This window comes from Passer domesticus, chromosome 20 (assembly GCF_036417665.1).
Source record: "Passer domesticus isolate bPasDom1 chromosome 20, bPasDom1.hap1, whole genome shotgun sequence".
Classification (NCBI taxonomy): Eukaryota; Metazoa; Chordata; class Aves; order Passeriformes; family Passeridae; genus Passer; species Passer domesticus.
Window position 1 is genome coordinate 4652968 of NC_087493.1, and position 232532 is coordinate 4885499.

At 42.8% G+C, this 232532-nt stretch overlaps 9 protein-coding genes, 1 long non-coding RNA gene and 1 other non-coding gene across 44 annotated transcripts; 6 read left to right on the top strand and 5 right to left on the bottom strand.

The window, feature by feature from the left end:
- Positions 1–1736: 1736 nt before the first annotated feature.
- BPTF (bromodomain PHD finger transcription factor) lies at positions 1737–54707 on the top strand. Of its 11 annotated transcripts, none has more exons than XM_064395227.1 (32): positions 1738–2596; positions 13821–14643; positions 21728–21951; positions 22106–22306; positions 22791–22979; positions 25594–25758; positions 25933–26108; positions 27038–27393; positions 27675–27806; positions 28333–28462; positions 28979–29114; positions 29570–29791; positions 30084–32496; positions 32712–32836; positions 33044–33172; positions 33470–33620; positions 34398–34440; positions 35893–36145; positions 36581–36742; positions 37701–37849; positions 38135–38258; positions 38861–39084; positions 40215–40437; positions 40660–41453; positions 42159–42241; positions 44042–44267; positions 44665–45008; positions 48175–48348; positions 49251–49443; positions 50332–50416; positions 52112–52298; positions 53797–54707. In XM_064395227.1, the coding sequence occupies exons 1-32, from the start codon at positions 1954–1956 to the stop codon at positions 53831–53833; spliced, it is 9516 nt and encodes a 3171-aa protein (XP_064251297.1). In that variant the 5' UTR covers positions 1738–1953; the 3' UTR covers positions 53834–54707. The 11 variants fall into 11 exon arrangements, with proteins under 11 accessions (XP_064251298.1, XP_064251299.1, XP_064251300.1 ...); XM_064395234.1 differs by having other exon boundaries at positions 1739–2596; positions 34398–34521; positions 40660–40958; XM_064395228.1 differs by lacking the exon at positions 48175–48348 and having other exon boundaries at positions 1737–2596; positions 34398–34521.
- C20H17orf58 (chromosome 20 C17orf58 homolog) lies at positions 53918–66303 on the bottom strand. Of its 3 annotated transcripts, none has more exons than XM_064395262.1 (5): positions 66169–66303; positions 61815–62327; positions 61653–61733; positions 59989–60180; positions 53918–58804 (listed from the first exon to the last, which is right to left on the bottom strand). In XM_064395262.1, exons 2-5 carry the CDS (start codon positions 62233–62235, stop codon positions 58617–58619), a joined length of 882 nt encoding a protein of 293 aa, XP_064251332.1. In that variant the 5' UTR covers positions 62236–62327; positions 66169–66303; the 3' UTR covers positions 53918–58616. The 3 variants fall into 3 exon arrangements, with proteins under 3 accessions (XP_064251332.1, XP_064251331.1, XP_064251333.1); XM_064395261.1 differs by lacking the exon at positions 66169–66303 and adding an exon at positions 64110–64308; XM_064395263.1 differs by lacking the exons at positions 61815–62327; positions 66169–66303 and having other exon boundaries at positions 61556–61688.
- Positions 66304–66595: 292 nt separating this feature from the next.
- TRNAR-CCG (transfer RNA arginine (anticodon CCG)) lies at positions 66596–66668 on the bottom strand. The gene has a single exon. It is a non-coding gene; the product is annotated as a tRNA-Arg (tRNA).
- A 2688-nt stretch (positions 66669–69356) lies between these two features.
- Positions 69357–76100, top strand: KPNA2 (karyopherin subunit alpha 2). The gene is made up of 11 exons (XM_064395259.1): positions 69357–69435; positions 70196–70306; positions 70396–70533; positions 71405–71493; positions 72280–72548; positions 73688–73782; positions 73867–74130; positions 74744–74977; positions 75059–75241; positions 75350–75499; positions 75606–76100. Exons 2-11 carry the CDS (start codon positions 70238–70240, stop codon positions 75696–75698), a joined length of 1584 nt encoding a protein of 527 aa, XP_064251329.1. The 5' UTR covers positions 69357–69435; positions 70196–70237; the 3' UTR covers positions 75699–76100.
- Positions 76101–90432: 14332 nt separating this feature from the next.
- On the top strand, positions 90433–149438 carry SMURF2 (SMAD specific E3 ubiquitin protein ligase 2). Of its 2 annotated transcripts, none has more exons than XM_064395252.1 (19): positions 90433–90960; positions 117997–118035; positions 118867–118975; positions 126315–126448; positions 126602–126667; positions 130281–130365; positions 131633–131716; positions 132835–133037; positions 133198–133282; positions 135090–135248; positions 138928–139138; positions 141525–141628; positions 142525–142639; positions 143050–143228; positions 143662–143799; positions 144009–144129; positions 145460–145661; positions 146566–146641; positions 146899–149438. In XM_064395252.1, exons 1-19 carry the CDS (start codon positions 90909–90911, stop codon positions 146996–146998), a joined length of 2262 nt encoding a protein of 753 aa, XP_064251322.1. In that variant the 5' UTR covers positions 90433–90908; the 3' UTR covers positions 146999–149438. The 2 variants fall into 2 exon arrangements, with proteins under 2 accessions (XP_064251322.1, XP_064251323.1); XM_064395253.1 differs by lacking the exon at positions 90433–90960 and adding an exon at positions 95824–95871.
- CEP95 (centrosomal protein 95) lies at positions 149153–168030 on the bottom strand. Of its 6 annotated transcripts, none has more exons than XM_064395250.1 (22): positions 167994–168030; positions 166093–166221; positions 165038–165145; positions 164052–164162; positions 162961–163069; positions 162300–162409; positions 161427–161528; positions 160760–160959; positions 160280–160349; positions 159579–159667; positions 158346–158464; positions 157895–158030; positions 157597–157711; positions 157047–157210; positions 156680–156772; positions 156143–156293; positions 154879–155039; positions 154411–154485; positions 153821–153973; positions 152655–152801; positions 152494–152565; positions 149153–152421 (listed from the first exon to the last, which is right to left on the bottom strand). In XM_064395250.1, the coding sequence occupies exons 1-22, from the start codon at positions 168013–168015 to the stop codon at positions 152245–152247; spliced, it is 2613 nt and encodes an 870-aa protein (XP_064251320.1). In that variant the 5' UTR covers positions 168016–168030; the 3' UTR covers positions 149153–152244. The 6 variants fall into 6 exon arrangements, with proteins under 6 accessions (XP_064251320.1, XP_064251321.1, XP_064251319.1 ...); XM_064395251.1 differs by lacking the exon at positions 167994–168030 and adding an exon at positions 167392–167677 and having other exon boundaries at positions 159579–159622; XM_064395249.1 differs by lacking the exon at positions 167994–168030 and adding an exon at positions 167392–167675.
- A 2657-nt stretch (positions 168031–170687) lies between these two features.
- On the top strand, positions 170688–178005 carry DDX5 (DEAD-box helicase 5). Of its 2 annotated transcripts, none has more exons than XM_064395258.1 (13): positions 170688–170829; positions 172228–172393; positions 172541–172637; positions 172721–172854; positions 172977–173042; positions 173463–173604; positions 173683–173843; positions 173993–174165; positions 174349–174459; positions 174659–174720; positions 174801–174860; positions 176107–176331; positions 176846–178005. In XM_064395258.1, the coding sequence occupies exons 1-13, from the start codon at positions 170822–170824 to the stop codon at positions 177229–177231; spliced, it is 1791 nt and encodes a 596-aa protein (XP_064251328.1). In that variant the 5' UTR covers positions 170688–170821; the 3' UTR covers positions 177232–178005. The 2 variants fall into 2 exon arrangements, with proteins under 2 accessions (XP_064251328.1, XP_064251327.1); XM_064395257.1 differs by having other exon boundaries at positions 170697–170853.
- A 2047-nt stretch (positions 178006–180052) lies between these two features.
- POLG2 (DNA polymerase gamma 2, accessory subunit) lies at positions 180053–185536 on the top strand. Its single transcript, XM_064395541.1, has 8 exons — positions 180053–180574; positions 180968–181115; positions 181254–181359; positions 181740–181913; positions 182892–183032; positions 183710–183790; positions 184365–184465; positions 185337–185536. The coding sequence occupies exons 1-8, from the start codon at positions 180085–180087 to the stop codon at positions 185500–185502; spliced, it is 1407 nt and encodes a 468-aa protein (XP_064251611.1). The 5' UTR covers positions 180053–180084; the 3' UTR covers positions 185503–185536.
- MILR1 (mast cell immunoglobulin like receptor 1) lies at positions 185524–191363 on the bottom strand. 6 transcript variants are annotated; one of them, XM_064395544.1, is made up of 9 exons: positions 191200–191362; positions 191063–191107; positions 189949–190236; positions 189415–189699; positions 188804–188920; positions 188269–188358; positions 187374–187439; positions 186984–187043; positions 185524–185651 (listed from the first exon to the last, which is right to left on the bottom strand). In XM_064395544.1, the coding sequence occupies exons 1-8, from the start codon at positions 191231–191233 to the stop codon at positions 186991–186993; spliced, it is 978 nt and encodes a 325-aa protein (XP_064251614.1). In that variant the 5' UTR covers positions 191234–191362; the 3' UTR covers positions 185524–185651; positions 186984–186990. The 6 variants fall into 6 exon arrangements, with proteins under 6 accessions (XP_064251614.1, XP_064251616.1, XP_064251617.1 ...); XM_064395546.1 differs by lacking the exon at positions 185524–185651 and having other exon boundaries at positions 185683–187043; positions 188804–188917; positions 191200–191363; XM_064395547.1 differs by lacking the exon at positions 185524–185651 and having other exon boundaries at positions 185683–187043; positions 187374–187436; positions 188804–188917.
- Positions 191364–198542: 7179 nt separating this feature from the next.
- Positions 198543–230065, top strand: PECAM1 (platelet and endothelial cell adhesion molecule 1). 10 transcript variants are annotated; one of them, XM_064395428.1, is made up of 16 exons: positions 198543–198876; positions 199023–199055; positions 200170–200463; positions 201156–201455; positions 201561–201830; positions 202182–202442; positions 203374–203655; positions 205520–205801; positions 206252–206359; positions 207221–207248; positions 210712–210782; positions 211444–211500; positions 212697–212765; positions 217159–217215; positions 223897–223919; positions 228531–230065. In XM_064395428.1, the coding sequence occupies exons 1-16, from the start codon at positions 198843–198845 to the stop codon at positions 228561–228563; spliced, it is 2202 nt and encodes a 733-aa protein (XP_064251498.1). In that variant the 5' UTR covers positions 198543–198842; the 3' UTR covers positions 228564–230065. The 10 variants fall into 10 exon arrangements, with proteins under 10 accessions (XP_064251498.1, XP_064251500.1, XP_064251499.1 ...); XM_064395430.1 differs by having other exon boundaries at positions 199023–199049; XM_064395429.1 differs by having other exon boundaries at positions 198544–198876; positions 228534–230065.
- LOC135284109 (uncharacterized) lies at positions 201273–208611 on the bottom strand. The gene is made up of 2 exons (XR_010349614.1): positions 207750–208611; positions 201273–206340 (listed from the first exon to the last, which is right to left on the bottom strand). It is a non-coding gene; the product is annotated as an uncharacterized LOC135284109 (long non-coding RNA).
- Positions 230066–232532: the final 2467 nt, after the last annotated feature.

The window sequence follows — 232532 nt, forward strand, 5'->3', positions numbered from 1 at the left end:
TCCACATCACAACTAATAAGGGGTGGGATTAAGAGACAGATAGTCTAGTTCACAGTTCAGAAGCACCTTTGATCTACCACAGACACAAAATCCATTGTATTTTGGAGGTGTTAATGCTCTCAGAATGCTGCAGGCTGTGTGACTGGTGCAGCAGGTGCACTAGGTACCTTTGCTAGATTTTCAGTGTATGGAAGGCAGAATGCACAGGTGTTTTTCCCATGATACCAGAAGGAGATAATGGAAAATGTGTGTCTGTACATTCATGTATTTAAAGAGTTACCACAATCCTCTGCCACTCTGTAAGAGGTAGCAAAAATCAGCCCCAGCAATCTAAAGGTACCTTGGAAGGTTCGGAACACAAATTGAGTAGAAAGGTGTAAGTGGGGTTGGGCAATGTTGGCTGCTGCTGTGTGTGTCATCCTGTGTTCAGAGCAGGGCTTTGGGCCTGTGCAGCTGCAACACGGAATATAAAAGAGTTGCAGATAAAAGGTTGGATATAGAGTACAAATTGGGTTAAACCCTGTTGCCCTGTTGTTGTGTGCTTGATGCTGTGGCAAGTTTGTGGGTTTAATGAGGTGCTCGGCCTGAGCAACTAGTTAATGAACAAAAGAACTTCAAAATTTGCTATTGAAGAATGCAAATTAAATGATACATTGGACAGGTCACTGCCATGTTTGTGGCAAGACCAGTGTTGGGTTTTACCTTGCTCAGATGTATAAGCAAGGGACTGAAAGAAATTAACATATAAACAGACTGATTTTCTAATGATATCCTGAAATCCTGAAGCTGTCTCGATCTAGCAATGAAAAGAAGGCTGGCTGTAAGAAATACAAGATATTTGTGTGCCTTGGGCTGACTTTCAGTTTGTACTGCTTTTGCTTATGAAACTGATACCCTGAATTCAAGTGGTGGCATTGGAAACCCAACTGTGCAACTGGTTTTTGTTGATTTTCAGCTCATTGTAGGCTCTGACAAATGAGACAACCAGAGGGAATACAAAGCAGATGGAGCCCATCTCTTTTCCTAGTGCTCCAGAGAACTGTGGAACCAGAGAACAGAGAACGTGGATGGGCAAAACGGTGACGGTGGGTCCGTGTGTGGTCTGTGTTTGCTTTACACGGGCGCTGGCTGGGTGAGGGTGAGCCGTAAGAGGGGTTTAACGGGCGAGGAGGCAAAGCACGGCCAGAGATGAGAGTCAGTGGCCAGAGGAGCTGCTTGGTGCCGGTGGCGGAGGGAGCGTCTCCCGAGGGGACACCGGGGGCTCTGATTTGGACGGGGAATGAAGACCCTCGTGGGGAGCACCTCGCTCGGGCCCGGGGGCTCCCTCGGGTCGACCTCCGGGAGAGACCCCGGCCACGGGCCCAGCGACTCCAGTGTGGGGAGAGGGTGGATCCCGGGCAGGGCCGGCTGAGGGAGCGGCGGTGTCAGGACCGCGAGCTGGGGCGGGGGGCGCGCCGGGTGCCGGCGGAGGGGAAAGAGGCAAGCGAAGCATAAAGGAGTGGTGCCTACGGTCGGTGCCGGGTTCGGATTCGGCCTGGGGGCCGGTGTCGGATGTGGGGCCGGCGGTCGGTGCCGGTTTCGGGTTCGGTGCCGGGCGCGGGGCTGGCGGGGCCGCCCCGTCGCGGCGGCTCCCTCACGGCCGCGGCGGGCGCGCCCCCTGGCGGCGGCGGCGGGCGCGGCGGTCACGTGAGGCGCTCGGGGCCTGGTGCCGCTTCCCCCAGTCAGCGCGGAGCGGCCGAGGCGCAGGCGGGGAACAAGATGGCGGCCGGCGGCGATCCGGAGCGGGGCGCCGGCGATTCGCGTTGAGCCGCGGCCCGCTCGGCCCGGCCCCCCCCCCGCCCCGGCCCCGCGCCCTCCGCGGGGCGCGGAGCTTGCCCGTAGCCGCCTGTCCGGATTCCGAGCGCCCTCCCGAGCCGCCCTTCCCCTCCCTTCCCCCTCGGCCAGCGCCCAGCGATGCGGGGCCGGCGCGGCAGGCCGCCCAAGCAGCAGCAGCCGGCGGCGGCCGCCGCTCCGGCGAGCGCCCCGGCCCCGGCAGGCCCCATCGGCGGGCTGCGCTCCCGGCAGCGCGGCAGCAGCCGCGGCAGGTGGGCGGCCGCGGCCCAGGCGGAGACGGCGGGGCCCAAGCAGAAGGGAGCCGGCGCTGCCCAGGCCTCGTCGCCCGCCGCCGCCGCCGCCTCGCCCAGGGGGGGCGGCAAGAGGAAGGCGGGCGGCGGCGGCAGCAGCACCCCCGGTGGGGGAGGCAGCGGCGGTAAGGGCAGGGGCAGGGCCGGGGCGGCAGGAGCAGGGGGAGGAGGAGGCGCAGGAGGCAGCTGCAACAGCCAAGGCAGGGCTGCCTCGTCCAGGAGGAGCATCAGCAAAGTGGTGTACGACGATCATGAGAGCGAGGAGGAGGAGGAGGAGAGCATGGTGTCCGAGGAGGAGGACGAGGGAGACCCCGAGGATAACCAGGACTCCGAGGAGGAAGAAGAGGAGGAGATAATGGAGGAGGAGGACGACGACGACTCCGACTACCCCGAAGAGATGGAGGATGAAGACGACGCCAGTTATTGCACTGAGAGCAGCTTCAGGAGCCACAGCACCTACAGCAGCACCCCAGGTAGAGAGCCCGTGGGCGAACTCGAGCAAGTCGAGGGCACCCCGCATGCTCCCTCTAGGTTGGCAAGCACGGTCCGCACTCCCAGGCGAGGATGCGAGGGATGCCCGCAAGCGCTCCCAGGGAGAGGGGCATGCAGACAGCCACTGGCAAGCCCGGGGACGCGGGGAGCGTTGGAAGATGCTCACAAACGCGTGCACGGAGAGGAGCGGGGAGGGCACTTGCTGGAACAAGGGGATGCTTTGCAAATATTCATGGGGAACCTGGTGACCGCAGAAATGCGCGATCCGCCAGGGTGTTGCAAACAATGTCAAAAGTGTTGTGGAGCATTCGCTTTAAATTTAAAAACAAGGGAAATGAGAGGCATGCTTTGCAAAGAGGTCTTTTCAGTTAAATACAGGAAAGGCTGGCTTGTGCTTGCAAATACAACTTGATGTTGAAAGGAAAGGAAGCACATGTAGGTTGAAGTGGCTTAAAAAACCAAAAAACGATAAACACCGAGAATTTTCAGGCTCTTGAGGTCAGAGCTATAACTGGATCCAGCATCTACTGGCTTTAAGACAAAAGTAGCTTTCCAAGGAGGGAAATGAGGTGCATTGTTCAAAATGGAGATTGCATTGTTATAGTTTGGGGAAAAGTGCACAGGGCCTCATTGCAAGGATGTAAACCTAGTCTGAGTTCAACACAAAGATTAAAAGGTGGAGGTTGAGTCAGAGGTCTTGCATTTAAATACTGCGTTTATCTTAAGATATGGCAACCTTTAAAATTCATGTTGGGGTTAAAATTCATTAAACATAATTTTTTTTTTCATTCTAGTGGAAAATTTGGAAAATTTTTGAGGCCTTTATTTCTGTTTGTCCTTAATTGGATCATTCACCAAGCTTCAAAAATTCTTTTATTTAAACTTAAGCACTTTGGATTTATTTGAACTCATTCCAGAATGGAATTCAAGCTTAGAATATTTTATTTTTCTTTTCTTTTTTTTTTTTTATATATTTTTTTTAATTTTAAGTCTCTGAACCAGGAGAGTAGTTCAGCTCATAGGTGATTTGGGCTACAGGGTGGCAGACTCTGCTGTTGTTCCAGTATTTGGCCGGTTTGGAAGGGGGGAGGAACAGGTTGTTGGTGTGAATGCATTGCATCTTAATTAAAAAAAGAATGTAGTTCCGAGTAGTTAGCTGATGACTTTTTAAAAGGGGGAAGTACTGGCTGGTAAAGGTGTAATTTGTTTTTATTTTGGTGAGTTAATGATATCAGCTCATTCTGTGACTTCATAATAGTACTTTAAAAAGCTCTGTATGTTTCTCTCTGTATATTTTTTAAACTTATATCCATATGCTTCAGAACCTAAATGAATCAAAATAAGTACATACATTACTAAATTTATTTAAAGACAGTTTTTAGAAGATGTTAGCTTACCTGTTGCAGGAATGTCCTGCAATCTAATTGAAATTTTTTGGATAAAGATTGAGATCTGACTTCACAGAAGGAAAGCTCTAAAATACTCTCTTGACTTTTAACTCTCCATTTTCTTCTTAGTTGCGATAACTTTAATTTTTATTACTTTTTTGGGAGAGCTTATGTCAGAGAAATAATATTTTTATGATTTTAACTGACTAGGTCAGGATAATATTTTTAACATGAGAATCCAGGTTTAAAATGAGTTGTGCAGAGAATGGGTGTATGCCATTTTTCAAATGTGCTAAGTGTTTTGGCAAATCAGAAGATAGCTCTCTGTGCATTGTTGTACAAGCATAGACAGGTTTTGTGTGGTATTTAGGTCTATCAGAAACCATTTTGATAATTTATATGTTTATTTCTCACTTGGTCAGGATGCCTTCAGTTAACTTTCTTAAGAGAAGTGTAAGTGTAAGCATTTTTATCCTTAGGTTCTTTGCTCTATAGCGAGTTTTCTGAGAGTAAAAAGTTTGTGTTGTGATTTTGGCAGTGTGCTGGTGGTTCTCATTAGTTCGGTGCTTGCCTGAAGCTCTCCCTCCCTCCTTCCCTCTCTCCCAGGCACGCTGGTGCCCTTCTGCGAGCAAAGCAGAAAGTTTTCATTCAGGCAGCTCAGTCCTGCCTCATCCTGACAAACACCTGCTCTGGGAGGGTGGCACTGCTGGAAATGTGGCTCCTGGCACAGCCCACAGGAGATCCCGAGAGCAGCAGTGCCAGGCAGGGTTTGTTCTCAGGATCTGTGTCTGGCCGCTGCAGAGAGGAGGCAGAGCAGGGCAGGGCAGGGCTGGAGTTGTGTCTCCGGTGTTCCTGCAGGGCTCCAAGGCTGCTGGACTCGGTGCCCCCTGAGCTGGAGTTGTCCTTAGCTGTGTTCAGATCCAGGGGGGTTGTTTTATCCTGTACTGCAGCCAGGCAAAGTGTGACACAGTGACAGAGCTCCTGTGCTGGGCTGGAGGGCTCCAGGAGCTTCACCTCGCTTGGCTTGAACTGGCTCCTGACAGAATTGTGCAGGTTTTTACCAGAAGAGATGATGAGCAGTTCTCCCCTTACCCTCCAGCCACTTCCAGGATGCACTCTTAGGGGCTGAAGAGTGTTTTTGAGAGCTGGGTATTGAATAATTGCCATCACAGTCAAACTCTCCTGCCAAGCAAGCTTTTACACCTAAATCACATCCCACTTAAATGGGGGATGCACTTGCTACAGTTTTTTCTAACTTACATACAATTATGAAATAAAAGATCACAGAGCAATATCTCTGGCCAAGAAAGCCTCAGGTTTTGTGCTCTGGTGGGAAGCTTATGATTTATCTTGAACTTAGATGTAGGAGTACTTTCTACTATAATATGGTAGTAAATTAATATTATTATAATATTATTAAACTATTTAAAGAAGCAGAGTCTTAAAAAAGATAAAATGCCTAATATACCACTTAGTCATGGTACAGTAAAAACATACTGTGTGAATAACAATTATTTCTTTTTATTCTGCTGGATATACTTTTGGTAGAGGGGTTTTGTATGTGTAATGTCCCTTCCCCCTCACCCCTTTGCATCCCCGGAGTGTGGATGAACTGTTGGGACAGGTGTCCTGTATAACTTGTATCACTAAACTTTTTTGCCATTCCCTGTCCAATGTAAAGTCCACTTGCAGCTTGTCACTGTTGCATTTTAGTTACTAAGTATTTTTAATATGTTGCAGAATTTTAAGAGAAGAGTTTAATCGGGATGCCTAGAAGCCCTTCATTTTTTGTTTATTGATTTTTCTTCATCAGAAAACTAGTTTTAGGAAGAGCTATAAATCTAGATTTCAGCTGAGATCATCAGTCTGTCAAACAAGCAAATACACAGCACTGAAGTTGGGAGACAAAATATTTATCTTAAAATACAAGAAATAATAATTTAGTTGGTTTTTGCTTGTCTGAGCATTTGCAGGCATTGACCATTGCTTCCGTTAACCAGTTACTTCACAGGGTGCTTTTATCATCAGAGTGAAAGAATTTAGCTGGGAACCAGGTGCTGCATTTGGTGTGTCTGTAGTAATTTTTTATCTGCACATGCTCTTGAAGAATTGAAGTGGAGACGCTGAGATACAACATTTAGATATGCAGCCTCCTTTGTGTGCCGTGGGAGGAGATTTACCAGCCTCCCAAACATCCTCCCCGGGTACCCTCTGCTCCAAACTAAACCTGCCATGCTCTTGTTTTACCATTTAGCGATCTGCACTTTGTTTTCTGCTCTGGAGGGAAGGATCACTTGTTTGTCATGCCAGTCCTGGAAAATGTAGGAGATGATTCTTAACAAAGAAATCGTGTAGAAGGCCAAAGGAGTAAATCTGGGGCTGATCCTGCTGTATTGACTTGTAAATTGGCAGCTTATCTGAAGAGAGCTTTGTCAGTCATCTCAGAAGCTCTGAGCAGCAAATACCTCGCCCTTACCAAAGTATGTGTCTTGTAAAAGATACTGTGCTGCAATGACTTTATTGGGCAAACTTTTTTGGTAGATCTGCAGTAAAATTCTGTAAGTGCTCATTGTGTTACGTAGAACAGGTGTAAGGTGAATAAAGATGGGTTTTAGTAGGTTGGGGCTGGCTCTCAGGGCTCACTAACTTACTAAATTTGTTACTGCTTATCCTTAGTGTGTCCCAAGAAATTGTTTTAACTGTTCCTGAGAATAATTTTGCTTGTGCTGCCAGTAGTTTTGTTGTTTTGTTTTTTTTTCCTTTGCCTGGGTTCTAGGCACAAAAGGGTTGTGCCTCTGAGTCCTTCTCAGACTGATCTCACCTGCTGCTTGTCTTGCATTTGCATTAGTTATCCAAATGTTAAAATTATTCCTTAGAACATGGGGGGGTTTGTATTCCTGGCTCCTGAGGGAGTGCTGATGGCCATAATGTTGGGAAATTAAATTTTTAAAGGTGAAAGCAGTTCAAAACCCTAGTTGGATTTAAAAGTGTACGCTGACAGGTGTGCAAACTGAAAAAGAAGCAGCCAAAAGTTTTACAATTTTAAAAGAACATAAAGACCTACTTTTGTAGAAGGCAAGGCAGGAGTCAAACTTCACTCGGGAACAGTGTGAGAATTTGTGTGATGTGAGTGCAGTCAGGATCTAGTCTAATAACCAATGATTTTTTCATTTGTGGTTCAACTTCCAAAGCTTTTTTGGTTCTTGGAATGCCTCATTTTTAATGTTTGTTTAGTTTTTAAGTTTTATTTATGGCTGGATTTTTCTTTTCTTCAGATTAAATAAATAAATTTGGGTTAGGTGTGATTACTGCAGAGTAATATTCAAATTGGAGTTGCACCTACAAGTAGTTACAAATGCATCTTATTATTTTAGAAAATCTGGAAGAGACTGTTTGACTGTGAATATTAGAAACATGATAATCATGTTGGCATTTTTAAAAGGGAAGAAAGTGTTTTGTGAAAGTCACAGCCTTTAATTTCAGCCCATCCCAAGAAAAAATATTTAGACTTTTCTATTTTGGCACTACTTTTCATAATATATTCTTATTTTATGTTGGACTCATTCATTTTACTGCTGTTTTTTCTTTGGTGGAAGCTGAGCAAATGTTCTCCCAAGAGGTTGACTTTTAATTAAAGAACCAGTTTGGATATTGCTGTGGCAAACAAGCAGCTCTATCCAGTTTCTGCATTCTGCTGTGAGAGGAAGGAAAGAACTCCAAAAGAAGGTTCTCTTACACATTGTCATCAACTGTTTTCAGTTCTCTCAGTGATACCCAACAAAAGCTCGTGTGTTGCTGTACAGTCCCATTTGAAACGTGCCTGGTGCAAAGCAGAAATATGGGACAGTAAGTGTGTGTTTATTAAAACCAAACCAAAATAGGAGGGAGTTTGAGGGCAGGAAAAAGGCAAAGTTTCCAGAAGGAAGGAAAACGTTGGAGAGGGCATCTTCTCTAAGGAGTTCCCGTGCTCCAGGACATTGTATATAACTGGCAGCTGGTCTTTATGTTGAGAAGTTTTTGCAGTGACTCACGTTCTGGAAAACAAAACCAGCCCAGTTCTACTTTACTAAAGATGGACTTTCATGTAAGAGTGGTGTGGTTTGACTTGGCTTGTGGAACTTGAAGCCAACATTTAAATATGTTTTGGGGGGAAGTTGAAAGTTTTTTCTGTGGTCAGTTAGTGGAGTGTGACTGGAGGGGTGGGGGTTTGTTCTGTATTTTCCCTCCTGTGACAGGTTGCTGAAGTATCTGAAACTCCTTGGTCTCTCTTCTCTCCCCAGTGCTCCTACCAAGCTTGTTCTCTCCATGGCAGCTGTGAGCAGCAGCTCTGAGCTGGAGAGCCCAAGTGCTGAGAACTGATGAGGAAGGGAAAGTTCTGAGAAAAGTGAAATGGGACCAGTTGTGAGCTTTCAAACCAAGAGAGACTGGAAGCAGGGTTTATTTTTTAGGTCAGACCAATGCAGCCACCACTCTGTCCCTGTTTAAACAAGACAGTGGTTCTGGCAGAATATTTGTTCTGTAGGATGTCCATCCACCAGTCCAGTACCTGAAATATGTTGGCCTGAAAGGGAGGGATGTTTAATGTCAGTGAGACAAGGCAAAACTGGATTTTTGTGATTTTTGTTAGCCTGCATGTGTATGGTGATTGAATACAACTAAAGCTGAAGAGCATGAAACTGTATTCTGGACACTGATGCCTATAGTTAATTCAGATACTCTGTTTACATAAACCAGCAGATGTGTTAAACATGGTTAAAGCAGTTTTAAATCTGTATTCACCTGTGGTAAAGAGTAGATGTGACTTTCCCTTTTCTTCTGTCAGTCTGTGAATGAAAGTGGTGACAAGGTTTTTGGTCCTTTTAAACTCTTTCATTTCTGAATTCTGAAAGGGTCAGCATTTGAACCAAGTAGGTTGAATACAAGCAAATAAAAAAATTAAACCAGTGGTTTGGGTTTTTAAAGCAAATTCTGATTTTGGGTGTTTAGACTGTTACTTGAGTAACTTTGTTTTATTTCAAATATCATTAGTGTGTTTGTTTAAATATTTGTAATAGAAATTATTTTAGTAGATTATCCTAAGTATAGACTATAATTATCAGTATCTGATAATTGTAATGTGCCATGGAAATAGAATTGTTTACTCTTTAATCTTAATTACAGACAGCTCTTCAACTAGAGAATTCAAAATAGGGACAGGTAACCACTGCAGACTGCTTCAGCACTCGGGGAGAGACCACCAGTGAAGGACTTGACATTTAAAAGAAGCTTGTGCTAGATAGAAATCTAGTGCTCAGACACTCCAGGGGATCTGGATCCTGTCAATATTCCAGCTGTGGCAGCAGGAGGCTATTGGCAAATCAAATTTTTTCCACCAAATAAAGCTATGGAATTTGAGTGGTGTAGAAGTGGACATTTTCTGCCTTTGTATTGCCTCAAACTTGGAGGTGAAATTTGATTCAGAGACTTAGTTAACATGCAGAAACAATCTCAGAAGTATCTAATTTGCATATAATAAAACTTGAGTATGTTTTGGGAAACTTCAGTGTGGGTAAATTGACAGTAGATTTCTTGAATTCAGAGTAGTTACATGAAAATTCAGTTTCAAGTCTGGTCAGTCAGGTGGTGGTGCTTGAAGGAGAAGTAACCTGCCAGTGCACCTGCTCTGCAATCCTCTTGGTGGTTTTGGGGTTAAACAAAGTAGTGCATACTGCAATTTCTGTTTGAAACAAAATTTCCCTGAGGGGGCCCAAATCCTTGACAAATGACAACAAGTTTAAAAAAAAAAAAAAAGGTTGTCAAATCCTAGTAACTCTTAAATAATTCAAACTAAAGTGTTTGAAGTGGCCAGAGTTCTTTTTGGGGCTGTGGGTTTTTTGTGTCTGTCACTGAATGTCAAATTTAAATATTGACCCACTTGCCTCATGAGAAAGAAGATTGTCTTTGAAAGTGAAAGCTTGAAAAATTGTATCTGTTTATTGTAGGGAGACATTTTTGAACGTTTGAGGGCTTTTTTGTTTTGTGTGTGTTTGAGGCACAGTTGGGTAAACATGGACTGTGGTCTTCCAAAACCCTCACCCAGGAGGTGGAGCTGCTCCAAAGCAGGGTGAGCTGTGTGGGTTGTCAGCACACTGAAAAATCAGCACTAAAATACCAACATTTCAGCTCAAAAAATAGACTTGTAGCACTTTGACATCATTATATATTCCATTGACCTGCACTTTTAATTTCAGTAGAGCAGCCACTTGCAATGTTTCAAGATTTATGAGCACCTTGGCAGAGAATGTCCATCCTTTTCACTGGAGATTATTAGATTGCTTGGGTTTGGGCTTTTGAGGTTTTTTTTAAAGGGGTCTGAGTGTTTCTTAAGTTCACAGTTGATGTATTGGTCAGTAATACATTTAAGTACAAATTGCTGGGAATTTCTGAATATCCAAATCACACTTTGTGACTCTCTTCTCAACTTCAAATTCTCTTCCTCCCCAGTACAGAGAATATTAATAAAAAATTGAAAGTGAAATTGGAAAGAAAAAAAGCTAGCATAGAAAGATTTTAAATGCTGTGCCATCAAGTAATTTGAGAAAAATACAGTTTCTTTCTAAAATATTCTGCATCTTTGAATACTTGCCTTTTTTAGCTCTAGAAAGCAGTTTATATTTAGTTGAGAATTGTTCAGAGCAGTTCAGTGTCCAAAAAGAGAAATTATTTGAGCTCGAGTGGTTTGGATTGTGGATGGGGAGTGTTGAGGTGCACAATATCATAATGTGCTGCAACTGTGAGGCCTAACACAAATGAAGCACACATTTTATAATCCAGTCTGCTTTTCCTATTGTCTTTTTTGTTATTGCTTTTGAAATTTCTATTCTTTGTAGCAAAGCAAACATGAGAATGCACAAATTGCTTTAAGTAGGAGATGGAATGGTGTGACTAATGCAGCCACAGGTTGCATTGTGCTTGCACCAAAGTACAATTCTTTATTATGTTATTATGACACATTTATGTCCTGATAACACATTTCTTCTAGATCTGTAATAGTACCAATGTGCTTCCTTTGTAAGAGGAAGTGTTAGAGATTAACTTTTTCAGAACATATCAGGAATGCCTTGTTTTAAAGTTCTTTTTTTTTAATTCTATTACTTTCATGTGACAAATAAACAAGTGGCTTGAAGTTGCACCAGTAGATGTTTAGATTATATATGAGGAAACTTTGTTTTGCTGAAGGGTTGGAAAGCACTGGAACAGGCTGCTCAGGAAACAGGTGTAGGTCACTGCCCCTGGAGGTGTCCTGAAATGTGTGGATGTGGCACTTGAGGACATGGTGCTGGGGCTGAGGTGGTTGGGCTGGATCTTGAAGATGTTTCCAACTTTAATGGTTCTGTGATTCCATACCGTGCTTATCTCGTGGGAAAGAGACATCAGCAAAATTGGTGTTTGGAGTCCATTTTTTTCAGGCAGTGGTATTCACTCTGGTTTATCTTTGTCTAAAATTACTGGGGGGATTGTCACTTCTCATTAGTTCAGGCAAAGCAGGGTTAATGTCCTTGCTGCTCTCTTTCTTGAAGGGCTGTTCCGTGGCATTACTGTGTGTCAGACACATTTTTCTGCTCCAGAAAGAGTCCTGGTTGATAGCTCTGCTGGCTTTTGTGAGTCTGGACTCTGGGAGGGCCATCAGTGATGTCAGAGTATCTGTTCTGTGGTGTGTCCTGCATGGCCAGCTGAGACTGCAGTGCTGAAGGAGCTTCAGGACCCCAAAGCAGTTTATTGTGTGAGCAAGTCTTCCTTTGCTTTGGGGTCTTTTAGTTAAACCAGCTGTGGCTTATGCCCATATGATTTTGGATCATGTTGATAGAAAAATTGAGTTAATCTAGAGAACACTTGCGTTGTGCCTGGCTGTGAAACTCCTTTGTTTTTGTGTGTTTGCCATGATTAAACATTTTCCACTGATTAGTGCAGAGGCATGTTGGAAGACAGTCATAGAAGCATTCCTTCACTTTCCACAGTCAGAACTCAAACTTGGAAAGTTATTTTTATCCACAGATGAGGTTGACCTGTTACTTCTGTAATGGAAACATCTTGCAGTTCATCTTTTATATTGTTTGGGTGTGTACAAGATTTCATTCTTTAACATTGGAAAGGGAGAGCTGTGTCTGGTACCTTCTTGCCATACCAGTCCAGGGGTTGATTTATTTTTCTGGAATCGTTTGTTGTCCATCAAGATGTTTCTTAGAGGTGGCTTTTCTTTCTTAGGGTAACTTTTTTTCCCCCTTTTCAATACATTAATGTTTTAATGATGGTGTTTCAGGTTCAGCAGCATCTGCCTTGGCAGGTTTTCTCCCACATTAGACTTATTTTCTGTATTTCTGGGAGTATTGAATGGAGTAGGGTGGGTTGAACAAATGCCACAGAGAACCATTTCCATTTAATGGTAATATCCAAGCTGACTGGAACCCACTTTATCTCTTAATTTCATTGAAACAGTTTTTGGGGAGGTCTGTCATGTGCAGAATTTGTTTAAAAATTATGAATGTGAATCTTAAACTATTGGTTGTGTCACTCTTCAGTGTCAGAACACACGAAGTTTAATACATGTACCATTTTAATGAAGTCTGGGAAATGGCTGCTGTGGATAGCTGCAGGTTTTCATTGGATTTTCTCTGTGCATAAAATGCATCCTGCTGACACTTGTCTATGGACAATGGATCATTTTGAAATTCAGTTGTTGACCAGGATCTTAGTGTGCTTAGTAAGAGGACCTAAAATGGTTTTCATCTCAGTTCTTGGATTAAACCTAGATGATGGTTTTTGAGGTTTTCTCAACTTAATTTTTTCTATAAAGGGAAATAAGCTTAATGAGTGCATCTAAAACTTTTAACTGATAGCTGAGAAATAGTAGCTGGTTATTTTGATAGAAGATTAAAATATTTCATCTGTCAGGTAGTGTCATTTTAAAAAAATGTTCCTCTTTTATTTTTCCTTCTGCTTGACATCAAGGATAGTGGAATCCAAGGGAAGGAAGTGTAGCATCTTACCTGAATTGACATCTGAGACTCAATTAATTATGCTCAGTGTTTTTTCTTTTAGGCAGTAAAACAACTCTTTACGTTGACTTTTATTGGCAAACTTCATCCTTCTGTAATTTTGCCTCCTCATTTTGTGGATATGGCTCCTGTTTTATTGAAGCATGAGGGTGGGTTGGGGAGGTTGTTTGTTTGTTTTGAGAAATTGAGAATTTTTGAAACATTTTCATAAAACATACATTTATTTTCTGGTTTCAGTTTGTAGGTAGTCAGGAGAAATATTCTAGTGCTTTAGGTTCTCTTTTGTATTTTAATTTGGTTGAAATTGATGTCCTATGACATCTGCTTGAAATGAGCTTTCCTAGATGCCCTTGCTGGGTAGGAGAATAACTTGCAATCATTTAATACAAAATATCTGTTTGGAGCTTGATGTTTCAGGTTTAAACTAGTCAGTTGAATAAAAGTGAGAAAAATTATTATTTTGGCTGCAGGAAATGTCTTTCTTTTTAAGTAGTTTAAACAATTACATTTCTAGATTTCATTTAAAGCTTCAGTAGATGTATATTGTTTGGGAAATGCAATTCCTGTATGTGTCTAAAGCAAAACTTCAGCTATCTTGTTTTATTTTCATACTGTTAGTTAAAGTATAAGATGATTAGCTGAGTTAACACATTTGTGTGACTGTGAAGCTTGTGAAGCCTTAATTTGCATTAGTTCAGAATGCTAACACAGTGATTGATGCTAGATGTTCAAACACATTGACCTGTGAACAGCAAAATTCTTACTGTTGTTTCTTATTCCAGGTAGGAGAAGACAGAGAGCACATCGTCCTCGTTCTCCAATATTGGAAGAAAAAGATATCCCACCCTTGGAATTTCCTAAATCCTCAGAGGACTTAATGGTGCCTAGTGAGCATATAATGAATGTTATTGCCATCTATGAGGTACTAAGGAACTTTGGCACTGTTTTGCGCCTCTCTCCTTTTCGTTTTGAGGACTTCTGTGCTGCTCTGGTAAGTCAAGAGCAGTGCACACTTATGGCAGAGATGCATATAGTGCTGTTAAAAGCAGTTTTACGTGAAGAAGACACTTCAAATACTACCTTTGGACCTGCTGACCTCAAAGATAGCGTTAATTCCACTTTGTATTTCATAGATGGAATGACGTGGCCAGAGGTTCTGCGGGTATATTGTGAGAGTGACAAGGAATACCATCATGTTCTTCCTTACCAAGAGACAGAGGACTATCCTTATGGACCAGTAGAGAATAAAATCAAAGTTCTGCAGTTCTTAGTGGATCAGTTTCTTACCACAAACATTGCACGTGAGGAGTTAATGTCAGAAGGTGTTATTCAGTACGATGATCATTGTAGGGTTTGTCACAAACTTGGGGATTTGCTTTGCTGTGAGACTTGCTCGGCCGTGTACCACTTGGAGTGTGTGAAGCCCCCCCTGGAGGAGGTGCCCGAGGACGAGTGGCAGTGCGAGGTCTGCGTGGCACACAAGGTGCCCGGGGTGACTGACTGCGTGGCTGAAATCCAAAAAAACAAACCGTACATCCGACACGAGCCCATCGGCTACGACAGGCACAGGCGGAAATACTGGTTCCTGAACAGGAGGATCATCATGTAAGTGAGCTGGTCACTGCGTCACTTCTGAGCACTAAGTGTGTGTGTAACACAGCATGTGAATTGCTGTGGCCATCTTAAAATTGTTCTTTCTTTAGATAAGGCTGTTGTTTGCTGTTTTGTAAGGAGATTACTAAAGACATGTAAATAATCCATATTTATTCAGAATTAATATTCTCATAATCTGTACATAAAAATGACATAAAAACGGGACCTCAGGCTTAATATTAATGTGTCTAAAACACATGAATGTGTTTTAGGCACAGGTAGAAATACTGGTTCCTGAACAGGAGGATCATCATGTAAGTGAGCTGATCACTGCATCACTTCTGAACACTAATAGTGTGTGTGTAACACAGCATGTGAATTGCTGTGGCCATCTTAAAATTGTTCTTTCTTTAGATAAGGCTGTTGCTTGCTGTTTTGTAAGATTACTAAAGACCATGTAAATAATCCATATTATCCAAAATTAATGTTCTCATAATCTATACATAAAAACAGGACCTCAGTTAATATTAATGTGCCTAAAACACGTGAATGTGTTTTAGGCAGAAATACTGGTTCCTGTACAGGAGGATCATCATGTAAGTGAGCTGATCACTGCATCACTTCTGAACACTAATAATGTGTGTTTAATACAGCATGTGAGTTGCTGTTGCCATCTTAAAATTGTTCTTTCTTTAGATAAGGCTGTTGCTTGCTGTTTTGTAAGGAGATTACTAAAGACATGTAAATAATCCATATTATTATCAATATTCAGAATTAATATTCTCATAATCTGTACATAAAAATGACATAAAAACAGGACCTCAGTTAATATTAATGTGCCTAAAACACATGAATGTGAGGCAAAGAAAGGGAATATTAATGAGAACTCCCCAGTTTCTTGTAGAAGTTACTGAAAAGAGGTTTGATTCTTTTTATGATCACGTGGCATGTAGAACACTCCTTGTGGTCTGTCACCTGCTTAAACAGTGTTTGGCTGCCAGGTGCTGGTACCAGTTTGATGCTCTGCCTTTGAAGCTGAAACTTTCAGAGATGCTCAAAGGATTCATTGTTACTCGAAATGCAGAAAATGTTGCATTGAACGTTGTTCTGTAGTGCAGAGAAAGTCACCATAGAACGTTGTGCCTGTCTTCGAGGGAGGTACTGTGTGTGTCTCACCCAATTTCCTGTTACTGGTTGGTCTCAAGATACAACTGTACCTCAGAATATTAATAGGAATCAAGCCCTTGCTAGTGATCAAACCCTGGATTTTACCTGAAAAGTTGAATCTGAAATTCATTTTTCACAGGAAAATGGCTAAAGATTGGTTTTCTCATAAAAGACTGTTCTTATCTAATTGTTCTCATAATGGAGGAGAAACAGTATTTAAGTGAAATTAGTGCTATTATTAAATTAGGAGAATTTTAGCAGAGCTCTGAAAACACAGAAACACAGTTTCCCATTCAATGTTACAGAGAAAATAAACCCCAGCTGGGTACCTTAACAGAATTTCATACAAAGCAGGTTACAGTGAATGTTAAGATAGTAGCCAGCGTGTTTAAAAGGGACTGGGAGGTTTGCTGATGGTGTTACATCTTGCAAAGGAGACACTTCTAAGGGCTCGTGGTATTCCTTTAAAATGTGGGGCTGTTTCTCTGAGGTATTGTCAGCTGATGCTTTAAGTATTAATTATCTCTGCTCTGTTTCCTGTGTTCTTCTTTCATATTTGTAAAAAAAGAGTCCATGTTTGATCTTTTTTAGTTTCTCTGGGTTATAAATGTCACAGTAATGCCAAGTAACCTTTCAAAGGATGCAGGGAATCTTTTATACTCCTTTTTTTTCCCTGTATATATGCTCCATGTTTATACCCAGTCACCTGCTCCACAGTGAGGGTTGGATCATTCAGGTGGTTCACCAGGGTGTGATGGGCACCTGAAGCTGTTGATATCCAATTATTCCATTGCTTCATCCAGAATTTCCTATCTTTTGTTTTCAGAAAATGTGTTGAAATTTTGATTTTCACAAAAAGCCTGTTGTGAAGGACACAGAACTGGGATTCTTTTTGCTCTGGTTATTTGTGCTTTAATAACTTCGGGTTACCTCTGCCTTGGTTTTGTATCTTCCCCCTCAAAATCTTGAGGAAAAGGTTGTTCTAAAGATGGGTTTGTCCTCACTGCTCTCCTGTACTGGCAGAGATCTGGGAATTAACATTAAAAAATCCAGATCACTCAGGAGCTGATTTTGAGATAAATGGGCAGACTTTGTTTCCTCCCTGTATGTAGGCAGATAGGTAATTATTTTTAACCAAACTTGATCTGTGAAGCAATGTTTTTTTTCCCAGTGAAGTGGAGTATTTGATGTTCAGAGGGTTTTGATACAGGCAATACTTCAACATACTTCAAACTAAAATGAATCATGCAGGTGCTTCGTGATCCTTTGAAATCTGCACATGTGAGACTTGTTTCTTTCTAGCACGTTGTAGTAATTTTAACTGCACTTAGAAGAGACATCTTCAAAAGTTAAATGCATTGAATTTTTAAAAACCAGTATTTTGCATTCCTTTTAGGTGTTCTGTGGGCAAATTATATCATAAGGGGGCAAAAGTAGTACACAATTAATTCCAGGGAAATGCAACTTTAATAGCTCACATAGACATTAAACTCTGTACTTTCACTTTTTAAATTCAGTAAGCATGCTGTATTGTAAACCCAACTTTTTGCATATATTTACTTATTTATTTATATATACACACTGGACAGGATCAAACCACACCTGAGATCTTGGATAACTGAAGGGTAACTTAGGGGATAACTGCCAAATGCTAAAACCTGCGATTCGTGAAATTATATTATCATATCAACTTTATCAAAATTAATAGAGTATATTCCCCCATGCCATGTGATCAAATGTATCAGAGGAAACTAATAGATCTAAAAATAATCTGCACAAATACCAATTTGAAATCCTGCCCAGGAGGATTAGAGAACTGAAATCCTAAATTCTTGGTGGTTTTGTTTCTCAAAAGTGTTTTCAGAGCTTTTTACTTCTTCTCCCCTCTCCCCCTTTAAATGTCATAAATCCAAGCTACTGTTGGTTTTCCTGCCTTTTAAAGGGTTTTGTAGGCTTGTTCCCTGATACTTTTATTCCATCACTTGCCTTTTTTAAGCCATCATCCTGGGTTTGTTTCTCTTTTCCACCTCTTCTGTTTTACAGAGATGGAAAAGTGGACACTGAAGGAGTCTCCTCATGAACAAATATCAACAAGTTTAAAACAAAAAACAGGCCAAGAGCAAATTAATTCCTGACGTTTTTGTTTCAAGCTGTTTACAAATTAAGGAGGATGCCTCTGGGTCAATTGCATTTGTTTTACTTGTGAAGATTATTTCTGCAAGTTATTAACTCAGGAAATTTGGGACTTTGACTTGCATTGTCCTAAACTGCTGCAGTGTTTTAACAAGTTTATCTTTATAGAAATACTGAGATGCTTTGGATTTATCAATTACCTGCAAAAGAAGATAATGAAACGCTGTTTGGCTTTCATTTTGATAGCAGCAATAGGACACACATTGTTATTCCTCAGTTGTATGCATCTTCCTCAACAGTCAAAACAGTTTTTTCTGCAAGATTTGTCATGCTGTTTATGTTCTGTGGGGTCCTCCTCTATTTTCTCTAGTTAATTAACAAGGGTTTGGGTCTTCATTTGAATAGATTGCTTTAAACAATTTCCTGAATTCTTCAGTTTCCCACTGTATCATCATGGAATTCAGGAAGTATCTGCTACTTAGTACTAAATATTTTGTTATCACCTTATTTGAAAGTTTTGATTATTTTCCACGTTGCTTTTATCAGTCTTTAAACTTGTCTCTGCAGCCTGCCAGTGAATAGTTGCTGGCAGCCAAGGAGGCTGAAAGAGGTAGGAAATAGTCATGTGCTTCTTTTCTCCCTCCTTGGCCTCACACACCGTGTGTGACTCAGCTGAGTCCCCTGTCCAGCACCAAGCTGGCAAATCTGTCTGGCCTGGCTGAGAAAAACGTTGGGAACTGGTCCTTGTGCAGCCTTGGATATTTCCATCTTTTTATGGCAGCCCCTCTGATTTCTTCAGAGGGTAAAAGTCGTGTCCCTTTTTAACAAGAGGATGTTAAGGGAAGGTTAGTTGGAATTATATAATCGTTAATTTAAGCCTTATCTAAGTTGGCCAAAATGGGTTGCAAGGAATGATTCCTGCTGTGTGCTCCAAGTCTTCCCCTGGCACACATCAGAGTCTTGGAAAGAAGTCTGGCCAGAGATGAGTTTGGTGTAAGCACACAGACCAACCAGTTTGTGCCATTTCACATTCTGTCTGTGCTTTTTTCCAGAGAAAACTCTTTAATTCCTGCAATTCACTTGCTGAGGCTGATAGTCTTCAGATCAAAACAAACTTTATGCTCAAACCCTGATATAAATGAAGTAGAAGGGTATTAAAATACTCTTGGATAACCTTGTTGTCTGTTTCTAGAATATTATCTGAGCAGCTCTTTAATGGGCAGGACTCAAATCACACATGGAGGGATCAGCTCCAGGTGCTTTCTGCAGAATACTCCTGGGGGTCTGATGTCTCAGCTCTGCACACTGAGCCTCAGGGTTTACTGGTCTGCAATACAGCAAACCTTTACTGGTTCTTGAGTTATCCAGGGAAACTGAAAACAGCAATTAATTGCTTTTCAGTCCAATGGAACTTTGCAAACCTAGAGTAGAAAGAGCTGATGGGAAGGGAAAATCCAGATGCTGTTTGGGATGTTCAGGTGACACACATCCTCACCCTGGCTGCATTAGTGCAGCTGGAGCAGTCTCAGGTTTGCTGAATGGGGGGAGAAACATGAAAATAAATGGATGATCACCATGAAAATAGAAGCAATGTGTACAAGATGCTTGTCTGGCAGAGGGATGCAGGCACAGCCTTTCCTCATGGAGAGATGAGAATATATTGTCAGACTTGATCTCAAAGGTCTTTTCCAGCCAAAGTGACTCTCTCATTCTATATAAAGCATTTTTATTGTTGCATATCTAGGTCATATAAGAGGATGTATAAATGGCATTATCTCTCTAGCAAATAATCCTGTAACAGCTACAACAGAGGGGTTCAAAATGAAAGATTCAAGTTCCCTTTTTGGTCAGTTAAGAAACAGAGTAATAGCAGCATCATATTCTACAGTCATGTTTGCCAGGAGCACAGCAGCCTTGCAATGCTGCTCTGCCAGGGTCTTGCACTTGCCATTTCCCTTGGGCACTTGCCAGGGAAAGTTCAGAAGGCACCCATTCCCTGTCCTTTTTAGTTAAGCATTTTATTTAATCCTTTTATTTCCTCTCACTGTGTAAAGCCCTATTCTTGCATTCCCATCTCCCCTTCCATCTTGGTTTTTGGGTGTTTGCCTTTATCTTCCTCTTCTGTGGCTTTTGTTCACCACCAGTAATGAAAGTGCTGTCATTCCTATTGTTGTTAGTAAATAACTCTTGGTTTAGAGGAAACATGGTTTAAACATTATTTTTTCTTTAACATGGAAGTTTACAGGCCTAGAATATTCCATAGAATCAAATGATTGTCAGTGTTCAGCTGTTGCATTTTGGTGTGTTGTACGTGATGGTCTTGTGAAATGAGCTGTTTTCTGAGAAAATTTGTCAAACTTAACAGGTTGGTGTGGTTAAAACTAATGGAATGTTGGCAGTTTAGAGGAATAAATAGATAAAGCAGAATTAGTTACTTTTCATTAGCAAAGGCCTTTATGAGACAGATGCAAGTTTCTTTGCAAAACACCAGGTTTTATCATCAAAACCTAAAGTCTGTTCTGTAACAGTGGCTGTGACAAGTTAGTAGTTGAATTTTGTGTAGTACTGCCTCTATTAATGTCACAACCACCTTATTTCAGTAGTGTTCCTTTTGAGTTGCAAATATTAATTGTTTCACAAATACAGAGTGGGAGGCAGTAGATCAACAATGATCAAGTTGCCTTAAGGTTGTTTGTCTGAAGCCCTGAAGCCAGTTTGTGCCATTTTTAATGTATAAGCCACAGGAAGGGAACCAGTAGAGAGGAACCTGCAACAAACCCCACAAGGGCAGAGATTTGAGATTTACAGTCAGCTTCCCACTGCTGTCAGCACCCTGGGTTAGGGCTCTCAGTGAGCCACAGGCCTGAGTGCAGGAACAGGGGCTGCCAGGGCAGCAGGAGTTCAGTTCCTCTGCCCAGCTGAGGGCCAGGCTGGGCAATCAGTGGCACCCACACGGTGTGGGGAGCACTGGGATGTGCTGTGGAAATGATGGGCTCATGCCAGCCTGGATGTGCCCCATGCCAGCCTGGATGTGCCCCATGCCAGCCTGGATCTGCCCCATGCCAGCCTGGATCCAGCTGCTGCTGCCCCCAGGATGGACCAAGCCCAGCTGAAATCCAGCAGCTGCAGAACCACTTGGAGCATCCTCCCTGTGCTCTGCAGGCCCCAGCAGAACCTGTTACCTGGGGTATTGATGGGGCTCCCCTGGCTCTGTGGCCCTGCTGAGGTGCTGTTGGCACCAGTAATTCTGGGCTCATGGGGTCATGGAGTACGGCAGATTAAAAATGTGGAAATCCCTTGATCTTTTCAAAGGGATTGTATTATGACTCATCCCTTACTGGTGCTCTCACAGGTGGATGCTGAAGGTTGCCAATATAAAATATTTTATGAATGTGACATTCTATGCTTCAAATTTTCTAACTGTGTCTTTTCCTGAATACGCTGTCAGAAACTACCATTATGGATTCTGGACTTACAAATTATTTCAGACTTAGTGGTAAATTACTGGCAATAGTAAATATAATAAGAATAAACCTTATTGTCAGATTGGATAAACCAGTTTTAAGGAGACTTCAAAGCTTTCCTGAGGAAGTTGTCATGAGAACTGAGGGGATGAAGGAAGGGAAGGAAAGAAGAAAGGAATATTGATATTAAACTGGGTGCATATGAGCAATGTGATTTGCTGTTTCACACTCAGGTATTGACATTTCATAGTGCTCTGCAGAAAGCAGGTGATAGCAATTTTTGTCATTTATCCAGATATTTTAAAATCAATATTTTTTAAATACTCCTACAGAGAGGAAGATTCAGAAAGTGAGAAGGATAAGAAAATCTGGTACTACAGCACAAAGATCCAGCTGGCAGAGTTAATTGAATGCCTGGACAAGGATTACTGGGAAGCTGACCTATGCAAAACCCTGGACGAGATGCGTGAGGAAGTTCATCGGCACATGGATGTGACAGAAGACCTTACAAACAAAGCAAGGGGCAGCAACAAGTCTTTCCTTTCTGCAGCAAATGGTAGGAATATTTTGTGTAATGGGAATAGATGCTGCACTTTGAATCAAATCTAGTTTATCTTGCATCAGAAGCAGGATTTATGTCATGTTATTTGTGCTCCGTGGCTCTGTAGGTGGTTTGTTGTTTCATGTTGACAACATGCTTTATATTGTAGATGAAATTTTGGACATTATCAGAGCAAGAAAAGGAGAAATAGTGGAAGATAAAAACACAGGAGATGAGGAAGCAGAAAAGGCCAAAAGTGATGTTGATAATGACCAGACAGATGCTGAGAGAGACAAGGAAGAATCTGGAGACCAAGATAAAATTGAGGAAACACAGAGTGAGCAAGATGTGGAAAAAGAGAAAACAGAAGGTAAAGAAACTGACTGTGCTTTAACAGCTCCATTTAAGTGAAGTGAACCCCACATTTATTTAAGTGTTGATGCAATACTTTCTTTGTATGATTCTCCAAGATATTTCTGTAATAGTTGATATTTGTCAGTTCCTTTGTGCGTTTTTGGTATTGTTCTTGTTAAGTAATTTCACCAACTTTCCTACTTCTATACAGCTGGCTCCTAGATACCCTGCCTTGAGGTACAGGTGGCACTTACAGGTTGTGATCAGCATGTTTGTAGTAAGCCACAATTTTTAATTTTTTCCTACTCACAATTGGTTTGTTCTTTGATTCTGAGACAATACCAGCTCATAGCAAAAACAAGGAAGGGAAAAAGCTTGCTATTTTCCAGCATTATCAAACAAACAAAGCTGCTGAAGTTGCTTTCTATGGATGATGCCAAATGACATCCTAAGGCATAATAAAGAACATCCCTGAAGTTTTGTTGTGCGTTTTACTATAGAGGCAACAGTCGTTGGGGATAAAAGTAACTCTGTGACCTCCAGCACTGATGACAGCACCACAAATCCTTCTGCAGGAGAGAATAGTTGCTCTGAAGGGAAGGACGCAGTGGGGTGTCAGTCAGAAACCCTTGATAGCAACAACGTGGCAGAGAAGAAGGTGGCATCAGAGCTCCCTCTGGAACTCTCAGGTACAGAAGGCACTGTTACCAATGCCTCTGTAATTTGGGGAATCTGTTTTTCTCTCTGATTTGTCCACTAAAACCATTCCCAGCATATATCACTCATGCTGTTTGCTTGCAGTGCCATCCTTTACTGCTACGTTGTCATTATTAACATTTCAAAGTTAATTTTCTTGCAACTAGTGCTTGAAATTTGTGGTTCTCCATGACATTAGCATTTGTTTCCATACCTTCCAAGACGACTGTGGCTAAGCTTTTTATTTTCTGATTTCTGTGTATTTTGTTTTTCCATAATGATCTGTAATGATTGTTAGCATCCTCTCAAAGTTTATTTCAAATCTAATTTGCTGCTGGCTTTTTTATTATTTTAACCTCTCATTTACTGTTTAAATTACTAACAAAGTGTTTTCATTCACTAGAATAAACCATTGCACTGAAATGTCAAGATTAAAATTGTCATGCTGGAAATTTTAAACAGATTTCAGAATTATAAGCACAAGGGTTATTGTATTTTAACATGTTTTGTTCTGCCATGTCAGTGACTCAAAGGTAATAATATACACTATTTAAAATCAGACAAACTTGCTTTAGGAATAAGTGGGAGTTGATTAGGTGTAACATGAAGTATGAGTGTACTATTTTAGAATTACTTAATATTACATTCAGAATTATATTCTGTTACAGGATTTACTACATAACCAAATTTTGTTCTAAACAGCTGATCACTGTTAAAATTATCAGGATTTTATTTTCAGTTTTAATCTCAGTTCTTAAAAATCTGAACATGTGTGATGTGAACATACTCGGTGTGTTATGTTTTAAAAAGGGGTAGTAAATGTTTTCTCTGCTACAGAAACAGTTCTCCATGCAGTCACAGTCTGCAGCTTTTCAACTTATGAAAGTCAATGCATCCAAACCTTGTAATAAACTTTCTGAACAAGAGGACAAAATGAAAGCTAAGATTAATCTGTAATCTGCAAGCCTCCTAATACACTTTTTAAGTACTGAAAATGTCCTGATGTATGAGACAAAAGCCATATATTTCAGATACATGACCAAATATTTTTCCAGTTCTCTTATTTTTTATTCCCTTTTAAAGTTAAAATAACTGTGTAAAGATTTAATGGAAAATATACAGACTATAATTATATTTCAGACACCTTTATGGGTTTGTATTTTATTTTAAAGATTCACTTATATATTTATCATTTTTTATTATACTTTCACAAGTACTTTTCTCCTTCCAAAGCTTCTGTGTGAGTTGTATATTCATGGGCTCTTTTTTTGTAGGAAAGTGTGTGTGGAGAGGGTTTTTCCTCATGTTTAAATCACTATATTCACAGCAATATTTGTGTTCTTACTATCAAATTTCACTTTGAGACTGTCAGTGAGAGGGAGAAATACTGAACCAGGATCAGTGAGGCAGTTATCTCCAAAAGAGTGGGGAAATATGAGTCAAGTGCAGAGATAGAAGAGAATGTGAGAATGTCTGTTACCATCCTTGTTACATGCAATTTGGATAATAATATTTATTAAGAGTCTGATTTTGATACTTCCACTCTCCTCCAAACAGCAGCCATGGAAACAGGTCCATTTTTCCTCATAGTAAAAAGGGAAGTGGATCAAACAGTGCTGCTCACCCTTTGGCAGTCAGAAATCAAGATGCATTCAGATTAGGGATCCTCTAAGAATTCCAGATTATTTATCTGATCCATCCTTCTGCTAGGAGTGACTATTTCACAAAAAACAAGCTTTGTTCTGTCACTCCTCTTAACAACATCAGAATCTCTGATGCTTTGGAAGAATTCTAGGAACAGGCAGATCTTGTAGATTTTAACCAGCTGAACTTTCTCCCTTGGCACTAAGCCAGGAGACATTGCTGGGTTTGCTGTTCTGAGGGATGGGGGCTTGTTGCTGCTGGGAGCATGGAGGGATTTATTTGGAGCTAGCTGCAATTCAGTGATACTTAGTCAAAAATTCCTACTGGGGCAGCACAACAGGTGAGGTGACAACAAAGTCCAGAGCTGTCAAGACAGTAACAAAGACAGCTGAGGACTAGGAACCCATTTGAAGCCACATCAAGATCCATCAGATCAGGAAGGGGCTGATATTTTAAGTGGGCTGATATTTAGTGGTGCCAATAGAACAGAAATCTGTGGGATTCCTGAGAATTAAGGTGCTGAGGAAGAGACAATCAGAGACTCATTGGAAAACAAGGGAAATTGAAAAGTGCTCTGAGGAACAGCTAAAGCACAAGAAAATTACAAGAGAGAAAATCAGATGCTTCAGGAAGACCAATTTTTATGCATTCTAAATGCAAAATGGTCTCAGGGTTATCTGTGTGTACATCTATAGAAAAAATTGTCTTGGATGAAATACAAATATATTTTAAATACAGGTATGAATTTCAGTTCTTCAGAGATGTAGAAGTTAAAACTGCTTGAAACAAAAATAAAAAAATGCTTTCATGGATACAGTGCTCTGAAGTGAATTAATATTTTCTATGTGTTTCCCTCCAGTCCAGCAAAACATGTTTATCTGCCTTTTTTTGATGAAAACTTTTAAAAATTGCATTGATCCAATTCAAAAGAAAAAAACTAAATCTGAAGTTGTTCTTTTGTAGAAGAAACTGGTCAGATGATCCCCAGCAGTGGTTCTGCTGCACCTCCACAGGCAGATGCTGAGAACAGCAGTGGCAGCGAGCTGGGCTCTGGCCAGAATGACTCCATAAAAACTCTTGATGATGCTGAAAATGCAGAGAGGGGATCCCAGGCTTCAGAGGATATAGGTAATAATAATGATGATAATCATTATATTAAGGATTATAAAGATAATGGCATCTTCAACTTTCATTTAATGCATCTTTTTACTAAACTTTCTGTTAGTTTTGTAACTTCTATACATCAATAGAAAACTTCCAATTCTTAAGTTTGTTTTAAAAGCCTTTTTTATTCCTGGGCAGGAGAGAAATCCAATGGTGACAGGAGTGATTCTCCAGGTGCAGGGAAGGGCACGCCAGGCTCGACACGGATGCTCACCAGATTGAGAAATCCAGATAGCAAACTGAGCCAGATGAAAAGCCAGCAGGTTGCTGCTGCAGCAAATGAAGCAAATAAGTTATATAAAGAAACCAGAGAGGTTTGTGCACATCATGGAAAACTCAAAGAATTACAAAAAATGTTCTGGAAAAATGTTAATTTCTCTAAAGGGTACTAAATATTACTGAAAAGGTTTAAAAAGTGATTTTTTTTCAGGCAGTGGAGGTACTTAAAAAATGGCAGTAATAATAAATGAACAAATTATGAAATTGTTATATCACAGGAAGCTTTTTTCCCCCCTCTCCTTTACTCTCTCTACAGTGTGATGAGTGTTCTCATCAGAGAGTGCTCTCTACAGAGTAATGACAGTGACCCAGTGCACTGGTGTAGTTGTTTTGTATGACTGGATTGCTTGTTGTTTTGGTTCTGGTTTTTTTAAGTAGCCCAGCTTTTCCAGGAAGGAAACGTTCAACCGTTGGGACTTTTTTGCAGTTAATTGTCTGCATATTGTTTGGCATATTAATTTTACTTTTGCTAATTGATTTTCAATGTAAGTTAACAAGTTGTGAATTTATTGACAAAATAGTCCAGTGATGTTATCTCTGCCATGTTTGCAGAGCCCAGGATACTTCTTTCCTAAGCTGCATGTCTGAATTCTGTGATGTACCAAGGAGGGGGTTCACAGAGGACTTACCTGAGTTTAGTGAAGCTGCTTTCCCAGAGCTCTCTCCCTCCACAGGCACAATCAGAACAGCAAAACTGGTTCCTGTTTGGTCTGAGAAGCCTGGATGGTGTTTTTTAATGTTAAATTTGATCTGGGAATATCCTACCTCTGTAGACAGGCAGTGATGAAGTACATATATTGGTGTATTGGATGAACAGTTATTTGTTTCTACACACTGATGCAGGGAATTTTTATTCTTTTATATATATTTATATACAGACATTTGAAGCCTAAATCATAAATAAGTAAAGAGAAGGAATTGCTTTACAGATTCCCTGAAAAGTTTCCAATATTTCTTTCATAAGGTGCTGGTGGTCAACTCTCAAGGCGAAGTCTCCCGAGTGAGCACCAAGAAGGACGTTGTGATTAAAGGAAATATGAACAACTATTTCAAACTGGGCCAGGAGGGCAAGTACCGTGTGTATCACAATCAATATGCCACCAATTCCTTTGCCTTGAACAAGCACCAGCACAGGGAGGACCACGACAAGAGGCGACACCTCTCACACAAGTTCTGCCTGACCCCAGCTGGAGAGTTCAAGTGGAACGGGTCTGTGCATGGCTCCAAAGTTCTCACCATATCCACCCTGAGGCTGACCATTATTCAGCTAGAAAACAATATCCCAGCATCCTTCCTTCACCCTAATTGGGCTTCACACAGGTAAATGAATAATTGGAAATATATATTCTCGTATTTTACTTGTGGTTTTGCTAGCAGTGTTGATAAAGAATAGTCTTTGTTTTTTCAAATCTGTGATTTCCAAGCACCATGCTTCGTTATAATAAAACATAATGTATGTTTATGGTGGAGGCTAAAAGGGTTATACATGTGAGTAAAGTATTACTACAGGAGTTTTTGTCCTACCATGAAGTCTACTTAAAATGACAAGCTATATTAGTGCATGTGTTATGTTTCAGATCGTTCTCTTTTTTCCAATTTAGGTCTAACTGGATTAAGGCTGTTCAGATGTGCAGCAAACCCAGAGAATTTGCACTAGCACTGGCTATTTTGGAGTGTGCAATCAAACCAGTTGTCATGCTGCCCATCTGGCGGGAATCCTTGGGGCATACGAGGTAAAATTAATACAAATTAAAACATTCTTGAATATGAGAACTTTATTTTGGTTTGGAGTTGCTAGTTCCTTCCTTATGTTTAAATTGAGATAGTCATTCAGCACTTAAAGTGTATTTTCTCAAACAGAAACACTTAAAAACCATGACAATATTTTTATAGTGTCATTGCTTCTGCGTGTGTTTTATCTGAGCCACGGTCTCAAAACTGATAAAACTCAGGGAGAGTAGAAGAGCAAATTTCAAGACTCTCAGTTCAGTGGAGTCTGGGTTTTGTCTCTCATTTTGTCATAAGAGCAGAAAATAATTGTGTCTAGTGTTAGACACAATTGCATCCAGCTGTGTTTGCCTCACTGAAATAGCAAAAAAGGTGATGTTCCTGTTACAATTATTACCTAAAACCTGACAGTGGGCATTCCTCTCAACTTCAGATATTTAAACTTATTCTAAGGGGTATTATGTGCTGTTGACATCTTATATTTGCTTGCAAGATCCTGTTTTTAAATGCACTTAAATCTGTATGGATTAGATTACGCAGAATGACAGCAATAGAAAGAGAAGAAAAGGAGAAAGTGAAAAAAAAAGAGAGAAAACAAGAAGAAGAAGAAACAATGCAGCAAGCTACATGGGTGAAATACACATTTCCTGTCAAACACCAGGTGAGGGTTTATTTTGTGGGAAGTACAAAGAAAGCACAAACTGTTGATTTCTGACTCTGTTTTCATTTAAGCTTACAGTGTTCATGTCCTTGTGCTGCTTCTACAGGGCAGTAGGAACCATGGCCATGAATTCAAGCACATGATCTTGGTCTGAACTGAATTTGGTCTGTGTCATGCTCTTATTGACACTGCCTGAGTGACAAATGCTGGTCTGCAAATGCAGCCTTGCCTAATGGAAGGTTCTAGGGGGTTATTGGAATCTTGTCTGTGTGTCTGTCCATGTCCCACTCCCTCTCCCCAAAAAATCCAGCCTTTGAAAGGTTGTATAATATGATGGGAACTACTGTAGAAACCTCTTTATATTCTCCTACAGCAGATATTAACTACTTTTGTTGGAGTAGTTCTTTGCTCTACACTTGTTGTAACAAGCATGCAGGTTAATTCAAAAACTCCTATGAACATTAATAATGCAGCAAATAGCATCATTAATATTACTTTTTTAAAAAATATATACAGGTTTGGAAGCAAAAAGGAGAGGAATACAGAGTAACAGGATATGGTGGCTGGAGCTGGATTAGTAAAACCCATGTCCACAGGTTTATGCCCAAACTGCCAGGAAATACTAATGCAAATTACAGAAAATTGCTATCAAGTAAGTGTCTGCATTGCTTACTTCTTTTTTAATTGCAGTTAATTGTGTGTGATATTTCTTTAGGAGTTAATTTTCCAGCAAAGCTTTTGCGGATATTTTGTAATCTTGGTCCTTGTAACCTGTTCAGTTGTCACAGACATTTTGTAGCTACATTAAATTGTTTCAGTTATGCTTTGTGTAACACTTGTGCATCTTTGTATGGCCTTATTTAGATTAAAGGTAGATAAAAGTTATGTAGAGCATCAAAACCACAAAATCTAAATATTGAGGGGGTGTATATATATATGTTCAGTATTGCACTGTTTAATCTATGGTGTTACCACTAGATGCTTAATTCTCTTTCTGAATTTCACTAATGGTATGCAAATGATTTGAGAGGTAAACTAACATGCATTCGAATGTGGCAGAGGACAAAAAATACTCTGGATAATTGAAATAATTTAATTTGTTAATAGCAAAGAGCGAAGATGAAAAATGCAACTTGGATAAACGAAAAGGTACAACTAAGGTAAAACCAGAGAGAGACAGAGCAAAGGATTCTCGAGACCTCCAAGCAAAAGACAAAGCAGATGTTTCAGAAACCTTGGAGAAAGTACAAGTAAAAGAAGAAAAGTTGCATGAAGATAAATTAGAAGTTGACACAATTTCTGAAAACTTAGATCATGCAAAAGACACAGGTGATAATCTTTTGTTATTGTGAAGCTCATGTTATTGCATGAGTAAAAGCACAAAACCTCAGAAATAACTAGTGAAAAAGTGTGTAACAGATTTTATCAAGACATCTAAAATGTCTCAGTTAAATGATTGCCTGTTATCCATTGTAGTAGGCTCTGAAGCTTTTGTTCCTTTTTTAATTGAAATCTTTTAATATGCTAAAAGGCCCATTTATTTCTTAGTACTTAATGTAAAAATATAATTTGTATTCATTATTGGGGAGCTCACTGACTCAGAGTTACTTCTTCTTCACAGTGGAAAAAGACATGGATGGTGAAAATGATAAAGTCATCAAAGAAGAGCCTATGGATGTGGATGATGTGAAAATTGAATCCTCCATAAAAGATGAGGAAAGTCATTGTAAGCGGGATATAATCAATGTCAGTGAGGGATTTCATTTAAGGACTTGCTACAAAAGGAAAGTAAAATCATCAAAATTAGATGGACTCCTGGAGCGGCGAATAAAACAGTTTACACTGGAAGAAAAACAGCGTCTGGAAAAGATGAAGCTGGAGGCTGGTGCTAAAACTGGGGGCATTCGATCTGTGAGCCCCCAGAAAAACACAGATGAGCTACAAACGAGGAGTGGGAAGGAAGGGAGCCAGTTTGGCTCTCCTTCCCAGGATCAAAGCTACATTTCAGACAAGACCCAAGCTGACGATGCAGAGCAGGATGGTTTGCCCATCAGCAGCATCTGTACCAAAACTGGGGATGAAGATGAACCTTCTTTGCCTTTGTCAAACAGGCTCTCAAAACAGGGGCAGCTGCTGGATGAGGACTCCCCTCAGCCCTCTGAAGGAGACAGCTCTGTTCAGAATGATGGCAGAGAAAACAACCCTGAGCCTTCGACTGCTGAGAAGTGTCAGGGACAAGAGGCTCTTGGAGAGTCTGAGAGCTCTTTAGTGGATGGCTTGAAACAAACCAGTGCAGAAGGCAGAATCAAATGGGATGTTTCAGAAACAAGTGAAAAACCCTTGAAACAAAAGCTACCTATTACCAGAATGTCTCAGCGAGAACTTGAAAACTTAGGACCAGTAGTACCTGAAAGCAGCTGTAGAAGAGATGCTGTGGGCACTCTTGAAAAACCAGACTCAGAAGGGAATTCTGAACAGCAAAGCAAAGATCCAGAAAACAATTGTACGATGAAAAGCCATATGGAAACCATGTCCTCTCAAGAAAGTGAAATGGAGGAAGAAGTTGCTCCTGTAAAGACTGAAAGTAAATCTGAAAAGATGATATTTCACCAAAAATCAGCTAAAAAAGATCTAGAATCTTTTAAAGCAGGGCTGACTTCTGAAAGAAATCTTGAAAGTCAAAGTCTGGAACACATGGATGGGGCAGATGATAACAAAGATTTACTGAGCTCTAAACTAGCAGAGGCTAATGGTCGAAAGAAAGGTCAGGAACTGAAAGTGGAGACAGGTACCATGAACAAATATCTTGATCAGACAAATGTAAATACTATTACTGACAAAAAGAATAATAAAGATGAAGAAACTGAGACAGAAAAAGAAAAATCATCATTTCAAATGAATGGAAAAGACAATGACATTAAAGCATTATCAAATGATGACCTCTTAGTGAAAAATACCTGTGAAGCTAAGGCAGGGGGTGATATTGAACCAAAAGTTAATAATATTAATAAATCTATTCCAGAACATGAAATAAAACCATTGACTTTTAAGGAATCTTCAGTAAAACCATTCATGAATGGTGACATCATGGGAGAGAACACAAAGGATAAAAATGACATGGACTCAAAGTCACATCTGCAGAGTTCACCTGAGTCTGAGTCTGGAGAGAGTCTTCAGCCACCAGATGAAGTGCCCAAGTGTGTGCAGAAAACTGAAGAAAACCAACTTTCTCCTGAGAGATCTGCCAGTGTGGGCTCTGCTTCCCTGCCAACACAGGCTGTCTGTAAAGAAAATAACCTGAGCAGTGAAACAGAATCTATGGAAACTGAAGCAGTCGAGGAGAAGAAAGTTGCTCCGTCATCTGTAACCTCGTGTGAGGAATCCAGCTTGAGCAGTCACTTTGCTGACCAGAATGGGGTACAGACACATAAAATGGAAAATATTAATGGAGAAAGTAAAATGAAAACTGTTATTACTGAAGTGACTACCACAACCTCAACTGTGTCCACAGAGTCCAAAACGGTGTTTAAGGTTGCAGAGAGTGGAGCTGCCAGTGATGAGAAAACCACAGTTGTGTCCTCTACAGAAAACTGTGCCATCTCCACTGTCACCACCACCACCACTGTCACCAAGCTCACCACTCCGGCCTCAGAGAGTCACTCTGATGTCATCTCTGTCCAGGAGCACAGTAAAACTGTGGTTACAACAACAGTCACTGACTCACTGACCACCCCAGAAGGCACATTGGTGACTTCCATGACTGTCAGCAAAGAATATTCCACAAAAGACAAAGTGAAGTTAATGAAATTCACAAGACCCAAAAAAACTCGTTCTGGAACTGCCTTGCCATCTTATAGGAAATTTGTTACCAAAAGCAGTAAAAAAAGCATATTTGTTTTACCCAATGATGACTTAAAAAAGCTGGCCAGGAGAGGAGGGATCAGAGAGGTTCCTTATTTCAATTACAATGCAAAGCCTGCCTTGGATATCTGGCCATATCCATCCCCAAGACCAACATTTGGGATCACTTGGAGGTACATACTTTATATTTTTGAGAAGAAGTCTAGGATGTGATGAAATTAATTGATTTTTAAAATAGACATGTTAATTCCCAAATATGCAATTTTTGCTATTTATTATTCAGTTTTCTATATTGCTCAGTAAAAGTAGCATGGAAAACCTTTGTCTTGTTGGTTTGGTTGGGTATTTTAAGTTTATTTTTAAATATAATTTTATATTCTGTTGTTAGGTACCGACTCCAGACAGTCAAATCATTGGCTGGAGTGAGCCTGATGTTAAGGTTACTGTGGGCATGTCTCAAGTGGGATGATATGGCAGCAAAAGCTCCCCCTGGGGGAGGAACCACAAGGACAGGTATTGTTAATTTCTGGTTTTCTTTGCAAAAGCTTTTGCTCTAAATTCTGAGTATTACACTCCCTCAAAACATTTCCATAAAGGCTGGCTGTCAGCTGTGGCATTTGAATTTTGTTTGCTGTTTCTTTGCCTTGGGTACATTGGGTTGATTGGAGATTTAGCTTTATTTGTTTCTGTTATTAATGTTCTGAGACTAATTTGTTGCAGAAACAACTGAAACTGAAATTACAACAACAGAAATAATCAAGCGGAGAGACGTTGGTCCGTATGGGATCCGCTCAGAGTACTGTATAAGAAAAATCATTTGTCCCATTGGTGTACCAGAGGCTCCAAAAGGTTGGTTTGTTTATTTGTTTGTTTGCACATTTTCCCCCCCACCCCCCCTGTAATCTAGAGAAATTAAGGTAACTGGGTCTTTATGCTAATTCAGCCCATCAAGGGAGCACATGCAGCTTGCCAGGAACTATTAATTTACCTATGAGAAACAAATGCTGCATTTAACAAATGGATGTGATTTATCTGAAGCTGAAAGGCCTCCCTTTTATAAAATGGGACTGAAAATGTCACTAAATCTTGGTTTCAGTTTGGTTTTACAGTATAGCTTAACCTGTGTGTTTTGCCTGCTCTCTAAAGAAACTCCAACACCCCAGAGGAAGGGACTGCGATCAAGTGCCCTGAGGCCAAAAAGGCCAGAAACACCCAAGCAAACAGGCCCTGTTATAATGGAAACTTGGGTAGCAGAGGAGGAGTTGGAACTCTGGGAGATCAGGGCTTTTGCTGAAAGGTAAAGTGAGCTTTTAAAGAAAGTAATCTTCATTTGTGTGATTGTTAAATAAAAGTTCCCCTAGAGAACACAAACCTGGTCACTATGATCCCTAGAAACAAAAAACTGCTGTGTTTTTACTGGGCCTTTTGATACTGATAGTCAAGCTTAAAGTTACAAAGCTAAACTATTTGCTGGTACCAAAACTAAGGTATGCAGATATTTCAGATTTGTTAGAACTAATATTACATTAATTTTTCTGTGCTTATGAACTAACTACTGTTAAATGCTAAGAGGTTATTACTGTAATGCATCAAAAGGCTGTAGGCTACTTTTGGCATGACTTTGCACAGTATTTGTTAAATACTTCTATAATCCAAAGAAAATGACTGTGTACAAGTAAATTGAGCCTGAGAATACTCAAGTCATAAGATGCCTATTTTCAGTATCATGTGCTTACAGTCAGAACAACATTTTTGAGTCTCTTGGAAAGAACAATTTTAAATGTATGTTATTACATGGGTTCCTTGCAGTCTCAGATGTAATTATAAATTCCAGTTTTGATTAATGTTTCCTGTAAGATGTTGCAGTAGTTTAGCATTAGAATATTTCAGGGATGTTGCATGCAATTTCAGTAGTTTATTGCAAAATGTTTTTAAAGGTGTGGCCAGTTTTTCAGTGATCTTCTGTCTTGATGGTTGCTCTTAGGAGAGCAGTTAAACTGGATAAAACAAAATGCAATTTGATGGTTGGATTTTATGTGGTGGTATAATTTACTTTTGGTTGTGTCTTTGGCAGGGTGGAGAAGGAAAAGGCACAGGCAGTTGAACAACAGGCTAAGGTTAGTGAACAGAAGAAGGCAGAGGAGTTCAAGGCCCAATTGGAGGCTCAGCTAAAACACCAACGTTTGGCTGCCCAGCAGGTGGGGAGCTGTTGGTCGTCCCAGCAGTCAGCAACTGCACTGCTCACCACATGCATCACAGCCTTGGAAATGAAATTATCCCTTGCTTACACCATTTCTCAAATAGTCCCAACTGCAGATTAAGCCATCAAACAATGCTGCTGCCACTGTATACATGTTATTTTGAAACAGGGTTAATGCAAAGGTTTGTTCTGGATTGCTTGCTTTTTCACCCACATCATTTGTAACACTTTAGAAAGGTTTAGTTTGTTTCCATTTTAAAGAAGGCTGGGAAGCACCATCTCCAGGTAAGCTTCTCAGTGTTCTGTGTGTGGTGGAAAGCTGCCTTGGAATACAGCTGACTTGGGAATACAACTGCATTTCATGCTTCACTCAAATTGAATCTTTTGATTTTACTCTATATAAGTTATCTGAGTTAAGCCCACTGATAATTTTATGTAAATATATGTAGCTATGTATATGCATTTGTATTTAAATGTATGCAATTAAAATGAGGAAACCTGATGCCATGTTGGTATTTCACATCCATTATTAAGAACTGTGCTTTTTCTCAACATATTCCTTCTTCATTTCATCTTCCCTGACAAAAACCCATTAGTAGTGAACGAGTGCTTCTGATTTGTGGGCATTACTGCAATATAGTGCTGGAATTTTTATTAGATAAATACGATATAATTCCAGTAACATGGGAAAAAATGTTAGATTAGTTGACATTTTAGAAGAGCCTGCTGATACATCCCTTCACTACGGGGCTCTCTAGGTTAAATATGCTTTTTCAACAGTTACAGCACAGAAGGTCACTGGGTAAGGTAAGGGATTTTGAACCTAATTTTTTTAAGCAGGCTGAAAACTGGATTTAAATTTAAAAGAACAGTTTTAAAAATTGCATTCTCAGTGGTGAAACAGAATGAATACAGTCTGTTTTTTCTGTAACTGGCAGGATCTCAGTGCAGGAAGCTCTAAATTTAGGAATGCTAATAGTAAACTCTGTGTTGATGATGATGTACCAATTACTGACATAGATGCGTGTGCATGGTCAAAGCCAAATATAGATGGATATTTTTTGAAGTTTTTAAGATATTTCTGATTAATCTGAGGCAAATTAATACCTTGTGCGGGGGTTTTTTAAGTAAAATGTGCAGTGAAATTAGCATAAGGCAAGGATTTTAAACTTGCTAGAAAGGAAAATTTCTGGCTGTGTATTCTAAGCAGATTTGTAATTCTGGAGGTCAAGGAGCCTATTCTTCAGTCCTCTGCAATTTGAACTAAAATCCTACCAGAGGCCTTTCTCCCAATACTGGGTAGAGACAATGTTGATGTTGTAAAATCTGAAAATACTAATTATCTCTGTTCCATTTATTTTCTGAACAGAAACGACTGGAGCAGCAGAAGCAGATCCCTGCAGGAGGTGTGGTCCCTGCAGCCAGCTCAGCCAGCAGCACTGCAACCACAGTCTCCACACCCCAGAAAGTCGTGGTGGGCCCTCTGACAGGCCCTGTCCCCACGGGAACCAAAGTAGTGCTCACCACTAAAGTGGGGTCTCCAGCTACAGTAACATTCCAACAGAACAAGAATTTCCATCAAACTTTTGCTACTTGGGTTAAGCAAGGCCAGTCTTCAACAGGTAAGGAATCATTTGTCGTGGAAGGAGCATTGCTGGAGTTCATCCTGTGTGTGCATCACGTCCTGTGTACACATCACATCTTCTCCAGACATGCAGCATTTTTACATTTCTGCTCTTTTCTCTTAACTCTTGCTGTGCCAGAAGGACATTTCTGAGATTCCACCTGTCTGGTTTTCCCTTGTTCTGACTTCTGCTTGGAAGACTCATTTCTGACCTGTCTCATTAATTACTGACAGTTTTGTACCAGTATCATTCATGAAAGCATTCTATGATGTAACATACTGTTTCCAGTAAAGAACCTTTACCAAGGAAAGCATGACACATCCAAAAAAAAAAAAAAAAGTAAAAGTAGTTTGCTGTTTCATGCTTGAAAAACAGTCATTTCATTGACTAATGATTCTGCTCTAAACCTGCCTGTTCTGTGTGCCTCAATAGCCACTAGCACAGCTGCCACCTCAGCCACAACCATTGCCAGCACAGGGCAGACCTTCCAGCTCTCAGGCAGCCCAGTAACGATGGCAGGGAAAGTGATAACTAAGCTGCCACTCCCTGCAAACAGCAAGATTGTTGCCGTCAATGTGCCATCAACTCAAGGAGGTAGGGCAAAGGGAACTGAATAAAAACTGTATTCCAGCTTGCTGTTTAATTCTCCTTTGACACTATTTTCCCAGTGAAGTAAACTATGATGTGAAGGGGGAAAAAATATTTTTTAATATATCTATATATAAATACAAGTTTCTACAGCTTGTTCCCCCTGTGTTGCATATTTGTGTCTGTAAGGGGAAAAATGCAAGTTTTTTGCCTATAAATTATTCTGCATTTCATAGCACAAAATTAGGAGTTTTATTTTGAACAATGTGGAATGAAGCATGCTTTTTTTTTTGGTTATCTAAATCAACAAAGAAACTTTCTTAACAAAAATATTAATGCCTACAGCTGCTCTTCACTGATGAATTTGTCTCCAGACTAAGATTAGCATTTTTGATTCTTGCCTCAAGAAGAGGACTTAATTTTTTTGAGATTTGTGAATGTATATTGGACAGAAATCTCAATGCTCTGTCTCCATTATATTTAGCATCTGAGCACATCATGAAAGCTGCAGATTTTGTATTGAAATTTCATAGGTGACAGGAGAAGCATTGCCCATTTTCTTCAGCACCACAGTGTTGTAGGTGAAAAGTGTTTAAACTGCTCTCCTACGTTTGAAATTAATCAGATTATAGCTTTTAATGGTTGTATAAAACTAATTTGTGGCACTCTGTCAATGCAAGGACTTCTTTGCAGTTACTATCAAACTGATCTTTGTAAAGATTCACACTTTGCTTAATCTTCTCTAAAATATCTGTGTCTTAACTTAAAATGTAGTTGGACTTCTGACAAAGTATAATGCTGCTTCTTTTTACAATATGACAAAGGCTTTCCCAAGAAATGTTGAAAGGCTCAAAGGTATTCTAGAAACCTGGAGACTTGTGTTCTAAATGCCACCCTGGAGTTGCATTTACTTCTTTTGCTGGCCATGATGTCATTAATGAATTCTCAATTTTTCTTTAATTAGGTGTGGTTCAAGTTCAGCAAAAGGTATTGGGTATCATTCCATCAACTACAGGTGCAAGTCAAACCTTTACTTCATTCCAGCCAAGGACAGCAACTGTAACCATTAGGCCAAACACCACAGGGACATTAGGAACAACAAGCACTTCACAAGTAAGATGTTTTTCTGGTTATTTAACTCAAAAAAATGTAGGTGCATAGGCTTTAAGTTATTGGCAGACATGAAAAGTGATTAGCCAGAACTTTTAAATGGTTTTGGCTCGTCTCAGCAATGGTTTTGGCTCATATCAGCAATGGTGTGCATGGATCCTTTATTCCCAAGAGGAACAACAGTTCCCTCCAGCTGGGAAAATCAAAACACATGTGGGAAACCATTGAGGGCCTGCTCCAGGGGCTTTTTCCTCAAGCTGACAGGTGGTCTCCTCTCTGGTTGCACAGGTGGTGCAGGGGACGCCGCTGCGCCCCGGGATGACGGTGATCCGGACCCCGCTGCAGCAGTCCCCCCTGGGCAAGGCCATCATCCGAACACCTGTAGTGGTGCAGCAAGGTATTCTGCCAGCCAGTAGGTTCACTTTAATATTTAAATTGCCAGTGTGAAATCCATGGTTTGTTTCTTCATGAATTCCTTGTGTGTCGTTGTGCCCCAATGCAAAAATCCCTCGTTTTGATGCTCAAATAATGCCTTTTGCAGCTTTTGGATGTGTTTGTTGGAGGCTTTGTCAATGTTATTCATCACTGACACTGGGAAATGTAGTACTTAACTTTAAGTCCATTCCTTTGGGAAAAAAAAGAACAAACAAACAAACAAAAAAAAAACCAACAAAAACCAACCAAACCCACACACACAATTGAAAAACCCTAAAAACATATAGAGTAATTGTGCATTGAGAAAGCCTTTTTTTGTATGTTTTTTCCTTAAAGAGAAAAGACAGTGTTTTTGAAGTTCTCCATATGCATGCAGCCTTAGTTAAAATAGGAAATATTTTGCAGACATTTTTCTATCACACAAATGGTTCGTAAAGAAAGTTCATTTTCAAACTGCAGTGTTTGCTTCACTTGTCTGATCACCATCACACCCCATTGCAATTTGTGACTTGGAGGTTTGCTGTGCTTACAGTTAAAAAGCTGAAAATGTGTTTCTTAGCTCAAATTCTTCTCTTACAGGTCAGACCCAGCAAGTGGTGACTCAGATAATCAGGGGTCAGCCTGTCTCAACAGCAGTTTCTAGTACCAGCACAGCTTCTTCCAGCACTGGGCAGAAAACCATCACAAGTTCTGGGACAGCCCCTCAACAAGCTCAGCCACAGACCCCAGCAGCACCCCCTCGGCCTCAGCAGGGCCAGGTGAAGCTGACAATGGCCCAGCTCACCCAGCTCACACAAGGGCAGGTAAAGCACTGGACAGCCCTGGGTGTGGAAGTGTGCTAACCCGTCCTGCCTTTGCATTTCAGCAGTGTGGTGCCTGTGCCATTAAATTTGTGTCTGGCTTCATTTAGGATGAGCAGTGGCATAATTACAGACTGAAAGCAGCTTAAATAGTAAATAAATAGAATAAGTAGTAAATGCAAAGTAAGCAGTTTTAATAGTAAGGTTTTAACTTTTGCTGTTGTATTTCCCAGTAAGGTAACTGGCGTCAGGAGTGTTCAGCAGCATGGAAAAAAATCTTTAATAGCAGTAAGGGACATCATTATTCTGTGTGGTCTGTTTTGTAGACATTCAGATCATAATTTTGATTACTTGTCTTTTGATTTGATGTGAAGATCTAGTTTTCATTCATGCTATCCAGAATCTCAGAGGAAAAGTTGCAGTATCTGTGAGCAGAGGAGAAAAAAGTTCTTAGAACTTCTGCTCAGATAATGAAGGTCTGTTGGCAAAAAATAAGTGGAGAGTCAATTTTTGGGTAAAAATAAATGTCTATGATGTACTACAACATCTGTTCTTCAAACTATAAATAATTCATATAAATTATTGTGATGTACAGTCTGCTCATTGCCAGATGAGGTTTTTTGTATGTGGAGGAAGACTTGGAGTTTAAGCTGAAGGGGAGGATAGATTTAGATTAGATATTGGGAGGAAATTGTTCCCTGTGAGGGTGAGGAGGCCCTGGCACAGTTGGCCCAGAGCAGCTGTGGCTGCCCCATCCCTGGAAGTGTCCAAGGCCAGGTTGGATGGGGCTTAGAGCAACCTGGGATAGTGGAAGGTGTGGGTGGAATTGGGTGAGCTTTAAGGTCCCTCCCAGCCTAAACCATTCTGTGAGTTTCTACACCAAAGATTCAGAGTTGTGTTGTGTTCTTTGGGTTCACAAAATGTGTCACTCCAGCCCAGTCATTTGTTGGCAGTAGAATAGTTGAAAGAGTCCTTGAGTATTTCGTGATCTCAGATGCTGGTTTTAGATTTTAGGAGTATGGTATGTGATGAAAATATATAATTCTGAAATCTAAACCCCTAATTGTTCTGATTTCCAGCAAAGTCTGTCTAAGAATTACATCACTAATACATCAATATTAACTTTTTTTTAGGGTGGCAGTCAAGGCTTAACTGTGGTAATTCAGGGACAAGGTCAAACTACTGGTCAGTTACAATTAATCCCTCAGGGTGTGACTGTAATACCTGGTCCAGGACAGCAGCTTATGCAAGCAGCTATGCCAAATGGTACAATTCAGAGATTTCTGTTCACCCCACTACCAGCAGCTGCTACTACAGCTAGCACAACTACAACCACCGTTTCTACTTCCACCTCGGGTAAGCACTGTTCTGCTCAGCAGAAAAAAAGCTTCCATTTCAATTGCATGGGAGTCTTTATGCAGCTGCAGGCTGTCTGTTACTGCAGTAAATTTGTTGGAAGTGCATTGCAGAGTCTGTTGAGTTCCTGCACTGAGCTTTGCAGCAGTTCCAGAGGGTTTGGGTTATCAGTCTCATGCCGTGCCGTTTGCCATTAACGGACTGCTCTTTGTGTGTTCACAGCTGCCGGGGAAGCGAAGCCGGCTCTGCAGGCGGCCCCGGCCGTGCCCCAGGGCCAGCCCCAGGGCCAGCCGGGCTCCGCGGCTCAGCCCGCGGGGGCTCAGCCCCAGGGCGCCCAGCCCGAGGCCCCGAGCCTGCCCGAGGCTCCCGCTGAGCCCGCGGCCCCTCCCGAGGCTCAGCCCGCCAGGTCCCCGGCGCAGTCTCCAGCCCAGGCTCCGGGGCTCTCTCCAGCGCCCGGCCCGATGCCGCCGCCGCCCGCGGGCCTGCCCCCCGGCCAGGCCCAGGCCCAGCATCCCGCTCAGGTGCAAACTCCAACCCCACACCCCGGTCTGATGTGGCCCCACACTCCCTTACACATTCCAGCTCTGCTGCAGCAATCACAGCCTCAGGTTCAGACATCGGGCACAGCCCTTGCGAGTACTCAAAGTCTAAATCAGGTTCCTGTGCAGTGCCCAGCTCATCCTCAGCTGCAACTTCAGCAGCCTCCAGCAAGTGTTATTGCAGTGCCCCAGCTCCAGCAGCCAGTGGAAGTCCTCTCTCAGCTGCAGCCCTGTGTTGTGGCTCAGCTACGAGCCCAGCAGGGCAGCGTGCCCCTCATCCAGCTTCAGTCACCTCTCGAGGTGCAGCACAGTAGCCCAGGGCAGGCTCAGCAGATGGCCAGTGTGGTGGCAGTGCAAGCAGCTAGTGTGCAGGAGCAGCTCAGGGAGCAGCAGCAGAAGAAAAAGCAGCAACAGATAGAAATTAAACGTGAGCACACCCTTCAGGCTTCTAATCAAAGTGACATTATCCAGAAACAGGTAAAGTTAACAGAAGGAAATTAACACTTAATAAATGAAAGAAATCTAATTTCAAATGCCTGTTCTTGTTAACAACGTTAATACATTTGATAGACAGTTAATTTGATTCTTTCAAAGATAGTGCACGATTGCTATTGGCAATTAATGACATGTTCCAAGTTAATTCAGCACATCAAGTCACTTGTACCATGTTTGCGTTCTTCTGTCACCTTGATTCCCATTAGCTGCTGGGACAAATCCATCTCTGTTCTCAATTCAGGAAAGATAGGTCAGAGCTAGGAGAGCTGATGGCCAGAACACCCATGTGGTACTTTCATTACCTGAAAACTGAGGTTCCAAAGAGGTATCTGAAATGTGACACTGTTGGACGGCTGCAGGGCTTAAAGATACATAATGGACTACTGCCACTTTTAAAATAAAACAACCAGTCACTGAGGAAACAGTCAATTTACATTTAGTTCCTGGGTTCAAATTTGACATAAGCAAAATATCCTGCTCTGGGGGTGGTGGTGTTTTCTTTCTTAATTTCTTTTTGAATTTTCAAATAATTGTTTTAAACAAGCACTGCTCTCCTGGTAAAATCAGCTTTGTCACTCAGTGAAATAAGTAACACTTTAACTTAGGAAATGTCCTGGTTCTCCCCATAATACTGTGAAATACTGGCTAAGTTTTCATCTTTAATTTGTATTCTCTATCATCCTACAGGTGGTTATGAAGCAGAATGCTGTCATAGAACATTTGAAACAGAAGAAGACACTGACTCCAGCTGAGAGGGAAGAAAATCAGAGGTGAATGTGCATCATAGTGCATTTGTAGATATCAAATTTTTCATTTATTTAATCCTTTAATGGTGTCATAATGAAATCCAGGTTTGGAAAAACCTGCTTAAGTATTGCCATTTAAAATTGGTTATAGTAACACTTTAAAGTAGCTTCCATAATGCTCTCATTTCATCTTGTATTCTCAATTTTATTTTGCTAGTATGTTTTTAAATAATGTTACATATTGTGTTTGAAGCTGGCCACAGTTTTTAAACTCAAGTAAAGAAGCACAGAATGGAGAATTAATGCTTCTGCTGCAAAAAAAAAAAAAGCCTGGGTTTTGTTTGTCCTTTATCATGGCCATGTGTTTCCATTCTTGTCCCTGCACATCCCACTCTACAGAAGGAGCTGAAGAGTTGGAAGACAGATTGACAAACTGAGAGATTTTATGCTTGAAGCTGCTAAACAGAAGTTTGGAGTGTTTGTCATTTGTCTTGGGATTATTTTGACTCCTTTTCACACATGCAGTTGCTCCAATTAGATAATCACAAGTGTGTGTCAGATACTAAGAAAAAGAAGAGTATGTTCTATAAAATTTTGATCATCAAATCACAAGCTCAGTTGATTACAACACTGTCCCTGGGTGCCACTCCTTTACTGTTCACAGTTGCATAAAGGAAAAGATGTATTGGATATTCTCTTCATTTCATGGTGTCAGATAACCAAATAGGTGTTTCGACTGACAAAAGCCCAATTTAAGAGAAAGATGAAAAAAATAGTTCTAACTAGCTTGGTTAGTGGTGCAGCTGCTTTTCCATCTCACTGATTTATTCTTCTTCAAAAATACAATATTGAGCTCTTCAGTCTGTGGAAAAAAAATGGACTAAACCAAGTAGATACAGGGCAGGTATAAAGAGCAAACTAAACAAAATTGTATGACCCTACCAATATTTATCTATATATTCCATTGCCATCAAAATCCAGCTGTCTATCAAAGGACAAAATATCTGAGACCACAGAGTTGCTAGCAGCTGCTTGTCCTGGCCATTGCTATTCTGCTGTTTCCTCTCAGCTCAGTGGGAGTTGTTTTTCATGGTCACTCTGGCAACAAGAAGCATTTGGTTTTCTAATGGTTTTGGAAAAAAATGGGGAAGGAAAAAATAAATTCAGAAGAACCAAAATACATTCATTTCTAATTGAAATATAAAGCAAAATAAATGAAAGGTGCAAAACAAGTGAGCAGGAAAATAGATTTATAGTTGAAGGTACAACAAGCAGACAAAAAACCAATCTTGAACTGTTATTATTGGAGAAATTGGGAATTGCTTAGAGTGAATTCTATACAGTGAAAAGTGTTTGTCAGTCGTTATGCCAAAACACAAAATCTTGGTGGTGTTTTGTAGTCACTGGAGTATAGAAATATCTATTTTTGAATAAGTTACAGGCTTCCAACTCAGTTTAATCCTACATCAGAATAAAAATCCAGCTTTTTCAAACAAATTGAGGAAACTGAATTGAGTGAAAATCTCTCTCTAAAGCCAAAGCTTTGTTGGGAATCAGATGGGGGAGGGGAGGAACAATTAGTACTCAGATCATTTAAGTGAAATTGGGATTGGCCCTCTTGAGCCTAACAAGGGACTTGATCTCTCCCAGCAGTGCTCTAGTAAATAAGCAGGAGTGGAAGCACTGGGTGTTGCTAAATTTACCTTGTACATCTTAGGAAATACAATAATGAGCTTGCAGTGACTGGAGAATTGATTCTGCATTCTCAACTGGGAATAAACAAGCAGGTCAGCACCATGTCCTTCTCCTTTATTCCTTCCCCAGAATGATTGTGTGCAACCAAGTGATGAAATATATTCTGGATAAGATAGACAAAGAAGAAAAGCAGGCAGCTAAGAAACGGAAGCGAGAAGAGAGCGTGGAGCAGAAGCGGAGCAAACAGAACGCGACCAAGCTCTCAGCTCTGCTTTTCAAGCACAAAGAGCAGCTGAAAGCTGAAATACTGAAAAAAAGAGCACTTCTGGACAAAGATCTGCAGATTGAAGTGCAGGTAAGGACGGAGTCTCAAAGGCTAATTTATGTTAAGCTGAGGAGAATATTTCTGTGTTAATCTTTGTCTGTTTGCTTAGTGAGATTTTAAGGGAATTTACAGGAAGAAGCTGTGGTTGTGGATCTCTGCAAAGCTGCTCTTGTGTCCTTTGAGGGAACTGAAATTACCTTCTTTCATGAAACAGCTTCTGATAAGTTACAGCCAGTGGGCCATTGTAGCCCAGGAATGCCATCCCTTAATATTATGTGAATTGTAGGTTCAAAACATGAAAAAATGCATATTTAAATGGATTCAATTGTTTTCTTTTGGTTAAGGTTGGGGATTTTTGCCCAGATTTTAACCCTTGCAATAATCATATGAAATGCCTCCCTCTATTTATTCATTTAATACACTTCAGGAGGAGCTAAAGAAAGACTTGACTAAAATTAAGAAAGAAAAAGAAAGAGCCCAGGCAGCAGCAGCTGCTGCAGCAGCCGCAGCCGCCGCGGCCGCCGCCGCTGCCCCACCAGCACCGCCACCAGTGCCACCAGCACCGCCACAGCTGCCAGCAGCCAGCGTCACCTCCTCCTCCTCCACCACTGTCCCCGTGCCAGTCTCCTCCCAGAAGAGGAAACGAGAGGAGGAGAAAGATTCCTCAGCTTCCAAGTCCAAGAAAAAGAAAATGATTTCTACTACCTCAAAGGAAACGAAGAAGGACACAAAGCTTTACTGCATCTGTAAAACGCCTTACGACGAGTCCAAGTGAGTAGCGATGCCACAGCCCCTCCTGCATGGCCTTGGCTTTAGGGTTAGTGTCAGCTCTTGCTGCCAGGTAGTGCTAGAAATGGAGCTAGGGGCAGGTTATTGCAGGCATCACTGAGGTGAAGAGAATAAAGTCTATTTTCCACCAGCAGTTACAGATATTAACATCTCGATTGATACTGTTACTGTGCGTGGTTTATATTGTACTCGTTTGCATGTCTCCATTGTGTGACCTTCCTGTCTCACATGCACATACTCCTTTCTTTTTTTCCCTCCGCTCTGTTACTCTTTCTTTTGCCGTTTTGCCTCTGCCTCAGAAGCAAGTGACAATTTGGTTTGAGCAATTCCTTCTGAAGAAGTAGCTGATGTTCTTCAGAAATAGCTTCGGTACCGTCTTCCAGTAAATGACTTTTTTTTGTAAGGCAAGTCACTGGACTGCAGTTCACTTTGGAGAATGTTTCAGGTAGAAATGGTTTCCATGCATTATTATTTGCATGCTAGGGTTGATAAAAATGAATATTCAAGCATTTGACAAAGTGAAAACTGCAGTTCTCTGTAGTTTGATTCTACTGTGAATGAGGAAAAGTATTTATGCTTCTTCACAGTGCTTGTGAAGAAATGGTGTAAGTGCTGGAGGGGAGAATCCAGTGGATTCCAGGGGATAGTGTTACGTGTTGCTGCTTAAGCTAGAGCTGGCTAACAGCAGTAGTTAGTAATGGTTTTCTTACGTCTGAGAGCTGTGTAGAGATGTATGTACAATAAATTTGACTTCAGATCAATTCCAAGTGAGTGTCGATACCCAAAAGTAAGAACTGGTACTGTTTGATAGTACTTGAATGGCTGATATCAGGGAAACCATAGATCTGGAGTGGTGCATTCACTCCATGGGTCATGGTTCTTTATTGCACAAAGTTTAGGGCTAGGACTAGGGGACCTCCTGAGGTTCCTTCTAGCCTTTTTTGGGTTTTAATTGTGTCTTTTAACAAAGCTGAGGTATTTGAGGGTTTTTTCACCTTGGTTTTGAGTAGCTCTGACCATTGCACTGTGACTTCAGTGTGGGAAATTGTGGGCTGCTCCTTGGACTGCCAGTGCTGCAGGAAGAGCAGAATGATGCTCTGGCTGTTATGTCACTGTTACCTCTGAGAGGTGTCCCCAGCCTCTCTTAACTTTGTGTCAGGTTTTCTGTCACCCAGTGTACTTAGGAGGGACCCTGTTCTCTGATTGTGATACCAGAGGTCTGTGTGTTACTGCATCTGGACTTAGTGAGTGAGCAAAGGGATTTGTTTGTCAGACTTTGTGTTGACTCCAGCGGTCATAGAGTGAATTTTGGTAGCTTGAATTGAGAACAGTGCTTCAGTGCACTGAATAAAAAAAATTCAAGAAAAAGAAATGCTAATAACTCAGTAGTATTCTTAGCAGTATGACTGTGAATTTTAAATTTGATGTTCCTACAAATGGTGTCTGTACTGTTGAAGTATATAATCCTTTCACTGTTTGGAAAGGAATTAGTCAAGATTTAAAACAGTTTTCTGAGAATTTTAAATTTTTTTAAAATGTATATGCAGACATTGGATCGTCCTCTTTGTGTGGGTGTCTCTTTTCTACTTCAGAAAAGATAGATGTGCTACTTGAAAAGCCAAGTTGTGGTATTTTATGAATACCCTGTGTATTTTCTTTGGTTTAGTAAAACCTTGTAGGTTGTTTTGTGCTGTGTATTTTATTGCAGGTCTCTTATGTTTAGTTCTCTTTCATGATACTGCAGGATTATAGGGATTTGCTGATACTGTTTCCAAGGGTGGTCAGTAAGGATATCTTTCTAAGATTCTTACTAAGAATCTTACTGACTTATTCGTTAAATCATAATGTGGCACCTGCTCCACATTGCAGTGGCAAGGTTTAGCATCTACACCTGGATGCAAACGTGTTCCCACATCACCAGGAGCAGACACAGCCCCTCTTGGGAAGGGGTGCAGGCTGAGTTACTGGCAGTTGTCAGAATCTATGTCTAGCTGTTCTTTATGAAAATTGAGTTGTGTGATATTTATTTTAGGGTTTGCCTGACTGAAAAACAAGAGAAAAGGCAGGAATCTGAGCATCCAGGATGTGTGCAGAGGCCCAGGAAATCAGAGCTGCTTCCTGTGGAACATGGGGTAGCTACTGCCCTGCTGGTGCTGTGGTGTCCCCAGGGTGTTGCCTGCAGGCTGACAGGGTGGCAGGAATTCCTACAGCAGCACCTGGCAGGGGGTTGAGGTCTCCAAAATCCAGGAGGATGGAGGTTCTGAGTCTGCTTGCTTTTGCTTAGGCAGAGAGAATGGATGTGAGCGTCGCCCATCTGGTTGTCACTGGTCATAGGTGTGTTCTGAGAGATCCATACACGAGTTACAAACATCCTGGCATAATATTTTACACTTTTGTCACATCATTCTGTGCAAGGTCCCATCCCCATGATTCTGTCCCTGGTTGCCTTCACTTTGTGTCATACCATACCTGGTTCTGTCACACAGCTGTGTCTGAGAGGAGACATTATTCACTCAAAATTCCACTTTGTCACAGTTTTAAGTAGTTTATTATCAGTTTTTCAGTGCACACCCCCCTAAAAAAAAACCCACCAAGATTTCAAATTGACAATCATGCCCTGACCCCATTTTCTTCCGTGTCATGTTACACCAAGATGTACCTACACACTGCTGGTTGCATGTTCTTGTAGTGTACTCGTAACTCCTAGTTGGTGTTTGCGCTTTGCTTTTGTTTTTTAAATTAACTGAGACCTACATTTTCAAACCTTAAGGAAATGTTTCAGTGGCTTTTGAGCTGCAATTTTGAAAATGTAAACCTTTTCCTTTGGCCTTGTCTTTTTGTGCCTTTGACAGTTTTTCACACATGCATTGAAGTCAGTAGATTTTTAGCCCATAGCTTTGTCAAAGTCTGGTTACATATTAATATGTACATATTAATACATGTGCATTTTGATGAATTGTCAAATTGAAATTGACCCAAGTGACCTTACTGCCAGTCTAGCTGCAGCATGAGTTGTTAGTTTGTAAGGAATAGGGAGCTGAGACAGAAAGTAGCCCAGCATCAAGTGCATCAGAGAGAAATGCAGGGAAAAGTGCCATGCCATTTGAAATGACAATTACATTGTCATTTTCATTGTGAACACTTTTAGGTTCTATATTGGCTGTGATCTTTGTACTAACTGGTATCATGGAGAATGTGTTGGAATCACAGAAAAGGAGGCTAAGAAAATGGATGTGTACATCTGTAATGAGTGTAAACGGGCACAAGAGGGCAGCAGTGAGGAGTTGTACTGTATCTGCAGAACACCTTATGATGAGTCGCAGTGAGTTCGGATAAGAACCTCTTATTCCATGTCTAGGTAGCAAAACTGCTCTGACTGTGCTTTCCTGTTCCTTGCAAAGAGTAAAAAACGAGTTATTCTGCATATATTGTATTCATTCGTAATACAAATTGCTTTCCAGTAATTGTCTCCCCTTCCCGAATGTTTCTGTTCAGTAAATGTTTAGGAAAAGTCAAGTCCCTCAGGGCAGTCAAAATGTATTGTGGTTTTTATTTTTTATTTTTAACAACAAACTACTAAAACACCATGTGCTTTAAATTGGGATTTCTTTTCTTTTTTTATTTTATTTTCTTTAACAGGGGATGGTTAGAAAGACTAAAAGACAAATGCTTTATTTAGTGGATTCTTTTGTGCTTAAATCTGATCTGGCTGGAGAACATAATTTTAGTATGGGGGGTATATGGTTGGTATATGATCATATGTGTGTGAATTATATACATCTTTTACTGTAAGGCTTTGTGTCATAGAATACTCCCTCTGTATTCAGTTACAAGGCTGAAGCTTCCATATGAAAAGTGCTTGTGTGGAGTGAAACAAGCCCTAGCTGTAGTCCAGTTTGTGCAAAATGCATCTTGAATTGGTTTGGATACTGGCTGGGTGAGGCTTCTGGCTTTACACTGTTCCTTTCATCTCTAAAGCAGAGGAATTATTTTTGAAATCTTGATTGCTTGAAAGTATAAAATTTAGGAACATGTTTTGAAATGGTCTGTAAATACAAAAGTTGGAGTAGAATTTGTCACTCTGAAATCTGACGCTACCTGTTGTCTTTAATCATGCCAAGTATCTCTTGTGTGCAGGGGATGGCAGGTTGATGTGTTTAAATGTTTAAATGTAAGCTGGAGTTGAGCTAGGTGAAGGCACTGACCGTGGTTTGGCCCTTGCAGATTCTACATCGGCTGTGACCGCTGCCAGAACTGGTACCACGGGCGCTGCGTGGGCATCCTGCAGAGCGAGGCCGACCTCATCGACGAGTACGTGTGCCCCCAGTGCCAGTCCACGGAGGATGCCATGACTGTGCTCAGTCCACTCACAGACAAAGACTACGAGGGCTTGAGGAGGGTGCTGCGCTCCCTGCAGGTGAGGAGAGGGGGCAGCCCCGGGAGAGTGACAGAGCCAGTGCTCGGGGGGAAGGGGTCATTTCTCCTTACTGGCTCTGAGATTTGAGGGGATAGCAAAGCTGTGTCAGCCTCAAACCTCTGCTGGGGAAGATTTACAATAGTTAGTAAATCGCTGCTCCAGGGTGGGTGAAACTAAACAATCCCTTCAGTGAAAGGCTTTTAAAGGAAGCAGCTTTAGAATCCCAAAAGGCAGAGTGGGAGCCCAGCTGCACAGGGTATGGAACAGAACGGTGTTCTGTTCTCAGATCAGTTTGCTGTGGGTTGTGATGCACATTTCCTTACTGAATTCAGTGTTACCAGATTTCAGGAGTGTTCTCACAGGGATCATTATCAGCATGTAAATGATGGCATCCTCATAATAAGAATTATGTACAGTATCTGATATTTCTGGTTTGTCTGTCACTCCCAAATAGGCTTTTCTGCTACAACTATAAGGAATTTTTAAGAATTCTGGTAAAATTCTTAAAATTATGATAACAGAAATCCTGTAAGTAATATTTTGCATTTCCTGTATTTTACATACATTTATAAAAGTTTATTAATTTCAGGGTACTTGAAAGCACTCTCAGTAAATCCATTCCATACTTTTCCATGCAGCCTGTTCAGCACAGTATCCTGTTATGTCTGAGTTTCAGTTTCCTGTTTTGAAGCCCAACTACTGGGTCACTGACATTTAAAACTTTACCCAGTCATCAGATGAGAACTGATTCCTTTTCATATAATGCTGCACCTCTTCCTGAAATTCGACTCCAGACCCCAACAGATAAAAGGATGAAAATATTTACCTATTAGTAGTGCCTAATTTAACTTAATTGTATGTTTTCATTCTCTCCTGTTTCCTTGCCAGGCTCACAAGATGGCATGGCCATTCCTAGAACCAGTAGATCCCAACGATGCCCCAGATTATTATGGTGTCATCAAAGAGCCAATGGGTAAGTGCTGGTGAGAGCAGCCTTTGGGTTTGGGCTTTGGAATAGCAAGTTCATTTCCTGCTGACCATTTCCAGCCATATTTTGCAAAATACACAGGTTAGGCAGGTGAAACACTGTGATTCTCACTGATGCATTCAGAAGTTCATGAGGGCTGTTTTATCCACTCTTAGGCTGACTGCTTCACCCTGAATGCTGCCAGTCTTACAGATGAAGGTGGAAGTCAGTGTAACAATAGGATAGGATGCATGTTTTCAAATTTCTGTATTCAAAAAGGACTATTTTTTTTTCTGTCTTTGTAATGAGCTTCTCCTCCAAAGGTTGGGATGTGTGCTCCAGAGGCTGAGGAGGAGGTGATGCTATGGATGTGTGACAGGCACCTTAAGATGGAGTTCAAACTTATCTTCATCTGACTTGATAGTATAGTAAATTTTGTATTAGGTGTAATTTGTCTTTAAAGCTGCAGGGGGAAAAAGGATTCAGATGTTGTGAAGGTGGGCAAAGTGGAAGGGGAGATGATGCACTTTCCAGTGCTTTACTCTGATCTTCTTAGAGCTCACCAGTTAAAACTGGATAAGCACTTGCATGTGAAACCTGGGAAAATCTACCTCCTGACAGAGATGGTGTTGGGAATGTTATTCCCTTCCTTACAGTGTTGAACCAATACCTTTTCAGATCTCTAAATGAGACCCATTGTGTCATTTGAGCTTTCTCACCTACTCCTTACTCATCCTAGACATAGGAAAGTTCAGTTTAGTATCTTGGCAAAATGTGGTATGTTGACTGAAAATAATATTTGGTTTAGGAATTGTGTCCTTTCCTGTTCCAAAGCTTTGGACTGTGCTGTTATGACAATGCTGAACATGATGGATGGGTTAAAGCAAAGCTCAAATAACAGTACTATTGATGGAGCAAACAAAAGTGCATTTAGCCCTTTCTGGCTTAAGTAGGAGGAGAAGACATTGGTAATACAAGTAAATCTGAGTAAAATACACCAGGTAATCCAGACCCATCTGCAGTTGTTTGCACACGTTCTGGCATCACTGGTATTACAAAATAAGCACCTTGATACATTTTCTAAGGGCAGATACTTGTTTTTCTGACTGGAAATGCCACTAGACATTTACTCAGCTGTATTTTTATTTGAGAGGTTTTGTTCCTCTCCCTGTTTTTAATTGATATTTGCATTAGAATAGGACAATTACTACTCACATCACCATTTCTGTCTCCTTAATGTGTCTGGTCAGTAAGGATGAGAGCTCTGGCATTTTGCATGACCCTGCACTTGAAATCTTTCATCTGTGCCATGTGTGATGTGCACATGCCCAGGAGAATTGATAGCTCACTCAACTCATTCAGTTGATAGCTCATTCAAAGCAAGGCAGGAATTCAAATAACAATCAGTAGGTGATGGCTGTGACATGTACAAGGTACCTGGATCCTGATTGTCTGACCTTCTTTTCCCTTCATTTCTTCAGAAAAAGTGTGAGCTCCTTTCAAAGGTGTTCCCTGGTCATGGTGATTCTTGCATTTTATTGAATTTACCTGCACACAACATATTCCTGCCCAAGGGTCTCTTCTGAGAGATTCCTGGGAAAGCCTCTGGTCTGGATAATGCCTTGTTTCCCAGTCTTGACAATGTAGATTTCTCTTTAGGATGAAAATCTCTCATTTAAATAATCTTTGGTTTCTTTCAAGACCTTGCTACCATGGAAGAAAGAATCCTGAAACGCTACTACAAAAAGGTCACGGAGTTTGTGGCAGACATGACCAAAATTTTTGATAACTGCCGTTACTACAATCCAAGTGACTCCCCTTTTTACCAGTGTGCAGAAGTTCTCGAGTCTTTCTTTGTACAGAAACTAAAAGGATTTAAGGCAAGCAGGTAAGCTGGAGTGTTCCTAACCACAGGTGTTGTGTTGGCCCCTGAAATCTCCATTCTAAACTTGTCTTGTGTTTGCACAGGGATTTGTTGCTCCATGCACTTTTCTGGAAAATTTTGTCAAAATTAAGGCTTAAATACGATTTTGGGAAGGTTACTTTGGAATGTTTATTCAAAAGGAGCTGTTAAAAAATTTGGGTGGTATCATGAATTTTCAACATTTGAGTGATACTTCAACTTGTTGCTGCAGAAAACTTAATTTCTGATCAGGGCAAATCCTGTGTCTGAGTTGTGCTGATGTTCTACTCTGCAGTAAATACTTCTCATGCTAGTAAGAGACAATCCTGCTGTGAAGCTTATAATCCAATGAAAGAAATTAAAGTACTTCAGTGTTACTCCTCTCATCTTTTTATCATTTTCCACTTTGAAACGGGGGAGTAAGTAAGGTTTAAAGTAGGGTACAAAAAATGAAACCCAATTCAAAATTTACCTTTCAAAATTAAACTTTTAATATTTTTTTTTTCCTGAAGAAGGGCTGATGTAGAGTGTTTCCCTTACACAGACATTCCTGAAAAAGAACATGCATTTTTCCTTCCAGTTCAATACTGTAAGAATGATTTTTGTCAGGTAGTTTTCAACCCATGTTTGTGTCACTGCCTTTAGCTGGGTCCCCAGCACTCCCTGTGCTTGCACACTGATTTCACTGCTGCATCTTTTTTGTTCTTGTTTTTCATTTATACCATCCATCTTCTTTCTTTTCTTGCAGATTGTGATATCTTTAGTCTGAACTTTTTAACTGGAATCAGAACTGGATGTTGGGGTCACTTTCTTTTACTGTACAATCCAATGGCATTAAACTGCCCTAAAAATCCAGATCATTTGTCTAAAAAGTAAATGTTGTTTCTGTTGCCAGCAGTCACACTGGTGAACATAATTGTATTAACAAAAAAATTGTTCTGTTCCTCAAATACTGTATTGAGAAAAATGAAAAATTCATCGTTGAAACCTTGTATTTTATTTTTAGTTTAAGTCACTAATAAAACTGTGAATGTCAAAGAGGAGTTTCACTGAACTCTGCTTAGAAAAATGTGATTTTAACATGCCTGTTCAGTTTTTTTCCTATTAAGTTAATCCAAAGACTTATTGAATAAATTTAAGCAAAGTAGACCTTATTATAAATATTAAAAACTAAAAATGTCTTTTTGCTTTCCTTTCAATGGACTACTATTATGTAAATATGTGAGTAAAACTTATTTCAGGCATTTTGGAGTATCCCAGTGACACACTGCATTTGACAAGTACTGAAATATTTGTATTCTGGAGGAGAAAATGGGCTTAAAATTCAGAGCAGGAATTATTATTTTTTCTAAAGGGGAAAAAAACACGAAAGCAATATGATGGTAATGCCTATATTGTGATTTATTTTTGGCTAGACCTTGCAGCAACTGTGTTCTCCAAACTGAAGGGTGCTTAATTCTTCACTTTCTTCTGTACTCTGCAGGTCCCATAACAACAAACTGCAGTCTACAGCTTCTTAGAGTTCAGCGTGTTAACCAAACACACGAGCAAGGATCTGGTTGTCTGACAATTTTTAATTAAGGAGCCAGATGTTTTTAGTCAGGTTATCCTGACAAGACTTGATGTAAACTGCGTTTTTATTGGTCACAACAGTCAGATTATATTCTTGGCTTATTTTGTCCAAAGGACAAAGAAATAAAAATCAGCAGCACCACTTTCTTGTCAAGATCAAATTGTTGTACTATTGTGGCAGAAGCAGGAAAACTTTGTTTTGTTGAAGGAGAGAGAGAAAGAGAGCAAGAAAAAAGATACAGTAAATGGGGTCACGTTTAACTCCATGGAAATGCCACGTCTGTTCTTCAGTGAAGAAGCTGGTTTAAAGTCCACACAGAAAACTTTGACTGTATTTATTTATTGTTGCAAAAAAGACGCTTTTTTATTGCTGCCCTCATTTGTCAGCTAATTATTTTTTCTTATAAAATCCAGCCCTGGTTCCATGTAATCCATTCTGTATCTTAACATGATTCCTGTAGGTAAAAGTACAAGAAGACCTCTAGATGTCTTTTCTTTCTATGAAAGGAGCTGCTATGTACACATGTGCACACACACAGGACTGGGAATCAACAAGGAGTTTATCATTCATGGTAGATAAAAACAAGCTTGCATAAAATTTGGGCTGAGTGGTCATGGACTACAGACTCTGTTGCCTTGAATATAACAAACAGTACAATTTGTCATTTACTCTGCACCAGACTGAACTGAGTAAAATCTATTTGAAGGTATCTTGTTTGTAAACATTTGTCAGATTCTAATTTTTTTTTCTTTTGTATTAAAATTCAAAATATGGATGTATATGAAACAAAATAAATGGAGATCATTGTTCTCCCCACAGCAGTAGGTGTGTTTGAGTGTGCGCTGCCACGTGTGTGAGACACTTTGGGGATCTGTGCAGGAGTGTAGGGATTGCAGGAGCAGGGGTGGGAATGGCCAGGGAGTGGGACCCATCCCCATCAGACGTTCCACAGGGTGCCTGAAGGGCTGTGCACTGGGCCAGGGCAGGAGCTGGTGCTGGTTCCAGCCCTGCCCGTGCAGCTGGGCCAGGGCAGGAGCTGGTGCTGGTTCCAGCCCTGCCCGTGCAGCTGGGCCAGGGCAGGAGCTGGTGCTGGTTCCAGCCCCGTTATCCTGCTCAGACATTCCCACAGGGCAGGAGCTGGTGCTGGCTCCAGCCCCGTTATCCTGCTCAGACATTCCCACAGGGCAGGAGCTGGTGCTGAGGTGTTCCTGCCCACTGGAGCTCAGTGACCTTTGCCAGGTGCTCTGGGAACGTGGAGTGCCACCTGGAATTGTGTCCCTGGGGGCTCCTGCCCTGCCCTGAGGCTGAACTGGAGCCCAAGAAGATGCAAATTGCAGATGAGAAGGCTTCTCCTTCCCTGGGTGTCTGGCTTGCTCTGGTACCTGTCTGCAGTTCCCAGCCCTGGTTTCTCTGCAGCTCCTCACCCACCTGACCAGCCTTTGCACTAACTCACAGTCAGCTTCTGTTCTACAGTGGTCTGGGATTTTCCTGATTTATGGATAAGCTCCTTTTGGGTTTAACCTCACACCTTACTATGCAAGAACCTCCTCTGTTATTTTTCTTAAAAAAGATGTTGCTACTGACCACCCTTTCTTACACTTCCAGCTCAGGTGTTCAGGTTCTTCTGGGGGGATTTTATCTACTAAAAACCCATGTGTTTTTGTACATACAAATGTTGTCATTTAACCAATCTGTGAAAATTACTAATTGTTCAGTGTGAAAACAATAATCCATTTATGCTTCTGAAAGTCAGAGAAGAGTAGTTGCATTTAGATTATGTTGTCCTTTGACGTTTTTTAAAAATGCTGCATATTGTAAGCATTGTGTTTTAATGGGACAAGGAAAAATCTCATCTTTAGCAGCACTGGGACATATCCTGCATCTCATCCCAACTTCTCAGCATTTCTGTACTATTTATTCGTACCTAAATCCATATTGACATGGTTTAAACCTTTCCTACCTGTAGGCAATAGATTGCTGTTTTTAACAAATTGTGGCAAACCGAAGAGTACTTTTTTGTACCTTATAGGACACATCATCCTAGACAAATAAAGTAATGTGTTTGACATGGATTTGGTGGTGTTTCTAATGAAACATTGATAATGTTACTGGATATAGATCTTGGTTGATTAGGGAAATAATCCATACATGCAATTTAATGCTGCTGATTAATCACCCAACCCAAACCATTCTGTGATTCCATAAGAGCCTGTTTCAGTGTGTTCAGTTGCCATTGGGCAGGTCAAGGTTCTTCTCTGGATTTACTAGTGGTGATGTTTTATAGTTAAATGGTGTTACAGAAAATAAATCACTTGTAATTAATCCCCACCTGCCATCAAGCATAAAGTTCATAAGATTTGTGATCTCTGCTCAGTCCTTGTCTTCTTTGTATTTTATAAATTATTGCAACAGTTGTTTTGAAATGGTCATGTGTTGTAAGATATTGATAATGTGAGCTGTGCCAGCTTGATTTTCCTTTTCTGTCTCCTCAAATTTGAAGTAATTCTCCTCAATCTCAGTTTAGTTTGTGCAGAAGTTAATGGAGATTTAAAGTACAATAAGAAGTTGGGCTTACCCAAAAGTCTCAAGTAAACTCCTGGACAGGCAGGGTGAGAACACTTATTCCTTTACACCCAGATTTCTGTGTGGTGGCAGCAGAATTTTCCATAGTTATCCTGCTGGAAAGGAAATTACTGACTGTGAGGTACCAAAATTACCATGGCAGCTGTTGAACATCAGTGCCATCCCGTAACCTGTGTGGTTATTGCTGGGAGGGTTTTGGAATAGCAAGTGCAGGACTGGAAAGCCTGGTCTGGGAATTGTTCAGGAGGTGTGTTTAGTATGTGATGAGCCTGGTGACAACAGTCCTGCTCTGCTCCAGCCCTCCCTCAGTGGGACTGTGACACAGGGATTTGTTGCTCAGCTGCTGTGGGAACATTTTAAGGAGGGACCTTCCAATGGAGAAGGGAAAGGTAAGAGGACTTGGTAACACAGGAAGAGAACGTGGGATAAATCACTTTTCAGGCTCATCTGTATCCCAGTGTTCTGTGTCAGTTATGGGCACTGAACTCGGGCTTGGGGTGTCCTTAGCACTGTTTGTCCCTTCCCAGAGGCAGGCCCACGTGTTGGTTTGTGCCCACGCTGCCCTGGGCTGCAGCAGGACAACAGGAGTGGGGCTCTGCTGCTGCTCTGGGATGCCTGGAGGAGTTGCTGCTTAATCCCTGGACTTCCCCTGAAAATAGAAACAAAGAAACTCGAGATGCACTGTAACCCTTCCTCCTCCTGTCCCTCCCAGTCACTCCAGAGCTTTGATTCATTGCCAGAACAGTCCTTCTGCCAAATCAAACCCCCTCCGATTTTCTCAGGAAAATTCCGTCAATCCATGCAAAGTCTTTCACATGCCAAAAGTGAGACATGGTGTTTTTTAGGTAGACTCATGCTGTGAGTAAATTTCTATCCTCCAGTAAGAGCCTTTTGGGTCCCAAACAGGGATGTTTGCTCTTGGTATTTGGCTCCGTGTCAGGAAACACTTGATGCAGTGTAGCCCATCCCATCCCCTGCTCCGTGGATTTCCAGTGGCACCAAATGAAGCTGCAGAGGTGTGTGACCAGTACAGTGTGTCAGAACTACCTTGTTTCAAAACAGAAAATGCTTCTATAGAAGCCACTGCTTCCTGTGGCAGGTCACATCATATCGCTGAGTATGTGGGGTTTTAAGCTGTACTGCATTTTTTACATTTCTTAACATAAATATGTATCAAATCCTCAGCCAGCTTGTCACACAAGGAGATGCCTTTGTGCAACATCATTACAGAAGTTTTTTGGGTCTTCCAGAACCCAGGAGACAATGAAAGAAGAACTTCATGAGCATTTTATTAGTTTCTTTTACAGACTTATTATTTGTGAATATGACTGGGAACAACAAACATCTCAATTTCACCACACCAAAGGTAATAAAATATTGTCTTTTTGATTTAAAAAGTAACTTTGCTCTTGTGCAAGTACAAGCTTGGCAATATTTCTGCTGGGGAATGGCATTCAGCAAGCTCTGGGACAAGGTGCCCTGGCACACCCAGTTTGTGCAGCCCGTGCTCATTTTGCATTCCCTGCACCGTCACTGGTAAATGCAACCAGGCATTTGTGTTTTGCAGTTCTTGATTTGCTTTCAGTCAGTGCTCATATACTTAAATTATTACACTCTATTCTGTATGCTTTGTGTGAACATCCAGCTCTGCTGGAAGAATGGTGTGATTTTCAGAAATACCATGGACATGGTTGGCGAGACAAAAATAATACAAATGGTACTCAGTGGTATTGGTTTCTCTGAAATCAAATGCTTTAAGCAGAACTGTGAAAGCACAGTGAACATCCTGTGTAGATAAAGTTGTGGTTATCATCTAATGTGTTCAAGGTGAAGGGTTCAAAGTGCAGTTGTGTACTGCTGAAAAAACTGCCAGAATTTTGCATTACAGTCACTACAGATTATTCAGGGCACACTGCAGCAGGGGAAGCAACAACAACCTGTGGCTCCGAAAGCAGCTGGAGCGAATTCACGGCCGGTTAACATTCCCTGGAGTGACTTCTGCGCTGGGCCTGCCAGGGGTGCCTGCTGGAGGCACCCAGCGCTGGCTGCAGCACAGAGGCCGCGGCTCCAGGCGGGAGCGCTGCCAGGCCAGGGGCGCCCCGAGGGCGCATCCCGCCGCTCCCCGTCCCGGACGGAGCCCCGGAGCCTTAAGCACACTTGGAGCGCGCCGCCCTCACCCTGAGATCCCTTTTCCTGGTGAATCTCCTGGCGTAGCCGCTGCCGCTGCCCAGCCAGCCGTCCCCCGGGCGCAGCCGCCCGCGCAGCGCCGGCAGCAGCTCGGCGGGCACCCGGCGGCGCTTGTGGTGGACGTGCCCCATCACGATGTACCTGCTGCCTGCAACGACACACACCAAGCCCACGGGGCTGCTGAGCCGCGGGGGTCAGCAGCGCTGGGAACAGACGGGAAGTTGTGCCTGTGGAAACGTCCTGGACACGGGGCACCCTGAGCTCCGCTGGCACGGAAATGGTGATTTGCTGCTGGGGGAAGTGCTGCTGTTTGATAAACTTGCACTTAGAAGTGTTACAGGTGAATAATGAGATGATTGGCTCTCGCAATTAAGGGATAAGTATTGTGTGAATATTAAGAAAAGCTTTAGTGATGTACGGTTATGTTGTTGCAGTTTAGGTGTCCTCTGCTCTCCCCATGGTTCCCTTTCCCCTGTATTGTTGCCATCAGACAGCCTGGGCTGTCCAGGACAGGTAAAAGAAGGTGAGCACATCTGCCCCTTGCATGGGGCAGTGGGGAATGGAAGAGCTCCAAACACCACTACAGCGCTCTTAACGGAGATCCTGCCCCGGCAGAGAGTCTGGGGAAACAATGCAGACACAGCTGTACATGAAGGAGGGTTGAATTGCACCACCAGCTAATTCAACAGAAACACCCTTGGCATACAGGTCTGTGGGATGCTCATGTGTGTGTACGTCCGTCAGGGGGTGAGGCATGGCAACACCTGACCTCCAATCCAGTTACAAGGAAGCAGCCTGCACCGACAAACGGCAAAGAGCTGACTGACAGACTTTGGGAGGGGCTGATGCAACCCCCAGGGTGTAAAAGACTGAGCATCCACCTTGAAGATGAACCAGCCACGTGGTATCCATGAGGGCAGTTCCCAGTGCTGCAAATTTTCCCTTATATAGGCCTTTTGTTGTATTTTTGTCAAGGTTTAATAAACCTCTTTAAATTTTCAGAGTGAGCAGTTGTTTCTCACAAAAGGAAAATGGAATGACTTAAGGACACCAGCTGAAGCTCTTGGTTGTATTGTTTTAGGAGCCCTGGAAACTTGCCATCATTTTGGAACTGGACAGAATTAAAGGGCTGCACTGGTACCTGACTTCTTCATGCAGCTGGTTCTCTTGCAGAAGTTTTAAGAAACTTTTAAGAAAAAGGCCTCAACTTTGAGTAAATACTTTTCTTCCAAATTCTCCCAACAACCCAGGCTAAGCCTATTAAAGCAGGGCAGACTGAGATTGCAGTGCATGCAGAGGAATAGCAGAATGGATTTAGCTGGCATGATTTACCAAGTTTGAAGTCTGGGCATGGTTTAGTGCAGTTCCAAGTATCCACAACCAGGATGTGGGCTCGGAAGAAGGCGGCGTCAGGAGTGACGTACAGGCGGCTCATCTTGTACAGCCCAGCACTGTCCACCAGGAGGGTGATCCACTGCACCCCATCCCCCAGCTTTTCCAGGTTATGGACAATTCCATTCACTGCTGCTTAAAGGGAGAGGGAAAACAGGATCAGGTTTTATATCGTGGCAATTTTCAGGCTGTAGTTTGAAATGCTGTGAAGGAAGTGTCAGCAGGAATCCTTTGGCTCAAGAGTGGGCAGTAGGAATTCAAATAATCACATTTGGTGAGGTCATTGCCTAAAGTTTTGCTGCTTTGCAAACCTTGTGCTTTACAGGTTTGAGATGTTTCTTAGGGAAGAAGGCAATGGGTTTAGTACCATTTTCTATCCTGCTATATAAAAAGTAAAATTTTCAAATTTAAAACTTCCCAATGAAGCACAAAGCCAAGCTGGTAATGAAACACTTTGGCTTTTGAAATAAAAGACCCTTGTCATACCAAGAGGCAGGGGCACGTGTAGGTTGTGTTGGGAGCTCAGACAATCACTTCATGCTGCTCTCCCAGTCTCTGGCTCTGGCAAATGCTGAGCTGAGGGCAGGGCTGGGAAAGCAGCTCTGTGTCAGTGGGGCCACTGCACCTGGTGTTCCACCTGCCTCAGGGGGAGAACTCTCATCCAGTCATTTATTCTTTTATCTGCACTGTAAACATAAAGAATGGAAAAGCTCTCTCTGATGGCTGCTGTGGAACCTTGGCTCATCTGTTGCTCAGATTTTTTCCTACCTGTCCTTTCAATTTAGGAGCAGAGCTGTTTGTTAAGGGCTAAAACACACAGAGGTCGGGTTGCTGTGGAGCCCATGTTGGACAGGAATGTGTGAGAGTGGTAAAACCAAAGCAGGACAGCATTTGTAGAAAGCACTTCCTGACTTCTCCATTTAGAGAAAACAGATGTCTCCTAACGTGTTTATGTTCTACAAATGGAAACATCTGTTACCACTGGGCTTGTATTTTCCTTATCTCTTAAAATACTGTGAGAAAAAGTTGGTATCTGTTTCACAACTCTGTAAGCACAAGGCAGGGTTTCAGTCAGAAAATGCTTGTCCTTAAACAAAGTCTGTACAAAAATACCAGGCTGTTTCCTGCCACCTTTAGTTACATCAATGTGAACACAAGGACTAAAGACACTGAATCCTAAGGAACTTCAAGAAGGATCCTCTCTACAGAGAGGATCACAGCCTTCTTTCTGTTTGGTTCACCATTTTATTTTAATTTCAAACTTCAATCCCCAAAATCAAACTTGGTCTAAATAGTAATAGATAAATAACCCAGCTCCAATGTTTAATCTGAGAGCTCTAAAACAACTGTTTTTTTTTTCAGTTCCACTGACTAGTCCCAAGGACACTGTTCCTCCAGAGGAAACAGAAAACAGGGCAGCCCAAGGCAGGGAAAGGGTAATGTAAGTGTTTATGAGGAGTTGTGATGGGTCCTTTTTGAATACTTGGTAATTATTTAACATACTTACCGTATCTTCACCACAGTATTTTAAAAGCAGCAGCGCAGCATCAGCGACAAGTGCGCAGAAGGTGCTCAGTGCTGTGGGTTGAGGGGACAGCACCTACCGAACTCGCTGGCACAGAGAGCCTCCCCTTCATCGCGCTCCTTCGTGCACTCGCTCGGGCACACCTTCTGCCTGTCACCGTCTGCAAAGGGCACACACAGCCTGAGGGGGGCCCAGGGCCGTGCCCGGGGCAGCCGGGGAGCCGTGCCAGCGTGTCCCTTACCTTCCCCCAGCGCGGCCCGGTACCCGGGCGCCCCGCGGTTGGTGACCCACGAGGGTTCGGGGATCCCGCTGGAGGGCTGGGGCTCTCCGGAGGGCATCCCCTTCCCTGCTCGGTTGGACTCCCCCGGGTCAGGGCGCGGCTGGGTGCGCAGCAGGGACACGGTGCCCGGCCGGGCCCGCAGGCTCCCCGCGCTGTTGGCGGCCCCGGCCCGCCCCCGGCCCGTCTGCGGCCTGTTGGCCCGGCCCGGGTCCGGCGGGCCGGGAGCAGCCCCCGGGGCCGGGCTGCCCGCGGCCCGCAGCTGCCCGAGGTGCTTCCTTTGCCCCGTGCTGTTTTCCAGGGAGGGCTCCGCGCGTTTCTTCGTGTCGGAGGCGAGGCCCGGGAGCGCCGGGGGCCGCGGCTGCTGAGGGGGCGCGGGCGCCATGGCCGGGCCCCGCGCTGCCGCCTTGCCCCGAGCTGCACCAAAAACATCTTTGCTGAGAGCCTGCCCGGGCTTCTCAGCGTACAGCAGGGATCCTACAGGCAAAAAAAAAAAAGAGAGAAAATAGTGTTTTAAGTGTTTTATTCCAAGTGCTTCAGAATGGGAAGATTTGAGGCTCTAATCCATAAGTGAGGCCTTCAGCAAATAACCAACTCAATAGATAAATAGCTCAACAGATGAAGCACAGCAGAGCTCCTCGTCCCTCTACTCAGATATTGAAGGTTCAGTACAGGGAATGCAGCTGTGTGAACAAAACAGGAGATTTGCATTTTTACTTTATTATTGTTGCAAATTAAAAACAAACCCTCTTCTCCAACCCCTGAATCTCCAGGGAGCATCTGAGGAAACAAGGTTCACGTTGCATTTGGGATGCTTGTTTAAGAGACCATGACAGCAGAACTTTTTGGTTTTCCCATGCATGGGATGCCTGTTGACAATGTCATCCAGACTCTTGAGCGCCTTTGGATGCTGCTGGAAAGGTCTTTATCCACAGATTTGGATCTCTGACTTGAGCACGTAGTAGCAGTAATTAGGCTAATGCTGCTGAGTAACAATTATTTCAAGGCTTTGCTTAATTTGAGAGGACATTTGAGAAAGAGGAAGTGTCTGTGAATCCAAGGGAAAAAATAACGTAATGGCACTGTTCACACAAGCTGGGCAATCGCCTACACTTTCATTTACAGCTTCACCTTGATCTCTTGAGCCTCACAAAGAAAAAATTACCAAAATATTTAGCCAGGCAGGAGAGAAATTTCCCCTGGCAGTCTGTTTTCCTTTTCCTTTAGACCTTCCCTGCAGGCTTGGAGCGAGCCAGCAGAGTTTCACACAGCTCACCCACACACAGCCTGTCTGGTGCTCGCGGCCGTGGCTGTCCTGTGTAGGAGGCTGCTCCCAGCTCCTTGTGTGAAAAGAGAGATTTGACATACACAGATGAACAACGTCCTGGTTTATCTCCTACAACTGACTCAACTGCTGACCTTGCCACTTCTCCCCCTGTGCTCTCACCAGCTGCTGTCATGGGAAAGATTCCCTGATATTTGGGCCGGCCACACGTAAAGTCAAAAGAATGTCCATGGAGAGAGGGGTGGAAGAAGTCCAAGCTGCCGAAAGCAGCAGGCAAGGGGGGTTTGGAGATGGTTCAGCGTGAAGCTGTGCCCTCTGAACAGGTGTCTCAGACTTGGGTGTGTAAATAAACCCTTCTACCACTTTACCACGCCTTCTCAGTCACGGATTGTATCAAGAAATAGTTCATTTTTCTCTGCTCAGTCTCTTCAGAACCTTGAGGTTCCTCCTCCTGTACCAACATATTCCTGCCTGGTTGTTGCAGCCTCAGAAATACGACTGCAACATAACCAACTCTCAGTGGAACAGATGTAAATGCTATTTCTGTTCTGTCAGTGAGGCACTAAAACCCAAACAAATCCATTCAGGACGCCTTGCTGCAAGGCACACTGAACACGTTAAAGGCAGTCAGACACCTGGAGTTACAGGTGAAGGGGACTAAAAGAGAAAGGTCACATACAAATTATAAAAATCCCAGATGCAGAAGCAAATCCAACTTCACCTGCCACTGGTGGCTGGCAGGACAGAGCAGCACCAGTTCCCTGCCTGCTTCTGCCAGGTGCTCTTAATTCTTCCCAATGCTGGCAAATTAAATATTGCACTCTACATTCCCATCCCACAAACGTTTCTTTCTTGAGCCCTTACTTGCTGAAAAGGCTGCAGGCTGGGGGCTGCCCGGTTTGCAGGAATGTCTCAGCCTCCCCTGCTCCCCGAGGCAGACGTGCCCCAGCCCCGTCCGAAGGGAACAGACTTACCAGAGGATGATCTAATGACAAAGCAGAGGAGCCAGAACACTCGGGCTGTCATTTTGAAGTAAAGTTTTTCCAGACTCAAAATGAGCTGGAGTCTTTTATGCCCTCCCCCCGATCCATGCTAATGAGAGGCAGCCTGAGGGGAAACGGGAATCACTGGCTGGACAACCCACTGGAGCAAGACCAAGCTGCTGCCTCACCAGCGTGCTCCTTCCCAAAGGGAGCAAGCCCCTGGCTGCATCACCTGTGTCCTGGGAATAACACACCCACGCGTGGTTCCGGCAGCAGGGTTTTATTTTGGGGAGAGCCTTGCCCTCCTCTGGTGCTCTGTAGGGGGAAATCACAGGGAACAAGCCTGGTTTTGCTGGCTGTGGAGAGCTGTGTTCAATACACCAGAGCCCTGGGATGCAGGGTCTGTCTGTAAGGATGTGCATGGCAGTGGAACATATCTGGGGATTTCTGGCCACCTCCAGTGATACAGCTGCTAATCTCCTCTTTTACTTCCAGGAACCAGTTTCTGTGATTCTTTTCAGACTGAAAAATGCAGTAGTGACTGTCTAGTCCAAGGGAAAGCTCTGCTGATCCCACACAGCTTTATTTTTAAATCTCTCTTTGCCATCATGAAGAACTCTGCAAATTTTCACACACCAAGCCAACCCTGATTTGGATTACTGAATTAAGAAGGCTTATTTCTAAGTGACCTTATTGCTACACAAGATTTCCATTGTGACAGTTTAACTCACCAGCTGCTGCTGGGTGCTGTGGAAGCTGCTCATGACTTTAAGGGACAATCAACAATTTAGAACTCCATAAAGGCACTGAAAGGCTCCTGAAACCCACCCTTGACAGGAAAATCTAACCCTCAGCAATGCCTGTGGCATGGGATTCAGCATTGCTTAGCTTAAGCAGCTTGTTTTGTCCTGCCTTAATTAAACATTTCAATAGGATTCCCAAAAGCTCAGGGCTTTGTCTGCAGCAGCCATGGGTGAAGATACCAAAATTTCACTAGAATAGCATGGAAAATAAATGACATTTGACCACATTTATTGCTCAAGGAGTTACACTTCTACTGCAGCACTTACTAATCCTTGTTTTCCTCTGTTATTTGAAACGTTTTAATTCCAGAACTATCCCAAGATAGCTATTACAGGAATAGGAATGTAAACTGAGGATGAGGGAGAGGAGGGCTCCTCCATTGCTTTGGTGAGCAGCAGGTACCTGCAGCAAGCAGCAGCTGGAGTGTGAGTGCTAGCACTGGGGAGGGAGGAGATGGAGGGATGGATGGATGGATGGATGGATGGATGGATGGATGGATGGATGGATGGATGGTGGATGGATGGATGATGGATGGATGGATGATGGATGGATGGATGGATGGATGGATGGATGGATGGATGGATGGATGGATGATGGATGGATGATGGATGGATGGATGGATGGATGGATGATGGATGGATGGATGATGGATGGATGGATGGATGGATGGATGGACGATGGATGGATGGATGGATGGATGGATGGATGGATGATGGATGGATGATGGATGGATGGATGGATGGATGGATGATGGATGGATGGATGATGGATGGATGGATGGATGGATGGATGGATGGATGGACGATGGATGGATGGATGGATGATGGATGGATGATGGATGGATGGATGGATGGATGGATGGATGGATGATGGATGGATGATGGATGATGGATGGATGGATGGATGGATGGATGATGGATGGATGGATGGATGGATGGATGGATGATGGATGGATGGATGGATGATGGATGGATGATGGATGGGTGATGGATGGATGGATAGGTGATGGATGATGGATGGATGGATGGATGGATGGATGGATGGTGGATGGATGGATGGAGGGATGGATGGATGGAGGGATGGATGGATGGATGGATGATGGATGATGGATGGATGATGGATGGATGGATGATGGATGGATGGATGATGGGTGGATGGATGATGGGTGGATGGATGGATGGATGGATGGATGGATGGATGGATGGATGGATGGATGGACGTACACACACATGAGCATCCCACAGACCTGTATGCCAAGGGTGTTTCTGTTGAATTAGCTGGTGGTGCAATTCAACCCTCCTTCATGTACAGCTGTGTCTGCACTGTTTCCCCAGACTCTCTGCCGGGGCAGGATCTCCGTTAAGAGCGCTGTAGTGGTCTTTGGAGCTCTCCCAGCATTCCAGCAGCCCCGGGATGGAGCGGAGATGGAAAAGCTTTCCCAGCTGTGCTAGGCAAAACAAGGACGGAAAGCCACGTATTTGCCTAGTGTTCCCATACACCAGCTGGTGGAGACTCACTCGCAGTATCCCTGCCGGGAGGGTGGCTTCAGTAAGCGGTACGTTGTAAGCGGGCACGGAGTGCTGGCGGGCCGGGCCCGGGGCAGCTGCGGTAAAAGAGTCGGGGGTCCCGAGCTCGGGGCTGCCCTGCGGCAGCGCCACAAAAGCAGGAAGGCACGACCCAGATGGGACTCGAACCCACAATCCCCAGCTCCGGAGGCTGATGCCTTATCCATTAGGCCACTGGGTCACCCAGCACAAGCTGCGCGCGCCGCCCAATAAGAGCTCCGCCCGGCCGGGCCCGGCTCCGCCCTCCATGGATCGTCACGTTTTCCCAGTTCGTGGCTGGCCGGCCACGCCCCTCCCTCCTCGCACACCATTGGTCGCGGTGACCCCAGGCCCCGCCCCGCAGCGCGTGCCTGCAGCCCCGCCCGCGCCTCAGAGCGGATTCCTGCCCTCGGCGCAAGCGCGTCACTGTCAGAGCCGCGCGCGGCCGCGTGAGGGGACCCGCCCGGGGCCGCCAAAGCACTGTAGCGGGAACTCCCGGCCACCGCCAAAGCACTGTACCGGGGACACCCGGCCACCGCCAAACACTGTACCGGGGACACCCGGCCACCGCCAGGCACTGTCCCGGGGACACCCGGCCACCGCCAGGCACTGTCCCGGGGACACCCGGCCACCGCCAAACACTGTCCCGGGGACACCCGGCCACCGCCAGGCACTGTCCCGGGGACACCCGGCCACCGCCAAACACTGTCCCGGGGACACCCGGCCACCGCCAAACACTGTCCCGGGGACACCCGGCCACCGCCAAACACTGTACCGGGGACACCCGGCCACCGCCAGGCACTGTCCCGGGGACACCCGGCCACCGCCAGGCACTGTCCCGGGGACACACGGCCACCGCCAAACACTGTACCGGGGACACCCGGCCACCGCCAAAGCACTGTACCGGGGACACCCGGCCACCGCCAAACACTGTCCCGGGGACACCCGGCCACCGCCAAACACTGTACTGGGGACACCCGGCCACCACTAAAGCACTGTACCGGGGACACCCGGCCACCGCCAGGCACTGTCCCGGGGACACCCGGCCACCGCCAGGCACTGTCCCGGGGACACACGGCCGCCGCCAGGCACTGTACCGGGGACACACGGCCACCGCCAAACACTGTCCCGGCGACTCTAAAGTTCCCCTCAGGGGCCCGGTGCTGGCTCCGGTGCTGCGGCCGGTAACACCATCCAGTCCCGGCGGCTCCACACTCGGCCTTCTCAGGGAACACCCCCCCCACACACACACCTCCTCAGGGCTCCGTGACCCCTCACGCCCTTTTGCCTCACACACGCCTTCTGCTGCCCCCCAGCCTCACCCGCAGCTTGGCCGCTGTCCTGCCCCAGCTGCCCAGTCTCCCTCCACCTCTGTCTCTTCACTGTGCTGGTAAAAGCTCTGGGCTGTCGCCTCCCTCACAGCCTCACCGCTGGCAGCACCTCGCACACACTCCTTCGGCCATCCCAGGCACTGCCAGCCCTCTCCCTCCCCTCAACACCCATCCCTGCCCCCAGATTTCACTGCTGCAGACCATGCACTGCCAGCGAGTCATGGCCCAATGGAATTTCTTCGTGCCAGCCTTCCCATCCTTCAGGAAAGCAGGTTTTTTACCTCCTTTTCTGCTTTTAAACTGCCTTCTTTTTTTTTTTTTTGGTCAAACTACTCTTGTTTAATATCTCAATTTGTTAGCAATGTACTTTCTCTTCGCTTGGCTTCCCTGCTCTGTTTGTTTTGGTGGGTGTTTTTCACAAAGCTCATTGCTGCAAGGCCCAGAACCAGCTATGAGATGTCACTGGTAATTCCTCCTCCTCAGCAAACACCCTCCCCACCTGTGTGCACCTACAGATTGACATAAGGGGTCTAATGTGATGGCTTAGCACACAGACATTGATGTGCATACCTGACACTTCTCTGTGTTGTGACTTATAGGTGTCTCAAAATGTCAGAGTTGCTGTCAGAGTCATGTTTTCCCTATAGTTCTTTGGTTTGAACGTCTCCTGTGAAAATCAGTGTTCTTTTGTATTCCATCCCTCATGAGCAGGCCAAACCATCAGGAACAATCTCATCCCTTTTCAGGCCATGCCACAGCGGCAGGAATCCTTCCCTTTTGTTATTCCGTATGGTTTGTTTTTCATCTGCCCTGATGGCTGTAGAACTGCTTTCAACTGCAATCTCATGTCCCCTTTTCTTTGCATTTCTGTGCACCACATTTCTAGGAGACAACACGTGAGGCATGGAGCCATGGAATCACGGAATCACGGAATGGTTTGGGTTGGAAGGGACCTTAAAGCTGATCCAGTTCCACCCCCTGGCACGGGCAGAGACACCCTCCATTACCCCGGGTTGCTTGGAGCCCCATCCAGCCTGGCCTTGGACACTTCCAGGGATGGGGCAGCCACAGCTTCTCTGGGAACCTGTGCCAGGAAAGAATTTTTTCCCAATATCCCATCTAAACCCACTCTCGGTCTGAAGCCATTCCCCCTCGTCCTGTCACTACACGCCCTTGTCCCTGCGGTGCCCCGCTGGTTACTGAGGCAGAATCTGCGCTCTGCTTGAGGGAATGGGTGTTTCTGCCACAAACCACCACAGCCAGACCGCTCCGGGGATACAATTCCCTCACTCCGATCCATCCGTCCCGGAATATCAGCGAGCCCGGCCCCGCGCACTACAGCTCCCGGCGTGCCTCGCGCAGGTAGCGCCAGCAAGCCTCTGTGGGGCGGCGCGGGGCACGCCGGGAGCTGTAGTACCGGACCTTGTCTGCACGTCACGTCCGAGCGGCTCTTCCGGGAGGGCATTCCCCGTCATCGCGAGCCGGGCTGCTTTCAAACCGGCCAATCAGGAGGCTGCTTTGGCTCGAACTGGCCAATGGCAGCGCGCGGCCGCGGGAAATTTAAATGGCGCGTGGGGCGGCCGTGGGCAGTGGCAGCGTGCGGCAGCGGCGGAGCGAGCGGCGGCGCGTCCGGCCCAGGTGCGGGGCCGGGGCCGGGGCCGGGGCCGGGGCCGGGGCCGGGGCCGGGGCCGGGGCCGGGGCCGGGGCCGGGGCCGGGGCCGGGGCCGGGGCCGGGGCCGGGGCCGGGGCCGGGGCGAAGGGACGCGGGCCCTGCGCTGCCCTCTTGGAAAGAGCCGTGCCTGCAATCCTTCCGGGGCCTCTCTCTGGAGCCTCCCGCTGTCTGCACTGCGGCGACAGGGCTGGTGTATCCTAGCGCGGGTTCTCGCTCCGGAGGGGCTGTGGCCCAAGCGAAGCCGGTTCCCATGCTGGGGATGGCCGGGCTGCGGGGGTTTGCTTCGTTACCCGTGTAGCCGTTGTTAGGTGCTGCTGGTTGCAGACGCTGTGCAAACGCCCTCCGGGGTCCTTGCGAGAGCTCGCTGCTCTCGTCCAGAGAGGTCGGGGTGGGGCTGGGTGGGATCCTGTGCAGCGCAGGTATGTGATAGTGAAAATAGTATTTAACAGCGTCTGTGTATTCTCTGTGGAAAGGAAAATCTGTATTGCTCCTGAAAATAATAACTAATAGTATTTGATTTAAAGTATCTTAAAATCGCGTGACTGTCTTCTGCTTTTGCGTTCATGCTAGAGCTTGTTGTGACATCTGGCTGTTTAAAGAGACAGCTGTTGATCAAGTCCGATGTTGTTATAATATTAATACAATCGATTGCCTCATTTTTGAGCATGGATCCAATTTTTAAAATTTAATTTTTGTGAAGTAAACTTGCCTTTCCTCTGTTTTCAGACTTGTTTTTTTCTGTCCCGCTCGAAAAATCTAACAAGCAAGATGTCTACTAATGAGAATACACCATCAGCTCGATTGAACAGGTTCAAGAACAAAGGAAAGGACAGCACAGTGAGTACTCTGGTGCAATTAGTACTTTAGTCAGCCATTGTCTCTAAGTTTTGAAAGCCAAGAACTTACTCTGAGTGTTTCTCCTCCAGGAGATGCGAAGGCGGCGCATCGAGGTCAATGTGGAGCTGAGGAAAGCTAAGAAAGATGATCAGATGCTGAAAAGAAGAAATGTGAGCACTTTACCAGACGATGCTACTTCTCCCCTTCAGGAAAACAAAGGCAACCAGGTAAGTGTGTACTTGGAATAGGCACACTTGGAGGGTCTTGCCATCGAAGGTCCTGCACCAGGCCTGCATGAATCCCTTCTCAAGGGCAGGCCAGCACTGCTACATCTGCATCAACAACTCAGGCCTGTATTTGATATCACCTCTATCACCATTATCACCTCCATTGGACAGCACTCTTGCACACAACTGGGGATGCCTTAAGATTTAACTTTCATATTTTTCAGATTCTGTGCTGCTTTAGTGTATAGCTTTGAGCTTCATATTAAGTGTTGGCAAGTTCCCTTCACAGGGTAGGCAGACAAAACAATCCTTTTCCATCCTGTCCTAGGACAGCTATTACAACCTCCAGGCCCAAAAAGTATAAACAACAGTGAATTGAAGAGAGAAAAATAAAGGGGGTGGAACTTCATAACCTAAAGCTATAATTGGACAATTAACTCCAATATGCAAATGGACCAAAACTTATAAAAGTGTCAGACCTTGTGACCATTTTGTGACCATTTTGGGTTCATCTTTGGTGTAGCCCTTGCCAGGCTCTTGTACTGCCCAAGGAGTATCCATTGAGGCCTTTTCATAAATACCTACTTTATTCTTTAACTCTGTCTAGCCTCTGTTCTAAGTCAGCCTTTTGAGAAGGAATCAGTGGCTGCAGCTCCATTTTAAGCCTAGCAAAACTGGTATGAAGCACTTGGTTAAAAAAGCTTTCAGCAGTTCAGATAACTGTAGATGAAGCTGTAGCTGATGAGGTTTTGCAATATCACATGGTGGTGGCTGTAAAATGGGGCCATTCATGGTGTTGTGTCAGAGCTCTCTGTGGTCAGGAATACACGACAGTCCCAGTGAAGCACTCATGTAATGTTTTCTTGTACAGGTTTTGGCACACTGGTCAGTTGAAGAAATAGTCAAAGGAGTTAACAGTAACAACATGGAGCTTCAGCTACAGGCTACTCAAGCTGCCAGGTAAGCAGTTCAGAGGAAACCACCTCAGCTGTGCAAGGCAAGGGGAGAGAACTGACTTATGAGCCTAAGTGGCTGCTTATGTCTTTCTTATCAGGCAGTATTCCAGCAAACACCATCTTATATGCCATGTTGAGGTACCCATACCTCAGGCATGGTTTTATTGAGACCATGTGGCTTTTGAATATTTCAAGTACCTGAATATTTTAGTAGGAAGAAGTAATTTGCTCTAGTGGTGGCAAATTAAACTGAAGTCACCTTAGATTTGAAGGAGTAATGATAGTAAACCCTTTATTATAGCAAAGTGTAAGGTACCTTTTAAACTGTGTTAGCACTTAGGGCTGGTATGTACGAGTGTGGCAATCCACCTTAGAATAATGTGAACAGTGAGATGGCTGGGTTTTGAAGTCTGCCACGTTTGTTTCTCATTCCAAATCTAAAATATCCTTTAATAAGCTTGCATATTGCTGCAGTGCTGCTTCTGGCAGTCACTAACCTCTCTCTGCTGAGGAGCCTCTAGCAGTTCAGATGTGTGATGACTCCTGCAGGTCTGCTTTACTTGAGAGTCTGACAGAACCTCTCACATAGTGAAGGCATGCCAAATCCAGTATGAACAGAGGCCCAGGAAGCCAGTGTTCAGCTTGTCTGCATTTCTCTTTCATGCTGTGTTGCCTTCTCTGCACGTTAAGACAATGCTAAGCTTTTTACATATGGTGCTTTTAAGACTTTAATTTGTTGTTCAGATGTCTGTAGGCTAAAATAATGCTTCCTGTTTGTCTTCCTCCTTAGGAAACTCCTCTCAAGAGAGAAACAACCCCCAATAGACAACATAATTCGGGCTGGTTTGATTCCAAAGTTCGTCTCGTTCCTGGGCAGAGCAGACTGCAGTCCCATCCAGTTTGAATCTGCCTGGGCACTCACCAACATCGCCTCTGGCACGTCAGAGCAAACCAGGGCAGTGGTGGATGGAGGGGCAATTCCAGCCTTCATTTCCCTGCTGGCCTCTCCACACGCTCACATCAGTGAGCAGGCTGTGTGGGCCCTGGGGAATATTGCAGGTATGTCCCTGTGCTGCACACTCTAATTATCCTCCTGAAAGGTGGCTGGAGTTAGGTGGGTTGGTCTCTTTTACCAGGCAGCAAATGACAGAACCAGAGGACACAGTCTGAAGCTGCACTAAGGGAAATTTAGGCTGGATATTAGGAAAGTTTTTTATGGAAAGGGTGATAAAGTTCTGGAATGGTCTGCCCAGAGAGGTGGTGAAGTCACCATCCCTGGATGTGTTTAAAATAAGACTGGCTGTGGCACTGAGTGCCATGGTTTAGTTGAGGTGTTAGGGCATCTTTAAGGTCTCTTCCAACCTAGTAATTCTCTGAATTCTGTAATTCAGACCTGTGCCCTTGTCTGAGGTGGGAGGACATCACTCCTGCTGTGCCATGCCCTGTGCTGGGAGCTCTGCCCCAATGGCTTTCCAGTCATGACATGCCCTGCATTGCAGAGCAAGCAGGAAATTTCTCTTCAGAGCTCATGCAATGCCTGGCCCAACCTGTGGGTTGTGTTGTGGGCACTGCTTCCAGATTTCAGCTCAGGCTTGATGGATCTGTAATCATGCTACAACACAAACCTTTTTCAGACATCACAGTGTTTATGTGACTCAGCAATGAGCTCTGCTCTGTGTGTTGACTAAAAGGGGGAAGGCAGGAAGCAGTGACTCAAATAATTGGGATTTTCTTAGTTTGTCCTTAAAGTTTTAAAATCAATTATAAGGTATTTATTATACCTTGCAATAGAGTTCTCAGTCAAACTCTGACATGCTGTCAGCATTATTGTGTAGTGCCCAATCATGCAGCTGATTGTTATAATGCATTTTGAGTCCCATATTGTGGGAATTTTTGTAGGGTTTAGATTTGTCTCCAAAGAAACATGCAAGACCCTGCATGGTTATGAACTCTTAGGAAAAGCTGCATAGAAAACACTCTGCATTACCTCTTCCAACACAAAAGGTGAAGCTCAGTGGCTTGATTGAACATGCTTGTCATGTGACTGAACTGTGGCACTAGTTCTTTTTTCCTCTCGTTCATTTTATTCTATCCAGCCTTTCTTAAGGACTAGAAGAATTAATCCTCTAACACACAGTGGTTCTGTGTACACACGTTCTGTTTGTTCTGGTCTTCACCTGGATTTTTTTTTTTTCCAGGGGATGGTTCTGCCTACAGAGACCTGGTTATTAAATATGGTGCAATCGAGCCACTGCTGAGTCTCCTCGCTGTTCCTGACCTCTCTTCCCTGGCTGTAAGTGTGCAGAGTGATTCAAGTTACAATTACTGAGTAGAACCTAGGTGAATTATTGCTGACCATTTATTCCACCCCTTGTAGTCTGGCTATTTACGCAACGTTACGTGGACCCTCTCAAACCTGTGTCGCAACAAGAATCCTGCGCCTCCCATTGAAGCCATCCAGCAGATCCTTCCAACTCTTGTCCGGCTCCTGCACCACGATGACCCTGAGGTGCTGGCAGACACGTGCTGGGCAATTTCCTACCTCACAGACGGCTCCAATGACAGGATAGAAGTTGTTGTGAAAACTGGATTGGTGCCACAACTTGTGAGACTCCTGGGATGTAGTGAACTGCCAATAATGGTGAGTGATTGGATATGCAGGCTGCTGTGCAGTTCTAGCCATGATTCAAATCAAGCAAGTTAGGGAGAGTAGTGTCCATGGAACTGAATGGCTCTTTTCATACATGAGTCAGGTGTTCTAATTTTTGTGAAGTGAGACATCAGTTTCTGTCCTGCCTGGGTGCTGTCCCACACGAGGCAGACTGGTGGTGCTGATGACTATCGAGCTGCTTTACATAATCATTGGATTTACTTCACAGGCCAGCACAACAGTCAACATTCACTAAAGCTTGCCTTTCAATTGCTGTTTCAGATCCAAATTCTAGGGACAGTGCTCGCAAGTGTGCTCTGTGCACACTATAATTAGAGCATAATAAAACTGCATTAGTATTTAGCAGGTAGTTTCCCTAAGCTCTGTCATGGTGGTTGTTTGCAGACTGGCCTTGGGAGGTGTGCAGTCTCTGCATGCAGACATGAGTGTCTGCCTGTGGAATGCTAACAAGAGCACAAACCCCTATTATATGTAGCAGTCATGTTAACTGGGAAGGTTAGAGTGGGTGGCCATCAAGTATAGCTGTTTGCTATAATCCAGTTTTGAACAATTTTCCTAAGTATTCCATTCATCTTTGTTTCAGACTCCTTCACTAAGAGCCATAGGAAATATTGTCACTGGTACTGATGAGCAGACACAGGTTGTCATTGACTCAGGAGCACTGGCTGTCTTTCCAAGTCTCCTTTCTCATCATAAAAACAACATTCAGAAAGAAGCAGCCTGGACAATGTCCAACATCACTGCTGGGCGTCAGGATCAGATCCAGCGAGTTGTAGACCACGGACTTGTGCCTTATCTCATTGGTGTTCTGAGGAAGGTAAGCAAAGCCTATATTTACCATGTTGAGCCTTTTCCTATTACCTCTCTGTGCTCAAACACTCTGCTTTTACCTTGGCAGGGGGATTTCAAATCTCAGAAGGAAGCTGTGTGGGCTGTGACAAACTACACAAGTGGTGGAACAATTGACCAGATCGTGTACCTTGTTCAGGCTGGTGTTCTTGAACCCCTACTGAATCTTCTCTCAACTAAAGACAGCAAAACTGTGCTTGTTATCCTGGATGCAGTTTCCAACATCTTCTTGGTATGTGGATGCAGTGTATTTGATTATTGTGCATGTTATTGCTAATGGCTTTCCAGTCACTGCTGCTGTATATCTTTCTGGAGGTAATTCCACACTTTTCTGTTGCAGGCTGCTGAGAAGATTAATGAGACTGAAAAGCTTTGCCTCATGATTGAGGAGTGTGGGGGTCTAGACAGAATTGAAGCTCTCCAGTCACATGAAAATGAACAAGTGTACAGGGCCTCATCCTCCATCATTGAGAAATATTTCTCAGCAGAAGTAAGTGGCTTCAGGGGTCTCTTCCACTTTTATTACCTCTTCCAGCACTGACTACTAGATTCAAATGCTACTGCTATTCTAACCTTCTTCTTTTCTTTCCTTATAGGAAGAGGAAGACCAAAATGTTGTACCAGACTCTACTGCTGACAGCTACACTTTCCAAATCCAGGACAGTACCCCAAATTCTTTCAACTTCTAGGTCTTGCTTATACTGCAACCACCTACAAGTGGTTTAGCACACAGATGACTGCCACCTCTTTGTCTTAATAGTTCCTCTTGCCTTTACTGGTTCTTCTGTGTCCTGTAGCACTTTGTCCAACTGAAACATACTTGAACAGTTCAAACTCTATATGTATCTGTGAATTTTTAAATGTAAACCTCATTCTGTGAGATACACTTGTAAATACTTCCTGTTTCTGTCCTTGTCTGGGGAAAGAGCATGTGAGCAGTTCAGGCCTCACACAAAGCATTGAGCCACTGCTCTGCAGGCCTCCCCACAGCCTCTTACCTTCTACATGACCTGTTGCAGTAATAAGTACACTGAACAGGCTTTTAAGGAAGACTTACTTGAAGTTCAATAAAGTATTGTCAGTACATCAAATTGAACTGTGTCGCTTGCTCTCTCAAAAGCTGACTGATTGGGTAAGTAAACTGAGTCAAAAATAGATAATGGCATGAATGCAGGTCTAAACTATGAGAGATTCAATGCTGAAGATGGTGGGTTTAAAGCAGCCTGGTGACCCCAAGCTCTGATTTCTGCATAGAGCAGCCTTCTATTACAGGACCAAGGAACTGCTGCTTCTCTCCAGGTACTTCCTGTAGAAATCTGATTCATCTTACCCTGTGCATAGCTGAGCTAAACTGGCTTCAGCCTCTTGGAGAACTATTTAAAGACTAGTAGTGCTGCTTAACTGTAAGTAATAGTGTGGAGTAGAGGCAAGTACAGCAGTTAACCAGTTCCATACATGTTCAGGTATCCTTAGGACAGAGCATAGGAAATGCTTTGAAGCAGTTGCCTGCCCTAGAGAGCAAAAGTGAAGGCTTTGTCTTGCAATCAGCTATCCTTTTATTGCTAAAATCATTACAGGAACCCCTTTTGTCCTTTAAAGGGGTTGTGCAGGGTGGGGTTTGGAGGGGAAGCAGTCTTGAGTGGAGAGGAAGAACTGTAGTTCTGTTTTCCAGCTTTTTAGAAAAACTTGGATTGAGGTACTTAACTTGACCCTCCCAGGAGTCAAATCTGCTGGAATAACTATATTGTCTCAGCTTACTGAGTGTCTCTAGCTCCAAAGATGGTGTAGGAGAGGTCAGAGTTCAGGGCTAGATGTTTCATAAACATGACTTAATTGGACCACAGCGTGTCACTTTTACTAATAAAAGGTATGGGGGAAATTCTGATATGTAGGCAATTCTCCCAGTTTCCACTGGCTTTGTTTTCACCTTTATGGGTGGAGGGGAATTAAAAAACCTCAAATACAAAACAAAAAAAAAACCCCTTTATTCTGCTAGGTGAACCTGATAGAATCAGGTTTTGTCTCCAGTATTAGTCACCTTTTGTATGCTTCCGAGTTTATTTTGAAGTGCAGATGGGTAGAAAAGTGGATTTGGGTGTAACTCTTTGGCAATCCAGGGAAGATCAGGTGTGCTTCATGAAGAATTCACTCTTGTGTGCTGCTAACAAAGATCTCTTTAAATGTGTTATTGCTAATGTAGATGATGTCACTCTTGCTTTCATTAGTGTGGGGCGGGTCTGCTGCTCCCTATCCCACACTTGATGGTAATTGGCTCCCTCCCTGACTGGAGGCTGCTGATGACATCCATCCCTGGGATCTCCCTGGAGCTTTGGCGTTGCTGGGTTGTGATAAAGTTACAAAGGGCAGCAGATAATTTGTCTGTATCTACGGTCCTATACATCTTGTTAGCAACAATACTGTTTTGTGCAGAGCAATCTCTGTGAGTCACTGCCATAATGATTGTCCTGCTGGGCTGTTGGAGCTGTGGGAGTTCCTGCTTCCAGCTCAGAGCATGGTCCTGGTGACACATTGCTGTCACTGATGCACCAGCAGGGCTTGCAGATTCTACCTGTCACAAAGGACACTGGCTTGTAAAAACCACACCATCCTGAACTGATTCATGGTGACCTTCATACTTTGGCCTCTACCACTTCAACTGGTTTTCTTTAGCTCCAAAAAAGCTGTAGCATGTACCAAGCCGTTCTGTGGGTGCCTAAAGAGGCTGAACTGTGCCTGGGGTCTGTTCCAGCCCTGGCTGCCCCTGGGCTGGAGGGGGATCAGTGCCACCAGGGTCCCACAGCTCCCCTGGGCCCAGAGTCTGGGATGGTCAGACCCGTGCACAGGGGAAAGGAGCAGCCTTGCAATGGTGCAGCCTTTACCTTCTGGGGCAGAAACAACCAAACGGGGCATTTCTGCACCTGCAGTGAACCTCTGTGTCCTTTGCTCTATTGTCAAACCCATGACATAAAAGCATCAGTTAGAATATTATTATTTCCTATGTGACTGTAGAGAACTGAAAGAATTAACCTGTCTAAGAGCAATTATGCAAAGTCAGCCCTACTGAGCTGTGCTCTCTGGGGTCTGGGGGGGCACAGCTGCAGGGACAGTTTTGTGTCGCTGTGGGGCGGCGCGGGGCCGGCAGAGGGCGGTGCCCGAGGTGGGAATATCCACCGGGAATGCTCAGGTGGGATCTGCTCCATTTCCCGAATAAAATCCACCCAGCTACGGCTGCGGGGCGCTCCGTGTGGTTACTGAGCAGCTCTCTGCTAACTCCCAAGTCTTTAGCTAGGTTAAATATCGAACATAAGATACAGCCTTTTAAAGCCCCTTTAAAATCTGAATACCCTTACGTCAAAACACAACTCCCTTAATTGCTCTTTAGCATTTGTCATTTGTAATTTGGCTTTTGTGTGTCTGTATCTAGTAAATGCACAACACTTGTTCAAGAGCATTCTCTCAGTTTCTTTTTTTTCTGCATTACTTATTTCAGATTTATCCAATATATTGAGTTAATAATAGAACACTGCAAGGTCTTTAGATGCCTGACAGCTCAGTGGCTCAATAATTAACTTTCTAGGGCCAGAGACTGTTTTTATCCAAAAAAAAAAGTGTTCAGCCTATCCACGAGTGAACCCTGTTGGCAGCATGTATTTCCACAAACAACAATCTACAATGGTTATGAGTAAGTGACTGGGGTGAGTCACTCCTTATTCTAAGAAAATGCAAACTATTTCTGAGGTTAGGATCACAGTCACCCATGAGGATACGTCTCTAGCTTCAAAAAAGTGGTAGGAGCAAAAAGGAAGAGGAGAATTGTTATTGCTCCTGGTTTTTAGGTTGTTTGGTTTGGTTTTTTGGGGGTGATTTTTTAAATTTTTTTTTTTTTGGTGCATGGCCCAGTCAGATTTAAGAGCTCGTCAAATGCCTTATTCAGGACAAGGGCTGGAATCAATGTCTGGTGGCCTGTGTGTCAGTCTGCCAACTCCTCTGTGCTGAGAGCAACAATAACAGACCCCTGCTGACATCAACTGGCTTGGAATGCAGTTGTTGCTAATGCTGTTTTATCTGTGGAGTGAGGGCAAGATTGCAGTCTGAGATCTCAGCAAACGTAACTGCCTCTGAAACTCTGATGGCAGCAGATGCTGCCTGGCTGATTGCTCCATTTGCTGGTCCCCAAGGTGCCAGGCTCTGGAAGGAGAGCTGGGACTTTGCAGGCCTGCAGTTCTGTTCCCTTTCCCCTGCAGGAAAAACAGCTTAAACTGTGGGAAAGTTAGGAATGGTTAAATCAGTAGAAATCTATTTTTTTCTTTTCCTGTGAATTAGACTGAAGTATTCTCTGAAGCAAAGCTGCTTCCTGCTACTCCATCCAGAATGATTTAAATTGCACAGAACCACAGTGGTGTATCAGCAGCAAGAAGCAGCTGTAGTTCTGCAGGAAAAGGAATTCACTACCCAACAATATTTCACAGATCTCCTCTGTTTCTAAATCTATTTTGCAGCAGAGCAAACTGAGACAAAAGTTACCCACAGACATTCAGAAAGCTGCTGGCAGAATTTACCTGGAGCCTGGGAATCCTGATGTCTGTCCCTGTAGTTAACCCATGGCACCTCTGGTCACTGTTATCCTTGTGCTGAATATGGGGTTATCCCAGGAGCATTGATAAGGTATGTTTTGATAAGGTATGATGTAGATTTAAGTACAGGTCTAAACTTCATAAGGTGTGTAAATTCGGGAGGAGGCACTGTTAGTCAAAACAGAAGTAATTAATTAAGGTTAATTGTGTTTAGTTATATTTGACCCATAGAGGAAAATGTTAGGACTTTCACTTAAAACCTAACAGGAAACACATTAACCCTTTGGCCTTCAGAGGATCGTTAGGAAAAAAGGCTAAGAGGGAATTAGGGGACCCCCTCCTTAGGCTGGGAGGGTGCACCCCCCGAAACTGGAAATTTCAGGCCAAACCATTCACAAGAACATTCCTGCTCCAGGTGTGCAGAGCTGTGTTTGTCAAACACCTTCTTCTCACTGACCCAGGGAATGGCACCGACATGAGGCGGGCAGAGCTCAGCCTGCGGCCAGCTGAGGGAGAATGGATTTGCTGTGAGTTTACAGCACTTCCTATGGATTAAGGGTGGCTGGATTGCAGTCCTGCCCCGACTGCAGAGCACTGTCTGTCTCAGGCTGGCTCCAGGAAATGGATGCTCTTCCTCAGGAGATTTCGTGCCCCTCTCCAGGCTGCAGCTCACCCACTGCCCTGGGTGCCATGGCTGGAGGGAAGTGACGTTGGGATTCAAAGGGATGAGGAGGGGAGAGAAAAAAATAAAGCAGGATGGAGAGAAATCCTGTTAGTTCTTACCAAGCACAACTTGCCCGACCACATTAAAACGTTGTGCTGATCATTTGAATAAAACAATGGGCCAGCTCCAGAAGTGGTGTGTAAATCACGTAGCAGGAACAGAGTTTCAATTGACTGACACACTGAAAGCAAAATCAATGGCACTGACTTCACTGTGGGGGAGTGATTCAAGTTACACTGCCTCTTTTGTTGAGCTTCTAATGAGGACTCATTCTCCTTTATTTCATATCTTTCTCAATTTGCATTGCAATGTGAAATGAAAATCATGGGGTCATCTTTTGAAGGTCTGATTTTTTTTGTGTGTATATATATAAATCACAGGGTCATATGTACATTTATATATTAAAATATATACAATAGTGCAAAGCTGTCTATTTTTTTCTCTGTAACAGATTGCTTTGTGTGCAGCTTCACAGTGGTAAAATAGCTGTACCACCAGGAGTATTAATAATGCTCTGTGGGCATATGGAAGATTGGAGGTACAAAGTTATCAGAAAATCCTCAGTAATCTCCAAAGCACATTTCCACCATCCCAGTCACTTCATTTTTACCCACTATATGAAACAGATGTAAAAATAGCTCTTTCATCAGTGGATTGCTACACATATTTGGACTGCAGAGGCTCAGTTCTGTTCAAAGCAATACTGTGAAATCGTGTGCAGAATGTGCTGTTAATCAGAAGCAGCAATTTAATGTTACGTATCCCTCTCTCCTCCCACCTCCAGCTCCCCTTCCCAGTTCTGAGCAGGAAACGACACTTGGATGGAGCTCAGCACACTGACTTTCTGGATAGACTCTCTAGGAATGAGGAGGGACTTGAATTCTCTCCATATGTCATTTCCTTTCCCCTAATGGCTAAAAAAACCCAATTGCTGCAGTTCATATAACATATAAGAGAGGGAACATTACCAATCTAGGGAAATAAGGGCAGGGGGATGGGACAGGCAGGACAGCCACATTCCACTTCTGAAGAACTGCTTTGCAGACTTGAATGGAGCAGGAATTTGTCATCTGTGTACAAATACTGGTTTATGTAGTTCCTTAAACTGAAGCTATTACCCCAACTGTACTTAAGTGTACATCAACACCTGCAGTCTGAGGCCAGACAGGGATTAGGGAAGGAAAATGTAAGCAGAGGGGGAGTGGAACAACTCTGCAAGATGTAAACTAACTCAGAAAGGCAAAACAGAGGGGATTGAGGGAGACTGACAATGGGGACCTAATAATTTTTAATAAATCCAATTTTAATAGCAACTGATCCTAGAAATTACTTAAGAAAAATCAGATTAGCCCACTCCTGCAGCTTTAGTCCAAACTGTCTTTAAAAACTTTTCTGTTCAGTACAACCAAGAGCTCATGCAGATATCCTGCCCTGCTGCAGGACACAAAATTTGATCTGCTGTATTGCACAGCAGATTTGCAGCTGTCAACAGAATTCAGCATGCTGTAGTTACAAAAAAAAAACCCAAAAAAAAAGCAACCCAGGAATAAGCATGACATAAAAAAACCCAACAAAACCATTTTAACTGAAATTTTACTTCCTCATAGCCAACCCACTGCGTATTGGACCCAAATTGGAACATAATGTCTTTCTAGCAACATAATCCAAGGGTTTGTGAAATTTGTAGCAACCAAACTGTGCAGTGCTTTGCAGGACAAATGGGAGATGACATTTGCTCAAAAAAGCCAGAATTTTGCAGTCAGTGAGTGAGAACATGTGCACAGAGGGGCTGTGTGTGTCTGCTTGCAGGGTGATTGTGTCTGACTGGATCCAAGCCCTCCCATCTCTCATTAGACACACTGCCTAATTAGACATGTTGCCCCTGAATATTAATGCTAAAGAGAAAAGGAGAAAACTACCTTTCCTCCAGTTCTATTTTAAAGGGTTTCAAGAGTGGAATAAAGGAATGAACAAGATACATGGTGACAGATTTTGCTTTGGGTTACTTTTAGCGCTTCACTAGACCCACTAACCTACTTAAATATCTGAGCTGTTCTTATCTGGTATAAAACCTTGCTTTGTGACTGTTAAAATGAAATATTTGAGAGGTATTTTTAGAGATAACTTTATCTTAAATCCTCTCAAATTGATTTCACAGTGGAGTTGCAGGTGATTTTGTTAAAAAAAGCACAAAAGAAGCCAGTACAGCCTGTGGATAGGTTAGGTATTTTCGCAGTTCAGAAGGTTTTAGGAAAAAGATTTCTTTTAAAAAAGAGGAATTGTTGAGCTTATTGAACCTGCAAATGCTTTTGTGTCATGACTGAGCTTATTTATGGATTTAGTTTTCATGTAGCTTGTTTAAAAATGTCTCCAGACTTCATGTAAGACAAAGCAGAGTGTTTCCAAAGCCAGACAGCCCGAGCTCCTTTCAGCAATTCCCAGAACTGTGAGGAGATGTGGTTTGCACATCTGAGAGTGCTGAGCTGACCTTAGTGTCTGCTTCCCCATGGCAGAAAATAATCATCCCATGGGGTTAAGGCTTTGTGAGCTATTTTTGGGTTTGAACCTTGCACATTCAACTACCTGTAGGACTAGACAATATTGTTATAACTTGATACATTTCCTGGAATTAATATTTTCTCTTGAATGGAAATACTTGGAAGCAACTTGAGTGACACACATGGAAAAACTTCCACTTGCTTGAAGAAAGAGAGAATCAGAACTATGAGGTGAGGGCTGTTTTAAGTGACTTACACTGCCCCAAGATGCTCTCCCTGCCAACATGAGAGGAGTCTGCTGCCAGCCTCGTGCCTATCTGTGGCTGCATTTGTGTCTAACAGCCACAGTCCCTGCAACAGGTTGGAATGGGATAAATTGCTCCTCTTAAACCTCACCATAAGCCCTGACACGTGGAATTCTGGACAGCTTGGAACATTCATCTCTGGATATTTGGATAATTCATGATGGCCAGGGAGAACTGGCTAATTATGCCAAATTACCAAGGCTTATCAGACAACGCTCCAGGGCTTTTGGAGAGCCAGGAAGGCTTCTCAGCTTGCCACGGCTGCATGGCTGGAAGCTGCATCACAGAGCATTTGTTGCTTCTTCCAAAGCATTAAGCAGGGGCTGTGGTGCCAGCTGGGTGTTACCTGGCAGAGCAGGGGCTGATTTAACAGGGCAGCACCTGCCAGTGCATCACTGCTGGTCACAGTGGCTGAGGGTGAGTTTACAGCAGCAGGGCTGAGTCAGCCCCTGGCATCCCCAGCAGTGGCTCCCTGCTCTCAGCATCACCACCATAATTAAAGCTCAGAGATTTGCAGTACAGGAGATTTTACAGCTCACCTTTTGCAGATGACAAAATAATGACTTCAAACTGATGCTGGGTCACAGGGAATATGAAAGATTGGAGAAGGTTTGATGTTCCTTTAGTGGCTAAATAATGTGGCTTGTTTAAAACAGTGCTGTAAGTCAACTCTTTAAATACTTATTTGGGCTGAGATTCTTCTTCAAAACACCTCATTTGTCTGAGCTCTGGGACAATACACACAGTGTCAGATTGAATCAGACACTATCTGCAGACAGATGTTGTAGCCCAGCAGTAAACTGAGTTCTTGATGCATGTCACTCAGAAGAGACTGTTTCCAGCTGTCTTCTTCTGTAAGGCCTTCTAGGAACCTGTTTTGTATCAGCCAAGGAAATCTAAAGATGAGATTCTACAGTTGCTTCATTCACAACACGAGAAAGTTGCACAGAGCAGTTGCACAAGGGAACATGTGGTTTTTCAGGAAACCTCCCTAATTTAACTTGGTATATTTAGCACGTACCTCTCAGAGCACTTGACAAAGCCAATTGCCCAAGAATCTGGAAAATAAATTGTATTATTGGTAGTGTCCTATGGATAAATAAGTGGAAATCACAGAAGAATAAAGGAAATATTCTTCAGACAGAGACCTTTTTTTTTGGCCCAAGACTATTGGAAGCTGATTTTGTACTTCAAGTCAGCAGTCTCATTGATTTTGAATCAAGACAAATCGGGGAATGTATTTTAAGCCTAAGACACATCATTGTGTTGAAGACTGAAGCTGGGCTCTCTCCTGTGTTCTAGGCTCTCAAAATGCTGTGCAGCACCTGCCACTAGATTCTGGGCTGGGAGACACATCCTGCAGCAGAGAACAGGGGTGACATCAGCTAGACAAGGGGCTGGGCTGGCACATGGGTGTCACCTCCAATCTTTTGTCCAGGACATGGTTTTTCACTATAGATTTTCCCCTCTCAGAAAGTGGATTTCAGCCCCTGTCTAGTAATAAAATACAACACATCTATTTATTCCATGTTCAATGCCTGTCTCTAAAATCTCTCTTTTCTTCTTCTGCTAAAGTCACATTAGCATAGGGCTGTCCTGCAGGACATGATGAGGAAATAACATGGCTAGAGAATTGCATGGAATATCTGTGCATCAGTTACTAATCTGTTCTGGATGGATGGACTTAGAAGTTATCTTAGTGACTAACCACTGGAAAATCCTGTGATATGGAAGCTCATGCATTTTTTTTTTGTAGCCACAGCTGCAGTCATTTCCCTTCAGAGACACATCATTTCCCCAAGACACATCCTGTCTCAGAGGGCCACAGTGTCTCTGCTCCAAGCTGCTGTCCCCTTTCCCAGTAGCCAGCACATGGGTGGAGATTTCCTTCCTAGTTTCTTCTCCTGAAAAGCTTCATCTCCAGCTCCAGCTTGAGAAATGGATTGATTCTTGACCTCTTGCATAAACATTGTCTCTGCATGCCAAAGGGAGCCTTAGTGAGAACCAGAGCCCCTGTCTAGACATGTTTCTTCATCCCAGGGCTCTGATAGGTTTGTCCTCCTCTGCTGGGTTAACTCTCTTTGTCTCCGAGCAGCAACAGAGACAGAGTAAAACCAGATATTTAAGCATCTCAATGCTTTAATGTAGTTTGTTCCATTCAGCAGCAACACAAATAATCCTCCAGTCTGACAATTTTCATAATCTGCAAAGGGAAAAAAGGAATCTTTACCAGGTGAAATTTTCTATTCCTTATTTTGATTCCTGAAATGCAGAAGCATTTTATACACGACTGCAGTAGGGTTTGCTCCTTTAGCACAGAAGAGCAGCAGGGAAGGTAACAGAAAGCCTCATGGAGGACAGAATTCCATCCAGGAACAGGACAAAAATGTGATGGATCTGCAATGAATTCAGGAAGTACATTAGCTACATAAGAAGTTATGATTGGCTTAGGGAAGGTTTAGGAGAAAAACCTGTGCCAAAGAGGTAGAGCAGGAGAACAATGCCCTTTGCAAGCAAAGGTGTTGATGAATGCTTTGAAAGGGTATGAGTTAATCAGGCAAATTAACAAAGAGGCAGAGAAAACTGCTGGAACAAACATTCATCATTCTTCACAATTTCATTTTTCTAATTTTTTTTTTTTGCCAGATTAACAGAGCTTTACCAAAAAAAAGAAAAATACTGATGTGATAAGAAAGGGAACAGACTTTCATAAATATTTCAAATGTATCTCTTTCTAGATGGAATTAAACCTGATCAATTAAAAATCTTTGGGATTGCCTAGATGTAATCTGCTATATTACTTTATTTCTCAGAACTACACCATTAGGTGGCAAAATAGGCATTTAGCATTATCAGTTGCACATTCAGTGGGAATACATCATAGAGAAAGAAGAAATGAAGGTGGGATTCTCTACTGATCAAATCATCTTTAACTCCATGATCTCCAGGAGTGGTGTCTATAATGGCAACCATGTCAACCATGTCAGGCTCTGGGAAATTTACTAAATGATGGCTAGTAGAAGTAAATATAATCCAGATTTTTTTTTTCATTGTCTCAGAAAAATAATTTTAACCTTTTAATTAACTCACAAAATCAGAATAATAGGGGCAGAGCTCTCTTGCTTTCTTGATACCTCTACAGAAACAAGGGAAGAATGTGATATAATACCAGCCAGCTCTCATTACTGCTGAAGGATTGTGCTGTGATTAAACCTACATATAGAAATAAATGGAATATAACTCTTAAATGTTGATTTGCTTTGAGCACATTCCACATGCTGAGGAATGAGTTTCCAGTATGCTCTTCCATTTCTAAAGATGGGGAGGACCTCACCTCTAAAAAATTGACTACAACCATCCTCTTCTGAAAATGAACAGTTTATGGTTAAAGATGTTTGTACACATTTCCCAATGTCCAGAACCACTAAATCCTTTGAGAACTACCTGTGAAAGGAAAATCTGCTCCTTCTTCCTCTTGGCAAACTCAAGAAATCAAAGCCCTTTTTTGTGCAGCCATGGAACAGAAGAAATTTTTGTATTCCTAAATATTTCTTCAAAGTTTCACCCATATGACACCAATACCACCAGATTGATATCATAATGATACCAACTATTACTTTATTTTCTCCTTATGGATTTTGCACCCTGTTGGTGTCCTAAAGATACCTGACCTTGCCCCGTCTCTACACATTTCCTCCAATCCTTTAGGGGGTGGCTCAGCTGTGAAGCTCTGCCTGAAGAAGGCTGGATTGAATTCCCAAATCCAGCAGCAAGGCTGTCATCCAAAATGAGCTGCAGGGTGATGCAAGGCACTCCCATCCCTGCGGGTCCCAGCGAGCTACCTCATCTTGCAAGGATGTGCTGCTCAGGGGTACCAGCCTGCCCTGGAGCATGGGGCTCTTGTCAGCAGCTCTGAAGGGATTCGCTTGTCTCTCTCACAGGAGAGTGAAACCTCCTGAAATGGAACTGCATAAATACACAGTTTGCTGCAAACTCTTGGCTTCTGAAAGCGAAAGCAGGATCAGGGAGACATCAGTTCTGTTAATCTGAGAATATTTTGAGAAATTGGGGGATTGTGCTGGCTCAAGAACCTCTGGATCATAACATTCCAGTGGGATTCCTTGGTTGGGAAAGCAGCACTTTCAACCACCAGGGACTGCCAGTCCCCTTCACCACTGCAGCTCCTGGTGCTCTGCCAGGCTTCCCTTCATCTGCTGCCTGCAGATCTCACTCTGGTCCCTCACAAACCACTCAGCTTAAATCCTGCCTGCCAGTTCTACTCAGCGAAGGGAACAGTGAGTGAAAATCCTCATTTCCCACCAGAAGTGGGAGATAGGACAGGACACAAACAGCTGTGGGACACCCAAGGCACGGCCCTTGTGCCCCTGGGACAAAGAGAGAAGGGAGGGAGCAGCAGCTGGCAGCTGGTGTCTCTGTGTGCCCGGGGCCAGCCTGTTCTCCCCACCTTAGGGACACGAGGTCCTGACCTAGCTGGGACCCAGCCCTGCCAGGCTGATGGAGCTGGAGCCCCTCTTCACCCCCTGTACCTGCTCTACAGCACTGTCCCATGTGTCACTGGTGTATTTGGCTTTATTTGTAAAAGCGCTCAAGTCATGTCGGGTGTTTAAAAATTAAGTAAATAAAATCAAATATGGCACATATTAAAGAAAAATGCACAGCAGTAGCAGCCATCCCGCAGGCAGTACATTTTACATGCTGACCCAAATGCACAGACTGTCACTTAATGCTCTAACACTTGCAATATATCACAGTGTTTTCACTGAAAGGTGAGCAGCTTGTCCAAAAACCTTAGAAAAATTTATAGTTCAGCAAGTTCCTTTCTGAAAAGCAGTTTGAAACCAAGTATGCTTCATGACCTTTAAAAAACACTTTTAATGAAAGCATTAAAATGTTCATATAACTACTGAACAATGAAATACTGTATTTAATCCCAAAGGGTTTTTTAAATATTGGCATTTCAATTAATGTGTGACACACTAGTTATCCATTAGAAAAAGATCATGTAGAAAGAATTCTATGTTTAATATAACATTAAGCACTTTTGTCAAATTATATCAGAATTATTGAATATTGGGTCCAAAGGGCAATGCAAGACCCTAGGAATGAATAATCATGTTAGGAAAAATCTAGAAATATGTTAAGTATGTGAAAAGTAGTTTTATGTTTTTGCTTTTCTGTTCAGTTTAGCAGTGGCCAGGTAATGTTGCAATATTTGCAAACCATCAGTCATTTGCTTTATATACTTTGTTTTATACTTGGTTTGAGAAAAGGATATGTGAATTTGTAACAGATTGAAACTTTAATAGCATGACCTTCAATTACAAATGTTGATTTTTCTTTTTCTTTTTTTAAATGCAAGAATCAGGACACCTGGAATGTCTTTGGGGTGTGTGTGTGTGTGTGTGTGAATTTACATAACCATTACAAAGTAACTTCTTAACTGTTTCATTGCAGTGTAAAGCCATAAAATCCATAAGTATATAGTTCATGTTTTATAGTAAATGCTGCTTAGACTTTGTTTCAAATTCTTTTCTTCTGAAGCAGTGGCAAAGCACTGAACCAATGCTTTCTCTTGTGCTCTGCCTGTGCTGTGAAGGTGTCTAACATTTGCCAGTTTTGTGATAAACAGCTGATGGCACAGGGAACAGGCACAGCCCTGGCCAAGGAAGGGACCCCAGGATTCCTCTGCTCCCTGTTGAAGTGACACTGGAACAGCACTGCAGGAAGCACTGGAAATCTGGCACCTGAGACACTTTGGGAGGAAGTGAGTCCCCGTGTACAGCATAGGAGAGGTCACATTTTATGGAAGGAAAGCCTTGAGAACCACATTGCACTTCCATGGCCTTCAGTGGATTGAAAAAAACCCCCAAAAATCAGTTGCACACGCCAGGTTTGAATGAACGAGGCCCAAGCTCTGAGCTGGCAGGGTGGGACCACCCGAGGCACGGGTACAGCTCAGCTCCAGCAACTGCACAGAGAGAACCTCCTGGGCTGTGCAGGAGCCACAGGATGGACTCAGCCAAGCACTGGTCACCTTCTCATCCCATGATGGGGATCCACAGCTGGATCCTCATCCCTGACTGCCCACATGATAATACTTCACAGGTTACCTCAGCAGGAAAAGCCAGAGCACTGACATGATCAAACGAGTAGATTAGCAAGGTTGTTAGTAAGAGTAGGTGTGTGATGTTATTAGCTTAAACTTCTAAAGCAACCTTGACTGTGGACACATTTGTAGCTTTTCTGGGAGCTTTTGTCACCCTTCAGACCCCTCTGGCCCTGCAGAAAGCTGCCCATGACTTTGATGGAGCTCTCCTCATGGGAAGTGTGTTGCAGAGCTGGGAAAACTCTGGAAAGGCTCACCTTTCCCACAGGGTGGGAGTTAAATTAGGCAACATGGCATGGATGCAAGGCTTTTTATTATTATTATTATTCTACGAATGGCAGTTCACAGAAACCAACTGCTGATTTCTACACAGTGCAGATAAGAACCAAATTGGTCCAAAGTTTAACAGTTTCCAGGGCTGGTCTGTCACACCCTGTCCATGGGGAATACCGTCACGGATCTGCAGCACGGCTGCATGGGACCACCCATTTCAGCCTGGCTCTGAATTCTCCTGCCACGTCTTTTCCCATTTGTACCCTCGGTTTCCCCGTCCCAACTCCCCACACTCTGCCACCCTCTCCTCCCCACCTTGGCCATTCACCCACAATCTCTTCCCAATCCCCAGCTTTCCCAGGCCATTCTCCACAGCCTTCCCAGTCCCCTAGTCCCCCTCAGACACGGCCATCACCCACATTCTGCCCAGACTCCAGATCTCCTCAGGACACGGCCATGCCCCCCATCCTTCCCAGAACACGGCCATTTCCCCCATCTTTCCCCCGCTCTCCCAGGACACAGCCATTCCCCCAATCCTTCCCAGGACACAGCCATTCCCCCCATCCTTCCCAGAACACGGCCATTCCCCCCATCTTTCCCCAGCTCTGTCAGGACACGGCCATTCCCCCATCCTTCCTGATCCTCAGCTTTCCCAGGACACAGCCATTCCCCTCATCTTTCCCCTGCTCTCCCAGAACACGGCCATTCCCCCCCCATCTTTCCCAGGACACAGCCATTCCCCCCATCTTTCCCCTACTCTCTCAGTACACGGCCATTCCCCCATCTTTCCCAGGACACAGCCATTCCCCCCATCTTCCCCCGCTCTCCCAGGACACGGCCATTCCCCCCATCTTTCCCCATCTTTCCCAGGACACGGCCATTCCCCCCATCTTTCCCAGGACACGGCCGTTCCCCCATCTTTCCCAGGACACGGCCGTTCCCCCATCTTCCCCCGCTCTCCCAGGACACGGCCGATCCCCCCGGCCTCCCCAGCCGCAGCTCCCGGCCGCCGCCGCCACCTGACGCCGTTCCCCGCCAGGCTGACCCGAGGCGGGGCGCGGGGGGCGGGCAGGGCCTCCGCGGGGCAGGAGGGAGGGCCGGAGCGAGAGGAGAGGAGCCGAGCCCGCCGCCAGCCCGTCCGTCCGTGCGGCTCCGTCCCGGCTTTGTTGTGCTCGGGCCCGGGGGCGGGGAAGCGGAGGGAAGCGGAGGGAAGCGGGGACGGCTCCGCTCCTCCTCCGCGGCCCCGGCCCCGCTCATGGCGACGCTGGGCACATCCGGGCCTCTCCTCCTTCTCCTCCTCCTTCGGCGGCCGCCGCTGCCCTGAGCGCCCGGCCCGGCTGTGTTCGCGCCTCCCCCGAGCCCTCGGCGGAGCAGCGGCAGGGGAGCCCCGGCGGGGCCATGTCCAACCCGGGGGCCCGGCGGAACGGGCCCGTCAAGCTGCGGCTGACAGGTGAGGCTGGGCCGGGGGCGCGGGGCCAGCCCGGGCGGGGGGCGGCAGCGGCTCCTGCGGTGCCGTTGAGGTTGAACCTGGGGCCGGAGCGGCCCCTCAGGCCTGGCAGGGAAGGGGAGGGCGAGCTTTGCCTCCGCTCGGCTCCCTCGGCCCCGGGCTCGGCGTGTCCGGGCTCCGCCGCCCGCCCGGCCCGGGCCCCGCAGCCGCCTGGGCGAACTTCAGCCACCGCACCCCAACTTTGCCGTGCGTTTTCCCTTCGTCTTTCTCGAAAGAAACGGCCACGCTCTTTGTTTTGACCTCTTTGTTTGTTTATCGTTGTTGTTTTGTTGGGGTTTTTAGGCGATTTCCTCAGCTCAGACTGTTGGGCGCTGGAGGGGCTCCCAGGGCAGTGGTCAGAGCCCCAAGGCTGGCGAGCTCAGGAGCCTTGGACAACATTCCCGGGGACAGGGAGGGATTTGGGGGTGTCCTGTGCAGGGCCAGGAGCTGGACTCCATCGTCCTGGTGGGTCCCTTCCAACTCAGCATATTCTGTGATTGTTCACAGTTCTTGGGTGAAATGCCTTGTCCTGCCCTCCTCCAGACCACTTGACCTCTGATATTTTAAAATACCATAAAAACCGTTCACCTGTATGCTGGGAAGAAAAAGAATCTGGTCTTAAATACTTAAAATTATGCCCTTTTCCATATAAAATCCCAGATAAACAGGTTTTGAGGAAAAAAATACTGGAAATTCTGCTGGATTTCTTTAAAAAAATTCAGGACACTTGGATCTAGCTTTTTTCTTTGGAGTATTGTTAAGTCCTCCAGTACATAAATGATACTGTGTGTCCTGAAGCATCAGTACAGGAAGGTAAGCAATTAGAAAAGTCTAGCTTTTCACTGTAAATATCCATCTTTATATAGTATACCTAAGCAGCTTGCAAAAGAAATATTTTTAAAATATTAAAAGAGTTGTTATATTTACTTTAGGTGCGTGAGAAATATCTCCAGTTTAATGCCTAATAAAGAGAGGTGTTTTCATACTGATTTTTCCAAGTATGTTATTTTCACAGGAGAAGTAAAATGTATCTACTTATGTTTTACTTTGGAATTACTCAGACTAGATTTGTAATCTAGTTTTCATGGAGATTTGTGAGTGTCTGTATATTACACTTGGAAATAAAACTGAAATGAGCGTAGCCGGGGCTGCTGCATGGAACAGTGCAGCCTTGTTTTTACCGAGTGTTTTGTAGCTTTCTCCTCAGGTTATTGCTGTGCTGATGCAGTGCTTTAATACTTTCTTTCCCTGAGTAGTGAGTGCTCAGACTTGCTTATCTTTCAAACATTAAAAATGGTCTGTAGCCTTATTTAAAAGCATGGAAAATACTGTCTAGGGAGTTGTCTTTCTCACCTCTGTGTTTTGTGTTCAAATTCGTTTCAGATTTTCTTTTTATTGAGGATTAAGTACATATTGAAGCTGTGCCTGTGACAGTCAGTGTGTGGAGGGGAGTGTGATTGTGACCAGAAGCAGGCTGTGGTTTTACACACTGCGGTCAGCCCCCAAATGCAGCAGGTACAGCCCTAAGGAACGTTTTTGGGCGTTTTTGGCATCTTGTATTTTAGGAAGGGAATGTGCAGAGCATGGGATGAAGGCAGAATTGTCTTTTTAGGACTGTTCCAGGGTTAGCAGCTCTGGCAGGCTCTGAGGACCAGTTCTGTTATTGGAAGCTTATAGGAAACATTGGCCTGTGTCTCCAGCTGGACAGCTTGAGGTATTTTCTGCTTTAGCTAACGGGGAGCTGCTTCACGTAGGGTCATTTGTTGTAAGGAAGCTTTACATGTTTAAGGAAAACAATGAATTTTATTAATTCAGCTGACATGTTGTCAGTTCTTGCCTAGGAATAGTTTTAAGTGTTCTGTGTGGTTTTGATTACCCTTTTTGATTGGAAAAGCAGTTTGAGGGCTCTTGAGTTCTGAAACTGTTTGGAATTAAAAGAATCTGTATATCCAGTGTTTTTAAAAGTTTATTCTCAAACTGACAAATGCTATTTAATCTTAATTTTCTTTGGCTCTATGAAACTAGCAGTCTTCTGTTTTGGCTTGAATGTTTATGGGATTAATTCTGCAATCATTGTTCAACGCTTATCTTTTCTGTTCAGTATCTCTAAATTAGATGGTATAGATTAAAAAATGGATTTCAAGAACTGGATTCAATTAGCAGTTTTTCAGGACATAAACATTAAAGGTTTAGATGGAAAACATTGTTTTGACTGACTGGATAAATGACAGGGTAATGTTTGATGTGAGTCCAAGAACTGATCTGGAGCTAGTGCCCAACTTCTCAGTCCATCTTGAGGAGCCAAATAAAATATTTAACCTAGGCCTCATTTTGCAAAAAAGGTTGACTCTTTGTTGAGACCTTAAGAAAGTTCTGAGAAATGTTTGGCATACCTTTACACTAAGTGTTTAACAGTTTATTTAGGTCTGGGTTCCACAACAGAGACAAACCACAGCGGTGGCATACTTCTAGTAAGTTTTTATTTAGTTTACAGTGCATCTGTGTTATACATTTCTTACAAAAGGTTATTCTTTTGCAAAGGTTTGGCTGTTTGTTGCAAATATCACTTGAGTCTTTAGTAATACATATGTTCATACTGTTCACATAACCTTGGACTAAAAAAAAATCACTGGATAATTGTTAAAATCCGAGTGTCATGGCTTCTGATGATACTTCTGGCAGGAGGTATAAATCCTTGTTTCTGATTGAAATATAGGCAGTGTAATTTAAATTAGCTAAAGTCTAGAATTGCACTAGTCTTCTGCAAAATTCATCTTTGCAGCTTGTAATAACAGTGTCCAAGGAAGTGTAAGGAAAACTTCTTCAACTCACATATTTATCACCATTTGATCTGGTCCTGTCCTGAGTACATTCGAGTTCTACAGAAGATGCAAGTGCAGTCATCCCCTTCCATTCCTAGTATGATTTTTCTCAGTGTTGTGTTGAATATGTGAATTTGTAAATACACTACACTGTCAGTCAGAATATGCTATGATTTCTTTCACCCCACTGTTGAATTGTGTTGATCTTTCATTCTTCAGGACACTGAGAAATGACCATTGTTTTCAGTAAATGTTTTATGTCCTAATATGTGAATTTTCTAATGTTAGAATAGCTATATGTGGCTGCTTTCACTCAGGAGATCAATGATGGCTCTCTGAAGCCCCTAAGGTTGTTTTTATCAAGGAGATACTTTCTAAAATCAGTTTGAGGTGCACAAAACTCTGTGAGCATTAGAATATGTTGAGTAAAGGTTCAGTGCAGAAGTTTATTTAGTTCATGTGCTGCAGGTAGTGTTTGTCCCAGAATTGTTAACAAGTAAAGATACTTCCATAGCCACAAAGCACAGTTACACTGGGCTGGAAAAAGTGGTAATAAATATCCCATGGATAAAACTGGAATGAGCTGGAAGAGTTTTGCTGGTACAGAATCAGACGTAGGCCTGAAGAGTTGTTGGATTTGTTTTTCCTCCTTCTTACTGCTTCCAGCTTTCCTGCAGGGTTTGCTGATTAGAGAAATAAAAGCACTGGATGTTGTGTTGTGGAAAATGGATCAGCATCTCATGTGCTGCCCCTCTCTCTCTTCTCTCTTGCTGCTTTACTGTCTATTCAGCCCTCACAGTACAGAGGTGGGACTGTGCTGGGAAGTTACAGTGTTGAAGGAGAAAGTGCTGCTGTTTTACCAGACCATAGAAACTCTGGTTATAATGCTAATAATATTTCTTGGAAAACATGCTTTATTTATAAAAAAGCCAGAATATTCCTGAGCTTTGTAAAACAACATGGAATGTTCAAACCTGGGTTTTGTAGTGGATAAATCAAAGTGTTAAAATAATCCAGTTGAGACAGTGGTTTACCTGCCTGAATCCTAAATTTTCCATCAGTGGTGGTGGAAGCAGGACTGAAGTTTATGGACAGCAGAGCCTCACTGTGGGAACATCTGATCGATCAATTGATAAAGCAGCTCCCTATATTTGTATGTAGCAGGGCAGTGGTTTTATAGTTGGCTGAAATTGTAGTGCCATTTTAGGTCAGTTTAAAGTCTGAGTGCTGTTTCTTTTTTCTTTTTGTAGTCCCTGGCTTCACTTTCTGGGCCCTCCCTTGTGTTGTCTCCAGCAACTGTGTAGCTATGGGATGAGCTGAAAGCTAATCCTACCAGGAAAAAAAAAGGGTTTTTTTTTTTTGTATTGAAGAAGAGGGATGCAGAGAAGAAGCTGCAAAGAGGGCAGGGCTGCCTCTCCTACCAGCAGCCTGTAGTTAGATAGGCTTTGGTCAACAATAAAACAATGGGGTTCCTTCATGTAAGGTATATTTGACTTAACTACCAGTTTTTGTAAGCCATGTGTCATTAAAAAATCCGAATCAATAAATTACATAGTAGGTGGATTAAACTGGTGCAGTCATAACAAAGTCAATAGACGTGTCTAATCAGATGTGCAGGGACTGATGGCTGCTTGGCCCTCAGTATTTTCATCAAAGTACAAAGTGTGTGTGTAAATATATGCTTTCTTCTATACACAGTATACAGTTATAGATATTTATATACATATAAATCAGTTGTGGATCATACAGATGCCAAAGAATTGTAATAAACAACTGAGCAGCTGTATGGAGCAGTTTCAGCTGTTTGTTTCTATGAATTCAGCTTGTATGACAAAGTTTTATTCATCTGGGTATAAAATTAGATATCTGTGTTCAAGAGTACATAACGGGGTATCATGGCAAGAAAAACAAAGATCAGAAAGGATTTGGGGGAGGAAATTGTAGTAGGGGAACAGTTACATGGGGGCTTCAGTTAAAAGATTGAAATTCAGTTAAAAACCCCTGCTGTTCACCTGTGGCTGTACACATTGAAGCTAGAAGGGGATTTACATGTGTAGGTAACATATGGGCCATATGTGGGAGACATATGGGAAATCTGCAGGCAGTCCTAATGGTAATGTTTAAAAAAATTAAAGCTATTGCTGGGAAAAACAATAAAAGGAATCCTGGGGGTGGAATATTAGCAAGTAATGTTTAGAATTGTAGTTTTCAGTGAAGTTTGAAGAGTTTACATTGTCCTGTAATGTCTGTCTGTGTAGCTGTACAAAGCTGAGAAACTCATCTAGTGGTGACAAATTATGTTCTGTTTTCTTTGTTAATCACACTGAAAAATCTGATCAGGCCCCAGATGAAAACATTTTGTCTTTGTGTCTTTAAGGTGAACGGGTAGATCCCTCAAAGAAGACAGCTTTTAATGTTTTGTTCTGGTTTATCTCATGGCCTTTGAAGTGCTTCGTTGCTTTGCCATCTTACTTAGAATGACATCTCACCACTGGGCCAGACCTTTCTTGCAGCCTTTAAAAAAGGGTGGATGATTTCTTTGGGTGTCTTCCCTGCTCTCCTCACAACAATGACGTGAGCTGGCTTCTGACTTGGCTGAGTGGCACGAGTGCATTACTGCACAGGCTGTTATGTGCTGGCTTTCATGTATAAAATGTAAATGCTCATCACACGTGCAGGGCTGAGATCATTCCAGTGACTCCTGAGAGCTGGGGAAGATTCACCTCAGTGGTGGCAGGCAGGGCATGCAGGAGGAGCTGCTGTGTGTGTCTGCTGTCAGCAAAGCACATTCCTCTTTGGGGAAGAGGATCAGAATCTTGAGGGACATTTGTCAGTAATATATTCAAGGAAGCAAATTGTTGTTTTTTTCTTACTACTTCATCTTTAAATGCTTCCAGTGAAAGCACAGATAAGATTGCTTGTAACTTTAAAGAAGTCTTCGTCTGTTGATAACAAAGCTCAGGACAAAAGTGGCTAAGCATTATCATCTGAGTTTAAGGGGGAGACTGATACAGGATAGAGAATAGACAAGCTCAAGATCATAAAAAGGATAAACAAGTAAAGCTGGGATTTAGATCCTCTATCTTTTGACGTTGTGCCCATGAACGTTGTTTCTTTTGAGTTTAAATCCACAGGAAAGATGGTTCTGTTTTGGGCCCTCTGAGACTGTGTGGTTGGGGTGATTTGTGTTCAGTTATTGCTCATATGCCATATTTGTGTGCTTTAGCATCCTTCAGACTCTTAGGAATTGCTTTTTTTCCACTTCAAGATACTTTTTCTTGCTTTTGCTCAGGCAAAAGATCAGACCAGGAGGGCTGATATCCCCAGAAATGAGTAACGCGTATTGCTTTTGATGAAGCATTACTCACATTTTCAAAATTCTGAAAGTGAAAGAAAAAGTAGCAGTATGTGAGTTTCTGTGGCTGTATCCTGTTGGTAATTTTGTGGATTGACTCTTGGCCAGTGCATATTTAACCCAAGTTAGACTTGTTTTCTTGGAGAAAGGGACAGTCACTCCATGGCTGTGGGATTGTCAGAGGAATGGCTTCAACGCTTCCTTTCTGTAAGCAATTCATTTGAGTTGTTTCAAATATGCAGAGAATGTCCAGGCTATGTAATTTACAGGTCCCAGTAAAACTGTGTGCCCAGATTGTGCCATTCATGCTTAAATCAGCATGTGTGATGCCATCTTGCCACAAACATCCAAGTGACAATGCCATAGCAGAGCTTTCCAGCCCACAGCATCAACTTTTGGGATGCACATGAACCTCTGCTCCATCTTGTGCTGTCAGATGGGGTGGGCTGAGGAATATATCCACATTCAAGTCCATCTCTTGTCATTCCCCTTTTTCTCTGGGTGTAGAGAACTGTGGTGGGCTGATGTGTAAATGAGTGGTGGCTCCAGGCAGGTTCACATACCAGCAGGCTCTTGGTGGCATTTTCATTCTGCCTTGACCCAGATTTTAACAATACTGATGGAGTTAAATGGAGTAATAACTAATTATATCTGTCATGATGCTTCTTTTTAACATGCTAACCATTTGATTTGGAGTTTATATATAGATGCATACATAAATTCAATTATAGATGCAGTTGTGCTTGTATTTAACTGGAGGTGGAATCTGTGTTGGTAATACTTAGAGGCATTTTCTGAACTTGGGTCAACCCAAAGATTTCTTCCTAAGATAGATAAAGACCAGGCTATACACTTCTAAAATTATGTGTGAGAAAGCTCCTGCTTTGTGCATATTGTAGGACGTGAGGAAAGTAGATGGAGTGTACTTAGTAATCTGTTGTTCATTTTAGTAAAAGGCAATCTAGTAAATGCAGGTATTTTTAATGCAAAAAATGTAAAATTTAATAAAATTAATTTTATTACTCGTGAGGGAGGAGATATGTTTCTGGGTTAGATGTTTCTGGATATGGCTGGTTAAAAAAAAATAAAAATCCTTAAGTGTGCAAAGGAATGAAACATGTCTGAATAAAATTCATAGAATTATATTCATGCTTAACAGCTTGGGATTAGAAATTCATGGCATTTATTGTACCAAGCATTTAGGTATCCTCATGGCAAATAATCCTTCAATTCGACTCTTAACAGAAAATGTTCACCTTGTTCTGAAATTCTTTATTTATAATATCTATAAATATTTATTTTCAGAGAAGAAGTTCTTCCCATTATTTTCCCTGGTGGATTATAAAATAGTTTATAGCTCTGTATAGAAGACTGTGTGCAGGACTAGGTGAGCAATAGCATTGTGCTTAGTTGCAGTGATATTTAGGTGTCCTCTTTTTTGTTTAGCAGCAGAGTAAGTTCTTCTGTCTTAATTTAAAAAGGATGGCATCAGGTGTGATATAAGAAACTTCATAGGATAGAGCTGGTGCACGTGGTGCCATTCAGAGGCAAGAGGGGACATTTGTAGAGGTGAAACAGGACAGAGTACAAGTGTTCAAGAGGTGGCACAGGGATGTGAAGGGACTGTAAGTTTCCCAGGTTTTGGGTCACTTTATAGTGGAAGCAGAAAACAAATGTGGGATGCTGTGCTTGGGCTGAAATGTAAGGAAATGTCATGTTGGTGAGTCCAGCACTGAGCCAGGCTGTAATGATTCAATGATTGCACTGTCAGCGTGGAAATCTGAAGATGCTGAGCATTTCTCTTCATCCTGATAATACAAATACTGGTATTTTAAAGGATACAAAATACCCGTTGCTAAGTACTTCATTGAAGTAGGTGTGAAGGGCCTCATCCTCACATCTTCTGGAGAGCACTTGCTCAGCAGTACTAATTAAAAATGACTGCCTTCTTTAAGCCTGAGTGCACAGTATATGACACGTAAATTGCCCAGACTTAAAGAAGGGCATAATGCATGATAAAGCAGAAATTTTCTAGGGCTTTTATTTAGAGAATTGTAGTAGAAAGTTCAAAAACATTTCATACTGATCTTGCAGAAGGTTCTTGTTAATTGAAGCTTGTGAGGAATGATAAATTTTTGTGCCATCTTTCATAATTTCCAATGGGTTGTGTATGTGGCATTTCTAAATGTCTAACTAGCAGTTCTGGATGCTTGGTGAAGCTCAGGGTGGTGGTGAACAGAATCTTCAAATGCATTTATGTGAGATATATCTATATCTATATCTATATCTATATCTATATCTATATCTATATCTATATCTATCTCACACATAGTTATAATAAACTCTTGGTTAAGGATGTAGGAGTGGGGGAAAACTGCTGTTGTCCTCTGTTCAAGCTTATTAATGGTGCTGCCCAGGGGAAGTGCCCCTGGTTTATTAGAGAAGCAATTGCTGTCTGTAAATTCCAGATGCTGTGCAATAATTCCAATTTGTCTCAAATAGTTGGATATCAGCTTTTTGTTTAAAAGTTAAAGGGTTTAAATCTTTGTGATTGTACTAATATGAGGGGGACAGGATTTACGCTGAAGTTGTGCTGTCATGTAACACTGTGGCCCTTTTGTGAAAATCCTTCATGTTTGGGATTTCTTCTTAAGAGCTGGGTTGAAAGATGATTTAAAACGTTGGCTTCTGCTTTCTTCTGCAGCAGGAAAAGAGAAGGCCTTTAAGGAAAAAATGACTTAGAGTAATTTTCAGTAGTACGTGCGTCGTGCCTGGCTTGTCATAAAATATTTGTGAAGTCTTCTCTCCCTTCCTCAAGCCGTTCCCACAGTTCACAGTGTTCTCTCAGTAGCTCTTACGAGGGGGGTAAAAGGAGGTTAAAAGTTCTTTAGTCTCATCTACAAGGACAGACAGCAAAGTTCTTGGTTCCCCTCCCAAACAGCAAGTGGTTATTCTGCCTGGGGGGAGGTCCTATATATTTATATTTGGCTGTGTCTCACTTGCTTCTGTGGCCAGGGGATCATGAAGAAATTTCTGTTCATTTGTGAGATGTGAATGTGGCATTGTGAATACGTGCCTCGGATTTCCTCATTACAATATTTATCATTTTTCCTGAAAGTTCCTTTCCTCTGGTGAATTGTTCATCCTGTAGAATCAGTCAGCTATTTCCTGTGTATCAGCATAATGTAACTTCATCTACACTGGGCAGGACTTTGGACCCATTCAAAACTTTTCTATTTTTCATAAGTTCATTGGAATTTAGTAACCTCACTCTCCACATTTCAGCAGTTCTTTGCAGTGTGGTCCATGTCTGGAGATGCACTTGTCCTGCTCCCACCCTGTGTCACTGCAGTGGAATGGCAGCAAATGCACAGGAAGATTGTCCCTGGTCACCCTGACCCTTGGATTCCTTGTCCCCTCAGCACTGTGGGGACTGCGGGCTCTGAGGCCTGCACTTGCTTCTATTTTGTGTCATTTGAACATGGAATTGCTTTGTCTGTCTGAACATCTTGGCCTTTTACTTTCCATCAGTGAAATTTATAACTCTGGCTGCAGTTGGAATACCAAGCTGGAGCTAATAATGCCAGCCCCAGTTAGCACTTCCCATTATCAGGCACTGCTCAGTGCTGTTAGCAGCCAGCTAACACAGACATTTTTCATGCTGAGGAGCTCAATCAGACCAAATTTATTTTGGGAGGATTCTGCTAAACTTCAACCAGTTTCAGAAAGGATTAAAAATACATTGCACATCATGTAGAAATGCTTTGTTCTTGTGGATCCTTTATTCTGGGGCAGAGGCACTGTCAGACAGGGATACAGTGTTAGGCTGAATCAGCCAGGTGAGGCTTGGCGCAGGCTTGGTGAGGAGCTGAGCTCTGCCTCTTGAAGCTGAGCTCAGTGTGCTCCTGGTGTGAAGAGAGGCACCACCTGCAATGCACAGGACACAAAATCTGGGTGAGGGTGGAGGAGGAGGGAGTGAGCTGGAACAAGGAGCTGTCCGGGGAAATGGGCAGATGGTGGAGTCTGCAGATTTTGGCAGTACAAGGCATCTGTTGGTGCCTGGGCTCTGGTGCTGCAGCACTCAGTGTGACACAGGGTCACAGAGGCAGCCCAGAGTCTCCTGTTCAGACCTTTCAACACTTGGCTTTCCATCCAGGGAATGCTGTTTCTGCCCATGTGATGTTCTGTTGCTGATCTGTTTTATTGGAAGAAGGGGTCATCTACAGCAGGGGGGCTTTATAGGAGCTCAGGATGCATAACATGCAAAGAATGTGAGTGGTTACAGTTGGGAAGAGGCCAGAAGTTTTAAAACAAACAGGAAAAAACACCCACCCCAAAATTTCTCCCATCTGTTCCTTTGCTTCACATGTCCACCACCTTGATACTATAGAGAAGAAATAGGGAATTAAGGACTGGCTTCTAAGTGGCCATGATTCAGAACATAATTCCAAAAAGGCTTGAAGATAAGATCAGGGTTACTCCTTATGAGTAGAACAAAAGGAATTCTTCAGTTTTTAGCAAACCTGAGAAGTTTTTTAAAAAGACCCTTGTTTCTAAGAATATCTTGGTCACTTCATTAATGCTAATATTTTATTACTTTAAAACGGTGTAGAAAACTTGCTGTTAATTACAATTAAATTATGTAGTTTTAAAGTTTCCTTGGCTCATTTACATGCCATATTTTCACAAAATTTCTGGAGTTACAATTAATGCAACTCCAGAAGTTACACGTTTTCAGAGAGGTGTTATCTGCTGTTGATGAGTTCATTACATGAAAGAGTTGAGCTTTTTTAGTAGAGTCAATGTTAATATGTTAAATACCAAGCAAAAGGAGAAAGTCACGAGCTATGGCAGTCATCATTTGTACACTGTGATGGATCTTGCAATCTTTGTGAATATTTCTCTGTAGAAGAGGGCAGCCCTGTAATTTTATATTTTATCCCCACTGGATTTGCACCAGAGCATCTTCCCGTGTCAGGGGGTGATTCAGTGCCCTGTGCTCTGTTTGCACTGAGCTGCCAGTGTTGTGAACCACTTTGATCTTCACTCTCTGTGTGTATGAAACACACACAAAGGAGCTTGCAAAAGCAGAGTGTGACCAGTGAAGAAACAATCCAGAAATTACCTGTACTGGGCAGGTGTATCTCCAGCAAGAGACAGGCAGATGTGCAGTCTGAAGTTTCTTGTAGAGGTCTGTGTGGACAGAGTGAGGAGGAGTTATGGGTGCATTCAGATGGGTGATTTTTTTTTCTTTTTTTTAGAAAACTAAAAATAAGTGAACTGACAAAATGTGAAACTGCAAGGTTTCACTTTAAGTAAACTTAATATTGTCTAACTATGAAGAAAAATGAAGTTTTCAGACTGTTTTTATATTTTACAGTTATTTGTTGATGCGTAACAGTGCTTCACTTTTCCCTCAGTGTTTGACACTAGTCTGAAACAAAGTCTGCTCCTATGGGACCTCTTTGTGCTTTGGACAATTATAAAGTTATTAAATACATGATTTTGTTCCGCTGATCCCTTTTATCATGATTTAAGGTCACTGGTAGCCTTGTCTGCTCCCCAGGGGAATGTTCAGGATCTGTTTGGTTTTTAGGTGTACACTACATGCATCACTTTCTGCTGAAATAAATATCCATTTATCACCCTAATGGAAGAATAGTTATGTTTGAGAGTTGAGGTGTGTCTTTGTTCTAAAACTATGAAATCCCTAAAAAAATAGAGTACCATTTCCATCAGATATGGTGTTAACTGCATTTCATAAAATTACCTTTTTCCAGCAAGAGGTTTTGTTATTTGCACACATACTCAAGTTTAATGGTTTGTTTTTATTCTGAGGGCATGCTTTCTTCATTGTATTTGGCTAGCGGTTTTTTTTACATTTTAATTGAAATATTTACAATATAGTTATTTTTGTTATAGTGAACCATTTTATTGTTTCAGAAATGAATGAATCATATATTCTAAGTTATTTTTTCCTGGCAAATATTTTCCTTTAGTGGTTCCTCAGGGCTAGCTTAAGTTGTGCAGATGAATAATACTCGAAATGCAGTGTCTGATTCATCATGTCATATGTTACAAAGCAAAACCTTTATATATATACACACAGGTGTATATAAACTATATATTCACACAGGTCTTTTGACTTGCAAGAACATCAGCTTTACTTGGGACTAGATGGGTTATGTAGCTGTTGCAAGGCAATGAGGTTATTATGCTCCTTGAGTCTGTTGTTTGCTCTGACTTCACCTCCACTTCCTAAAATCCCAAGGTTTTGCTCTCTTTCCCAGGTTTCTCCTGTGTCCCAGCTGGAAGAGCAGGTGCTGCCTGTGCAGCTGAGCTCCCAGGCCTGGGATCCCTTTGCCAGGGCAGGGTGTTTGCAGTGGGGTGTTGGATGGATTTTGTCATGAGGGTAAGGGTCAGAGGGATCCTCTGCTGTGCTACAAGGCAAATGAGATTTAATTTTGGTAACAGGTATAGCAGAGGGTAACCACAGGGTGGTGTGGAACCTGCCCATGGTGAATGGCCTTTGCATGTTGAATCAGTTTCTGTCTGGCCTTTCACGTCAGTGCCAGGTGGAAGAGTCCAGGTGCATTTCCTTGACTGCTCAGCATGAATTCAGCAGCCAGATTGGAGTGATAGAGATGAGTAAGTGGCTCCACAGCCCCCTGAGAATGCAAGAGAGCAATGTCAATACTCTCTATTTCTTGTTAGCCAAGTGTGCATTCTCTATACTGAGGTTTAAAACATTTAGAAGAGTAAGAGTATCAAATGAACATCTGCTATGTGAGTGTGTTTTTATGTGAACACTGTGAAACCTGTACAGACCAGGTCTGCTTTTTTTTATGTATCTGTATAAGTGATCTATGTAATCTGGAATGTAAAGGATAAAGTTCTGGTAGATTTTGTTTAGGCATAAAAATATCATACACAAATTGGTTTTTCATATGTTTCCCAGATTCACTATAGGGAGGTTAAAAGAAAACAACAACAAAACACCAAACCACAAAAAACACCCAAAACAGCAAAGCCCTCCCAAATCTCCCTGTGTTTTTTCTGTTGCCCCTACCCTGAGCACAAATTTCTGTCCACACAAATATTTATAAACAGCAAGTAATGCACTTTCTTTTGCATGCATAAAGCTCTGGGGAAAATCAGGAAATGTTTCAGTATGTGTAAGGCATTTAATATTTTGTTTTGCTCTGATTTATCTTTCAAAGAGTCGTGGAGTCCTGCCTAAAAAACTAGAATACACTCCCTGGGAGCTTATGTTACCTTTGTGTAAAACAGTCAAACCTCTGCTGCTGGAACTCAGAAATTCATGGACAGAATGACTAGAACAGTAAAAATGACTTTAAAAAATGTGGTTATTGGATAAACTGGTATGAGCCCAGCTGCTGAGGATAAATTGATTTTGCTATTGCTTTAAATCTGTGATGTGTTGGTATTTTGGCAGAGTAAGAAAAACAAGGATATTAGAAAGTAATTTACTGCCCTGGGATTAGCGAGGAGTGTTGTGTTTCTGTGACTGGGCAGGCCGGGCTGCTGGAGATGTGTCTGATAAACAGGACGAGGTCTAGTCTGACAGCTGGCAACAATAGCTTTTGCTCAAAGTCAGGTGTACTAAATTAGCAAATCTATTACAAGGCTACAGGAGAAATCTCACAGAAGACAAGCCTTGTAGGCAGAAGTGCTGCCAAATGGGAAATGATTCATCGTCTCTGAATGGGATGAGCACTGAGCAGAAGCAGTTTAAACCTCAGACTGCTTTGGCTCATAAACCACCAAATATGTGATTAACACTTTATCTTCTCCAATCCCGTGGTTTTTATTGTCTCCTGAAGAACAGTCTGGATTTAGGAGCAAAATCTGTGAGACTCGTTTGTTTCTTCTAATCTCTTTTAGGTATTTTTAAAATTTTTAGCTAAATGACAAAATGTTTGTGTGCACCCTAGAAAGCACTCCTGTCCTGTGATCCTTCAGCAACAGCACCTTTTAGTGAGGACCAGGAGTGCAGGCACAGCTCCCTGAACTTCGTTTGTTTGCTTATTTTTACTGAAAATACATGATTAGCTGTGATGTAGTTTAATGTAGGATGCCAGTTCCAGGGTGATCACTGCATTTTGAATTGTAGTATTTTAAAAATTTGGATCACTTTAACAATGCCATTCATAGACCACAATGGTGAAAGATGAGAAGGAAATATATTTATGAATTCTTAAATTTAATTAATGCAGAAAGGAGGTACAGTTTACAAAGTTGGATGAAGCAATGTAAAAGGGAAAAAGCCTGTGCCTTCTTTGTCTCCATATAACTTACCAGGTATTTAGTGTAAGTTGTCATAATGGCTCTAAGATATATAAATGATAGAGAAACTAAAGGAATTGGTCGTTGGAAGGTGTTTAGCATTAAATAATTGAGATGTCAGAAGATGGTTGTGAAAGAAATAACATTGTACTTGGAAAGCTAATATATTTATTTAGCAAATTATTATATTTGGGTGCCCTGGGGTAGCACTCAATTAGCAGCTGAGATGTCCAAGGAGCGTGTGTCTAGGAAATGCATGTAAAGATTCCTCTGGAAAACTTGGCCTGCTCTTACCTTGCAGCCATGTAAGAAATGGTAGAAATCAGAAGTTATTTAGTATAACACTTTGTGAGCAGAACTGCAAGAGGTTCAGGGTTCCTAAAGTGAAAGGCTGCAGGGAAGTGAGGCTTTTCAATTTCTGTATCCCTTCAAAATCCCCCATCATGTCCACTCAGACTGTCTGAAGTTCATAACTGGTGTTTGAGGTCCTTGGAAATACTTGGATGCTCCTTGCGCTTGGAAGCCATTCTGCCTTCTGTAATGAAATGTTCTTGAACTGGTTGGGAATATTTTCTGGGTTTTTATCCATCTGCTCTACTGCTCAGAGTGTTGATGCACTTTTTGCATTCATGTAATCATCTTACACGCCTCTTTTCAGTCTCAGCTCCTCCCCATTATCTTTCTTTATCTTCACTCTACCCTGCTTAATATCTTCTACTCTGTGTTCTTTTTTTTCCAAAAAATTAATTTAGTTTTACTTTGAGCATTGCATCTCCCAAAGTGTAGTTTAAATATCATGGCAATGGTTTTTGGGCAAGATCTTTTATTTCCATGTATTGGTGAGCTATTTCATCTGAATCTCTTGGTGTTCTGTTTCTTTAAATTCCCTTTTATATTATTTCTTACAATTTTATATAAGTTGTACTGATTTGACTAAATAATTTAATCAACTTGTGTAAACCCAAAGTAAAACAAAACCAAGGCTTTCCTGTAAGTTGCTTTGCTTCAGTTGAAATAAATAAGATTGCTCATTCAGTTAGCTCATATCTTCAACAGCAGCAGCTTCTTAAACTGTTTGGATTGTGCTGTAGAACACATCTGTTTAAACAGGGAAACCAAACTGAATCTGTCCATATTAAAGGACTGCAATACTTAATCAGTTTATAAATGGTATAGGCTAATGATGTAATAATCTCCTGGAGATGAAGCTTCATGGGTGTGTGGTGGGGGATAAGACCGGACTGAGGTACATGAGAGTTTTAATGATGTTTGAATGGTGACATTCTCTTGGTTTTCCATGTGTGCTGCCTTGAAGCAGCTGGGGGTTTCCTGATTTAGATGATGTTGCATTTCTGCAGGTCCAGGCAGAATTCCATCATCAGAGGCATGAGCAGGTAAAGGTGTGTGTGTATAGTCCCCACACCTTCCTGCTGACCCTGCTGTATTTTTGGCAGAAGCCAAACTGTCAAGATCCAAAGAGAGAGAGGGGCAACTTCCAGAGTTGAAAGCTTTCCACTAAAACAAATTTTACAAAAAAATGTGAGTATAGGTATATTGTGCTTGAATTTTTCAACTGTACTAAATAAGAAGAGGGAGGATCCACATATTATGAAGGAGACAGAATGTCTGAGGTTGTGGATATTGATGATAATGCAGGAGGATATAAGAGTATATTACTCATCTGTATTGCTCCATGTAATATCAGTACATCATGTCAGTACATCAGGTGTAGTAATAAAAGAAAATTGTGCTGAACTAGCAGTTTGGATTAAGGGCAGATGTCTAATTAATGATTTTTGCTAGTGATGGTATCAAAATCATGACCCTCTTGAACTGTTTGACATGGTTTTACTTATTAGAGCATTATTTTTTGTAAATACTTAAACATATATTTGAAATGCCAGAATTCTTTTTTTCTCCCTAATAAAATTTGTTGGCCGAGCTTTTCTCATGAGTTAGGAATTATTTCTTAAAAAGCATCTGACAATCCTTTTGGTAGTACTGATAAAATCAATATATACAACATTTTGCTGGAGTGGCATGGGAATTACTTGTGAAGGGTAAATTATGTCCGTGGTTTTGGGGTCTTTTTTTCTTCTTTCTTTTTTTATTTTTTTTTTCCTGGTTCTTTTCCTTTCTCCTCTTCCCAGAAAAGCCCCAGCAGCAGTGGTGTTCCCCAGGGAGCGTGTGTGCAGCAGAGACAGAGTTTTGAGAGCTCCTGTTGCAATCACACAGCGCTGGCATCCCAGCCTGGGAGCTGCTGGGACCCACAATCCCTGCCACCCAGGAGGCTGACTGAGCTGCAGGTGCCTCTTGTCTGAGCCCTTGTTAAAATTCAGGGCATTTTTGTCCAGTTGGTAATTAGATCATGAGTTTCTTTTGTTGTTGCCTCTCCTACAGCTCATTCAGAGGGTGGAGAGTTTTACTGCAGTGAAACAAATCCAAGGGCTCTGCTCCTTGCTGGCAGGTTTGTCCCCAGCACGTTGCATGAAGCACATCAGGCAGAGCTATCATTTATTTCTCCCATTAAATTTTCCCCCCCTCACTCCTGTTCCTGTCAAAACCAACTGAGAAACAGATGGGTGAATTTCCATGTTACCTTTTCTATTTACTCATCAGAGGAATGATCCTGTGCTCCCTTAAGTATTTTACAAGTTGATAATTTTGGATTAATTGCTTCTGTTTTGGTTAAAAACTAACTGCTGGGATTATAAAGAAGTCTTTAAGGACTGAGGTAAGATTTTTAGCACAATTATAAGAGTTTGAGATAAGAGTGACCCCCTTTTCTTTGCCTGAGCTCTTTTTTATTCCAGTATTTATTGGAAAATTGAATTAGAGTTTACTTCACTCACACTTGGATATAAAAACCACCTCTGCAGTTACTTTTGAGATTAGTAAATTCTGGTAATGGTACTCTAAAGATTTTTTTTATGGACTATTTATTTAATATTGCAGGAGAGTAAGAAATAATTAAGACTGTTACAGGAAACATAACAACAAAGTTGAAGGATTCTTTTATCTTTTTAATGGATTTGTGTTTCCCACCCTGATTTTGTTTACTGGACTGTGATTTTATACTTGTCACCAATATGAGAAACAGAAGGAGTAACTTTGAAATTTGTCTGAAAATTGATCTTTGCTGCCTTTTTCCTTTGAAGCATTCTGCTGGCTGTTAATTTAAAGCTGTGTTGTTCCCCCCACCCCAGGTGACAGCACAGTTTTGAGTCTCTCTAAGTGGTGTCTGTCCCACAGCTCCATGGTGCAGTAGTGGTTGGTTTTTCAGATGTTGAAAAATGGGTGAAATGGGATGATTGGGCCATTTTGGAGGAGGGTGGAGAAGAGAAATGGAATTTGTAGGGTATGAAAGTTGTGCATTGGAAACATCCTGGCTGGTCCGAGAGGCTCCATCCACACTGAACCAGGAAATGCAGATATTCCCAATAGCCTTTGTTTTCCTTAAGTTTCCCACGTGTTACTTCTGCTTCCTTCTCACCGAGCTGTGGCTGAAGCCCTAATTTACAAAGAGCCCCGATGAGCATGGTTTATTTGTGTCATTCAGCTTTAATTTACACATTTGATATATAGCTGAAAAAACCAGCAAACCAAACCCAACTTTTTTTTCATCCACTTACTCAGCTTAACCTGAATTAATGTGAATCTCCATGAAAAAGACTTGTAAACCTTTCTGGTAGGGTTTGCAGTGCCTAGGGAGGGCTGCTATCTTCATTGCAGAAGTGGCAGCATAATTTCTTTCCTTTACCTCTTGAGAGGCGTATCAAACAAAGTGGACACATGAATAGGGTGGGTGACGTGTGTGGCAGCGAGCCCATCGCTCAATGAATCTGGGAAACGTGAATGCAGGAGCTGCACGGAGGAGGAATTCAATGGGCTGGGGGGTTTTGTGTTTTGTTTTACTCTTGGCTTGGAGCGAAGTAAGGGAGGAGAAGTGGAAAAGGAAGCCTTTTGTTTACAGTGAAACAATGCTGTGAAGTAGACATCGTGATGTAAAAACAGGAGTCTAAACATGGCAAATCTGGGCAGGCTCCATCTGGCCGTGGCCACGAGTCCTGCACAGACTGCTGCAGTCTGGAGTCGCTGTCCTGCCATCCTTCCCTTACGGGAATTTAAAATAGCCTTCCTTGGACACTCTCTCCCAGAATTTTATTATTGCATGAGATGAATGATTTATTGGCGTAACTGTTTCTATCCAGTGATGCGGTGCATCTTTGTTCCCTCTGATAAATGTGTGATGTTTTCATTTGGAGTTTTATACTCCATGAGTTACATTATGTGCAAGTTATATGGGTCTGGAATTCTAAATTTAGTCACAGCACAGCCAATTCTTGTGGAGAACTTAGAGTGAATCTGTTGAACAGAAAATGGACTGGATTTGTGTTAGGTTCTGGCATCTTTTGCAGCAGTTTAAATTATATTGCATTATTAGGGCATTTGTCACTTCTGGATATGCATATTGCTGATTATTATGGGTTTGTTTGTTTAGTCCCAGGGAAAAATTCTGATTTGTTGAGGCACGGGTTTCTAACTGACAATGCTTATAATGTATGTGATCCTTGGAAATGGGTTTCGCTTTACATGTCATGTATTAAGGATGTAGCATCTGGCTTGTGTTGAACTTAGAGAAATGTGTTTATGGGAAAATTTAGAATTATAACAATTAGTTAAGGAAATTCTTGTTAAAAGTGCTTTTCTAGTACCATATTTATACTAATGCATATTTTAATTGAGTTTATTTTAAAGCTGTCTACCTTGTGTTTGGACATGAGTTTAACAGTGATGCTTTTATATGTCACTCAGAATATTTTTCTGCAACCTGACATGTTAGTATTAAATAGCACTTTAAAAATCCATTAGTACTTTCAAATTGTTCTAATACCTATTCTTAATAAGAGCTAGAATTGGTACATGATTCTAAGTTTGCATTTGATTTAAACAAGGTTTATAAGTCTGTAAGAGAATTAGAAATTAATTTCCTAGCAGTATAAGCTGTAGATGTGCAGGGAGGCAGCTGTGCCTGTTGAAGATGTCACCATCCCCTCCCAGCTGCCCTGGCTCCCATCAGGAGCAGAAGGGATCGTGTGGTGCAGCTCCTGGTTCACATCAGGAGAAGAAACCCAGGTGCAGCAGCCCAGGGATGGTGTTTGGGGTGCACCTGGCTGCTTGCCCTGCAGCTCTTCCTGCTGCAGAGCTGGGATGCAGGGCTGGGGGAGAGGATTGCCTTGGGTGCCATTGAGCAGAGTCTGACACCAGCATCAGCCTGTCAGTGTCCTTGGGTGAGCTGGGCTTCCATGTGCTGGCATGTGGCACCTGCAGCTCCACTGGGCCCTGCAGAGGGTGGAGTTTGGAGTGTTGATTTGGGTGATGCTGAATTTACCAATGAAGTATTGGGGAAAATAATGATCCTACCGTTCTCTGTGTGTGTACATGTTTCATACTGACTCCAGTTTAGAGCCCAGTGGGTTATTCTGAATTTCTGTTGCTTTGTGAGACCCAGAAGGAACAGCTGTCCATGAGTAAAACAGAGCAGCCTGGAAGTAATTGTGTCTGTACTTGCAAGAGAAGTGCTTTTTTGTGTTTTAGTTCTGCATTTCTGAATGTGCAATGGGAAATGGAAAAGCTGAATGTTTAAGGAGAAGATTGTGTCTCTAAAAACTGAAGGGTGTTAACTGGTTATGTTGGTATACTGGTGGCAAAATCTGCTTTTAACTTAATTTTGTTTTTAATAAAATACATTTCTGGAGCCGCCAAACAGAGGCAGGAGGAGAAACTATATATCTGCATTAAAATGAAAACATTGGGGTAGCGTTTTGTTTTATGGGGTGCACTTCTCCAGCACAACTGCAGCAAGGGCAGCTTGGCTGATCCTCCCTGGTGCTTGTGCCACTTCCTTTGCCACAGGTTTGCAGATGGCAAAGGGTGAGTCTGTGCAGCTCTAGGAGCCCACGGTGAACTAATCTGTCTGCCCAGAAGGTTGATTTTCTGTTAAGCCAGTTGAGCTTCCTGCTGCACCTTGCATCCCTGTGCTGGCTGGACCTGCTTTGAGGGAGGAGCAGCTGCAGCCCCCTGAACTGTTGGGTGCAACCTGAAACCTTCCAGGGCGCTCCAATCTGCTCACAATAATGGTCAGCTGCTGTGTTCTGACCCATTTCGTGCTGCAAGACCTCGACTCCAAACCCCTGTGCACCTGTAAAATACAGTATTTGCTAGGTTTACCTGTCTTTGTGTGTCCCTTCTTGACAGCAATCCATTGCAACCTTCAAAAATGAAGGAATTTCATTAAGCAAAAGGAAACTGAGTTTTACGGTGGTGTTCTGTCACATTTTGTTCATTTGCAGAAAAAGCACCTTTCAAAGGAAATGGAACCTTAAAAAACTTCCTCGGAGAGATTAACTGTAAAATAAAACTTCATGTGAATAGTTAGGGTAAACAATTTTGTTTCAAAACCTTAATTGAGGTAGTTATTACCTCAACAGCTGTATTTGCAAAATCCATAAGGCATTATTTACAGCTCTTTGTTCAATAAATAGTTGAGGACCTCCTGTTTTATATTTTCCCATGTGGGAATTCAGGCAGGTCCGAGGAGGGAGTACAAGCAGGAAAATATAAGTTTCTTGTGAGTGTGCCAACAGTGGAAGAAACCAGTAGGAATTTGTTTAAAACTGTTTAAAGTATTGAGCCATCCTGCTGGAACCTGTGCACAGTGTGCTGTTTGCCTGTCACAAATGGCTTTTCTAAAAGAAATAAGTGAATTTGCAAAGAGTTTTGTACATTGCGGAGAAAAGTACATCATGTCAGCCTTAGATTCAAACACCCAAGCGATTTCTGGGTCCCAGGGGCAGCCGTGAAGGCGAGGAGGGGTGTGAGTGTGGCTTCATTTGCCTTCCTCCCTCTCCCTCCCCCAAGCAGGCTCATTCCAATCAGCAGTGTAATTGGAATGCAACCACAGTCTGGAGGAGGAAGGGGAATTTTTGGCAAGGAGAGGCAGAGCAGTTGGGAGCTTTATTCAGATTAAAGCATAGACGACCATTCATTATCAGTACAACACACATTAGCAACAGCATAGCATTGTGTTTCTACAGCTGGGACTTATTTCGGTGATTGTATTGCCCCGCAAAGAACATGCAAACAACTGGGATCTGATCACAAAACCCAACGCTAATGGCTTTCAGTAAAAGATGGTGTTTCTGTGGGGGAAGAAAGACTTGTCTTCAAAATGAGCCATTGTGGTAAAAATTGATAGGCAGCCTGTCGCTCTCCCGTGTGTTACATATGTTCTTGAACAAGTGCTTTTTCTGGGAGAAAATCCCTCGGGGAAGGAAAAACCAACAGGAATGATAATGTTCAAACTGTTGGTTGGATTCAGAAGGCTGAACTTGTTCTTCTGTGGTGATGACACGTGGAAAGCCAGAAGATTAGAAAACATAATCTTAGCTTTGGAGCGAGTGCTTTCCTCCCCATAACCTCGGGGCTGTGTGTTGACACAGTGTGGGTTCTTACGGATGGATGTTTGCCATGGCATGGGGGTTCTGCTGAGCCATGTGTAGACTGAAATGTGTTGATTGTGTGTTTCCTTCTGCAGTGGGTGTGCTCACTCCCATGGACATTCATGACTGGTTTTTTTTCTTACCTGTCTTCCTTAATTTTTCTTTGATAGTATTGGTGTGTCTCAAATATACACATTTAAAAACAACGTACTTAAGATGGCTTAAGCAATATTATTTTTAACATAGGAATTTTATGACTAATATATTTGTAAAATGATTGTCTACAGCTGTAGCCCTGAGGTGTTTGTACCTCAGGCTGCTGGGTACAAACACATTTAAACCTTGTCATTTGGCATAAATAAAGAGGTGCATAATAACAGATAACTGAGTGCTACAAACATGCAGGTAATGTAACACGAAAACCTACCTGTGAAGTGAAATAAAGTAGTGGTGTTCCTGTTTTGCAGGTGAATGTGGTGAACAAATTGGCTACAAACAGTTTGATACAGGCTGGAAATACCCACAAGGGTTGAATACACAGCCCTTAAATGTCCGGGTTCCTTGAATTCACATAGCACTTTCTTTCCCTCTAAGGTTGCTCCCTCAGCACTCATTCTGGTGCTACCCCGCCTTTGGAGGTGAATAGATCATTGAAGACTCTGAGCTCATGTCTGAGAGGTGGTGATTCTGTGAAATCTCATAGATCTTTATCACTTCTTACTTGTTTTCAACGCGGGCATTGGAGCTCTCTTTCCACTTCATGTTCTTCCTCCCTCTAACTGTGGAGACCTGGTGTTACTGATATACTTATTATTCTGAAATAAACGTACTTTTTCATACTTACAAAAAACAGTGGTAATGTATAACATTGGATACCTTCCCTAACAACAGCTTGATGTCATTAAAAGTTGGATTTTTCTGTAAGACTGGTTCCAAAGTTAGCAGCAGTTGTAACAAGAGTTCTTCAGTAACTAGCAAAAAGAATAAACAGAGTTCAGAAAATGAGAGGGAAATATTTATCTTTCTATTAAATTGACCTTTTCAATAGTCATAGTTCCTTTCAGTTTTTATGTGAGTTGAACCAATTATTCACCCCCTCTATAATTGCATGTAAATTTTAATAGCTAACACATAGATTACAAGCGTTTGGGGATACTAAATATTTTGCATTTACTTATAATAGTTACATTATTTTTCAGTAAACCATTCTTTGTCAGTCACAGGAGTAATAAATAAGAAAAAAGGAAATTGGCAAATATGATTCACTTAATTCCTATTTTTGAATATTTGTGGACTCTGTGGCAAAGCTGTCATAGAAAGAGACTGGGTAGCTCATAACATTATGCTCTTTGAATGTTTTTGTGAGAGGACCTGAGTAGCATATGTTAGAATGAGATCATAAAGCATGATAAAAAATATTCAATGTATGTAAACTATTTAAAATTGGTGTGCTGTTTGTCTTGGCACGTATATATTGGAATATTAATGTTCTCTTTTCTGTAGACTACCCAGGAAGTCTGTAATAAACAGAAACATAGCTATCCATTGACTCACTGATACTCTGTAATGAATACTTTATCTACACATGTGTGCTAGAAGCCATTAATGTCATTTGATGATGCACTTCTGGTACAACACACCCCCTGGTTTTTTTTCAGAATATCCAGCCATTGGTTTGCATTCTAGTTCCAGTGCAAGTTTAAATAGCTTAACTTTTTGTTTCAAAATAATTGTAACAGAAAGTGCTTTAAAACCAGCACATCCACATAATAAATAACCTTCTGCAGTGCCCTTGTGCCTCCAGAGGATCCATTAGTGCTGGGGCTGAGTAGATCTGATAACGATGAGCGTTGGGTCCAGAATCATCAGCGCTTTCACTTGCCTTTGTCAAGGGAAAGAAATCTCCCTGTAGTTCTTTCTGGGTTTTGAATCTTTAGCTTAAATTGAGCCTAGGATAGAGGACTCAAAGATAATTAAGTCCCGCGAGTTTAGTGCGAGTCATTGCCTGGATGAGAGGAGACCCTGGCAGTGACCTGAAGCCAGAGGAAAAAGCTGCAGCAGATCCTGCACTGCCAGACCAGGGGAGAGCCTGCGTGGGGAGGGTCTGTCTGAATGCCCAGGGGAAAAGCCTCCAGTCAACCATGAAACATAAATCCACAGGAAACCAAACTTCCTTAGCCTTTATTCTCAAGGAACTATTAATCAGCTGGTTATCAGAATATTCAGGACAGGTTTTAATACAGTGTTGAAACTGTTAGAAAAGTGGAGCATAAACTCTGGTACTTTTCCCATCAGTGGGAAAAGTCCAAAAAAAGTCCTGAGATAGATGAGAGCTCTGTGTGTGGAAAAAGATTGTTTCACTTTGAGTTGAGCTGATGCTCCTGGGACTGGGCTTTTTCACCTAGAAATACCTGGCAGAGAGGGTGTTGTTAGTGGAAGCTTTCTCAGCATCTCTCCTGATTTGTTAACCTGACAAAGCCAGAGTGGGTTGACATCTGACTTGCCTTAAATGTGGTTACTAAAGAGGGAAAAGTTGAGCCAAAAATACTAGTTTGTTCACTCATGGCTAATTGTTGGGGAAGCAGTTATTAGTCTGTGTGCTCTGCGTGTGCCCAATCTTATAAAAATGAGACTTGAGTTAAATTGCACTGGCAGGCTTACTTTCTTTTTGAAAAGAAGTGTTTGTAATTAGTTAACATTACAATTTCTGTCACAAGAATAGTTGAACCTCTTGTGTCTTGGACATTATACAAGTTTCAGGAGCACCCCGTGTGGCTGTGCTGTACATGAATTTGGCTTAACTATTGGATTTTAAGCCCTCAGCTTCACTTGACACTTGCCATTGCTTGTAATGAGTAAAACTGTGACAGTAATTAATATTTTTTAGCTATTTTAGAAAGTTAGCATCTATTTTACTTGAAGTTTTTTGCCACTAGATGAAAGGTGGCTGGTGAGCAATAACCTATTGCAGTTCTTGGGCAGATGATGTCTGTTGTGTTGTCACTCATCTGAGGATGTTCTTGGTGTAATAAAACCTTAAGGAGCAGCAAAAGCAGTTTTTCTATTACCTCTTCTTTTTCAGATGCCTTTAGGTTGTTCTCAGAGTTCTGGGTAGCGTAAACTTTAGATTGTTGGGCACAAGGAAGCCTTTGAAAACTGGATTTTTTTATTACACCATCCAAAGAACTTTATTTGATTTGTGGAGCAGTGATGTGACAATCTCTTTCCTATATGTACTTGAATGCTGGGTATCAAATACCTGAAACATTTGACTCTCTCTTGGTGTTTTGTTACTCTTGACTGTTCAGATTGAAATTATTGGGTGAAAATCCCTTAAATGGAGCTCTGCTTTAGGACTACCAGCATGTCTTTGAATGGAGAGAAATTACACTTACTACTTTTATCATCTTTAAAAAACCCCAGCAGCTACAACCTGGAACATGCACTTCTTTATCAGGGTAACAGTGTTGTTAGCAGCCCCTTGTATCAGACTGCTGTGCTGAAATTTTCCTGGGAACTTTCCTGTGGAATAGAAATGTCCCTTTCCTGTGGAATAGGTCAGTTGAAGGAGTTGTGGAGTTGTTCTGTGGCTCCCTGTAGGCACTGATAGGCATCTCCTTGTGTTTTATGGAGGACCAAAACTCCTCAGACCTGAGCAGAGTTGTAGCCAGATTTTACAGTGCTGACTTCCAGTGAAAAGCAGCTTCATTAAAATCAGCATCTTTATGAATGTAAAAATTGGGAAAAGATGAATTCCATTGTTTAGACTGCCCAGGGTGGTGCTTCTCTGCCCTGGCTGTGGAGATGTCCATGGGAGTGCTCATGGATTGCCTCTGCCTGCTTTTGTTTAGGCAGAAATTGGGGATCAGGAGCCTTGCAGGATCAGTGGGAGGGTGTTCTGGGGGGGAAGGATGACCAATGGTGTTTGCTTTTAGGTGGTGCCTGTGGGATGTGATTATTGGATGCACTTCTCTGTCTTTGCATTTCCTGGCAGTAAGAACTATTGGCGATCTCATAGGAAAAATATCCAAGGGAATCATATAGTGAGGAATCTCTTGCAGCATCAGGTTCCAACCAAATAACTCTTCCCACTCCCCACCCCCCCTTTTTTTTTTAATACTAGCTGTGGGAATTCATGCTTTTGCTCAATCCCCAAGAATCCTTTTGTGTTATCAGTAAATATTTTAATGTTTCACAGGGGAATCTAATATTTCCTGCTTACTAAACCTGTGATAATAGATAAGCATAGTGGTTGAGCAGTGGTGCAGTTTGTGAAGTCTTCTTTGTGTACCTTGGCACCTTTATATGAAATTTGTCCCCTTTGACCTTTTATTTATTTATTTGTTTATTTAAATTTATTCTCGTAGGAGATTGTTTTCCCCTGGGTATTTTTAGTTGACAAATGCAAATGTTCCTTCCTTTTAATTTAAACAAACAAACAAAAAAAGCCTGAAACAATTATCAGCTGCTACAAATAAAAGATATCTTTGGAACCATCAAAACTCTGGCTTTAGAAGTTAGTGTGCTCCACCCAAATGCTTTTCAGGTAAAACCTTTTATTTATTAAGGATGCAGGATAACAGCAGAGCCTTGGCTGCCTAATGTTCTGCTTTTTATGATCAAGGAAGCTTTTGCTGGGCTCTAGAACTGAGCATGAGCCCCTGCTCGTGTCCCAGCACTGATTGTGGTGAGCCTGGAGTGCTCCAGGTCCCTCCCTGGTGAACTCACAGTTGGCAAAACGGTTGATGGGGAGAAAAAAAAGCCACGTGAAACTATTGCCTGAGGAAAGCACGACCATCTCACTTGCACTGTTATCTGCCTCCAGGTGCAGATGACACTTCCAGCTCAGCTTTCAGGAATTAATTCCCATGGCAGTGTAAATGATGAAGGAGCACAGTTCATTTATGTTCGTTTTATTTTAAGCAAGATTTTCTGAAGTGCTGGACAGATAAAATAACGTTTTTGTAAAGTTGGCAATCAGTAACTTAATTTTGTATTTCTGTTCTTCTTGCAGTACTGTGTGCAAAAAACTTGGTGAAAAAGGACTTTTTCCGTAAGTAGCTGTTATAGTTTTATACATTTATTTATAGATGGAATAAAGATTTTGCAAGTTCTATAGTCCCATATTTGCATATGATCATTATATTGAGATATTTGCAGTAAGGGGGCTGAAGGCTTTGATGTTTTATTTCAGGGCTTCTGTTTTTGTCTTAGGTGACACTCATCACAGAATCATAATAATAATTATCACACTGACACACTCTGTCTGTTTTTATGGGAGTGGGAAACAAATTCATCCACTCAGGCAAATTACATGTTTTTCAAATTTAGTGTCATATATTTATTAAGTCATTTTTCATCCAAGAACCTTTTGTCAAGCAAACAGATGTGCTCCTTAATTATTAATAACCACCTCATAACCCAAACGTACTCTAAAATTATATTTTAATTAATTTTAATAATGTTTTGAAAGAAGTGCTAAGAAGTAGATGAAGAAGGCAGAAAGGAATGCCATTGTCTGTGTCCTGCATGCACAGATCACCTGCCTGCCACCTCCCACCTGGGAGCAGGAGGAATTCAGAAGAGCAAACCTGAGCTTTGGAAAGAGATAGAAGAGGCAATGATCCAGAATTATACTGGGATTTGAGAAACTTCTAAAACATTGCTTCTGTCTGAATTTCTGTATATCAGTGAAATAAATTGCTATTTTACCCATTTCCCATGCTTAATACGTCATGTTATTCCCATTGACAAAGTAGGGGGCTTATTTATGAATAAAAGGCAAATAAATCTTCAAATAAAAGATTAGATAACTGAGCAATGATAAAGGACTTCAAAGCATCCTGATCCACTTTGCAGCTTTTTTTTCTTTTCCTCCTTGTAGGACTTCCTGATCCCTTTGCTAAGGTTGTGGTGGATGGATCTGGCCAATGCCATTCTACAGATACTGTGAAGAATACACTTGATCCCAAATGGAATCAGCATTATGACCTGTAGGTGGTAACAGTGATAACCAAAGGTTTGAAGTGAAATCCTCTAAATTACACAGACAATGTCAGATGTTCTTTATCCTGTCCTATGTATGGCTTAGAAAGTATCCCAGACTTTTATAAGTTTGAGTGAAAAGTCCACCTAGCAAAATTCCACTTTCTCATTTACCTCAAAGTTTAAACACTGCACTTGTTTTTGTGGTGCTGACATCTGCAGCATGCTTACATGGACTACAGCATTGTTTTATTGTGGTATTTTCATGTTAAAATGAAGCAAGTAATTGACAGCATTTCCCTCAAACTGCTCTTCTCTTGATGCAATTTTGTTGGTTGTGGTGCCACAGTATCTTTTTCTCTGTGTGCCTTTTGTTCAATTTTCTCTCCTTTCTGTCATTTTCTGTCCCAAATGTTCTCACTGAATTATTGTTATCATCACTTGAGCACCTTTTGGTGCTTCTGAGCAGTAGAATCAGTATGGCACATATATGTCATGTCCTCTTTCTAAAGCATAGAATATTTCTGTACAATATAAGTTATTAAAGCGTTGATTTTTATGTAGGTCTCTGTGCATGCTTTATTTTCCTTGTCTTTTATTCTTTATCTTTTTCCTTGTGATGAAAGATCAGGAAGAGAAATGAACTGTTTTGCTTCTTTGTGTTCTCCTGTTCTGATCTCTGACTTTTTCCCCATGGCTCCATTCCCTGTCCTATATTATTAGAAACTGTTTGAGCATATTTATGTTAACTTTGGCCATCACCAAATCTACAGCAAGTTGGTATTGGTACACAGACAATTTCTTTTCCCTCTTTTTCACAAGAAAAGCTGCTTGATGGGTCTCACAGCAGAATATGAAAGGCCTGGTTTAAAGTCATGTCTTGATTTCCTCCTTATTTGAATATCCAAGACTAAATATGTCAAGTCCTTGTTCATAATGTGTTAGTGCAGGTTACAGACCATTTTCTTCACTGCTTAACAAAGTATCATGGCAGTTTAGTGAAATAATAATATTATAGTTTTATTATCCAAACCCAATTCAAGCTTAGATTCTGCATGTGAGACTGTAATTCATATTCATTAGAGAAATGGATGCAAAACAAGTTTTAAGTTCATGTGTAGCAAGTGGCTCTCTTTTCAATTGAAGGAATTGTAAGTTAACTTGGTTTTTTAATGGTACTAAACCTATCAAAATATTGATTTATACAGAATGGAGATTTCAGAGGTTCTCTTTGTTTGTTCAAAGGTTCAGACCTTTGCCTTCCCATGTCCTCTCCAAGGATCAGAGTAGAGCTAAGGAGAAATCCCTGAAACCAAGCACAGACTTTGATTGTTTTTTAGTTAGGTGGGTCCTGTTAATGAGCATTAATGCACAGCTTTCCAGGGACAGAGAGTGGGAAGTGCTGCCAGCATGGCTGAGTGCAAATCCTTCTGTAACCCTTGTGCAGCTGGGGAGGGCATCGCTTGGCACTCTGTGAGATTCTGTGTGGGAGATGTCAAAATGCTGTGTGGAATTCCTGCTGGCTCCCTGTGGCTGCCCCAGTACGGGCCAGTTTGAAGTGCTGTGGGACAGTGGAGTTGTCTGGAGTGGCTGTCAAGGCTGCTCAGTGCTCCCTGGGCTGATGATTTGATTCCCTTCTGGAGAAAAGAAGCAGAGGATGTGGGAAATGAGGAAGGATGTTGATATGCAAGAAGAGTAATGGAAAAAAACTGTAAAATCTTTAGAAAAAAATCCTTTCTGGTTGTAACTTTTAAGGAAGGATGATGAGGAGGTATTTTTAGGTTGTTTTATAGAACAAGCCATGGTTGTATCTGGATACTGTATTGTCTTTCCAAAGCTGTGATTGTAATCCACAACATATAATACAAAGCAGAGAGAAAAAGGGGGGTTCTGGCAGAATGTTTTGCTTGAGCAGATTTGAAGCATCTCTTGCTGGATTGTCCAATGGAATTTAGACCTGTGTGAAGTATTTTTTGTGGGTGGTGGTGTGTTTTTTTCTTGTTCAGAGAAGTTCCCTTAAAAATGTTATTTTGTTGAGTTAGTGTATTATTTTCAATATAAAATCTTGTCCTCTGGGGAAAACTTCTTTCTTTGATTCTGGCTGTTGAATTCCTTGGTGACAGAAGTATATCCAGTATTTCTAATCCAAAGTAAAATTCAGTGTGGTGTCAAGCCTTGTTATTAGAAAATAATCCTTTCCCTCTCCAAATTTCCTTCATAATAATTTAACCCCTGTTACAGTGTCACCTGTTATTCCTTACTCTAAGGAAATGTATTTCCATTTATAAACATCAGTCACATTATCTTCACTTCCTATTTAACACAGCAGTAAAAGATTAAATCTCTTTGGTACAACAACTCACTGCCTGGCTATTATTGTAAAGTAAATTTTTGCTGTATAATATACTCAATGCCAGGTCTCAGTTTTTCATCTGCATCAGATATTAAGATAATTTTTTCATGTACCATATGGTGGCAGATGCAAATGGCACAGTCAGATGGAGCTGTTTTAATACATTCATGTAGCAATGTCTGAATTAAGTTGCTAATTCCAAGAGAATTTTGTGGCTTGCTAACCTGATTCAGCATAAGTAGATATTCTGTTGTATAAGAATTTTTAGAAGGACTTCTGCAGTGTTCTGAAGAGCAAAAAGGGGTTAGCTTCTGCCTTATGTGGTTCTTAATTCAGGTCTTCGTGTGAAAAGGAAGTGGTTGAATTAGCTGCTTGGATTCTTCAGCCTAGATGGGTGTGTGTGTAGAGAGGGGGAATCTGGGAGACTTTCCAGAAAGAAATTGCCAAATAGTTGCTGTCTGGATGTAGTTTAATGTCAGTAAAATACCATGCTTGCCCTGGATGTATTCCCCTTCCTTATTTTCAGTCTTGTTTGTGTTTTCCCTATTGTTCAGGCCTTTCCTCAGAGCTTTTGAATAACCAGACTTGACACATTTACAGACTTTTTGCATTCAGAACTAAACTACCTAAAGCAGCAGTTCAGGAAATTAAATCCCCTTTTCCTCTTCCTTCCCCTTTCTTCCCTCTCCCACATTGCCCCAGTGTGCCCCAGGCTCCCCAGCAGCCCCTGCCCTTAAGGCACAGCAGGTCCCCTCCCCTGTTTCTCTCTGCAAGGTGTTGGTGCCATCATCTCCACCCAAACCTGCTCAAACCCAGCTTTAGTCTGTGCCCCTCAAGTCCTCACCCCCAGGTCCTGCATGGACTCTTTTCCTTAGTGGTCTCTCTCCAGTGGAACCTCACCCAACTCCCACAAATAACTCCTCCTCTTCCCAAAATCTCCTCACTGCAGCTTCTGCTGCTCTCTGGTGCATTCACATCCTCTGGCTGCTGCACTGCCCTGGCAGAATCACTTTTCTCCCCCAGTCCTCTGACTCTATTTTGTCTAGTTAATGCTAAGGATCCTGGATGTTTCTCAGGGAGAGAAGGCAGCAGCTCTGCCTAGTGCTGCTTTAGACAATCCCATCTAGATGAGCTCCTGAAGAGCCATCAAACAGCTCTGTGCAACTGCTTTTCCTTCTCACCTGGGCCTTGGATGAAGCTGATGCCCTTTGCAGCAGCCAGTGAGTACCACGTGTCCCTGCCCCATCCCTGCCCCATCCCTGCCTCAGCCACAGCCCTGGCAGGTCCTGGGGACCACCCAGAGGCTCTGACACCCTTCAGTTGCTGCACAGATGGGAAATGCCAGGAGGGAAGTGAATGAAGATGGCAGAGAAAAATTGGGGTGCTATTTTTCATTCTGTCTCTTCACATCCTCTTCTCCCCAGTCTGAAAGCAGTTGGTAGCTCAAAGCAGAACACTGAGATTATATCAGAAAAAAAGTCAGAAATGGGAAAATGGAGGAAAAAACCAAATAATTTGTCCAGGTCATAAAAGCAGTCTGTGTGACAGCATGGATTAGAAATAGGGAATTCCTGGCTCCCAAACCTGAGTGCATACCTTGTGATGCTGCATTTTTTCTCTCTTTCTGGAGGGAGTATGTTTGGCTTGTGATCAGGAAGAGGTGTGTTTTTTCAGGAATATATTTTTCCACTTTCTTTAGTCGACATTTCTTCAGTGAGGTGAACTCTTCAGGGAAAGTGTATGTAATGCCATGGGGAAGAAAAGTCACTTGATTCCAGACTTTACTCAGTGGTAGACAAAATAACAATTGTCCCCGTGTTCTAAATTTCTAATTTTTTATTTAAATAATGTAGAGGTTTCTAGTAAGGCATGAATTTGATTTTTTTTTTCTTAGAAGTGGAAGTGCTAAGAGTAGGGAAGTTAAAATTTCTGAACATGCAGTTCTTAACCAGAGTCTTAATTTTAAAGGTTCAGAAAATATGCAAGTCAACAAAATGTGTATGCAATTGAATTTCTGTTTCCACTTCATTAATACTAATCCAGTTATCTCTGTTGAAGTACTGAAGCTGTGAAATAGATGTTGGTGATAGGATAGAGGAAAAAAAGAAATATAAGCTCCAAGAACTTTAATTACAAGGAGGAAGAGAGTCATCCCACAAAATGGGGGGGTTCTGGTTTTTTGTTTGTGGTTTGGTTTGTTGCACTTCAGTTTTTGGAACATTCTTTTTTAATAAAAAATAAAATTCCTAGCTCAGGCTTTTATGTTGGAACTTTATTGCCAGATGATGTAAAACAAATGTAACTTACCCACCAAATGAATTGGAAATGTCAGCTTGTCCTCCTGTCACTCTCTAAATACAACCATGGATTTTTGTGCCTGAAATGATGCAGAGATGTAGGTGAAACCTTTTGCTGTAAAGCCAACTAGATGTTACTTAGCTATTTCTTTTCTTCCTTTATTAAAAAAATAGATATTTTTATTTGGAAAAATGCAGCTTGTCTTGCTTATTTCCTTTTAAAGTATGAGCCAGCCCAGGTTTTTGAGTGCAAAAATCAAGAGTAGATTATAGTAGAATGTGGAGTTCCCACCTGCTTGGTGTGGATGGTGACTGTTCGTCCCAGCCCTGAGAACCTCACCCTGAAACATTACAGGAATTCTTGGAAACTGTGTTGTGTATTCAGCTGTTCTACATATTATTCAAACTGTTCTGTTATGAAATTGTATTTAACCATATACCTTTGACTTTTTTAAAGCAACAAGGAAAACTGGAAAATTCAAGACAGGTCATGATAAGTCTTTATTTTTAAGTGCACCTAAACTGTTCTCATAAGAATTTGTTTTAAGTACATAAAGCATTGTAGACTGCAACTGTGCACGTGATTGCCCATCCTCATCTCGTTTTTTATGCAAAATTGGCATTGTCAAGGTTGTAAGGCCAAAAATTTAACCTATATTATATAATCAGTTTACTATTCAAAAAACTTTGGGGCTTTTTAATGTGAAGTTGGTGTTTTGTTTGGGTTTGTTTTTGTGTAAATGTGCAGTGGTTACTTTTAACCATGAGGTTTTTCTGTCTCCTACTTCTTGGGTCAGGTGCTGTCTGCAGGTGGGAAAAAGAAGTTGTACAAGTTCTGCTTTTTGGAAAAGGAAAAATGGGAGAAATGTTAACCTGATCACAGCTGTAATTTTAAGTCATGCCAGTTAGTTCAATTATTTGGTTTGCCAACCTTGACAGTATCATTTCTATATTTATGAAAATATTAAGATGTTTAAAAGCCAGTAAAGCCACAGTCAGTGGGGAGATGTATTTAGACATTGGTTGATCAGTTTTCATTCAAAAACAAACAACAAAGAAGCACTTGGAACTAAACTAAGGCCAGAATTTCTGGTCTGGGAAGAGAGAACTACAAGCAATTCTTGGGATCTAAGCCATAGTTACAAATTCATTTCCCTCAACTTGAAACAGCCGTAATAATTCAGTATTGGCAATCACTGATTTATCTTGAGTGTTTTGAAACTGTCCTCTGAAAGTTTTGAAAACAAAAACAAGCTCACAAAGTAATTGCCTGTGAAGAACAAAGCTTCAAACAAAAAAAGCAGAAATAAAGCAGCCTGCAGTGTCCAGGTTTCCCCAAGGCAGTGCACACAGATCCAGCTTTGGCCAAGCACGTCCGTGGCACTGTGTGAGGAGAGAGTCCAGGGCAGGAGGGAACATGGCACATCCCAGCTCTGTGTGGCTGTAAGGGGCCGTGTGTGTCCCAAACATACATCCCTGAGGGTAAACCAGCCTCCCTGGCTGGGGAGCTGCAGCTGTGCTGGCTTGGCCTGATGCTGCTGGGGCTCCCTGAATTCCAGGAGAACCCCGAGAGCTCCCGGCTCCTGCCCCGCACTGGGGCTGCTGTCCCTGCTCCTGCTGCCCCCCACCCTGCTGGGGTGCCATGAGCACTGTCCCTGCTGCCCCCCACCCTGCTGGGGTGCCATGAGCACTGTCCCTGCTGCCCCCCACACTGCTGGGGTGCCATGAGCACTGTCCCTGCTGCCCCACACTGCTGGGGTGCCATGAGCACTGTCCCTGCTGCCCCCCACCCTGCTGGGTGCCATGAGCACTGTCCCTGCTGCCCCACCCTGCTGGGTGCCATGAGCACTGTCCCTGCTGCCCCACACACTGCTGGGTGCCCTGAGCACTGTCCCTGCTGCCCCCCACACTGCTGGGTGCCATGAGCACTGTCCCTGCTGCCCCCCACACTGCTGGGGTGCCATGAGCACTGTCCCTGCTGCCCCACACTGCTGGGGTGCCATGAGCACTGTCCCTGCTGCCCCACACACTGCTGGGTGCCCTGAGCACTGTCCCTGCTGCCCCCCACACTGCTGGGGTGCCATGAGCACTGTCCCTGCTGCCCCACCCTGCTGGGTGCCATGAGCACTGTCCCTGCTGCCCCACACACTGCTGGGTGCCATGAGCACTGTCCCTGCTGCCCCACACTGCTGGGTGCCATGAACACTGTCCCTGCTGCCCCACCCTGCTGGGTGCCATGAGCACTGTCCCTGCTGCCCCACACCCTGCTGGGTGCCATGAACACTGTCCCTGCTGCCCCACCCTGCTGTTGTGCCATGAGCACTGTCCCCTTTGGGGCAGGCTGGGTTGGAGCATGGGCTGATCATGTTTGTGGCTGCTCAGAGCTGTGGTGGAGGGCCAGCCTGCAGCCTGCTCGTGTTGCTGTTTGAGCACATTTTGGTTCATGTGAGTGCCCCTTCCCAAATCAGGCTTTCAGAGCAGTTTGTGTTCAAGTGAGCTCCTCCATGAGACATGCTTGCATTGAAGTACAATGTACATCTTACCTGCAGATGACTTGCTCTCTCTTGCCATTACAGTGTGTGTTAAATCTTTTATGTAGTGGTTGATGATCTTTCTTCCCCCCAAGGTGGTTTCTGGTGCATCATCAAAGTGTGCAGTGAGTGCCACTGACAGCACTGTCTGTTCCACGTTTTTCAGATACATTGGGAAGTCGGATTCGATAACGATCAGCGTGTGGAATCACAAGAAAATTCATAAAAAGCAGGGAGCTGGATTTCTGGGTTGTGTGAGACTTCTCTCAAACGCAATCAACCGCCTTAAAGACACTGGTTGTAAGTAAGCTAAGGACAGGTTTCTTCTCTTTCAGCCCAAGCTTGCATGCACAGGCTTTTGAAGAATGACACTTAACTGGGTTTTTGCTGGGTTTTGTAAAGCTTCCAGGTGGTTTAAAAGTTTGTGATGGTGTTTGTGCCCTCATTTTGTAGATCAGAGGTTGGATCTCTGCAAGCTTGGGCCAAATGACAATGATACTGTTAGAGGACAGATAGTAGGTGAGTAAAGGTTTTTATTTTATAGTTCTCTTTTTATCTTTAGTTTCTATAGTAGCCATGGAAGTAACTTTTCCAGATGTCAGTTTTCTATATTGAATTCTCCTGTCTACTGCCAGAGCCATTTGGACCTCACGCTAGAATTATTTAGGTAGAGAATTTTAAAAAATCCCAACCAACCAAAAAGCAAGCCAAAATGCTCAAACCACCTAAAAAAGCTCCCAAACTAAAATATTATAATAAATGTTGGGCAAATAAGACCATAGGTAAAAAAATTAGAAAGTTTTTAATTTCACTGTAAAGAATGGTGGCAGTTTGAGTGTGAGCTGTCTCTGAAAAACTGACTACAAAATTCTTGGCCACTGAGATCTCCAGCAAGGCTGTGCTTCCTTTAGGTTTTGGGGAAAACCTAAAAAGCATCTTGCTTATAAGCAAGTAAAATTGCTGTCTGGGATGACTTGATCAATTAGTTTTGTGTTTTCATGGCTTATTAACAAGTCTTATAAACAAGTCAACAACCTCAATAACTGTGCTTTGTCATGCTGTGAACTCACGAACTTTAAATAACTTCAGAATTAAAAAGATTAGAAGCTGGAAAATTGAAAAGTAAATATCTACAAAAAACTTCATAAACACTCTCTTTTTGGTGCATTCTCCGTTCTTTGTTTGGTTCCTTCTCAGTTCTCAGCAGTTCTTACAGGTCATATAAGTCAAAAGTTGGTCAGGATAAGGACGTTATTTATACAGCAAGATGTTAATGAGAATATTGGGACATGAAGGAAAGAAAAGTGAATTTTTATGCTCAGTTTTATGTTCAGTTCCTAGTTGAAATTATATCCAAACAGCACTTCTGTCAGCCAGGGAACACCTCTGAAATATTAGTCAGCAAATAAGTGTGTTTGTTTGCCTCCCTCTGTTGAACAACAGCTGTGACTTTACCTCTTGGTGTTGCTTTAATCGTCTGTCTCTGTCTGATCTGCAAGTGCTTGCATTAAGATCAGAGTGTGGTGGCACAGGAGGGTGAAGGATGGTAGAAATGTGGATTTGTAAGTGCCTTGCTGACCCTTCAGGCTGTTCTCAATTAAATTTTCCACATGAGCTTGCACAGAAGAGTAAAGGATGAATCAGTCACTTCTCTGGGGTGTGTTTTGCTGTGGGTTTGGTTTGCCTGTGGCTTTGCTGCAGTGTCCTGGTCCCCTGAGCATCCCTTTGTGTGTGGGTGCCCTTGGAGGGGAGGCTGAGCTGGGTGCACAGCAGAGCAGGTTCAGGGTGTGCTGGCAGCTGCACAGCACAGAGCAGGACTGTGCTCTCATGCTGCCCTCCAGAGTATGAACTCACATCCTGGTCACATCGCTGGGGAGTGCTGCCATTCATTCAAGGGAAACACCAGCCCAGGAACCCCTCCCAAAGCAGAAAGGGCCGGCAGGCCTGTGGCAAATGCATTGCAGTGTGAGTGACAAAGAGACTTCAGAGAGAGCTGGTCTGGGAGAAACAGTCAGAACTAGGCAGCAGTGTGGGCACAGGCTGGACTCCAGGCTGCCTTTAGCTGATGTGCCTGTGCAGCCAAAGCAGCTCTGGCTCTCTTGGGATGCTGCTGGGGCTGCCCCTGACACCAGGAGCTGTTGGATCATGCACTGAACCTACAGAAAACCACCTTGTCAGGTTACAGCAGAGACCCAGAGCAAATCTGAGTGTTCTGTTTGCTGTTCATGCCATCAGAAAGACTCAGTCATGGTTCTGTTTTAATTTAATGCATCCTTGGTAAGATTCCAGAGACTCCTGTCTTTTTTAATTTAAGTTGTCATTATTAATCTTCTTATATTTTAATCTTTCTTCACTAGTACCACTTCATTGAGTGGATGAATGAGCCTGAGTAAAACTAGATAATTCCACTGTAGTAGTAAGATGGTAGACAAATCTGGATTAAAAATAAGCAAAAGGCAGAATAAGTTATAAATATGCTCTCAGTTCTTCCAATTATAAACTCTTAAATTAAGAGACCATGCAATATTGCAAACCCATATTAAAATGTAATTGATGCCTTCAGTAGATTATAATCTTGCAAATCAAGTGCACAATGGGTATGCCTTGGTACAGGGACCAGGGGGATCTTTATCTTAAATCCCTGGGTTGTCTTCAAAGAGAGGAAGGAAAGGGGGCATTTTCAGCAATGGATCCAGGGGCATCTGAATTGTGTCTTAATCTTGCAGCTCTTCTGTGCCACCACTTTATTTCTGATGTGGCAGTGCAGAAAAAAATAAGCCCTTACTTATTACAAAATGAAGTCATGCACAAATTCTGCTCCTCACGTAGGCAAAGGGGAGGTAATTTCTTTTGTTTATGTTAATTTCTGCCTGTGTGTTTTACTTCCCAAACCTTGCATACCCACAGTGGTGTGAACTTGTAGTATGTGGGGTTGTGGCAGAATAAATACATCGTGTGACATCCTGGTTTGGTTGAATTTAAAGGTGTCTTTCCCTCTGAAGTTGATTTGTCATGTTAGAGTTCATGGATGATGAGGGGTTAATGTGGATGAGGAATGCAGCAGGTACTCCAGGGCTCCCTGGGTTGGTCTGTTGAGTTCTAATCTTCAAAACATGTTGTTGTTGAAAATCTGGGGACTCAGGCAAAATCTGTCAATTCTGCTCCAGATTTTTTAACTTTCTGATCTTTACAAAAGTTTGGTTGCATCCAGGTTAAGGTCTGTAAGATAATTTCACTGCATATAAATAGGACTCGAAGACAGTTGTCCAGAGGTACATTAATGGCACCTCAAGAAATGTGGGCCACAGCACGTATTTAGCTTTTTAAGCAATTGTTTTATTGTTAAAGGCATAACAAAACATCAAAAAACCACCCCAACTCCACAGGAACACAAGTGTCATAAATTATCAGATTGGACACTTTTGAACTGTGATATTGGGAACAAAAGCAGTCTAAAAAATCTCTGTTTTCATAATTGCAGTACAAAAGCTTGAGGCATAAATACCCATTACAGTGAATCATGTAAAAAAAAATTAAAAGTGAAGCAGTTTTGGCGAGGGCAAGCAAGGGCTTTTCAGGCTGCTTTGTGTGAGTTACATTGACTTCTTACTGGTGTTAGAAAGTAGCCAATAAACGAAATCTGAAGTGCTTCTAGCAGTTACATTTTGCCTGGTTTCGTGTTTGTGTGTCTGTGTGTTTGTTGAAACTCATGGGCACACAAAATATATGAGAAGGAGTCAAAACCAGGGAGGAATTCCTTATTTTAGCTCTTCCTGTTCAGAGGTCTGCTGGTGCTCCTGTCCCAGCCGTGGGTGAGGTGGCACCCCACTGCCACAGTTAAGTGTCACAGTCCACCTCAACACACAAAATTAATTGCAGTTTCACAGTTCACTTCCTTTTCTGCCTTAACATGCACTCATACTCCTTAAGCTGATTTTTTTGAAGTAAGGTGTAGAGAATTCCATGTCTGAAAACAGAGTTCCTGTGCAAACATCTTTGACTTGTGAGAAGGAAAAAACATCCCAAACATGTCTCAGCTTAATCTTCCAAGTTGTACCAATTCTCTTTCAAATGTAACCACGATTTGCATTCAGATGCCACATCTTTAATAATTCTTTTATTATCCTAATAGTCAGTCTTCAGTCCAGAGACCGAATAGGCACAGGAGGACAAGTTGTGGATTGCAGTCGGTTATTCGATAACGATTTACCAGATGGGTAAGCTGACATCACTGTGATGTAAACACAAAAACAGCTCGTACAACAGACTTCTGTACTAGTGAGAACTCAGTGTGCAGATAAATTATTTTAAATCTTGCACTCAGAGTTCTGCAGTTCTGCATTCAGAGCAGGAGCTGAGCCAGCTGGGCTGTGCAGAGCGGTTGATAGTTTGGCTGTTGTCTTATCTCCACTTGGAAAAGGGGAGGTGACATATGTAAAGAAATGCTTTGAAAAAATAACTTGTCCAAGAAAACACATATTTCAGATTAAATCACAGCCAGCACAGTGCAGTAGTTTTGTAGCAAGGAAGTGACCACACGGCCTGGCTGCCCTTCTTCAGCACCACGCAGAGGTGTAGATCCACTGTGATAAACATGGATCACTTCTTCATGCTCCTCTTAGGAAAGAAAATGTGACTGGAAAAGGTAATGCAGCCCAAGTTCTTGCTGCATTTACCTTCCAAAAGTAGGGTTTAGGAATCTTGTTTGTCCCTGTGAGAGTTAATGACATCATTGTCACCTAGAAGAGTTTTGCAAACACAGGAAAATACTCTGGTTTAGGTTCTGGTGCTGTCAGCAACTTCTTCAGAGCAAACACAGACTTTCTGAATGTGATTCTTGGCAGGTAAAGACAGGAGAAAATGAATTTTCAGAGGATGAATTTTGAAATGCAAATCATCATCCTAGGCTGTAACAGCACTCTTTTGTTAATTTGGTGTCCAGATAAGTCAAAACCATTTTTGAAAATGCTTCTAAATTTTCACTTCAGAATGTTCCTTGCATAAATATTGCTCACTTAATTGTGTAACTGCAAAATTTGCTGTACAGCCTCGTGTATTTCAGAGTGCAAATTTAATGATAATTAAAAAGTCACATTATTTGAAGCTGACTTTTTAATGAAAGCAAGTAGTGCATGAAGATGTTTTGAAAGCATTTGTTAGAGTCAGTGGTCAAAAGAAGTTAAATGCATTATTAAACATGTTTCCAAGAAGTTCCTTTATGTGGCTGTTTGGATTTAATTAGAATTCAAGCCATTATTAAATATGAAGGTGTGATATTGTTAATGATGTGCCTGGTTCCAAGGGAAGAATATGTTAAACCATTTCTGAGTTGAACTTCCAGTTGTTTCCTGTCTCCTCATTCAGCTAACATGATTCATAGCAGTGTAAGTCTTCCTGAGCTGGGCATTTCTGTTGGAAACGTTTTGTGCCCTGGTTTCCTGGAAATGCCACTCAGTGCCTTATCTGTGCCTGTGTGACCTGCAGGTGGGAGGAGCGCAGGACGGCTTCGGGGAGGATCCAGTATTTAAACCACATCACACGGACAACTCAGTGGGAGCGGCCCACACGGTGAGGAATTCCTTGGGGAGGATGGGGTTTGATCATTGAGCAGTTCCAAGTGGCTCTCACAGGGGGATTGGATTGCTCATTCCTCTGCTCAGTCACTCTGCACAAGCTGAATGCTGTCCTTCTTTAGCATCCTTCTCCTTCAGTCTGCCTAATATTTAACTCAGAAGATCTTTCTGGCTCCTTTTTCCCCTGCCCTAGTCGTAACATCTTTGCTTTCTTGTAGAGATGCTGTGGTAGAGCTCTAGATCATCTTAAGGGGTGAAGCAGTGAGACCACGAGTAGCTGTCAGACACTGCTCTGAGACCTTGTGACCCAGAACAGTTACAGCTGGTTGCTGCAGAGTGTGTTTGGAAACCATTGTGATCACTTTTTCTGATCACTGTAGACGTGTGTTGTGAAACTGTTCCTCAAGCCACTTTTGCTGTTGCCTGTGTTGCAGGCAGTGTCATTGCATTTTTATCAGAATCCTCTGCAGATTGTCTGTGTTGGCAGATGTTCTCTTCCATTCTCAATATAATTCTGGTCTCTGCATGGATATATTTCATTTTAAATAATCTGGACTGTTAACCCTATCAGCTCTTATACATGTTTGCAGTTTGGGATTGAAAGGACTGAACAGCTTTTTGTTTTCCTATTTCTCTTTTTCCTTGTATGTTGAAATACACATTCTAAGTTCTAGACACAGTAGAAAAACAAATGCAAAATTTATAATTTATGTTGAAGATTTCTTGTGACCTTGTCAATCCCCCTTTAACCCATTTAAAATCCTTTAGAAAGCAGCATTGAGATACAAAATCGCAGTGGTCAGTGTTGCTCTTATGAGCAACTGCTTTTATTCTTGCTTAGCCCCTTTTCACCCTTCTGCCGTAATAACATTCCTTAAAAGTTAGAAGGACTAACAAAACTTAGAAGGAATCACTTCCTCAGCCAGATGAAGGCAAGGTGAGAAAGTTTGGAGGCGAGGAGGTTCCTCTGGTGAGCGTGGAACAGGAGCTTCCTGCTCCAGTCGCGGTGTCCTGCTGGGCAGGTCGCTGAGGTGTCCCCAGAGCCCGGGGACACCGGGGCTGCCCCAGCTGTGCTGCGTGGCCACCACACTGAGGTTTCCCCGCTGTCCCCAGGCCAGCGTCCGAGTACTCGAGCCCGGGCAGGCCCCTGAGCTGCCTGGTGGACGAGAACACCCCCATCGGCGGCACCAACGGCGCGTCCTGCGGGCAGGCGGCGGATCCGCGGCTGGCCGAGAGGAGGGTCCGCTCCCAGAGGCACAGGAACTACATGAGCAGGACACACCTGCACACTCCTCCCGACCTGCCCGAAGGATACGGTATGGAAATCTTGTGGGGGATCTCAAGAAACTGGGAAAATGAGTTGTGTCTTCTCACGTGGAAGATATTTTCATTGCTTAGTTGAAGGAAATCAGTCTTTGTGAATCTTCATGCTGCATTTTTTGTTCTTACGTTTATTAATTTGTCTTGATTTCACAGAGCAAAGGACAACTCAGCAAGGTCAGGTCTATTTTCTGCATACTCAAACTGGTGTCAGCACGTGGCACGATCCAAGAGTACCTAGGTAAGAAATGATGGGAGTACCCTTAATATTTCAAATCAAAATCATTTAAGCAGTGCTCTCCTCCAAGTTTTCTCTGGCTAATGATTCTTGGCCCCTAATACATTATTTTAACACATCATTCATCAGAACAAATTAGTCTCTCTTCCCCAGTTCTTCAAGTTGGTATTGTAATGAAAAAATGGAAGACTAGGAAATAAATTACAGTAGTGTTTTGGAAACAGGAACAGTTCACTGATTCTAGATTTTGCATATGAATTAGAGCCAAGTCCAGATTTTAGTACTCTGCAACATAATGAAACAAACAGTAGAATCTGAACACTTCCAGAAGAAGTTCCATCAAGATACTTCGGTGAAAACTGGCTTGGATTGAAACAGTCAAACTGCTTTTCCTGTTGCAGTTATCTCAATACTTGGAAAAACCAAATGCTAAGTATTTTAAATTCTGTGTCCTTACTTCCACAATATACATGTACATACTGTTCATGAAAGTACATGTGAATATTGCTGTTGTGTTGGAAAGGAAAGGATGATAGTGGAAATTATTGGTAGTTTCTGATTGTCCTTTAAATAACCAAGAAATCCTGTTGTAAATTATAATAAATCCTGTTGTAAACACTTGCCTCCTAAAGGTCAGTAACTTGTGTATTATGCAAAACTAGGCTCTAAAAAACATCATATGAAGATCTAATCCTTAAATTTGGGGTGTGATAGTTCTGTGTGCAGTCTAAGTCAGCACTGCCCTGAGGTGTGGCAGCACAAACAGCAGGAGTGTCTCTGAGAACAAGAATTGTTTGCATGAGGATAGAATTGATGTCATTTCTAAGGAATATTGTATTTTTGAGGCTAATAGCCACAGTCATGTAGCCAGCAAAAGTAATCCCTGCAGGACAGCAGCAGTGTGTTCGTGGGGAATAGCAGCAGTTCACTCCCAGAGCTTGTTTCCATGTTTCCATTAGTGGCTCCTCAAGTCTTTGGGATCCCTGCAGACTGCACCTTTTAAGGCATTCTGTCCCTTGGCTCTTTCCTCCCTCAGCTCCTGTGATTTTGGGAGAGCTGAACACCTTTGGGAAGAGCTGCACTGGACAGTGTGAGGGCTCTGAGGTGTGAATTGCATCCATGAATAATCAGTGTATATATTTGGAGACCAGCATTTGTTTTCAGTGAGGCTCTGGAACGAATTTACATCTTCCTAATTTCAGCAGAATTTTTCTTGAGACCCTATTGAGCCACCTCTGCATTGCTCAGGGCAGAGCTGAGTCATTGTTCATCTACTCCTTGACTTGAAATAATTGGTTAGAGAGCTTCCCACAAGCTCATGGGGTTCTGGGGCAAAACAGCCAGTGCCATACACATCCCATGTGTAATTCTTCATGGAAAGTCTAACTCTTCAGAAATACAGTTTTGTTTTGTATGAGTTTCTAAAGTGTGATTCACAGCTCCTTACGTGACTAATGTTGTTTTAAAAAATGTTTTCTGTCAGAATTGGTGCAGAACTGCAATTCCATTTTGACAAATATGGCAATGGTCTTTATTTTTGTTTGAAGCCTTTATTAATTTAACAGCTGAAGTTAGTTTGTAAAATGAGGGCTATTTGATAAGAACTTTTTTCCCCACGGCATGTGTTCTGGCGTGTGTGTTTCTGCTGTGGTGGGCTTGTACCTTGGGAGCAGAGATTCCAGCTGAACAGATCAGGTTTCTGAAACAATACATTTTCTGAGACTTCATGGAATTGTTCTGTTACATTTACGCTTGTTTGGCTCGGAGGCCAATTGCTGAGGTATTTTTCATTTTATATTTGTTTTCGCAGGGATCTTAGCAACATCAATTGTGAAGAGCTTGGTCCACTGCCTCCTGGATGGGAGATCCGAAATACAGCAACAGGCAGGGTTTATTTTGTTGACCATAACAACAGAACGACGCAGTTCACGGACCCGCGGCTCTCTGCGAACCTGCACTTGGTGCTCAAGTGAGTGGAGCCTGCTTGGGGTCGGGATGCTCCCTGCCCTTCCCGGAGCCTTTCAGGAGCAGTTCTGTGACACACCAGCTCACTCTGCTTCACGGCAAAGATGAGCTTGAGAAAAGTCTGCAGGAGCATTAGGCAGGAATGTGGCTGTTGTGATGCACAGGGGGAGGGAGGCAAGCGCTGTCTGATGGGAAAGATTGGCCCATGGATTTTTTTTTTCCTAACAGCAAGAGACACACTTTGTTTTCTTTATACTTCATTCTATTTTCAGTTATGAAGAACTTGTTTTAAAATAAGAAGTTACATGTGAGCCAGTGGTGTGAAATACTGATGAGTTAGGAAAGGGTGCACAAGTGCCCAGCTGTTCTCCTGCAGTAAAGGAGAAATAGCTCAGCTCTTGCCTTCAGTTTTAGAGTAGGACTAGTTGATATGTTCTCAAAATAAGGCCCCAATAATTTAACTCAGTTTTCTTACAAAAAGGATAAAATAGGAACCACATTTTTTCTGCCTTCGTGTTTTGATATAGTAATTTCATCTCACCGTTTTAAAATGAGAATGGGAAACTTAAAAGAATTCTGGCTCGTGTTTTATTCCCTAGGCACTCATTACACACTGGGGATTTTCTACTAAAAATGGAAACCAAAAAGCAAACAAATATTTCTTTTTTCTCTCTTATTTTTTTTCTCTCAGAGGGCTTGTCCGCGGTACTTGGGAGTTTGATTCTATTGTTTCTCCTGCTAATACCTTTTAATACTCTTGGGAAACACCTGTAAAGTATTGAGTAGGTGTTAAGTGGAAGAAACAATGAAGAGTTGGTTAGATGGAAGGCCAGGCAGGCCTGGGTGAGGAGTCAGTAGGAGGAATAGTCCTGAAAGGAAGTGAATCATTGGGAAGAAAAGCTGAAGGGAAGAATAAAGGGAACAAGCACCGAAAGGACAAAGCTGAGGAATGGAAAGTCATATCCGGGAGACAGCATGTCTTTCATACATTACACAAAAGCTGTCTAGCCTCTACCCAATATACACTTGAACCTCACACCCCAAGAGAGAGAGGAGCCTAAATACAGAAAATATGTATTTTGTTAAGAGAAGTCATTGGTTTTATATGTGTATGTTGCAGGACTTTAGTAAGTAAGCCATCATCATCGAGGTACTGCGGCTGCTTTTTTTTTTTTAGTTTAAAACAAATCAGTACTCATTTTAGCTGAATTGAAATTGGTGGCTTGAAAATAAAATGATCTTGAAAAAAATCAGCAGTGAAGGAGCATGTTCATGTTTGAAACACAGAAAAGTTCCTAAAATCAATTCAGATTTAGGTATTTTACTTCAAGAAAAACTGCAGACCCTCTTAGCTACAGCAGTGCAATTTTTAAGTGTAGAAAACTCAGTGAATTGGGCTGTATTTGACAAACTGGCCTCCTCATGTGGATTTATTTTGAAATGGCAGAAAGGGCACAGTAGCCAGTTCTACGTGGATTGTGGAGGACAGATAACAGAGCTACCTTTGTTAGCTGGAAAATCCAATTTGACTTTTAATTTCCAGAATCACAGAACCATTCAGCATTTATTTGAACTTAGAGTTCTCCTGCAGCGTGCTGAAGTTCTTCATTTGTCCATCTGTCTTTCATTAAGAAAGGATTTCAGAAACTCACCCAACAGTGTCATCAGCAAAGTCTGCTGCCCGATAAATAATTTTTGGTGTCTATTCTTTTATTACACCAAACAGGATGTGTGAAAGTTTCCCCTGCCTTGAGCCCACCTCCTTATTTGTTCTTTAAAAAACAAACAAAAAAAAAGTAGTTTGCCTTAGGCCTGTCATTTTGTAAATTATCTAAGAAATAAGTTTAGACTCCATGTGGAATGGGTGTGATAGAGTTTTAGGTTCAAAGGCATGAGAAAACGTTTACTCTCAGTGATACTTTTTCTTTTGAGCTGAGTAAAGCCATTTGTTCTTCCAGTTATGACATTGTAAGTTGTGAAAATAATCAGGCTGGTTACCCAGTTCTGCTCTGAAACATTGACCAAGAGTTTGTGATAATTTTGATAAGTTATAGCACCTGAAAAGTATTTAGTTGAATCCTTAAAAGCACTGTATGGAACCAAGCATAGCCACTCAGCTGTGAAAACAAACTGAGAAATGAGGTGTAGTGACCTCAAGCACTGCAGGTTGTTTAGCTAATACTGCACTGATCATTTTCAGTCAGATCTGGAAAATGGCATTTTATTTTTCTCCGCCTAATACTTCCTTATTTTGGGAAGCACTGTGTGGAGAAAAGTAACAATTTCATTTGATGTTAAAATCATGCTCATTTCAGAGATTACATTTCCTTTAAGAATGACTCTGTCCAGCTTTGTGCTTTGGGGAACTGTGACTTTTTACCCTTAAATGTGATATGCAGGGGTGCTCACTTTAGTATATAAATTTGGTCTTCTCTGGTAGTCCTATACAAGGAATATTTTCACTTAGTCCTGCTTATGGAATTAGAATTTCCAGATGATAGAATAAGGATTTAGCTTTAATATTGTATCAAGTAAATACAGTTTAAATGAGATTCATATTTAAAACTAATCTCAAGTGAAAGCTACCATGCACATGGCACAAATGACATAGAGCCACAGAACCAGAGCCAGTGTGTGTCTAAATTATTACAATGATTTGTATTTTTCTGGGTGTCCCTGTGGAAAAGTCTGGAGGTAAGTTTTGGATGGCCAGGAGAGTTTTCTACTAGGCTTTGTCTCAAAACAGACAATAGCCTGAAATTATAAAATACCTTAATCAGTATTTGGTTCAATTTATTTTTTTTTTAATATTTGATTTTTTAAAAAAAAAGAACTAGCCTTCCACTGGAAAACATTCTAAATTGTAATGTTTCTTATTTATCCAGTAAATGTGCTCATGTGCTTCACAGAGAGATGATATTCTTAGGCTTTAAAAATACAGTTTTTATCCTGTATTGCTTGGGAATGCCATACTAAAAAGCTATAAAAATACCCACTCACTGTGTACAAGAAACGACACAGAGAGAACATCTCTGCAACATGATCCATTTACTTTTCCTAGTAAGAAGTCAGATTTACAAAATCTCTTAGAATTGCTAGTAAAAATACTTGTTTATCTGTGCCAATTAGTTCCATGTGAACTCCCACATTCCTGTGGTCCAGACTAGGCCAGGTACAAGGGACAAGGTCCTTGCCAAGCTGCCAGTACAAACATCTTTTTGTAAGCTTACTCTTTTCCAGACAAGCCATTTAAAACAGACTATGGTATTGACTGTAGATTAGAGGCAGAGTGTTTGGCAGATCCCTGAATTTTAAAATGGAGGAAGGGAAAACACGTAAAGGAAATATGGAAATGGGCTCTGAGAAATTCAGTGTCAGCAGCTTAGTAGTAAAATTGTATGGATAATACCTTATTGTATGTGCTGTAACCTTTTGCACACTTTGTAGAGTAGCACTAATAGAAATAACAAGCCCTAAAAACACCTGATAGTTGCCAAGAAAGACAGACCCATATGTCTTCAGTCAGGATAAAATCGCTCTGAATTTATTCTTTACTGGCCCCAGACGTTTTCAGCGTAATCACAGCAATAATCACAGTAAATTGAAAGCAGTTCAGGTACAATGTTTAAGGAGAGGGCAGGGGCTGCCTGAAGGGTCTCTGAGGCCGCTGTGTGTGCTTGCAGCCGGCAGAACCAGCTGAAGGACCAGCAGCAGCAGCAGCAGCCGCCGGTGGTGTCCCTGTGCCAGCTGCCGGACGAGGCCGAGTGCCTGACGGTGCCGCGCTACAAGCGCGACCTGGTGCAGAAGCTCAAGATCCTGCGGCAGGAGCTCTCCCAGCAGCAGCCTCAGGCCGGCCACTGTCGGATCGAGGTCTCCAGGGAGGAGATCTTTGAGGTAACTCGAGATTTGGACGCGTTTCTTAACGGGGGGGGGAAAGGGAGGGGGGTTGTTTATGGCTGTGGAAAGGAGTTGTTCACTTCGATGGAAGCTCGGAGGCTGCAGCTAGAACTGGGATTTTACTGTGGGAAGAGGAGGCATTCCAGGGGATACCAGGACTGTGGGAAGAGGAGGCATTCCAGGGGATACCAGGACTGTGGGAAGAGGAGGCATTCCAGGGGATACCAGGACTGTGGTGAAAAGGAGGCATTCCAGGGGATACCAGGACTATGGTGAAGAGGAGGCATTCCAGGGGATACCAGGACTGTGGTGAAGAGGAGGCATTCCAGGGGATGCCAGGACTGTGGGAAGAGGAGGCATTCCAGGGGGATACCAGGACTGTGGTGAAGAGGAGGCATTCCAGGGGATACCAGGACTGTGGGAAGAGGAGGCATTCCAGGGGGATACCAGGACTGTGGTGAAGAGGAGGCATTCCAGGGGATACCAGGACTGTGGTGAAGAGGAGGCATTCCAGGGGATGCCAGGACTGTGGGAAGAGGAGGCATTCCAGGGGGATACCAGGACTGTGGGAAGAGGAGGCATTCCAGGGGATACCAGGACTGTGGTGAAGAGGAGGCATTCCAGGGGGATACCAGGACTATGGTGAAGAGGAGGCATTCCAGGGGATACCAGGACTGTGGTGAAGAGGAGGCATTCCAGGGGATACCAGGACTGTGGGAAGAGGAGGCATTCCAGGGGGATACCAGGACTGTGGTGAAGAGGAGGCATTCCAGGGGATACCAGGACTGTGGTGAAGAGGAGGCATTCCAGGGGATGCCAGGACTGTGGGAAGAGGAGGCATTCCAGGGGGATACCAGGACTGTGGGAAGAGGAGGCATTCCAGGGGATACCAGGACTGTGGTGAAGAGGAGGCATTCCAGGGGATACCAGGACTGTGGTGAAGAGGAGGCATTCCAGGGGATACCAGGACTGTGGTGAAGAGGAGGCATTCCAGGGGGATACCAGGACTGTGGGAAGAGGAGGCATTCCAGGGGATACCAGGACTGTGGTGAAGAGGAGGCATTCCAGGGGATACCAGGACTGTCATGTAATTGACATAGATGCATTTACCCTGTAGAGATGAACTAAATCAAGGAAAGCTTTCTCTGTGGCTGGAGATGAGCAGCCTGTGTCAGGGACTGGGGAAGGAGTCCAAGCACTTCATGCATCTGAAGATCTTGTCTCACTTCTTCCTTGTATTTGAGAAGTTGATGGAGTGTTTTAGAGGGGATGTTAAAAATTCAACTCTATTATTGGTGATCTTTGATACAGTGTAACTTAAGTAAAACTGCTACTGAATAGGATTCCTCTTCATAGTTTGGATTTCTTATCATCAATCTGAATTGTCTCTGCAGAATCAGAATTTTACAACTGTCAGGGCTTCTGAATGGCCAGAGATGCCCACAGTGGGGTCTCTGCATTCTGCTTGGGGATGTGATTCAGCAGAATCACTCTGTTCACTTGACTAAACACAGTGATAATTCATTGGTCTTTTCTGAAGAACAGTTTGTCCTTTTGAGGACTTTCACCCATCCCTGTTGCGTTTTTACCCCACCCACAAACTTGATCTCCCCAGTCTGTTGTCACAGTTTTTCCCAGCCAAGAAAGATTTGTGTTGGTCTTCCCCTTGGAGAGTCAGGTCACTTTGTAAGCAACTGAAAGGAGGGGGGGAAGGCTACAGGATTGTGATGTTCTTGTTCAGTCCAGTGTGTTGGGTCCCCACACACCCACCTGCCTCCTCTGTCCTGTAGAGGCAGAGCTTGGGGCTGATACTGGATATAAATAAGAACCAGACTTTTCCTTTTTTCTCTAATTCCTTTGCCTTTGTTCTGCCTTCCAACTTGCTTTCTGTGTTTCCTTGGTGAACACTTACTGACAGAGGAATAATCCTGTGGATTTACTGGGATGGCATTGCTGCTTCCATTCTTAAGGTGCTTCTTGGAGGCTGGCACATGTGTTTTACCCAGAGCACAAGCTCCACTCTTGGCTTTTCAGGCTGCAAAAACCAGGAGCCCTTATGGAATACAAAAGGAGTTTACTGACACAATTTTTTAATAAATTATGTGAGAATGAGGGAGAATGTTCTGATCACTGTTCACCCCTGGAAATTTAGTGGGAGGTGGTTCTTCTCATCTTCTCATCATTTTATTTGACAAGTGTTATCACATTTGGAGAAAATGAAGAAACAATCTGTGATTTGAGAAACTGATGAAGATCAGTAAAATAATGTCCCCTTTAAGAGTGCTCCCTTTGGACTGGAGATTGAGCCCCCTTCACTTCCAATACACAGCAGCTTTTACTCTGTAAACAGCAGTTAATAAAAGGAAGTGTTGTGTGTTTACAGGAATCCTACAGGCAAGTCATGAAGATGAGGCCAAAAGACCTGTGGAAACGATTGATGATAAAATTTCGTGGGGAGGAGGGCCTTGATTATGGAGGAGTTGCCAGGTAAACAGTGGCTCCTCTGTGTTTCCCCTGCACCCACCCCTGCCAGCCTCCCCTGTGCTTTGAATCCTGAGCCAGCCCAGCTTCTTTCATATTATTATTATTTATTTTTATTTCTGCAACAGATTAAATGTCAGAAGATCATACGGCTCTAGGTACTATTGTAAAAGAAAAACTGCATCAAAAAAAGAGCTAATTTATTGAAAATAAAATGCAAATTACACATCATGTCAAATATCTGTCATACATGAGAGGTTTTGGTATCTATTGAAATTAACATATTTTTCTTTGGTTAGTGAAGTTTGGGTATGTGAGAATATATGCCACTAAATACTTGGCTTTATGGCACAGTTTTAACCAAAAATATGCTTTATTGCAAACTGTCACTGCAGGTTGAAGCAAAATGTTGCCACCAGCTGTTGGTGGGCAACTGCAGTCTGTCAGTAGTCTGAGGTTATTTTTCCTGTATCAAAAAATGACATGCCCAATTCTCAGACCATTATTTACTGATTTGTGAATACATAACTAAAACTTGAATTAAATATATCCATTACCTGAAAGATGGTTTACATCAAAAGCTTTGATTCCAGCATCTTTCTATTCAATATCTTGTCTTAGTGTCTAATGGATGGAGGAGAATCACAGTCAGAAACTCTCTTGGAAATGAGTAACATGAAGGAAAATCTTGGAAAGCTGGAAATCCATCAGCTGTCAGGTGTTGTGTGATTACTGAGCTAGTAAACATAATTCTGATTTCAGCCATATCTCAGCATGTTGAGAGATAGCTTCCTTCCCATTTATGTTCAATAGCAAAATTTAAAACATCAGATTATTTTGAAATGGTTCTCTGTAGGAATACATTTGTCTGTAGAGTACCAATAAATGATTTTATTTTCTAGGGAGTGGCTGTACCTGTTGTCCCATGAAATGTTGAATCCATACTATGGGCTCTTCCAGTATTCCAGGGATGATATCTACACGCTGCAGATCAACCCCGACTCCGCCGTCAACCCGGTAGGGCTGGAGCTGTGTGTGTCAATCCGTGTTTCTGACCAGGAATCAGGCTCACCTGGACAGGGCTCAGCACTTAGAGCCAAATTCTTACAGTTGGCACTGCTGGACACTGAATTTGTACAATTATATGATAGTTTCTTTCTTGCACTGATCAAACTTCTCAAGCGTGTTCTTAATTTTCTGTCAGGTGTCAATTTATGATTCCTTTGGGAGAAATTTGGTTTGATTGTTGCTTGTTAGACTCCTGGGCTGGAAGTGAAATGCTCAGTGTGCCGTGCATGAAACAAAACCAAACCTCCACACAGGGCGTGGGCTTGGGGCTTTCTTCTTTTCTGGGTGTTGGATTCTGTCTCACGCTGAGCAGTGGGGGTGTTACTGAGCAGAGTGGCCTTGTCTGTGCTCTGTTCCAGGAACACTTGTCCTACTTCCACTTCGTGGGCCGCATCATGGGCATGGCTGTGTTCCACGGGCACTACATCGACGGGGGCTTCACGTTGCCTTTCTACAAGCAGTTGCTTGGGAAGCCAATTACTTTGGATGACATGGAATTGGTGGACCCTGATCTCCATAACAGCTTAGTTTGGATACTGTAAGTAGTCTGTGTACCTCAGGATTTTAGAATACTCTCTCTGTTATGTGATAATGGTCCTACATCCTGGAAATGAGGTGTATTTTGATCTCCTTCTCTGGCAGATTTAAGAAATATCTTCCACACAATTCAGCTTCTTTAATGCTAAAAATGCTCAAGCTACTCACATTTTAGGGGGGAGGTGTGTGGAGTTAATATTAATTTATTAATTTTACCTATTATTAACAGTAACAGGTTGTTAAAATATAACAGTGAAACTTTGATAAAGATTTTAAAATGTAACAGAGTAGAACTGTATGTTCACTTTCTGCATCCAGGCAGGGCTCTCAAATGCCATTGAAAAATGAAATTGTGCTTCTGTCAGATGGAACATGGCTTTCATATATTTGCAGAGTATGTTTTCCCTCAGTCATTGCTGCTTTCTTTGCACCAGTGAGAACGACATCACCGGGGTCCTGGACCACACGTTCTGTGTGGAGCACAATGCCTATGGGGAGATCATCCAGCACGAGCTGAAACCCAATGGCAAAAGCATCCCCGTGACAGAGGAGAACAAAAAGGAATATGTCAGGTACATCAGTAGCTTTTCCCAGGGCTTTTTCTGTTTCCTGCGATGAGGAGGAGCCATTGCTTGTTGAAGTAATTGTCAGTGTTGTGCTGTGGGGTTGTGCAGTGCTCTGGTGGAATCCTGTCAGTGGGGCCGTGTTTTGGGGCTGGATAAATTGCAGTTTATTGTATTTGAATACATCCTCCACAAACCCAATTTGCACTTGCTCGCAGACTTTATGTGAACTGGCGGTTTTTACGAGGAATTGAAGCTCAGTTTCTGGCGCTCCAGAAGGGATTTAATGAAGTAATCCCACAACATCTGCTGAAGACATTTGATGAGAAGGAGTTAGAGGTCAGTGCACCAGTGTTGTGTTGTGTCAAGTGTAACCAGGCCCTGGAGCCTCAGGAGCCTCAGGGCTGTCCCAGCAGTCCTGGTGTGCTCTGGCTGGGACAGGGGCAGGGCAAGGGCTGAGCAGCTCAGGGGACCATGGCTGTGTGTGCCTCCATGAGAGCTGTGGCAGTGTTCCTGGAGGTGACAGCTCACAGCAGCTGCACAAGTGGCTGCAGCCCCTCCCTCGTAGCTCAAACCCCTCTGAGCCCTGTGAGGACCTGCAGTGACCTCGGGTGGTGTCACTGCTCCAGCAGAGGCCTGGTGCAGAGTTCTCACAGGGCAGTTTCCTCATGTGGAATTCAGTGCTGCCAGGAGAACAGGCTGTCACTCCCTCCCACCACTCCCTCCCACCCTCAGTGCACTGCCCTGAATGGTCTCAGGGACCTGGGGTTTGGCAGAGTTCATTTTGCCAGACTCCAATGGCCCCATAAATCCAGCAGAAGGAAAGGAGCTGTCACAAACAAGTGTGCTACAGAATGTCAGGGTCAGCATCCAAACAATATCCTCTGAAGAGAAATCCACAGATCCCAAGCTTGCTTTAAACTGAAATGTAATTGCAGTCTGTGGAGTTGAGGGTGTTGCCATGTAAAATGGCCACAGGTAAATCATTCATTGTGCTTCTGATCCCTGGGCTGGAACGTGGTGATTGCTCCTCCTTTATCCCAAATATTCTCACTCCCAGCCATGCTGCTAGCCCAGAACCATTTTGCAGCTGTAGAATAAGGAAGGGGAAGGTCCAGTGTTCTTAGCCATAAAAATGTCTTCAGAGTTATGATCACATCCTCGCTGAGCTGAACCCGATCCATTGTGGCTCTGCCTTCAGGAGCACCGAGAGCTCAGTGTCAGGAAAGGCTGCTCTGTCCTTTGCTGGTATCACAGCAACAAGATTCCTTCTGGGGGTCCAGAGCTGGACCAGCCAAACTGCACCCTGGGCCATGCTCCTGAAAGAAATACTGAGGTCAAATGTGAATTATTCCTGCACTGTCACACAGGGGTAGAATCTGTGCTTCTGTTTAACAGGCCCTTTTGTCTAAGCTTGGAATGGTTGCTTGGGTTCTTTTTAATTTGAATTGAGACCATTTGAAAAATGGTTTGTGTACAGAGGTAAAATTTAAAAAAACACAAGAAAGATATATTTCTGCATTTTTTAAGATGAGGGAGAAGTTACAACTTACCTTTGGTATAAAATCTGTCCATTTTTCACTATCATTTCTTCATAATTTGGCTCCAAACCCATTTTTATAGTGATCAGTGACAAAATAATATAAATAAACCTATTTTAAATTTACAGCTCATCATTTGTGGACTGGGAAAAATCGACGTTAACGACTGGAAGGCAAATACCAGGTTAAAACACTGTACCCCCGACAGCAACATCGTGAAGTGGTTCTGGAAGGCTGTGGAGCTCTTCGACGAGGAGAGGAGGGCGCGGCTGCTGCAGTTCGTGACCGGCTCCTCCCGGGTGCCCCTGCAGGGCTTCAAGGCACTGCAAGGTAACAGTGCCGGGCACGAGCAGCTCGAGGAGGGGCTGCCAGCTTCCAAAGAGCCATTGCAATGGGCTGGTGGCAGTCACCAGTAGCTCTTCTTGTGTAAATGGCTCTTTTATTTCATTTCTTCATTCCTTCTCTAGCAGGGGGTTCTCATCAGCTCAGATCTTACAGGGGTTCCAGAAGCCAGGGTTTTAATTCCTGACTTTTACAAGTCCTCATCAGTTGCACAGCTCTGGGGGTTGTTTTAGACTGAAATGCAGTAACACAGCTCAAGCTCAGACTCTTATTTAACAGCAGAGTCCCCATGAGAAACACTGACCCTCTGAATTGTATTTTAATGGCTGCTCAGACCAGGATTCCAGTTTTGCTCAGGCTGGGACATTTGTAGCCTCTCCTGTCCTGTCTTCAATGCAGAGCAAATCTAAACAATGGCTGTGCTGCAGTCTTTTTTCTTTAGCAGAGACATTAAAGGGATTTCTAGTAGTCAGATTAATTTAATAAAATTATAAGAAATTGACACTGTGATGCTGTGGGATTCCAGTGAATTGGCCACTGTTCAAGACCTGTTATAAAACAGGGACAGGTACAGCTGTGTAAGTTTTGTGGTATAGGAGGGATGAGAGAAGAGAAACTAAAAACTGTTGGAATTATGCAGTACACTGTGTGAAAAAGCTGATTTATTCTTTGTCAGTGCTTTTTCCCTTACCTTTCCTTTAAATAACTGCAGGGCTGTTGGGTGGGCAAGGAGGGGTCTGTCCCACAGCCACTGGGACCTTGCACTTTTTTCCTGCCTGTTTATGATTTCATCTTCCTTGGTGCAGAGCTTCTCTTTGTATATTAGCTGCAGTGCAAGGAAGACATTCCATGTTATTGCACACAGTAACAGAGATCTCCTCTGGATCTGCAGGTGCTGCAGGCCCACGACTCTTCACAATACACCAGATTGATGCCAGCACTAATAACTTGCCGAAAGCTCATACCTGGTAAGAGTTTCTCAGTTCTCTGTTGTGGTCTGTAGCTTGAAGAGCAATCTGCTGTCAGAGTATTTGGAGCATTGGAGATTTTGGCTTTCATGACATAATCAAAGCTGTCCCTTAGGGAGCAGCAGAGCTGTGAAATCTGCAGATGGCTTTTGTTTGATGGAGCTCCTTAAGCCTTGCTGGCACCTTCTGCAGCCCAGGGAGGTGTGGCAGAGCTGGCAGTGGTGGTGGGGAGCTGAAACCTCTCTGCTTTTCCCCAGCTTCAACAGGATTGACATTCCTGCCTACGAGAGCTACGAGAAGCTCTACGAGAAGCTGCTCACGGCCATCGAGGAGACCTGTGGCTTTGCTGTGGAATGACCCTCCAGCCTCTCCCAGCCTCTATTTATATCCTGTCAGCCAGAAAGCCCTTCCTTCCCTCAGCCAAGACTCAAGAAATGCTTGAAATACAGGAAACTTTCCCTTTTCTACACTAGGACATTGGGAGGGAAAGGACAACTTTTGGATTTTTTTTTTAAATTTTTAAATTTTTTTTATTTCAAGAAAATAGGTTCTGTGGTTCCTGCCATAGGATCATTCAGCTGCTATTAAAAACTAATATCTTGAACATACAGAATGCTGACTTTTCCTACATTTCAACAGTTAAGCAGTATTCTATACTTAAAGACTACTACTATTTTTGTAAGAGGTAATCTATTATATTTGCCTACCTGATTTCTATTCTCAGATACCAAGACACAACTTCAGCAGTCGGTACAAGTCACGTTTCAGCCTGTTTTAAATGTATGATACTGAACAGCATCTATACCTGCTATTTTTGGAAAAAAAATATTTTGGATTATTCTAACTTTGCATAAAATTGGCTGAAAGAACCATTAATCTTTTTAATGAAAGCCACTTACATGTTAACTGCATTTTCTTATAGTACACCATTATATTCTGCAATGTAAATTCCAGGTAAATGTTGCCACAGGGGCTTTTTTTATATTTTTCAAACAGGAATTCTGAATATGTAATTTTGGGGTCCTATTTATATCACTTGTCAGATTCCTCCAGCAGAATTTCTAGTGAGTGACACAGACTATTTGGTACAGTCCTTGTGTTTACACGTGGAATAACCTTTTCTTAATGAACAGTAGATGTTTTGATTTTTTTTTTTAAACAGCATTTTTCTAACAAGTCTGTCAAGAGTACTTTTTGTTGCTTTTGACCTTAAATTGAAACACTGCATTTTTCAGCTCTTGAAGCACTGATGGGCTTTGCCAGCAGAAGCCTGTCAGCAGTTTTGTTCCAGAATCCATCCTGTCCAGTCAACCAAAGTTTGTTTGAATGCAGCCAAATCATATTCTGTATTTGTTGATGCTAAAGATTTATCAGGTAAAACATGTTGTAATCTCTGTCCAGCTGCTCATGACACGTGGGTTTAAGTTACAGCTAAGGAAAAATGGTGTATTGACTGAAATATGTGTAATGTGCTTTGGAAATGAGGTTGTAAGAGCACATAATTTATTGATTGTAGGGATGGAAGTAAGTATATATATGATTTATAGCATGGGTTGATCTCTTCAAAGGGGAATAAAATGCACTACCAGTAGAGGGAACTGAACTTTGGTGTTAGTTTGGAAATTCTCAGTTGAGGTCTGTCTGATCTGCTCGTGGTGTGTGGATAAATCAGGCTGCTTCAGAGGCAGTGCCCTTCTCCTCTCAGCCATGAGGATATTTGGAATAAGTAGCAGTTTGTTTCCAATCAGTGTTGTGTTTCTGTAACTTAGGTTACAATTAATCATCAAATCTGCACTATTTTTTCACTGCCAATGAGAAGAAAGTTGAAGGTATTGAAAATGCTAAGGAGGGGATGTAACCAGCTGTTCCATGTTTGCAGTGTAAGTCACAGTGAACCAGCTCATTTGCTGTCTGTTCTGTGGAGCTTAAACTAAATTTTGCTCTGCCAAGTCTGACTGCCACAGTGAGTAAACTACTACTGGATGTTGTGTGTCAGAATAGTGGGCAAGGGACTACTTTTATAGAGTTGTGGTGAGAATCTGGTGAGCCAAAGCCACACGTTGGTTTGATTATTCCTTTTGTACAGGTTTGTTCCAAGGGACTTGTTTCCCTTTCTGGGCTGCCTGCAGGATGAGGCTCCTTAGGGATGTGAACAGAGAGCCAAGAGACTTGCTGTGACAGGCAGGCTTGAACACAGCAGAGCCTTTCCATTCCAGTGGCACTCCTGCTAAGGGCTGCTGCTTCTGCCTCCCTGCTGGGCTCCCCAGCTCGGGGCTGCAGGGCACTGGGAGCAGGGAGGCTGCAGCTCTGGGGGGGCACAGCAGCTCCTGCCCCGAGTTTGTCACCAGCTCCAGCCCTGCCAAAGCCCCTGCTCAGCCCTGCCAGGTCTGGGGGTGGCAGGGCTGTGGCAGGGCTTTTAGACACAGACCCTTGGACTGTTCACAGGAGACACTCCAGTGTCATGGAAGTGATAGAAGTGATTTTTTAAGGGTTTGGTTTTTTGTTTTATCCCCTGTGTTTGCCACAGCCTCCCTGGGCATGGAACATGGCAAATGTAAAATCTGGATGGTGGATTTATTGAGTGCATAGTTATGGTCACCTGGCTGTCACAAAAGCACCTTTGGGGAGGGAGGAGATGAGCTCTGCAGAACTGAGACCTGAGATCAGCTGATAATTGCATTCATTTTCACAGCAGCCTTAGCAGTACATCTGTTTTTCTACTAAACATTTTGGTATGGCATTGAGAATTTTTTTAACTGCTACAGATATTGTAAATTTAATATATTACAGGCAAAACTAGACAAATCTGCATTGAACTTTCCATAGTTAACAGAGGAGGATGAATATACCAAGTACTTTGAGTGCCTTTCTACCTTCATAAAGACTGAGAGCTTTAACTAAAGCACCTCATCACCCAGTCAGATGTTTATCTGAAAGTGGTAAAGGGTTGATTCCTTTCCAAAATTTTGTTTCAAGTACATGTCAGCTACTTTCCCCTCAAAAAGGTGCTAAGCCTAATATTGCATTGTAACCTTGGACTTTCACCCCATGATTAATGTGAATATTTATTTCAATGTGTCCCTCTTACTGGGTTTTACTTTATCCAGTCTTTAGTTGTTTTAGAGATGTCACATCATGGTTTTATGCTGTTGCTTTTCATTATGAATGTTTAATTATGAACAGTGACTTTTGTAGATTTCAAATATACAGTTCACAGTTGAGTTTCAGAGGATTTAATTTCTCGGTGTAAAGAGTTTTGTAATGGTGCTTTGTACAGTATGTATTCTAATTTTTTTTTTTTTTGCACATAGGTTCAGTTTCCCTAAACTGATTTATTTGTACCAAATTTTTGTGTTGTACTAAAGTCCAGAGCACACAAGCTATTCTGAAATTCCTGTTCCACAACACTACATGTGTACTGAACTCCTGGTGTGTTTAAAAGGCTGCATTGATGGAAGTTCAAGCTTTGCTCCTGTCACAGCACCATCCTCCAGCTCGATGTAGCATCTTTTTAAACAGCACCACACAGTTAACAGGTGCCATTTGTTGTACTTTACACTATGTAGGAGGTTCCTGGCTCTACACATCCTCAGTTCTTTGTTTGTAGTTGTAATTAGTTTATACAAGTGTAATTACTCCTCCACAAACTGACAGTTCTTAGTTTATCATTTCCATTGTATTTATTACAGAGTGTTTTAGCATTGGTATCATTGTATTTTCACCCAGCTGTTACATGAGCTTTAACAAAAAAAAAAAATCTGTATAAAATGGTTTTTAAGTACTTAATGTATGTACCCATGCAGAAGTTGAGCAATAAATTGTATGCTGTTTGCACTGTCACAGCATCAATGGTTTTAAAAGTTTTAAGTTTTTCTTAATTAAATCTTTAAAATGTAACAATGTCATTTTTAAGTAACTTGACTTTGTTTCAGGAGAAAATACTTGAAACTTGGTGACTTCCTACAGTGAGGAGTGTGCAGAATGTTCTAGTCAAACACAGCAGGTCTCACTTCTGGCTCTCAGGTATGGCATGGCTTGGCCAGGACTTCATCTCAGCACTGGTGAACAGATGAACAGACTCCTCTCAAAACTCAGCAAAGCTACACTATCTTCCTGAGGGAAATAAAGGCAAATTTGGTCAAGACTTGCTAAAATTCATCAACTTAGGTGATCAATATTGTCCCTTAAAGGCTTCAAGTTATCCAGGCTTACAGCAGCTCCCTGAAAAGGTTTGGCTAGGTCAGGGTTTTGTGTTTCTGGTTTTGTGGAGAGGTTTTGGTGGTTTTTGGGTCTGTATTTTTGCAGTGAGGTGTCTCATGATGTAACAGCTGGCTGGTTTATCTGTAAAAGAAGCTCCTTCAGATGTTGGGGGCTTTTTTTCCTAATTAGGTTTTTTTTTTTTTCAGTGAATGAATGTGAATGCTCTGTGTGTTGTCAGTTCCATCAGAGCCACCCCTTCATAGCAACCTTTAAATATTGTATGTACAGTGCAGTTAACTCCAGTATTCCTGTATCACTTCTCACACTGCAATTTTAAACAAGAACTATTCTACTACCAAGATAAACTAATTAAGAGTTGCACATTTGTATCAGTAATGGACTTCATTAATATCAGCTTGGCTTTATGGAATTGTTCTCAGTTAAGTCCTCATCCCTCTGTGTTGGCACCTCCACAGTGTTTGGCTGCATTTCCTGCTGGGCCCTGCACTGTTTTTAGCTCTGCAAGATGTGCAGTGCCTGCTGTCAGCTCTGCTCTGCCTGGAAGCAGACCTTAGAGCCTGAAGGAAGGTAAAAGCTGACTGGTGAAATATTGAATCCTTCTTTAATTCTGTCAGTGTGAGATGGAATATCAGGCTGCACCTGTGAGTGTGGCCCTGTGGAGGATGAGGAATGCTGTCCACAGCTCCTTCCCAGGCTTCACCTCCTGCAGAAGGTGATCATGTACAGCTTTAGGAGAATCTGCATTGTTTTCTGTTTCAAATTATTTTTCTCAGTGCATTTGTGGCATAGAAAGAGTATTTTATATACCTTTGTATTTTATCAAGCCAGCAATGCCAACACTGAGCACAACTGAAGCAGGAGTGGAAGAAGCAGTCTTCCCTTGCTTGATGTATTTAAATTCCCAGTTACTTATGTCAGGTTTATTGCAGGCATTCTCCAACTTGGCTTTTCACAGGAAACCTGAACCTCTGATGTTCTTTCAAAGATCTCCTTGTGCTTTGTGAGCTTTCCAATCCATGATTTCTGGCTAATGGTGTTAGATTGGCTTAGCAGCAATCCCAGCACAGATGCAGAGGAGCCTCAGCATCCAACTGTTCCACCAGGAAAACTTCACTAAAGCACTCTGACTTCATCCCAGCTTCCTCTGGGTAGAGCCCAACATTACCCCAGCCTTGCTAGGAAGGTAAAAAGTAGTGCACAAATTTTATTGGTGATCATGAAAGTGCTGTGGAGATCCCAGCAGCTGCACCCCTGACAGGTGAAATGACAGAACAGATAATTAGAGAAAAAAAAACAGCCTCACATCATCTTCCCATTATAGCAGCTCTCAAAGACTCTGATCATCTTAGCCAGGGAGGACTGCAGTGCCATTTGCCCAAGTCTCAGAAGAAGTGGCTTTGGCTGTACTGGAAGGAAGCCATCTGAAGTCTGGATCTCAGTCTGTCTGCTTCCAGTTCTTGAAAAAAGGTGTCATCATCATTGTGCATGATTGCTGCTTGCAGTTGCTGTATTTCCTTCTCCAGCTTTGATCTCACTTCGCTTTTTGATTTTTGTAGCATCTAAAAAAAATACTGACATTAGCCACAGCATGTAGAAAGAAAAGGCAACTGGAAAAAATTAAGAGTACTTACTTGTGCTTGTGCTTTCTCTCTGGTTTGGATTTCTTGGAATTCTTGAGATATAGCTTCTGCTAGCATGGAAAACTAAACACAACACGTGTGTGAGTTGAAATAATTAAAGAAAGACTTCTAAGTGGAAAAATATGATCTGCCTGATGCAGATGAAGCTTTACCTGGTCTTTGTAGTAGTTCTCCAGAGACTCCAGCTCAGTCTGGTGCTCTCTGCGTTGCTCATCGCGCTTCTCTCGAGCATAAACTCTCAGGTCCCTCAGTCTTTGCTTCTGAATTTCTAAGCCTTCTTCAAATAAGTTTTTAAATATCTGCCAGCAATTAAAAAAAGCAAACCTGAAACTTTCCCAGGAACGTGTAAGTATACATTTACATTTCTCAGCTGCTTTAGCTCCTGATGGAATGATGTTTACATGAGGATAGGCCACAGCCCATGAAAAAGCACAAGTATGTACCTAGAAATGGTGGTGCAGATACAGCTGAGCTGGATTTGTATTTTTCATTTAGCTGAAATTTTGGTAGATAAAATAATTTTTCTTGTCAGTTTAGTCAGATGACCCAACTGTGCAAGCCAGGGCCTTTGAACATGCACTGTGATTTACAACCCACCCTGTACTCTGCAGTCTGACTTCAGGACCTTCATCCAGGTTTCCAGCAGCAGGAAATCCAGCCTGGACTCAGGCTTTCCATTCCTCCACAAGAACACTTAGCAGCTGTAGCTCACAGCTTGAGGCAAACAGTTCTCAAATCTCTACCAGTGGATTATGCAGTATACATCTAATCTTTTATTTTGAAAGGTGACAACTGTGTATCTGTTCTTGCAGAGTTGTAATAACTCTCCTTGCTTTCCCTCACTCTGATGTCCAGCCCTAATTAGATCATATCTGTCACAAAGTCCACTCTGTTTTATAAACACAACTGACTAACAAGGCTGCCTGTTTGATCAGTTCCCTTAACTGAAGATTTAGATTGTTTTCTTTGGATGGTGACTGTAGGAACAACTTCTTAATCCTACTGTTTCTGAAAACTCATTTCCCCAATTTCTCATGTTACCAGCCCTGTTTTTCCACATTGATACTTCACCCTTTCTCTCCTCTTAGCCCCATAAATCATCCTTTCTTGTTTCACAGTGGTTTGCCCTGCACTGATCCACATTTCCAGAGCAGGAACCATTTCATGTGGAGCCCTGACCAACCACTTCATCCTGCCTGTGCTTTGGTCACTGCATGTGCAGCATTGAACTCCCCAACCTCAGCGTTGGGGTCCTGACAGGAGAGAATCCCAGCCCTGCAGGGCGAGGCCCCCCTGCTCAGCCTCTCCTCGGGCTCACCCTCTCCTCGCGTGTCCTGGCCCGCAGCAGCCTGGCCCGGAGCTGCACCCTGTAATCCTCGTAGTATTTCCTGGCCCGCGCCGCCTGCTGCCGCTTCTCCGTCACCTTGTTCTGAGCCCACTTCTGCCGGTGGATGCGCTGCTTGATTTCTTGCTAAAGGGAGAGCAGCAGCTGTCAGACCACCAAGCTGCCAACAGATAGCCCTGCAGGCACAGCTTTGTTAATTATTGCTAATTAGGGTGCTTTACTGAGGACCTGCTCCACGCCGCAGCTTTGCAGTTCTGGTTTAAAGCGTTTGTCACTGTCACCGGAACTGCAACATAACCTCAAGTTTCTCCTCCTTGCACCTTTTTAGAATTTGTTTTACCTTTTAGAGCAACAGTGCAGTGTAATAATAATAACATTCCATTCTCATGACCCCAGTAGCTGCACAACAAACAGATTATGTGGCATTTTGAGACCACAGCTACTCAAAAAGTATAAAGTTGTCATAAGACAAAAAGCCACTTTCATTATGTGGGAATATGCATTTTAGATAGCTCCATGTGAAATCTCTGCATTATGTAACAAATAGTCTTCAAAGAACATACCAGTCTCTTGCTGTGATCTTGATCTTTCTTAATAATTGCAGCAAGCAGTTCATGTTTCTTCAAGGCTTGTTCAACCTGGAGATTTAAAAAAAGCTCATTACTTGCACCATGCTGCAGGACAAGCTGTCCTATGTAGCAGATTTAAATATTGCCCCTCTGCTATGTTTTGGGGTTTGGTTGAGAGGTGCCTTGTGTAAGTTAATCAACTTTTGCATCTCGTCTGTTCAGAACTAGCAGTGGAAACTACAAAATGCTTTTAAAACAGCAACAGCAATTCAAGAAATCAGTATCAAAGAAGGACCATAATACTCAAGTGGCTGATGAAAAGTTGAACTTGTTTATGTAAAATCTGTACATCCCTGTTTAACCAAGCCCCCAGAACATCCTTCCACACTGTGCTGGGGGTGTGCAGGTGCCCTGTCAGAGCATCTCTGCTGCCATTCAGCAGGTAAGAATGACAACACTCACTTCATTCTGGAGTTTTGGTCTAGGTCTGGCAGAGGGTGCCTTGAGGTGCAGAGTTTGTGCAAGCTGCTGATGCCACATTTTATTCAGAGTACTGGGGGAAATGTGCAGGTGGGGAAACTCCTCCAGGAGCTGCAAGAGGAGGTCATTGTCTCTTATTGTCACTGTAAGATAAAAAAAGAGGTAAGCAATAAATTCATTTAGTTGTAAATTCATCCAGACAGTGTCAGCATAAGTCAAGAAATATTTTACGTTGAACACTGTATAAAATCACCATGCTGCTGTTACCATGTCAAGCTAAGCCCAGCAGGACATATCATCCTGCCAGTACAGCACAGAGAAAGCAATCCCAGTCTTTTATTGTTTTCTCTGAAGAATTGATTTTATAGCTCAGATGTCATTTCCCTACCCCCACCACATCCAACTAAGACAGGTATCCCCTTCTTTCTTCATGTGGTTATGACCATCACTAATCAGAGATTGCTTTCTCTCTCTCTCTGGTTGCAGCAACTTAAAATAAAGCCAGCACAGCCATGGCAATGACAGATCCAGGTCAAGTAAACAGGTGCAAAATAAACTGGTTTGCAACCAGCTCATTCCCATCCATTACATCTTTGATCTTTCTGGCAGGAAAAGATGATGGGGAGATGAAACAAAAGGGTATTTACCAAGTATATGGCCTTCAAAAACTGGAATAAAAATAAAGCAGTGTAGCTGAGCAACATCCAGATATGTAGGAGATTATCTGGTGATCTTATCCCTAGGCATGCACAGTGCTGGTTACCAAAACTGGGCCTAGGATTTGCAGTCTGGCTTTCTTGAAGCATCACTTACTCAGCAGAAGCAGTGGCAGCAGTAACACCACAGAGGCAAGGTCCTGACAGATCCTGCTCAGTGACCTGTACCTGGCTCAGCTCTAGCCACAGGCCCAATTTTAAATCTGATATGTGCTCAGAAAAATGACAAAAGGAGAGCTCAGACTGTAGTGGAATAAGCACAGGAGTAGCAGCAATGGAAAAAAGCCCTGAAAATAATCCAAGGGATTTTAAGGAAGTAGCAAATGGGTCACAATTTGATTGTGCACTGATGGTTTACATTTACGTAAAGCATTATCTTCCCTCACAAAAATCCAGACATATAGAGGTCAGAAGAAGGGAAAATGCTACAGCTGACTGGTATATGTTGGACTGGTGCCTTTCACTTGGAGTTCAACACATGCTTTCAAAAGATGCCAGTTTTCCAGCAAGTATAGTTTTGCAGTTCTTACTTGGAGCTGCTTGCTTTGGCTTCATGGTCCCTCGTTTTGGAATCCACTGGCTGTATTTGGGATACTGAGGTGTGGTTTTTCTAGAATAAACTTTCACTCGCTGAGACACTTTTGGAGGTTCTTGAAAGACATTTTCTTTGTACTCTTGTTCCTTAGGAGCAGATGTAAAACAGATGGAGAACAGGTATGAGAAGGGAAACACTGACAGAACACAGTTTGGCCATCAGAACTGAAATATCTTTCAGACTTCAGAATGAGAACTTGGACATATTGCACTGGATTCTCCAGAAGGCCAGAATTTACAAAATGCAGGTCAGGGTTCAAATAAAGGTTAAATCTCATCATTACATAACCTCAGCTCTTCTGCAGCACTCAGCATTAGTAAGTTACTACTTCAGTTGTACAGTGGTGTAACTATGACACTGGAAGTCAGGTTTTGTTCCCAAAGGTGTCTGAACAAACCATCTAGACAAATTTAAAAAGAAAAAAATCAACCAAGCAAAACACAACCAGCAATCCCAACAGTGCATCACCTACCCTTTCCTTGGCAGCTTCTCTGAGCTTGGAAATTCTACGCTTCCCCCTCGCTTCAAAAATTCTTAGCTCATTTTCATAAGCTTTAGTGACCAGCTAGAAAACAAAAATAAAAGGTCTTGTCAGATGAAATAATCAGTCCATACAGCCACCCTGTTAACTTGGTTGCTGCATGGGTCAAAGTAGCTTCTTCCACCTTAAACTCTTTTTTGCAAAATCCGGGGTTTAAGTCTCTTCCTCAGCAGGCTACAGATAAACAGCATATGACTACTAGAGGAGACCAGATGCTCCCATCACATAAAAGTTCTCTTTTTGTGGTTTTAGTATAACTGTTGGTAAGAGCTACCACAAGGTCCAACCCAAAAATTACCTTTGTTTTTCTTGTTCTTTCGTCCCTTTCTTCCTGCAGGTGCCTGTGTATTGTCTTTATCTGGCCTGCTCCACTGCCACTCAGTCCATGGTCCTGCTGCTGGCAGGAGGGGGAGGCTGGAGACAGGGAGCGTGGCCTGCCTGGGTACCTTGGATGTGATGTGTCTGTAGGGAAAGAGCATTCACTGAGCATCAAATGTGAGACAAAAACCCCAGTGAAGTGCATTGTGACCAGGCCCTCATTTCAGAACCACGTCCTGTGAGCCTGTATTCTCTTTCCCCCATGTGCTACACATTTTTACTGCAGCTGTGTTTCACTTGTACTTTTTTTTTGCAAAGTTTTACCATGGTTTTTTAAGTGTCAAACAGAAACTTGGTTGCAATTCTGTTACTGTAGCTCAGGTTTGGATCAAAGAAATAAACTAGCAATAGAAATAGGAAAAAAAAATAGAAATTAACTAGCAATACAAAACTTAGTAACTAACTGCAATTCAGTGTAGCAGCTTTCTTTTATATTGTTTCCATCCCAATACTGGCATAAGGATTGTCACCTCTCCCAGCTGTCCTTCGGCCATAGTCCATGACACTGTCACTGTGGTGGGACAGGCTGTCCTCATCTCTCAGCTCCTCTTCTCTGGTGTGCTCACCCAAAGCTCTCTTCAACATCTAAGGGACAGATTTTTTTTGTGGGGTCAGGTTCAAGAGACAATTCTAAAGCTGGAATGAACTAAAGCCAGGTGTTAGTTGCAGATTTCCTTTTCATCCGTATTGCACTGATATTCTCAATTCTCTCCACTGTCATTACTAAAGCTGCATTGCTCAGCTCAACAAAGAAGAGACTGCACTTACTAAATCCAGTTCATTTAGCCTGTGAGACAGATCTTCTGATGCTTCATTAAACTCTTGCTGCTCAGGCACCTTCTTCTTTGTTGTTCTGTGGGAAAGTGAATCTTCAACTGAATCTGTGGTGGAATTTTCATATTTGCTAAAGCAGAAAACAGACAGATTTCATTTCTGTTCTAAAAACTTGACAATTAGAATTATCTCACACAATTCTAGCTCACTTTTTGCCTAAGCTTGTTTTTATAGGAGTAAGTAAAGCAGAATGTGTAAATGCCTATAACCATATTTAACAATATGAGTATATGTCAGGAGAAACAGGAAATCTTTCTGTGAGAATTATTCTTTCACTGTCACACAGCCAAGGAAAGAAAGATCTTATTTTAAAAGGGAGGAGGGGGCTGGCTGGCCATGGAAATCAAAGTGCCAGTGTGCTTCAGTACCAAAAATCTGAACTTGCCTTGTTGTTCTAGGCCAGTGCTGAGATTCAGGTCTTGGGGCTTGTGTTACTTGTTCAGCACATAGTGAGAGCTTTTTCTCAAAAGAGGTACATATAGAAGATTCAGATACCAGAGGCACCTAGGAAAATGAGTAAATGAAGGTTTTATAGATATGTGAGTAGAGATGCTGTAACAGAACCATCCCAAACCCTGTGACTATAGACATAGAAAAGTAGCTCTATTTCTAGGCTCCTGACTGCAGACAGTGTGCTTTAGAGAACTGATGTTTAAAGAAATGGACTAGTAAAATATGGAAGATCAGTTCACAGCCATGCCATGGAACCAGAACAGGGTTAGGTTAAGGTAATGAGGATCTCCACATTCCACCTCACCAGCCTGGGACTGGTGCCAGGTAGTGGAAATAAGCTGAATTTCCCTTAGTACAGACTGAGCTGCAGTGCACAGGGAGCCAAAAGAGAACACTCCTGTCCTTGTGCCATTCAGCTGCACTGGTTTAGTTCTGCCTGGTAACTTCTCCATTCAAACTGGAGTAGCTTGGGCTCAGCATGGACATCCTGGGAAATGCACCAATGGAAAAGGAGTTTCAGAGACAATGCAGAAGTAAAAGCTGTTTAAACTACTGGAACAAGCAAAGTCTGTGAGTACCTCTTGTGGTTGCAGAAGGCAAAATTGTGTTTCCAGGGAAAGAAACTTCCTTTACAGACACATTTCTATGGGCACAGATTGGTAACTGCTGGTCAGTTTGTGGGTTTTGTATTATTCAGTTTTTGAAAAGCAAAGGACAATGCAAGAAAATAAAAGGAGAGAATATAATAAGCAGTTCATGGATCTTTAAAAATTAGTAAATCTAAGTTTTATTGGCCAAAAACCCCAAAATTCTTACTAATTTAGAATGCTGATACACTTCAGAGAAAGGACATGACTGCATTTCTGTGCTTTGTACATTTTTGATGTACAAGATAATCAAGAACTGGTTGGTTGTGATAAATAGAACTCTGTGGGTGCTGGCTCTGTACATTTTGGAGCAAACAGCTCCAGGAAGAACTAAGAACTGACATGACTCACAGACTGCACATAATCACAGTCTAACAACACTGCATCACTGATTGTACATTGGGGAAAGAAATTCTAAAGCAGATTTGAAATAAGCCCAGAAGTGCCACAAGATAACAGACTAAGCAGAAATCAAAAAATACTGATTGAAGTTCCAAAAATTGAGATGCAACATGTACCTCTGTCACATTGTCTTTGGCATCATCTCCCAGCATTTCTCCCACTGCAGAAGCAGATGACAGGTAACTGTGAGTTAATGGCACTGTGCCTATTCATGTGGGCAACAAGGGAAAAAAGACGTGAGCCAGGGCCTGTGGATCCAAATTATTCAGAGAATAGAATGACAAAGCAACTGTGGTTACCCAGTTGTGACATTCATTTTGGTAATTTCTCCAGTCTTCAATGCTCAGTGTCATGGGAATGCTATGGAAACTAAAAAAGGTAAGCAGTGTTTCCAAGGCAACAGAGAAAATGAGTACTGAAAAAAATAGCTTCTAAACCTTTTTTTACAATAGCAGTTAATGGCTTTTTCTTAGAATTGAAACTGGCTTGTTTGGTCCATGTTTCTCTGCTCAGAATAAGCTCAGCCATGGGACTTATCTGCTGGAAGAGGTTTCTGTGGTATAGACCCATCTTAACAGGATTAACTAAGAAAGGAGTTGAATTGGGGACATGGATTACTTTTTTCCAGTAGAGGGAACAGATTAAAAGTAACCTATTTTTGTTTCTCTGTAAAGCAGAGATAGAAATATGAACTTGTGGCTGAATTTAAAAAAATGCACTAGTAGATTCAAAACAATGGTTTTTGTGGTGCCAGTAAAAATAAATGCAACATTATAACACTTAAAGTTACCCTAGAGGATGCAAAATTTTCTCTCACCAGGGATTTTTCTGGATAGAGGAAGACCATCAGAAACATCATTAAATTTTTGGGTAAGTGACTTTTCAATCTGAAATAAAAAGCAAGATGTATTCTATAAATTCACAGGAGAGTGCTGACAGGAAGCTCATACATTAGGTCTATCTACAAATGGAAATCAATGCTGATTTTATAGATAGATAAAAATCACTATAATTACTTTGTTTATTATACTGTAAACTCTGGCATTGAATGTGGAGATGTGTATGTATATATGTATAAAACAAACACACCCCTCAAACTAAATTCCTCTCTGGACATTTAGTGAAGAATGAATCCATAATGCAAAATTCCTGGAACTGAAATAAACTCTGACACATTCAAAAGTGCTCTTCAGGGACCATCTACTCCCATTCTACAAGTAAACTAGGAGGTTTTCAAATGAAAGCAGTGTTGGTTACTAAAAGAAAATGCAATAATCAAAGGGTAGCTTTTCCTTACAGTAGGAATGTTCACTGCCTGACTGCAAGCCAGAGCTGCTGCCTGTCTGTCTGAGCTGTGGTGATCTCTCCATCCCGGATCCGAGGGCTGGAACGGGGGCAGCAGAGGAATTGCCTGCTGGATGGGCTCCCCCAGTTTGGTAGCACTGACACTCAAACTGCCCCTGTGAGCTTCAGCAGCACGAACAGACTCCATCCCTCCTGAAGAAGCAAACACAAAGAACTTGAAGTGTTATCTGGGAAAGCAGAGCCTGTTCTGTGCATTGTGTGTGCATAACAAAGGGATAGCTAATGTGAGCTGCCACCTTTGCTGGATTGCACGGGACAGTGCTGTAACATTTTTCAGCCTTGAGAACATGATTTTGGATGTGAAGATCTTCCACAAGGACCTTTTAGTGTTTTAAACCACAAAAGAAAAGAATACAAACCACAATACAAATTAAAAACAGCCTAGCTGAAGCCAAATCCTAGCTAAGCAGAAATATCCCAGATAATGGAAGTTTGCCTACTCTGAGAGACTAAAATATTGCTTTTCTGAAAAGAATTTATTTTAAAACATGACTAAAGTGTTTCCATTCACAACTAAAGATCTCCTCCACATTACCCTAGTTCCCCACACCCCTAAATCAAAATCAGGTGGATGAGCTGTCAGAACAATCAATACTCACCATCTTCCCTTTCATTTACAGTCCCCGTTTCACTTTCTGAGAACTGGTTGGCCAATGCTGCAAGAGCCTCTGTGCTTCCAGATCCTTCCGTGTCCTTTTCTGCTAGACAAAGTACAGGCATCTGAAATTCTAGAAGTGGATGCTTGAAAAAATTAAATGAGGGTCTATAAAGCATCTTGCTATGAACTGTTGAGATGGACAATTTTAATGTCTGCTCATTGCTTGGTGTCAGCAATCCATACTAAGCTCAAAATAGGTCTGCTAAATTCTTATTTGTAACTCCAGTCAATGAAATGTTCATAATTCACAATATTTCTTTATGCCTCTACTTGAGGAGATGAATCATCAATAACAATAGGAAGAATTAGAATATTCTTATAAAAATATTAAATAAGAATGATCTCCATATAAGTCATCTGCACACTACTCCTTTCAGAGCCACCCATGAAGTCTGGAAGGGGCACACACTCCTGAGAAGTCTTCTTTAAGAATGAACTTAATTTTTTTACAGTCTTAAATAATACATGTTACACTGCAACAAATGAAACAAAGTCTTCAGAATTCTCCTCTTCTATTGAACAAGATAAAATGCATTCATAGAACTGAATTAGAACTCAAACAATAAACCTTTATCCAAATAAGGTAGTGCAGGACTCATAAAAAATAATGCCTGGAACATTTGCTTCCAGAAATTTTAACTTCAGCAAGATGTATTTGCTTATTGTGGGTTGTCTGGATTTTTTTAAACAAGGATTTAAAACAGTATTTATCTGAAAGAAGTAACTTTTTAAAAGGAAACAAAAAAAAAAGCCTACAAGTCTAACTAGAGAAGAGTCGAGAAGTGTGTTAAATTTTTTTCTCACCCAAACTCACCTTCCCCTCTCTTGAAAAATGAATAAGCAGTATCTCCAAGTTTAATTAATTCACTGGTAGATCCTGAGCCATCTGTATCACAAGCTGGAATAAAATATTCTGACTGGGACCTAGGGGGGAACATAAAGCCATCAAATATTTCTTCTCTCAGCCTCTGCTCATTCAGCCACGAGATGGAGCTGCCGAGGAGCCGTGCAGGACACGGCCCTGCTGCCACAGAGCAACCAGAGTAGGAGTCACAAAACTGAGCCTAACACCAGAGCACGAGTCACAAAACTGAGCCTAACACCAGAGCACGAGTCACAGCCACAAACTGAGCTTAACACCAGAGCAGGAGTCACAGCCACAAACTGAGCTTAACACCAGAGCAGGAGTCACAGCCACAAACTGAACTCAGCTCAACGAATCAATCTTTAAAACTGATCAAAGTTTTCGAGTTGTTTCATTCCATGTAAAAAGTAAACTTAAGGGAAATAAAATCAGCAACTCTCCAAGGGCAAAAGAAGTCCCAGATGTAATTTTAGCCCAACCAGAAGAGTCACCTCACATTCCTTTTGGCATATGTAATCAGTAGGTGTCTATATTATAAAAAACCTACTGATTTCCCTACAGATACACAGTCAATCACTATGTTTAAGCAAATATTCAGAACTGTTCTTACCTTTCAACTGATGAGAGTAGTGTATGTTCTGTAAGTTGATCAGCAGTGCTTTCCAGCTGCTCTTGAGATGCAATTTGAATTTCATCAGGGGACAGCACATTTATGTCAGCTGTTAATAACCAAGAGGTAATTATTTTCAGGAAAACTACTTCTACCTATAAACTAACAGGTATTACTTCCAATATCATCAAAACAGTTTCTGTGTAATATCAACATTGTAGTGTTTCATCTAAAATGATGACATGTAATGTTCCCCATGAGGGGAGGGGGAGGTAGGGGAGGTGGGGCAACCTTTATGGTAAATTTTGAAAAATTATACCACTACCATATATCCCCTTGTTCCAGTTATTAATAAACCTTTTTTCTTCCTCAAAAGAATTAAACTGTGGACTTACAGCTAGAAAATTTGAGCCACTAACCCCCAGTGGGTAACAAAACTGGCAGTCTGAGGGAAGGGAAGAGCATAGAGGCACATTCCTCTGTTGTGTCCACTCTGGACCAGGCCAGGGGGAACGCAGGCACCAAGTGCTCTCTCCCCTTATCACAGAGTGCAACAGCCAGTGGTGACAGCTCTTATCAGCTCTGACATAGGAAGACCAGTTCTGCCTGCAGTGAGATCCTCTGCAGGGCTGAGCAGCTTCTCTTCCCATTTTCCTCAAAATAAGGTCCCTGCTATGGACCTACTCCAAGACCCTCTTTCCAGGAAAGACTGTTGCCCCCCTTCTCTCCTAGTAAGTAAAAGGGACATTTGCTCATTCTTCCAATTAAAGCAACATTTCCCTCCTTGAATCCTAATCCTGAATCATCTATTTATAGGCTGAAAAGCAACTAACAAAGGATGAGTTGTCTAGAGTAGGTTTCTGCCACAAGAATGAAGCAGAAAGATTATATAAGTTTTGGGGAAAATGATCTATTTTATTATTGTTTATGAAAATAAGGAATGCAAATATTCAGCTTCACCCCTGAAATTTTCCTCCCCTGGGGTCAGTTTTGTCTTTCTCTTCTCTTCTCTCCATTGTCAAGGTTATAAGTAACAAAAAAACCCAAATAAATCTTTGCTACATTGGAAACACTTTGAGTTTACATCTCACCTCCAGTCTGAGAAGAGGTTTCACTGACTTCTCTAAGATACTCCAACAAACCATCAAATATTTCAAGGAGGTTTTTGATAGATTCCTTGTCTCCTTTCACAATGTTCTCACCTTAAGAGAAGGTAATGACACATATTAATAATTAGTACTTCACAGAAGAAAAATTCTCAAAAGCAGGCATTTTCTGTAGAAGAGTGCTTGGAAAGTCTTGTAAAGGTGTCAGCTCAGAAGACACCTGGTCACTTATTTATGACTATGCAGGTAAGCTTAAAGTATATTTTAAGTGTTCTAAATTTGCATCTTTTCAGTTCTAAAAAGTTTATTGATGCAGTACCTGCTGACACACTCACAAAATAAATATTCTGGGACATTTTCAGTGACAATTGGTATTTAATATTTTTCTTATATATATAAAACTATAGCATGAAGCAGTCTATGGAGTGGCAGCAGGATTGCAAACACCAGCCACTGTGTACAGGCACCAAGACAGATACTTCTTATCAAGCAGCTTTCATTCTTTGCAGATTATGCTGTGTGAGACCATACACAGGAATACTCAGGGAAAGCCATTATCTGTGTACAGATAACACAACACAGCTCAACTCTTTATTCACCAACTTTTAAAAATCTAATAACAAGTTTGAAACTCCAGGGTCATGTCTTAAACCCAGTGTCCAAGTGTACATTATGATGCACAGTGCCCAAGCCTGAGCCAGTAGCAGATTTCAGACAACACTTTGGTAGCCAGATGAAGCATGGCTGCATGTCAGCTTTAACATTTCTTACTTTTATTTATTCTCTGCTTGTTGTTTCAATTTCCAACCTGATGTCCAAGGCAATGGGTCAGTGTTCTGTGACAGCCACTACCATGAGAAGAGATTCCATGCAAGTATGAAAGCAAGCTGTGTAACACATGGTTCTTAAAAGGTTTAAATTAAACCACACAGACATTCAACTGAGTTTGTGTCATTAAACCAAGTACCCACCTGTGATGTGAGACAAGCTGACCTGCAAATAATCCAGTGCCAGGGAATCTATTACTGCTTGTACATTATGTGCATCATCCTCTTGGCTTCTGGGAGTAGCAATGAAATCTATTTAAAATAAATAATAGATTTTAGACTATTTAAATGGACAGCTTGTTGCAAGTACCTTCACAATGAAACTACTTTAACTGCTGCTTACAAGCCAGTATTTTTTCAGTACCTTGTGTCCTTGATGAAAAGCCCAAGTATCATATATGGCCTTACAAAACCTTTTATAAATACTGAGCACAAACTTAGAACACCTCTTGGAAGATCTGAGGGTTTTAACAGGATTAAATTCAAGAACAGAGATTACTAAAGCATTTCTCCTCCTTCACTCCCAGCACACACACCTAGTTCAGATCATCAGACTGGAATTGCAGTTTGTGTTAGGGCTTCTTCCTTCCCTGTCACACACTAATTGCACTACAGTGTATTCTACTTAATGGGGAACAACATTATTTTTAGTTCTGTGCTTACATTTAACAAGACTTCTACCTTCACTCGGTGCCAGCTACCTCAGTGCTCTTAAAATCTTCTGCAATCAGTAGTCTGACACTTCCTACACATAACAGTTTACAGACAAAGCAAATGCCTAATTGTAGAGCCTTTGCTTAGCTGTCACTGAAGTCCAGTGGAGCTGGGTTAAAGCAGGGCTCAATCTCAGCTCAGCTCTTAGCAGACTCTAAGTATCAGCATTTTATGAGAGCAGACTTCAGTGCTAACAGTGCTGTAAGATAAAATGGGCCAGTTCACACCCTTCAAAAGTTTTATGCCCACAGACAGCTTTCAAGGCCTAATTTATAGTTTTGTTGTGGCTATCCTCATAGCAGGCCAAAGTTAAAATACAATTTGCCAATATCTCTTGAATGTCAATCTTATATTTTTGTCTTTGGAAGGATGCAAATACTTTAAATCCCTACATCTGTAGGAAGTTCTACAAGTTTCAATTTTATTTAACGACAAAATACACAGAGACATAAATAAAAAGCAGGTTTAGCAGTTATCATTCCTACCTGGTACTTTTTCTCCTAAGATTGACTCATAAAGACGAACAAACAGGTCAGCACCACATTCTGAGATATGCTTTATGTGCTGGTTTATGTGACAGGTCCTTAAAAGATCATTGGCAACATCAACCCAATCTGTTCAGAAGAAAAACATGTTAATGTCAGAACTGAAAGACACAGAAATAAAGATGTGGTTATTTACAGTGAAAGGTAACCCTGTAAGTGTCTTTGATTCCACCAGAGGTGGTCAAACACAGGAGCCTGACCCATCCATTCAAAATATTAAATATTGTTCAAGTGCAATCATAGCCCAGCTGGACCTGGGAGGTGAAAAGCACTGAAGGAACACAGGCTGGGCAGGTTAATTTTTTTTTTCCCCATGTAATGTAAAACAAATTTGAATCTGGTCTCATAGCCAGGAACTCCAAACTTTCAAGACCTTAACAAGCCAAGCTTTGATAGACCATTTATCAATGATCAGAAACAACAGGTTCCTTTTTGGAAAACATGAGCTTCTCTAACAAACCCAGGTTCTCTAATAGTCTTCGGCAATGTCATCAGTGCTAATGCAAAGACTCCTCATGAAAAGTAAATTCTACTTTAATTAATTATTTAAGGATTGCTAGAATACAGAGGGTGGTCCCACCAAGTTCTGTGTTGACTGCAGTAAGATGTGCATCAACATCATGATTTTCCCCAAACTTTGAGTCCTGAGATCAAAGTGCTTTAAAGGACAAGCATTAAGAACTTCAACTTATTGGAGAAGGCATAAGTCACCTTTGGGAGGAAAATGTATAGAATTACTACAACAGCAACGAATTTGTACAGTTTTCAGCCTCCTGATCACAGAAGTGTTATTTTTCCATCCCTCTACTCCTCCTTCAGCTCCAGACATCAGTTTATTTTAAGTTTCAGACGTACAAAAGGTTAAAGCAGTATCTCCTACATTTCAGGCTGATGTTTTGGAACATTCAAATTGCTGTTTATCTGCAGCCTTATTAAGTTAAAAGTGTCGCCAGGAAAGGAACAAAGACAAAAGAGGGGAAGGGGGAGGTTAACGCAAAGAGCTTAAAAAGCCGTAACACAAGAAAACGACAGCTTTATAAATGAATAAACACGTGCTAAATGGAGGAGCTTTACAAATTAATAAACAATGAGCTGAATAAAATTGCGCCAGCGATGCGAGCAGCGGGGGGTGCTGCGGGAGCAGGAAGCTCTCCGGCGCACCCCCGGCTCCAGGCCGGGAGCGGGACCCGCAGGGCCGGGCGCAGCGAGCCGCGCTCGGAGCGCCGGGCCCGGCCCTACCTGTGCCCTCAGCGCTGCCCATGGCGGCACCGACAGCCGGGCCCGCCGCCGCCATTCGAACCGGGCCCCGCGCATTGGCCGGCGCCGCGGGAAGGGGCGGCGCCGCGGGAACGGGCCCGCGGCTCTCGGTCACGGCCGTTGTTACGGGAACGGGGCGGGGCCGGGCTGATCGCTCTGTAACGGGGCTGGGAACAGGCCTGCGATAGGACTGGGAGCGGAGAAAGAGCCCGAGCCCCAGCGCCGGGCCCAGCGCCGGTCACTGCCGCTCCCCGCCGCTCCCCCTCACGTGATGAGCGGCCCCGCCGTTCCCCGCCGGGCGCTCCGGCCCCGCCCGGCCGGTGCCACCGCAGGGCCCCGCGGGCCGAGCCCCCGGCAGCACAGCACAGCACAAGCCCAAGCCCAAGCCCAGGCCCAGGCCCAGGCCCGGGGCGCTGAGCGCGGCTGGCGGCCTAAAATGGCGGCGCGGGAGGGGGAGGGGGGGGGGGGTTTGTCCGTGAGGTTCCGCCTTGGTCACCTGAACGGGAGGCGGTGTTGGCGCTCCCTCGGTAAAAGAGGTGGGGAAAGCGCCGAGGGGGGAGAGGGGGAAGGTTCTAGCGCTTGACCTTGCAGGCTGACCCGGGACATTGCTGGCCGGTATGTCCATTACCGGGGTTTGCGTTAATTGCCACGATACAGGTTTGACACGGTAATCCGAAGGCATTTCGGCGTGAAAGGAGAGCTAAAACCTTTATTAAAAACAAGATCTATAAATGAAAGTTACTCTATTGGCTGCTAGCATGCAGTTTATTGGACAGGTTGGATGGTGAAAGTCTATTATTTTCCGTTCTGAGCAACAGCATTCCACGCTCCTTAGGAATTCTGGGTTTTCCGTGTTGAAAGCAAAAATGGTGTCCTTTATCCTTAAACTCCTTGAGCACGACAAAGCAGCTGAGGGCCCGGTTGTGACCATAAGACCATGAAACCTCAGTGCTGTGAGCTGCAGAGCCCACGGGGGTCACTTGTAGGTCCAAACCCAAGTGCACACAGCACCCCAGGGACACAAACGAGCTTTTGTTGTGTGTAAGCAACAAAACACAACAGCAAAAAACACAGATCAGCGCCATCGGAACTAAACTAAATACGGATTTCAGTTTGCTACATACACAGCTCTGCAAAGCTGTGTTGATTTTGTTTCCATGTGTTGGCTACAATTAAGAGAATCAACGATGTTGAACTTAGGAGGGTGGAACAGAAAAATGAGGAAGTTTTTTTACCAAGGAAATTGAAAGGAGTTCCTTGCAGACTGAACTGTGTGTAGACAAGGCTGAGACTGTTTTTGTTTAGTCTTTTCAATTCATTGAAACCTTAGATTAAACAGCACAGTAACAGCAGCCACATAGTTATACACAAAATCAAATTAATCTGTGTTAAGATAAATGCAATAGAACAAGAAAATTTATTTTTACAGCCTTTGCAAAAATCTTTTTCAGACTTGTCAGGAACAGGAAGCATGTAGGGTTAGAAGGTGGGGAGTGTTAATAGGGGTGTTTGGGAACAAAAATCTTTCACAAGCCGTATTAAATAAGTAACTCTATGCTGAAAAAAAATTGGGAGATTCCTCTACTAGAAATTTACTGGGGTAGTATTAACAAAACCAGTCAAGCTGGAGTGCTACTGAAATAAAAAAAATTAATTACAACAAAAATGGTTGAGCGAGGTGGAATTCCAGATTACTGAGGGTCAAACAGCTGTGGCTCTTCATAAACAAAATAAGCCTGACTTGGGCGTTGCTTTTGAGGACAATATCATGCAGAACTCTAGTCTTTGCAAACCTTGCTCTATTCTTAGCAACAATTTTTTCAAAATGCTAGAAAATAATACACAATAGATCAAAAATGTCTTTATATTTTCATTATGTAGATCTCTATAGGTTGAGATAAATGCTGTGAATTTCTTGACTGTAAAGAAAAAAAAGGCAAGGATAATTGTAAGTGTGGAATTGTTTTAAAAGGAGGAAAAATTACACTGCAGCTTTGGTTTATTATAAAGGAGGTGACTTAGAAGGTATTAATGTCCACAAACAGTGTAAATAAACAAAAAGTTATTACGCACCATTTCTACTAACTCATTGTTTTATGCCCCTTGTTCTTATCCAGCAATATGTTGAAAGTGAAAGTAAATGTGTTTCAGGGTGATACACTGAAACTGTAAAACACATTGTCATGGTATCTTACAAGCTAAGGGCATAAATAGAACCAAAACGTGAAGAAATGGCCATCAAATACAGATATTTTTGTCCCAGAAAAGCCCTAAAGCACAGATTGCCAGAAGGTGGGAGGATATAAACGGGAAGTGTTGTTATGGTACTTCTCCTTCCTTATGTTGTTTTCATTTCTTCCCTCCCTGCCTGCAGCAGGTGGCTGCGGCTGTTTGCGATTAAAACTTCACTTATTGCGTGTGTAAAGCCTCAGGTGGCGGGCGGTGGGCTGGCCAGGCGGTGGGTGAGGAGCAGTGACCCTTTGGGGTATGTTTGGGGTGTTTTTACCCCGTGCCCTCGGAGCCGCTCTGCAGCTGCACCTCAGGCGACCTTTGACTCAGGTTACTGGCCCTGCTGTGGAATCCAAAAGGGTAACGCTGGTAACTTTGCTGACGTGTGTTTATAAATGTTTCTGTTTACGTGTACATTCATAAACGTTTTCAAAAGGCAATGGAACAGCATAAAGGAACTGGCCTGAAGAGGTTTGATGTTATTTCGCGTGCGGCTCTCCAGGATCCGCATATCTGGCTCCTTCCGAGAGTGAAAGTCACAGGTGGGCATGAGGTCAATCGACGGTGAAGTATCAGTTATTAGTTAAAATGTTTATTAGTTAAAAACCTGGGCTCATCTCGAGCTATTTCACGAGGATTTTCACAAACATCTGTGAGAACTGGGGGACTGCACTGCAGACATCAGGGTCCGGCTCTGCCCTGCCGAAAGTGCTGAGGAGCTGCGCTGCGTTCTGAACACGCCGGGCGGCCGAAAGCCTGCACTTGTGGAGGCTGAAAGAGAGAATTCTCCATTTCTATTTCCGTCCCCTCGGGCCGGGTGCCCTCAGCGAGAACGAGGCTCCCGCCCGCAGCGCCCCGCGCAGGCGCGAGCAGGGGGTGGGGGTGGGGGCCACTTCCGGCCGCGAGCTCAAAGCCGGTCAGCAGGGCGAGCCGCGGCCACGCCCACGCGGAAGGGGGCGGGGCCTCGCCCCGGCTCGGGCCGCTTACATAACGGCGGGGGGGCGGGGCCCGCGCGTGCGTCACGCGCCGGCTCCCGGCAGCCACCGCTGCCCCCTTTATAACCGGCGACCGCGCGGCCGGGCGCCCACAGTGAGCGGCCCCCGCCAACGGCGCCGGATCTTGTGCAACCCTTCGTCACCCGCTCTAAGTGACCGGAGTCGCCTCGCCCACCGCCACCATCGCCATGCCCGGGTATTCCAGCGACAGGGATAGAGGGTGAGTCCGGGGGCACGGCCGGCGCTAGCCGCCGCCAGCGTCCGGACTCTGAGCCTGTCCGTGGAGCTCTCGGGGTTGTTTTTCAGACGTTTTAAGATGGCGGCGGGGCGGGGGTTGGGCCCTGAGCCCTTCCCTCAGCGCTCCCGCCGCGAGGGGTGGCCGTGGGAGGGTATCGGGCTTTTTTAGGCCACCGATTGTGGACGACTGTCGGTTCCTTCGCCTCAGAGCACCCCCCGCGGGCGTGCTAGCGCTGAGAATAGCGCGGGGTAATTTCAATTTTTTTTTAAATTTTTTTTTTTTCCGTTGGGAACTAAAAGACTCGCCCCAACCCCCTGGGGACGCCCCCCAGCACAGACGGTCCCCGCAGAGCCCGATTCCCCCCGCTGAGAGCGGCGGGCGGGCTGGAGGTTTGTGGGTCAGTGGGTTGGCAGTGCCGAAGCCTTGGGGAGCTCTCGGCAGGGCGGTTCCCTCCCCTCCCTTCCCCCTCCCAGGCTCGGGCTGTGGCCGGCAGGAGCCGGCCGGCTCCGCTTTGTGTTGTGTAAGCGGATGTTAATGGCCGGCCCCGCCATGCGGCGGCTGAGGGGAATCAAAATGCCGGCTCTGCTGCTGCTGCCTTTGTTCCTCCTCCTCCTCCCCCCGCCCAGCCCCGGCTCTAAAATGGCAGCGGCTGGAAAATGTGGCGTAGACAGAAATGAGAGACAAAGGAAACAGCGCTGGCAGGAAGCAGCGGCCGCTCGGGAAGCGCCGTGTTGTGCTGCGAAGGATCGTTCCCAGAGCCCGCCCGGCCAAAATTGGGAAGCGGTCGGGGCGGGGGAGGGAGCCCTGCGCTCGGATCAGCGCGTGGCTCAGCGCGGCGCCGAGCTGCGCCCCGGGGCTCTCGCGATCAGCCGAACGGAGGGACCGAACCTGCAATGCTAATGAAGCACATGGCCTCAAAAAACACCGTGGTTAAAAGAAGTCTTGTCTTTTGGGATATGCAAAAAAAAACGGTTTACGGGAAAGTTATCTCAAGGTTTCGTAACTGCCCCTGCCCTCTTCCAGCAGTAGGAGTGTCCCTGGGGTGGGAAACCATTTTGATCACGGGGTAGTGCCAAGGTGTTAATGCTTGTTGTAACTTGCTGTTCAATTGCATTGTATGGAAATTGGAAAGACACGTTGTCTTAGCTTGTGAGTAAGAATTGTGGCTAGGCAGATTGTGGCATCTGTAGCTTAAAGTATGATTTTTAAAGTTCTGGTATCCTGAAACTTCGGTAGGTAGAGTTTGTACATCTGTATTTTAAAGTAATGGGTGGAGTGCAGAGATGGTGGTGAAGTTGTTCAGGAAGAAGACCAAAATGTTTCTCTTGCATTCTAAAATGTATTCTTTTTGCCTAGGTTTGGAGCCCCTCGTTTTGGAGGAAGTAGAGGTGGACCTCTCTCTGGGAAGAAATTTGGAAACCCTGGGGAGAAACTTACAAAAAAGAAATGGAACTTGGATGAGCTGCCCAAATTTGAGAAGAACTTCTACCAAGAACATCCGGATGTGGTTAGACGTACTGCGGTACGTACCTGATCTGGCTCGAGCAAAAGTAAACAGAAAGTGCAAACATATTGAGGGTCATGGGGCCCAGCAGGTACAGATGGGGTAACTTAAAATATAACTTCAGTATCAGAGGTTATGTCTAATAATGGCTGTTTTGTTTTGCAGCAAGAAGTTGAACAGTACAGAGCGAGCAAAGAGGTCACAGTTAGGGGCCATAACTGTCCAAAACCAATTATCAACTTTTATGAAGCAAACTTCCCTGGTAAGTGAAGACCAGTTTACTGGTTGTTCTTCAGACTGGGTTACAGCAACATCTGAATCTATATGTTTAAATTTGTTTTTAAGCAAATGTTATGGAAGTAATTCAGAGGCAGAACTTCACTGAACCAACTGCTATTCAAGCACAAGGTTGGCCTGTTGCACTGAGTGGATTGGATATGGTTGGAGTGGCACAGACTGGATCAGGGAAAACACTCTCTGTAAGTTTTGATTATAGCCTGAAATACTGCTGGATTTCAGCAGTGCCAGTATGGCGCAGCCTGGTGCAGGGTGAACACCTCTAGGAAGAGATTGTGATGTGATTTTTCTTTCTTCCAAACAGTACTTACTGCCTGCTATTGTGCATATAAATCATCAGCCATTCCTGGAGCGAGGAGATGGACCTATTGTGAGTATTCCTAAGTGAAAGGGGATTTTAATTTCTAAGGACTGTATTTTACAGTCTCAGTTGGCCCTGCTTGTAAGAGTGCATAGCTGCATTCTGTTTCTCTGTGTGAATAAAGTGGTTTCCTGTTGGGATAGTTTCCCAGGCAGATTCTATAAATGCTGATTGGATTGTTCTGAAAATAGTACAGAGCAGGGTTTGATTTTGGGTTATATTTTGGAAATTGCTATCCCTGGAAGCTAGTGACTTTCAGGTATCTTTCACACGTTTGGTGGTAGTTAAGATGGCAGGTAACTTGGTTTGCTGGTTTGGCTACTTAAATCTACTTCAGTCAGTCTGGCACTAAACTTGACGCTCAAAATTAGTCTCAGACTAGGATCTTGTACTGGGTATTGAACTAAAAGATGGACATCCTATTTGCAGTGTCTTGTGTTGGCACCAACCCGTGAACTGGCCCAACAAGTGCAGCAGGTAGCTGCAGAGTACAGCAGAGCGTGTCGTTTGAAGTCCACATGTATTTATGGAGGTGCTCCAAAGGGACCACAAATCCGTGACCTGGAAAGAGGTATGGGTCAGCTTCCAGTGCATGTCTGTCTGAGCCAATGTGGAAACTGCTTCAGCTGATGGGACTGCTTGGTTTTAGGTGTGGAAATCTGCATTGCAACACCTGGAAGACTTATAGACTTCTTAGAAGCTGGAAAGACCAATCTCAGGAGGTGTACTTACCTTGTCCTTGATGAAGCTGACAGGATGCTTGACATGGGATTTGAACCTCAGATCAGAAAAATTGTGGATCAGATCAGAGTGAGTATAAATGGTTCATGTATTTATCACTATAGCAGATAAAAACTACTGCCACTACCCTTGTTAAAAGGCAGTGCAAGCCTGGGTAGTTTTGGTTGGGCATTTAACTTAACCCTATACTGATCTTTCATTGATCTGATCTTTTCTAGCCTGACAGGCAGACTCTGATGTGGAGTGCCACATGGCCTAAGGAAGTGAGGCAGCTGGCTGAAGATTTCTTGAAAGAATATGTGCACATCAACATTGGTGCACTGGAACTGAGTGCAAACCACAACATTCTTCAGATTGTGGATGTGTGTCATGATGTAGAGAAAGATGATAAGTAAGTAGGCTTGGGGGCAAAGCATTCTGTGTTTTCTGTCAGTTTTGCTTTATAAACTGAAATGAAGGCCTTATTTTGATGGATTTTTGACATCAGTCTGAGGCAACTTTAAGGCAAGAAATGAGTTTAAACTTGCACAGTAGAAAGCAGTCTAAGCTCTAACCATAATCTCTTTAAAAATAGGCTTATTCGTTTGATGGAAGAGATCATGAGCGAGAAGGAAAACAAAACAATTGTTTTTGTGGAAACCAAAAGGCGTTGTGATGATCTTACCAGAAAAATGAGGAGAGATGGGTGAGTAGTAGCTGGGACTTCACTGAGCAGCCCCAATAGTCTTGCATGTGCTCTTGGCAGTACAGTTAAGAGTCAGAACTGTCAGTGGCAGCAGCTGTCTGCTACAATGCCCAGACTGGAATTTGCCAGTAGCCCAGGTTTTGACTAATGAAACCACCAAGTTGGAGTGTTGTTGGTTCAGTAAGTTCTGTGTTTTCAGGTGGCCAGCGATGGGCATTCACGGTGATAAAAGTCAGCAGGAGCGGGACTGGGTTCTAAATGGTGAGTGTTTCAGCCATTTCTGCAAGCATCTGATGTGTGCTGCTTCAGGAAGAAAAATTGATTCATTTCTTGTGTTACAGAATTCAAACATGGAAAAGCACCAATCCTGATTGCTACAGATGTTGCATCCAGAGGTCTAGGTTAGTAAAACTCGTAATGGCAGTTGTCCACAGCTTTTAAAGAAAGTCTATTGCTTTCTTTAACCTCTGCATTTTTCTAAGTTTTCTTCACATAAAGGTGCAGTCTTTGTGGCAAGGCCTAGGCATGACAATCGGAGGACTCGAGGGGGATGGAGGACTAGTGGAAATGATCGGCTGGCTGCTTCCAGTCAAATAGAGAGGTGAAAGCTGAGAGCATTGTGTGCCAGTAATCTTCAAAAGGCAAAGATCATCCTTTAAACTACTCCCCCATAAACTGTTCTCTCATGAAATAAGCAGTTTCATTCACAGTTCACTTTGCCCTGGTATTTCTCTTCTCTCCATGCTTTGCATGATTTGCCATGGTGCAGTACTGTTAGTTTTGTGCATACTGTCTGCTGTGATCTGTGGGTCTTTGAATTTCAGTGAGTTTTTTGAAATGTTGAAGAACATAATTTTAAACTTCAATGTTCAATGAAATTTTTTTCAACCATGAAATGGAGAGAGCAGCTTTAAAATGTACTAAGCCTTGAACAAATTGGTGAGTACTGGCACATGAAATCTGAGAATAAAAGTCCACCTCTCACTTTAACAAGTGGGGCAGGAAAGCAATGGCTTTTCAATGCCTTTGAAAGTCGAAGTTCCTCCACCTATACATAGTCGTCATGTCGAGACCTGCCAGAGACCCATTCTCAAGTGAACCCTGGCTTCTTGGAAGCGCTTGCCTAGACAAGACACAGTGCATAAAAACAACTTGGTGACTTTGGGGGGACAGGTATGTTTTTCTTGCAGCTGCAGTTCAAAGGTCTTGGCAAGACGAGCAGTGTGGCCCCTTTTTTTTGAGCTTCTAATGAGTGTGTATGTGAAGGACCTTGTATGTTTTTACTCTAAGGTCCTCAAATGAGCACATGAAGAGGCTGCTGTGAGCTTTAGTGGCCCTACTGCAAGAAGCTTTCAGATGTCACTTGATGATTTGTAAAGGGGACACTTGAGTTGGGAATGACAAGCAAATGCACACTCCTTATGGTAAGGTTTTGGCTCACAGGGTGGGTGATGAGAACGGGATCAGACGGAGTGTGCGTAACTTTTCTCTTCCACTATGCTCTTGCAGAAATGGATGATTCTAACATTGTTCTTTGCAGCCATTATTCCCTTTAAAATACTCTTGTCTAATGTTTATCTTCGATTTGGCTGTTGTGGTGTGCAAAACTTTGTACCTCGCTTTTTGCCACACTGCAACACTTTACAGATGTGGAAGATGTGAAATTTGTCATCAATTATGACTACCCTAACTCCTCAGAGGACTATATCCACCGAATTGGACGAACTGCCCGCAGTACCAAAACAGGCACAGCATACACATTCTTTACTCCTAACAATATTAAGCAAGTAAATGACCTCATCTCTGTGCTTCGTGAGGCTAATCAAGCCATCAACCCCAAATTGCTTCAGCTGGTTGAAGACAGAGGTTCAGGTAAGGGCTGTTCTTGATCTCCGTGCATAGCTTTCCTCTCAGAACGAAGTGGAAACTTCTGATTCCACCTCCAGCCTCTCTTCCAAATAAATGTGGAAGGTGGTTTAGTTACCAGTTACTGTGACCTCAGAAGGTATTTATTTATACAAAAGCCAAAAAACAGCACCCAAATGCTCCCAGCCTGTGCTGTGGTGCACCTATAGCTAGAGCACGCCAAAGAGGTGCTTCATATTTGCCCTGAAACAAAACACTTTGTTTCCTATGGCTTGGAAAGAGGGATGGACCCAAGTGTCCTGCTGGCAAAATTCCCTTTTTGCCTTGTAATGCCACATCTTGTGTTATGGGGGAGAGTGTATGACTTCCCAGAAGTGAGACAGCTTTATCTAACTGGAGTCCAGCAAGCCCCTGGAAAGCTTTTATAGTAGGTTTGAATTGCTGGGACAGAAAATAAATGCTGCTTAGCTGAACTGAAGAGCCTTTATCATACATGTAACTGTCTTGTCTCTTTCACTAGGTCGTTCCCGAGGTGACCGACGTGACAGATACTCTGCGGGCAAAAGGGGTGGATTTAGTAGCTTTAGAGAGAGGGAGAACTTTGAGAGAACCTATGGTGCGCTAGGCAAGAGAGACTTCGGAGCAAAAACCCAAAACGGGGCTTACAGCGCCCAGAGTTTCAGCAATGGCACTCCCTTTGGGAACGGCTTTGCAGCTGCAGGCATGCAGGCCGGCTTCAGGGCCGGCGGTAACCCCACAGGAGCGTACCAGAACGGCTACGAGCAGCAGTACGGCAGTAACATTGCCAACATGCACAACGGCATGAACCAGCAGCAGTACGCCTACCCTGCCACTGGTGCTGCTCCTATGATAGGTTACCCCATGCCCACAAGTTATTCTCAATAACTTAGTGTATTTAAATGTCTCAGTTTTTCATAATTGCTCTTTATATTGTGTGTTATCAAAACAGGATAGTTATTTAAGAAATGGGAAATGCAGAAATGACTGCAGTGCAGCAGTAATTATGGTGCACTTTTTCGCTATTTAAGTTGAATATTTCTCTACATTCCTGAAACAATTTTTAGTTTTTTGTACTAGAAAATGCAGACAGTGTTTTCAAAGTAAATGTACAGTGATTTGAAATACAGTAACAGAAGGCAGTGCATGGCCTTCCAATAAAGATATTTGAAGACCGATTTTTCTTTCAGATGACAATTTTCTCAACATGTGCACAACTTTACATTAATGATATGTCAAATGTTTTTATATTAAATTCTAGAAAGGTTTCTCAACTGTGTCTGATTAAACATTTAAGCTTATACAAATACCAGCCTTGCCTTGATTGGGCTAGATTGCTTAGCATGGCAGGCTCTGCTTTGATGGGGAAGAAAATTAAAGCTGGCTTCCAGGAAAATACTGGAAGCAGTGTTCTTCCTTGTCTCACTAGCGTAGGGCCAGTTCTTGGAAAAGATCAAAACTCTGTAGTGGTGTTGCTAACAAGCTGCTACGAGCGTAGGAAGCTTCTGCAGCACCGTAACCGTCGCCTTCACACGAGCATATGTGCAGAGCAGGCTTGAGTGTTGTGTACCCACAGCTGCCAGGCGTTGTGAGTTAGCATGCAGGCTTCTGAGCTTCAGAGAAACGGGAAGATCTTAGTATTAAAACTTCAAATTATACTTACACTGGTATTGAGCAGTGATTTCTTTATGGGGGTGGTGGGAGGGGAAGTGGGCTGTTGATCCATGACAATGCCTCATGGTTTTTGGTTTGTTTTTTTTTTTAAGGACCTTTAATATGTGCAAATGACTCCCTAATCTCAAAGCACTGCCCATGCTGAGTGAAGGAACAGCACAATTCTTGATCCTGGGGTTAAAGTGCTTAATGCTTTCAAGTGTGGTGTATTTAAATTCCAGTTTGATACTAATTTTCAGTTCCCTCTTGTTTATCAGTAACAGTGATGAGTTTTAAGTTTAACAGCACTTAATGTGTTCAAGGTTGAATCTACAAGATTCTTTTTATGTTATTTTGAACCTGAGTTAACTTTGTTTTGCACTTAGATCGTTTTGCTCAGTCTGTGCTGTTCTTGATTACTTGTCCTTGTTTCCCTCTGAGGCTCAGTTTGTGATGTTCTCTAATGCAGCCTAATCTGCCTCTTGCATTTCCTCCTTTTCTGTGAAGTTGTCACTTGACAGTCTTTTGTGATCCTTCACTCCTGCTTTGAGAACTCCAGCTGGAGGCTTGGAACTACCCCACTGCAGTCTAAAACTGCAGGTGGCAATGTATTTTATTTTGGTTTGGTTTTTTTTTTGGGGGGGGGGAAGTAGGGGTGGGGTTTTTTTCTCATTTATTTGTTTTGGAACACTGCTTGGTGTCACCAGGGGTGAAAAACAAGGAAGTAGATTATTTATCACTGAAGTACGACTTAACTCCTGAGTTTCCATGGCAATGGCCTGAAACACAATGCATTGAAAAGCTGGTTTTGTAAAGTTACGGGGTTTTAGTATTAAAGAAATGATGCACTTTTAGCTTGTGCATTAAAATTGAGATATGAGAGTCTTTAATAGTGGTGTGAAATCTAAATGCAGAAAGAGGTTTCCTCCCTGTATTTTATAACTCTTTCCAAACGACCCGTTGCCTGGGGCAGTGCTTCTTGAGGGGGAAAGTACAACATTTGCACATAAAATAATGAAAAGAAACGAGCTGTAAGCAGCTTTGACGTTACTGGCAGAATTGAGCTCATGGCAAATCTGCCTTCCACCTAAACTTGCCTGCAGTTCTTGTTGAGGCGGGAGTAGCGGCTCCAGCCGCTGACCCAGTGCCCTACTAAAGCGGCTGTCAGCCGGCCCGGCCCGGGGAGAGAGCGCGGGGATTATCGCAGCCCGAGCCCTGCGCTCCAGAATGGCTCCGGCTCCGCCCCGCCGCCCGCTCGGGCTGCAGCGGCGGTGGAAATTTCCACTGCGCCGAGCAGAGGGCCGCGGGGAGCCGGGCCGGGCGGGGCCGCGGGGAGCCGGGCTCGCCCCCGCGCTTGGCAGCGCCGCCGCCTCCGCCGCGCTGGGCCTCGGCTGAGCCTGCCGTGCCCGCCGTGGCTCCACAGGGGCTCTTCCCCGGAGTGTCCCGTGCAGCTGCAGCGTGTTCGGTGACAGCGAGGCCCGCTGTCCCCCTGCCAGGCCCCGGGTGTCCCTGTCCCACACGGGCAGGCCAGCCGTGACCCGGCCCTGTGGCCTTGTTGGGAGCTCTCAGACCAGTTTGGTTTATAGAAGTGACGTTCTTCATTCTGTGCGGGGCTCAAGGCTGAGCACACCAAAGGGTAAAAAGTTAATCTTTTTTACAATAAAATGTACACGAAATGCACATCCTCGGCCTACCCAGTGTATGTTTATTTGTGTGATGTGATCTTGCCCAATACTTGAAACGAGTTCTTTATTAAGCAACTTCCATTGTAGAAGTTACCTGACAGCATCAGTTATGTTTACAAAAGGTGAAAAAAATTCAGCTCCAAGACGCCAATTCCTTTAGCAGGAGCTATCTGAGGCATCATTACGGTTACAAAGGGTGAGAAGATTCAGCCTGGGGACAGAAAATTCACCTCGGACGGTCCCTGACCTCCGGCCCGCGGGCGCGGCGAGGCCACTGCGCATGCGCGGCCGCCGCACACGCCTGCTTCCCGCGGGGGGCGCCGCGCGTGCGCAGTGGCTGCCCCGACCCTTCCCCACACACATTTTCCCCCTCCCCTCAGCCCCGCCGTGAGGCAGCGGCAAGATGGCGCTGGGCTCCCGCCAAGGCTGCCGCTGGTGCGGCCGCGCCGCCCTGGCACGGCCCAGGCGGCGGCGAGTCCCGCAGCCGGCCTGGTGCTCGGCGCGCCCGTACTCGGAGGGCGGCGGTGCTTCCGAGGCGGAGCTGCTGGAGGTGTGCTGGCGGCGGCTCTTCCTGCGGGGCGGCGCGGGGCCGCTGCCCTGGGGCGCCTACCTGAGCGGCCGGCACCCCGGCTTCGGGCCGCTGGGCGCGGCGCTGCGCGCCAACCTGGCGGCGCAGTGGTGGGACTCGGCGCTGCCCCTGCGGGAGCAGGTGTTCCCCGTGGATGCCCCGCTCCACGGCCCGCCCGGCGCTCCGCGGGACGCGCGGGGGCTGCGGCTGCTGCACCCGGAGACGCTGCGCGAAGCCCTGCAGGGCTGTGGGCACGGCCCCGGCGGCTCGGCCCTGGAAGAAGTGCTGGGGGCCGCGGGGCTGCTGCGGGAGAGCCTCCTGCCCGGTAGGTCCCGGGCGGCTCCGCTCAGCCTGCAGCCTGCGCACGAGTTTCTTGCTGGGAGCGAAGCAGCTGCATTTAAGGGATTTCCCCAGCTGCGTTGGTGCGGTGGGAATGTTCCTTCTGTAGGCTGTGAATATGTGTGCTTTTCAAGGACCTGACCAGCACAGGTGGACAGCAGATACGCTCCCTGTAATTCGGGGAAAAGCACATTAAAATCTACGTGCCCAGAGGAACCAGCCTGTTGAACCATGTCTGCAAAGCATCAGTGCTAGTAAAGATAGTGGGACTGCATCTACAAACAACACGTGTATAATATGTGCTTAATTTGTTCTTGGTAGAGTTAAAACATCAGAAACTTTCCCGTGGCCACTAAAAACAGGGCTTTGTGTTTTGTAGGTGTTCTGGCGCAATATGTCAGCTGCTTAGAGCTGGTGAACAAAAGACTGCCCTGTGGCCTTGCTCAGATTGGAGTGTGCTTTCATTCTGTTCCAGAAAGTGAACATTCTGTTTCAGGAAATGAACAACACAACAAAAACCTTACAAGGTAGAGTGATAGAGGAGTTGATCCCTTATCCTACCTAAACCAACTGTTTCGCTTTTGGATTATTTTTGAATGCTGTTTCTTGCTTTTCCCCTGTTGTTTCCCAAGGTGTTAACTTGCTGCCCTTGCTGTTGTTTAAAGAATAGGCGAGAGGACCACGTCTCTGCTTGCCTGGTTTAGTTCTCCCAGAACTTCAGGACAGTGGCTCGATTACTGGCTGCGCCAGAGGCTCCAGTGGTGGAGAAAGGTAACAGCAGCATATCCATGGGGAATCTTGGCCTGCTCCTTTATGCCTCGGAGAGGGGGAAAAATCACCGTGGTTGGTTTTATGGCCTGTTCCAGGTGCATTTCTCATGGAAATTGAGAAGCTACTGAAGTTGATGACAAGCCTGATAATTAGTTTATAGCTTGACTTGCAGAAAGGCAAATGTTTTGTGTTTGTTGGTGATGTGAGATGAAAATGCCATAAAACAACCAAGAGATTTGGGCTTTAACTTACAAAAACCTTTTGCTGAAAATCAGAAAATGGTACTAAAACAACCCAGACTTCCGTTTGCATTGCAGGCTTGTTTTTTGTAGTTCTATGAGACTTGCAGTAGTGATCACTCTTATACCTCTTACTTGCAGTTTGCTGTAGGCCCGTCTAACTTCAGCAGCAGTGACTTCCAGGATGAAGAAGGCAGAAGAGGATTTAAGTTACATTATAGCTTTCCCTGGGGGACAGAAACAATAGAAACCCTGAAGAACCTTGGTGATACTGAACTGTTACAGCTGTATCCAGGAGAGAGATCTAAACTCCTTGTAAGCTTTACTGTATTAAACACCTTTCCTGATAGAGATGGTAATGAGTGAGAGAAATGGTTTCTTTGCTGATCCAGTTGCTGAGCATGTGGATGGCTTTTTACTGATTTGCTGCAAGAACAGTACAATTGATGCTCTGCAGTCAGACCTGCATTTTCAAAGCTGATAAAATAGTGTTTGGTACTTTTTTTTTCCCCCAAGGTATTCTTCAAAATTAGAAATGAGCCCTATTGTCAAGACAGCTGTTGTCAGTGGCATAGCTTTTACCTGTATCTGTGAAGAAATGGAAACACAAATTTGGACTGTGTTTTGCACTGTTCAGTTTGCATCAAAAAGAGCCTGTAAATGTGAGGGGTCTTCTTTCTTGCTGTAGCTTGTTCACTTTCATGTATGTAAAAGTTTTCGTAGATTAATGGGTTATAAAAATGGCTTTATAGAAAAAGGAGGGATGGACCAGAGGGAAACCTCTCCACTGAATTTGTTGAAGAGGGACAATCCTAATAAATGGCAATGTTTGGAGTTAGGCTGAACAGATAAAACCAGAGTAACTTTGTATTTTACTAGAAAATTGCAACCTTCTTCTCATGACAGTCCTGTCTTTCCTGCTTTTGCAGTTTATTTCTACAAAACTGGGTTACATAGGGATTTCTCAGAATGTGGGGACTCATGGTCACTTGGAAGTAATCTACAAACCTCCAAAAGAATATGCAGAGTTTCAAATGTATTTGCCATAGATTTAAATTTATGATCAAAGTGGCAGAGCAAGAAACTAATCCTGCCCTGACCTGCTTTCCCCACTGTTACAGCCTTACCTGGTCACAGAAACACTGCTAAGGCTGCTGGTAATGTTTTAAATAAATGTCTGCATTTTAATAAATAAGAGTGCTTGAGCTCAGTGTCTCATTATACATTTAAAGCAAGCAAAAAGCTTCTGGGAGCAATCTTTGATGTTTTCCTTTGTGGGTTTTTTCTCTTCAGGGCCGAGATGGAAGGAAGAATGTCATCCCTCATGTTCTGTCTGTGAATGGGAATCTGGACCGAGGAGTGTTAGCTTATCTCTTTGATTCTCTGCAGGTAGCTGAGAATCCATTAACAGCAAAGAAAAATTCTCAGAGGAAGGTAACTGCATGTGGAAAATGTCAGAAAATAAGAACCCCCCCTAGACAATGTGGTAAATTCAAGCATGGCAGTGTTTCCTTTTCCACAAGGCCATCCTGATCCTTTCCCAATGGGTGCAGACTCAACCCTCTCACTGGCAGCACCAGGCTGGCCCCCTGGCACAGCCCCTGTGGTCCCTGTCACCCACATAAGCAATTTTTCTCATTCTGAGGTCCCCTGTTCCTGTTTTACCCTTCTCTCTGATCAGTAGGTAGGATCTGGACCATCATTCTCCCCACTTTTACTCAGTTTTCTGGAGTTGGAGTGCTGGCTGTCAGTGCCTGTTACCCAGGCAGTTGTTTGGGCTTTAAGAACATGCAGTAGACTGGATGGGAGCTGCCTGCTGGGCTGCCTCTCTTCACTCTGGCTCAGTTCAAGATAGAACTCTGCTAACAAATCTTCATCTCTTTTCTGGAGCTCAGCCAAAACAGAGTAATTTCTGCCACGTGAATGTAGCTGGGCTGTGTGCTCCTTGCATAAAATATAGCTTGCTTCTAATTCAAGATTTTGTGCTGTAAGAAGATTCTTGTATGTTTAAAACCTTAATTTAATTTTTAAAAAATATCTATTTCCTACTTCTGTTTAGAATTGTATGATAAATACATTTAGTAATCTGTTGGTTTTTGTAAATTTATTAGGTACTTAAGCTTCATCCTTGCTTAGCACCCCTTAAAGTGGCCTTGGATGTAGGAAAAGGTCCAACAATGGAGCTGAGGCAGGTATGTTGTAAGAAAGTATTTCAATTTTGAGCATTGACTCTCCATGTAATGTGTTGGAATTCACACACTGTTTATGTTGAGGAAAATCATGCTGCTGCTTTGACTCCTGGAGATTCCTGGTTGTGCAGAGTTCATGGTGCTCCTGCTCTGCAGCTTGTGGGTCACAGCCAAAGGAATTCTCAGGAGGCAGTTCCTTGTGTGGACACAACTGTCTTGGTACAATAAAGCTGATGCTTGTCCCATGCAAAATTAAGGAAAATTAATAACACCATCCCTCTCAGTTCAGAATTATCTTTTTGCATGAGTCACGTGTTCAGAAGGATTTTTTTAAAGTTTTCATTTAAGTCAGTCATGAAGTCCCTGTGGAAGGGAGGAAGCTTACACTGGCATGTTTTTAAACAGAAGTGGAGACAGAACTGCCAGGCTGCTTTCTGGTTTGAGATTATTTCAGCCAGCAAATAAACACCAGCTAGGAATGTTAATACCACACTTGTTAAGAGTTTTAATGGTTTCTTTGTATAGAGTCTCATTGCTCAAAGTCTGTCTTTTAACTTTTGTTTTTAAATGAACACAGGTTTGTCAAGGATTGTTCAATGAACTGACAGAAAATGGAATTTCTGTATGGCCTGGTTACCTGGAAACTGTGCATGTGTCTCTGGAACATCTTTACACAAAGTAAGGAGAAACAGTCTTTTGTAAGTTAAACTATGAAGGTGAAAGATGACTTTCTGTGGCCTGCTGTAAATATTCCTTTTTTCAGTAGGAAGTCATTGTGTGCAGTTACTGATTGAAGGTGTGGATCCCAAACTGCAGACTTGGATTCAAGTAGTTTTATTACGAAAAGCACATATCAGATAATTTTAAAAATTAAGTGAAGTAGAAGCCTTTCACATATTACTGTTATTTCCCTGGAACTGTAAAATGCCTTTTAAAAACTCTCATGTCAAAAACTAATTTTTTCAGATGACTTGTAAGCTTGCAGAACTGTTTTCCACCCTCACCCCCATTTTTGCATCTGGTCTGGTTCTGTGTTTCATTCTTAAGCACTCTTTCAAACAACCCACTGTGTCTAGTCTTGAACTTGACAGTTCTTCCTAGTCTGCAACCACTGCCATTAGTGATGTGATGAACTGTTTGTGGATATAAAAACAGCTGTTCCATTTGGGGGCTTCATTATGATTTGTTGATCAGGAGTGGATTGGGGCATATGACTCCTCATGTCAAAGCATCTTGAGCATAGTGATTAATGTTTTTTTCTGAGAGAAAATAGATGCAACCTCTTGTTCATGTGCAGTAAAACAAAGATAAATTCTGCTTGTAGAAAAATACTCTTTTAATAGGTTACTAAATAAGATTATATTTATATACTAAAGCAGCTAAGTAATTTGAAGACATGTAATCAGGAAAGCAAGGAATGGCAACAAGAAAACTGGAGGTGTCACACTGGACTTAGTGCAATACAGCAAAACTAAATATGTACAGTTTATGGTCATTTGTATGTAATTTATCTGAAAAACCAGTAACAGGTGGGTTCTTCTCTCTGCAGGTACGATGAGATGAGCATTCCCTTCATGGTCTTGATAAGTGATGGCACTCTAGAGAATGGAGTGGTCCAGCTGAGAAGCAGAGACACCACCATGAAGGAAATGATGCACATTTCCAGGCTGAAGGACTTTTTAATTAAGTATGTTACATCTGCCAAAAATGTGTAAGCTTAAACTTGTTGAATAAAGGGATTTTCTTAGACATCTTTGCCTGAACTGGTTTCAGCATTGTCACGGACTCAGTGGTTTCTCTGCAAACAGTTCTGCTCAAACATGGTGGTGCTTCTGTTTTCTGTCAAATCTGGGTCTTCCAGTTGCTTTGGAAAAAAGGAAGAGAAAAACTTGTCCCTTATTAGCAAGGCTAACCATATGCTTGTTCATGTCTTTGGTTTTAATATCATACTGAAAGTGCTCCATCCTAAACTAAAAATTCAGCTTTCCTCTGTATTGCTGGCACAATTGTGATCTCTGTTGGAAAATGGTATTTTATATTAAAGACTTCCAAATCGTAAATATTTTAATAACATCATTATCTTTGTACTGTTTGTAGGAATGTATTTTAGTCACATGGCTTCAGTTCTTAAACGTGTAAGCTACTTCATCTTGCACGTGAGAAACATAAAAAATTCAGAAAAATATTACCAAGAGTAACAGAATAACAGATTTAAATATTTTTTAACCAGTATTTTCTGCGGACAAAATATCTGTGGGTACAAAATGGTGGAAAAAGACTAATGTGTGATCATATTTTTCCTGCACCTAAGCACAGTGGTTAAAATCAGATACAAGAGTTTGCAGAGATACAGAACTGTGTGTTTCTGATCTTTTCTAGATTTCCAGTACAGCTTGTTCAGTCCCTGTATAAAGTGCAGCAAGGCCTGTGGCCTCTGATAGTCATCAGTGTCATGAAACACGAGAACTTGCCTTAAAATCTTCTAACATGGTGCTCACTTAACTATAAATGAGTTATTTGTAGCAACAATAATAGTTGCAGTATATTTATGCTAGAACTAATCAATGTTAGCATCATGTGACTTACTGAACTCATGCAATTCTAAATAAGCTGCCTCTGGAATGGTATTAAAGCAACCCAGCCACATCTTAAGAAACAGCTGGTAGCAGCACACAGAATTTATTTTGAAGTCAGCTGTCCCAAAATTAATTTTAGCAACCTATCCCTCTAAGAGCTATCTACTACTATCTACTGTGAGAGCTGAAGTACTGTTGAACTGAGAAATTGCCATCCTTGCAGGTACATAGAAGGCAAATAGGGATCCTCTAGTGCCTGAGGGATGTTTTTTTCTTTTTTTTTGTTACACTAGACAAAAACCTTTTGATTATCTTATGTCTGCAAACAATCCAGTTTGTACTTCAGAGAATTGTTAAATGTTCAGGAACTTAAATCTGTGTGAAAGCTTTACATGTAATTCTAAGTTTTGTCTGTTTGCTTTTTCTCATAAGTTGAAGTCCATGGATATTATGGCTCAGAGATTTTGCCTCGAAAGTGTCTACAAACTGATTAGGCCAGGAAATTGGTATCTAAATATCTTATCTTTGTATGCAGCTTGCTGGAACTTAGCACATTTGAGGGCTGAAAAATTCTTTAAAAGCATGTGATTAAGTTGATCAGAAAAAAATGATAATCATACCTGGTATTCAGTCTCTGATGAGGACCTTTGAATAGACTGTAGCACATGGCCTCTTCCCTGCTAAAAGCCAGAATAACAGAATTCATAGCTGCTTTCTTGGCACAGCTACACAGAAGAATTCACATTACATCAGCAGTGTGGTCACTAATAACATCTGTGTGGTTTCATAGGGAGGCTGTTGAATTTGCCATAGGATGGTTTATTGGGGTTTTTCTTTCTTCTTTCCTCTCCTTCCTCAAAACAGTTTTAAAGCTATTTAGTTTTTCCATAGTAACTAAGCAATTTCGTAAGCAAGTGCAAGTATTTAAGCCCTGCCTCCACCCAGCAAAGTCCCCTCAAAATGTATTTGTGTGCATCAGATATTCCAATATTGCAGCTTGAGGTTCTCACCTTTTTCCTCTTCTCTTCTAATAACGGAGAAGTTGATGTATTCTTCTTCTGGTCTAACAGGCTCTGGTTTAAAGATGATGAACAGCAGTTAACTCAATTACAAACAACTCGAACCACACTTTTTTTTCTGTAATTTTGAAACAGAGCAGTGAGATTCCATACTGAATATAAATCATGGAGTGTCCATGGGCCTTATCAGAGCTCTTCTCACTGTCCTTGCAGGCTGAGACCTGGCACAAGCAGCTGCCCAGCACTGAGCTGACCCAGCAGGGCAGTGGGAGCTCTCCCTACTGCATGAACAGGAAGGCAGCTTTGTTTGGAGACAGTTACTCCATTTGGATGTTTAGAAATTGGAAACAATGCCTTTGCTGTTAGTTTGTTTGGGGGGGTTCTTATTCCCCTTGGAAAGAGGCATTCACATTCAAGGCAAATGTAGAAATGTGCAAGTTCAGAGCATTGTGGCTGTCAGGTAATGTCTTCATTATTGTCTGCTTTCTGCAATTCAAGCACTAAAATGTCTTAATGTAGGTCAGCTGCCCTGTTGTCACTCCATAATTTCAGTTTGAACTGACTTTGGATCTTCCCAAACCTAAGAAGGATTGAATAAATAACTAAAGTACTGAACAATTTTGAAAAGAATGCAGGAGCTATGCAAGTTTTATTTTGCTACAGCTTCATATAGCTCACTGTTGTCTGTTAGTAGATGGCCATTACACCCTTTTCTATGAAAACCTCAGTTCATTTAACCAGCTGCAGTTTTGGCTGCATGGCTGTCAGATGATGCCAGATGTGGATTCTGAGGGGTTCAAATAATGCCTCTGCCAGGAGGGTCAGTAGGTGTCCCCTTCCAGTACCTGAAGAAACCTGCCTGACTGCAGGGGTGACAGGAACTTACCAATCTCTGAGTATATCACTTCATTTTCAGACTCCTCTGCATTCAGTATTGAAGTAAGGCCAGTTGAGGGCCTGGTAGACTTAAATTTTTCTGCAAATTGTAAAAGAAAAACGTGTGTTCTGTGTGTGTATTTATATAGATATATATAAATATTTCTTATAAATAAAAAGTTTCAAATTTTTAAAAAAATATTTGGAGATGTCAGGTAATGTTATTTTCACAATCAAAAGAATTATTTAACCAAGGGCATTTTAATAATTTCCCTTTCCAGTGAGGTCAGATTCCTTCCAGTGTTTTTGTGTATTACATTAGCTGTTGCTTTGCCTCCCCCACCCCAGATCTTTCATCCAAAACACAGCTCAGAGATTTGGCCTTGTCAAAGTCTTGTTAAGCTGCTGGTGCTGCTTCAGAGGAGATTCAACAATATGATAAAATAACAGGAGCTACTCTACTGAAAACGTGATGTTTACATACTGAAATATATTGACAGTATAAATGACCTGTGGAAAAACAAACAGACATTCAAATAACTCACTTGCTTTGTACAAAGGAATTAGGAAAAATGGAATTGCCAGAGCAAGTGCTATTATGAGCAGGAGCAGGATCAGCCCAAGAGAAATTATCAGGGTCTGAGAATGGCTTCTCTCTTCTGCTAAAAATAAGGAAAAAAAGTGTTTATGGAATGAAGTGTTGTTTCATATTTTAAGTATTTTCTGTAAATTGAAATCAAGACTTGCATTTTCTTTCAGTTTTTAGATTAACTGGGGTTAATGTAACTGTTCATGAGAGTCCCAAGGGCTCTGTGCCCCAGCAGAAGGAAGGCAGCTTGCTGGTGCCAGTAAAGCTCTTTCATGGGAGCAGAGAAAAAAATGAAACCAGACTCTCTCCAAGGTGGACCAGGGGTCTTTTACAAAAGTGAGTCTTTTACAGGCATCCTCCATGGTCACTTCTGCTGCTATCTAGGGTGCATGGAATTCTATGGTTTTGCATTAATTTTAAAACATCAATTTTTTAAATTTAAAAAATTGTATTTTGAACATCACATTGCAGGATCAAAATATCTGGCTAAAACCTTGCATAGTTACAACATTCTGAATTTTGTGTGATCCCAGTTTGTCAACAGTAGTAGCCTCTTTTCATTCATACCTGCTAATGTAAAGTTGAAACTGTTGCTGTATTTTGTATTATTGGGAAAACTGTTATTAGCTTTGCATTTATAGGTCCCAAAGTCACTAAGGGAATTGATAAATAGAAAAATCACAGCTGCTTCCCTCTTCTGCATTGTCTTTTGGGGAGAAATGTTTTGTGTTCCTTTGAAGAACAGATAGGTGATGGGAAGGGATCCGTTCTCCGAGAAACAGGACAGGGTCACGTTCTGGCCTTTCTTTGCCTGAGAGGTGGGGGAGCTCAGCACTGGTTTGGAAATGGGCTCTGTAGAAAGAAAATTGAAAAATCTGAATCACAGAGTACAGGACAAGCTCCAGGCAAGACTTGGAGTGAAGTGACAACACCGGCAAAAGAGCTGGGCATGGAGGATGGAGGGGTCGTGAGCCCGGGCAGGAGAGCACTGCCAGCTCCTGAGGTAAGAACAGCAGCAAAGTTCAGCTCCTCAGTCAAGAAAAGAGATGGCTGTGTGCCCCTGCAATAACCAGTGCTGGGAAGGTGCACAGCAGGACGTACCTAGGAGGGTGAAGCTGAGGCTGTTGCTGTATTTTCCACCACTGGAGTTGTTGTACTCAGCTTTGCACTTGTACTCCCCAACATCGCTGGCAGAGCTGATGGTCAGGGTGAACAGTGCAGGGCTCAAGTCTGACCTGTTGGAAGCAGATACCTGCTGGTTGTGCTTGAACAGTGTGTATCTGACAGGTGGGGATCCAGGCTCAGAGAGGCAGGAGAGGGTCACATTCTGCTTCATCACCACATTCAAAGTCCCCTGAACCAGTACAAGCTTGGGATTGGACACCATCTCTGCAAATAAAAAACTGCTGAGTGAGTTGGCTGCACCTATGACCCAAGAAAGCCCCAAATTTGTCCAAAATATGTTGACAACCAAGCTATGCTTATTTGTGTTGAAATGGACCATTATACTTTTTCCACAGCAGGCAACTGAATTATTTTTCAAAACCAGAATGCAGCTTCCTACATGATGAAAAGTGCCTGTGCTCATGCAAAAGAGGCACAGCCACACAAAGCCCACAGATGTGTTCAGATGAACCAATAACAATACTTTTGAACTGCAGCAGCAATGAAAATAATAGAAATATAAAAGATTAAATCAAATATTGTGGGGTATTAATTGTAGGAGAAAGTAACCTTATAAATTAGTTCAGAGGTAGCGTATGAGCCTGAAAGCAAAGGCAGTATTTTATTAGTGGCTGTCTATTGACAGACAGAACTAACCTTGTGTAAGTAGATAGAACATATGGATAGTAGCAGTAAGGGCCTTGATAGTCTCTCAGATTTATTTCCTTTCATGATCTTATACAAATAAACTTGCAATAAAAACCTGTCTTTCCACAAAAAATGATACTGAACTAGTCATGACTTAAGTAAATTACAACATTTCCATGGGAGGAAAAATGTTTTAACAAGTTAAAACAATTTTGACTTTACATACAGTCAGTAAAGAGATGGTTAACTTTGTATAGAAACTTTTAAACTGACTCACTGCACAGAGAGGTGAAAGATTTAATTTGACATGAAGTTTTTGGACATTTTTAAATTCCTCCCCCATTTTTTTGGCTAACAGTCAATCTCAGCACATACCTCAAAATCAACCAGAGAACCTACCTACCTTTGCCATTTGCAGTAGTTTTCTGTGTCTGCTGAGACATCTGAGCTACGAGAAGAAAAAGAAAAGCTTTCAGACAAGAAACAATGGTTCTGCTTTAGAAAGGTTTGCAATATGAAAGAAGCATGTCCTTAGCTTACAGAAGAAAAACAGCAGAATTGTGAGAAAAAGCATTTTCTGGATACTGGGCAAGAGAGCTGGTGCAGCTACATGACAGAGCTCTTTCTTCTGAAGGAGATGAAGGAGTGGCTCTAGGACTTGAGGAAGTTCTAAATACGGAAACTGTGCCAATCAGTGCTGATATTTACTCATGTTCCTGTGGAGAATTTTGTCATCTTTCACATTCATTTAGCCTATGGCAGGCAGAGGAGTGGGCAGAGAGAGGAGCAGTGGGGTGGGGAGCAGCAGTTTGGGTCACAGGCAGATGTGTCCAGCTGTCCTGAGCCATGGCTGAGGTGAGCAGCAGGGAGTCACTGAGGGTGGAAAAGGCCTCCAAGAGCATCAGGTTCAACCATTCAACCACTAAACCCTGTCCCCAAGTGCCACATCTCCATGTCTTTAAATCCCTCCAGGTGACTCCACCACTTCCCAGGGCAGCCTGTGCCAATGTCTAACCTTTTCCATGAAGAAATTTTTCCTAATATCCAATCTAAACCTCCTCCAGTGCAACTCGAGGCTGATTCCTCCTGTCCTGTCACTTGTTGCTTGGGAGGAAAGACCAACCCCCACCTTTCTCCTTTTGGGTAGTTTTTCCAGCACTGTTCTGTGAAAGGAATTAATGAGATCACTGATCCATATCAAAGAGACACATATTTGCTAGAGATAGGGCAAGTGATAATATAGTGAGACTAAGGATGTGCGTGGCACTGGGTGTGTTTTTAGCAGCAATATATTTTTTAAAAAACTGTCTAAAAAAGTCTAAAATCTATAGAAGTTTTAAAATGTTATTAAGTATTTATAGCTAGCCAGCTTGTTAAGAAAATATTTCAGTTGAGCTTCAAATATTAAGCTATAAGAAGTGAGATCTTGTACTAGAAGGTACAAATCTCATAAAGAATTTAACACTACTGCATAAACAAACCTGATGACTAATTTGATGAAGTAATCAGTAATACAAAGCTACATAATGACAGGCTTGGCAAGCAGATGTTTTTTACTCTGGGTGAAGTAAATGTCAGCTGTGCATGGGCAATGCCTTCTGCAGGACTCCAGGCCCTGTTGTACAATTGCTTACACAGAAAATGACTTAACAGTCATCCTTGTCTTGTTTCTTATTTCTTTCTTTCCACTTACTGAAGGCAACAAATCAAGCCCTGCAGCCCTTCCCTGGGTCATACAGAATCCCTGCCCAACCCTTGGCTGTTGCAGCATTGCAAAATTTCCTCACAGAACGTTGTGTGCACTTCCTTCCTCCTTGTTTTTTTAAATTTTGCTGGAGGTTTACTTGTTTGGGTTTGTTTTCTTTTTAATTTCTTTTGAGACAGTCTCCACCCTCCTCTCAGAAACGTTTCTGATGTGGAAACGCTGTCAGCAAACCACAAGAACGGAACATCTTTTGCCAGCTGTCAGGAAACACGTGTGAAAGTGCAGCTGCTGGAGGGAGGATGGGGCTGTTTGTGCATTTTGTTGTTGTGGGAGCCTGCTCTTGTCAGAAACCTTCCCAAACAGCCCCCAGGAGCCCTGGCTGCTGGTGCTCACCTGCAGCCCAGTGCTTTTCCTAAGGAGCTGCTTCATTTTGTGTGTGGGTAAAGGAGCTGTGAATTTAGCTATACCTTCTAAAAAATAAAAGTTTAGGTGTCACCAGAATGTCTCATGTGCAGCAGCTTTCATGGTGTGCAGGCTCCCCCCAGGATGCTCAGCCTGAGTGTCCAGGGAAGACAAAGCCCTGCTTTCTGTTTGGAAGTGAGAAGTTTGCTTTCATCTGGATTGTTTTTCAGGCAGAGCTGGCTATTGCCTTTGGACTATGAGGATGTTGGTTTTTTCAGCATGTGTACAAAGAGTTTTATAGCAGCAGTAAGGTACTGTGTGAGCTTGGAGTTCCCTTTTTATTAGATTTGCAACTTTCCTGCCTGGAATTAATGTGGTTGTACATGTAGGGAGAACTGAATAAACTTGACCAAGAATAATGAGCAGAACATTGCAGAACAGAACAGAAGTCATCCAGCCAAAACAAGTAAGTTAAAACATCAGAAAGGGAAATGTGTATCACTTGGTGCTGTGACAATACTCTGCCTCAAGCAAGCAGGTGGAAGGGAATAAACCAAACTGAGCTCTCATTCACAAGGTCAGTTCTTTAACTTGAGGATGAAAATGCTGGGATAGTGTTCTGTAGTAAGAACTTTGTTCTGTCCCAGGCTTCCAAGGAAATTTGTTTGTTTCAGCAGAGTTATAAGCATTATTATATATAGTTATTCCCAGTTTCTCATCCTGAGAGGTCCTGCATTCTGGAGGAGCATCTGCTGCAGTGGATGTCTGCAGAAGGTTTGCCAGAAATCACATGGACTGACAGTTATGTCTGGTGATGAATTAAATCAAGGCTTCTGTTTTGTCTGCAAAAAGGTTTTACTTTTATAGGCAGGTTACTCAATACTGGATTTTCACACTCCTACTGTGGGGGCAAGTCTGCTGTTTATTTCAAGTACATGGTGTTTAATTGTGAGAGAATTGTTTTTCTGGAGGACAAATAAGAGAAGAAGAGGAAAGGATCTCTTTTCTGTGCATATTTAAGGTAGCCTTAAATTTATTCTGGTTGTGAAAGAGAATTTTGACATAGTGAATGTTTTTCAATTGACTGCAGATGGCAAGGAACATGTCAGCAGGTGAAAGGAACTTTTGGGTACTCAATTTAATAAACTTAGCTGCTCCCAAATCCCCCAAAGATGAAATATTTTAAAATGGTATGTCTGTCCTCCAAATCATCTCCCAGCAATGGAAAAAGAAAGAAAAAAAATGATGAAACACTGAAAACTGGGGTCACTAATGCATTTCTTTTGGGATAAATTCAAACATCACTGCATGAAAAGCATTCCAGACAAATGTTTTCAGGAATTGCTGTAAGAGTGCAGGACAGAGTGCTCTGTTAGCTAAACCAGTCAGCTTACTCACAGGTGTAATTTTAACTTTTTTCTGGTTCCTAACCTCTGATAAAAGTTAAACCTCCCCACACCCCTCCCCAATACTTAACATATTTAATGAAAACAATGTTTAAAAAAGAACACATATTCCTGTGACTGACTATATCTATTTTTCTGCCTTTTCCAAGCCTCTCTTGGTGTCCTCTGGGGTGTATCTGAGGAGTACCTGCCCCTCTGTGCAGTTATCCATCAGTTATATGAGGAGCAGCAATGGCTGGCTGTGTGTGGGCACCTGCAGCAAATCAATTCTGCCTCTTGGTTTGCACAGGCTGCTGAAAGATTTTCTGTCAGCTTGGATCAGCTCATTGAGCCACTACCAACTGAATTTTACTGATGAAACCGTTGTGGAATAATGCTTGTGGAACCATCAAACAATATTAAAATAATGGTAAGAGAAAGAAAAATATTTCCAGGATTAATTCCCTCTGCAGCCAGAAGTTACTGACCTCTCCTCTGTCACTGCTGGCACTCTGATGGATGTTGCTGCAGAGCTTGAGGCTGTTTTCCAGCTGCCTCTGGAAATGCTGGATGTTAAGCACATCCTGGTCCATTGCCAGTGAAGGGCACTGTGTGACAGTGACAGGGTGTGATGTGTGTTTCTGAACTGAGGAACTTGTTCATCCCGTAGTGGGACAGCAGCTAAAAATGTCCTTGAGGAGCTGAATCAGTCACACACTGCTGGCACAGAGAGAGCTCGAGGTGTTCCAGAGACCACGATCACATTGTAATCACCAACTGATTTCACATCTCTGAAAGAAGGAATTTCTCTTATTTGTCTGAAGGAATTTCTAAGTGTGCTGTGTGAAATACAAGTCAAGACAGATTTCTACTGCTCTTTCCAGTGTTGCACTGTACCTGTGAGGAAGTGTAAAAACAAATAATAATTCACTCTCATTGTATTAAAAGTAGAAGCTCCAGGGTGAAATCCTCAGTGACATTCTGTCATTATCAGCCTTCTCGTTCCTTTAGTTACTTTTCCAGGTTTAATTTATGTTGCCATTAGGAAGAGGTGTTGGATATCAGTCATCCAATGTTTAATTGAGAAAGAGGGCAGTGAGGGAAACCCAGATGTCTTGCTCATCTCCCAGCAGATGGTGCCATTGTGAAATGTAATTTATACCCAGACAAACTGGGCAATCCAGAGTTTCTGTAAATTGTGATTTGTGAAACTTCCAGACTTCTCAAAAAAAGGCAATGTTAATTTCTTTAATGTTCTTGTAAGTATTCAAATCCATGGAGAACAATTAATTTTTTATTCTTCGCTAGGGAGGTATAAAGAGATGCTTTAAAAACAAAAATAATTGATGCAAATGTCCCACTTTCTAGAGAAGACAATATACCCTGAAAATGTATGTAGAAAGAATTTGTTTAATCCACAGCTCACCAGGGATTTGTCTAGACTTGGGAAAACAGCACTGTTGTTATAGTTCTATTATCTGCGAGTATACTGAAACAGGAATTGGTAAGTAAGCAAAACAGGTCACAGCTGTAAGAAATCAAAGCAATATATGTGTCAGGAATGGAGGGATTAGAAATCAGAGCTGTTCTTGATTTAGTTACTGGAAAACTTGTCTTGACTTCAGTGTAGATAGACATCGATTTCTGACTTTAAAAATTTTTTAAATAAAATTTAGAAAAATCCTGAACATTTGTAGATAGTCCTCTATAGCAATCAACTGTATTTAAAATCAGTGAACCTACACATGAAAGTATGTGGAGCCTCCATGATCAGTGACAAGATTTCTGAGCCCAGAAATGTTTAATCCATAAACCAGCCAGTTAGGACTGGAAGGCGACACACACAAAGCCTTCATCTTTTCTGAAGGAAGTGAAAGTGCCACCAGGAGTGGGCATTTGAGGCTAGGGGCCCCAGAAGTTTGGCTGAGCTGGTGGGTGAGGTGTGAGGTGTCCGTGCTGGGGCTCGGTGCTGCGGCTGCTCTCTGCTGTGAGCACTGGCCACAAACAGCTGCAGCGTGCTGGGAACTCCGAGCTGCCTTTCCTGTCGTAAGGGACTGCCTGAAAACACTCTGTTTGCAGAGGGAAAAAATTGAAATTCTTATTCAGCATTTTCCCTTAGTTAGGGAAATAGGCTTTGCCTCTCATTTCAGCAAAGCTCTGTTCAGTTGCCAGAGCTGGTGGCTCTTAGGAAATGTCACATGTGAGCAAGTAGCAGAGCATCCAGCCAGTAGAAACAGGGATTGTGAATTCCCAGATGAGGTTTAGTGTGTAAGGGTCCAATTCATTGGCAGTAGATTAAATGTGATGATTCCCATGAGTTTCAAAGGGCATGCAGTCAGATTATAATGGCTATTCTGGCTGCTTCAGAAGGTGTGTTGCATTTCTGAGGTCAGTCCTGCTTTTCCCACAGATGTAGTAGGGATTGAATAGAGTTTTTTATATTATGTGAATTAGACTAAATTTGATCTTAGGTAAATCAGAAATATGTATCTTGAGAGATGACAATAAAATGGCTGTTAGGAAAATATGCATTTGTGTTACTGGCACAAGTACTTTAAGTTTACATCCTTTAGGTCAATGTGGTTTCCAGTTTAAGTGCGGAAGATGGTATCAAAGTGTTCTTGTGTGTTTGAAATGTTTTCCTCTCAAGTTTCTTGTCATTTTGGCCTAAATTCCTGCAATAGAATTTAATTCTTAGGTTTCGGTCAATAGCAGCTTGATTTTCCTCTCCAAGACATGCTGAGGCTTGTCAGGAACATGACAGTTTAATCAGCCTGTAGAATCTTGTGAAATGGACTTCACTTGGGAGTGACATCTGGCAAGAGCCTCCATTAAACCTCAATCCTGAGCTATTTCATCCTAAAGCTGGCCTTTCCACTTGAACCTGGCTCTGACCTGAACTCTGCTGAAGGATATTGGCCCACCCTCACCCTCCTTCCCCCGCTGGGGCTCAGAGGAACATTTGTCCCCCCGTGGGAAAGGCTGATGTGGTTTTGCTGAGCTTTTTATGTCCTGCTGAATTCTTCTACGGGGAAAGGGGGAAGGGGAAAATCTCCTTCCTTCCTATTTTTTTGTTACCAATAGCAAAAGTTGATTTACCTTTGTTCTCCACCTGCCACGTGTCCTCCTACTCTTTTCCTTTACCTGTCTCTGGGGACCATGGTTGGCAGCTGGCCAGGCCACCAGTCTTTTGTTGGTGGTTGTTGCAAACAGCCTGGACTGAGCAGGACAAACACTATGGCTAGTTACCAGCTCAGTCTTAATTGCTGTGACTATTGTGCCATTCTGTAAAACAGCCAGAGAGGCCTCGTTCTTGCAGCATTGTTAAATAGATGAGTGTTTTCCTTCTGTTTCCTTTTGTAAAATTCCACGCTGGTGTGGGTAATACCATCATTGATGTAGACTTATAGCTTTAAAATAGTGGTTTGGGGGGAAAACTACAGCTTTCATTCACCCCAGGAGGAAAGAAAGGGATTTCATATGAACAGTGAGGCTTATGAGAACTGTCTGCCTCATTTATGGACTTCTGTGGATGTATTTTGTATTGTTTTATGCAGTGTTTTAACAAGCCTGGAAAATGTTGCTGGAATTAAAGGAAAGCATTGGCTCTGTCCACCGGGGAAAGAACAAAGAGATTAAGAGCTGAGCACTCAGTTTTCAACAATACTAAATCACAGCTTGGGGAGTTCTAGGTCACAACTTGAGAAACTTTCTGCAGGGCTTGGTTTCAACTCATGTTGTCCAGCCTGTAGGTTTCAGTCAGTATCAGGGCTGGAGGGAATGGCTTAAGTGTGACTTCAAAGTAGGCTGATATACGGGGAGGAATATCCCGGACAATGGAGAAGCATTCTCTGTTTCAAACTGTGCCAGTGCTGCTGCAGATTTCTGCTGGGAATTGGAACTCAATCCAATTCTTTCCTGAGGGGGTTTAAGGTTTGTGATTGTGTGTCCTTTGTGCTGTCCTAACTGCATAAAATAAAATCTGGGTTTTGATAAGATCCATGTTTTTGATATATCATGGTAGTATGAGAGATCCACCTGTCAATATTCTAGTCTCACACAACAGTACCTCTGCTTTTTGAGATAATTTGAATTTATTGTGTAAACTACACAGGTAGTTCTTTGCTACAGCAAAAATGGAAGACCTAGAAATGGAGGTAAAAGGGGGAAAATGAGTAATTATGTACATCTATTCTCTGAAAGAGTCTTCAGTTAGGAAGAAGGGAAGTATTTGCTCAAGTATCTGCTGAGGTCAAGTAGCAAAGGTAATTTGTGTTCCTAAATGGTTAATCGTGACTTAAAAATACCCATATTGACAGGAACTGCAGGATAATGTCATTGGAACTTCTTGTTTTTTTAATACACCTTAAGAAATTAAACAAAGCAAATGCATTTGGTAGCGCCCTCAGGAAAAGTCCAGTCACTTCCTGACCAGTAATCTGCCTGGGAGCAGCAGATACATTCTCATTGTTTGCCATTTCCAGTTTCCAGTAATGGGAACGATTACTTGATCCAGCCAGTTTCTGCTGAAGATCTGGGAAAACGTACAAATTTTAATGGCAAATTTTTATCTGTTTCCATAAAACAACAAGGGGAAAAAGCATAACGTGATTTTGGTACCTGGAGGCATCACCTCTGATAATGAATATTGTTTTATTTTGGAATTAAAGAGTCTGCTCTTCAGGAACGAGATGTATCTTGCTCTTCTGGTGATTTTCTTGCAGTGTAAGTTTGATAACTAAATCTCTGGGTGGGTACATGTATTTCTGGTTTGTCTGGGGTTGGTTGAGGCTTTTTATGGTTTTGCATTACTGTCTCTCCATCTGTAAGCTTTGAAAATAACATTTCTTCTCTTTTTTTTTTTTCCCCAGGTTCAGAACTTTACGCTCAGGAGAAAGGTAAAGGTAGGGAATGGTAAATTTTTGTTGTTTTATTGGGGTTTTTTAATATAGAAATTTAATATAACTAATTTAACTAATTCCTCAGTTGGTATGCATCTATAACAGAGTTTATTTGGATTTGCTGTACAATAGCTCAGTATGAAATTTGGCTATATGAAAAAAGGGCTTACTTGGTGTTTCTTGGTACAGTGTTTAAATCAGAGATGTGCTGCTTATACCTTAATAAAGGTGAAATCTTTGCTAGAGTAATTTGCTTTACTGAGCCACTAAAGAGGTGGCAGACAAAATTAGCATTTTGTTTTGATATATAAAAATCCCTGTCATGCCCACAAGGAAGGATAAAATTATAGAATATAAGTTAAGGGCAATGTCTGCTGCTCTTGCAAAAGAATTGATCATGATTGAGCAGAGTTCAGAAATCGTGTTCTGAAAGGAACATGTTTACTTTTTATCTTATTGTCCTGCTGGCTCCCAGCACGTACATTCTGCATGCTTCCTTTTTTCCATCACCTGGGAGAAATGTTTGCTCCTTGCTGTCACGTGGTTTACTCACATGTAAAGAAATTCACAGTTTTTCACTGATTTTATGGCCCAGATTCTCTCTAGCAAGGACACATTATAAATAGCTGGGAAGTGTGCAGGACAAGGGACTTTAGATGCAGGAAAGTTTTTCTATTTGAGTAGAAATTTCTAATGCAAATCCTGACAAAAATGGACATAGCCCAGAAGTGTAAGTTTTAAAGGAAGAGAAAGTGAATGAACTAATACATCTTTCTCTATACTTGTTCCTCAAGATGTGAGAATATAAATATCAATTTTACCAGGAGCCTAACAGTTGTAACATTTAAGCTACAAATTCTTTTACTTGCTGTGGTTATAAAACCAGAATATATTTCTATGCACATACATTTCTATAACATATACATATTTGTATAAATACTACCATGAGCTTTATTTCTAAAAGCATTTATCAATTTAAATGACAATATTTCTATCAAATTAAATGTAAATTAAAAAATTTATTTTTGTAATTTAAATGTGGCAGCTTGAGATAACTGTGTTACATTGGACTAATTTAAAATAAATATAATTTTTTTCTTTTATATTTTCTATCAAGTTTTTACTTTCAACAGAGTTGAAATCAAGGTTGAACCACCTGGCAAAGTGAAGAATGGAGCTCCGATGTCAATCATCTGCCACGCTGATATTAGCAAAAACAGTGATTTCCAGCTGAAGCACAATTTCACATTCCTCAAGGATGGGAAGCTTGTGTTTATGACCATATCAGACAAAGAAGTAGCACGGTATGAAATACCAGCGGCCAAATCTTCAGATACAGGAGACTATGAATGCAGGGTGAGAGCGGGCGCCAAGCTGCGTTCCAGTGAGACCATCCATGTCTGGGTAACAGGTGAGTGTGCTGTCAGACATGGCACATCAGACACAGAGGGAGAACAGCCTTGCAGGGAAGGAATAATAGTGCTTAAACAGGGTCTCTTGCAAGGTGTGTTTTATCCTTGACACCACAGTACCTGTTGAGAGTTTGGTACTAATCCCCCATGTTAAGGCACAGAAATGAACTCAGGGCCCCAGGGCTCCAGGACAGATCAGTGCTAGTCAGGAACACAGTCTGTGCCACCATCCCCACTATCCTGAGCCTCTGTTCCCTAGAGTAGAGAAAGAATTATTTGTGAAAGTTGTGTCCACCCCAATAACCACAGTGAGGGGTGGGCAGATTCCTGGAAATGCTGGAAATAACAGGGATGCTCAGGGTGTGAGAGCCATCACCAAAGCCAGCATCAGCCATGGGCCACTTTTGTAGACAACGTTGTCTCAGTCTTGCTCTTTCATCTCTTATGAGAGCAGAGGCCACCTCCATCCATACACTTTCTAGATGTGTTCTTGACTGCAGGTGACATTTTCCCCTTGGAAAAGCATCTTGGACAGAATTTGTCAGCCCTGAGTAGTTACATGATCATCTTTTGGTTCTTGCAAACTATTTGCAACTGTTAATCAGTATAAATCATTCCCACAGTCATCAGAGGTACTGTTTATTTCTGGATTATGCAAAGCTCTGTGTCTTTTCTTGTTTTCTGTTGTAAGGAATGACCAAGCCAATCCTGACTGCTGATAAAAAAGAAGTTTTAGAGGGTGAAATTGTGAAATTACGTTGTGAGCTGCCAGAAGAAGTACCTCCTTTAGAGTTCTTTTTCCGGAAGATAAAGACAAATTCAGAGCCTATAGAAAAACGTATACCTGAACAAAACCAAAATTTTTCTGAAATGGAATATTACGTTGAAGCAGGCGATGATATTTTACAATTTGATTGCTTTGGCAAGAGACAAGTAAGATCTGGATGGGAAAGCTCCCAACATAGCAACAAAACGCTTGTTACAGTCAAGGGTAAGTTGTTTAACTTTTCTTTTTACATTTCTTTGCTAGCTAGAGATAAAAATTGGGTCACATATTAATAAGTATATCAATCTGTTTATATGTATTCTCTTGCAGAACCATTTATAAAGCCCACTCTGATCACCAGGCCCTCCAATAACATTACAGAAGGAGACCACATAGAATTTGAATGCTCAACCGTGGTAGCTCAAATGCGTGGCATTGAAATCATCTTCCAGAAAAACAGAACAATACTGAACAGTGTACGAGATAAGAAACTTTTGAAATACTCTACACTAGCTACTCAAGAGGACAGTGGTGAATACCTGTGTAAGGTGGAGCAAGGAGCAGTGTCTAAAATCACCAAACTGAATGTCTTTGTGTCAGGTAAAACCTCTAGATTTTACTCAAAGTATTAATATTTAAATTTGGCAGAACTCGGGATCCAAGTGTAACCTCCAGATCCAAGTGTAAATTTTCTGTAAGTTAAAGGCTGATTAGATTTTAGTTTCTGATTTTTGCCCACCTATACTTCCCAGCTAAAATAATATCCTCAAACAATCTGTGAAAAGTGGTTTCAAGCAAATGCTAAGTTTCTGTTTTCCCTGAAAATAACACAATTGTTTTGTTCCCAAATTATAAACTATCAGTATGTCCTTCATTCTGTATACTTTGAGATAAGTAGTCATATTCTTCCAGGCTCATTTTGAATGGATCAGCTCTCTTTTTATCTTGCAGAATTATTCCCCAGGCCAACACTGTCTGCTTCTATGACTAAGTTGGATGAAAATAAAGATTTAATTTTGAACTGCAGCATTAATGGTTTACGGAGAGCCAACTTCTCCATACTAAGGAAAAGTTCCAGTGGAGACATCCTGCTGAAAAAATCTAGAGTCTTGGCAATTAAAGTTAATGTGAATGATACTGGATCTTACACCTGCAAAGCTGAAGTAAAAGGAATAGTCAAGGAGAGCAAACCTGTAAGGATAAGCGTTTATGGTGAGTTGACACAGAGCTTAGAACCACCAGGGTGGGGGAAGGATCTAAACCAGAAGCTTATAAATAAGGACATCTGTTTACAGAATCAGTCTCTAGTCCATGAACTAGCAGGGTGTCTGTTAGTTCTTACAACATGAATTTCTGTGGGATGTGCTTTAGCTGCAGAGGATTTGGTGTATTGTGATATAATCAAGTCATACTTTCCAGGGCTGGCCCTCGGAGAAGGGGTTGGAATGGCTTCCTGCTGGTCCCTGGGTTCTGCTAGGGACCAGATAAACTCTCATTCACTGCCATTTGCAGGGCCAGGAACGTTCTGCAAAACTTTCACATTGATCTGAAGCTTTCTCAGTGTCTGCCTTGAATCCCTGCCCCTGCCCCTCCAGGCAGAAAGCCAGGAGAGCCAGAGGTCATCTGCTTGGCTCTGCTCTAGAAAATCCAGGGGTTCATTGCCAAAAGCACAGCCCCCTCAGCAGCTCTGAGTACTCCAGTGCCCTTCCCTCTCCTGGAACAGGCACAGTGGCTCTCCAGTCTGCCAGGGGATGAACTGGATTGTTCACTGTGCTGCTGGAGCAGGGCCCTGAGGAGGAGCTGTGCAGTCTCTCTCAGGTCATACATGGAGCAGACTTGTTCCTTGGGTCAGAACTGCTTTTGGAATTTGGATGATCTACAGCTATGTCACTGATCCTTTCCTTGTTTTGCTTCATATTGTCCCTGTATGCTGCTTTATTCAAATTCAAGTATGTTCTATTATCTATGCTATTGATTTATTCAAATTCCCCCATTTCCATTCTATTGATAAGAGCTTCCCAATATAGACTGTGTCTGCAAACTAGCTAAATATTGTATATTTATGTTTTCTACAAAATAATATTGTGTCTTTTGGCTTTATGCAGTGTAATTTGCAACATTTTTTTTTAAATTCACCTTTTAGCTCCAGTCTCCAAGCCAACTCTTTCCGTTGTCAGCGGCTCACCAGAGGTGGTATTAGGGAAGCCTCTACAATTAATCTGTCATTCAGTGATGGGAACACCACCAATAACTTTCACATTCTACAAAGGGGATGAAATTAAGAAAAATGTGACTAATGACACATATGCTACGTTCTTGGATGAAGATATTGGACTAAATGACAATGGAGGGTACAAATGTGATGCTAGAAACAATCACTCCAGTGGTGTGAAAACTAGCAATATTCTAAATGTCACAGTGATAGGTAAGTCTGTTTAATTCTTCTTCTTCTTGTCTAATGTAATATTTAGAGTTTTGAAACCGTAGCAACAAACAGTGGACTAAGCAAAATGGATGTGAAATGTTTACAAGTTCTTGCTCACTTGAGTTAAAATAGTTGCCTATCACAGCACTGTAGTCCAGGACCAGAGCAAAAGTCAATTCTTGATCTTTGAAAAAGAAGAGGTAATTTCTCTCTACCAAGGAGTTTTCAGCTTTGCATCCTAGTTTAAACCCAAATGGTGTTGGTCTCAATAAGATAAACTTGTGGTTAATAGGCTGTTTTCCTTCTGAGTTTTGACACTGAGTTGTGTATGACTAGAACAGATAAATCCAGAATTTTTGCATTTCTTCTGAGTCAGTTGGATTATTGCACTCTCCACTTGCTGAGCTCCCAAACAGGGCTTTTAAATACAGTATTTGCATTCACCCAGACTACAGCTCATTAGGACTCACCTGAAATTCATCAATTCCACCATTTACTAACAGTAGAGAGAAGCTAAATGATAAAACTCTGAAGAATTGTATCTAGGGAGATTTGAAGTCAAGGTATTTTGAAATAGCAAGGTACAAATAAACAAGCACAAATAATAATTTTAGTCCATTAACAAGTGGATATTTCTTTGCTGGAATTGGTGTATCCCAGCTGTCAGAGCTGTGGTTTGGGATGTATTGTGACACTGTTTAGAAGTTCTGAAGAGAAGGTCATTATTTGGAGCCCTGTTAGCCAGTCTTCCACAGTCCATCACTGGTGAGGTGGTGACTTCAAATTCTCTGTATTCTGTCCTTTCTGGCTGTACCAGACCTGGAAAAGGACTTATGTTTTCCAGAGCAATTCTCTCTGTCAGGGGCTCAGTCTTAGTAACCCATGTCTTATATCTAAATCTGCTTCCTAACACAAATACAGCTTCCATGGCCACCATCTTTTCATGTCAAATCTGGTTTCCTTCCTCTGCTTCTGTACCAGTGTTGCTTTAATGATTCCTTCTTTATAACTGCCTTGTGTTATCTACAGCTCTTCCCCAAACACATTTATAATATTTCCAGAGAATTTTTCTTTGGGAATTTTAGCAAAACCTGCTTCATATCCCAAACATTTTGCAAAGCTGCCGATATTCTACATGTCTTGCATCACACAATGTGTGTCCATTTTCTCCCCTTGAAACAAAGACTGAAACTCATCTGCTCCTAGGCCAGTTCTGTGTATGCTCATGTGCTTCATTTGTAAACCAGCAGACTTAAAATCTATGGTTTGGCTATGCATATTCTTACAACTTCTTTGAATGCAAACTAACTTCTCTCCTTGTGTTTGCTATCTTCTGTAACCATTGAAATTTGGGATTTGCTTATGCCTTTGGAGAACTTGATCCATTATCTCCTGACTCCCTCAATTGTATATTAAAAGTTACAAGAACACACTTATCACAGAATTAGCATAAACCAGCATAACTCTACATAACTATGAAAGCAGAACTACATAAATTGCACCATAATTATTTAAACAATGGAACTGCTGAGTGTATTATTTCTGGAAATTAAATCATTTGTAGGCTGGGGCCAGAGGGGCATCTGAAGGTTTTGAGGAAAGAGACTGACTGACCTCTCTGGAATGGATATAATTTTTTCCTGTGTCTGCTTTGTTTCTTTGTCATGCCCTCTCTATTTCTGGGTCTATAAAAATATTTACTAGAGGATGCTGTCTGGCAGAGACTGTTCAGAAAGATTAATACTGTGCATTCAGTCTCTGTTTAACTAAGCATTAAAGCAAGCATTTCTACAATACAATATTTTGTCATCAAAGTTATTTCTAATAGTGCTAATATTTGCTTTCTTTGTGCCTTCCTCTGTAGTACCAATCAGGGATGCCAGTTTGGGCAGCGTTCCGTATGGAGAAGTAGAAGTTGGCAGTGATGCTGCTTTCCTCTGCTCTGTGAAGGAAGGATCTTGGCCAATTGACTTCAAGTTTTTTAAAAAAACTGATCATGAAGTTCTTCTACACGAAGTAAGGGAATATTCAGACAGAACCATATGGCACAAGAAAACAATGAAGAGGAAGGACACAGGGACCTATTATTGCATGGCTTCAAACCGAGCCAGCGTGGACGTGAGGAGCCGTCCAATAACCATCAGTGGTGAGCTCCTTAATGATAAGCTGCCAATTCTGTCACCTTTACAGGTCAGGCCATCTGATTTGAGATGTTCCTCTGTATAACTCCCTTACTGGAGTGGTGAATGCCACCTTACTGGTGGTTTTTGTTCCACTGCTGTCAGAAGTCAGAGAGATGTCTCTATAAACTGAGGTTGTCCAGCTTAGAAATATTAATTATAGAAAAATCAAGGGGATGCCCAAAAGCCAAAGGAGCAAGATGCAAGCTAAAACCAAGCTGTTGATCACACGCTTGAGCTTTTGGTCACAAAGGAGAGGCTCACTAGAAAACTTGGCACACAAGTCTCTTCCAAGATCTTCCCCAGTGTGTAAGAAGGTTGATGTGTAGTAAAATGAAAGGTCAGGAACTACAGAATTTGGTAGTGCTGACCTGTCACTGTAACTACTCTCTTAAACCTGTTTTTCTTATTTGCAGTCATCTTAGCAGCTTGGCAGAAAGGAGTCATTGCTGCATTTGTCCTGACAGCCATGGCAGGAGCAGTGGCAGTCGCTTTATGGTGGTTTCTGCGTAAGAAGAAAAAGGGTAAAGAATTGTTCCCTTCTCTTTGTGTGGGGACACGTGTGTTACAGTAAAACTTGCATTTGTCTCAGCTGCAAAGGCTTGTGGGGGTGAGGCTTCAAAGATGGCTAAATGCAGTTAAAAGAATCTACTTAGAAATGCTAGGTGACTTAAATTAGGCTGCTGAAAAAATGTGCTGAAGCTTTCCAAGCAGCATGTTGGGCAAAACGTGTAACTAATAGTGCTGGGCAGGCCCTAGGGAAGCAAAGGTTATAAAATACAGGCCAGAATTACACTGCTCCCATGCAGCCCTAGGTCTGAAATTCAGCCTCAGGCAATGTAGAGGCAGACAGGGCCTGAGGTTTCTGATCCCTTATGGAGCTATAACAATTTGATTTGGGGTCCAAACTCAGGTGTATTTGAGCTACTTCTCTAGTCCTCATGAAGCAAACTTAGATTATTAGTTTATGGGATTAGGTTTTTTTCTTCCACTCTGTAATACAATTTCATTTAGGGATTTGTCTTTTATCATTAAGGTATTTTTTAGGTCTAGTTATTTCAGAAAATAAATATATCTGATTTATCCTGTGATATCCTGTACATAGCAAATTATTTGGGAAAATCTGGAGCATTTGGATGTCCCAGATTGCTTAAATTATCTAGGTTAAAATCTGGGGTTTGGGATCTAGGGTTCTCTGTGAAAGAGAGATTTAAGGGACCTAGGAGATAAACAGGATATTAGACATGAGGTAATTAATTTTGTGATAGCCAGGAGAAACTACTCTGACAGGAGCAGACAATCACTATATTTTTGTTTTTAATTTTTACTTTTAAATTCTTTACTTGTACAACCTATTAATAGAAGTTTTGTTTTTCTCTGTCAAGCTAAAGGACCATCCATGGAGATGTCTGGGTAAGATGCCTTCCTGTCTGGGTTTCGGCTGGGATAGAGTTAATTTTCTTCTCAGTAGCTGGTACAGTGCTGTGTTTTGCATTTAGTGTGAGAATAGTGTTGATAACACTGCTGTTTAGTTAAGTAGTGCTTACACTAAGTCAAGGACTGTTCAGTTTCCCATGCTCTGCCAGGGAGCAGGGGCACAAGAAGCCAGGCAGGATCGTGGCCTGGACAGTTGACCCAAACCAAAGGGATCTTCCACACCATAGAGTGTCATTCCCAATAGAGAAACTGGGGGGGATTTGTCTGGGAGGCACTTGTCAGTGCTCAGGGCTGGGCTGGGCATCAGTCAGCAGGTGCTGAGCAATTGTATTGAGCATCACTTGTTTTTCCTGAGTTTTACTCCTCTCTCTCTCTCTCCTTCTATTATTATTATTACTATTATTATTATTACTATTATTATTATTATATTTTACTTTATTTCAATCATTAAACTGTTCTTATCTCAACTGTTCTTACCTAGGTTTTTCCTTTTTCCAGTCCTTCTCCTTGTGTCCCTGGGAGTGGGGTGGGTGAGGGAGGACGCTTGGTTACCAACTGGGCTAAACAACAGCAGCCCTTTTCAGCACCCAGCGTGGGACTCGAAATTAACCACAGATCTGACCAGGGCATGTTGAAACAAGTTTGTTACAAGCATTCCTTGTGGTTTGACAGCCACTGGCCACACCGTGTTGATTAGTTTGCTCTCAGAGCTGTGATCTCCAACACCTGGCTTGCACTACTGCACCCTGTTGTGTTCGTTGCCTTCGGGGCAGGGCTGAGGGGTTTAATTGTTTTAATTCACCTGGGCGTGTCTCAGCGCTGCCATCACCTGTGCGTGGGGAGACACCTGTTGGGAACTATTCACAATTGCATCTTTTACCCGATTCCTCGGGAAACCGGCCTATGCAGGACAGACATCTTCCCACAGCCTCCCTTTCTTCTCCAGCCTAATTACCAGAGCATTTGAGAATTAGGAGAATTTTGAATACACTTGGGATGTTGGAACCAGCATGGTTCTATTGGTAGGAACCAGCAGTGGCTGAACGTGGTTCAGCTCTTGTTTAGGGTCAAAAAATTATTTGTAGTTACTCCAACCCCCACGACAGGCACAGTGGGCACTCAAACTCCAGTAATCACAGACACTGTCACTACTCACCCCAGGGGTGGGTGATGCAGCTGAACCAGAGGACCACCCCCTGTCTGTAGCAGTTGCCCCTCAAAAAAGGAAAAGGAATGCCCAGGAAAGATGGCTTGTTTAGTAAAGAAGGACAAAGCAGGGTCATAACAAGAACAGGAGGAAGAGGCAGAACAAGAGGCACCTCACCCTGCCCCTGAGTGAGCTGTGGGATATGCAAAAGGATTTCAGCCATCATCCAGGTGAGCACGTTATCACCTGGATGCTCAGATGCTGGGATAATGGGGCTGGTGGTGTGGAATTAGGGGGTAGGGAAGCCAAGCAGCTGAGATAATTTTCTAGGGAAGGGTGAATTGATAAAGTGATTGGAAAAGTAACACAAGTCCTCAGCTTCTGGAGGCAGCTCTTGTCAAGAAAAGGTATTTCTTCAAAGAAGATGTTCTCTTTCACCCAGACAAGTGGACCATAACAGAGAGAGGTACTCAGTACAGCAGAGAACTAGCCATGCTTAGAGATAGATAATTTATTACAGCCCAAACAACACATGGTCACTCACAGATCCAGATGAAGCGTAATGTGCACACAGCATGTATCAGGAACGTGTACACCAGAGTGCACCATCATCGTGCACCAACTCACTGGCAGTGTTGTCTGGAGACACAAAGAGGCACCAGTGGTGGAGACAGTGGCTTCCCAACTCTAGCAGTACACAGAAAAATCTCTTCCTCCCTTGTCCCTGCTGTGGAGAAGCCAGTTGAGCAGCTGAAAGAGGATCTAGATTCTACTCCCCACATTCACAGTCCAGAATCTCAGCTGGTAACAGAAAGTGTCCTTTGGTCAAGGGAGGATATTGAGGGGACACACCAGGGGAGACCCTGGCTTTTTCTGCAGGTCTACAGAGACAACATGAGGAAGTGGGATAGAAATTCCACTTCAGCCCTACATGAATTGCAAGGAAGAACAATCACAAGAGGGGTTTCTTCCAGGAAAGCTGCCGCTGTGGTCTGCAGTGGGCAGTTCCTCAGAGAGAGTGGAAGGGCTGATCTTATTCCTGATCCTCTGGAAAGGAATTCTGCTCCATTTTCACAAGAAGCAAGTTGCATAAACCTATGACCAAGACTAGAGGGGCCCTGCCCCCAGCCTTGTGGAAGAGAGGGACAGCCTTGTTTACGGGACTGTGTGGATCACGTGCCCCATAACGTCAGCCCCCCAGGAGTATAAGGCTGTAGCACACACGGGTGCACAGTGCACCCTGATGTAATCAGGCTGTGGAGGGCCAGAACCCACTTATGTTTCTGGAGCAGATTCCAAGAGCTGACTGCTGGAGGCTGAAATCAGCCTGACTGGGAATCAGAAGCCCCCACTGGGACTGGCCCAGGGGTTCCAAGGGCAGAGACAATCTCAGGAGTGGGTACTGCAAGGACCCAGAAGAATCCTGGTGGGCTTACAGTGCAGCAGCCTTGGAGATGGAGGAAATGAAGCAGCTGCCTGGTCCCACCTCTTGGAAGACCCTTCTTGCAGGGTTACTGAAGGTTGAATAGAGGAGGTGCTGGTCGCTGTCAGAGCACAGCCCCGCGGCAAAACCGCGCCGAGCCTGGGGCTGTGGAGCTGCTGCTCTGGGCATCCCTTCTTTTCCTTGGGGCTTCTCTCTCTCACTCTCTCTCTCTCGTTTTCATTGCTATTATTATTATTAACTTCATTTGAATTATTAAACTGTTCTTATTTGAATCCATGGGGTTTATCTTTTCCCAGTCCTCCTCCCCATCCCTCCATGGCAGGGGAGTGAGTGAGTGGCTGTGTGATGTTTAACTGCATCTGGGGTTAAACCACGACACCTGCTTTATGATAGTGGTGCAATATTTCTGTGTGTAAAGGGCTGTATGCCTTGCTCCACATTAATACAGCGTGTTAATACAGTGCACATCTGCAGACAATAGATGGTTGTGCTTCATGTTCCACCTGCTAACACAACAACAGGATGAGGAAATACTCTAAAAATAGAAAAAGAAAAGGCCAGTTAAGTGAAATACAAGAATATCAGGTCTGTATATGAGTGCATTTAAATATGGAATAAAATTGAAAATACAGAGGTCTTGAAGAAGAATAATGCAATAGGGAACATTTTTGACCTTAAAGTTTCCTTGTGTTTCTCCTAAAGCAAAGGCAAAATTTTCATTAGTTTCAGTGGTTAAGAATATGTGGTAGTCAGCATAGACAGTGACTGATCTTTGCACAGAATCATGTTGTTGGTTTTATTGACTGGTTTTGGATAATTACATCAAATTTTATTGATTTGTTTTTCAGTTCTGCCTTGGCTCCAAACTTGACAAGTGAAAAACTAACAAGACCACCCAGTGATGGAAACTACTATTCAGGTAGGTTATTTTGCTATAAGACTGTTAGTAAATTGGTTTAATTAAACATCTAATTAAAGTTCTGGACTTCATAGTTATTGTTTGGATGGGGCCCAATGTTTTGGGAATACAGAGGGATACCAATAACATTGTCCAAGGTATCTTCTGTCATTTTGTCTTTGTACAGTTTTTATGAGCACGTCTTACACAGATTGGTTTATAAATCTGCTCAGACACTTCTCCCAGGCAATCAATTGACAATATCACAGATGGAGATATCATGGTAAAAGAAAATTACTTTCTGCTTTTGACACAGCTGCAAGAAAATTATTTCAGAGAGGAAATTTGAGCTGTGGCACATTGCCCTGTGATGTGGCCACAGTATAGAGATGTTAACTTGCCTGGGCACCTTTCATTGCAGGACTTCAGTGCACTTTGCAATGACAGGTGGGCCTGATGTTTAGAGCACCTGACATAGACAAAGTTGCCCCTTGGGTGTTTGTTAGCTGATAATTTAAAAAGCCACATTCTTCCCACCTGAATGTCTAGGTGGGAGTCTAAAAGTAGAATGTGTTATATAGAAATATAGATAATGACAGTAGGAATTGCAGCTGTGTAATTCATTTATTTCATTGGTTACAATAAACACTGTGTCAGCTCATCTTTGGCTTTCATATTTTAGGATCAGGTTACATTGAAGATAATGAAAACCACATGAAATCAACAGATGACAGTAAAGGTAATTCCATAGTCAAACAATAGATTTTAAAATTATATTATAATTGAAAGTCTTGATGTTTTCTAATGGCAGTAATGATAGGGCCATCCCTTTTCTCCCATGGCCAAAATGACACCAATAGGACCCTTTTATCTATTGCCTTATGGATTGTAATTAGCTGTGCTGGATCCCAGGCCATCTAATGTTGGGTGGTATAAAAATACAACTTATACTCAAAATATTAAGTTCTATATAACAAATATTCCCATTTGTTTAAAAAAAAAACCAAGATTTTGTACAGATTTCTCCTTCTTTTACCTCTCTGTCATTTCTTCACTTCTCTGGATCTTGAAATATTTAAGAATTTAATCTAAAAATAACCTGCTATGAAATCTGAATAAAATAATCTGCCAAATCTGTTCTGCAGGATTTCAGTCTGAATTACTGTTGTGGTTCCTTCCAGCTCTTACAGAAATGTGGTAGAAAACTGTCCTCACCCCACTCTAAAAATAGAGTAGAGAGCAGCAGCTGTTTCTTGTGTCTGCTGCAGCCAGGTAGCCAGTTCCTGTCAGCCAGTGGCCCTGCTAAGTCAGATGTCTGATCATTGCCAGGCTTGCTGTGGGTGTTGTGGCAGAGAAGCGTTTTGAGGAGGAAAGTGGTTCCATTCCAAATGTTTTATGTGAGGCTTAGAGGCAGCTTAGGAGAAAAGTGCTGAAATGGGCTAATTGGCAAAGCAGAAATTTGGAGAATGGGAGGTCATGAAAGACATAAAGATGGCTTGAATGTGAGGAAAGTGCAGAATGGGAAGTGTCCTGCCATAGCAGCCACAAAAAACCAGAAAGTAATGGCAGGGAAAGGGAAGAGCAGCTGGAGCAGGAATATGGGAGGAGCTCTGGTAATTCCCTACTCATTTTGTGTTGTGCCACTTTTGGAAGTGTTACATTGCAAGTAACAGTTTTAGGCACAATTTGCATGTCCCACAGTTTCAGAAATCTGCCTTTAGTCGGTCTCCTGCCCTTTGGAGTGGGATGATCCTCGGGAATGGGCTGGCCTTACAACTCAGCAGAGTAATTCCTGCCATCAGCAGGGCCTGGTCCCATCACACACAGTCAGCTGGGACTCGTCCACTCATTTCAGTGGCAGCAGGATCAGGCACACCGCTCATAACAAGCATGCAGTCCTACAAAGAAACATTTTCTTGATGTTTTTTGGGGCAGGACCTGACCTTGAGAGTGCTGAGGTGGATTACACTGAAGTTGAAGTCTCCACGCTTGATCCTCACAGAGGTAATAAACTCTCCAGCCTCTATGGGTTATTTTTGGGAGCAGCTCTGGGGATGTTGCTGCTCCCTGGCACTGGCCTGGTATTGGCACCTGGGGATGCCAGGGCTGTGCTTTGTGTGCTCACAGTCTCCTGCCAGGAGTGCTTCTAAACCTGGCTGGTGCTGCTGTTCCTGCAGTCCTTCCCCTGGGATCATTCCCACTTACAGGAGGTCTGTGTGGAGCAAGGCTCCCAGCTGGAGCTGTGGCCCTAAGCAGAAGGCAGTCTGCAGTGAAATACCCATGTTAAAGAGACCAAATTCACTGAGGGCCACTTGAGGTTGCCACAGGGTAAGATAATGGAGAGAACAGAAACCAGTGGAATTTCCTCCTTTTTAAGGAACTGGTTGAAGGGTCAAAGCTGTCATTCACTTGTGGTAGAGAAGGGAGACCAGTGTTGATTTAGTCTCTTAGTCTGGAGAGGCCTGGAGACCATCCTGAATTTTGTAGCACCTTCAACAGAGAAATGAGGATATTGATGCCCGGATAATTTTGTCCTCCTCCCTGCAGTAACCAAACCTCAGAACGTGGGGCTGAGATACATGCCTGCAGCCTTGAAGGAGAAATAGCCATGGAAATTTATTCACCACCCAAATGCCCACTTCAATCATTCTTTGTCATCTGGAGAACTCCAATGCCATTATGGCCTTGTGTTGAAACCTGCTAAACCTTTCAGAAATTTGCAAAATCTCCAAGTACGTTGAAGTGAATAAACTTCTCTGCAAGAGAAGTTTATGCTCTGCTCTTCCTTCTTTGCTTCAGCTGAATGAGAAGCAGACTGAGGAAGAAATGGATAAATTTCCTTCTTCCTGCTAGGAAGGACTAGTCACTTATATCAGAGCCCAAAGACGTGATTGTTTAGCTGTAGCACAGATGTCTGGGCCAGAGTGCTCACTCTTCAGGCCTGGCCGCCGAGCCCTCCTGTCCTTTTTGTTTTCACTTCCTGGTATCATCCATCACAGAGCCTTCCCTGTGCTGGAAGCAGGCTATTTACCCACCTCTGCTGAATTCTGCACTGAAGGACCAGAGTTGTACTCTTCTTCAGAATAGGGCTAATAATTGTTCCAACTGCTTCTCAGTGTGCACTACAATTCCACAATGGTGGTGTGCACACCATTCCACAATGGTGCAGAACAGTAAGATATGACAGTGCATTATTTAAATTAAAAGCCCCATTAAATTCAAGATCAACATCTATAAAGACAACATTTTCATCCATTCTTGATATATAACACTATTCCTGTAAATCAGACTAAGTAATAAGATAATATCTGTGCTCTGTAGATAGAACCCCATTAAACCACAGAATAATGTTTACTATGGTTTGTAAATGAGACCAGATTATTTTAATTGAGTGCTGCCTCATGCTACAGAGCTATGCATGGCACACAGAACACTGATAGACTCTGTAGGACTGAACTGTGTTGAGTGTACAGAGATATGAACAGTTCCCTGATCGATTTCCTTTGCTGCCCCAGGACACAGTGGAGTGCTTTAGTTATGGAAATGGAAACTGCACTGAAAGTATTTAATGTGTTCCTCTCTGAGAGCATCCTGAGGGTGCTGCTTAAATAGAAGGTGTTGTGTGAAACCAAGTTATCTCTGGAGCTCTGCACTGCCTATCACAATGAAAACAGGATGAGGTTTATTCTTGGGAAAAGAGAAGCAAAGCCAAGTTTCTTAATATTCCCTTGTAATAATCATGTACACCCACAGAGAGAATTTGGCCACAGAGCTGCTGCTGATTCTTCTGTTACGTTGGTGTTGTTGTAAGGTTCTGTTCCCAGTCATAATATTCCTTCATGTCTGTGTGTGGGTACGACCAGCCCTTCCTAGGGAACAGAACTTTCAGATTATCACCTTGCTCCAAATCCCTTTTACACCTCTTCTGATTCCTCCTGTTTTCTGAAGGAAGACAAAGCAAATCACATTTACCTTTTCTCTGGGCACACATTGTTCATCCAGCAGCTACACACAGTCTGATTCTTTCTGCCTTTTGAGGAACTGCAGATTTCTTTGATCTCTCTGGCCTAACCTCAATTTAATTTATCTTTCCAATCATTTGTCCCTCCTGCACTGTTGTCAATGTCAATACTAATGTTTTCAGGAGCAGGAGAGTCATATTTTGTGCACTGTGAAAGGCCACTGCAATAAATGCTGCAGTATCTAAGATGTAACAGTTGCCTTTTTGTCCCTTCTGGGAATTGGGATTGATTGAATGTCACTTCAAACAAAGTTGAAATTATTGTAGAAGAATGAACACCTTGTCTTTATCAGTAAAGAATTACTTACATTTGAAAACACTGGTTTACCCTCTTCTTCAAATAATGTCTCAGCTATCTGATAATTTCTGGAATGCTTTTATCTGGAATTATTAAATTCAATACTTACTAAGTTTGTATGCTTAACAAAAATATAGTGGTTGTCTTCTCTAAAGCTTAGTTGAGAAAAAAGATGGCAAGGTGATTTAGACCCTTTATTGGCAATTTGAGAAAAACCAAAGTCAGGGGCTAAAGTCAGATCAGGAAATATCCCTGAAGTGACAAGGCAGAAACTGCTAAGCATGGCTGAGGAAAAATATTCTCCTTATTTTACTTTTATATCTGGTTAGTTATCTGCAGGGTGGCAACATTATAAAATTAGTGGGAACAAAATGTCAAACCATCCAAGTAATTTCTCCTGGCACATTTTTTCAGTGCTAGGACGACTTTTGGAACGTTGACAAAGGAAATAACATGGGCAGTGGCATTATACCACAATATAATGAAATGGGTATGATAAAAAATAAAAAAAGCAAACTGAGGAAATGCCTCAAACGGAGTCTTTGCACAGAGTCAATAGCAATAGATTTAGGACTGTTACCTGCTAAAAAAGAGTCCTAACCAAAATTAGCTACCTTTTGTTAAAATTCCAAGAAGGTTCTTACTTCATTGGAAACTGAATTGATAATTTAAGCAGTAGCTTGTAAGCATTTGAAATATGCCTTGAGATGCTCAAATTATTTTGCAAAGAAAGTTCATGCCAGAGCTGCAAGTTTGAAAGCTGTGATTAGACACCTGGGGAGGTGTAGCTGCTATTGTTTAAATTAATGGCAGTTTTGCAATTCCATTCTGATGTGTTAGCTCACAGCATTTAAAGAATGCTGAACAGAATAATAATTAATAAAAAATTAATGGAATTAGCTTTGGGACATCAAAATTTGGTGCCAGAGACACTTGGGTTCTTCAGGGCAATGCAGAACAGTAACAGTCCTGACTCTGAGTCTGCAAATCATTATGTCTGAATTCTTTAAATATTGGGGGGGTTTAAAACTTTTTAGCTAAATCACAGGATTCTGTATCCAGAAATGTGAATTTTTTCCTACTTTTTTTTTGTCAAAGAGGAAACAACAATTTTTTTTCTAATTTAATTTTAACTAGAAAAATTTAACTTCTTTGTTCTTTGAAGGTCCACAGAAATTGGAGGTGATACTGATAGAATTCTGAGGTTTTCTAGGAGCCTCAGTTTAACTGAAATGAATGAGTGTTTCTGAAGCATTTTGTGATCCATGAACAGCAAGCTCCTGGACCCTGCCATCACAGACCTTTACAGAAAGTGAAGAAAGAGGTTTTAAATGCACTGCTCTGAAGCACTTTGATTGCCCAGGGATTTTTAAACCACAGCCATACAATGAATCCAGGAGATTGTTCTATTAGAAGTTTATGCTGACCATAAGAAAATGATTCTTTGCTATTTTCAGGCCTTTAGACAGGGCTCTGTCCAAAAGGAGACCTTTCCCAGATGAATGGAAGCTGTGCAATCTGAAATCTGCAAATATTCTTCTGAGACATTTCACAAAGCACAGCAATTTAAATTATTTTTTGTGCCCTTAAGATTTATAGAGGTTAGTTGCTAAATGGATTTGTAGTTAGTCTTCCAAGTGATAGATCTCCGCAGGGCTAGGATCCCTAAATCCTTAGAACAAATTGAAGAAGCTTTTCAAAGTGATCCAGAGAAACCATCCTCTGGTGGTAGACGTCTCTGTGAAATTAAAGCAGTACTGGTTCAAGTTCAGAAGAAGATTAGGAGCATGTTGAAGTCAAATTTGGAAAGGGAAGCAGATTTTCATCATTTTTACACAGAAGGAGACATCCTTCTCTCAGACCCTTACAGGCCTGGTTTGGGGAGGGGTTGTACTTGCTCTTCTCACAGACTCCACAGGCTCACTGCTTCTTATGTAGCTGCTTCTTCTGAAAGTAAAAAAAAATATGTTCTGCTTGTTTAAGGAGCTTTTCATAAGGCAAACAAAACAAAAAAACAAACAAAAAGAAAAAAGAAAAAGAAATAAAATATATTGACTCTGTGCCAATGCGTTTTCCAGCTCCTGAACAGAAGGGGACTGAAACAGTTTATAGTGAAATCAGAAAAGCTAATAATGGTAAGTAAGCTAGTGAAAAATTAAACACTTTAAGGAAGTGTGTGTGTAGAGGTTAGGGATAAATTCATGACTGAATATTTTATAAGATAATATTTAGACTGAATAGTTAGAACATAAGCACCATAATAAAGAAGAGCTACAAGTCACATCAGATAGGAACATACCAAAGTGCAGCTACAAAATCACAGAAGTTGATAAATTGCACGACATCTTCATGGCTCCCCATAAATCAATTATATTAATATTTGTGACATCTACTTCATCAGCCCATTTGTGCTGGATCTGCTGAATATTTGGGCCATACATCTGGATCTGAATCAAGATCCCTGTTAGGGATCAGGATTTTTGGTCCTGGTATCTCAAACTGCTCAAGAGAAACATTTGTCTCTTAATTGACCATGTTTGTCACATGCTATAAAATATTCCATTTGCTTTGGGTGTAACCCCAGCAAATATCTCTGAAGCCCCCAAGAACAGACCCTACAAGCCTTTACAGCAATTTGATCATTTCAGCAGCTCCTCTAACACAGACCTGTGTGTGGGCAGTGGCAGCTTGCTGGCAATTCCTGTCTGTAAATGTTCTGGCACTAATCATTCAGAGACAGTGGCTCAAAAGAAGGTTATTTCATCATGGTTTGTCAGAGTCTACATCTGAAGGGATTTCCTCTCCTCTCTTTGTGTTAGGAAGTCTAGATTTGTAAATATTAGGGCTGCAAACCATTCATATTTTGTCCCCATTCAGGCTTTGTTGTGTGCCATTTTTAATTTTTGGTTGTGCTTTAAGTTTCTATTTTTTCTATAAGGCATTTCCCACCTCTGACACAATATGTCTCTGGGGAATCTTTTATTGTGAGGGTCTCCACATACTTTAGAAAACATTACTTAATTTTTCCTTGTTAGGACTTACATGGCAATTTTTATCTCCATTTTACAGCTGAATAAACAGAGAGATTAGGTCATGCATTTAAGGCAAAGTGTTTAGAGAGTGACAGCAGTGGTAGAGGAATTTCAGAATCCTTGGTGCTGTGCCTGTGTGGTGTATTTTTCACAGCCTTGCAGTGAAAATCAGAATATCTTTCACACTTAAGAGCATGGCCAGGCACTTCATGCATGTCCACCAAGAGAAAAAACACAGTTTATTTTAGGGCTGAGCCCCAAGGCCACAAATGTTCTGAAATGTTCTCCAGTGGGTGTGAACTGGACCTGTAAAAAGCTGCAGAAGCTGCTGCATAACCCTGACCTGCTCAGCCCAGGTGTGATGGTGACTCTCACACCACTCACCAGCCCTGGTTTTTTCTGGTACATAACAGAGGATGCAAACTCCAGGCAGGTACAGCAGAGCTGAAATTCAGAGAGCACCTAAAAGGCTGTAATACCACAAGGTGGGAACTGCAGTAAAATGGGATATGATTGAAATTCTGAGCTGGATTAGCCAGAGGATCTGCAAACACCCCTTAATCTTGCAGTCCACCTGCTCTTTTAGGCATAACATTCTACAGTTTCAGTTATTCTTGGAAACTCAGTAGCAGTTCATTGTTTCAATCACGTCTGTTTTTCCTGACTGATGCACAGGAAAAGTGTTTCAATTAGATAAGCAGTGCATCACCCAGCAGTGCAGTGCTAGGTTACAGTAAATGTAACATTATCTTGGATTTTTGATAGGCTGTGTGACTGTGAGGTGGCAAAGTGTAAATGCAATGATGATCCCCATTAAATATTCTATTTTAATACATATTAATATAAGCATGTTAAATGATGCCAGTTGTGACAGATGTTGAACATGGCTGGTGGGTGCAGAAGCTAATTTACCATTCTATTTGATTTTTTTGAGCAAAAGCCCAAGAGTACAACCTACTTCAGGAAGGCAATGATTCAGACAAGTGTGTCCTTAGGAAAATCACATGAGTTTAGGAATTTGTGTCAGCTACACAGTTTGACATATTTAACCCCTAAGACCTATGTGACATTTTATTATTATTTGTTTGTAGGTATCTATTGTGGTTTAATTAGAATTAAGCAATTTTGTCTTATGAAGGGGTTGTCTGTGCATTCCAGAAATTGTGTGCACTGGAGAGGAAGCTGAAGGACAGTCAGTGGTTGTTATGTCTGAGGCAGTTCTTTGTGACTGAGCTAAAACATTTTTGCTCTTCATTTTTCTGAGAGCTCTCACTGCTATCCCCAGTAAGGCAGATGCCATAGCAGTAACCAGCTCCTTATTTTGAGTTCTGTTGCTGTTGCTTGCCCTTATCCAAAATCTGCACCACAGTGCCAATAATGCTCTGAGCTTTCCCAAGCCCCAGGCCTTTGGCAGTGTGCTGAGCATCTGTCATTATGCCTTTTCTTTTTATTTTCCTGGTGCTGGCTATGTTATCTCCTGCTTCCACCATGAGTGCCTCCACCACACCGTGGACAAGACTCCCCATCCTCCCTGCTGTGCTGTTTTCTGAGTGCCAGGACTCAGGAGGTGGTTTTACTTTAGAGATAGACAGAAACTGTCAAATGCACATCTCAAGTCCCAAAAGAACTGCATGTGGTTAACTACAGTTAACTCATTTGCAGTGGGAAAAGCAGGTAATTTGTGAAATTCCATTCTGGTCAGGTATGTTTTGATTGAAAGTCAAATAATGTCAGTCTCTGGTTGGTTGGATGCTGGATTTCCTCTGCTCTAATGAGAGTTTAAGGAGGATGCTGCTCACTTTGCTCTGCCAGCAACTGTGAGATAAGAAGTTGTCCTTGCATTGTTATTGAAAGATTAGTTTAATTCAGAAACATATTTGGTGTTCAGGATGTTCACATGGATATTGTTTTAAAGCCTTTTCTAGAGCAATGGGCTGTTACTTTAGTATTTTACATAAAATACCAAAAACTTCAAGCCTCAACTTTAAATCAGACCTTACATCCTAATGGCAGTTTGGGGAATGTCAGTTAGTGCCATTCAGGTCAGTAACAGCGTTGGGTAAAAGTCCTTAAAGCTCACCAGCATGAACTAATTTCCTTAAAATCCTGCTTTCTCTGGTTGCTCTGTGGAAAGGCCAAAGCATGTTGTGAGTGAGGAATACCCAGCCCAGTCCCAAAGTTGCTGCTTTTTTTTCGGAAAGAAGTGATATAGTCTAAAACTGAAGCAAAACAGGCAATTGTGTAAATCCACAGGCTGCCAGGAGTGATAAAATGGCTCTGGCCCTGCGGCCTCCCCTGCCTGTGCTGGATCCAGGCTGGCAGCTCTTCCTGAGGGAGGCTCAGGATGTGTCACACACGAGTCCAGCTGCCTGGGTGGGGGCTCTTTCAGGCATGATTTATTTCCATCACACCTTTCATCTTCCCAAGAGGCAGTCGGGGCAGGAAGCCCAAGCATCTCCATGCTGGTTCTTTATCTCAGCTCCAGCCCTTCCCTCAGCGCTGATCCCAGTGCTTGGGATTGAGTCCTGTTCGTGTTGCTGAGGAGAATGAGAGCCAACTCCAGCTCACAGATTTCCTCACGTTTTTCCAGGACACTTCCTGTGGAAGATGATGTTATTGGTACATTCTTTCTCCTTCAGTGAACTCTGTCTTTGCTGTGTGTCAGACCCAAAGCTCACAGAAGCCAGTGACAGGCTTTGCACTGATATTTTGTGCACTGGAATGAGCTCACTGTGGCTTATTGCAAGATAACGATTCCCAATTTCTTATTAGGAAAGTGGAAATCCAGCAAACAAAATGCAGAACCAGCCTTTATGCTGCTAAGTCTAGAAAAATTAGTTGGTCACTTGGAAGCAGTTGCAGCAGCGGGACAGGAAATTCTAAGAGTCCTACAGCAACCAACAATGTACTATGGAAAAATAAATATAGCCCAGTGGAAAGAGGCATGAGAAATCCCCATTGCATTCAGAGGGTTGGAACAAATCTCTTCGAAATCAGCTCTAGCAATCAGGAAATCTGCTCAAATACTTTCCTGCTACTGAGCCTCGGGCTTAACACCTACATCTTAGCCAGAATTTCCCACTGAATCCTTTTCCAGCACAGCAAGAACTCACAGGGTCTGGGGATTCATTGTGCTGTGCAGAGCTCAGTGTTACGGGCACATGAGAGTTGCAGGCAGTCCAAACCCAGGCAAATAACTTGTCCTCTCTCCAATTTAAAAACTCTTTGGATCTTTGGGTTTCTAGACATATTCTAGACTCAGGCCTGGATCTATGAGACGTTGATTCCAGAGCCAAATGCTCACAACAGCTTCAGCCAAAAATCAGGCAAAGCCAGCTGGTTTCAGTAAGGCACAGATATGCAGGGAGCTTCTGACCTCGCTTGAACCGCCAGTGCAGAGCTGGATTACGTGCATGCCCCGTGTCAGAGCTGTTCCCAAGCTGCCTGCCAAGACTCCCTGATGGAAGCTACTGCTCCTGCAAAGGCCTTGGCAGAACGTTGTGTGTCTGCAGCTCAGCACCTTTGGTTCGTGGGCTGACATCTTGGAGGTGGATTGACAATTGCAGCTGTTTGGGCACATGTTCTCCTCTCCAGAACCTCTAGCAACAGGAAATGTAGAGCAAGTGGGGGGTCACAGTGTCTTAAATTCCTGCTATATGTACTCCTTTGTAAAAATGTGTTTGAATTTAAAATCCCATCAATTGGAAGCAATACCAAGAGTTTAGATCTACCAGAAGTCCATAAAACCACCTACCTTTTTCAGAATGGGGAATATTTTAGAAATCACCAGTATCAGACCTTCAGCTCTGTTTCCTTTCACAAAACATGGAGCTTCTACAGAAGCTTGACCAGTTTTTCTGTGTGTCTAGAATCCAGCATTTCTCAACTCCCCATTTTTGGCAGTAAGGGAAAGCAAGGTGTTATGAAAAATCTGTCAGTTCTACAGTAAAACTAGTAAAAAAGTAAAACCACCTCTTTTTTTATTATTTATTTTTTAAAACAAAAATGAAATCAAAAGACTGACATGGTAAAGAATGAGCAAAAGCACTGTATCATTGTACCTTTATTAGTGGCTGCCCTGACTGGTCCCTGGTAGAAATCACCCAGGCTTCCAGCAGCTCTTCCCTGGCACAGAGTGTGACATTTCCTGCCAGGGCTGTGACACTCAGCTAGAGAGCCCCAGAGCTCTGGATGTGGGTGACAGGTAACAAGCAGGCAGCACTGCTGGCACTGTGACCTCCAAGCCTTGGGTAGCCAACATCCCGTTGTTTGAAGTCTGGAATTTACACAAAATTTCTCATTTCCTCCTTCCTGTGAGAACAATACGTTGTGACAGAGACTAAATGACAGCTTGTTAATGCCTCACTTCATAAACCTTATGTATGGTTTTGTCCACTTAAAGCCAGGCTTTGATGTAGCACTGGGTCACAGTGGTTTTGTTCAATTCTGGTGCCTTTCAGGACAAAAAAATGCTTTTGTGTGTGCTCCATGTAATGTTTTCTTTTGTTTCTAATGTCTAAATATATGTGGATTAATCTTGCAAACACTGAGATCAATTTTATACTGAATTTGAGTTCATGCACTGCTGTAAGGTGCTGTAGTCATCTCAGTTTTTAATCCTTTGCTTAGGCTAAAAGTTCTGGGTAGAAAACTCCAAATGTATCGTGCCAGAGACCCTCACCTGTGTTCAGTTCCCTTGTTACTTCTGCTGGCTGACAAGGGAGTTTCTAAAAGACTTTTAGTAGGGTCTAATAGTGGTAGTAGTGCTCTGCGTAATGTCCTTTATTTAGTGATTTCAGGGAACTTCCCAAAATTTGCATAAGTGCTCTGCCTATGGAAAACTGATTTTTAAATTTGCTATTTAAAAAATATATATAATTAGAAAAAACAGAGATTCTAAACTAACCCCCATTTATATAAAAAATACTGAGAAGATTAACCCAAGGCCCAGTCCAACCCCTTGTGTTGAACATTCATGGATTTCCTTCACACAGCCTCTCTCCAGTGAATCTAATACACTTTGCAAGAAAATACCCTTCAAAATTCAGCATTTATTTTTATCACATGGGAAATATCTCAACAGAACATAAAGATGAGCACTTTTAACAAGATTTGAAATCCTCTTCTAAAACTGGAGTTACTTTGAGAAGGGAAAGAAATAGTTATATTTTGGTATTTGAATGTATTCTGTGACATTTCTGAACAGCTAAACCCACTTTTTTGAAATAAGTGTATGTGTATGATGCAGTCTTAAAGTTCACTGACCCTAAAAGGAAAGATCTTGCTGGCCCTCAGGTTTTTCATTGGGAACAAGCAACTTTTTTATTAATAAAATGTCAGGTGTCTTTGCAAGATATTATTTTTGCCCTGAAAATTATATCCTCTACTGGATTTCTGCAATACATTATTTTCCTGGCAAGGAACTGGATTAGGAAGTAAAATGCTGATGAGAACTTGCCTCTAAAAGGAAGACTGTCTTGTCCAGTAACAGATTGTGCCCTCAGTGGAGACTTCTACCCTAGCACATGATCAGGGAAGCTGCCAAACAGGTCCTGTTCAGTGTGGGCTTTGAAATGTCTGGACTCACCCCTGTACTTGGATTAAACTAGAACTTGGATACTCCTCAAAGCCCAGAGCTTTAACCTTAGATGTAGGTAGGAATTTTACATCATTGCAAAGTGAACAAAAGGGTTGAAGTACCTATACCTGTATTTTCTGGAACATAAAGCTGGTCACTCTGCAAGGTGCCATTTCATAATTTATACGTTGTATTTTATTTTGCAGACTCTATGGAAAACAGGCATTCTGTAAGTACACCTTTTATGCAATCAGTTCAATATAGTGACCTGGGTTGAGATGGTTGTGCATCTGGTGAGATGGTGTTCAAGGGCTGATGTGGTTTATTTGTTGCTGGGACCTTTGCAGGACAGATGTGAGGTAATCCCTTTGTGTATATTTTCATGAATCAGACTTTCAATCCTCTGTTTGGAGAATGGTCAGTTCTAGGAGTCTGTGGAAGGGGCTGGAGTTTGGGGGTGCTGGATAAGATCATTATCACCTGAACAGCTTTGGGTCTGTGCCACCAACGCTGGCAGGGTGGCGCAGGGTGGCACAGGGTGGCACAGGGTGAGGGATGGCTCTGGAGGCACAGGAGATCTGCAGATGAAAACTGCTCACCTGTAAATGCTTCACTGGGGACAGAGCTGCTGTTCCAGTCCCATCTGCCATCCCCAGTGCCAGGGATGAGGCTGCTCCCACAGCCCCTGTGACTGGAATGCCCAGAGAGCTGAGCTCCTTCCCAGGGTGTGAGCAGCTGAACCCAGCAGGGATGATCAGCCCAGCCTGCAGAAATCCCTTCTCTTCACTCTCTGTGGCTGTTTCTCCTGGGTTTGCTTTCATCCACTGGTAGAGCAGGTAGGATGACTCCAAGGGCTGGCAGTAAACTGAGACCTTGTCAGAAATTTTTGAAGGCAGACAGTTTTTATTGCAGAGTACAAAGGTGGGTCACAGAAGTGGGACTAATACCGTTCATATATATGGAGGATCTCAGCTAAAAATGTGGAGTTTTGTGAATGTTCTGTAGGTGGTGAACAGCTTCATAGTGCTAAGAAACCAGTGGCAAAATATGGAATTTTTTAAAATAGAAGAAATCTGTTGAATGAGCTGTTACTCTGCCCTCAGGAGATCTGAGAGGCAGGGAACTCACATTTCAGGAGTGCTTTTATGAATGTTAGATATGCTATCCAATCCAACTCAGACTGAGCAGACGGTTTTTTCTGCCACCCACTTTGTGACTTTGGAGCTTGTACTTAAAAAAAAAAAAGGAGAAACTCATAAATAAGAATCACAATAGCACAGTCTACGTCAGCTCATGGCAGCCATCTGAGTTTTGAAAGGCTCCATCAGCACTCCCATCCCCGTGGGACACACAGGCAGCCCATTGTATTATTTACAGACACTGGCAGTGCACTGAAGGTCACAGATTGTGTTACAATAAACAGACTCATATTAACACAGGCCAGGAGGGTTTATAGTGTCATTGTCTCTCTTAGTTTAAAGGTCTGTTTTGATTCTTTGCTCTCAATTTTCTAAAAATATGTTGAGCTGAACCCTCCCCTGGGTTGTACCAGGCATTCCTTGGAGTCATGCAGAAGAAAGTTTGTCCCTGTCCAACGCAAAAGAAAAAATGGTCAAGGGTGGCCATGACAGACATGAAGTGTAAGCTCAGGGAGGAGGTTTTGTCTTCTTTTTTCCACAGCCTACGTAATTTCTAATGGACACAAAGATGGTTTTTTGTTTTTTGGTTTTTTTTTCCTGTTGCCAAAAGTGAGTAAAATATCTCTCCATGGAAGTGTAAGAAAAAGTCAGTGAAAATAAACTGACCACTCTGAGAGAATCACTTTCATAATTAATTGGGCTATTAAAGCTTGCTAAACCAGGCAGTCCATGAAGTAATGTCAGATTCAAGGAAGAAAAGTGTCAGCTGAGGGCAGTGTTTCGTTGTGCTTCTTTTATTACTCTCGTGTTAGCAGTAGAAGGGTAATAAAAGTAGTTATTCTGTAAAACTAATCTCATTTTCAGAAACACCCCAGAGCAAAGTCAGTTTTATAACACTTGCACATGTTGCTTGAGTTTTCCTAGAAGCTGCCTTATTCAGATAATGTCTGAGACATTGTCCCTCCTTAGCTATACTGTTCATGTATTAACTTAGTAACTATTCCTCTTTTTTTTTCATTATTAGTGCTTTAAAGGACATAGCAAAAGAACAGAGCCTTGTCTTCTGCTTCTTAAATTCCCACTTTTGTTCCCAATAAGGCCTGTGACAAAAGCAGCACCTCCCTCTGCAAATAAATGACCTAAAATTGGACTGGACAGTTGAATTTCTTCATAGATTTTCCATTCCCTCTACTTGTCCCTCAACACTTTACAGGCCACACAGATGAATACAGAAGAGGCAGGGAGCTGCTAAGGTGCTTTTTATCATCATTTTCTTGCAACTCTTTTTTTTCAGTAGCTCATTTTCACACATGTTTAATTGTGATGCATCTCAGAGGTTTGGCCCAAATGAGGAGTTGTTGATCCTACTCATGAAAAGGAAAATGCTCCTTATAAAGTGATCAAGTGGCTTAAACTTCCTCCCCAGCTGTTTTGCTTCTTGATAGCCAAATGAAGTGTTTGGCTCAGAGGTGAAGCTGCATTTGATCTGCTGCTCCCTTATTTGTGAGTGGAAGGGCCTTCAGGAGCTGCTCAGCTGAATCCCAGGGAATGCCAGATGGATCACTCAGCTGGAGTGGCTGTCAAAAACTTGTAGAATTCCACTCTGTTTAGGAAGTAATAGATGTTCCAGAAGTGAGACAAAGGAGCACAGCACAGAGGGTATTTTGCTAAGAGCTCTGGTTTCAGGGAGGATATGCAGCCTTTTTATTTCAGTAATGGTGGTGGAGACTCATCAGATCCCAATGTCCATTTAACTCCCTAAATTCCAATAATGTGCATCCCACTGCTCAGATAAGTCTGTTAACATTCAGTTTTGCATTGCTCTTCCAGATGTCACAGGCAGAACAGAAAACTGCTCTGTGGAGAAGGAAGAAGTAGCAAATCATTGTGATGGTTGCTAGTCCTGCTTTTGTGCATTTGCCCTTACATAGTTTCTGTCAGAATAAATATAATCCAGCAGGGAAACTCAGGAGCTTTGCTTCTTCTTCACTGAGACACTATCAAAAAATTGATTTCAGGCTTTTAGTAAACACAGGTGCATTGAAAGTGTTTATATTATGTCAAGAGAGGTGATGCATCAGAAAAATTATTAGTAAAAGTTTTAATTTCATGAACTATATAAAGGCTCGGCTGCAATACGGATTGTGACTGATTTGCAGTCCACAGTATCTTGAACCTGAATGTCTTGGATTTTTAGGTCATTTAGAAAGGAACCTGAAATTTTGTGTCAGGGGTTGCTTCCCTCCATCTCCTCTGTTTCAGAAATTTGTATCTTAAATGCAATCCATAGGAAGTATTTGCAAAAGAAATGAATTACTTAGAGAGGAACTGGGAGGAGGTTTCCTTCCTGAAATCAGAGCTGGCAATCTTTCTAAGTTATTTAATGGTCCCAGTTTCTGAAAACATATTGAAGGAAATATCTTGACAATGAGATAGCCACTTCGCCAAACACTAATTGGTATTGTGTCAAATTTACCTCAGCAGTACGTTCTGACTTCACATCTCCTCCTCTCCTGCTCCCTCCTAGATGTGTTTGTGTATTTGTTTGTTGGGTTCTGTCCTAGGGGTTCAGGACTGGCAGTACATGAGGACATTGTGTACTTTTAGCTGCCTATTTGTCCAACCTCTGCACGTGCCCTCTGAGACAGAAACCTGTACAATTTACATCTCTTTGCAGGAATTTCTAGGTGTTATTCAGCTCCTTTCTCATCTTACTCAAGTGATCCCAGAAGTATTTTCTCAGTGTTAAAGGAATTCCCATTGCCAGCTCCAAAGGGGGACCTGACCTGTGTTTAACTGTGCACAGTGACATGGCACAATAGTTCAGACAGGAAAGGAAGATGAAGGATGTGTCCAGTTAAAATTGGGGGGGAGATTTCAGGCAGTCAGGATATGAAAAACAAGGTGATACTCTGAAATAAACACTGAATTATAAACCAGGAATTCCTCTGACTCACGGGGCAAATCCTTTGGGGGTAAGTCCACAAAAGGAATTAGGCGCCTCGGTGCTGACAGACTGAGCTGTTAGGTTAGAGGCCACCACGTACCCTGAGCAGAAATTTGTTGGAGGGAGACTTTGGCAACCAGTGTCAGGAAAGACTTGACAGTTGTGAATCCCCAGTGGACAGAATTGTTTCTGTCACATAATGTAGAAACAATGAAGTTTGGGCTCTCTCTGTGCCCATTGCCACTGGCTGGTGTAGAGGGCTGCTCTGGCTGCCCTCTGTGCCTGCCAGTGCCAGGGTTCTGCCCCTGGAGATCACCCCTGGCACAGCTCACAGTGTCCACAAGTCTGCATTGCTCCCTGTGAGATACCAGCCCCAAGGGAAAGGTTTGCATTCTCCTGGGCTGACACTGGGGGCTGACTGTGGCAGCTGAACACCCCCTAGTAAATAAGGGATCTGGCTTCCAGGTGTGTTTAGCGCCAGAGGTTGCCTTAAAAATCCAACTTTATCAGTAAGCACCCACTTACAGATGTTGGTGGTTAACAGTTTTGGGGTCTAGCTTGTAATTGTTATTCTAAATCTCCCACTGTCTTATTTCTTTCTCTCTCTGATGAAGATAATATCAATGTCTCCCCAGAGAGCAGTGAGGTTTTATTAGCTCACTGTGGAGGGTTCTAAGGAATATGTTACAGGACAGAGGGTAGGGGCACAGCTATACTCACACCTTGTTTTTTTCTCTTTTGCTCTTTCTGCCAGCAGAGAATATATGGGCATCCTGATGCTACCTAGTACAGTCACCTCAAAGATCAGCTGGGAGAAGAAAACAACACAAGATGGAAGATGTTGCAAGTGTTCCAAAGGCTTTGCAGCAGTTATTTATGAGTTTGCCAGACTCGTCTTTTCAAAGTTTATTTCCTTAGGAGGAACAATAGAGATGTTCCTAAAGCATTTAATGGAAAAAAATTACAAATAAAGATTCTCATAGGAAAGTGGCTCTAGAAACCACTGACCCAGGTTCTCATCTGTAATTTCTCCTGCTAATGCAATTTTGCCTTTTTTGCCTCCAGTTCATCGTGCTCTAAGGAAACAAAGGGGGAGCTGCAGCTGAGGGAGTACATTTCCACAATGCAGCAGCTACTGTGATACCAGACATAGAAATATCTAAGCTTGCTTTAAACTTGCTAAGTTGGTTGTCAGTGCCACCACTGTGGCAGAACAGAGCTCAGCACAGCCTGGCCATGGATGTGCCCTGACACGATCTTGCAGCTCGTGCTGAGCTCCCTGTGCTGCAGCAGCTGGACTGCTACCAGGCTTGGGGCCAGCTCAGTTATAGCCCACAGGGACGTGACACTGCAGGGAGGAGTGAGCTCTGGGCTCCCTAAAAACTTGAATAGCTGTGCAGAGATTCAGACTTCACCCAGTGCTTCTGTCAGAGGCACAATCAGTCTTTGTTCTTCGCTAAATTGCTTTTCCCCTTTAAAAGTTCTGATGCTTGTTGGTTTATTTGGTGTGATGGTTCTTCAGGAAATGATTGCCCACCACAGTTGTTTTGGATAATTCTATGACACATTTTCATTGAGTGGATATAAAACACCCAAGTCAGTGAGTTTGTACCTGAAAAACCTGTACAATCGTAACTCCTGTGATTTTATGAGAGATCTGAAGTTGTACTTGTGCCCAGTGTGTCCAGTATGGAATTCCATACCTATCCTTTTTCTCTATAGCATGATAAACCACTAACACAGATCCAGTTTGGACACAGATGTAATCCTGCAGCCCATGTTTCTCTCGGCTGCATTAATTTAAAAAAATAAAACAAAGGAGAAAAAATACTGTCCCCAACCCCTTAACCAGATGGTCATTGACATTGCAGTTGCTCTCTTTTTCTTACTGCAAATTAAATTCCTACAACATCTGGGCCACAGGTAAGAAGGTTCTCATTTTAATTAGAAAATAGTAAAAAAGAGGCCATGGGTTTGTATACAGATATATAATTACTGTTTTAAGTACTGCATCAAAAGTGCAAAGCCAGCAAGAAACACAAAAGGGGTTTAAAGGGTTATATCCTCCATTCCAAATGTTTAAAATTGCAAGCTCCAGTTACTGATTAATATCTCTAATTTATTGTTCCCTGTGCAAATGTTGTTTGTATCACGAGCCTGTCACAACTGACTGACTTCATAGCTCTCTTCTGTTGACAAATGTTCTTTCAGCATCCCATGAGTGTCCATGCAAATGCGTTAGTATAAGAAATGTGAAAAGGTATTTTAATAAAGAAAACTCTGAATTGACCTTTGCACTGGATCTTGCACATTCATATTGCAATGAATGCCTGTGAAGTTTTTTATTTTTGATGAGCCATAGATCCATCGTATGGATTGGCCTTTGGAAGATGCCCTCTCTGCACAGATTCCAGGCTCTTGGATCTGGAGTTAGGAACCCATTTAACAGCAGGTAAATGCACTAAATTGTTTTAAGAACTGAGTGGGGGAGTGTTCGCATTCACATAAGTCTTTTACTAAATTACAAAGTTAAAAGTTCCTCCACAAACCCTTCCAAGCCTTTGGCAAAGCTTGGGGTTTGGAAAGCTTCAGAATATCATGTGGGTGTGATGGAGCAGCAGTGGAAGAATTTGTTGCTCGCTTTCAGCTTGTCTCTTGTCTGGAATAATCCTAAATTATTTTGGATTTAGTTATCTAGTACAAGTTGTTTGCCCAACTGAAACGTGTGAACTGTGCACCTCTCAGAGTGCTGTGCACTGCTTTGAGCTCTTCTGTTTTGTCTTGCAGATCACAAAAGTATTTCAGAGCATGGGCCAATAATCAGCAGACATCCCAGTGAAGACAAGGTAAATGGGCCCATGAGTAAACAACTACACAAGGAGTCCTGGAACGAGCATGTGCCAAACAGGCCTCACGATTCCTTTGGAAATATTTGGGAAATAAGTCTTGAATCTGTTACCAAACAAATCAAAACTCAGATCAGAGCTCAAACAATACATTATTGAAAACAACAAAGAGATTTCTGTATTGTCACCAAGCTGAGCTCAGCACGCAGAAAATGAGGTGTGTTGGTAAATATTCACTTTTTGAGCAGAGTAAAGGGATGGCACACACCCATGTCCCTTATGCCATTCCTTGTTGGGCACTTCCATCGGGATGGCACATACTGTGTCCCTTGTGCTATTTCTTATCCAGGCACTCCCATCGGGATGGCACATACTGTGTCCCTTGTGCTATTTCTTATCCAGGCACTCCCATCGGGATGGCACACACCGGGTCCCCTGTGCCATTCCTTATCCAGGCACTCCCATCGGGATGGCACATCCCGGGTCCCCTGTGCCATTCCTTATCCAGGCACTTCCATCGGGATGGCACACACCGGGTCCCCTGTGCCATTCCTTATCCAGGCACTCCCATCGGGATGGCACACACCGGGTCCCCTGTGCCACTCCCTGTCCGAGCGGTTCCCCCACACCCTGCTCTCCGGGAGCACAGCCCCCTCCCCATGCGGGGCAGCTTTGGAACATTTCCCCACTGCAGAGCAGAGGCTCTGGGGGCGGCACACAGAAATGCCCGAACCTGGGCCCCTCCGGCTCCCCGCCGTTACTTTCCTTTCCCATTCGCTGCCAAGCGGCGCCGGGGCTTTGCTGGTGTAACGCGGGTTTAACGCGAGTTTAACGCGAGTTTAACGCGAGTTTCCCGGTGTAACGCCAGTTTTCCTGTATAATGGGAGTTCCCGGTGTAAAGCAACTTTCCCTGTGTAGCGCCTGTTTCCCGGTATAACGCGAGTTCCCGGTGTAACGCGGGTGTAACGAGCTCCCGGTGTAAAGGGAGTTCCCCGGTGTAACGCGGATTTAACGCGAGTTCCCGGTGTCATGCGGGTTTAATGCGATTTCCCCGGTGTAACGCGGGTTTAACGCTGGTTTAACACGGGTTTAAGGCGGGTTTAACGCGGGTTCCCCAGTGTAACGCGGGTTTAACGCGGGTTTAAGACGGGTTTAAGGCGGGTTTAACGCGGGTTCCTCGGTGTAACGCGGGTTCCCCGGTGTAACGCGGGTTCCTCGGTGTAACGCGGGTGTAACGCGGGTTTAACGCGGGTTTAACGCGGGTTTAACGCGGGTTCCCCGGTGTAACGCGGGTTTAACGCGGGTTTAAGGCGGGTTTAACGCGGGTGTAACGCGGGTTCCCCGGTGTAAGGCGGGTTTAACACGGGTTTAAGGCGGGTTTAAGGCGGGTTTAACGCGGGTTCCCCGGTGTAACGCGGGTTTAAGGCGGGTTTAAGGCGGGTTTAACGCGGGTTCCCCGGTGTAAGGCGGGTTTAAGGCGGGTTTAAGGCGGGTTTAACACGGGTTTAAGGCGGGTTTAACGCGGGTTTAACGCGGGTTCCCCGGTGTAAGGCGGGTTTAACACGGGTTTAAGGCGGGTTTAACGCGGGTTCCCCGGTGTAAGGCGGGTTTAACACGGGTTTAAGGCGGGTTTAACGCGGGTTCCCCGGTGTAACGCGGGTTCCCCGCTGTAACGCGGGTTCCGTGCGCGGTCGCTCGGCGGGGCCGGGCGGGGCCGGGCCGCCCCCTGGCGGACTGCGGGGGCACTGCGGGGACAGTGCGGGGACAGTGCGGGGACAGTGCGGGGGCGCTGCTCTGAGCAGTTCCTGATGAACCTCAGCATTTATTCGCTTTTCCGCGGTGTTGCTCCACCTGCTGCTTTGTGAGCTTGGCTCGGTTCAAGTTCTTTGAGCTGTACTGAGCCCAGCTTT

Bases quoted from the DNA above. Each gene is read 5' to 3' on its own strand.
- SMURF2 (XM_064395252.1), top strand. From the start codon at position 90,909: ATGTCCAACCCGGGGGCCCGGCGGAACGGGCCCGTCAAGCTGCGGCTG. The intron at 133,283-135,089 runs GTAAGAAATGAT...TTGTTTTCGCAG, and splicing joins CACGATCCAAGAGTACCTAG to GGATCTTAGCAACATCAATT. The intron at 141,629-142,524 runs GTAAACAGTGGC...TTTATTTTCTAG, and splicing joins GATTATGGAGGAGTTGCCAG to GGAGTGGCTGTACCTGTTGT.
- C20H17orf58 (XM_064395261.1), bottom strand. From the start codon at position 64,161: ATGACAGCCCGAGTGTTCTGGCTCCTCTGCTTTGTCATTAGATCATCC. The intron at 62,328-64,109 runs GTAAGTCTGTTC...TTTTGCCTGTAG, and splicing joins TGTCATTAGATCATCCTCTG to GATCCCTGCTGTACGCTGAG. The intron at 58,805-59,988 runs GTAAATCATGCC...GTGTCGTTGCAG, and splicing joins ATGCCCAGACTTCAAACTTG to GCAGCAGGTACATCGTGATG.
- DDX5 (XM_064395257.1), top strand. From the start codon at position 170,822: ATGCCCGGGTATTCCAGCGACAGGGATAGAGG. The intron at 172,638-172,720 runs GTAAGTGAAGAC...TTTGTTTTTAAG, and splicing joins TTATGAAGCAAACTTCCCTG to CAAATGTTATGGAAGTAATT. The intron at 174,861-176,106 runs GTTAGTAAAACT...AACACTTTACAG, and splicing joins TGTTGCATCCAGAGGTCTAG to ATGTGGAAGATGTGAAATTT.
- POLG2 (XM_064395541.1), top strand. From the start codon at position 180,085: ATGGCGCTGGGCTCCCGCCAAGGCTGCCGCTGGTGCGGCCGCGCCGCC. The intron at 180,575-180,967 runs GTAGGTCCCGGG...TGTGTTTTGTAG, and splicing joins GCGGGAGAGCCTCCTGCCCG to GTGTTCTGGCGCAATATGTC. The intron at 181,360-181,739 runs GTAACAGCAGCA...TCTTACTTGCAG, and splicing joins GGCTCCAGTGGTGGAGAAAG to TTTGCTGTAGGCCCGTCTAA.
- MILR1 (XM_064395544.1), bottom strand. From the start codon at position 191,233: ATGCTTTTTCTCACAATTCTGCTGTTTTTCTTCT. The intron at 191,108-191,199 runs GTAAGCTAAGGA...TTCTTCTCGTAG, and splicing joins AATTCTGCTGTTTTTCTTCT to CTCAGATGTCTCAGCAGACA. The intron at 187,440-188,268 runs GTAAGTTCCTGT...TCATCTTTAAAC, and splicing joins AGTGATATACTCAGAGATTG to CAGAGCCTGTTAGACCAGAA.
- BPTF (XM_064395227.1), top strand. From the start codon at position 1,954: ATGCGGGGCCGGCGCGGCAGGCCGCCCAAGCAGCAGCAGCCGGCGGCG. The intron at 22,307-22,790 runs GTAAAGAAACTG...GTTTTACTATAG, and splicing joins GGAAAAAGAGAAAACAGAAG to AGGCAACAGTCGTTGGGGAT. The intron at 27,807-28,332 runs GTAAAATTAATA...TGTATGGATTAG, and splicing joins GAATCCTTGGGGCATACGAG to ATTACGCAGAATGACAGCAA.
- KPNA2 (XM_064395259.1), top strand. From the start codon at position 70,238: ATGTCTACTAATGAGAATACACCATCAGCTCGATTGAACAGGTTCAAG. The intron at 70,534-71,404 runs GTAAGTGTGTAC...TTTCTTGTACAG, and splicing joins AGGAAAACAAAGGCAACCAG to GTTTTGGCACACTGGTCAGT. The intron at 73,783-73,866 runs GTAAGTGTGCAG...CACCCCTTGTAG, and splicing joins CTGACCTCTCTTCCCTGGCT to TCTGGCTATTTACGCAACGT.
- CEP95 (XM_064395246.1), bottom strand. From the start codon at position 166,981: ATGTCTGGAGCTGAAGGAGGAGTAGAGGGATGGAAAAATAACACTTCT. The intron at 164,163-165,037 runs GTGGGTACTTGG...CCTTCTCTTAAG, and splicing joins CAGCTTGTCTCACATCACAG to GTGAGAACATTGTGAAAGGA. The intron at 163,070-164,051 runs GTGAGATGTAAA...GGTTATTAACAG, and splicing joins AACCTCTTCTCAGACTGGAG to CTGACATAAATGTGCTGTCC.
- PECAM1 (XM_064395428.1), top strand. From the start codon at position 198,843: ATGTATCTTGCTCTTCTGGTGATTTTCTTGCAGT. The intron at 203,656-205,519 runs GTAAGTCTGTTT...CTTCCTCTGTAG, and splicing joins TCTAAATGTCACAGTGATAG to TACCAATCAGGGATGCCAGT. The intron at 212,766-217,158 runs GTAATAAACTCT...TGCGTTTTCCAG, and splicing joins CACGCTTGATCCTCACAGAG to CTCCTGAACAGAAGGGGACT.